At 42.8% G+C, this 282,534-nt stretch overlaps 7 protein-coding genes, 1 long non-coding RNA gene, 1 other non-coding gene and 5 pseudogenes across 17 annotated transcripts; 7 read left to right on the top strand and 7 right to left on the bottom strand.

The window, feature by feature from the left end:
• Positions 1-7,942: 7,942 nt before the first annotated feature.
• LDHA (lactate dehydrogenase A) lies at positions 7,943-17,358 on the bottom strand. Its single transcript, XM_036920140.2, has 8 exons — positions 17,172-17,358; positions 15,009-15,161; positions 12,983-13,100; positions 11,858-12,031; positions 11,244-11,417; positions 10,466-10,583; positions 9,190-9,313; positions 7,943-8,655 (listed from the first exon to the last, which is right to left on the bottom strand). The coding sequence occupies exons 2-8, from the start codon at positions 15,132-15,134 to the stop codon at positions 8,491-8,493; spliced, it is 999 nt and encodes a 332-aa protein (XP_036776035.1). The 5' UTR covers positions 15,135-15,161; positions 17,172-17,358; the 3' UTR covers positions 7,943-8,490.
• A 22,907-nt stretch (positions 17,359-40,265) lies between these two features.
• GTF2H1 (general transcription factor IIH subunit 1) lies at positions 40,266-78,683 on the bottom strand. Of its 2 annotated transcripts, XM_036920138.2 has the most exons (15): positions 78,246-78,574; positions 72,420-72,588; positions 61,112-61,304; positions 60,111-60,276; positions 59,070-59,163; positions 57,334-57,483; positions 57,123-57,202; positions 53,254-53,381; positions 53,059-53,146; positions 50,288-50,376; positions 49,780-49,897; positions 45,221-45,311; positions 44,594-44,709; positions 43,174-43,266; positions 40,266-41,314 (listed from the first exon to the last, which is right to left on the bottom strand). In XM_036920138.2, exons 2-15 carry the CDS (start codon positions 72,571-72,573, stop codon positions 41,228-41,230), a joined length of 1,647 nt encoding a protein of 548 aa, XP_036776033.1. In that variant the 5' UTR covers positions 72,574-72,588; positions 78,246-78,574; the 3' UTR covers positions 40,266-41,227. The 2 variants fall into 2 exon arrangements, with proteins under 2 accessions (XP_036776033.1, XP_036776034.1); XM_036920139.2 differs by lacking the exons at positions 40,266-41,314; positions 43,174-43,266 and having other exon boundaries at positions 45,180-45,311; positions 78,246-78,683.
• A 47-nt stretch (positions 78,684-78,730) lies between these two features.
• On the top strand, positions 78,731-117,845 carry HPS5 (HPS5 biogenesis of lysosomal organelles complex 2 subunit 2). Of its 7 annotated transcripts, none has more exons than XM_036920136.2 (24): positions 78,784-78,864; positions 79,308-79,373; positions 82,986-83,136; positions 84,769-84,879; positions 85,048-85,112; positions 85,563-85,755; positions 86,848-86,981; positions 92,474-92,686; positions 92,971-93,048; positions 97,332-97,420; positions 98,804-98,982; positions 99,425-99,583; positions 100,151-100,337; positions 101,041-101,143; positions 101,988-102,137; positions 103,469-103,546; positions 103,822-104,390; positions 105,941-106,061; positions 106,255-106,410; positions 106,907-107,026; positions 110,991-111,104; positions 112,512-112,618; positions 114,772-115,042; positions 116,885-117,844. In XM_036920136.2, the coding sequence occupies exons 3-24, from the start codon at positions 83,029-83,031 to the stop codon at positions 116,943-116,945; spliced, it is 3,366 nt and encodes a 1,121-aa protein (XP_036776031.2). In that variant the 5' UTR covers positions 78,784-78,864; positions 79,308-79,373; positions 82,986-83,028; the 3' UTR covers positions 116,946-117,844. The 7 variants fall into 7 exon arrangements, with proteins under 7 accessions (XP_036776025.2, XP_057363437.1, XP_036776032.2 ...); XM_036920129.2 differs by having other exon boundaries at positions 101,020-101,143; XM_036920131.2 differs by lacking the exon at positions 78,784-78,864 and adding an exon at positions 78,888-79,012 and having other exon boundaries at positions 101,020-101,143.
• On the top strand, positions 87,929-88,069 carry LOC118929785 (U4 spliceosomal RNA). The gene has a single exon (XR_005031736.2). It is a non-coding gene; the product is annotated as a U4 spliceosomal RNA (small nuclear RNA).
• Positions 117,846-126,225: 8,380 nt separating the features above from the next.
• LOC118929784 (myosin phosphatase Rho-interacting protein-like) lies at positions 126,226-129,480 on the top strand (annotated as a pseudogene).
• Positions 129,481-133,572: 4,092 nt separating this feature from the next.
• LOC118929748 (serum amyloid A-2 protein-like) lies at positions 133,573-136,170 on the bottom strand (annotated as a pseudogene).
• Positions 136,171-145,213: 9,043 nt separating this feature from the next.
• LOC118929746 (serum amyloid A-4 protein-like) lies at positions 145,214-153,583 on the bottom strand. Its single transcript, XM_036920127.2, has 4 exons — positions 153,446-153,583; positions 152,933-153,027; positions 146,478-146,616; positions 145,214-146,102 (listed from the first exon to the last, which is right to left on the bottom strand). The coding sequence occupies exons 2-4, from the start codon at positions 153,021-153,023 to the stop codon at positions 145,940-145,942; spliced, it is 393 nt and encodes a 130-aa protein (XP_036776022.2). The 5' UTR covers positions 153,024-153,027; positions 153,446-153,583; the 3' UTR covers positions 145,214-145,939.
• A 3,315-nt stretch (positions 153,584-156,898) lies between these two features.
• Positions 156,899-158,705, top strand: LOC130684889 (uncharacterized). Of its 2 annotated transcripts, XR_008999251.1 has the most exons (4): positions 156,925-157,238; positions 157,322-157,459; positions 157,646-157,784; positions 158,258-158,705. It is a non-coding gene; the product is annotated as an uncharacterized LOC130684889 (long non-coding RNA). The 2 variants fall into 2 exon arrangements; XR_008999250.1 differs by having other exon boundaries at positions 156,899-157,238; positions 157,322-157,784.
• A 2,153-nt stretch (positions 158,706-160,858) lies between these two features.
• LOC130684885 (serum amyloid A-2 protein) lies at positions 160,859-164,132 on the bottom strand. The gene is made up of 4 exons (XM_057507451.1): positions 164,000-164,132; positions 163,494-163,585; positions 161,595-161,733; positions 160,859-161,155 (listed from the first exon to the last, which is right to left on the bottom strand). Exons 2-4 carry the CDS (start codon positions 163,579-163,581, stop codon positions 160,993-160,995), a joined length of 390 nt encoding a protein of 129 aa, XP_057363434.1. The 5' UTR covers positions 163,582-163,585; positions 164,000-164,132; the 3' UTR covers positions 160,859-160,992.
• A 13,411-nt stretch (positions 164,133-177,543) lies between these two features.
• LOC118929747 (serum amyloid A-2 protein) lies at positions 177,544-180,816 on the top strand. The gene is made up of 4 exons (XM_036920128.2): positions 177,544-177,675; positions 178,090-178,181; positions 179,942-180,080; positions 180,520-180,816. The coding sequence occupies exons 2-4, from the start codon at positions 178,094-178,096 to the stop codon at positions 180,680-180,682; spliced, it is 390 nt and encodes a 129-aa protein (XP_036776023.2). The 5' UTR covers positions 177,544-177,675; positions 178,090-178,093; the 3' UTR covers positions 180,683-180,816.
• Positions 180,817-182,969: 2,153 nt separating this feature from the next.
• LOC118929781 (mas-related G-protein coupled receptor member X2-like) lies at positions 182,970-184,607 on the bottom strand (annotated as a pseudogene).
• Positions 184,608-188,235: 3,628 nt separating this feature from the next.
• Positions 188,236-197,792, top strand: LOC130684884 (serum amyloid A-4 protein-like). The gene is given in 4 exon segments (XM_057507450.1): positions 188,236-188,473; positions 188,648-188,742; positions 196,904-197,042; positions 197,418-197,792. Coding segments are annotated over 3 exon segments (393 nt in total). The 5' UTR covers positions 188,236-188,473; positions 188,648-188,651; the 3' UTR covers positions 197,581-197,792.
• A 36,793-nt stretch (positions 197,793-234,585) lies between these two features.
• Positions 234,586-282,534, top strand: part of LOC130684886 (serum amyloid A-2 protein-like) — a 163,687-nt pseudogene continuing 115,738 nt past the window's right edge.
• On the bottom strand, positions 251,112-251,869 carry LOC130684887 (serum amyloid A-2 protein-like; annotated as a pseudogene).

Raw genomic sequence — 282,534 nt, 5'->3', positions numbered from 1 at the left:
TTGGCCATCTGAATTTCTTCTTTGGAGAACTGTCTCTTCATGTCCTCTGCCCATTTGTTAATTGGGTCATTTGCTTTTTGGGTGTTGAAGCGTGTGAGTTCTTTATATATTTTGGATGTTAACCCCTTGTCGGATATGTCATTTACAAGTATATTCTCCCATACTGTAGGATGCCTTTTTGTTCTGTTGATGGTGTCCTTTGCCATACAGAACCTTTTTAGTTTGATGTAGTCCCATGAGTTCATTTTTGCTTTTGTTTCGCTTGCTCAAGGAGATGCATTCAGAAAGAAGTTGCTCATGCTTATATTCAGGAGATTTTTGCCTATGTTGTCTTCTAAGAGTTTTATGGTTTCATGACTTACATTCAGGTCTTTAATCCATTTCAAGTTTACTTTTGTGTATGGGGTTAAACAATAATCCAGTTTCATTCTCTTGCATGTAGCTGTCCAGTTTTGCCAACACCAGCTGTTGAAGAGGCTGTCGTTTCCCCGTTGTATGTCCATGGCTCCTTTATCATATATTAATTGACCATATATACTTGGGTAAATATCTGGGCTCTCTAGTCTGTTCGATTGGTCTATGGGTCTGTTCTTGTGCCAGTACCAAATTGTCTTGATTACTGTGGTTTGTAGTAGAGCTTGAAGTTGGGGAGCATAATCCCCCCAGCTTTCTTCTTCCTTCTCAGGATTGCTTTGGCTATTCAGGGTCTTTTGTGGTTCCATATGAATTTTAGAATGATTTTCTCTAGTTTGTTGAAGAATGCTGTTGGCATTTTGATAGGAATTGTATTGAATCTGTAGATTGCTTTAGGCAGGATGGTCATTTTGACAATATTAATTCTTGCTATCCATGAGCAGGGGGATGTGTTTCCATTTATTGGTATCTTCTTTAATTACATTCATGAGTGTCTTGTAGTTTTCAGAGTATAGGTCTTTCACTTCCTTGGTTAGGTTTATTCCTAGGTATTTTATTCATTTTGATGGAACTGTGAATAGAATGATTTTCCTGATTTCTCTCTCTGCCAGTTCATTGTTAGTGTATAGGAATGACACAGATTTCTGCATATTAATTTTGTATCATGCAACTTTGCTGAATTCAGATATTTGTCTAGTAGCTTTGGAGTGGAGTCTTTAGGGTTTTTTATGTACAATATCATGTCATCTGCAAACAGGGACAGTTTAACTTCTTCCTTGCCAATCTGGATGCCTTTTATTTCTTTGTGTTGTCTGATTGCCATGGCTAGGACCTCCAGTACTATGTTGAATAGAAGTGGGGAGAATGGCCATCATTGACTTATTCCCAACCTTAAAGGAAAAGCTTTCACCTTCTAGCTGTTAAGTATGATGTTGGCTGTGGGTTTGTCATATATGGCCTTCATTATGTTGAGGTACTTGCCCTCTACACCCATTTTGTTGAGATGTTTTATCATGAATGGATGTTAAATTTTATTGAATGCTTTTTCAGCATTTATGGAGATGATTATGTGGTTTTTGTCCTTCTTTTTGTTGATGTGGTGGATGATGTTGACAGATTTGCAGATGTTCTACCATCCTTGCATCCCTGGAATAAATCCTACTTGATCATAATGGATGAAATTTTTAATGTATTTTTGAATTCAGTTTGTGAATATTTTGTTGGGCATTTTTGCATCTATGTTTATCAGGGATATTGGTCTGTAATTCTCCTTTTTTGTGGTGTCTTTGCCTGGTTTTGGTATTATAGTGATGCTGGCCTCATAGAATGAGTTTGGAAGTATTCCCTCTTTTTCTACTCTTTGGAAAACTTTAAGGAGAATGGGTATTAGGTCTTCACTAGATGTTTGATCAAATTCAGCAGTGAAGCCATCTGGTCAAGCAGTTTTGTTCTTAGGTAGGTTTTTGATTACCAGTTCAATTTCATTGCTGGTAATTGGTCTGTTCAGATTTTCTGTTTCTTTCTGGGTCAGCCTTGGAATGTTGTATCTTTCTAGAAATTTTTCCATTTCTTCTAGGTTATCCAGTTTGTTGGCATATAATTTTTCATAGTATTCTCTAATAATTCTTTGTATTTCTGTGGTGTCCGTCATGATTTTTCCTTTCTCATTTCTGATTCTGTTTATGTAAGTAGACTCTCTTTTTTTTCTTGATAAGTCTGGCTAAGGGTTTATCTATTTTGTTTATTTTCTTGAAGAACCAGCTCCTGTTTTCATTGATTCTTTTTATTGTTTTATTCTTCTCGATTTTATTTATTTATGTTCTAATCTTTATTATGTGTCTCCTTCTACTGACGTTGGGTCGCATTTGTTCTCTTTTTCTAGTTTCATGAATCGTGAGTTTAGACTACTCATATGATATTGTTCTTCTTTCCTGAGGTAGGCCTGTATTGCACTATACTTTTCTCTAAGCATGGCCTTCGCTGCGTCCCACAGACTTTGTGGTGTTGAATTATTGTTTTCATTTGTCTCCATATATTGCTTGATCTCTGTTTTTATTTGGTCATTGATCCATTGGTTATTTAGGAGCGTGTTCTGAAGCCTCCATGTGTTTGTGGGATTTTTCATATTCTTTGCATAATTTATTTCTAGTTTTATACCTTTGTGGTCTGAGAAACTGGTTGGTATGATTTCAATCTTTTTGAATTTACTGAGGCTCTTTTTGTGGCCTAGTATATGATCTATTCTTGAAAATGTTCCATGTGCATTTGAAAAGAATGTGTATTCTGCTGCTTTTGGGTGTAGAGTTCTGTAGATGTCTATTAGGTCCATCTGTTCTAATGTGTTGTTCAGTGCCTCTGTCTCCTTACTTATTTTCTCTCTGGTTGATCTGTCCTTCAGAGTGAGTGGAGTGTTGAAGTCTCCTAGAATGAATGCATTGCATTCTATTTCCCCCTTTAATTCTGTTAGTATTTGTTTCACATATGTAGGTGTTCCTGTGTTAGGTGCATAGATATTTATAATGGTTATACCTTCTTGTTGGATTGACCCCTGTATCATTATGTAATGTCCTTCTTTGTCTCTTATGACTTTGTTTTGAAGTCTGTTTTGTCTGATACAAGTACTGCAAATCCTGCTTTTTTCTCCCTATTAATTGTATGAAATATCTTTTTCCATCCCTTCACTTTTATTCTGTGTTTATCTTTGGGTTTAAAGTGAGTCTCTTGTAGGCAGCATATAGATGGGTCTTGTTTTTTTATCCATTCAGTGACTCTATGTCTTTTGATTGGTGCATTCAGTCCATTTACATTTAGGGTGCTTATCGATAGGTATGTACGTATTGCCATTGCAGGCTTTAGATTCATGGTTACCAAAGGTTCAATGTTAACTTCCTTACTATCTAAGAGTCTAACTTAACTCACTTAATATGCTATTACAAACACATTCTAAAGGTTCTTTTTGTCTCCTCCTTTTTCTTCCTCCTCCATTCTTTATATATTAGGTATCATATTCTATACTCTTTGTCTATCCCTTGATTGACTTTGGGAATAGTTAATTTAATTTTGCATTTGCTTAGTAATTAGCTGTTCTGCTTTCTTTACTGTGGTTTTATTACCTCTGGTGACAGCTATTAAACCTTAGGAACACTTCCATCTATAGCAGTCCCTCCAAAATAGACTGTAGAGATGGTCTGTGGGAGGTAAATTCCCTCAGCTCTTGCATATCTGGAAATTGTTTAATCGCTCCTTCAAATTTAAATGATAATCTTGCCAGATAAAGTAATCTTGGTTCGAGGCTCTTCTGCTTCATTGCATTAGACACATCATGCTACTCCTTTCTGGCCTGTAAGGTTTCTGCTGAGAAGTCTGATGATAGCCTGATGGGCTTTCCTTTGTATGTGATCTTATTTGTCTCTCTGGCTGCTTTTAATAGTCTGTCCTTATCCTTGATCTTTGCCATTTTAATTACTATATGTCTTGGTGTTGTCTTCCTTGGGTCCCTTGTGTTGGGAGATCTGTGCATATCCATGGCCTGAGAGACTATCTCCTTCCCCAGATTGGGGAGTTTTTCAGCAATTACTTTGTCAAAGACACTTTATATCCTTTTTTCTCTCTGTTCTTCTTCTGGTACCCCTTTCATGCAAATATTGTTCTGTTTGGATTGGTCACACAGTTCTCTCAATATTCTTTCATTCTTAGAGATCCTTTTTCCTCTCTGTGCCTCAGCTTCTTTGTATTCTTCTTCTCTAGTTTTTATTTCATTTATCATCTCCTCTACCATATCTAATCTGCTTTTTAAACCCTCCATTGTGCTCTTCAATGATTGGATCTCTGACTGGAATTCATTCCTGAGTTCTTGAATATTTTTCTGTTCCTCCATGAGCATGTTAATGATTTTTATTTTGAAATCCCTTTCAGGAAGATTCATGAGGTTGATATCAGTTAAATTTTTCTAAGGAGTTGTATTCATAATTTTATGTGAACCAGGTTCCTTTGGCGTTTCATATTTGTATATGGCGCCCTTTAGTGCTCAGAACTCTACTCTCTGGTGCTACTCAGCCCCTGAAGCAATGTCGGGGGTCGCAGGGGAGTGTTATTGGTGCCTGATGGGAGGACACTAAGCAACCTAAGTGTCCATCAATAGTGTCCTGCTTCCCGGCTGCTATGCATGCCTCCACTGCCTGAACCAGTGGGCTGAGCACACAGGTATAAGCCTCTATGTTTTGCATCTGTAGTTGCTGTAAACAGGTGCTCTCTCTGACTGGCCTAACGCCAGGGTAGGGTTTGCTGGTTTGCGAGCCAGATGGGTCTGGCCGGAAGAAAGGCACAGTAGGCTGTGTATCATGGAGGGGGGCCTTGGAGCTGTGCAGCCAGCCAGGGAGCTGAAGCGCCTGAAGACTGTGAAAGCTCCCAACCTGCTGGGCAGAGTGCACCTGGACAATTTTGTCTACCTGTCCTTTCTCTTGAGCAGTAAGCTCTGTGCAAACCTTGCCCCTTTAGCAGCCCTCTTGCTGTTAGGAAGTCTCTCAGACTGCCCGCCTTTCTTTTGTCCCAGAGCAGCCGGATATGGATCACGGCTTTCCACAAGTGGCTGGAATCTCAGTCTCTCCAGGAATTCTGCCTGTCTTAGCTTTCCAACCCCCTTATCACAAGAGTACCATAAAAGCACCATGAAATGCATGTTTGTGCTCCCAGAACAGATCTCCAGAATTAGGTATTCAGCAGTCCCAGGCCTCCGCTCCCTCCCTGCTCCATTTCTCTTCCTCCCACCAGTGAGCTGGGGTGGGGAAAGGGCTTGGGTTCTGCCAGGTCACGGCTTTTTTACATTACCCTGTTCCATGAGGTTTATTCTTCTATCCAGGTGTATGCAGTTGGGTGCAGTACTCTTTCCTGTTGCTCTTTCAGGATTGTTGTATTAATTATATTTCTGTAGTATATGTGGTTTTAGGAGGAAGCCTCTGTCTCACTTCTCATGCCACCATCTTTAATCCTTTGCCCCTATGGTTTGTTTTTAATGTAGTTCAGAGCACCCAATAACCCTGCTTTAAACCCTTCAATGGCTTTCCATTACACTTAAAAATCCATTTTTACCATCACCTAAGACATACAAGACTTGCCTCTTTTCACCCTTCCAAGTTAATCTCGAGACAGTCACCACACTCCCCTCTAGCTTTTGATTGCTTTTTCTTGGCTCAGGACTTTTTTGATGTTCCTTATATCTGAAAAGTTCTTCCCCAGCCCTTGTCAAAGTTGATTGCTCAGTTTTGAGCATAAATGGCACTTCCTCTATTTTTCCCTGACCAATATGTTAGTTACCACCACCTCCCTATATTGCTCCTGCTTCTCTTATGACAGTTTTCACAGCTTACTACCAGCCCCAAGCAAGAGGTTTCCTCAAGTAGATAGGAGTGGTGCTATTGGTCCTGTACCACCACTTGCTTGTGTGCTACCTTCCATAGCAACTACAGGCCCCTTGCACCTCATTTACAAATTTGAGAGGGATATACTGCTGACCTGGATGAATGGAAGCTCTACACCTGCCTCAGGCTTCTCGTGGCCAAAGAAGGTGTCATCTTGGTAGTGACCAAATTCCTGCTCTAGGTAAAGAGGTTCTTTATCATTTCTACCTGCCCAAGGCATAGGGACATTGGCAGGCACTTGATGTCCTCTGTACCTAAGTGGGTTCTGTGTGTGGCTACAATCCACACTAACTTAGCATTTTCCATGACTGTAGCATTGTAAATAAAGGAGAGCCAAGATTTGCATATATATTCCAATTCAGTATAGCAGGCTCTTAGTAAAGAATTTTGAGATAACATGGCTTTGAAGCCCTGGTAATTTTATTTTGCAACATGGGCTTTAGTGGGAAAAAATTTTTTTCTCTTTGAAGATACACATATAGAGACTTACTGTCTATATGGAAAACATATATATTTACATATGTGGAAGGAGAACCATGTTCTGAACACTCCAGATGCTTCTCCTACTAACTGGCCACTTACATGAGATGGGACCAAGGCCTACTTAATCCACTTTCAAAGTTATTAAGACTAAAGTGAGATCATATTCCATAAAAAGAATCAGGACTTACAGTTTGAAACAGACATGCACCCCTATGTTTATCACAGCACTATTTACAATAGCCAAGAAATGGAAGCAACCTAAGTGTCCATCAGTAGATGGATAAAGAAGACGTGGTACATATACACAGAATATTACTCAGCCATAAGAAAACAAATCCTACCATTTGCAACAACATGGTTGGAACTAGAGGGTATTATGCTCAGTGAAATAAGCCAGGCAGAGAAAGACAAGTATCAAATGATTTCACTTATCTGTGGAGTGTAAGAACAAAGAAAAAACTGAAGGAACAGAACAGCAGCAGACTCACAGAACCCAAGAATGGACTTACAGTTACCAAAGGGAAAGGGACTGGGGAGGATGGGTAGGAAGGGAGGGATAAGGGGGAAAAAGGGGCATTACAATAAGCACACATAATGTAGCAGGGGGGAAACGGGAAAGGCAGTATATACAGAGAAGACAAGTAATGATTCTATAGCATCCCACTATGCTGATGGACAGTGACTGTAACGGGGTATGTGGGGGGAATGGTAATAGGGGAAGTCTAGTAACCATAATGTTGTTCAAGTAATTGTACATGAACGATATAAAAAAAAAAAAAGAATCAGGGTTTCTGGCAGATTTGGCCTATTCGTTGCGAGGCAGGAAGATAAAATGTGAACCTGGAATACTTATTGTGCCAGAAAGTAAGGAAGCTTTACAAGAGTAAATCTGAAAATTCATGAAAGTTTAATAAATCTGTTAACCATTACTTCCCAGTCACACTAGTATTGACTAACTTGTTTCAAATAATATGAAATTAATATAAATGATTCTTTTTAAAAAGACTGAAGGCAACTAAGTTTACAAAAGGCTATAGGAGTTAAGTACAGGTTTCTTTTTGAGGTATTAAGTTCTTAGATAGTGGTAAAGGTTGCCCAACTATTTGAATCTACACAATTGTACACCTTAAAGGGGTGTTTTATATGTAGATTTTATCTTAAGGCTGTTTTAGGAAGGAAACTGGGTGAAGATCCTGGAGAAGTGATGACAAAATTGTTCCAGTTAACCTCTAGAATTATGGCTTTTAGGCCTGGATAAGTCATAATAATGGAAATATTTTGAGGGAAATTTAAGTGAAATTTTGAGTAGACAACTACCAAGGATTATTTGGTATAAAAAATACCACTAAGTACAATTATGTTATGGGCCTCCAGAGAGTAAATGTTGTTAAAAATCTGTTTTTCCTTGTAGTGGCAAAGCATCATGGTATAGTAAATGATATTCATGCAAATAGTACTGAAACAATCTAGTCAAACCCTTAATGTATGTTAAACTAAAGCCTTATTAGTAAACAGTACCACTTAAAAAATCATTGCAGTGTTGTCCAAAAATACCCTAATGGCTCCCAATAATGAAATGAGTAAGTAACAGCTCTATGACTTTATATCTTAATAAATTAACAGAGTAGTCACTGTTCAAGGTTTATTTGGTGTTTTAGTTGGTATGACACTTGGATAGTTGGTTGCATTTTTTATATGCAGATTTTTCTTTTTACATCATATGGCAATGTACACTACTCTGATACATATAAGTACACAAAATAAGATCCTCAGAACAGTTATACATAATAAATGCAACATTGGATTTATACATTGGATCCCAGGATGTGATTGGAGAAAATAAAGTTGGACTAGGCATACTGGGTGAAGGAACCAGAAGTTTTATAACACACATCTGGTTTGAAGAGCAACTGCAGAATACCTAACATTGGCAGTGGTGCCCCTGAGGTGGTGGAAATATCTAGTTTAGGACTATACAATATTAAGTACCATCCAGCATCAGGATAGAGCTGCATGGTTTTATGAACCATTTCTATTTCTAACTTGAGGAAACCGATGTTTTGTACGCTGTCTTAATGTCTTTAGTCACAGATCAGATAAAAAGGACAAGATGCACAACCTCCAACTAAAATCCTGTTCTGGCCTAGATGGTGAAGTGGTAGGACATTAGCAGACTTTAAAACTGCAGCTCTTTCTGGATGCCCCACAGTGTATCTGCACTCTTCTTCAAACGGGCCTCTTCCTCAGGAGTCAGGGTCACCTTCACAACATCAGAGATTCCATTCTGACCCAAGATGCAGGGAACACTAAGGAAGACATCATCTTTTATTCCATAGAGACCCTGAAGACAAAATAAAAATATTTCACATTTACTTTCATTCTCTGTAATTATGAAGCTTATTTAACACAACTCGATAAAAGTAGAAACTCCTTTCCAGATTTTCAGTTGGGATGTAACGAACAGTGCAAGTCATTAAAATAGCAGTAAGATTCTGCTCTAGAAGAAAATCTAAACTCTTTCTGTGATCTTCCAACCTTTATCGACTACTTTGGTAACTCTAACTTGAGTGATTTCTATTTTTCCCAAAGGAAAAAAATCTACTTCTTTTGTGGTCTTCCACCCACCTCAACATAATTGAAAGCAACATTTTTAGTTGTTTAATTTACCAAGTACCTATGTACCGAACACAGTGTTAGTGGCCAGTAAACCTAAAGCTCACCATTTCTTTCCCAAAAGTAAAGTTGTGACTGCACTAATTTAGTTCACTTAGATCTGTGATTGAGGACTTACATTAATCTGCTTCCACAGAACAATCTTGTTAAAATACCAGGAAATTATGGCATTCAAATACGATGTATCACTACACAGACCTACCTTAATCATGGTGGAAATTGGATGCACCCGTCTAAGATTCTTCATTATACTTTCTGCCAAGTCTGCCACAGACAGTCCAATGGCCCAGGAAGTGTACCCTTTCAGTTTGATAACCTCATAGGCACTGGAGAGTAGGGAAGGGCATGGAAAGGTAGCAAAAATTAGGTGGGAGAAACAAAGGAAAAAAAACTTTCACCACACATATACCTTATAGTAAATAATGCCAAAAACTTACATTATACACCTCAGAGTAACCCTTACCATGTATACCAGTATACTATGTACAGGGATCTTTATAACAGTACTGTAATAGCAAAAGTCTGGCAACAAGCCCAATGCTCTCCAACATGGGAATGGCTAAATTGCAGTATATACACAGAAAGTGAATGTGTGGCACACAGTAGAATAGTATACTGCTATCAAAACAAGTAACTATAGCTATATGCAACAAAACATGACTCTTTTAAATGTAACCTTGAATTTTAATAAGAAATCCAAGAATACACATAACGTGCTTAACTCAGTATTATATCAAGTGATGGGGAAAGGGGAGACAGAGGGATGAACGGGGAAGGAGTACCACTCATTTCCAAGTACTACCAGGCCAGTAATCCTGACCCAACAAACACCACAGTTAGTTGACAGCTATTGTAAATGTTTCAGGTTTCATTTAATTAAGTAAATACAAGTAAGAAGTCCTTGCCTACACCAATTCATGAGTCATTATTAAATTCTGCAGATCTGAGGTTCATAAGACCCATGACTTATAATAAATAATGCCACCAAGTTGAAAGCTTCCCTGTTTCAACAATTTCTAACAATTAATAATTATTTACATTTTTAGTACCATTCTGAATCTAGACACTGCTTAAAACTTTATAATCATCTAAATAAACAAGAAGCTAGCTGTTTCTATTCATAAAAACTATAATAGGAACTTGGATTTTAAAATTTTTATTCCTAACTGAATCATATATACCATTGAAGTAAAAACTGAATCTCAAATAGGGTAGACAATCTAACTGGTTTTAGCTTAATAGTTTATAATATAAGCACAGATTTATCATACTATACAGAAATATGGCAAAAAAAAGACTAGCTAATGTCTATAATTTTTAATATCTATACCTGTTTTATAGTATGGTCTTTAATGAAGATTTAGAAAAAAAATTTTCTAACAAAAGGTACTCAAATGCAAATACTATTAAGCTATTAATCTTTTAAATAAAGTATTAAATGTTAAGCTCCCATATTGCCAAATTACAAGATCTATTACCTGTCAACGACCTGTTTGTGAACCTCTTTCCACTGTTCCTTATCTGCATCAGTGCCTAAATCAGGATGCAGATTCTTCAGGGAGACACCAGCAACATTTACTCCACTCCACACAGGCACTGAATTAAATATTCAGAATACATTTATTTCCATGTACCATCCAGCAGACTAGTAATTTTGACCCATTTTTCTAATTCTCTTTTCTTATCTGGGCGATCATTCCCTTTGGTAGATGGTCAAGGCTATGAATACCCTTACTTTTAGATGTGTGTTGATTAGATTATAAAACTAAGATTTTTCACTATATTCTAACCTATTGGGATATTTAATCCATACATATTTGACAGTCTGAGATAACAAAGGAGATTTTCTCAGCATAAAGAAATGAGAACTCTGCACAAATGATCTTTCAGCTGTGATAATAATAGAGTTTCTCATATAGTCCTTTTGGATTTGCTGACCTTTCCCGGGCCAAGCTGTTCAAGTCAAGTATAAATAGCTGTGATATTAAATGACTCGGTCATCCTAATAATTCTCAACTTATTTACTATGCCTGTCATAAGAAATTTCATTCCCTATCTTCTATGCTATAAAATGTCATACAAAGTAGCTAAAATCTTAACAATTCTTAGCATATAATTATACCAAGATAGATTTCTAGAAAACATTTTACCCTGATGAATGGATATCTGATTTCGGCTCTGATTTGATTGTGAAACTCTTGTCAATATGTTACACAATCTTTTTGAAAACAAAAGGAGAAAACAAGTTATGCTTACCACTAGAGTCTCCATGCTCTCCGAGGACCCACCCATGACAGCTTAATGGGTGAACTCCCAGCCTTTCCCCCATGAGATAACGGAACCGGGCTGAATCCAGATTGCAACCACTTCCAATAACACGGTTTTTGGGAAAGCCGCTTATCTTCCAAGCCACATAGGTCAAGATATCCACTATGAAGAAAACATTTAGGTAAAGATACTAGGTAAATCACTAGATGATTGGCTACTCAAGATATATGGCTCCCTAAGGATCTTGATATTGATGACTAATATTTGTGTTGGTATTTTTAAGCCTCTACTATGTATAATATAGCAAATATATTAAGTATTCAAGAAGTGTGGTTTAATGCAAATAAACTGTTTATCAATAAAACTTCCATAACCGTATCCCTTATCCAAGATCTTCTTGGGCAAGTAACTAATTTTAAGGTTCCAACTACATTAAGAGGCATTGTTTCTCCTTTAATATTTTAAACTTTAACAGTTTTACAAAAACAGAAATCCATTCTCAGGAGGAAATAATAGCTACGATAAATAAATGTGTATACAAAATATGACATGTACTATCAATTTTACACTAGCTCACCTATTTATGCAATTAAAAATCTCACCTGGATTGGAAACAATAAGCAACTTGCAGTTTGGGCTGTATTTTACAACATTAGGAATGATGAATTTAAAGATATTCACATTACGCTGGACCAGATTAAGACGGCTTTCTCCTTCTTGCTGACGTGCCCCAGCAGTGATAATAACCAGCTTAGAGTTTGCTGTCACATTATAGTCTAGACAAAGGGAAATAATAACCAGGTTAATGCCTTTAAGAGAATTCCCTACCTAGCCAGCAAAAACTTGTTTCCTCAAATTGTTTTTATGAAGTTTTATCTGTGTTTTGTCACTTCCCTACTTCCTTGCATACACAGATTAACACCCCAAATGTCCCCCAGACTCTTTTAGTTTTCAGTTTTAACAGGGGCCACGTAGTGTGGAAGAAGAGAACATCAACACCTTCCTCGTATTCTGGTTTTAGTCACATTGTGACTTTATATAACTACAACTAGGCAGAGCTGAAAGGAATGTAAGGAATCTAAATTCCCAGAATTTTGCCACCTCTGCTCAATACTCAGTCTTGCATACTCCTATTTCTATTTAACTACCTAATTGTGGTCATATCAGCCCAGGGACAGACTCTCCTTTTTAAAAGCAGAGGCAACTTCACACTTATCAAGCATGTCTTGCTCCTTGATACCTTATGGCACAGGATGATTAACCCAAAGATGAGATAAGTAGTCAATGATTTTCAGCTGTCAAAACAAATACTATTTGGGCCCATGTCTAAGTTTTCTGGCTGGTGTTTGTGTGTGTGAAAAGGACAAGCCAAGAATATCTGAACAGGCTCCTTTACCCTATACTCAACCTTGTGTTAATGTATAAAAGGAAGCAGGGAAAGTAAATATATTTAATTTAAATATTTGAAGCCATGTGGTTAAATATGGACCTAAGGAGCTTTACTAATTACATTCTAATTCAGATACTTTTCACATCATGGACAAATTGAATTTCCATTTCAAACCATTAACTAGAAATAGAAATTTTGATATCCATAGGTACCAAAGCAAAATTGCTCAAAGGCTATCTTCTCCTACATAAAAGAGAAATCTTTGAAGAGGTGGGATTTAGAGGCTGATAAAGGATAAGTCTAGCAGGGACTCCAATATGAACGTATAGAAATCAACCTTTGCCAGAGACAATTTTTGGTGTTCTAAGGAAAAGGCTGCCATGCTGGAGATCCATCATCTCTCCCTTCAATTTGTCTTCTATGACATCAACAAGAGCAAGTTCATCTGCCAAGTCCTAAAAGACATAAAATGTTTAGTTAAATGGAAAAATTGCTACTTCCATAGGCGAGTTCTGCTACTTTATTCTTACCAATACATACCTCAAAGTAAAGGCAGCCCCCCATTTAAAAACTGACTCACAATAACCCATACACAGAAAGAAGCAGTGATCCTCTCTCCAATCCTCTACTCACTGGAACAGCCTCTGCTCCACCAGCACTGTACAGAAGCAGAACACTGGCTTGGCAGTGATTAGAATAATGTCCAGTTAGGTAACACTGCTCTACTTACTCTCTCAAATTCACTTTCATACATTGATTTTAAGTCGTTATTCATTACGTAGGGGATACTAACCAGTACTAAAACTTGAAATTTCAACAGTGATGTTCTGGATCATTCTGCTGTTTATGTTTTCCCTGTATTAACCAACACTAAGTTTTACAGTGATAGATTTGTGCATTGCAAAACATTGGTGAAAAATATTCTTTCCATTGAAACTATAGAAGTTCATAGGTGCATTTCAGACCAGGAGCACCAACAATAGCCTTATACAAATGGCAGGCAGGCAAAGAAGTTACTCTAGCTGAACTGCAGATCCACCCCCAAATCATCTACAGTACAGTGAGTAAGCTGGCAGCTACTTCTACCCACACCTGCGTTAGAGGGCATCACAGGAAAAGACCATACGAGGTGTGTAGGTGTGGGAAAAACACATGGCATCCATTTCTGATCCAGTGAGGAAGGAATAAGAATTGGTACAGGGATCCCCCACTTCTCAATTTTCATTACTCCACTCTACTTTTATGAGAGAGAAATATAAGTACCTGTTCTCACTGACCAAAATAAATCTGAAGAGGATTTTTGCTTTTACAAAAAAGTCAAAAAGCAAAAATAGCATTCAGTGTTTGTTTTGCAGCGAGCTGTTACAGAGGCGGCCCACACTGAGCAGCATGAGTGGCCCCCGCCAGGCTCCTTTGCCCAGGATTGCACTCAGCATCTCACAGTCAACCATAGCTTTCAACTGTGTCTGTGAGCATCCGTGCTTTATCTTGATTTATTTTGTGCATCTGTTGTGTCCTACTGTATCACAGAACCCTGGGAGATTTTATTTTTGGGGTCTGGGAACCCTCAAAAATTTCCTATATATTAATGGTAATTGTTCCTTCATTTTGTCATTTAAGCTTAGGAAAAGTTTCATGGCAACACTCTACCTTGAGTGGGAGAAACCAATATACCACGTGGCCTACTCCTAAGAATATACAGAGCAACCTGTGTTGTTACAAGACCTCTACATAGCTCAATTCTGTCTTCAGTCCATTCTCACTTCAATTCTTTTCTGTTCAGAACCCAGAATTCATCATTTCAGTCTATCAGGAACTCCAAATATTTTAATATTGTAAGCTACCTCCATTTCCTTTTTATATAAACCAGGTTTGACTACTGTAAAAAGCATTGTTTATTCATGCACAAGTTCTTTTCCTAATGAGATTTTAGCTACATAATTGGTTCAGACAGCTATCCAAGGGGAACAATGAGGATTTGCATGGGAGGAAGACTTAAGATTCCCACATTCATTGTCATTTTAATTTTACCATATGTATTCAACCCAAAAATTACTTTAAAAATATTTAAACTTGTTTAAAGGCATGGACTCCTCTTTTTCGTTTGCAGGCAATTCATGCCTGTTCACCCAGCAGTGAGTTTAAGGAACTGTACCACCAGCCTAACAACCTGATTTTTTTAGTTCAGGTGCCATACATAGCACCATGTTTCAAATGTTGGTTTCACATGAAGTTCTTTCAATGAGTGCACGAACCTAAATATCTGTATACGCAATGTGATAATACAATTGTTGGGGAGGGAGTGGAGAGGGGTGGTGGGGTCAAGAGAGCCCTGCCTTCCAGCACGACGGGTTCTCACTTACCTTCATTAAGATACTGATGGCACAGGCCATGCCAACAGCACCGACCCCAACAACTGTAATCTTATTCTGGGGGGTATGTTCTTCCTTAAGAAGATTCTGAATCAGCTGATCCTTGAGAGTTGCCATGTTTTTGGACTTAGAACCCAAAGGAATCTATAGGATGAAAAATATGCACTGTCACTGCATCCTCTTTACATCAGCACATTAATCAAAAGCTGTTCTGAAAAGGCTAATGTTACCTCCTCCTGGGGCATTCAGAACTAAAAAGGGGAAAGGAAAAAAACTATAGATAGACAAAGGAGAGTTGAAAGGCCTATGCCAGGGTCTGGTGTGGCTAGGATCTTGGCTCACCTTGGCATGGAAAAATAATATTGATGTTTGGGTGTAAGTATAGCCTCCTGATGGCTCACTCACCTTGGTTTATTAACCCCAAGAGGGGCCAGTATCATTAACTGCTTCACCGCCAGACCAGAAGCCCTGAGACGGGCTATTAGCTCTGGTCTTGCACGTTCGCTCGCTGTCCCCACCCGCAAGGCGGGGTGAGATCGGACCAACTGCACGGTCCGCAGAAGCTCGCGGGTTTTACGCCCCGCCCCGCCCCGGAAGATCAGCCGCCGTCTCCCCCACCCACCTATGAAACCTAGGCGCATGCCCACTCGAGCTCTGGGGAGGGCAGGAGCTGAGGCCGCGGGCTTTACAGAGCTGGGCACCGGCCCCGCCCGAAGCCCCGCCCGTGAGCGGAAATGATTCAGAACTAGGTCCCAGTCAGACTTCGGACTTAACTTATGCTCGGAAGCAGACGGGAGCAACTCGCTGGCAGCCCCCGTGGCTTGGCGAGCGGCCAGAGCCTAGACTTCAGATCGCAATACTGGACATCAGGGACTGTTAAGCAACAGGGAGGGAGACGCCTCTGGTGGCTTCTGCCGTGATCCATGTTGCAAAGGCGTAAAACCCGGTAGGAGGAACTTTTGTCAGTACAGGAAGTGCAGAAATAGCTGCAGAAGCCTGTGGCCTGGAGCCCTAAAATTAATACTTGGCAGAATCCTCATTCCTGAGGCGGGGAGGGGGGCTTCGACTCTTCTAATCCTACTCTGCCTTGCATTCACTGAAGGGATTCTCAACAGGTTGCATCCCGAATGTACCGAGTGCAGTCTTGACACCGTCCCAAGAGGCAAAAATAGCCGAGGGGACTTCAGGCAGGCAGCTCAGGGCCACCAAGTTGGAATCGGGTCTCCCCATACAAATCACTGCTATTTCTAGCAGCCTTGTAAGGTTTCTGCAGGCCGCCAGCGGGGAGGGAGAAGTTCTTCCTTCAGAGAACTCCTAGCTTTACCAAAACCTAAACCCTGGGCTCCAGCACTCCCTTCTATGTGGGGACAAGCAGAAAGAGGAACCCTGAAGAAAATGGGTTTACTACTCAACTCTGGGGATTTGGAACATCACTGAGGCATCAGAGGTGACCTAACCGTCTCCCAGCTTTAGGTTCCCCCATTTGTCAAAAGAAGATGGTACCGGATGGATCCTCAAGGGCCAAAAACTGAGCCCTTTTTGCTTCATCTTTGTCTTCATCTTGCCTAGTGTGACGCCGGATACATCAGCAGCTACTTAATGTAATTTGTGCAGAGTTCCCTACAATCTTAAGGCAGCGGCCGCCCCCATGGAGCCCACCTCTCGAGGGTCTCAAGGTTAAAGTGAGACCCGAGCGGCGCTCAACGGCTTTCCTGCTTCCAGGAAGCCGCCCCAGACCGCTAGGGCTTTTTCGGTTCCGTGGTCTCTGGCAACCGGACCTCAAATTCCGCGCGGTTTGCAGATTTCGAGCCCGGCGGTATGCCCCACCCTTCAGACCTATCATCTCCTTGTCCTGCACCCGTACCCCACCTCCTCCCCTGAGCTTTCGACCCCAGCTTGGCTGAGGCCATCTCCTCGGTCTCCCAGCCGAACCAGAGGCCACGGGGCCCAATCAGAGCAAAAGCAAAGTATGGCGGGTTCCGCGTGCATGCGTGAGGTCGGCCACCGCCCAGGTCTCCAGATCCCGCCTCTGGGAAGCAGCGCCTAGACCCCCCAGGAGCAGGGTCCCCGCCGATGGCAGAGCGGAGCCAGGAGGCCCGGGACACCTCGCTCACCCGCCCCCTCGGGCGCAGTGCGCGCCAGGCCCGACCGTACCGCGAATGCACGTCTGGCTGGCGGGCGTCCGCGGCGCGCAGCGTTAGATCCTGCCTCTGCAGCAGCTGCTCCGAGACAGTGCTGGGGACCTGGGGGACCTTAAATGGAACCGCGAGGCTGACGTCAGTGGGTAGCCAGGCGGACGTGCCCGAACCCACGTGTGGGTTGGGCTGGGGGCGGGCTCCAAATCGGGCGGGGCCGTGCCGAGGCCCCAGCGGCGCGCGCAGCGGTACTACAGGCCTGCGAACTGATCCACGTGAGCCGGGACATCTAGGAGCTGCCCAGGGCCACGCTGCCTCCAGCCACAGAAGTCCTGGCCAGCACCACCAGCCAACGCTCAGAAAAAACCTGATCTGAATCTGAACCGTTGTTTCCGAATACCCAAAACAGCTTATGGCACGTAATAGGCACGAGGAAACTATTTGTGGGAAGGAAGAAGGAGACACCGAGGGGGAGTCTGCCCTTAAATCGAATGATCTCCAAAACTTTACGCTGCTTTTCCCTGTTGCTGCTAAATCTTAACTCCCGCAACTCAGAGTGAGCCCTCAGCTCCAGGCCTTTGCTCATGCTGGTTCATTTGAGTGACCTGCTTGCCTCCTCCATGTCTTCTCTAAACCTTACCCAGCAACTGGTACATCACACACACACACACACACACACACACACACACACACACACACACACACACACACACACACACACACACACACACACACACACACACACACACACACACACACACACACACACACACACACACACACACACACACACACACACACACACACACACACACACACACACACACACACACACACACACACACACACACACACACACACACACACACACACACCACTACCCATACTACCCATACACCCGCACAGTTGGTAATCTCCCTCATCTCTGCTTCCATCACCACACCACCACACTGTTCTGTATCTCCTCAAACTGGCTTGCATTTGAGGTGTATGTGGCTCTGCAGTCTTGACAGTGGCTCTCAAGGGATCAGTCTATCAGACTTACACCGTGGCACCTTGGGCACCAGCTTAGCGCCCAGTTCTGAAAAAGATCTGTAATTGTGGGTTTCTTGGTTTTGAAGGGAAAACTCTTAACTCCAGCTCCAGAAAAGCAGGGCATCTCTCTTACATGTCCTAACAGCTTTCTCGTCACTCTAGGAGGCCCAGAAAACCTAGGCTGTCACCTCAAACACACAGTTAGAGGGGCTGAATGCCCGCCACAGGTTCTCCAGGGTTCTTCAGGGTGGGGCAGATTGCAACAGTGTCTGTGGTTCCTTGGTCTTTGCAATGTCCTCATTCAGTCAGGCTGGGCCCCTGCCTGTTATCAAATGTGACCACAGCTGCTGGCAGGAGGAGGGTAGAGATCAGAAAGCAGAAGTTAAGCTGGGGAGTCAGGTGAGATTCCTCACCAGGAGGCCTCTGGCCTGACCTCTGAAGTTAATCTAGGCAGAGTTTGCAATGCCCTAAATGAAGGCATCTAACAAATCACTCCAAGCACACTTCAATCTTATACAGAACAACGGCATCTATTTAACTGCAAATATGAATATGAATAAAATATTGAATATTAATGAATAAATATTGAATTAATTGAATAAAATATGAATAAAACAAGTGCCATTTACTGAGCACCTCTTATGTCAGGCAGCAAGCTAAGCAATCCCTATGCTCTTCTTCACTTTAATTCTTTGGAGTATGAATAATTATCCCCATTTCTCAGAAAAGGAAGTCAAGGCTCAGGGAGATTAGTGACTCTGCAAAAGTCATACAGCTAATACATGATTTCAGCTGGTACTTGAACCCAGGTCCTACTGACTCCAAAGCCTATGATTTTTTCTCTACAGGATGTTGCCCCTCTCCCACCCCTTAGCCCCATTTTGGCAAATGTGAAGAAATGATGTAGGGGGCCCATGCCAGCCCCAGGCTCAGACAGCTCAGTTTTCAGCTAATAAATGTCAGTGGGTGTCTCTGCCTGTTTTCTCGAGCTGGGACATCAGTCTTCTGCCCTCAGACTAGGTTTACACCAACGGCACTCTCCTGCTTCTCAGGTCTTTCGTACTTGAACTAGAATTTCCACCATCTGCTTTTTGGGGTCTCCAGCATGCATACGGCTGATATGGGACCTCTCAGCCTCTATAGTTACATGAGCCGATTCCTTATAATAAATACTGATATATCACCTATTGGTTCCATTTCACTGGAGAGCCCTAATACAGTCCAAACTGAAAATTTTTATGCTAAAGCCCAGGGAGAATGAGGGACCCATGGGTCAGGAAGTAGTGTTTCAGAGGGCGGAACTGTCTCACCTAATCAAGTGTTCTTTAGGGATGGCCTCTTTAAAGGGGCACAATCCCCCAAAGAGTTGGTTTGACCAAGGAACAGGCTGGCCTCAGAGAGTGGGTGGTGTGCAGCACCCCATGTAAGATTTTCTAATGGCCAAAAATGGTGACCACCCAAAACAGTGCTGAATCATTCCTTCATTCAGTATTTATTCCACTCTTCCTCAAGAACATTCAATGGCTTTCAGAATAAAAGCCAAATTCCTTGGATAGGCACACTAGGCCCTCCGTGATTCAGTGCCCACATCCCCTCTCTGACCTTATTCCTATTTTCCTTCATGCTTTCTATATGCCAGCTCCAAGGCTACTTACCATGTGTCCCAAATAAACTATGTACTTCCACCTTAGGTAGTTCCTTCAACCTGAATATTCTATCCCGTGCCACCCACCCACCTACCCAAGCCTCACATATTCATAGATCAAGGGCTGTTCCTTGGGCTTTATAGTAAACTCATTTTATTGCTGTACATCTCTTTCTCTCTCTAAGCTATAAGCCCCTAGCGGGCAGAAACTTTCTCACTCATCTCCATATCCCAGCACAAGACATTTATTTGTTTAATAAATGTATTCTGAATTAAATACCTACCATGAAAGGGCACTGTGCTAAGTGTTTAGGACACAAAAATGAATAAGACAAATGTTTTAGCCTTGAAAGATTTTTTACCATTTAGTGGGGGAGATCAACAGCATTCAGTTCTGCCACACTGCCAACTGCCACACAAGAGGCAGAAAAAATCGCTCTAGCATTCAAAGATGAGAGAGGGGACACCAGAGGTGGCTTCGGTTGAGGATACCAGAGAAGGCTTCCTAGAAGAAGTAGCATCTGAGCTTAGCCTAGACAAAGACTTCAATTATCGAAGTTCAGGTGTTAAGAAAGCAGAGAACACAGCATGAGTGAATGCACAGGGGCAGGAAATTCAAGACGTGTCTGGTAAATGTTTAAATGCCAGGCTAAGATATTTGGAGGTTTTATTTCTTTGTTTTTGGTGGTCAGTGATAGTCATATTGGTTTTTAGAGAATGAGAGAGAAGGTGAAAGCAAGGTGGTTAAGAGGTTGTGGGAAAGGGGCACCTTATTTGTAAATAGAAACTCAGAACATACTTAGCTCCGACCGCATCTGCACAGAACATACACTTCTCCGACGTGCCCTTTACAGTCCCACAGCCCCGCTGAACACTCACTCACAGCCTGACTTGCTTCACCTTTTGCATGGTTGCAAAATTGATGGTTTTCCCGAGTTGCAGGGCCCAAGATGCAGGGGGCCTCATTGGTCTCCGTCCCTGACAGGCAGAGCCTGTTGTGTACGTGCCAAAGCTGAGGCTCCTCTCTCTGTCAAGAGAGCGGGGGCCTGCCCAGGGAGACTGCTTCATGTCACCTCCCAGCCCCATCCATTGGTCACATGATGGGAGTGGAAACGAAAGACTCCACCCTAACTCCTCAAGTTTTTCTGGGTGCTATCTCTATGGTACCCTGATGCTTCTCCCCACCATGTCCCCTCCCCGAGGCTGGCCTCATCCTCAGGTCCTAGATGCTGCCTGTGTTTTACTTTGTGGCTTGGACTGTCATTCCCTCCAGAGTTCATTCTTCAGATGATTCTCTATCAGAACACAGCTCAGAAACTCTAGATTCCCTTTGCTATGGACTGGATGTTGCTTCCCCACAAAACTCATATGTTGAACCCAGTGTGATAGCATTTAGAGGTGGGGCCAGTAGGAGGTGATTAGCTTATGAGGGAGCAGCCTTCATGAATGGGGCAAGTTCCCTTAATGAAAAGTCCCCAAAGAGATCCCTCGCCCCTTCTGCTATGTGAAAACATGCCTGTCCATGAATTTGGAAGCAGGCACTCACTGGACACCTGCTGGCACTTTGGTCTTGGATTTTCCAGCCTCTAGAACTATGAGAAATAAGGTTCTGCTGTTTATAAGCTACCCAGCCTAAGGTATTTTGTTATAGCAGCCCAAATGGGACTAAGGCACCCTTCCAACCTTTTCCTACCCCAGGAAAGAAAGAAGAGCTCTGCTCTTTTCTCTCCATCCTACCCTGGCAGGGAGTTAGGCCACAAGCTTTCCATCCATTGGCAGCTTCCAAAGATAGTCACCGGAATATAAGAGGCTTCCAAATTGAAAGCCCCTAAAATCAGTGCTGCAGAGGGAATCCCAAGAGCCATACAATCCCCCAGCGTAATGGAAAGTGCCTCTTATCTAATCAGAGAGAGGAGGACTGTGGGAAAGCCTTTCCCTCTGACACCTTGGGTGACAAGAACATTGACAGTCACGCTTAGCAGGGATGAGCGAGCAGCCTGGTGGACAGGTGATACTGACCTGAGGGTCAGGAGACCTGGGTTCTGGCTCCAGCTTTGTCATGGACCTTGGGGTGACATTATGGCAGTCATACTCCTTCTGTAGCCTCAGCATCTGTCACTGTAAACATCCAGGGAGACTCTGAGTTAGTGAATCAAGCCTCCACAAGCACCTTCATTTTTACAATGGCTCAGGATTCAGAGGCAAAGCTGCCCCCCAATTTTGGGAAGTGATTTCGGCTGCTCCGGGGTTGGAAGCAGGCATTCAAGGGGCCTGGTTCCGCCCCTGGTAACACGAAATCCATGCCTGGTATTCTCTTGTTCTCCATATTATTTCCAAAATTGGGCCCCAAATTCCCAAGGCACTGATGGGTGTTGGATTTGTTAATTAAAAACAGTCTCACAGGGTGTGTCTGGGGGGACTCAACAATATGGATGAATGTTGTAACCACAATGTTGCTCTTGTATATCAATGATACCTTAGTAAAACAAAGCAAACAAACAAACAAAAAAACAGTCTCACAGGACTTTGAACCAAATTACTGATAACAAGAACCCATCTCTCTCTGATTGCTGTGTAAATAGTTTTAAACCTTTAAACTCTACCAAATGGGGAATCACATTCCAAGCCCTAGCTCAAAATAGAAGGGTCATTTCCTATGAAATTCCAAGAGGATCAAAGTGATTGTGAGTGTGAATACAGCCAGAGAAGTCTATTCATAATTTCCTGGGGCTGGAGTGTGGAAAAAGAGTGGTCTTAGCCATGCAGCTGCTGACTGCAGAGCATCCTCACTGAAATTTGGGTATGTGGACCCTGGGATTTTGTTTAAACTGCTGTGCACAGCCACTCACCCAGCTATACCTCACAAGCAGGTTCTGCTGGAGAAGTTTTCTGCCCTGTTATTTGAGCCTGCTCAGAGGACCCTGGCCTGTAAAAGCAGTCCCATATCGTTTTACCAGAAGGGGTTTGGGGTCCACTGGAATCTGGGAGCAAAGGGGAGCTCCCTGTACTCTCAGGGGCTGTGTAGTGGGGCTGTGCAGACACAGAGAAGGCTTCATCTACAGCCAGATAAAACTCACTGGGTCCTTCATTTGTGTGTAGCTTTAGGGTGGCTGTCATAGCCATTCTCTCATGGTATTTCCACCTCAGCCAGCGGACGAAAGGAGGACAGGAATTTTTACCTCTGTTTTAGTGGTGAGACTATCAAACCTTAAAAAATGTAATTGCCTCAAGGCCACACAATGGAATGTGGCCCAGTGGGTTTCAAACTCCCAGATCAATTTTTCATCCTCTATACTGAGCTGCCCCTCTGTCTTTCCTGGGTGCCTCACAGTTTGGAAAGCAATTAGCACTTTGCTACCTGGATATCACAGGGCACATGTGATAGGTGCTCCCCCAATCCCTCACCTCGGCTGCAGGAAGGTCCAAGCAGCTCAACTGCCCACAGGGCTGCTTTAGGGCCTCATCTATCAGCCTCCCTCTCCCTGGCCCTCTGTCAGCCTTGCACGGCCCATGTGTGTGCAGGGCCAAGCTCTGCCCTTTGTACACTTGTAGCATCAGGCCCACCCAAGGGACATTTTAACTTAGCTCATCCTTCAGTTGTAGCCACTGAAGGGATGAACACCTAGGAGAAGCCTTCACAGCCTTGGCCCTCCTTTACCCACCGAATCAGAGGGAGACCAGCCCCTCACACCTGTCCCTAGCCTGGCTTACACTGCAGAGCCTCTCAGCAACCCTGTTGGCCCACAGAGCAAAATAACTTGCACAGTGAGGAACTAGGGCTCAGAGAAGGGAAGTGAAGTGCCACAGTGTTTCAGTGGTAGTGACTAAGGGCCTGGAACCTCTCAACTAGATCAGTGCTTTCTCATCTGCACCAGACACCATGGCCTCCTCCACCAGACTGGGCTCTTTCCTGACACGGTGGGTGTGGCTTTCATTTCCAACTCTGACTCCTGGGGTTTTTTCCACTGTATTAGAGCCTCTTCCAGCAGCCCTTACTCAGGGTTGGCAGCGTGGCAGCGAGGCCTTACTCGGAAGAAGGTCACACCCCAGCAGTTAAAGCTACAGGATTGGCGGGAGGCCACCTCAGTGGAGTGCTCACCTCACAGAGCTTACAGCCTCAGCCTCCTCTCCAGGCTCCATGGCTGCAGGCTCAGACTCTCCCCCAAGCTCAGTTAGTTCTTAAGCAACCAAATTTCCCCTCCTCCTTTCCCATCAACCACAGATGGGCACAGGCTGTGCCAGCATCTCCATGGTAACCAGGGGCTGGGGCTTCCTGCCTTGGGCGAAGACGACCCAGAGAAAGCACCCTTGGCAGGGCCCCCTTGCAGACCCCGGGAGAGCTGACTGTTGCTGCAGGTCCGTCACACCCCGTGGCATCCTCGGGGCTTGGGAATGGTCTAGTGAGGCAGCCAGGCTAGGTTGCCCTGGACGACTTCAGGCCCAGCAGGAGTTCTTTGAGAAAGGTCCTGAAATGGGCCAGGCTGGGAAGACCCTTCTTTGGAGCCCAGCACTTCTCTTCCATGTGGAACTGATTCTTCAGGGCAAGCTGTGGGGTCCTGGTGTTAAACCCTCTTGAGGGCAGTGGGTGAAAGTTGAAAATTTCACAGTATGTTAGTTGGCTGTAGACTTTGCTTTGCCTGGCAGAGAGCAGTGTGGTGGTGTCGGCACAAGGGATAGATTGCAATGGATTAGGCAATAACCCCAGTTCCTTGCCGTCCCTCACCCCATGGAATGGTCCCTGGGACAGCTGAGGAGCTGACAGGCTCGCAACCGGGCACGGGGAGGGGCTTACAAACAGCCCAGAGCAAGAGGGTGGGGAGACCCGCTCCCCTGACAGCTCTCCTAACGGAGGAGTGGGGTCTGGCTGGGCACCCCAGGGGCAGAGACGGAGCCGACCTCACAGCCACAATCTCAAGGAGGCGGGGTCTCTTCAGAGCCAGATTCTGTTTCCAGGAGAAAAATCAGAAGGCAAAGTGAATTGCTCCCGGTTCCTCCCGCTCCTATTCTCAGCGCTCTGGGCACATCTCTGCTTCCAACAGCCTGGCGGCAGCGGACAGGAGGGGGCCTGAAATGCAAGTGTGTAAATACTGTACCGGCTGAGAGTCCGCAGCCTTCCGGGCTCCCTGGGCTCCTCCTTTTCCAGTTCAGTGTCTTTTCCCAGCTGAGAGGAGTTCAGTCTTTCCTCAACTTGTTTGTTGGGCTTTTGTGATGCAGAATCAAGAATAAATACCCGGTGGGGAAGACAATACAGGACTACAAAGTGAAGGAAAGAAGAGTTTGGGCTCACAGGCTGTTAACCCAACATAGTAAAGAGGAAGAAAAACAATCTCAAGGGTGTAGGAAGCAGTGGTGGTGGGAGATTTGACAAGAGAGGCCCTAAACTCTGTGGACAGATGAAAGCAGATTAGAAAGGAAAGAGGATTCTTGATAAATGTTGCTGTGGACATCACTAGAAGTTCTAATCTCACTTGACCAAAAGGCAAGCCAAGGGTTCGAGCTATCTTGAGATTATTTCTGACTGCTGAAGGATGTTTCTTAGTCACTGCTGGGAGACCCAACCTTGTGGGTTCAGACTTTGTGAGAATTGTAACAACATGTACTCCTATGTTTTGAACATTTAATACACACTCCGCACTCCTGCTAACCCCTTTAAATGCATTATCTAATTTAATCCCCACAACTACCCTGTGGCATAGGGAACACCATTATCCTCATTTTACAGAAACAGGAGCTGAGTCTTGAGCACTTGCCTGAAGTCCCACAGCCAGATGTGCGGTAGCCAGGCTTCAAAGGTAGGAAATCCAGGGCTCCCTGTGTGGAGACTAGTAGCAGCTACTGCTCCTAAGCACAGGGCCAGTGGGGAGTTCCCCTCAGCAGTCTCTGAAGGAAATTGCTAGGCCTTGCTGAAGAGGGCTCTCTGGGAGCTGCAGACTCTCACTGACCTAATGAAGCAGAAAATCAATGAGGTTTACATGAGGCCTGACTACATACAGGCTGCTCACTCACTGATCTGAGCAGCAGGAATGCACCAGCTGAAGTGACCATCTGGGGCAGCTCCTGACATGCTGTTGCTGTGCCATTTTCATTCCTGGGGAGAGAAGGGGTGGGGAACACATAGCCCAGACTGTCTCTGAGGGGGCCCTGTCTTTCTATCTGTCCAGGCCTTTCAGAATATAGACATCCCCCTCCCGCCCCTGCCACTTGGGGAGATGCTCTACACATCTAAGGGACAAGGAAGTACAGACAGCAGGACCTCACCTACACTGCAGGCCTCTATGTTGCATCTGACTCACTTATCTTTTAGGAAGAGGGTCTCAGTGGGAACCTCAGATTTGGGAGCTAGACAGATATGGGTTCAAATCCTGACTCAGCTCCTACTGCCTATATGTTTCTGGGAAAGTCACTTAACCTTTCTAAGTCTTATGCATCTGTGAAATAGGAAAAATAATAGTATCCATTTAAGAGGTTTAATGCAAACAAAAGGACTTGGCACAGGGTCATTGCTCAATAAATGATTTCCTTATCTCAGATAAGCATGGGGAGAGAAGCAGGTCTGTGGTTGAGACAGGAACCATGGGCGTAGTCAGAGTAGGGTGAGGGCCTCTGGAAAAAGACCCCTACAGAAACTCCATATGAAACAATTAAGCAAAGACAGAGTCACATTTATTCTCTAAAATAAAATATCAAACTAGGAATATAAGCATTCTTCAGTGAAGATTAGTTAAAACTAAAAAACCAGGAGTAACTTAGCCTGGAATATTTGAACATCTCCCAGATAAGAAAATACTCAGCATAGCCCATGTCTTGTTTGTGTCAATTCAATGAGGCTATTGTAAAATTTACTTTAGCCTGCTAAAAAGCCCAGTTTATCTTTAACTTTACCCAGATGCTGCTTTTCGTCCTCCAGCCCCTAATCAAGTAATACATAATCTAGGTAATTAATATAGCCGGCAGGCCCAGCCGTCAACAACATAGTGAAGGGCAGGAAGGATTCCATCTTAAAGATAAGATCGCATTTTTACACCCAAGAAGTTAAGAAGATTCTTAACTTAGTATTTAACAAACAGACAATAACTCAGCCCACCTTGAGAACAAGACAAGCAGCCTTGATTGATACGCTCCCAAACCAAGAAACCGCTATTCTGAGAAAGAATCAAAGCAGTAAATTTCTTAAGTTAACTCTGCAAAATAGACCGGAAAACTGATAAGAACTTAATGTCTCTTCAGAGATAAACATTTAGAGGCCATTTGGTGGATCTGCATCCCTAGCTCTTTGTCTCTCAACCGCCTATAAATTCCCCAGACAATGTACCACTACAGGCTCTCTTGTCTCCTCTATTCTTTCACTGTATCTCTAAATAAAAGCCTCTCCCTGGCTCTCCTACCTTGACTGTTTGCCAAGTTCATTCTTTGACTCCGCAAACAAGAACCTGGCATCATGGTCACTGTTTCAAAAGTTTGTTTCATCTATTTTGGACTGTTACTGGTTCCTGGAATTCTTCTTGGCCCTGCACCCAGGCCTAGCCTGACTCCTTCCTCAGGTGAGGGCTGTTCCAGAACCTGCACATAGTGCCTGGCTTATCCAGCCTTCTTTTTTTTTTTAAAAAAAGAGGAACACCTTATTACTTAGTTCTACAGTTAGTTCTACATATAGGGCTGGGTTAGCCAGGGAGGGACTGCCAGTTTCCTAGGTTTTTTATGGTGTTGCTAGTCTATAATGTTAAAGCACATGGGTGTTTCTGGCCACTCAAAGTGGTCACTCTCCCTGACCATTGCCACATACTGGTCTCTGCCCTTGCATGGATTCAGAGAGGCAGCCCCTGTCCAGCAGGCCCTGGCCTCCCTCATTTTCCTTTTTCTCACAAGTTGGAAGGAGAGGCAGCCATGTAATGTCCAGAGAGAGTCAAGCGAAGCACATGTCTTCAGGGGACAGGCTCTGGGTCTTCCCCACTATGGCTCTTTGCTTTGGCCTCACACTGCCCTGGGTTTGACTCCTGACTCTGACACTCACTATGACAATGTGGACAAGTTACTAGATCTTGTGGGCCCTCTGCAGAGAGGGGATAATACCATTTTCATAAGCCATTGTGAGGTTTACACATAAAACTCTAGGCAGGATAAATGGTACTCAGTGTAGTTGCTCAGTAAGTGCTGGTTTTCCTTTTCTATCCTTTTGGGGTGACCTGGAATGTTGAACTGAAAGTACTTCTTTGGGAGCTCTCAAGAGTCCAGCTTAGAAGAGGGACAGGCCCTAGGAGCTAGGAGAGGCCTTTGATGCCACCTGCTTCCTACCCTGCCCTGCTTCGTCGGGGCTGGAGCTATGGCAGGGCAGCTCTGAGACAGGTGAGGAGCCAGCTGCCTCAACAGCCTATGAACTGAACGCTCCAGCTGTCAGTCACCAGCCCCTCCCAAGGGCTCCCTGCCTGTTGGAGCCCAGGAGCAAGGTGCAAAGGAAGGGAGGCCCCTGGGACCAGAAATGCAGCTCGAAGAGGGAGGAGAGTGAGATGGAGCCCTTGCTGTGGGACCACTGCAGGCTGTGTCCCTTAGCTTTTGTGGGGCCTCTTCTCTCCTGCTAACCACTTCTCCCCATGGCCTCATCCGGCCTAGGCCTGGTAACTTGGGGTACTGCACTATTCCCTGGTGGTTTCTCTGTAGTCTGTCCACACTTTTGCAAACAGCCCCTTTATTAATCTCCTCAAATTACCCACTTTGGAGGTGCCATTTGTCTCCCGCCAGGACCCTGATCAAAGCAGTGAATAAAGTTACATAATCAAAGAGTAAACATTACTGATTATCAAAAAACTATGAAATAACTATATTGGGAGGCTGGAGAGAGGGAAATAGGAGTAATGGTATAAGAACACTAAATCCTTACATACATATACTTATAGTAAACAAGGTAAAATGTTAATGTTAACAAGTGATTAATTTAGATGAAGGGTACATGCTATGGTTGCTGCACTAGTCTTTCCATTTTTAAAAAATTTTTATTGAGATATGATTGATATACACTCTTATGAAGGTTTCACATGAAAAAACAATGTGGTTACTACATTTACCCATATTATCAAGTCCCCACCCATACCCCAATGCAGTCACTGTCCATCAGTGCAGCAAGATGCCACAGATCCACTATGTGCCTTCTCTGTGCTACACTGTTCTCCCCATGACCCCCCACACCATGTGTACTAAACATAAAACCCCTCAATCCCCTTCTCCCTCCCTCACCACCCGCCCTCCCACACCCCTCCTCTTTGGTAACCAATAGTTCATTCTTGGAGTTTCTGAGTCTGCTGCTATTTTGTTCCTTTAGTTTTGCTTCATTGTTATACTCCACAAATGAGGGAAATCATTTGGCATTTGTCTTTCTCCGCCTGGCTTATTTCACTGAGCATAATGTCCTCCAGCTCTATCCATGTTGTTGCAAATGGTAGGATTTGTTTCTTTCTTATGGCTGAATAATATTCCATTGTGTATATGTACCACATCTTCTTTATCCATTCATCTACTGATGGACACTTAGGTTGCTTCCATATCTTGGCTATTGTAAAAAGTGCTGCGATAAACATAGGGGTGCATATGTCTTTTTGAATCTGAGAAGTTGTATTCTTTGGGTAAATTCCAAGGAGTGGGATTCCCAGGTCAAGTGGTTTTCTATTTTTAGTTTTGTGAGGAACCTTCACATTGCTTTCCACAATGGTTGCACTAGCTTACATTCCCACCAGCAGTGCAGGAGGGTTCCCCTTTCTCTGCATCCCCGCTAGCATTTGTTGTTCTTAGTCTTTTCAATGCTGGCCATCCTTACTGGTGTGAGGTGATATGACCTCATTGTGGTTTTAATTTGCATTTCCCTGATGATTAGTGATGTGGGGCATCTTTTCATGTGTCTCTTGGCCATCTGAATTTCTTCTTTGCAGAACTGTCTCTTCATATCCTCTGCCCATTTGTTAATCGGGTTATTTGCTTTTTGGGTGTTGAGGCGTGTAAGTTCTTTATATATTTTGGATGTTAACCCCTTGTCAGATATGTCATTTACAAATATATTCTCCCATACTGTAGGATGCCTTTTTGTTCTGTTGACGGTGTCCTTTGCCGTACAGAACCTTTTTAGTTTGATGTAGTCCCATGAGTTCATTTTTGCTTTTGTTTCCCTTGCTCAAGGGAAGAAGTTGCTCATGCTTATATTCAGGAGATTTTTGCCTATGTTGTCTTCTAAGAGTTTTATGGTTTCATGACTTACATACAAGTCTTTAATCCATTTTGAGTTTACTTTTGTGTAAACAATAATTCAGTTTCATTCTCTTGCATGTAGCTGTCCAGTTTTGCCAACACCAGCTGTTGAAGAGACTGTCATTTCTCCATTGTATATCCATGGCTCCTTTATCATATATTAATTGAAAATACAGTGTTGGGTTTATATCAGGGCTTTCTAGTCTGTTACATTGGTCTATGGGTCTGTTCTTGTGCCAGTACCAAATTGTTTTGATTACTGTGGCTTTGTAGTAGAGCTTGAAGTTGGGGAGCATACTTCCTCCAAGCTTTCTTCTTCCTTCTCAGGATTTCTTTGGCTATTCGGGGTCTTTTGTGGTTCCATATGAATTTTAGAATGATTTTCTCTAGTTTGTTGAAGAATGCTGTTGGCATTTTGATAGTAATTGCTTTGAATCTGTAGATTGCTTTAGGCAGGATGGTCATTTTGACAATATTAATTCTTGCTATCCATGAGCAGGGGTATGTGTTTCCATTTATTGGTATCTTCTTTAATTGCATTCATGAGTGTCTTGTAGTTTTCAGAGTATAGGTCTTTCACTTCCTTGGTTAGGTTTATTCCTAGGTATTTTATTATTTTTGATGCAACTGTGAATGGAATTGTTTTCCTGATTTCTCTCTCTGCTAGTTCATTGTTAGTGTATAGGAATGCCACAGATTCCTGTGGGTTAATTTTGTATCCTCCAACTTTGCTGAATTCAGATATTAGATCTAGTAGTTTGGGAGTGGATTATTTAGGGATTTTTATGTACAATATCATGTCATCTGCAAACAGAGACAGTTTAACTTCTTCCTTGTGAATCTGGATGCCTTTTATTTCTTCGTATTGTCTGATTGCCGTGGCTAGGACCTGCAGTACTATGTTGAATACCTAAGTGGGGAAAGTGGGCATCCTTGTCTTGTTTCCGATCTTAGAAGAAATGCTTTCAGCTTCTCGCTGTTAAGTATGATGTTGGCTGTGGGTTTGTCATATATGGCCTTTATTATGTTGTGGTACTTGCCCTCTATACCCATTTTGTTGAGAGTTTTTATCATGAATGGATGTTGAATTTTGGCAAATGCTTTTTCAGCATCTATGGAGATGATCGTGTGGTTTTTGTCCTTCTTTTTGTTGATGTGGTGGTTGATGTTGATGGATTTTCAAATGTTGTACCAGCCTTGCATCCCTGGAATAAATCCAACTTGATCATCATGGATGAAATTTTTAATGTATTTTTGAATTCAGTTTGCTAATATTTTGTCGAGTATTTTTGCATCTATGTTCATCAGGGATATTGGTCTGTAATTTTCCTTTTTTGTGGTGCCTTTGCCTGGTTTGGGTATTATAGTGATGCTGGCCTCATAGAATGAGTTTGGAAGTATTCCCTTTTTCTACTCTTTGGAAAACTTTAAGGAGGAAGGGTATTAGGTCTTCACCAAATGTTTGATAAAATTCAGTGGTGAAGCCATCTGGTCCAGGGGTTTTGTGCTTAGGTAGGTTTTTGATTACCAGTTTGATTTTGTTGCTGTTAATTGGTCTGTTCAAATTTTCTGTTTCTTCCTTGGTCAGCCTTGGAAGGTTATATTTTTCTAGAAAGTTGTCCATTTCTTCTAGGTTATCCAGTTTGTTAGCATATAATTTTTCATAGTATTCTCTAATAATTCTTTGTATTTCTGTGATGTCCATAGTAATTTTTCCTTTCTCATTTCTGATTCTATTTATGTGTGTAGACTCTCTTTTTTTCTTGATAAGTCTGGCTAGGGGTTTATCTATTTTGTTTATTTTCTCAAAGAACCAGTTCTTGCTTTCATTGATTCTTTCTATTGTTTTATTATTCTTGATTTTATTTACTTCTGCTCTAATCTTTATTATGTCCCTCCTTCTACTGACTTTGGGCCTCATTTGTTATTCTTTTTTCTAGTTTCATGAATTGTGAGTTTAGACTGCTTATATGGGATTGTTCTCTTGTCCTGAGGTAGGCCTGTATTGCCATATACTTTCCTCTTAGCACGGCCTTGGCTGCGTCCCACAGATTTTACAGTGTTGAATTATTGTTGTCATTTGTCTCCATATATTCTTTGATCTCTGTTTTTAATTGGTCATTGATCCATTGGTTATTTAGGAGCATGTTGTGAAGACTCCATGTGTTTGTGGGATTTTTCATATTCTTTGCGTAATTTATTTCTAGTTTCATACCTTTGTGGTCTGAGAAACTGGTTGGTACAATTTCAATCTTTTTGAATTTACTGAGGCTCTAGTCTTTCCATTTTTATGTAGAATTAAAATTTGTAAAAAATTGAGTTTAGAAAAAATAACAAGAGTATTTCTCTAGGAAAAAAAAGATTTAAAAATACTGGGTACACTGGGGCTGTCAGTTCTTTAAAGTAGCATCCATGGTTAGAAGGAGAGTTATTTCAAAAAGCTTCTTGGAAATTCCAAATCAAAATCTACAGAATTTGCTTCCTTATATCCCCCCCACAACCCTCAAGATGGAAGGACTCTGACAACTATCTAACATTTCTGAATGGCAGAGCTAAGCAGTCTGCATTTCTTACTTATAATCTGGGATGGTAAGGAGAAGGTTGAGTGGCTCGGTTTAAATACAGCCAAAAAGAACTTAGAAGATAAATTTATTTCTGATCTTCCCCTTCTTCAGACTCACAATCATTTGCATCACCAATAATTCTACCTGCACATACATATAAGTTCATTCATATCCTGCCTTTATGGAGGAGCTAAGTACAGAGACCATTAACTCAAACTGTGCTAATAGGATTAAAGCTCAGGGAGGTGGGAGTGGGGACACAAACCCAAGGTAATAGTTTTTAAAAAGAATATAAATATTGTAAGCAATAATCAGACAAAACAAATTCAGAGCCCCCATTAAACTCTGCTCTCAAAGTTGAAAATTAACTGAATGCAATTTTTTACAAGGATATAAGGAAAATAAATATTGTGGAAATGAGGAAAGTATGGACTAACCGACTCAATTCTGTAATGATATATGACCAAATGGCATCTGATAAGTGACAAATCACAAAATAATCCAACAAAAGTGAATAATCTTTGAAATAACTTAGACTTTTTAGTCACAAAGATGTTGGTCTGCACTCTTATGCATTTCTAATTTAAGGAGAGAACTAGGTAACTGTCTTTCTAGATCCTGATGATAAAAATATAATCAATTATTTCAATTTAATTTTCCATTTCAAATATTTTTTGAGCACCTCTTTTAGGTAAGGCATTGGATGGAGTGGATTTGAAAATACAAAAGTGAGAATGCACTCCTAACTTCAGGGTACATATGTATATGTATATATATATATATATTTTTTTTTTTTTTCTTTTTAATTGACATAATTCACATACTATAAAATTTACCATTTAAAGTGTGGTTTTGAATATATTCATAAAGTAGTGTAAGCATCACCAGTATCTAATTCCAGGAACATTTTTGTCACCCCCAAAGGAAACCTTGTATTAGCACCCATGCACCATTTCCCCTTCCCTCTAGCTTCTAGTAAAGGGCTAATCTACTTTCTGTCTCTATGGGTTTGCCTATTATGAACATTTCATGTAAATGGAACTGTATGTACAATATGTAGCCTTTTGTGACTGACTTCTTACACTTAACATAGTGTTTTCAGGGTTCATCCATGTTGTAGCAAGTAACAGTACTTCGTTTCTTTTTGTCTCTGAATAGTGTCCCATTGTGTAGATATACCACATTTTGTTTAGCCATTATCAGTTGACACACACTTGGGTTATTTCCACTTTTTGGTTATTTTGAATAATGATGCTATGAAAATCCCTGTACAAGTTTTTGTGTGAACAAAGTTAATTAATACAAAATGATTAGTTAATGTAAAACAAAACACTAAATCCTTAATTACTACAATAGAAAGTCAGTAAGATGACAAAATTGGTAAATTAACAAAGAATGGTCTAATATAAGCTAAGGGAGCTGAAAGTGATTGATTCTGTAAGAAGTTGGAAGACATGATGTTTAGGTATGTGCCTTCTAGTGCTTTTGACTTTTGAAATTATGAGCATCTGTGCTAAAAAAACAAAATTTAAATTTTTAAAAGCCAAGTCAGAAGAAAACAGGACAGTGAAGGCCCTTTGAATTCTTCTGAGGACCTAGCGCATAATGAATACTCAGTGGTACCAATGGCAGGGTTTGAGCCTGTGTGGCTCTCCTGAGTGACTTCAGATCCAAGGATCCATCTCTTCTGCTGCACTTCACGGGAATAAAGCAGTCTCTCAGCTTCAACACCATCTGTGCTTGTCAGTGTGTGGCCTGATAGAAATGAAATAGCTCTTGCTCTCTCCTTTATTTATGGTGGGTAGAAGAGAAAGTTCTCGGCTGCCTGAGCATTGTGGGAAGAAAGTGAGGGGGCTAGGGAGAGAGAGGTCAATAGTTAGCAGCTGCACAGATTTTGCATTTAAGATCTAAGTCTGAAGTTCAGCTCTCCACTTCCAAGTTGGAGTCAGAGCTTTTAGGAAAGCTATTCCACCTCTCCAAGCCTTAGTTTATTCAGAAGTAAGTTCCATGAGGACACAGTCTATTCTACCCCTCACCTAGGACAGTGCCTTTCATGACTGGAGACTTCATAAGGTGGGGCTGTAGACTGATGCATAAAAGGAGCTTGATAAGTAATTGTTGAATGTATCCTAAGGATTAAACAAGAATGTACAAATAGCGTGGTAGATATTTGACAACAGATTTAATAAACATTAGTTTCTTTCCCTTACTCTCTGCCTCAGCTTCCTATCAATATTGATATTGCATGCTGAGTTGATAAGCTCTGAGCAAAAGCCTGGTAATGGTAATGGTAAATAATAATAAATGATAGGAAGAACAGTCATTGAATATTTGTGTCATACACTATTCTAAGCACTTACATTTTTTTCCTTTTCTTTTTATTAAGGTATCATTGATATACAATTTTATGAAGGTTTCACATGAGCAACATTGTGGTTACTACCCACATTATCAAGTACCCCTTACATCCCATTGCAGTCAGATGCTATAGAATTACTACTTGTCTTCTCTGTGCTGTACTGCCTTCCCCGTGACCCTCCTACATTATGTGTGCGAATCATAATTCGAAGCACTTACATTTATTAGCTTATGGAGTCTTCACAATAAATCTATAAGTACTATTATTAAGCCCATTTTACAAATGAAGAAACTGAGGCATGGAGCGATTAAGTAATCACACAACTAGTAAATGGCAGGGCTAGGATTTGAACCCAGACAAGTCAACTGTAGAGCTTGAACACTTAATCATGATAGATTTTTAAATTTTTTTTACTGATTCCACAATTTTATTTTTGTTTTAGCATCTCAATGGGATAGGTGAGGTAGTTACTTCACCAGCTCTTTTTTTTATATCATTAATGCACAATTACTTGAACATTATGGTTACTAGACTCGCCCCATTATCAAGTCTCCCCCACATACCCCATTACAGTCACTGTCCGTCAGCAAAGTAAGATGCTATAGAATCACTACTTGTCTTCTCTGTATATACTGCCTTTCCCGTGTCCCCCACCCCCCACATTATGTGTGCTAATAGTAATGTCCCATTTTCCCCCTTATCCCTCCCTTCCCACCTACCCTCTCAAGTCCCTTTCCCTTTGGTAACTGTTAGTCCATAGTCCATTCTTTGGTTCTGTGATTCTGCTGCTGTTTTGTCCCTTCAGTTTTTCTTTTATTGTTATACTCCACAGATGGGTGAAATCATTTGATACTTGTCTTTCTCTGCCTGGCTTATTTCACTGAGCATAATACCCTCTAGCTCCATCCATGTTGTTGCAAATGATAGGATTTGTTTTCTTCTTATGGCTGAATAATATTCCATTGAATCACGATAGATTTTTACTATTCATGTAACAGAAAATGGATCACTGTATATTTTTAAAGAAACTCCATCTTGCCTAAGCTATAATTGTCATGCAACTGTCAAGATGTCAAATCATCATACTTAAGGTCTGGGGATATACTGATTGAAGCCTGTTACGGACCTTGTTTTGAAGAGAAACCCTTTGCACCTATGGAATTGAGTTTCAGTGTTGCTATCCTGTTAACTCAGCATATCTTCAACAGCTTTTTCTTTTACCTCAAGTTTGATTCCAATCTGTTTTAAAGAAAAAATTTAGCAAGTAGTAAAAGACAATAATAGGATGTGCTTCCCTTCCCACTCCCACCAGAAAAATGGAAATATTTTTTCCATGAATATCAAACATAAGATGTGCAATGGAACATTAATTTCAAATGAATTTTGGATTCTAATCTATAGTATCCTTTCACTTGCAACTGTCCTTTGATTTATATTTTACATATTATATCTCAGGCAAGAACAGAGAAACATCTTCCTGTTTCCAAATGAGTGGAGAGAATTTTTTTTAAATACTGTAACTGAAAAGTGAAATCAGTCATAGGCAATTTTATTTAAAAAAGAATCCCTGATTTGGAGGATGCAGGGTTACCACAAAAAAGTGACTATTAATAAACCTATTAATATGAACCAAGAAAATCAGATTTGGGCATTTTGGGGCAGGGGAGGGGGTAAAAGTACAGAGTAAAGCATTTTGTACTGCTCTTTAAGGGAATTTTCCTCCATTTAGGTTTCTAAGTAATGAAGCTAAAGATGCTGCAGCCTTTCACTGTGCCAGTGAAAACCCATATCAGTGTGAACGTCAGCCAACAGTCACGGAGCACTCATGTACTGCTCCATGTGCTGTTATCCACACAGTACCCTATCAGATATGTTCTACTCTAACACCCATTTTATAGATGAGCAAACAGAGCCACAGAGTAAGTAAATGATTCAAGGTCACACAGCTAGTGAATTCTGCAGTTGAGATTTGATCCTAAACAGCCTAGGTCCAAAGTCTGTGCTCTAATGGCTCTAACTAGACAGTGTCTCTACTGATGCTGAGGCTGCAGTCAATCCTGGGAAGGCCTGTTGGAATGTTTTTTTCTCTACTCCTTGTATCTGTGGTTCTAAATGTTCTTGGATGATATAGATCTGGATGTACATGTAAAAAAGTAATTTTTGTATTCAGGTCAGGCATTATGGATAGCTAGGTGCCAGAAATAGCATACTAATGGATAGAACCAAAATTCACAAAAGTTTGACTTAATAGGATCATGAATGGATTCTCTAACCCATGATCAAGGTTTATCTTAAAGAGCATGAAAATGTGCACAGGTATGTGTACCAGACAAATGTCAGACTAAGTCAGAAAAATAATTTTAAGAGCATAAAAAAATGTCCAGAAGCAAATGCACTGAGCATTACCTAAGGGGGTTGAGATTTTGGGGTAAAGGTACAGAAACATCTATTCTATATACTTCAGTACTACTAAAACCTTTTAATTAAGTTATACTGTAATTTTAAAAATGAACATTAATCATCAGTAATCTCATATTTGTCATTCTCTTCTCCCTGCTCTGTTCACCACTTAGCTACTAGAACCAAAGAGAAATATATTTGAGTAACAAAGGCCTTTGAACTCTACCAACCAGTGAACTTGAATTTGCCACCTGACAGGAGGACAAGTCCAGTGGGTGCAGATATTTCTGTGATTCAAACTAGCATACAGTTGTCTTGTTTCTTAATCCAATCTGATAATCTTTGTCTTTTAGAATGTTCACTTTTTTTTTTGTATGGCTTTTTGTATTCGTGTGTGTAGAATGTTCACTTTTAATGTAATTGCTAGTAAATTGGGTTTAAGGCTACCATCTTGCTGTTGATTTCTATGACTACAGAGAAGTAAAATTTAAAATTGAAGCCAGAATTTACTGTAGATTCAATTTCAGCCTACTCCCATTATCAGCCAACCTGACAGAGCAGGCTGCCAGGTGGCCAGACTGTTGGTTTTTCATGCTGTATTGTTGGGGAGTTGGGGATGGGTGGGAGCAACTGGATCTCTGGCCCCACCTCAAAAGGTGCCAATTCCACATTTGTTGTATGTATTAGGGGTTCGTGAAAGACTATGAAAACAGGGTTCTGTGGTTTCAAAGTGTGAATTCAGAATTCTTTTCTGAGTTAAATACACATCTAAGTAAGGATACAGACTACAAACTAAGGATGATTGCCCCAGCACCAGGTTCTAGGCAATGTTCCAGCTCAGGGCAATCTAAAAGCTGAAAATAACTGATTCCCCTGGCCTCAAGAACTGGGAGAACAGCTGAGGTTTGAAGAAGCTAAACTGGGAAAGGGCAAAGGTAATGCACTGAGGAATCCTGTGCAAGTCTTGACATTGGAGACAGCAAATCTAAGTTTAAAACTGGCAGCTTTCCATCCCAGGGACACCAGCAGCTCCAGATGGTATATGCACCAAGAGGAAACCACTTTCTAGAGTTAAGTTCTCAGCCTGATGAGTGGGTTATCTTTCTAGGTATAGATGATAAAGCATTCTTCTGTTCTTCAGACTCAGTGGTTATCACAAGGAATTCCTCATTTTGCAGTAAATCCAAAACACACTAGCACTGTGAATTTACGCTTCCTCCCAGGAGGAGAAACTCATTCTCCTGAGGCAGGGCATGGTTTCATTATATTACATCTTGTAGCCCTCTGGGCTAATGGGACCCACTAGGCAGACCAATCCCATGTTGTGATTTGCCATTAAAGTAGCACAGAATAGACTCAGAGGCAGGAATGACTGACAAGGCAAAGGAAAACTGGTGATGGAAGCCCAGGCTGGGGTATAAAAGCTTCAAAACACACAAGCATCTTACCTCAAAGTGACTGCAGCAGCTTAGCAGTTTAGGGTAAATTCCAGCTCTCTTAGGCTGTGTGAATCTGGGTAAGGTTTAAACCACTTCTCATCTGTAAAATAATATGTAGCACCTATCTGATTCACTGGTTGCTGTGAGAATGAGATACAGCAGGAAAAGTGCTTGGCACAGTGCTGGCTTATAGCAACCCTCCAACACCAGTGACTGCTACCACTTCCCACAGTGTGAAGGTAGGGCCATAGTAGGCCTAAACTGCTCCCAAAGTCCATTTGTAAGACTCCAAGGATCAAATATTTCAAATGCAAGCTAGATATGAAACTAGATCTCTGGTGAAATCTCCCTTAAGTTCTTCACTGAGACCTGGTCACATACCTTAGGAATGTCTTTACTCAGTCCTCTCCTATTTACCAGAACTCCACTTTAATTTGGAGCAATTTTCCAGTCTGGAATGTTCCAAAGCTTTCTAGGTTTTGGCCTCCATAGCTGCCAGACTTTTTATCTAAAAAAACAAAACAACCAAAAAGCCCTCATAAAAAAAATTTATTTGCTCAAAATCTTCTCTGAGGACCCCCATATCTAAGGGTAAGTTCTGAATTTCTTACCTTGGCATATACAAAGCCATTCACAATTAAATTGATTTCCCAGCCTTCTGTCACCCTAACTCTCCAATCTAACACACAGGGGTCTTTCAAAGCCTTCATAATGCTTTTCCCAATCAACATTCAAGGCTTAGCTAACATGTTACCTCTTCAGTGAAGCCTACCCAATTCCACAAAATGGTTTCTTCCTTCAGGCTCATTATAACACTTAATCTTTAACAGAGCACTCAACAGAGCATTTAATTTTTTACATCTGCCTTTCCCAATGGACATACTCTTCTTACTTCAAACATTTTTCTATCTGTTCCACTCCTATTGTTTAGTTACGGTCATACTACATTTGAAAAGCACTTTGTAACATTGTAAGGCGTACGGGGTCATACCATTACTACACGGATCTGTGGGAGAAATGGGAGGACTGAAGCACAAAGTGATGCTGCCTTTTTCCTTTAATTAGTTCAAAGTTCGAACAGGTGTGGACCTGTTGTAGACACTACATGGAAGATAACCAGCTTGTATGATGGCTTCTAAAAAAAGAATGAGTAGCCCTCTAGCAGCCCAACCAAGTAAATACCACACATTAGTAGAAAAGACAAGGGATGTGTTACAGTTAAAAGAGTATCTATAAAAAGTTTTACTTTTTTCTGTGATTTTTTTAATACACGACACCAAAAGCCTTTTGAGAACAGTGAGTTGATCCCTTCAGAACACAATATGGTGCAGATGCCAGAAACAAGAACATATGCTTTTTTTGCATTCAGGTTTCCAGTCACTATGCAATGATTATTGATTTGCCCAGGACAGTAGCAGTCAGATACAGAGAAAAGGAGGTTTGAGAAACATCTTTTATTGTTTTCTAAAGAGGTGAAAATAAGTAAGATTTCTTATATTTCTCACTCATAAGATTTTTAAATTCTTAAAAATGCAATTTCCTCTTCTCAAAGCACATGCCATCTTAAAAAAAAAAAATCTTAGCAATGTACATTTGCACTCAAAGAAAAACATGCAGTGCCATTGTCTTCTGACAAAATACTGCATAAAAATCCCACACGACTTTCTGCAAGTATGTTCCCTCTTTATCACTTAGGGACTCAAAACCACAAACATTCAGTGCAACATTTACTTTTTTCTTATTTCCGTAGGAAACACAGGACCAATGATGTCTTCTGACTACAACTGTTTCCTGATGGTTGAGCAACAGTCTTCCTCTGCTTTATTTTAAAGTACTCTCTTTAACTTGCTGATGTAAATAAAGTACAACTAGAATTCAGTAAAACTTGAGGATCCATGTGGAGGATGGAGGAGAAATACTTAAGGTGTACCCTGTGCCATAAACGTAGCAAAAAAAAAATTTACACAGAAAAACAAAAAACCTCAGATTTTATCAATGCACCCTTTTAAAAAGTATTGTTTTTTTTTTAAATTTCTGAAAGCAGCTTAATGTGAATCAAAAGCAGTTCCTGAGTAACTGCAGTAAACAGTTTCTTTTACAAAAATATATGTGTGTGTGTGTGTGTGTGTGTATACACACACACACACACACACATATATATTGTAACTTAGCTCATTTTGGTTCTGCCTTAATTTACCTCCCCAGGTTTTAGTTTAATCACAGCTCCTTTCCTTTCAGTTCATAATGTGCAAGTTCAACACATCAGCTCCGAGGGACGGCGTGGTGCAGATGTTTCTTGTCACTTCTGTGAGATCGTCGGCATGTCTGTCAGGCCATGTTTCCAGAGTCAATGCAGGTCACAGTTCTCTCAATCTCACAAAACCTGTGAGAGCCACAGGCACTTCACGTTTTCTTCATCAGACGCCGTGACTGCCATGTATGCAGCTTGTTGTAGGCCGTCTGGAGCATCTCTTCTATGTGACTTACCAACTGAAAAACACGGCAAGATACTTTAGCAACAGCTGGGCAAAGGCTGGGGAAGTTAATCAGATCTGGCGCACAGTCAGGGTGTTGCTTCCAAGCTTATTTGTATTTCCCCAATGAAGCAACATGCAAGCCCTCTGTGAAGGTGTTATCAGGCACATTTTGTATAGAAAGACAGACAGAGTGGGGTACAGGAAAGGCTGGGTTGTAGTATCTTCCCTATCATTAACCAGCTATAGAATAACATGAAAGTTGTAACTGGACACTAGGCCTCAGTTTTTCCTGACAAATGAAGGAAGTGAACTAACCTGGTGATTTCTCGATTTAAACATTACTCTGCTGACTAAGGCCAGGATGGTGGCATCATTACCTTACAGAATAGTTGAAAAATACTCCCCTTAAGATTCTGATGTAGCAGGTCTGGGATAAGACCCAGGAATCTTTGATTTTCAAAAGTTCCTGGAGTTAATTCTACAGCACAACCGATCTTGTGAAGCACTTTTCTATGTATTGTAGGGTTTTTTTTCCAACTCCATCACTTCAGGATTTCAATATATCTCAGTAAATTACAGAAAATCTAAATGGTTTCAATGTTTCATACAAGTATTGTGTCACACCTCAGTTCGGGATTGTGTGTGTCTTGAGTAGAAAAACTTTTGCCTTCATCATGGACCTAATTAGAAGTCAACAGACCACACTGACCTAAGCTCATAAAGACTCCTGAAGTAGAATGTCTTTGGACTACCTGTTTCCTTCGAGGTGGACAGTGTTACATGGTTGAAGTAACAGTCTACAAGTCTACTGCCAATTCTGGCAGTATGGGGATGGAAATCAGCTTTCAATTGTAAAACACCCCCTTCTGATTATCCTACTTACTGAAACACTGAATTCTAAATTTGTATATACAATTGACCCTTGAACAACATAGATCTGAATTGCGTTAGTTCATTCACATGCAGGTTTTTTTCAATAAATGCACTGGAATTTTGTTTTAGAGATTTGCAACAATTTGTAAAACTTCTCTTTTAAGAATAGAGCATATAATCTATATAACAGACAAAATACATATCACCTATTGATGTTATTGGTAAGGCTTCCAGTGACTAGTAGGCTATTAGCAGTTAAATTTTTGGGGAGTCAAAAGTTGTATGTGGATTTTCAACTGCATGGGAGGCTGGTGCCTTAACCCTCCTGTTGTTCAAGGGCCTGCTATACCATTCTTTCCCAGTCATTTCTGAGAGGACTTGCATAACAGATATAAAAATGATCTTGTGTGGTTGCCTAGCCTTGCATTAAAAACAAAGCTAAAATCCTGGGCACAAAGTGACACTTCTCAGTCACCACCTCACCCACTGCCCTGCGCTACTATAAATAATCAGGAAGCTGAAGGCAAACCATAACTCAGGAACTATTCAGTTTACTGTTAGAATCTGCCTTTCTTTGCATTGATGGGTTTGTGCCTGCTACTCACATTTTCAAAATAAGTATTTTTAGTTACACACACACAAGTTGTAAATCTATAAAGAAAAGCATGCAGATGATTATTACAGATGGCTAGTCAGTCATGGCCTTGGGAGAGCATGAGAGCAACTGGACAGGGAGGGGCACGCAGGGAATACTTATGGGTACGAGTAATGTTCTACTTGTTATTGTCAATGGTGAGCATACAGATACTTGTTCTATTATTTAAAAGAGCTTATATATTTTATACATTCCTCTGAATGCTTGATACATTTTACAATTAAAAAGCAGTATTCCAAACAAGAAAAAAAAATGAATCTACTCATTAACACAAAAACAAAGTTAACTTCATCATTTTACTAAACAGAGAAAGAAAATTAGAACAAAATCAGATATTGGCTTACATTTGTGCTTAAATACTGTCTCCGAATTTTTTCTTGGAATGGGCAGAGCTTTGTAACTTGGAATCGTTCCAAATTACTCTTCATTTTCACTACCTAAAAAAGAGGAAAGAAATAATGAATTATAGAGAAATGTCAAAGAACCTATAGGGACCAGGAGAAAAATACACACAGGAAGGTTTCTTTTTTTCTTTTTTAGATTAACTGGCTGCAGGAAGGCAGAGAAGCAATTTTCTAATAATTTTGATTTTTTAAAATTAAAAACCTCTATCCCAAAAGCAATACATGATTACTGTACAAAAATCTTAAAAGTATAAAAGATAAAATATACCTATTCAATCCCACCACTCAGAGGTTATTAACACTGTGGTTCGTAATTCATATCCTTCCTGATATTTTTTTGTACATATGTATAAATCCACACATGTAGAAAATACAGTACATACTATTTTAAAACTTCACTTGGTTTAATGTATCTTCCAGTCACTGAACACTAATTCAAGTAGTCATTTAAAATGGATGTACAGTATTTCAATGTGTGAACATACCAAATGCCTCTTTAAGCAATCCTCTTCTGCTAAGTATTTAGGCCATTTCCACATTTTCCTTCACAGACTATGTTAGAGGAACATCTCTATGGCTATTTCTACCCACTCTTAATTATTTCCTTAGGTTAAACTTCTAAATATTGAATTTCTGGCATTTAAAAAAAAGGCAGTACTAGTTGTGGAATCAGACTTCTATTAGCAACTTGCCCAAAACTGTCATTTTAAGTTTTTTGTTCTTTTGTGAATTATAGATGAAAATGCTCTTTCAGTGTACCTTTGTAGATAATTTATTTGAATACTAGTGAGAATAAATATTTCTTTTTAGGTTAATTGGGCTACTTGCATTCTTTAGTGAGCTGCCTATTGAAAATCTTTTGCCTATTATTTTTAATGGGGTATTTATCTTTTTCTAAAAGACTGTTTATAAGATAAATCTATATAATAAAGCTGTTATTATTAATGCCATAAATATATTTCCATTTGTCAACTGTAGATTTTAGTGTTAAATAACTAGTGCTTTATTTGTTGTCAATTTGAGTTTGGATTTCACTAACTCCTAAAAAATGTACCAAATAAAAAATTTTACTAATGTGACTTCTTTTGGGTCTCTGTTCTTCAATCACTTCCAGTGGCTTAAAAGGAGACACCAATTTTAAGATGCATAATTTTAAGTTATAGAACTGGTCTGGACCTCAAGTTTCTTCATCTATAAAATGGGTAAATACTTCATCAGGTTGCTGTGAGGCTTAAATGAAATAATGTATGCAAACTACTTGTCCTAGTACATGTTAAATACTCAGTAAATTTTCTAATTTCAAAATAACACCTAAGTCACACTACCACGATAGCTGGCTGTGTTTGAAACTGGTTCTGACCTTTTCTTCTAGGAATGGTGTGTTAACAGGAAAGCAGGACCAGAAGTGCCGTAAAAGTTCCCCAACAGCCACATACAGGTGTTTCAATTCAGACTGAATATCACTTGGCACCATCTCTGCAAAAGAAAGAAGAGGTGCACAGGATTAAAGCTAAAAGCTCTTTTTATAGTATAAAGTACAGTAAATGCTATTTTTGTATGTATGGTCTCTGAAAGAAAGTCTATTCAGAGAATAAATCTGAATTATGTGCTCTTTGCCAATGCCAAACCAGGATGTGCTATTTTGAAATAAGTTACTGATTTCGTGGCTGACAGATCACAGAATATAAATTTCCTTGGGATTTTGGAGGAACTTTCAAGTTGCCCTTTATTATAAGAGGTAGGGGGAAAAAAAGCTTTTAGTCTGATACAGGAGACCAGCAAATATGCCACTGTTTGTTAATATTAAGACAATTGTGAAATGTAAGATCTTGTCTAGGTATGTTTCAGGCTCTGGGTGCATAAAAACAAAACAAAAATTCCAAAATGTTTCAAAGAAAAACAGGTAAAACTTTAGCACTTCTCTCAACTTGCTCATGAGGGCTTACTTAAGCAAAGGGACAGCAATAGAAGGTGGCCCAGCACATACGGTTTATGGCTCGCTGTGTCCCTCCCTGCATAAGTGCTCCTCCAGGTGACAGTGCTGTGACGGTGCTACTGGCAGCACTACTTGAGAGAACCTGGAAGAAATTCAGGCACAGAAAATAGTTTTCCTCTTTTTTGCCATCTTTCTTAATGTTTCAGTTTCATTACAAAATATCCATTAAGTCCTTATTCCCATATAAATATACAATTTACAGCAACAAGTTAACTATTTCCCAGGAGGAAACAGTGTGAGTAGAAAGAGAACACCTACCAGTCTTCCAGGTATACGAGGGAAGTCTAGAGGTACTGCAAAACTCACACACTTTTGCCTCATGAGGCCCTTTATTAAGCATCAACTCTACCTGTGAACTCTTACTGAAGGTAAAGTTGAGTTTAAGGAAAGATGACAAGCCAAGTAAAACAACATGTTAACATGTATTTGCTGGCAGCTGAAAATAAACAAAAACCCAAAACCAAAAAACCAGAAGTGTAGAAATACATCGTTTGTCATTTTTCAAGGAAGTGAATACCTTTAGCCAAAAGGGGACAAAAACATATTCCCCACTATACCAGTATCAACATTTAGGGATATAATCGGTCCATCTATTCAGTGAGTGCCTAACAAATGCCAGGCAGGGTGGCTATAAAGAGGAACAGATCATTTGTTGGATAGCTAAAGTACAGAATTAGTCTGTCTGAGGTTTTTCGATGGAGCTTTTATAAGTAAGACATCCATATGTATATGGGTTGGATTAAAAATTTTTTTTTAACTTAGTATAAGAGTACAGTACATGACAAACATGAGTCAAGGGGCCATGGGAGTATACTTTACTCCCATTTCCTTTTGTCAGAAATTTTACAATGCACTGTAACCAGACACTTCAGTGATTGCTGTCCTTGCTCACTAGCCACTGGCTGCACTCAAGTATACATACCCGAGAACAGAATCTATTGGGCCTTCTTAACTCACTTCATGTGTCTCAAATAATGAAATCATTTTTGGGGGTGCAGGGTTGGGGGGGACTGTACATACGGGGAAGATCTAAATATTTAAGACTGACCGTAGCTTAAAAAAGTTAGGTGGGTCTACTTGGGCCCACAGGCCAGATGTTGGGACATTACAGTCTAGAAGGAAGTAGTGATCAAACAACCCCAAATCTGCATATATGTACCTACAAAAGTTTTCGAGCTTTGTTTGCTGAGGAGATAATGACAGCAGCAGCAAATGACACTCCAGCAGCAATGAGTACATCTAGTACCCAGATCTTGGTTTCTAAACCTATTTTAGCACTCAAAGGAAGATTCTGTGGCTAAGGCAGGGGAAGTGTAAGATAAACTTAGAACACCTATCTCATTGTGCCATAAAGTAAAGAAGTGCTCAAAAACTGATGAGACCATTGTCTGAAAGATACAGAAGCCAGTGTGAAGGGTGTGGGGAGAGACTGATTACAAAAGGGCACAGGTACATTTTTTGGGGTGACAAAACTTTTATCTTGACTGTGCTAGTGGTCATACAACTGTACATATGTATTAAAACTTACAGAATAGACTAAAAAAGGTAAATTTTACTGCATATAAATTACACATTAGTTTAAGAAAATGTTAATACTTTATGATCTGTGGAAAAAAATTAAGAATTCATGAATCCTTGCTGATATAAATTAAAAAATACAGAAGGGAAGGCTTCTTTTTAGTAGAATGTCAACTGATAAACACAGAAGGGATGATGGAATTAGAAAAATAACTATTCAACCACCAACAGAGTAATAATTGCTCTTGGCAAGAATTATCCACGGATTCTAAAAAAAACTAGTAGGTAAGTTTCACAGGAAACAGAGTATTTACACAGTCTTAAAGTATCTCCCCACAAGATACTTTTATTTACAAAGGGAAAAATAGTAATTTTTTGGTGGAGAAATGGGGCATATACTACCTTAACCAAGTGATCAAACTTAGTATCAGAAGGACAAATAAATATGAGCCTCCTGATACAATGAAGATGACATATCACTGCCATGGTATTCCTGCCCAAAATGTATAATGTGAATACAATCATGAAGAAACATGAGAAACTCAAATTGAAGGTGTTCTAAGACAACTGGCCTGTACTCCTTAAATACCAAGGTCATGAAAGACAAAGAAAGACCGAAAAACTATTCCATTGTAAAGGAGACTAAAAAGACATGACAACTAAATGCAACACATGAACCTGACTTGGATGCTAGACCAAGAAGAAAAGTTTTCTTTTGCTTGCTATAGAGGATATCAGTGGTACAACTGGCCAAATTTTTGTAAAACATACAGGTTAGACAATAATGCTTTATCAATCTTAGGTTATTGTTTCTGTACTTGTATGGTATTATTTATGAGAAGCCTTGTTTTGGGATATACCCACTGAAATATTCAGGGGTAAAGGAATCTACTCTCACAAAAGTCCAAAGAAAACTTTTTTGCAATTTCCTGAAAATCTGAGATTGCTTTGAAATAAAATGTACCAGTATGTGCTAAGTACTACAATACAGGTATGGACTCAGTGCCTCAGTATTTACGAAAAAAGACAAAAGGAAAAAGGTAACTCATTACTGGGCATGTTGAGGGTTGCTTATTAGTTCCGCAAGGGCAGAAACAGAGTAAAGGCATTCATTCTAAGAAGAGAGAAAGCATGAGCAAAAGCATAAAGCATGAAAGATGCAAAAGCAGGAAGCATGAATATGACAAGATTTAAAAACTGGGTAGTTCAGTACAAAAGAGTCCTGTAGTACAGGACTCCTGGTTATGTGTGGAAAGGATGGTGGAGGTATGGCTGGAACTGAGATTGGAGATGTGGGTTAGGGCCAGATTTCAAAGGGTCTGTCGTGTCAGACAAAGGCATTTGGATAATTATTGTGGCAACAAAGAGGGGAAGTAGAGGTTTTTAAGTTGTAATGGTGCTAGGATCAGATTTATGTTTTTTTTGTTTTTTGTTTTTTTTTAGGAGAGCAAGGTACAGGCTTTTATTTAGAGATACAGTGAAAGGACAGAGCTCCTGGCTCACACCAGGAGGGGACAAGAGAGTCCGTAGTGGTGCGTTGTCTAGGGGGTTTTATAGGCAGCTGAGGATTTTTCGAGAACATGAAAAAAACTTAGGGGTGTGGACTTAAGTGGTCTCTGAATATTTAGAATTAACTTAACACAAGCAACTTCCTCTGATGATTTCTCCTTGAGATACCAGCATCTTGGTCTGGGAGCATATGAAATAAGGCCACCTGCTCAGCCCCCAAGGTGGGCCAAGGTATTGTTAGCTAAAGAGTAAGTTAAGAATTTCTAACGTCTTACTTCTTGGGTATTAAAAGGCAATCTTATCTTTATGGTGGAATCCTTCCTGCCTTTTACTGTGTTGTTTATGCCTGGGCTTACTTGCTAAATTAGTTGCCCAGTTTGCAAAATCACTTCATCAGATCTGAAGGAGAAAGACAGCACATAGACCTGGGCCTTTTAGTATGCTAAAGAGAACTTTACACATGATTATAAATGGTTAGCATAATAAAACATGTGCTACTCTTCTTTATCCGGGGAACATTAACTGATTTCACTGAAGAATGATTCTAGAGCTCAAAGTTTAACATAGAGTTTTAGCAGGGGGGTTTCTTTGCATGTAGTTACATTGCTCTGACTGCAAACATCTCGCCCTGCCCCCTCCAGAGGCCCTCACCTTACTCTGACTACATCTATGGTCTCTGTCTCATTCCCCCCTCTACAGATAGAGACCCTAGCTGCTGCTAGGGAAAGGGGGCGATGACCGCTCTGGCTGCTTCATGCTGAGAGGGGGCGCAGTAAGGGGTGCAGTTAGGTCTCCATCAGTGGTCATTTGAGAGGGCCTTGGAAGATGGGCACTTCTATCCCAGGTTCCATTTCTGTGGCTTCTCCGAAGTTATCCTGGACGAGCCCCCAGAGATGATGCCGGGGTTCTTGTTTGCGGAGCCGAAGAATGAGCTTCACAAACAGTCAAGGTAGGAGAGCAAGGTACAGGCTTTTATTTAGAGATACAGTGAAAGGACAGAGCTCCCGGCTCATGCCAGGAGGGGACAAGAGAGTCCCCAGATTTATGTTTTTAGAAAGAAAATCTTGCCACAGCAGTGTGAAAAACTGATCAACTTTACCTAAACCAAGGTGACGGAGTCAAGAAATACCAAAGATTTAACTGATCAATTGAAGTATGAATAAGGGTGAAGAAAAATGAAGGAGATAATGAGCTCTGTATTCTGAGTCTGAGGTTATGCAGAATATCTAGAGTGACATCTGGAAGTTTTTTAGAAATCTGGGAGATTCCCAATAAAACTGTGCATATAGGAGGAGAAAATGAGCAATCACTAAACTCATTATCTTTTTTTTCATTATCATGTCATCTTCAGATCTTCTTGAATAGGCCTAATATATTTTCTCCCCCACCTGATTTTTTCTGCTTATTTAGCAGAAATATGTCTTTAAACCCAATTAGAATAGTTGTATAGTTCAATTTGGTTGTGCTCAAACTGAGGAAGTGACTATGGGAATTCTGGTTTTCAAACAGTACAAGTCACTTACCTGAGTTAATTTGGGCGTATAAGCTTCCATTTCTTGTCTAATGCTTTGAAAAGAATTAATAATGTCCTGACTTGTTGCATACTGTAGTGACTGGATTGGAGTTGGACCATGATAATACCTGAACATCAGCAAAGAAGAAATTAATTACTAATAACAGAGAATAAAGGTGCTTAACATCTACATTTGTCTTCCCATATTTAGCAGTCTCAATATAACATTCTCCCTAAATCGAAAAACGGTAATATAGTTAAGAGAGATTTTAATAGAGTAATTTAACCTCCAAGCGCAGTAAGATGAAAACAGCAAAGAGCCAAAATTAATTTTCTTGGCTTTGATCAATCAAGATCCTTTCTTGAAAAGCACAAAGTAAATTTTCAAGGAGAAAGGATAAACTTTTATGATAACAAACTGATTAAAACTTAAGTGCTACACTTAAGAATATACTCTGTAATGACTTGTGTTACATAATTATTCTACCTCAAGTTAATTTAATATTGACCAAACTTACCTATCTGACTTCTTGAGGTTCAGTGCAATTGTTTTTATGGAATTATTTTTTCCCAAGTCTTCATACTCAATGGACTCTTGTAACTTCGCCTATAATTATTAACACAGCATTTTTTATCATAATTTTCCATTACAGAAGTAATGAATATGACTGGAAAAGTAAAACTGTACAGAGGGTAAAATATGAAGTCCTCCCACCATGAGCTTTGCTTCCTAGAGTTGACTGCTCTACAAATAGTTGAACCCATTTTCTCACCAATTACTTACAGAGAACACTTGTTTTCCTAATACACTGACCATACTAAATACTATTTAACTTTTTATATTTGAAAATCTGGCAGTAAAAATGTATATTTTACTATTTTCCCCCCACATAAATAAAATACTAATTTTTTTTTTATGTGTTGCAAATGCTTTTTCTTCCAATCTGGTGTTTTTGGGTTTTAATTATTCCCTTTTGTTTATTCTTTGTGGTTTACTTTTTTTGCTTAAATCTTTGATCCATTTAGATTTTATTTTGGAATTAGGAGTAAGGGACTCTGAATTTCTTTTTATTAAATTATCAATCAGTCTTCCTAACACCATTTGTAGAATTTGTCTTTTCTCATTGATTTTGGGAAATGCCATGTTTATCACATATATATATATATTTAATTTTTCTTTGACTTTTAATTTACTTTTGGACTCTGTTTGAATTTTACTAATCTGTTTTCTCTTGTGCTACTCACAAACTTCTAAATTTCAACAGCCTTATAATAAAAATACATTAATTATGAAAATAATTCTACAATATTTTATCCTCTACAAGGCTATGAAATTCATCTGGTCAACTCTCATCTATACTTACCAAGAGTAGATCAAATCATTTAGGTTATTAAATGTATCTCAAAAAAGATCAATTTGAAAACTTGTATTTTAAATTGCCCCTATTTTAAGAGTCTGAATAGCCCCCTTGCAGTATAGGAACAAATCTTACCTTAGCATGATATTCAAAGCAACACGTCAATCAGTTTAACCTTATCTAGCTAGACCCAGTCTAATTTGTTACTACTTTCTCAACTCTAAACACTTCAGCCAACTTCAAAGCATACTGATTATCTTCATTACTTTTTACACCTCAAGCTCATTTCTACCCCTGCTTTTGCCTTAATCAGTCCCTCCCTAATCTCCCATAATAATCCAAATCCTGAAATTCTGCCCAGACCTCCTTAGGTCACCTGACTTTCATACTTAACTGAAAGCTCCATAAATGTAAAGACTATTACTTCCTAATCTCATTCTATAAAGCCCTTTGTAGAACACACAGCAGACAGCTACTGACTTGAAAGAATACTTAGAGTCAACTTCTATTACTGAGTATTATGAAAATTCACGCAATGACTTTTGACAACTTTCACTAACAAGAATCAAGGGCACTTAGTGCCAACAGTATTACAAAGAAAAGAGTAAATTCCAAGAGTTCTTCTTAACGTCTTTCTACAATTTACATTTTAGTTTCACTTTTCTTACTTCAGAAAATAATTATTTTATTGGTTTTGTTAATTTTAAAGGTGCATATGATTGTAGAAACATGAAGTTACTGAAATAGATGAAATGAAGTATAAGACTCATCCATAATCCCTTTACAGAAAGATAATCATTTAGTATATTCTTTTCAAGGCCTTTTTTAAAGTTTATTAACTTTTTTTTGTACATATGAAATTATGTCATATAGTCTATTCTGTGAACTCTATTTGATTAATTTTTATTCTCTTTAGTCCCTATTGTAAATAACACAATTACTTTAAATTTTACTTCTTAATTATTCTGATTTTGCCTCACCTATAGATACTAAAAGCTTTGAATTCTGTCTTAATTCATTTTTGTTTCCCACCACCTAATAATTTAGGTAACTCAAAATTGGTTTCTTGAATTTAATGTTTTATGAACTATTGTTATAGCACATGTGAACTTGTTATAATTCAATATACCATTAATCCTTTTAGTCATTAATGGTTGCATCAATTTCCACTGTATGGATGTCAACAGATATCAGGATGTTTGCTATTTCCTCTATTATAATACTGTAATGTATCTAAATCATTGAACATCTTTTTTTTAAAAAATAAAATGTCCAAAATGGGATACTGGCCAGAAGTGGAATTAAGACCATAAATCTTTACAATTTTAACACATCTGCCTGATTGCCCTCAAAGCTTTATCGTAATTTCTTTTTATAACTGAGGAGAAAGGAACTTAAACCAAAGGACAGAATAGTTGACAAATTTACAGGGAAAGAGGAATTTTCAAGTATGTAACTGCCCATATTCCCCCATACCCAAGCAACTTCTTTAATATTTAATAAGAAGATATTTTCAGCTCTGAAATGCAAGGTTTATATGAGGGCCAAATCCTACCTTTTAAAACCATGCATGTAAGCCTTTAGTTCTTTTTTTTCTGTCATACTGCCTTTGTTATTCAACTCTTATTCAACAACTGTTATTCAAAATACTCCTTTCCAGAAAACAAAATTATATGTCAATATGTATGTGTACATGTGAAAGGAAAGAAAATAAAAACAGTTAACTGATTGAATCCATGGAAAGTTGGCTGGCAAGCCCAAACTGAGGAGGTACTCCTTAAGATGTTCTACAATTTAAGCCAAACACTTTGCGTCTTGGGCAGAAGAACTGAGTCATTTGAAATAACCAAGAATCAACATGAAATACCAGCAGTTATATAAGGTATCAGGAGAAACCTGAGCCCTATATGTTCCAGACTTTCTACCCATACCCTTTTGACTGCTGGCTGAAAGCAGTCTGCATCTCCGGAATTTCCATCAGTGCTGCTGGGCTCACCATTTTGTTCATTTTGTGCTTCTCTTAAAACAAAGGAAAAAAACTATGTTAAAAACCTCAAGAACAACAAACAACTCCATCTGGCTATCTTGGAAAGCCCAGTTACTGCACCTTTGCATGTATACTTAACTGTTTCCTGAGACCTGCTGCCAGGACCATGGCACTGTGATGGTTAAATCTCTTGATGATGGCAGCATTACTATTCTCTTTCATGGACTTAGAATTAGAAGTAGATGGCACAGAGGAAATGCCATAGCCCTATGAGAAATAATTTAGTAGATTAAAAGTCAAAATAAAGTTCCAGTTTTCCTATCTGTTATGAGCAACACGCTCAGTTGAAAAAAAATTTTCTAGATGATGGGACTTCATTAATTCTGAGCATTATTAAATATTTACAGGTAAACAATTTAAAAAATGCCATCACACACATAAAAATTAAGAAATACCACTAACTCCCTTTAGCATCATACACAAAAATCTTAAACTCTGAATTTTTTTAAAGAGCAATTCTGGACCTAGTTAACAAAATAATTAAACTAAGGAAATAGAATATAGTGGAAAGCAAGCATGGACTTTGGAGTCAGAAAGATATGGAATCAAATCCTGACTTTATCACTTCAAAAATTAGTCTAGGCAAATTAAATCTACTTTCCTAAGCTTTATAAAATGTGATATTGGAAAATTAAGTGAGATATTTTCAAATATGTACTGAATACATACTATGTGCTAGGCCCTGTAAATAGAGAGTAAATAAGACCCTGTGTCAAAGGAGCCAAAATATCAGTTAGTGGGATGCTGGGCTATAAACCAATACACACAGTTAAGATTTACAGGTGCCTTGAGAGGAAGTGGGCTATTTCACTAGAAGAGCATAGGGATAGGTTTGAAAAACTTCATGGAGTACTACAAGATGAACAGGTGCTTGCAAGGCAGACATGGAGACAACCCTTCAAGGTATAGAAACAATGTAAGACATACTGTCATGGGTTTGTATGTAGTTCAGTACATCTGGAATGAAGAAGGGTGGGCTAGGCAATGGTGAGACACAGGCTAAAGACGTAAAAAGACTTTGCCATTCCTTCATTTATCAAAGAATTACGGAATGCTTAATACATGCCATGTGCTACTTTCGACAGGGAGGTTAGGGAGGATCTCCCTGAAAAAGTGGCATTAGAACATGTCTAAAAAGATGGAGGGAAGCTGGTCAGGTATGAGCAAGAAGGAAGAACAGCAAGTGCAAAGGCTGTGTGGTAGGAAAGGCTTTGGACAGCCTAAAGTAAGTCCATTTTACGTCTGAAGTGTGAATGAGAAGTGGCCCAAATTCAGGTAGAAGTAGGCATAGGCCAAATTAAGAAGTAGGCATAGGCCAAATTAAGAACAGCCTTATAAGAGGCTGTACTTTTGAACTGAATATTGGAGATGAAAGAAAGAGAGGAATCAAGGAGACCATAGTAACAGTCTTGAGCAACTCAGTCCATGGTAATATTTTTTTCACTGAGATAAGCAAGTCTCACGAAGAAAGGTTTATGAGGATGGCCATCAAAGATTCCATTTTGAATATGTTACATTCAGATGCCTGTGAAATAACTATGTGAAGCTACCAAGTAGGCAAATGGATATATATGATTTTGCAGTTCTGGGGTTACACAGACCACCTATTTGGGATTCATCATTTCATTATTAGTATTAAAAGCAATGGAATGGAGAGAATTTATTCAGGAGAAGGCCCAAGACCATACTCAGACAGTTACAACAACTGGAGAATGACAGGAGAGGCGCCAAAGGAAATCTGAATCAACCATTTCTATTAAAGGGATTGGTTATATAAATGTTTCTATATCTAGATAGAATACTGTGTAGGCACTAAAAAAAAAAAAAGATGATAATAGTAACACCTATTACTTATTGAGAACTTACTATGTACCAGGCTCCTTTTAACTCTAGCAGCAATCCTGTAAGGTCAAGGTCAGTATTTTTTTTGGCATTAAAAAAATTGAGATATAATTGACATAAAACACTGTTTAAGGTATACAATGTCTTGATTTGATATTTATACATAGCAATATGATTACTACTGTAGCTAACACCTCTATCATGTCACATATTAGAATTTTTTAATTTTTATCAGATTTTTTTATATTGAAGTATAGTTGACATACAATATTATATTAGTTTCAGGTGTACAAGTGATTTCAGAATTATACATATTATGAAATTTTCACCAGAAGTGTAGTTGACATCTGTCAATATACAGTTATTACACTATCATTGATTATATTCCCTGTGATGTACTTTTCATCCTTGTGACTGACTTCTAAGTTTATACCTCTTTATCACCTTCACCCACTCCCCCACTTCCCTCCCCTATGGCAAACACCAACTTGTTCTCTGTATTTATGAGTCCATTTGTTTTTAGATTTCACATGAAAGTGAAATCATATGGTATTTGTCTTTAACTGACTCATTTCACTTAGCATAATATGCTCTAGGTCCATCCAGATTGCTGCGAGCCTCAAGATTTCATTCATTCTTTTTTATGGCTGAGTAATTTTCCACTGTATATTTGCATTCCACTTCTTTTTCCATTATCTATGGATGGACACTTATCATTTCTTTTTTGTGGTGAGAACTCTAGTTTCTTAGTAACTTTGATATTTATAATAAAGTGATTATGTTGTACATTATAGCTCCAGAACTTATCTACTAGTTGTAAGTTTGTACACTTAAATTACACCTCCCCAATTTTCCTATACTAAGATCATAGATCATATTAACCTTATTTTGTAAGAAAATAGGGCCTAGATACTTTAAAAAATGACAGTCTAAGCCAGGTAGTTTGGTTTTAGAGTCTATGTACTTAACAACTATGGTCCATTTAACTTGGACTGATACTGATAATGGGCAAAGTGAAGAAGAAAGTCACACATGTGCATGTGTAAGACATGATCTCTTTTATTAAAAAAAGAGGGAGTAAGGGAGGAAGGAAGGACAATATTTTCTCATCATATGAAGCTGTATCTCTAGGCTTCACTAAAGTATCACTTTTTCAGGATGATTAAAGATGGTCATATTTGTAATGTGTTGAGAATGCTGGTATTTACCAAGAAAGCAACTGAATTTCATTAAGAAAATAACTCACTGGGCACCAAGGATTATTTTCTGTTAATTTATCATTTAGGCTGTAAGTTAAAATTTTAATGTTGGTTTTTCACCTGGTGAGTACACATGAGTACATACACTAATATAAGAGAAGTTGGGGGTAAAAAAAAAAAAAAAGGATAAGACAGTGTGAGCATGTGTATATGGCCAACAGAAAAGGAGCCAAAAGAAGGGGAAGAAAATTAAGAGTGTTAAGAAAGTAACTGAAGATGGCAGGTTCCTAGCCTAGAATTAGAGGTACCTAGCCTAGAAGATAGAACGGTGATAGAATCAGCCTTCATCAAAAGCGATCATCTTTCTCCATGATGATGCTGAGGTAAGTGGCTCATACTTGATGGTCTAGCTATTAAAACATACTGAGGCTACTGTGGGGGTAAGGGTCATGAGTGTGCTCAAGGTTTGGCAAATACTCTGTTTTAAGAAAGGGACCTATCCAGCTGGTAAGATTCTGTAATATCTGTCTATGTTGATGGACAGTCTGTTATCTTTGTCTACTACTATTTATTCCTATTTAATGTTAGCTAGAGCATAAAGCTGGATTCATCAACATGTTAAATCTTTATTATTACCTATAATAAATCTTTATTATATGGAGAAATCTAGAAAATTCCTTTAAAAAAGTTTTAACAACTTATATAGGAATTTCAGTTTTCCAAGGCAATTTTAATAGCAAATAGTACTACTGAAAAGCACTTCTGATAAATCACTCGAACAACATTGTTTGTTTTACATTTTCACAAATGGAACATCTACAAATAAGGCAATTTTAATACTATAAACTATATGTTGACTACTAGGAAAAGATTGTTTACCTTCATAAATCCTTTTACTACTACTTACCTCATCTAATGGTTTATCTTCCAAAGCTGTCAAATCAAGTAGTGGGTTTTTCACTCCTAACGAAACCATTGTTTTTAACCCTAGAAAATCAATGAAATAAAAAGATGACCAAGTCTTACCTTTCTCAGAAATTAAAAAAATTTCACTGATAGCTCTAGTGACCAGAAAGCAGCAAATTAAATGCCACAGTATGTCAGGGATAAACAGTTACCTTTTTCATCTATTTTGGCACATTCTGCAAAGAGGTCCTTTGACCCTGTATTTAGCCGATCCCTGTGGAAATAATGTGACTGGAAAAAACGTGTCCAGAATTCCTTTTCTGTCATGTTGTGGGGAACATTTTCTGCATATTTCATTTTTACTGCGGAAAAAAACATAATTACATACTGAATTTCCCTTTCTTAAAACCTCTCAAATAGTTGAAACATAAAACTCATAGCAAAAACTAGATCATGAAATTGTTTAACAAATCACAAACAAAACCTTATTTTGCACCAAGAGAATTAACATGTTTCAAAGTTTCAGAAACATCAAGAATCTTGGAGTCTCAACTGAGTTTGTTTGATCAATACATGTGCACTCTCAAGCCAAGGCACCATTTTAAGTGCTGGGGAAATACAGATCTCAGCACCCAGTGGACTATCAGTTCGGTTCTTTAGGAGCTCTCAGCCCAATGAGCAAAGAGGTTAAGAGCACTGAATCCTGAGCCAGAGAGACTGAGTTTGAAGTTCTATATTCACACACTTATTATATGTATGACCTTGGGCAAACTATTCTCTGTATTTTGGTTTCTTCATCTGTAATATGTGGGTTATTAACAATACCTACTTCATTGAATATTTGTGATGATTAATATACATGTAGGATGATTTCACTTATTTGTGGAATATAAAAACAAAGCAAAATAGAAGCAACAAAATAGCAGTAGACTCACAGACACTGAGAAGTGACTAGTGGTTATCAAGGGGGAGGGGGAGGGGCAGATGGTAGAGGGAGGGGGAGGGGGATAAAAATCACAATATAAGTTGGTCATGGGGATGGTAGTACAGCATAGAGAATACAGTCATTGATTCTGTAACATCTGTCTATGTTGATAGATAGTAACTGCACTAGAGGGGGTGAGAATTTAATAATATGGGTAACTGTTGAACAACTGTGGTGTACATTTGAAACCAATATAAGATGGTGTATCAGTGATACTTCAATAAAAAAAGTATCAAAAAACATGCATGTAAGCCTTAGAATAGCATCTGATACACAGTAAACATTATCCAATTACAGTGTTATTATTAGAAAGATACAAAAATAATTACAATGTGCTAATAACTCTTTGAGGCAGAGGCAAGGCCCTACACAAGCAAAGGGTGGAGGCTTACATCTGTCCAAGTCAGTCAGGATTTTATAGAGGCGGCAATAAGGTGATGCCTGAGAGGAGTCCTGTGCGAAAGGTAAGTTTCCTAAGGACTAAAGGGACAGGAGTGAGGAAATGGGTAAGAGAAAAGATAGGGCTTATAGAGGACTGTTCAGTGAGAATGACTGAGGCATGGCTCTCAGCCTTTCTATGCATCATAAATCACCAAGGCTGGGGTTAAGACATTTACACTTATAGGATTCTGCAAGGAAAATGATTTGTGGGTTAGAAAGGTCGCTTGAGAATCAGCAAGAAGGATGATCTAAGTTAGTGCTGTAGAGAGACTCATTTATTGATATCTCTGAAGCATGTCATCTCGATCAGGTATGCTGAAGGGGTAACAACTGATGGGAAGAATTAGACATAATACCAATAATTTGATGACAGCATATCATGTTAGGCACTGGGTAAATTACTTGACATATTTTGTTGCACTTGATCAGGAATAAAGGTAAAGCATTTTGTTTTTCATTGATCTATTACTGAATTCATCCAAACTAATATTTTAACTATTTGGAAGACCTGATTCTTCTTACCAGCTGGATAGGTCCTAAATATGGACTCAATGATATCAGAGGTTAAATTGTATCTCAGACCATTACATCCATCTGTTTGGGGCCGGACATCAGCCTAAAATAAAGACGATACACAGATACATGTATATATTCATTACAATATTAAGCGAAGGTGTCTAAACAACCAGTAGACATTGGATAAAGGTGGAAAAGCAGACTTTCTGAGTAAACTACAGAGACAGAGGTAAGTCCCTCACCTTTACTTTTATCAGAGACAAGGCTCAAAGAAGCCTGGCCTGGTTGCACATAATCTTAGTGACCTGTAAAATCTACTTCCTAAAAATTGAATATAGTCAAATAGGTGTGTTTAAGTGTGGCCAAAGGCAGATAGCTAGTAAAGCTTTAACATAAAATCTGTAGAGTTACCAAAACCACTATAAACCCTGGTTACTGAATAATTAAGTATGACTGATTTCTTGAGGAAAAGTCTGTTAATTAAATTCACTACTAAGCACCCAGAAAGATGCCAAACACAACTGGTACTTAAATTTTTGTAAAATGTTTAAATACTGCTTTGGTACCAGAATATAAACTAAATGAATCCCACTTTCTAATTCCATGGGTTAGGTATTCTCAATTTCTAAGCTACATTTTGTAAATCTTACTTTTTTAATAACATGATGGTCATTATATACATTTAACTTTGCAATGTAAGTAAAATATAGTGATCATTAAAAAAAGGTATCAGGAAGCCCTAAATGTATTATTATTAGGGGAAAAAGTATTAGTCCAATTGCTAAAAGATTCTCTTTCAAAGGTCCATTTGGTTTTCAGCATGCTAGGGTCAAGTCCAAAAACCAAGAATATAAAACTGGCAAAAAAGAAATATATATTAAAAAAATACTGTATAATTTAAAATATATTTTAGAAGAATGCCATGGATACTAAAGTATTAATTTGCTTTAAGGAAATGCTAACTTTTACAAAAGAAATGTCACTGTTAACACACATACTGGGTTTTTTTTTTTTTTTCTTCTTCAGAAATCTAGAAGGGTCACATACCAGAAATGCTGCAGAAATACCAACATCCTGCTTATGATTGGATGCAGAAGAACTCTCTGTTGCATTCACACATAAACGATTGGCCCAGAATTCCTCAGCACTGATCACTTGACTCACGACAAGATCTTTGTAAAGCTGAAACAAAACAGGATCTTCTTGCAGCATTCTGGTGATAGAATATATTGAATATATTGAACTTCTAGAATAAAACACCATTTGGGTAACATCTTAAAGAGACCTTAATAACAGGAAACAGAACTTTTATTCTTTGACAGTTGAGCAGCAGAGGTTACTTAATTCATTTGTTAATAATTAAAAGCAAAAAAATGTATTTGGAGGAACAAATTAAGTGGAGATAAATGGAACTAAGTCTGAAGAAGCAAAGACTAAACTCTCTGAGGGCATGGATATGGTCTTATTCATCTCTGTATCCCAGGGTAGAAAGGCTACTGTACTGTATTATCTCTCACAAATAAAGGTGAATGGGGAAGGGAGGAGGTATGCTTGAGTTTTTCCAGCAACTCGTTTTTCATAAGCACTTGGAGACATAAGCATAGATGGCCTGAAAGATACTGGTGATGGAATTCTCTTATCAGAAATTACCATTATCTTACATGCTTTCTTAACTTTTTACAATATGATTTCTTTAAGGTTTCTTATTCACAAAAACACTTTTAATGGTTTAGTGCCTTCTATGTAACAATAAACTATGAAAAGGAATTTAGGGACCTTAGCACTTTCCAATCTCAGTTCTGTTCCTAAGCAGATGCTGGGCTTGGGCAGTTAATTTAACTTCTGGGTTTATACATCTTCATTTACCCAAAGCCAAATAGCTAGTAAGATGCTAAAGTTGAGAACCAAAGAGAGCTAAAGATAACAAAGCCCATATTTTTCTATATTATGTTATGGAAGCACAAAAGGTGAGAAATAATAAGCTATTACTGCACTAAGAATCTGGAGAGAAACTGGTATCTCTTCAAAATGTTATTCTCCTCCTTCACCTGTTTTTCTCTTCCAGTTCTTTATTTGCTTTCCTTTTGAATTTGGGCAGCAGCTGTTGTAGAAGGTCTTTAACTGCATCTCGTTCTTTCACTGCTGTGCTTTCATTGGAAAAATGGAAGTTAGTTGTGTCCCCTGCATGTAGGACCAGCTGAAGTTGAATTTTAGCTTTTCCTTCTGGACTTATTTTCTGGCCTAGAAAAAACCATGAGGCTAATTAGATGAGGGAAACTGCCATACAATAGATCACTTCTCCTCCCAGGAAGATTCGGGATTCCTCTGGGCTTTACCCACCCTGTTCCAATCTTGATGCTTTCGCAGAAATACACTCTTTTCAAATAATCCCATATAACGAGAGAATGGTTCAACAAATTCACTAACACTCTGCCTCCTTCTCCAGTAGCCTTTTTTGTGTGGCACTTCTCACCCACTGCTTTCACCCCAGACACTAAAGGGCTTTTGTTGCCATGCAACTAGGCAGACCTCTTTAAAGCTTTCTCAACAGACAACTAGAAGTCCTAAATCCACCCTACACAGCCTGCCTCCAATCAATCATATTAATAAAAATGATTTGTCATGATTCAAAAAACTCCAAAACACAGCCCATGGCTTGCTTACTAATTGTACAGGAAAATATGTATTTTTTACATTTGCAAGATTTGATGTCACCACTTTAACCAAGTGATCAAACTTAGCCTCATTAAAACCCTCGTGACAACCGAGGGAAGGGGCTTTCCGAGGTGATAGAATAGGAAGTAACCACCACTACCTATGTGTGTTCTTGCTGAAAATGTTTGAGTGTAATCAAATCTGTAAGACCTGACTTTCCATTTGTAAGAAATACAGGCATAGAGAAATAATTAAACAAAATCTTAAGAAGACAACCAGACATAATCAGAATGTGTGATATTCTATAAGCCTATACTTTTAAAGAGCCTATAATACATACATGAACCTAGACTGGATATTGATTTAAAGAAAAAAAATCACAGCTATAAAAAACATCAGGACAACTGGGGAAATGCAGCAATGGTCTGAATGCTAGATGCTTATTATTAAACTTTTCTTGCGCAAAAATGTTATAAGCAGTCAAAGTGTATGCACACGTAATAGAGTATGGCAAAACAACAACTTTTTATTTAGGTGGATTAATTTATATAGCTATATACTAAACCATCCTTTATTCTTTAACTTTGAAGATATTTGTAATAAATTGGGGCTGGAAATGTCAAAATACAGCTACAGAGCAGAGGACTTGTAGTTTTAAAGAGTGGGATTCATGGCAATGTTACTGCTTTGTCTTCTTCATGGAGGGGCTTTGTCCCACTGAATGGGTGACTCATGGCAATGTGAACATGCTTCCTAGAGCTCTCAGCCCCAAGTAACTGCTAACCCCTAAATAAACAGAAACTTTATCTATGGAGATGCTCCTTCCAGACCAACAGTTTGGATGAAATATCTTACTGCTAAAGTAGTAATATTAAGCAATTTACACCATCAGCCACCCTATTCCCTTGTTCCATTCCTCCAACACAAACTACTCCTTTCTAGGCATCTTTTCTCAGTCACTGCTTTACCCTTGCTCTATTTTAGCTCTTGCCTGTGAGAGGCATAGTTCTGAAGGTTTTTAGCTAGCTTATTACACTGCTAATTTATTATTGGTAACTTTCAATGGCTTCTTTCAGAAATGGATATTCTTTCAAATATTCACCTTAAAATGAAAACTGATCTGGTGCAGATATAGATTTGCATGTATGCTCTCCTCCCCAATAGCTGAGAAGAAATGTCAAGAAATAAGATAGTCATATTTTTTATTGCAGAGTATCACAGTGAGTATGTTTTGCAAAACTACAGGGCTAACTTTCTGTTTAAGAGAAACGTTAATACAAGCAGTTCCTAATTTATGAATCTACTGTAGTACAAATGTCAGTTTATAAGATTATTATCAGGAACCTGGTTAGATATTTTCCCATTGAAACCAAGTTTTAAAAGGAGGTAATATTACCGGAATAGACAGCTTAAGAATTATGAATTTTAAAAAGTATTTCCTTTTGAAAAGATACTAAGTTATTTTAGTGCAGAAAGATGAGGATTTTAGTCAGTTCCAGAAGCAAAACAGAAGTCCTTAGGGAAATTTCATACTCAAAAGACATTTGTAAATTGAGCACCTACACGTTGAGGCTTGTCTATTTTTCAAGGTGTCATGTTCCTTGAAATCTATACAGGATTTTATCTAGGGGAAGAATCTTACATCCAGGAAAACAGATGGATCCATATTAATGGTCACAGTTAAGATACCACAATTTATGAAGGGCCTTGTTACCAGACTCCTCTGGGGTCTCCTATTGAAGATCTTTAGTTAGGTGAATTACAGAAATCCTTTCAGAGTTAAGGTTCTAAATTCCAGAGTTCACTTGGTGTTTTTAAACCTAATTATTATTGATTCACAGGGCACCATGTACTTTGAGTAATAAATCCAAAGTAAAATCTTGCAAATTTGGAAAGAGAAGGGGTTTTGATTTGTCTTCATATTTAAAAATCACAAAAAGGATATAAAAATGTTATGCTCCGTATTTCTCCACCTATAGTCAATATAAAACCAAGTCTATCTTCTCAACAGATGATGGTCACATAACCAAAGATTTGACAGCCTGCTTAAATGATACAATTTTATTAAAGGGCAATCTGGCATCATCTATCAATATATTAAATGCATAAATCATTTGAAACAGTAAATCCTCTGCAAGGATTCATCCTATACACAAAAATTCACAAATATGGGGGCGGAAGATGGCGGCGTGAGTAGAGCAGCGGAAATCTCCTCCCAAAACAACATATATCTATGAAAATATAACAAAGACAACCCTTCCTAGAATAAAGACCAGAGGACACAGGACAATATCCAGACCACATCCACACCTGAGAGAACCCAGCGCCTCTCGAAGGGGGTAAGATACAAGCCCCGGCCCCGCGGGAGCCGAGCGCCCCTCCCCCCAGCTCCCGGCGGGAGAAGAGCAGGCAGAGCAGGAGGGAGACGGAGCCCAGGGCTGCCGAACACCCAGCCCCAGCCATCCGGGCCAGAGTGCAGGGCCCTCGATACTGGGAAAACAGGGCAGCAAGAACAGTGAGCAGGCACTGGAGGCTGGGCGACAGAGGACATAAGAAAAGCGCGCGACCATTTTTTTTTTTTTTTGCTTTTTTGCTGCTTTCTTTTGGCGAGCGCTCTTTGGAAGTCTTAAAGGGACAGGGACCCCAATATTAGGGAAACAGGGCAGAAAGACCGGTGAGCAGAGGCCTGAGGCTGGCACCGGAGAATAAAGAAAAACGAACGACCACCTTTTTTTTTTTTAATTAAAAAATTTTTTTTTTTTTTTTTAATTAAAAAAATTTTTTTTTCTTGTTTTTTTTTGTGGTCGTTGTTTTGTTTTGGCGGGTGCTTTTTGGAAGTCTTAAAGGGGCAGGGCGGGCCACTTAATCCAGAGGTAGGGAATCCGGGATCTCTGGGCACCCTAACCCCTGGGCTGCAGGGAGCAGGGAGGCCCCTTACGGAGATAAATAGCCTCCCAGCAGCTCCTGCTCCAACGCGACTCCACCATTTTGGAGTAGCTGCCCGAGCCAGGCCACGCCCACAGCAACAGCGGAGATTAACTCCATAGCAGCCGGGCAGGAAGCAGAAGCCCTGTCTGCGCGCAGCTGCGCAGCACAAGCCACTAGAGGCCGCTGTTCTCCCAGGAGAGGAGGGCCACAAACCAACAAGAAAGGAAGTCCTTCCAGCCGTCACTCGTCCCAGTTCTGCAGACTATTCCTATCACCATGAAAAGGCAAAGCTACAGGCAGACAAAGATCACAGAGACAACACCAGAGAAGGAGACAGACCTAACCAGTCTTCCTGACAAAGAATTCAAAATAAGAATCATAAACATGCTGACAGAGATGCAGAGAAACACGCAAGAAAAATGGGATGAAGTCCGGAAAGAGATCACAGATGCCAGAAAGGAGATCGCAGAAATGAAACAAACTCTGGAAGGGTTTATAAGCAGAATGGATAGAATGCAAGAGGCCATTGATGGAATTGAAATCAGAGAACAGGAACGCATAGAAGCTGACATAGAGAGAGACAAAAGGATCTCCAGGAATGAAACAATATTAAGAGAACTGTGTGACCAATCTAAAAGGAGCAATATCCGTATTATAGGGGTCCCAGAAGAAGAAGAGAGAGGCAAAGAGATGGAAAGTATCTTAGAAGAAATAATTGCTGAAAACTTCCCCACACTGGGGGAGGAAGTAATCGAACAGACCACGGAAATACACAGAACCCCCAACAGAAAGGATCCAAGAAGGGCAACACCAAGACACATAATAATTAAAATGGCAAAGATCAAGGACAAGGAAAGAGTGTTAAAGGCAGCTAGAGAGAAAAAGGTCACCTATAAAGGGAAACCCATCAGGCTAACGTCAGATTTCTCAACAGAAACCCTACAGGCCAGAAGAGAATGGCATGATATATTTAATACAATGAAACAGAAGGGCCTTGAACCAAGGATACTGTATCCAGCACGACTATCATTCAAATATGACGGTGGGATTAAACAATTCCCAGACAAACAAAAGCTGAGGGAATTTGCTTTCCACAAACCACCTCTACAGAACATCTTACAGGGACTGCTCTAGATGGGAGCACTCCTAGAAAGAGCACAGCACAAAACACCCAACATATGAAGAATCGAGGAGGAGGAACAAGAAGGGAGAGAAGAAAAGAATCTCCAGACAGTGTATATAACAGCTCAATAAGCGAGCTAAGTTAGGCAGTAAGATACTAAAGAGGCTAACCTTGAACCTTTGGTAACCACGAATTTAAAGCCTGCAATGGCAATAAGTACATATCTTTCAATAGTCACCCTAAATGTTAATGGGTTGAATGCACCAATCAAAAGACACAGAGTAACAGAATGGATAAAAAAGCAAGACCCATCTATATGCTGCTTACAAGAAACTCACCTCAAACCCAAAGACATGTACAGACTAAAAGTCAAGGGATGGAAAAACATATTTCAAGCAAACAACAGTGAGAAGAAAGCAGGGGTTGCAGTACTAATATCAGACAAAATAGACTTCAAAACAAAGAAAGTAACAAGAGATAAAGAAGGACACTACATAATGATAAAGGGCTCAGTCAAACAAGAGGATATAACCATTCTAAATATATATGCACCCAACACAGGAGCACCAGCATATGTGAAACAAATACTAACAGAACTAAAGGGGGATATAGACTGCAATGCATTCATTCTAGGAGACTTCAACACACCACTCACCCCAAAGGATAGATCCACTGGGCAGAAAATAAGTAAGGACACGGAAGCACTGAACAACACAGTAGAACAGATGGACCTAATAGACATCTATAGAACTCTACATCCAAAAGCAGCGGGATATACATTCTTCTCAAGTGCACATGGAACATTCTCCAGAATAGACCACATACTAGGCCACAAAAAGAGCCTCAAAAATTCCAAAAGATTGAAATCCTACCAAACAACTTTTCAGACCACAAAGGCATAAAACTAGAAATAAACTGTACAAAGAAAGCAAAGAGGCTCACGAACACATGGAGGCTTAACAACACGCTCCTAAATAATCAATGGATCAATGACCAAATCAAAATGGAGATCCAGCAATATATGGAAACAAATGACAACAACAACACTAAGCCCCAACTTCTGTGGGACACAGCAAAAGCAGTCTTAAGAGGAAAGTATATAGCAATCCAAGCATATTTAAAAAAGGAAGAGCAATCCCAAATGAATGGTCTAATGTCACAATTATCGAAATTGGAAAAAGAAGAACAGATGAGGCCTAAGGTCAGCAGAAGGAGGGACATAATAAAGATCAGAGAAGAAATAAATAAAATTGAGAAGAATAAAACAATAGCAAAAATCAATGAAACCAAGAGCTGGTTCTTCGAGAAAATAAACAAAATAGATAAGCCTCTAGCCAGACTTATTAAGAAGAAAAGAGAGTCAACACAAATCAACAGTATCAGAAACGAGAAAGGAAAAATCACGACGGACCCCACGGAAATGCAAAGAATTATTGGAGAATACTATGAAAACCTATATGCTAACAAGCTGGGAAACCTAGGAGAAATGGACAACTTCCTAGAAAAATATAACCTTCCAAGATTGACCCAGGAAGAAACAGAAAATCTAAACAGACCAATTACCAGCAACGAAATTGAAGAGGTAATCAAAAAACTACCAAAGAACAAAACCCCCGGGCCAGATGGATTTACCTCGGAATTTTATCAGACATACAGGGAAGACATAATACCCATTCTCCTTAAAGTTTTCCAAAAAATAGAGGAGGAGGGGATACTCCCAAACTCATTCTATGAAGCTAACATCACCCTAATACCAAAACCAGGCAAAGACCCCACCAAAAAAGAAAACTACAGACCAATATCCCTGATGAATGTAGATGCAAAAATACTCAACAAAATATTAGCAAACCGAATTCAAAAATACATCAAAAGGATCATACACCATGACCAAGTGGGATTCATTCCAGGGATGCAAGGATGGTACAACATTCGAAAGTCCATCAACATCATCCACCACATCAACAAAAAGAAAGACAAAAACCACATGATCATCTCCATAGATGCTGAAAAAGCATTTGACAAAGTTCAACATTCATTCATGTTAAAAACTCTCAGCAAAATGGGAATAGAGGGCAAGTACCTCAACATAATAAAGGCCATCTATGATAAACCCACAGCCAACATTATATTGAACAGCGAGAAGCTGAAAGCATTTCCTCTGAGATCGGGAACTAGACAGGGATGCCCACTCTCTCCACTGTTATTTAACATAGTACTGGAGGTCCTAGCCACGGCAATCAGACAAAATAAAGAAATACAAGGAATCCAGATTGGTAAAGAAGAAGTTAAACTGTCACTATTTGCAGATGACATGATACTGTACATAAAAAACCCTAAAGACTCCACCCCAAAACTACTAGAACTGATATCGGAATACAGCAAAGTTGCAGGATACAAAATCAACACACAGAAATCTGTGGCTTTCCTATATACTAACAATGAACCAACAGAAAGAGAAATCAGGAAAACAACTCCATTCACAATTGCATCAAAAAAAATAAAATACCTAGGAATAAACCTAACCAAAGAAGTGAAAGACTTATACTCTGAAAACTACAAGTCACTCTTAAGAGAAATTAAAGGGGACACTAACAGATGGAAACTCATCCCATGCTCGTGGCTAGGAAGAATTAATATCGTCAAAATGGCCATCCTGCCCAAAGCAATATACAGATTTGATGCAATCCCTATGAAACTACCAGCAACATTCTTCAATGAACTGGAACAAATAATTCAAAAATTCATATGGAAACACCAAAGACCCCGAATAGCCAAAGCAATCCTGAGAAAGAAGAATAAAGTAGGGGGGATCTCACTCCCCAACTTCAAGCTCTACTATAAAGCCATAGTAATCAAGACAATTTGGTACTGGCACAAGAGCAGAGCCACAGACCAATGGAACAGACTAGAGAATCCAGACATTAACCCAGACATATATGGTCAATTAATATTTGATAAAGGAGCCATGGACATACAATGGCGAAATGACAGTCTCTTCAACAGGTGGTGCTGGCAAAACTGGACAGCTACATGTAGGAGAATGAAACTGGACCATTGTCTAACCCCATATACAAAAGTAAACTCAAAATGGATCAAAGACCTGAATGTAAGCCATGAAACCATTAAACTCTTGGAAGAAAACATAGGCGAAAACCTCTTAGACATAAACATGAGTGACCTCTTCTTGAACATATCTCCCCGGGCAAGGAAAACAACAGCAAAAATGAGTAAGTGGGACTATATTAAGCTGAAAAGCTTCTGTACAGCAAAAGACACCATCAATAGAACAAGAAGGATCCCTACAGTATGGGAGAATATATTTGAAAATGACACATCCGATAAAGGCTTGACGTCCAAAATATATAAGGAGCTCTCACGCCTCAACAAACAAAAAACAAATAACCCAATTAAAAAATGGGCAGAGGAACTGAACAGACAGTTCTCCAAAAAAGAATTTCAGATGGCCAACAGACACATGAAAAGATGCTCCACATCGCTAATTATCAGAGAAATGCAAATTAAAACCACAATGAGGTATCACCTCACACCAGTAAGGATGGCTGCCATCCAAAAGACAAACAACAACAAATGTTGGCGAGGCTGTGGAGAAAGGGGAACCCTCCTACACTGCTGGTGGGAATGTAAGTTAGTTCAACCATTGTGGAAAGCAGTATGGAGGTACATCAAAATGCTCAAAACAGACTTACCATTTGACCCAGGAATTCCACTCCTAGGAATTTACCCTAAGAATGCAGCAATCAAGTTTGAGAAAGACAGATGCACCCCTATGTTTATTGCAGCACTATTTACAATAGCCAAGAATTGGAAGCAACCTAAATGTCCATCAATAGATGAATGGATAAAGAAGATGTGGTACATATACACAATGGAATACTACTCAGCTATAAGAAAAGGGCAAATCCAATCATTTGCAGCAACATGGATGGAGCTGGAGGGTATTATGCTCAGTGAAACAAGCCAAGCGGAGAAAGAGAAATACCAAATGATTTCACTTATCTGTGGAATATAAGAACAAAGGAAAAACTGAAGGAACAAAACAGCAGCAGAATCACAGAACTCAAGAATGGACTAACAGGTACCAAAGGGAAAGGGACTGGGGAGGATGGGTGGGTAGGGAGGGATAAGGGGGGGAGAAGTAGGGGGGTATTAAGATTAACATGCATGGGGGGGTAGGAGAAAAGGGAGGGCTGTACAACACAGAGAAGGCAAGTAGTGATTCTACAACATTTTGCTATGCTGATGGACAGTGACTGTAAAGGGGTTTATAGGGGAGACCTGTTATAGGGGAGAGCCTAGTAAACATAATATTCGTCATGTAAGTGTAGATTAGTGATAGCAAAAAAAAAAAAAAAAAAAAAAAAAGGGCAGTTCCTGTGTGGTAACCTCCAACGAGTTCTACACAAGGGTATAAAGGGCATATAAAAGTGTAGGCAAAGGGTCTGTTTGTGTTTATACAGAGGATCAAAGCCTAATTGGGCTACCCCGAAAATGAACTAAGATACGATATGAAAAAGAACTTCCAACATCTGCACCCTCTGGAAGACTCATGCCAGAAGATGATCATCAAAAAACCCCAACAAAGATCCACGCACTGCTACAGCTGTAGATGCACTCATCCCACCAGTTCCTGGACCTGCCATGGGAATGAGGAAGGAGATATCTAAGCTGGCCTGTGCATACAGTAAAACAACAAAATTGGACTGGATCTATACTGTTGGAACTCAACCAAGAATTTGGAGAAGTGCAAATTGTAGCGCTCCAAAGTCTTACAACTACAAACTATTTATTGTTCAAAGAACATATGGCATGTGAACAGTCCCCAGGAATGGGTTGTTTTAATTTGTCTGATTTCTCTCAGACTGTTCAAGTTCATTTGGACAATATCCACCATATCATAGATAAGTTTTCACAAATGCCTAAGGTGCCTAACTGGTTTTCTTGGTTTCACTGCAGATGGCTGGTAATTACAGATATGCTTTGGTTATGTAACTATACTCCTATTATGTTAATGTGTGTGTGCAATTTAAGTAGTAGCTTAAAACCTATACATGCTGAAGTTACTCTACAAGAAGATATATCAAAGAAATAATCAATCTTCCCATGTTTTCTTCCGCCTGCTACTTCTATAGCTTTTCTTCTTCCTTCCTAATTACAACCCTTAAATAGAATTCGTGCCTCATATCAAATTTACCGAGTATCATAATTCTTCCAAGTGGTAAAGATACCTCAAGACAAATGCTGGGCATAGAAGCCACAGGGCATAAATATGCAAAGAAGTAAAAAGCTAACTTTTTCAAACAATAAGGCTTCCCTCTCACTTACCAACTTCACATTTCCCTGTATGGCCCCGGAAGATGACTGGTTAGCCAGAGACGGGTAAGATTCCTCAAGGGAGGAACAACCTAAGACAGGCACAGTCGCAGGGGGGCCATCAGGTGAGAAATTGGGGATCAACAGAGGTGAGGCTTAGAACCTCACCCCCCCGTTCTGAGAGAAATCTTCTGCATACGTGGATGTTTTATTGCCCTGGTCTAGCTTGGATTAACACATAGTCTACAGGCACACACCTGATCATCTACATGTGCTCTCTTACAACACTAAACTATGTTTTCTACCTTTATCTTGTATCTACCTACCACTTCAGCATTTTATTAAAAATAATAATAATAAAGAGAGAAATGTGGTATCCACATATAAATCAAGTATAAAAACCAAATGAGTATTCATATTTGAACTGACTGTTTATAGTTCATAATGCATGAGCAAAACCGAAAGTTTCTGTGATGACTGCCCTTGTACTGTTCACTATGTAACTTATTCATTATGTAAGAATTTGTTCTACATGTAAAAACTTGTTTGTTATGCCTCAGAAGATTGGAGACTGACAAAAATTAGGCTTGGGGTGGAATAATGAGTGTGCATTGAGCATTGACTCTCCTATACAGAATTTTATTGTCGTTAACAACCATTTGATCAATAAATATGAGAGATGCCCTCACAAAAAAAAAAAAAAAAAAAAAAAGGACTTCCAATGGTAAAATAAATTAGTAACCGGGATGTAATGTATAGCATAAGGAATATAGTCAAGATATTGTAACAGCCTGGTAGGGTGATAGCTGGAACCTAGAATTATGTATATAAATGTTCTACCACTGTGATGTACACTTGAAACTCATGTAATGCAATACTGTGTGTCAACTACCCTTCAATAAAAAATAATTATTAAAAAAAAAAAAAAAAAAAATTCACAAATATATTAGTGCACAGATCTAAACTGCAACATTGTTTGCAGTAACAAAATTCTGTAAAAGTTACCTAATGTCATTCAGCAAAGAACTATTAAATACATGATTGTATATCCACAGTGGAGTACTGCACAGCTCTTGAAATAAGGTACGTGTGGAGGTATTTACTGAGGTAGGTTTACATATGTAAACTACACACTCTATTATTAAGTAGAAAAGCCAAGTTACAGAATGATAAGTATATATACTCAGTGATTTCACTTTGTAATAGTTTCTTTATGGTTGATTATTTGGATGTAATAATAAAAATCCACAAAGATTATACAAACAACCTTCTTAAAGAATTACTACAACATACATCAGACCTTGGTATAGTTGACTTACATTTAATATCCGCATACATATGGCTGATTGTAAATCTATCTTTGCCTTCAGGTGCCCAAGCAATTCTTTCTGCCATGAGGTACAGAGCTCCATCTTGCTTCTTTTGACGCACCTTCTTCACAATCAGCAAAACTTCTTCAGATGAAGTTGCCATGATGGCTAGAAGGTGCTAAGAGACAAAAAGATTTCACATTTCAATTAGGATCAGGTTTGTTGACTTCCAGAGTCCCTTCCAAATCTATTAACTTAAATAATGAGGAGGAAAAAAGTCTCTTCCCTCATTCAAAGATGAAGGTAAAGTTGGATAGCGTTATTCCTTCAAAATAAAATTTCATTTTACTCCTACCATAGGTGCATATATTTATAACACCTGGCAATTTTTAAACCATATTTACATTGCTAATTAGAGTATTTCAATTTATTTTTATTTTCCTCAATTGTATTTTTAAATCTGAAACACAATTTTACTACAAAATGTTTTAAAATCTGTATTTAGACTTGTAGAACTTCAGAATTAAACAGAACTTTAATGAATATTTAGTCCAAACTTATTTAGACAAAAACAACTAAGGGCCACAGGATTTGTGTGACCTTTCCATAAGCACTCCCAGAGCTGAAACCATACCCATGCTGATTCCTGGTTTGTTACTTCCTATGTACTTATCTCAAGATAAATGTCTGTCAATAGTGATTTCTGCTTTCAAAAAGCTACCAGTTTAGTGAGCAAGATATAGTATGTGTGTGTATACACAAATGAGAATGTGTGAAGTCCAAAAAGGGAAACAATATATATGCCTAGATCAGGTCTCAGAGGCAATTTCTTCACATGGAAGAAAGGTCTCAGGTGTAATTAACAAACCAACAAAATGCATGTATTAGGTGTTCTGTTTGATGCCCTTCGACAAAAATACACTCATGTGCCATTACCCAAAACAAGACAAAGATATTTCCATCATCCCGGAACATCTTCATGTTCCTGTCCAGTCAGTTCTCTTCCTCTCACCCTCCAACAAATTATTTTCTGATTTCTATCAGAACAGATTAGTTTTTGTCTGTTCTAGGATTCCAAATAAATGGATTGTGCCAGATGTATTCTTTCGTCTCTTTTTGCTTAACATATTTTTTGAAATTCACTATATTAGTATATGTATCAGCATATTTTTTTCATATAATTTAGTTATGAATTGGGTCTTGAATGAGGATCGTGACAGATGAAGGGAAACAGTCACTGCGGGCAGCGGTAATGGTTTGGGGCAAAGCCTTGAGGCTCTCTAGGAAGGGAGCAGTCAGCGCTGCATATATCATAAAGTTCATTCTGGGGATCAGTGGGATGTGAAGTTGGGTGGTTAAGAACAGAGGCACACAGTGGAGAATTCCACACTATGCGGTAGACAACAGAACACCTCTAAAGACTTTTCTTTAGGGGAGTGATTTGTATTTTAGGAAATAATCTGTGGGTAATCTGAGAGACTGAAGAAAGGGACCAGAAAGGGTCTGAGCCAGGAGTCAGTGAGAATGGAGAGGAAGGGACAAGGAAGGGTACTGAGGACAGACAGACATTTTAAGTGCTGATGGAGGTGTCACAGCTGCTTGCTCATACCCCATTTTTAAGGTTTACTGACATGGGTACAGTTGTGCCATTTACAGAAACAAGTAAGAAAGAAGAACAGGTATGAACAGGAAGACAAGGAATTCAGTTCTGGATGAGTGCAAGGTGATGCTGAGTCATGCAGGTAGAGATAGCCTCTATCATGCAGGCATTTTTAATGGTTGGGATGGAGCCTAATAAGCTAAATAACAAAAGGATTAAAAAATTCCACAATCCCACAACCTTAACATCAATTTTCTTAATTTTAAATTGTGCTTATTTTATCTGTACCCACCTTATGAATGTAATCATTAGGTACACCTGTTAATTACCTTGTTTTTCACTTGGCTATGGAACCTATTTCCCCACGTTGTTTACAATCTCCACAGTGTTGATATCCATGTATCATGTATGATAAAGGGTTAAAATTCTTAATACATAACACAGAACAATCATTTGTATTTTTATTGTTTTAAAATCTTAATTTGTAGCAGAAATTTTATAACATCTATTAAACACTTTAACATGAACTTTCTAATATTCACTACTATAAACACATATTAAAATAAAAAACCTGTTGTGTACTATGTATATATATTACGTACATTTACTGTGTGCTATTTACAATTATATTGCATACCATACAAACCATATTTTAGGAAACATGAATTAAAACCTAAGGAAGAAAGAAAAAACTGAAGGAACAAAACAGCAGCAGACTCACAGAACCCAAGAATGGACTAACAGTTACCAAAGGGAAAGGGACTGGGGAGAATGGGTGGGAAGGGAGGGAGAAGGGGGGAAAAAGGGGCACTACGATTAGCACACATAATGTAGTGGGGTCGGGGGGACACGGGAAAGGCAGTATATAGAGAGAAGACAAGTAATGATTCTATAGTATCTTACTACGTTGATGGATAGTGACTGTAATGGGGTATGTGGGAGGGGACTAGATAATAGGGGGAGTCTAGTAAGCATAATGTTGTTCAAGTAATTGTACATTAATGATACCAAAAAAAAAAAACTAAGGAAGATGGGAGGGGAGGGCTTTTGGGGGGAGGTGCGGTAAGCAGATAATTACAGGATAATGTTAAGTATGTTCATATGTGGAGGAAAAGCAGTGAGTAAGCATAGAGCAGGTCCCCGAATAACTGGGCTTATGTAAAGGCACAAATAAAAAATGTTAGCTTTGGAAGAGAACAGAAAAGCTTTTCTGACATGGGAAGGTAAGAAAGAAAAGACAGGTGAAGATAGAAAAACTCTAAAGTGGAGAATAAATTAGATAGACAGAACTGACTTCAATATAGAGTCAGTTACTCTAAATCAATTGGGAAAAAGACAGACCCTTATGTAGAGCATGTAAAACCATTCTTATTAAAATCCCTATAGGGAGAAATTGCTTGGCAAATTTCCCTTGTCATCTGTAGCACCTGCTAATTATACGAGGACAAGATTTTAGGAAGTTTAATAGAACCAGTGGGGCTAGCCTACAATTGCCTCTGTGAGATCTAGATTTTTCTTGAGGATGGCTTCTTGGATGGCAAAAACTTCTTCCCAGTAGAACTCTGAGAACTACAGATATTTTGTTATAAAAAAATACTGATCTAGTTACATTTAAATAAATTGGCTTGAAGACCTGGCTTTGCTAATAAAGATTATTTAAGAAACAATCTGCCACAAGACTTCTTTAAATAGCAAGATTCTCCAGTAAAGGCATTATTTTCAGTTGCAGTTAAATATGTGCCTGAAGCTAAATGTACATGCCTTGCTCTAAGCATCTGCACAATCTCATCCCTTCTCATCAACTGGCTTTTATTCATTTTTTTAGTCTACTCCAAGCTTGAAAGTTACTATTCAAGGTCTCCTATTCTTCTCTTCATAACACTTACCGGGACTGTAATTAAAATAATTCTTTTAAATGTTTGCCTCCCCCAACAAACTGCAAGCTTCAAAAAGAAGGGCAGAGGTTACGTGTGTTGTGTTCACTGCAGTACAGCATCCAGCAAAATATTCTGACCTTTAGTCCACTAAATATTTGTGACATCTATTTAAGATCTTTGTTGTTAAAAGAACACAATCTTGGTGAAACCTTTCCACATACATCCTCAGCTAAAGTTCAGGAAGTGCTTTAGCTCTCAAAGATTAGGGTATCATTCCTCACAGATTCCAACAACTGGCTCATTAAGGAAACAGGGATAGGAAGACTTTGAAACTATCCATAGAAATATTTAAATTACTTAATCTCTGCATTTCTATTACCTACATTCCCTTTTCTAATGTGCAGAGATAAATGGGGCAGAAAGAAAGGCAACAAGTGAAATACAAACTCATCCCCTCTAAAAGGAGAATTATTACACAGAGAGTGGCTGTTATCTTCTAGAATACAAAATGAGTTTGGAATGCTGCTTGCCTTGCCATTAGGCAATCCAAAAATGTTAACGATTCGCTATTACAGGGAGTAAGACCTTGGAAATATGTAGAGTGACCAAAATGTTCTGTTTTAAGGATAGTTACACATGGAAGATATTAAGGGAATAACTGATGTAGCAATTTTAAGACCAAATACTTTTACATTTTACAGCAGTGCAGGGAGAGGCAGAAAGAGGAAAATGAGATACAGGACAGAGAGAAACGTATGCTCATTTTTAGTAATAAATACTGCATGCTGACAATAGTACAACACTGAAATCGAGAAAAGACCAATCAGTTGGTAATCAAAATGGGGAAAGGAGAGACTGTTAGATGGATGCCTTGACACTGCCACGTTAAAGGCAGGAGAGATGGACGGGGCAAAAAGACATCTCTAGCAGCTGTACCCATGAGGTAGGAACAGTGGCCAAAATGCTAGGAAATCTCAAGGTACACCAGACAATGTTCTGATGGTTGGGGGAAAAAACCCGCAGCACAGAGAAGCAGGGCTAAAAGATGGGAAGAGATAGGCAGAGAGAAAATACAAATAAGCCTTGAGGGCAGGACATACAGGAAGCAGTCACAACTGACTGGAGCCGGATCATTTGGTTCATTCTAAGTGATTCTCTCTCCTTGCACCAATCCTCCTAGTATTTTTAAAGAGCTCTCTCTATATTTGCATTTTTTTTTTTAACATTTGCACTACCATGTGTATTTAATGTCACCTAGAAGAAACTCAAACCTATCAACTTGCTGCACTGCTAAATGTTGGCTGAGTGAGGGTAGCAGAATAGGTTTAATGACCCCAAGTTTTCTCTCCCCTTTTCCAAATGAGTGATTTCGATCTGCGAAAAGGTACAAAGTTCTTTCCAGAGCCCAGTCCTTCTGTAAGCCACAGGCTTGATACTAGCGATTATCTTCTCTTCCATCATGAACTCTCCATCTCATTTGCTCTGGTTTTGACTTAAAAATCTAGCTTAGGGCTGTTAACTTTGGTTATCTACCAAAGCCCAGTAAAGTGGTTTTCAAACTGTGATCTGAGAGGGAAGGATGAGTGGGTGCAGCTTGTCCTCCTAAATTCAATTCCATGAGAGCACGCTGCTTTATATCCTGGAGTTTCTTGTATAAGAATTTGTGGGGAGAAATTGTTTCACTCCTTTGTGGAGTAAGTACTGCAGAGCATATTTCAGCCACTTAAATTCCGTATGTTTTTAAAACTGGATCTTCTAATGGGCAAGAACAATTGGATACACCTCCTTAGTCCACTTAGCCTCTGAGACCAAAGGGGAATTTATAAAATAATTATGTATTTCCACGAGTTGGTGGTCTATTTTTCATCATTACAAGACATTCAAATTGGGTATAAACCAAAACCGGGATGGGGTCTCGACTGGCACATGGGTAAAGAAGGTTTTAAGAAGAGGTAGGGCTGACAGATGAAGCAAAAGGTGTGTGGACACGAAGGTGAAAGTTCTTCTCTTAAAGAAACCGAAAGACTTAACAGCACGTTTATTTCCTAACGGGAAGGGCTCCTCTACCAGGAAGAGGCCTCCTCGTACAGCATTCTCAGGAGCCAAGTCTGATCGTGGCTTTGCATAAATGTTCGAGTCCCTGCTCTCAGTAGAACGGTAGGTTTCCCATAGCCAAGTAGATTAGGGGTATCCTTTCCCCTGTTTCAAGATAATAACGGCTATGAAAGCGGCAGGCTTGGGAGTTGTAGCGACAGGGACACAGGGAACCGGGCAGAATCCATGCCGTCCTGCGGTTACGGGGCCTGTCAGCTCCTCACTCACCCACCCATCCACCCCCGTTCCTCGGTTTAAACTTACCAGGTGGGAGCTACGGTCTTGGGCAGAAAGTAAATAACAAGGCTGGGTTGGGTCGAGTTCCGCTGCGCTTCTTAGTGACACTGCCGGAAAGAGGCTGAAACCCAACAGCCGCCGCTGTCGCCACCGCCTCTGTTACTGGGGGGTCTCGCCTCCATCGCTGGCTGCGAGAATTGTGGGCACGTGACGGGAAGTACCAAGGCGGGCCTTGGGGGCACGTGACCCACTGTGCGGCCGCCATGACACCTTCCGCTAGTACCCTCCCTTCCCCGCCAGTTCCCGCCTGTTTCATTTCCTCTCGCTGGCCTCAGGCGATGAAGGGTCCCGGGATCCTGGCTGGCTCACCCCTTTGGCCTAGAGCTCCTCCGGTCCTGGTCGTTGCTGTGTCTTCGGCCTGCAGCAGCCCCAAGACAGCAGGCCTCGGAGAGCGTAATCGCAACCGCGGCCTGAGGGGGAGGGACCACACTCAAGAGGGGGCTGGGGGGCGGGTCGTATCATATCACGTGATGAGAGTACCGATAGTAGCGTGACACCGCGTCCTCGGCGCCTCTGGATGACGTAAGCTAGAGAGGGGCGGAGCGGAACAGGAGACCGAAGCTCAGGTCCGGCTGTTAGTTTCGCGGTGAGTGTCTCGGCGCCCAGCCGGGTAAGAGGGTCAGTTCCACTGAGGATTGGGCGCTAACCAGCCTGGAAATGGTAGAGCGGGGCAGAGACCTGCGGGTCAGTGAGCCTGGCTTTGAAAACTTCGTTACCGAGGCTCCTCTCAAGAGGTCTGAATACAGTATTAAAGTATCGCTGCTAAAACGTTAGTAGTTAAGCTAGGCAAGGAGCTTCTAGTGGGCAACGATTGTCTCCAGCGTTGCGTACATGTCGTGTTAAATGCAGGAAAGAGTGAATCGCCATTTCCTTGTCGCGATAAGTTGTTCTCTGATTATTTTTTAGTAGAAAAATCCCATTATGGAAACGGTGCGGTGGTGGGGGTAGGGGATCTCCTACTTCCCCTTCCTATATCTTTACTTTTTGCTTTCTTTTGTCTTTTGCCGCTTCCTCCTTACACTCACCTAGTGGGAAAAAGAGAACGCTGTGATTTGCGTTTGACGTGTCAGCAGCGAACACTGGTCCGTTAGCAGAGTGAGTATTAGGCGATGAAAAAAAACTTTTTCTTGATTCTACCGCACGTTTATGTTACCATCAAGTAATGTGGGGAAATGGAAAGATGGTCAGATTTGGACTCAGGGGAGTTGGACTCTTGTCTCAGTTCTACTTCTTAAGAGCTCTGTGACTTTGGGTGAGCCAACTCCTAAAGTTGTTTCACTGACTTTGGTAAGCATAAAACTTTGGCCACCTTTTATTTGCTTCGTTTTTTGCTAGGCTGGGTGACAGGCTTAACAGAAGTTGTAATCAAACCCAACTCTGCAGAAAGATAGGGTTTTGTCAGATGGAAGAAGATTCAAGAAACAGCAGATATTAAAGTATCCAGGCACAAAAAGTATGGAATGAAAAAGGAACAAAAGATAGCCCCATGTAGGAGAAAGGGTAAGATGACAGGAGGCTGGAAAAAGAAGGATGAGATCATAGATTATGTAGGAAGGGGAGCTTTTGAAGGTTTGTACATTTAAATATATACTTTAAAAAATCTTATTATGGAAAATTTCAAACAGATGGAAGTAGGCAGGGTATTATAATGAACTCCCATGTACACAATCAACAGTCTACTCTTCTTGTATGTACAGAGCTTTCAATTTTCTAGGTACTTTTTATATCCATTGCCACATTTGATTAATAGCTTTCAATTTGAGTTCAAGTCTACTCTAAGTACCGAGTGATATAGGAAGGTATCAACCTGGCTAGGAAGGTGATACTCATTTTATGTGAGATTTATTTGGGCTTTAGTTGACAGCTTGCTCTGTTGAATGAAAAGTGTGACATGTCTATTTGAAAAACACATCTGATGCCATTTAGGTTGTACTATAGAAGACCCGATATACTTTTCAAACATTGAAGGGTTGTTTGGAGGGGGTAAACTTACTCTCTTAAACTGTAGAAGCCACGGTTAGGAATAAATAATAAAAGCTGTAAGTGATCAGGTTTCAGCCCAATATTAAAAGAGGACTTATAACTGTGAGAGCTGTAGACAGGTGGAATGGGCACCTTTATGAGACGGAGCGCTTCCTTTCCATTGCTGGAAATGTTCATGGATCTAAGGCAAAATTAATTTCTGAAGTAGGTGGATGTGTGCACTGAATTACCTATGAGTCTTCTTCTGCCCTGAGAATTCTGGGGAGTGGGACTTATGCTGGCTCTGGAAGTCTGGGTAGATTTGGATAAGTAGATCTGGAGGGAAAGTAATCATTTCAGGAAGACAGTAAGCACAAAGACAAGTATAAATTTGGAGTTTGCCTGACACTGTCACCCAGTAACTTCTCTTGAGAACTGACATTGCTTATGCTCTTTCTTTTCCATTCCCATCTCCATTCAAATTTTTTAAAGAAAAAATAGGAACTTAACTAGGTTTTTTTTTTTTTTTTTTACCCCATTAAACCATTACTTCCAAGACATTCTTTCTTCACTGAGATCAAGACAAAATGGCCTATCCACCTCAGAGTTTAAGATCCCAAGTGGAAGAAAGAAACCCTGTCGTTTGGAGTCATTCCTTTCTATCTTCTTTAGGATTGTTTACCATGGTTTTATCTTATTTTTCTTGTATCTTCAGTCCCTTTCATGCTAAAGACTCTTCTTTTAGCTACTACCTACAGATCTGTTTGAATCTTTCCTGGTCAGAAAGTCAAGAGAGGCTTCCCCCCTTTTCCACCAGATTTCTTGAGTAAGGGAAAGGCCTTATCTTTACTTGCTCACCACCCACCCCTTTTCTCAAGTCCTTTTCTAGTGTCTGCCCACAGCACTTCAGAGAAATTATGTGATCAATCAGCATCAAATTCTTTAACGCCTCTCTGTTGTTACCAAATTAGAGTTTGTTTACACTCTCTGTTTTGAGATTCAAAGTGTTTTGTAACTTGTGCCCAAATTATCATTCCAGCTTTATCTTTCATTATTCCCTTGTACCCTGTGTTTCAACTAAAGACTAAACTTGTGTTCTCCAAGTACATCTTATTGCTGCTCTACCTGCTACGCTTTCTCTTTCCCTTCTGGTACAAGCCTGCTCAGCTCCGGTGCTACCTCCCTTAGGAAGTTAATGTGACCCCCCTGTCCTCTGAAGTTCCAGCATAGCACTTTGCTAAAGTTTCCCTTATGAGGTGTGTGTGTTGTCTTTTTTCCCCATTAAAGTGACTGATTTCTGGTGTTATTGTCTTGTTCTCACCACTGTGCCTCATATTTTCCTAGGTATTCAGTAAAATGAATGAGTGAAAAGAATAAGAGAAAATTTTTCTTTTTAGATCATGAATTCTCAAATATTTTTAGTGTAAGACTATTAAAGTTTGTTTTTTTTTCCAGAACACCACTCTCCTTGCAGAGGTCAAGCTGTATTAAGAAAATTAGGTTTACTAGCAGAAAGTAAGAGTATACTATGTATATACAATAAAAAATATCATAAGTTCATGTGTGTTTTGCCACTGGGAATTGTGCTTCGTGAGCCTTAGAATTTTTTTTATACATTCACCCATATTATATTATTGAGTCCCCCCCCACCCCATTGCAGTCACTGTCCATCAATGTAGTAAGATATGAGCCTTGGGATTTTGATTTGTCTAATCTTGTATCTCTGGGACCCAGTACAATGCCTGGCACAGAGTTGGTGCTAGGTACATTTGTTGAATAAAATGATAGAATACATGTGTCTCTGAAAAATAATTAAAAACAAAGTATAAGTAATTTAAAACAAGTGAATAATGTTCTGAATTTTTGTGTAGCATTTGCCTTTTTTTCTTAATTTGGCAGGTAAAAGGTTGAGAAAAGAAAATTAATGGGCAGAATTTTCTTAAATTTTCTTTTATTTCTGGAAATTGGTGCAGTTTGACATAATGTACACTTGAGAGTTGTTGAATACGTAAGAACTCGTTAGTTAGTTCACAGAGTCCTCATTGGGTATTTGGCATTTGCTCCCTTGTGTTCTTACTCCTATCATTCCTATCAGGTCCCATACTGAAGCTCTTACTCCTCTTTGTGCTTTAACTCCAGGCATCTTCTCACTTATTTATTAGTAAGTGCATTCATTCATTCAACAGATACTTAATTGATTGAGGCCCGGGTAGACTGGAGAAAGAGATCCAGAGGCCTATTCCTATTAAGCACTGCTTAATTTAAATTCCTGTTAGAATTCCTATTAAATTGTTGGTTGATAACCACACAATTTGTTACTGCTTATAGTTAGAGGCCTTTATGGAAGACTGCCCTTAAGTGAGAGTCTTAAAGACAGAAGATTTACCACTCAAAAAAGTACAGCTGGGTTTGCTATTTTATCTTACAGGAGCTTGACCAACTTTCCTCTTAAATCCTACAGTGTTCATTCTACTTGCACGTGCTGTCAGATGGAGTAGGGTAGGATAATGGAGGGCCTTGAGAATCTGGACTTGGTTTTCTAGGAGTTTCAGAGTCAGAATGATAAACTACAAGCTGTGATTGCATATGATGTTCCCTATGTGTTTCCACCTAGATACTAAGCACCTCCAGAGTAGGGATCCTTGTTCCTTTCTCAGATTTTCCTGTATTATTTCTCCACATATTCGTTAAAAGCATACTGAATGAGTGGTGAGCTGTTTATATTTTTGCAGTTTTTTTTTTCAGGAATACTGTGACTACCAGTCAACATAGTTTCAGTTTTGGCTAAATGACTTCGGTGCCAGTGATACCGGAGGCCTACAGTCATGTTCTTGCGGAGTTTGAGTCTCTGGATCCATTACTTGCAGCCCTGAGGCTGGATTCCAGTCGTCTAAAGGTGAATTTCTTTATCCTTGTGTCAGTTTCCTTTTTGTATTAATATTTTTGTGTGCTCTGTTACATGTGCCCTCTGCCCCCTAGTTCTTTATGTCTTATGGAATCTTGGGTGTTCTTACCTTGGTAGTAATACCTCACATTGAAGTAGCATGTTCATAGCTCTTTCTGGATTTAATTTTTGAGCTGTCATTTGAATTCTCTCCTATCCTAGGAAACCAGAATATTGATTTCTGATTTTTTTTTTCCCTCTCAGTAATCTTGCTGTCTTCTCTCAGTAATGTATTTGCTTGAAGGTAAAATAATATAAATGAGTACACCCCATTGCAGTTTAAGCAGCAGTTTAAACACTGTAGTTATACTAAGCTCATCCCCCAAAAAAGGAATTTGATGTACTCTCCATTTTAGGGAACAGAGCAAAAGTTACTAGCTCTGTGAGAAGAATTATGTGCTTCCCTCAAACCCTGAGTTCTTTTGATAAAATGAGGACTTACATGGTGGAGAACAGTCTTATATACAATTCCGAAGTAATTTAATTCTTATACTTTTGCTCCCACCCCAAAGCACCTTTCTAGCCTTTTGAGCAAATGGAGAATAGGAAGTAATAGGCAAAGTAATGTGACCAACAGTTAGGAGGGTTGATATCCGTTAGACATTTTTAGCTGGAAGTTACAGAATAGCTAGCTCACCAATAATGGCTTAAGCAATAAGTGTTTATAGTTTTAGTGGCCCAGTGATATCCTTGAGGACCCAGGCTCTCCGTCTTCCCTGTTTCACCATCATCCATGTATTGGCTTTTAGTCACAGTTGCAAGATAAGTGTCCTGGCTGCAGTCTTAATGTCTTCATTAGCATCTCAAGCAAGAAGGAGGGGGCCAAGACAGAGACTTTCTTTTCTTTAAGCTCTATCTGGGAAGGTAAAGCTTTCTAAGAAGTCCCTGCAGGCTTAGTCCTAACTAGCTGGATTTGAGTCACACGGCTCCCCCTAGCTGCAAGAGAAACCGAGTAAGTGAATATTTAAATTTTCCGGCTTCTATGGTAGAAACAAACAAGGTTGAAGAGGGTTGGGAATGTCCATCAGTCAAGCAAAATTTTTTGCAATGGGGTATTGGGCACAGCATGGCCAGTGTTTTCTCTTGTGGATAAAAACAGGAATCAGCAGGTTGAGGGTGTGGGGTAACATAATACTAATGACTTGCAACTGTGTGCTCTGCAATCTCACTTGGCTCTAAAAGCTGTGGATGTTTTGTGCTGATGATACAGGCTAGAAATGATTGAAGTGAGCAAATGATTAAAGTGGTTGCTTTATCTCCTGGAGACTTAACTTCATCTTCCACCTTTGTGGTCAACATTGGAATAACCTAGCCAAATTACACAAAAGATGGATGGTCTAATTGGCTTTTGCCAAGGGAAAAATTACTCATTTATGCAAGTGAGACTATTCAGGCATTTTTAGATTCAATTAAAAATTTAAAACCAAAATGTTTGAGAGCCTAAGTGCTATTGTGGGGTGTGCAGATGAGCAGGGGATGGAGGGTAGAGACCTGGTACACAGCTCCTTAGTATGTATTTCCAGTAGATAATTTCTTCAGTTAAATGATGTGATGAGCTCACACTGGTGTGTTTACATGTTTTAGTGCACGAGCATAGCCGTGTCTCAAAAATGGTTGGCTTTGGGCAGTTCAGGAGGAGGACTCAATCTCATTCAGAAAGAAGGCTGGAAGCACAGGCTTTTTCTTTCACACAGGGTAAGATTAAGGGTGACTCTGCATACACCACTTGGAATACCTTTCATAAATGAGAATTTCTCTGTTCTAATCATTTGGAATAAGAGAAGAACGTAAAATTTGATATTTATAAATAAAAAACTACTCTTTTTGAGCAGCTACCTAATATTTTTCCTTTTTGCACTCTAGGAAGGTGCAGTTTCTCAGGTTGCCTGTTGTTTACATGATGATGATTATGTTGCTATAGCTACCAGGTAAGAAACTCTTTTAAAACTATCTGATCTTTTCCAAATGTGTTTCAAATTGACAAGATGTAGTCGTGTGTTTGTTAGGGTGACCAGTTACCCTGGTTTGATAGGACTGTCCCAGTTTTAGCCCTGAAAGTCCTGTGTTCTGAGAAGCCTCTCAGTTCCCAGCACACCAGGACAGAGGGGTGGTTACCCTAAGGTTGTGGAAAATGTTAATACAAGGCAACAACATTCCAGTGGCCTTAAAAGAGGGAGGTGAAGAGATAATTTAGAATATCTAGTTCTTCTGTTATACTGGATTGGTGACCTAAAGCAAGGATATTAATACCTTGACTTTCTACTTCCTTTTTCTGAAGAACAGGAGCTTCCATATATATATTTAATATACTGTAATGCAAAGTAACTGTACCTTTTCACCATTACGAAAAATTTGCTTCTGTGACTCAATTCTCACAGTCAAGGTCTTGTAATTGTTTGGGAATTAAATCAAGAGCGTCGTGGGAAACCAGAACGAATCTGTGTGTCTTCAGAACACAAAGGCCGAAAAGTTACAGCTCTTTGTTGGGATACAGCTGTTCTTAGAGTTTTTGTAGGTGATCATATGGGGAAGGTTTCTGCCATCAAACTCAACACTTCTAAACAAGCAAAGGTGAGAACCAGTCCAGTTCTTCATGTATGTGGGTGAGAAGGTGTTTCTTATAGAATTTCAATTAAAGGACACAGTTATCTGTCTACTGTATTTCTTGGGGGACTTATCTAGAGCCCAGATTATTAATCTTGAGGAGGCTTGTTTGTATGTAATAAATATGGTAGCCTGGTTGCAAAATGGCTTCTGTAAGCTAATGTCAATAATTTGCACATTGTCTATTACAATACTCCATAATTCACCTTAAATAAAGCATTCTTTAATACTAGGCTATTAAGAAAGAAAAGATGCCTGTTGGCACTAGTTGCTCAGGCTTCTATTCTACTGGTCCCTATTGATCAGAAATATGCATATTTTCTCTCAGGATGTATGCAACTTATTGTGAATGGAGTCTTAAAGGCTTCCCAGCACTATGATCAGCCATGTGGGTCCCCAGACCACAGCTGGAGTAGAAGGGTTGAGTCTCAGGTTACCCAAACAGAATGCTCCAGCCTGTCATTAAAGCAAAACAGACCAGACTCTCACTGTCACTTTCCTCCAAGGCTTTTGGAACTTGGAACTTGTTTCACTGGCTTATCTCTGTGTAGGATCCTAACAGAAAAAAATGGATCTAACTGCCTTTGACTAAATTATTTTAATTAACACATCAGAATATTCCTCTGGTTTGGTCATTATGGCCTATCAGAGTTACCACTTGATTCCTAACATACATTTTATTCAAAATAAAGTTGGAACCCTATACAGAGTATAGCCCAAATTTATCTTTTTTTCAGAGGGAGGAATACTATCTATAGGTGAAAAATTGTCTCACACATATAAAAACTTGCTTCATGTTTTTAATTCCAACTTCTATGATTAATCACAAATAGAGCTTTAAGAATTCTCTTCTGCAGTTATGTAGCAAATTATTACCCAAAACTTTTAAATGAGTGAAACTTTTATGTCCTAATAGGCAAATCAAATTTTGGCCCTTTTAAAAATTTTGTTTTGCTTCCTAAGTTATTTTCATTTAAAAGGTAAAGAAGAAGAGATCACATATATATATAGAATATGTAAAGAGAAATAAATTTTATTTCCGTGTCATGTCCCTTTTAGGTAGCTGCTGCCTTTGTTATGTTTCCTGTTCAGACAATAACAACAGTCGACTCCTGTGTTGTACAGTTAGATTATTTGGACGGAAGACTACTTATATCTTCACTTACTCGAACCTTCCTGTGTGACACCGAGAGGTATATTGCCCAACCATGATTCCATGATTCATAGGATATACAGAATTTTAGAACTGGAAGGGACTTAAAAGTCATCTAGCCCAAACCTCTCAATTAAGTTGTACAGATATTAGTAAAGAACCAGCTATGCTCATGCTGATGTTAGAGAGTAGAGAGGAGGTAGAGGAGACTGAGACAGACCATTGAGCGAGTAAGACAAATACTCATTTGACACTACATGAAGCATGCATTGTCATGAGGGAAGGCCTGTTTTGTTAGAGGGAGTCAGGAAGTCTTCCTTGATGGAGTTTGTTGTTGTGTTTGAATTTGTTGTGTACTCAGTAGAGTTTTATTAATGGGTAAAACTGGCTGAAGAATATTGAAGAACTTTGTGAAGCTGACAGATAGTTTACTGAAATCTCAAGGATGGAGCCAAAAGTTCAATGAATGGCAAAGGAGTTTATTAGCAGTAGCTGATAAAGTCCAGGAAAGAATAGAAAACAGCTTGAAATGAATATTATATATCATTGTGCTGAAGTTTTTCAGCCATCCTTACTGTATGGGAATTTTCACTGGCCATTTCTTTTTTCATTGGCCCTGCCAGCTACCATATTTTTCAGGACCATGTCCTCTTTTAAAAATTGATTATGGAGAATTCTGAGCATACAAAAAAGAATCATATAATGAATCCCATGAACCCACCATCCAGCTTCAGTCATTTTGATGAGAATTTCTGGTAGGTGAAGTTTGGAGGAAGAGGAGTAGAAGGGGAAATTCTAGCAGGAAGGAACAGCCTCTTGGGGGAAAAGTAGGAAAGAATTACACATATTCCAAAACCTGCTAGTCTGGCTTGAGTAGGGCAATTGTGGGAGAACAAGTTGGTAAATTGCCACCATGCTGAAATTGACAGCCTTAAATGTCACACTAAGAAGGTGGGTTCTCAGATCATTTTTAAAAAGTGTATATATAGCTTTGTGCAGTGGCAGCATCATAGCCAATGAGGTTTTCCTGGGGCATGATTATTGCTAGCTGAAAACTTTTCCTGTTACCCTGCCATGACAATTTAAAATGTAGTAGGCATTTGCACCTTTTGACAGTCTCTATGGAGACTGAAGAAAAGTGTACATAGAGAAAAATCAGGGTTTGGAAACTGATTCCCTTAGAACTATCCAGGCTTGGAAAGTCTTTTATTTCCAGGTCGTTCATGTATCTCAGAAAACTGCTATTCTAGAAAGCAGACTGTTTATTCCAAAAGGTTTGAAGAAATGTATGCTGTAAGGGATGGTAGAGGGAAGAATGAGGAGAAGGTGTACGCTGGTTTTATTTTCTTGGAACAAGAAAGGCCAGTTAGCAGGTGGCATGTGTCTGATATCAGAGAACTTAGCTGGACAGCAGAGAGGCAAGGCTTTGGAATGCAAATGGTCAGTTTATACAGAAGTAGTAGGAAGGATGATATACTTGGTTCTGACTTATTTCAGACTATAGATCAGTGATAAAGTTAGACTTACAGAATTGGAGGTCCTCTAGTCAGCTTTTCATTTTTGTAGATCAAAAAGCCCAGGCCTAGTGAGTGATACAACTTTCCTGACATCACACAGCTGGAAAGAGGCAGGCAAGACCAGAACCTTTCTGTCTTGATTCTATGCCCTTCCTGGTACCTCCTAGTTACCTCTAATACATCCTTGGCAATGGACTTTGACCATTAACTCCACCCTTGAGATTCTGGTAAAATACTTGTTCACAGATTTTTAAACTAAACTACCAAAGGGCCCAATTCAGAAATTTGACTGAAATTCTGACAAGTAGTCAGAACACTGAACTGAATTAACACCTTATTGGTGTTGTTTTGAGGATCTGTGAAATGGTGTACTTGAAGGACTTTTAAAATAAAAAAGCTAATTAAATGGAGGTTTATTTTTCCCCTTGTGCAATAGAGTTGCTAATCATTATTTTCCCATTTCACAGAGGTGTGGCTATAGTTGGTTGTGAGAATAACATATAATCTGCTGCTAAAATAACATGTTTTAGAAATGCCCACTTTCTGTTTAAATTTGGGGGAACAGAGATAGTACAATAATTTTAAACATTCATTATGTTTAAAATTTTTAGTTTGTTTCAACTTGTATTCCCTCCCAGCAAACAGATCTATTTTTTTTTTAATTGAGGCTCCTAGTAACTAACTGAAGTGATTGATAAGAATTTGCTTCTCCTGACAACAATTGTCTACTTTCTGTCAGTATTGTTAATGAATAAGGTGGATCCCAGTTAGGAATAGAACAAATAGAAACTAAGATATAATGGAGAGAACATTGGATAATGGAGTCTGGCCATATGATTTCAGGTACTGGTTTTGCCACTTATTTATTTATTTATTTTATTTTGGTATCATTAATATACAATCACATGAGCAGCATTGTGGTTACTAGATTCCCCCCGTTATCAAGTCCCCACCACATACCCCAATATAGTCACTGTCCATCAGCATAATAAGATGCTGTAGAGTCACTACTTGTCTTCTCTGTGTTATACTGTTGTCCGTCCCTGTGCCCCCCTCCGACGTTATGTGTGCTAATCATAATGTGCCATATTCCCCTTTTCCCTCCCTTCCCACCCACCCTCCCCAGTCCCTTTCCCTTTGGCAACTGTTAGTCCATTCTTGGGTTCTGTGAGTCTGCTGCTGTTTTGTTCCTTCAGTTTTTTCTTTGATCTTATTCTCCACAGATGAGTGAAGTCATTTGGTACTTGCCTTTCTTTGCCTGGCTTATTTCCCTGAGCATAATACCCTCTAGCTCCATCCCTGTTGTTGCAAATGGTAGGACTTGTTTTCTTCTTATGACTGAATAATATTCCATTGTGTATATGTACCACATCTTCTTTATGCATTCACCTACTGATGGACACTTAGGTTGCTTCCATTTCTTGGCTATTGTAAATAGTGCTGTGGTAAACATAGGGGTGCATATGTCTTCTTATTTTTTTATTTATTTTTTATTTTGGTATCATTAATCTACAATTACATGAAGAACATTATGTTTACTAGGCTCCCCCCTTCACCAAGTCCCCCCCACATACCCCTTCACAGTCACTGTTCATCAGCGTAGTAAGATGCTGTAAAATCACTACTTGTCTTCTCTGTGTTGCACAGCCCTCCCCGTGCCCCCACCCCACACACTATACATGCTAATCGTAATGCCCCCTTTCTTTTTCCCCGCCCTTGTCCCTCCCTTCCCACCCGTGCTCCCCAGTTCCTTTCCCTTTGGTAACTATTAGTCCATTCTTGGGTTCTGTGATTCTGCTGCTGTTTTGTTCCTTCAGTTTTCCTTTGTTCTTATACTCCACACGAGTGAAATCATTTGGTACTTGTCTTTCTCCGCCTGGCTTATTTCACTGAGCATAATATCCTCTAGCTCCATCCATGTTATTGCAAATGGTAGAATTTGTTTTTTTCTTATGGCTGAGTAATATTCCATTGTGTATATGTTCCACGTCTTTATCCATTCACCTATTGATGGACACTTAGGTTGCTTCCATTTCTTGGCTATTGTAAATAGTGCTGCGATAAACATAGGGGTGCGAATGTCTTTTTCAAACTGGGCTCCTGCATTCTTAGGGTAAATTCCTAGGAGTGGAATTCCTGGGTCAAATGGTATTTCTATTTTGAGTTTTTTGAGGAACCTCCATATTGCTTTCCACAATGGCTGAACTAATTTACATTCCCACCAGCAGTGTATGAGGGTTCCCCTTTCTCCACATCCCTGCCAGCATTTGTTGTAGTCTTTTCTGTGTTGGCCATTCTTACTGGTGTGAGGTGGTATCTCATTGTGGTTTTAATTTGCATTTCCCTGATAATTAGTGATGTAGAGCATCTTTTCATGTGCCTGTTGGCCATCTGAATTTCTTCCTTGGAGAAGTATCTGTTCATATCCTCCGCCCATTTTTTAATAGGGTTATTTGCTTTTTTGGGTGTTGAGGGGTGTGAGTTCTTTATCTATTTTGATTGGTAACCCCTTGTTGGATATATCATTTACAAATATATTCTCCCATACTGTGGGATGCCTTTTTGTTCTGCTGATGGTGTCCTTTGCTTACAGAAGCTTTTTAGCATGATGTAGTCCCATTTGTTCATTTTTATTTTGTTTCCCTTGCCTGAGGAGATGTGTTCAGGAAAAAGTTGCTCATTTTTATGTTCAAGAGATTTTTGCCTATGTTTTTTCTAAGAGTTTTATGGTTTGGCTTTGCCACTTTTTAAACCTTGCTAAATGTCAGTGTGCCCACCCAGAATGTAGAGGAAGTTTAAGGATTAACTAAGGTAATGTCTATGAAATACTTAGCCTGTGCCTATCACGTTGTTTGAAAGTGGAAAGCAAGATTAATGAGCACACAGGTGAGTACAAATTAACTATTTGGTCACTCAGCAAACATTTATTGCACTCCTCTGGATCCTAAGCACTGTATTGGAGGATATAAAATAAACAAGAAGTATACTTTGTTCCCCAAATAAGAAACATAAGTAATAAAACTGTAAGTTCTTACATTGCTCTGTATACATTTCTAGACACTTTCTTATCCATATTCTCATAGTAAAGCTGATATTATGTTTTATTCATGAAACAAATAAATACATCTATATTTATTGAATTATCTAAGGTCACATGGTAAATTCACCCTAGAGAGCATATTAGATAATTTGCTAGTAAAAAAGTTTAAGTATATGGAGCACTGCAAGGTGTTGAATGTTTTCTGTGGGCCAGATGCCATGGTGTACACTGGGAATCCAACTGAAAGGGAGTAGGAAGTGGCCTTTTTCCCAAAGGAAGTCATAGTTTATACACAGTTGCCTGTATAATGTGGTAAATTCTATGAAAACATAGCATGGAAGCATGTAATTTAGCTTATGGGAGGCAAAAAAGTTTCTTGGAGGAAGAATGATGGGGCTAAGTTATGAAAAATAAGTAAAGTTTTTAGGAAGAGACCTCCTCATCATCATCACCTTTGATGGTCCCAGGCAGTGTGCTAGGCTTGTTTGTATATCTAGCTCATGTATCATAAGGAAACAATGTTCCAAGGTATAAAGTTTCAGAGGGACGTGGCATTTTGAAGAGTGAGTAAGTTTATTGGGTGTTTGTGGCAGGGGAGTGGCTTGAGAGGCAGGGTTGGAGTAATAAATTAGTATCTGCTATTGCGTGTCCCATGAACATTTGGCAAGGTGGCTTAAGAAGGAATAATTAAAATTTAAGGATGTATGAAATGGTTTGGTGACCTTCATTTTTTACATTTGAAAGGGGCCTTCCCATTACTTCTGAGTCCCTCATTCTGTGGATGATACATTGAGTACTAATGTGAAGTGGTTTGTGTCTTGTCACAGAAATAGTTAATGGCAAACCAGAGCTATATTAATGTGACTAAAGAAAGAATACTGTGGATGGGGTTATTATGGCCATGCTGGTTTGTAATGCCATTGTTTTTGACTTTTTTTAAGTAAACATGCTTTCTTTTCCTTTTTTGGGTATTAGAGAAAAGTTTTGGAAAATTGGAAATAAGGAAAGAGACGGTGAATATGGAGCTTGTTTCTTCCCTGGAAGATATTCTACAGGCCAGCAACCTCTGATATATTGTGCTCGTCCTGGCTCCAGGATGTGGGAAGTGAACTTTGATGGGGAAGTTATAAGTACACATCAGTTTAAGAAACTCCTCTCATCTCCACCTCTTCCTGTGATTACTGTAAGGTAATGATTTAAGGAATGTCCATGGAGGAGTTAGGTTGAAATCTAATTCTATGTGCATTAAAGATTTTATTATGCCTTCTAAGAGTGAAGTAGAATTTTTATTAGGAGATTCAGAGAAAACAAAAAGTTTGTAATGAATTTACTTTTCCTATCATTAAAGCAAATTGAATAAGGGTATGCAGTAAGGCTCTTGAGTTTCTTTTGAGGTACAAAAATGTTCCTGTACAAGGGAAAGCATACTTTTGTGTTTGATTAAATCATTAACAGATGTGTTTACTTCCTAGATCAGAGCCTCAGTATGAGCATCCAGCCTCAGTTGGATCCTCCCAGTCTTTGTCTTTCCCCAAACTCTTACATCTTAGGTACGTTTCTTCCTTGGTTCCTTTGGAAAAAAGAACACTTACCTTTTTTCTCTTTGATTTTTATTGTGAGGCAGTTAGCTTTTAAAGGATGTTTTTGTATTATTTTTAGAAAATGAGGAAATGACTATGTTACATGAAATGTTCTGTATATAAGCGAAATGAAAAAGATACAGAAATATGCTACTCTTTCCGTCTTGAAGCGACCTAAACCAAGTGGGCACTTTATGATTGTCAGGGAACTTCTGACAGTTAGAGCCAAAAGCTGTAGGTACTTGTCTTTCATACTTCCCCTACCTGGTGGGATGTTACAGTGAAAGAAAATCTCAGACTCAAGTCTGCCATACCTACGTATGTTTCTTAGCAAGTAGGTGCAAAAATAGTTGGAGAACTTATTCTTGTAAGCTTGGTGAAATTTCAGCTCTCTGTCGTTTAGGTATTCTAACCTTCCATGAAGGATCTGCTTGAGGCAGATTCAGCCATATTCTAACAGAAGGTTTCGGTGAGCCTTCTGGTTGGATGAGGTGCAAAACTGACTATTTAAGTAGCAGCACAGAGTGCCACTCGAGGCTGTCAGCTGCTGGGCTTGCCATTTCTTAAACCTTGTTCTGTAGGCATGGGGTGCCAGTGTCTGATTTCCAGCCAGTCTGTGTGTCTTGAATTTCATCAGTGGCAAATGAGTAAGATCTCTAATGCAGATTCAGAGCATGTTACTCAGAGGTTGTTAAAGGGTTGCTGGAGTGTTGACTCCTGATTGGGTTCTCTCATAGTTCAAGTAACTGCTCTTTGAATGTGATATTTTTGAAACACTTGAAATGTTCATTAATTGCCCCTAACTGAGGTATGTATATGTCACACTACCTGCAGTGATGTATTTAAAAGTAAATTGTAGACAATATATGAATCTATAATTCATCCTGCAAGTTAACTGGAGAAAGACAACTGTTTATTTGCCCATAATTAGATAAAGTGTATTAAAAATTCTTCCTGTATTTACCACAGTTTATGATTATAAAATCATATAGTATTTATGCCAGTCTCACTCCTAGATGGTAAGCTCATGAGGGCTTCATGTCTGTTTTGCCCCTTATTTTATTCTCAGTGCTTGGCATAGTGCCTAGCACATAATAGACACTGACTGTGTCTATTGTTGACTGTGGTATGATAATGTGGGGTGTAGGGAAGTTCCTTACCCAAAAATATGTTTCTGACATATGCAAAGGCACAGTCCACTTGGGTCTCCTGGTAGAATTATGCCTTTGAGCTAAGCTATTTAAAGTTCCTATTACAGTACCTGTCACAGCAAACAAAGCCCTATGTGATCTGGCTCTGCCTACTCCACAGCTTAAGCAATAATTAATGCCATTTTGAAGCCTTTACAGACTCCTCCAGCATTCTTAGATTAGGCACTTATTCTCATGCACTGTCTCTGCATCTTGTTCATTCCTCCATCACCACTGCTTTGCTGCACCTGAATATGCACCCCAGCACCAAATGGTCAGCTCCTTCACTGTGGGCACGATGCTAGGCATATAAAAGGCTCTCAAGTAATAGTTAGATTAAAAAATTCAACAAAGAATTTTTTGGAAAACCACGATGGACAGGGCTTTTGTTCCTATTTATTTACTTTTCTTCCAGTGTGTACAGTTGTGTTGTATGGTAACTTTTACTGTTATATCTACAAATCCCTCAAGGAAGCAAATTTAGATACTTTGTTTCCTTTTGGGTACACTGGTGTCATTTCCCTTCCCTGACTTAAACCATGCTATTAGTTTGTTTATTATGAAGGAATAAGGGGATGAGGGATGTATAAATTAGAAAGTGTCAGCTCTTGGCTAACACCCTCCCCCAATCTAATCTAGGTTTTAATTCCTAAGGAATCTTTCCAAGCTGAATATCAAGTTCTGTATGAAAATCATGATCCTATATCTCTTTACACAGGGATCTGTAGCTCTTTTCTCAAGGATCATCTAGCCTCCTTTTTTCTCTCCTGGCTCTTACAGGCAGCTTGCCACTTTTCCTTACTTTGGACTGGGATCCTGACTATTTCTTCCATCTTTGTGGTAAAGATTACTTTGCTATAGGGAGAGTGATGGTTTTTCATACTGGCAAAATGTTTAACATTTGTATGAGGACCAAATTCCTGTTAAATATCGTTCTTAGTTTTATAGTCACATTGGCACCATTTCTAGTACTCTTGGGGGCATAAAGAAAAAAAGGGTTCCTATTCTCAGGATGATAACTTGTTGGTGAGATGTGGCTATTTCTATGAAAAGTTTAACAATAATAAAAAATAAGAATTGGTTCCTATTCTCAGGATAACTTGTTGGTGAGATGTGGCTATTTCTATGAAAAGTTTAACAATAACAAAAAATAAGAATTGTAACAGTGCAGTACATGAAGAAGTACCAAATGAACAGGGTTGACAAAAAATAGTTTGAGTGAAGGAGGAAGAGCAGTTGCTGTGGGTTGTTGGGGAAGATTGTAGAGGGGAATAGAACTTCTGCTGATCCTTGAGATGTGGCTAGAATGAGAACATTATAAGTTGGAGAATGCCCTAACCAGAAGGAAGAAGTAGAGATTACCAGTGGTATATTAGAAATAGTAGCAACTATGAGGGAATAAATGAGATGTATGAGCACAGGAATATAGAAACAGATGGTCAGGGGATAGGAAGTATTGTGTAAGAAAAGTGGACCAAGAAAGGGCAGTGTCCCAGAGTCCAGGGAGGTGAGGTTCAGGAAGAAACAGTCAGTAGGGTTGGCTCCTGATTGGGGAGCAAAAAGACAGGAATGCATGAGGAAGGGCTGTTGGGTTTGGCATTTAGGAAATCTATGACTTGTTTAGAATCATCAGAACTTCAGATAGCAGTGGGTGGGTCAGTGAGTATAAATGAGAGAAGGAGATTGTGTAAGGCATAGAGGAAAAAGCCCAAGTTTTGGAGCCATATGGTCCCTGGTATAAATTCTGGCTCTTCTACGTTCATGCTGAATGGCTTTGGACTTTTTTTTTTATTTCTCTGAACTTCAGTTTTCTTTTTATAAATAAAAGTAACACATCTATGTTGATGAGTTGCTACAAGGTTAGATAATACAGGTAGAGCCTTTAACAAAGCTCCTAGCACATAGTTGACCAGGTGTTTTCAACCTTTTATTGCCCACACACAACCAAGGATGTCAAAATATTGCCATCCCAGAAGTGACTCACTAGGGCAGTAGTTATTGGTAGTGAGGTATGTTAAGTCTGTTTAAAATGTGTCCCTGTTATTGAACCATTGTGGAAAGCAGTATGGAGGTTCCTCAAAAAACTCAAAATAGAAATACCATTTGACCCAGGAATTCCACTCCTAGGAATTTGCCCTAAGAATGCAGCAGCCCAGTTTGAAAAAGACATACGCACCCCTATGTTAATCACAGCACTATTTACAATAGCCAAGAAATGGAAGCAACCTAAGTGTCCATTAGTAGATGAATGGATATAGAAGATGTGGTACATATACACATGGAATATTATTCAGTTATAAGAAGAAAACAAATCCTACCATTTGCAACAACATGGATGGAACTAGAGGGTATTATGCTCAGTGAAATAGAAAGACAAGTATCAAATGATTTCACTCATCTGTGGAGTAGAAGAACAAAGAAAAAACTTTAGGAACAAAACAGCAGCAGACTCACAGAACCCAAGAATGGACTAACAGTTACCAAAGGGAAAGGGACTGGGGAGGATGGGTGGGAAGGGAGGGAGAAGGGGGAAAAAGGGGCATTACAATTAGCACACATAATTTAGCAGTGGCAGACACGGGAAAGGCAGTACATACAGAGAAGACAAGTAGTGATTCTATAGCATCTTACTACACTGATGGACAGTGACTGTAATGGGGTATGTAGGGGGGACTTGATAATAAAGGGAGTCTAGTAACCACAATGTTGTTCAAGTAATTGTACATTAACGATACCAAAAAAAAAAAATGTGTCCCTGTTATACCAGATATGAGAAGTTTAGCTTCTTTAACAAACATCAGGTAAGATACCAGCCTTTACCAAGCTTTTCTTTCTTTCTCTGATTTTTCCTAATTTGCCATCATATTATGCAGTTTTTTAGCAGACTATTGTTACAGACAGAAAAGAGGTATTAGGGCTTGATTAAGTGGATCACTCTTGTGTTCCTTTGTGCGATCTAATTTTAACTTTTTGGTAGCCAATGTGGGAGTCCAAATTATATTATAAACTTTTATATTTAAGAAAACTTGAATTCTCTTGACTAATTTCATTTTTTTCTTGCAGTGAGCATTGTGTGCTGACTTGGACAGAAAGAGGAATTTATATATTCATTCCTCAGAATGTTCAAGTTCTTCTTTGGAGTGAAGTCAAAGGTAATTATATTTTTCTTCCTTACATAATTTGTAATCTCCTGCTTGTGAAAGACTAAATTATTGTAGGAGGTTCTCTTGCAATATAAAAAGTAGAAAAATAGAATGAGGTGACATCTCTTCTAAAAGTGAACACCAAGGATGCTTTCCATTGTAAGTTACTTCCCAAGTATACATTTGTAAATTTGTGTTCAGTTATTTGGTTTCTCGTAGGTAATTTTAAATAGAATTTTTATCTATTCCTAATGTCAGTAACCATGACTAAGAATTTGAAAGGATTAATTTTTCCCCTGTACTTACTCTAAATCTTTATTCCTGTTAAGTCTTGCTTTAACTCCTGTGTCTTAATAGTTTGGGGTTCAAAAAGCCCTTGTGGAAACAACACTGTTATATATGTCCAAGACAGAGAGATCAATTTTTATATTTTTTTAGCTAAAACCAAAAATGGAGGAAATACAGCATTTCTAGCATTGCTGCTCAGAGAGTATATGTGGACTTTTGGGGTCATGTTCTACTTTGCAAAAACATAAAAAAGAGGAAGGAACCATTATTTACCAATCTGATCAACTTTGATTTCTTGTGAATTAAGTTTACTAAAGTTGTCCCTTAAAAACAAGTTTTTTGTTTTTTCTTTTTTAAAAAATTGACATATACATTGTTTAAGTTTAAGGTGTACAAAGTGTTGAATTTATTATATTTATATGTTGCAATATGATTACGACCTTTTGTGGTGAGAACATTTACATTCCAGTTTCTAATCAACTTTGGAGTATATAATGCAGTAAGTATTGTTAATTATTCTCACAGTGCTGTGCAGTTAGAGCTCTGGAATTTACTCATCTAGCTGCAGATTTGTAGCCTCAATATCCGCTACCTTTCCTGGCAGCCACCATGTTACTTTGTTCCTTTCAGTTCAGCTTCTTTAGATTCCACATACAAGTGAGATCTAAAACTAGTTTGTAAGTACTTTCATGATGTTCTGCTGAGATGGGTATTTTCTCATGAGCTGTTTGTTGACTTACAAGCTGTGTTAAAATCCATTCATTGACATCAAATTATAACTCTCATAAATGTTATAGTCTCGCTTTTAACATAGAGTGCTCTTTTTAAGGCCCATTTCCTTTGCACAGAAAATAGCATTTTAAACATAGGATTGTAGAACAGAGAGATGTGTTTCTTTTTTTGTCTCTTTTATTCTTGGTCTTTTTAGAAGAATGTCTAAAACATGATATCTTCATTGAAATGCAAATATAAAAATAGACCTGAAATTCAGTCAAGCCAAACCTCATATAAAAGTGAATTTATTAGGCTCATTTCAGCCCTTGCTAGAATGGAAAAGGAATATTTGGCTAACTTCCTGTGTGTTCACCCCTTTGGTTTTTGTAGATATTCAGGATGTGGCTGTCTGCAAGAATGAACTGTTCTGTTTGCACCTCAATGGGAAAGTCACACATCTTTCCCTGTTGTCTGTGGAACGCTGTGTGGAACGTCTACTAAGGAGAGGCCTATGGAACCTGGCTGCTCGCACTTGCTGTCTTTTCCAAAATTCTGTCATTGCCAGCAGAGTGAGTTCAAGAGCTTACATGTTCATCTGAGTTGTTAAAACCAGTTGTGCTACAAAGTTGCTTATCTTCATTAGCCCTTTCTATATGACCTACAGATTCCTGAGTAATAAATCCCCAAGGGAAGCATGACAAATCTAGGGGTGGGTGGAGGGTAAGAAAAAAGGGTATACTTTCCACTAAATAATTTTTAAATTTGCTCACAAATGTATTTGAATTTCAGGCCTTATTTTAAGGGGGATTATTGTATGTATAATTAATCTTAATGAAATTCTTAATTCCTTAGATAATTCTCATTTAGCCTCACTAGTTTGTTAAGCCTTCTTTAGGCTCGTTTGAGGTTTTGTGCTCTCTGTTAGGCTTCTTTCAATATGTTGCCATTGAGTATAGATTTAGTGACAAATTGTAAGCTATTCTGTCAGATTTCTACTTATTCTTTTATTAGGGAAGAAAATCTTTGACTGTAGATAAATTGGAGCATTTGAAATCTCAGCTGGACCTCACAATCTATAGTGATCTATTATCTCAACTGGAAGAATTGATATTAAAATTTGAACCCTTCGATTCAGCTTGCAGCAGTAGGAGAAGCTCCATTTCATCACATGTAGGTGTTTTTACTTTTAAGAGGGTTTCACTGTACAGTAACTTAGGGTGTACTAACTTACGTCTAGGACCCTAAAACATCTTCATTTTCAAGTGGTAGATTTTTTTAGGGGGATGTCAGGAAGGGGCTTTCTTTTAGCTATTGGACAGCCCTAGGAGGCCTCCATTTAGGTGTCTTTTGGAGCCACGTTTTGTTTTGTCAGTGTTTATTATATTTTCTTGGCAGAGGTACCTCATGTAGCCTCCAGTGCAAGTTAAATTGCTCCTGATATTTGATTTCAGGTGCTTCATGCTAATTTGAGTCTTGGCACAGTTCAGGATTGTCCCATTTAATCCCCATTCTTGCTACCAGGCTTTATGGAGCCAAGCTGGAGAAATACGGTAGTAAGATGCCTCTAGCACGAGAGTGATCCAGTTGCCAAGAGCTCAAACCTTGCTCGCCAATTTGTTCTAATAAGCCATAATTGTTATTATTGACTTGCTACTTTTATTTAGCTTTGGTTCTTCTCTTAAAAAGCTATATTGCCTTATGAGTATTTTGATTTTTTTAAATTCTTTTTATTTTTAGGAAAGTTTTAGCATCTTGGACTCTGGTATTTATCGTATTATTAGTAGTAGAAGAGGCAGTCAGTCAGATGAAGACTCTTGTTCCCTTCACAGCCAAACCCTCTCAGAAGATGAGAGACTTAAAGAATTCACCTTACATCAAGAAGAGGACCAACCAGATCAGTGTTGGGGCTCACATGGAAATGAAGGTGATGAATGTTTCTTTTTATTAGTTGCTGATGAGAAGCAGTTGTTTTCTGTGACTTCTCTTTGTCAGAATTATCTTGTACATAGAGTTTTCTACAAGGTGCTAGTAATTTTTATTGTGCTGATAGATTTTTCTATTCAGACCTTAGACCTGCTTACCACTAGAAGAATGGGCCTATGTGTAGCTGTGCTTTTTCTGCTTGTGCTTAGGCTAACATTGATAAAGTACCTAATTTTGATTAGGCATCAAAGTGCTGGAGAGGTAAGAAAGGAGGCCATTAACTGAAAGAGTAGAACAGTTTTATCCTGGCTAACCAAATTATTTTCCATCAGGAATGAAAACTTAACAACAGTTTTGGGGGCCATTACCTTCACTTACTGATGTTCAATTATTCCTGTGACTGAACTGTTGAGAAGAGATTAATAGAGACTCTAAACTTCCTTTTTACTTACGAGGATTCAGGGTTACTAGGAAAATGAAGGTACCTTCCTAAGTGTTTTGTTGGTGGACCATCCTGTGCATCTTGTACACCTGTGTTCTGCTCATTTGCATCTGGATCAGTTATGATTTTGGCATTGAATCCTTCATTTCCTTTGGTTTATTCATTTCAGAAATTTATTTAAAAACTAAAACTCTTGTGTAATTAGATTTTGTTTCCCCCCACCCCCGATTCCATTCATCAGACAATGTTTCTCATGTTCCAGTGATGTTTGAGACAGATAAGAATGAAACTTTTCTCCCCTTCGGCATTCCATTATCATTTCGTGCTCCATCTCCTCTTGTGTCTCTCCAGGCTGTCAAGGAAAGGTAAACTAATTAGTCTTGTCATTTAATCCAATATTTCTAGCTTTACTTCAGTTGTCATATTAGGTACTTTTGTGCTGAGAATGGAAAGACATGTTAAATGAGAAAAAAGTCTCCAGGGTATTTGTCATATAACCTGTTATATGAAACTGTTCTCATTTCCATCTTGAGGAATTTAGCTCCCTTCTTTGAGTAGCTGGGTGTTTTGAGTTGTTACAAATGTGTCTGTGTTCCCCTCCACTCTCCCCACACACAAAGTAAAAGTTTAAAAATATTGTTTTTTTCCTCATCTCTGATAGGAACAGTTTCCAAATATCATTAGCCATTTCTCAATCCCTCTGCAGTTTGGTCTCAGAATTGGAGACTCTTCAGAAGTCTTGCTAGCTACCTCATGGCCCTAGGATCAACATTTAAGAGAGGCTTGGTGCCCCTGCTTAACTGCTTATGTGGGTCTTAACTGGATACAAAATCTGCTTGTAAAGAAGGATATATTGTGACAAGTTCATGAAGAAATTCTGTTAACTCTCTGTCCAGGAAGGGACAGGTGATCACATGGCCTCCTTTGCCTAATTGACAGAAACATTGCAGACAGCCTGGAGTTTAAGACCCTTCCTTTAGTGCTGAATCAAGACAGTTTAGTAAATGAAGTGAGTCCTTTTACTGTAAATTTTGCATGGGTCATGTGAAATATGTAGCCAGCTAGGGAAGTTGCTCTGAACAGGGTCTTTCTTTTTATTAAGTCCAAGTTGCCAACTAATAGGACCATAGAGACCTCAGGTACTGAATTTTTTATTCTTGGCAGTAATGAGATATTTTTCATATTAGTTGTTTGGTATCTGACTTCCAGTGTTTCTAGCTTTGTGCGTAAAACTACAGAGAAGATTGGCACCCTTCATACAAGCCCTGACCTGAGAGTGAGACCAGAACCCAGGGGTGAGGAGCAGTCATGTGAAGAGGACATGAATCCAGTCACCTGCCCAAAGGAGGAAGATGCTGAGTAAGCCTCTACATCTAAATCTGAGTAAATTCTAGGAGTCAGCTGTTTAACTCTGTCCAGGATGGGGCAGGTGATCACATGGCCTCCTTTCCCTAATTGGCAGAAACACTGCAGACAACCTGGAGTTAAAGACCCTTCCTTTAGTGCTGAATCAAGACAGTTGAATAATTGAAGTGAGTTTTATTGGTGAGAAGAAAGCTCTAGACTGTTCTGTTGGAGAAGATACATGTATGACCTTGTTCATTGTGGGTTCTTTGTATAGCTAATAAAAATTGTGAATACCATAAAGTAAGTACTGGAAAATTACTACATTCACCTGTAGCAAGTCTGTTGAGACAGTTTTAATTTAGCACCTCTTCTGTCTTTCCCCTATACAATCTTTCTCCCCTCCAAATCCTCTCACACTTCTTAGATGTTAGAGAAGGGGCATTAGATTAACAGTAGGCTGACCAAAGATCTAGGCCTTCCCCTGGCTCTGCTTCTGACTAGCATGTGACTTTGGGTAAGACAGTTACTAATGGTTTCTGGAATGTGTGATGAGAGCGCTGGCATTGATGTTGTGTCATGTACCTGCCTCTGATGTGCTGATAGCCTAGGCCTTGTGCAGTACAGTGGTAGCAGAGCTCTTAGTCTGGCACAGTGCACAGTATGTTGTCCATCTGACCTCTGCCTTATCTCATACATTGGTCAGGGGATTAGAGGCAAGCAAGTTCAGCAGTCACCCAGGAACTGAGGGAGAGACCAACAGGCTCAATGTATCTGGATAGTCAGATGAAATAGAAAGTGTGTTATCCTCAGAATAACTTAGTGAATCCATATGTTTATAGGAAAAAAGTATGTGTTGCTATGTTATTTAGGGCAGCCCTAAGTCTGACCTTAGCCCACCTTTCCAGCCTCATTTCCAACCACATCCTTCTAAGCACTCTTTAATTCCAGTTCTGTCAGAGAACTGGGTGTGTATACTCACTACATTTGTTTGTGCTGTGCCTTCCACCTGCAGTATTTCCCCCCATTTTTCCTAATAAATATTACCTCTGAAGGGAAGCCTTCCCTTGATTGCCTAGTTAGAATAATTACTCCTTGTCTTGTGCTTTCATAGCACAATGCTTGCACTGCTCTTCGGCATTTATTTTATTCTTTTATATTCAAGTTAGTTGTTTGCATGCTTTTCTTTCTGATTGTAGCTTACTCATCTTGAGGCCAAAGACCATTTTCTGTACTCATCTACTTGTCTCATGTAACATGTACAATGTCTGCCACTAAGTTGTAAGCACTTAGAAATATTTGTCTAAGAAAACTCTAATCCCCTCTAACTCTTTGCACTTTTCTAGGGGGAGAAAAGAAGTAACTAGTCAGCCTCCAGAAGAAGACAAGTTTCAAGAGCTCAAAATAGCAACAGCAGAAGCAATGTGAGTGTTTATGAATGAGAAAGTTTTACAGTGAAGGGGAATGACTTTTTGAGATCATCGGTAGTGGTCCTGAGACACTGTGGAGCAGAGTAGTCTCATTTGGAATTGAAATTCAAGAATTAGTATAAAGTTAATATTTTCTGTATTGTCACCTTGCTGAGATAATTGTTAGAGTTGAGAAGTAACATTCATTCCATGTTTTATCCATTAGATTTATTTAGCATGCGATAATCTGTTTATGAAATGTAACTTTCATACGTGTCTGTCTTGTGTAGGACCAAGCTACAGGACCCACTGGTTTTGTTTGAACCTAAGTCTCTGAGAATGGTTTTACAGGAGTGGCTTTCACAGTTAGAAGAAACATTTGCTATGAAGGACTTTTCAGGCATTTCAGATACCGGCAACTCATCCATGACATTAAACCAGGATGTGCTATTGTTTGATGCGTCAAAAAAGGAAATGTTAGATGAAGATAATGAAAAAGAAGAAAGGGACTCTTCAGGCCACGAAGAAACTGTTGATCAAACAGCATGTGAACCTGTAAATAGTCTCAGGGAGCTCTTGGATGACTTTTTTCAAGTATGTTCTCCATGCAGCATAGCTAATGGTCTTCAGAAGGAGCTGGCTGAACTGACAACACTGTGTTTAGAATTGAAGGTATTAAGTTTGGAGATCAAAAGCACAAGTGGACATGTGGACCACACTTTGCAGATTGAAATTCTGGCTTGTCAGTTCCTAAAGAAGTATTTTTTTCTCCTGGACTTGAAACGAGCAAAGGAGAGTATCAAGCTTAGTTACACTGATAGTCCTTCTGTTTGGGATACTTTTATTGAAGGATTGAAAGGTAATAATCAGATTGCCTTACCTAAGGTAGAAATTGGTATAGAGGACAATACCATCTTGGCATTTTTGAATTAAAAAACAGACAAGTGGAAAGTCACCTCTCTTCTGGTCAATCTCCATTCTATTTTCCACTCAAGTTAATTTTTAATAGTTCTTTAAACATTGGTTTGATGTGCAAGTTTCTGTTTGATTCCATTGGTTAGAATTCTATCACAAAGCCCCACCCAACTACAAAGGAGACTGGGAAATATAACCTATGCAGGTGTCTAGAAGGAAGAGAATGGATATGGGTGAAGGGCTTGTATGTCTGCCTCAGAGATTTTGGTGGACAGCCACTGGTCTCTACTTCACGTTTGATTAAAGGTTACAGTATTTGTCATCCTCATATGGAAGCCAGCTCTCATGCCCGAGACCATCCATGCCCTTGCTGCTACATAGTCCCATGTTTTTGAAGAGGTGATTCTTCATTCTTTTGAAGAGGTCTTAATTCGAAATTCTGCTTGAATAACATGCCATGTTTCTAATAACTTATTTAGATTTTAAAGGAAACTTTCCATTCATTACCAAACATAAAGTCACAAGTAGAGATACATTTTTATATTATCTGACTTTAAGATCTTCTAGTTTTCGAGAAGCATGAATCTGTAGTTTTGGTACTATTTCAACTCACATTTAGCAGTTCCAAATGTAAGAAATGATTTCAGATTCTTCTGAGTTGAAGTAGACTGTCTTTTATGTAAAACAAGAAAAGGTACTGTTTAGGTGGGTTCAAATGCTTGATGTTATTACACTGTAAATTTGCTGTTTCTGTTTCTATTACTTGGTTATACCCAACCCTGGTCACAGGAAGAGAGCAGAAGAGTCTCCATCAGCCTGAGTGGTGGTTAACTTACTAACAGAGCTGGCTAGAGCAAATATGCTGGGTAATTTGAGACAGTGCAGCTGCTTGAATTTAGGGGGATAAGTTTGACTTAACCCTCACCCAGTCATACTTTAAAAACTCACTTTAGTTCCATATATCATACATTTTTAAACTACAAGTAGGTTTAACCAGATCACCACTCAGTTTATTTACATTGGCTTTAAATAACTTGGCTATTGCCAAAAGTCAAACCTTCTATCAGAGGAAGATTGACTATAGCTGATTTATAACTATAACTTAAAAAAAAACAGGTCAAATATTTTAAATTAAATTGGTTTATGTTGTTTCAAAAGATGGAGTAGGGGCACTGGTTCTAGAAAAAAACTGAAGAACTTGGCATTGATAGGAGGTACATTGCATATACACACACATATGTATTACCCTTTTCAAGGGTAATAGTCACATATATTGGTTATCTCTTCCTTTGTCTTGTTTAAAACTGTGAATATGCTCTGCCTCCCAATGTAATTTTAAGGTTCTTAAAAATAGCTTTGTATCTTGTTCTTTTTTGTCTCTCCATGGAGCCTTGCACACAGTAGGTGCATGACCAACGATTGTTGAATGAATGTGTTCATGAATTGAATATTTACAGCTATGAGACGAAGGGAAAGACGCCCTCTATCTTTCAGAAATGGCAAGTTCCAATCCTACATATATGGAGATGGAAGAAGGAGACCTACCAGCAAGGTTAAAGTTACTGGAAGACTCAGTCCCTTTTGACAGTCCTTTGTTGATTGCTTATGCTACCCGGTAAGTCGTCCTATATATTGTTTATATGAACTAAAGCACATACTTTTTTGTCTTAGTCTCTAAAATTTTACTTGGTTGCATGCTGGCCAGCTTCTTGGTATATTTTTTACTTCTAATGAATGCTTGGATAATGTAACCAAATTACATCATCTCACTGAAGTTGGAGACTAACACATTTTGTTTTTAAATGCAGATTGTATGAGGAGTTTGGGGAATCTGCCCTTCGATCGTTAGTCAGGTTTTACCCATCTGTTTTGCCTTCGGATGTCATGCAACTTTGTCATCGGCATCCTTCTCAGTTTTTGGCCTATTTAGACAGTCTGGTGAAATCAAGGCCTGAAGATCAACGGTGAGAAGGCGAGAAAATTTGCACACTCTCCTTTCTCTTGATATGTCCTTTCTTCTCTTGTATTAGCAGTTGTAGCATTTTTACTATCAATTGTCACAGAGTTGAGGCACCTACTATGGCAGAGGATGGTTTTGGCAGTCAGGTACCGTACTTCACAGTTCACAGCACACACCACAAGATGCACACACTACACTTCTCTTCCCTTCCTCCCTCTCAGAGATTTGCAGATCACCAGTAAAAAGTAAACCCCCACTTAGGGCCTAGGCTAATTCAAATAAGCTTCCTTCTTGTCTATGCTAGTGAGTGGATTTATTGCCACCTTTAAATTGATGATATCCCAGCTTCTTGTGAGTGGATCTCTGTTCCAGCTCTTTGCCTCTTGTTAGTTGAAGCCTCATTTCCAATCTCCACATTGTCCTTGGTTGTTCATCTTCATATTGTATGTTTCCTTTCTTATCATTAAGATTGGTGATTTTTGTCCCCAACTTTCTCTTAGGCCATCCTTCCTTGAGTCCCTTCTACAACCAGAGTCTTTAAGATTGGATTGGCTGCTTTTGGCAGTGTCCCATGATGCTCCCCCAAGCACAAGTACTATGGATGATGAAGGAGACCCCAGGTATAGAAATTTCTTCCTCTGATGTGTCTTTGATGATTTCTCTCAGAAAAATGTATACCCATGCAAAATTTTGCACATGATTTTGGAGAATTAAACTGACCAACCCCTCCCCGCCACAAAAGCTCTTTCATGGACCTACACTGGGAGCCCTAGACAATTAAATCCAGTTAAAGAAAGAAAATTGTGTGTGTTTGTGTGTTTTTCTTCCTAGAAATTTCTAGTTATAAACTGATTTAGTATTAAAAAAAGAAGTCATAAAAAATAGGCACTGATACTTGTATATTAAAGTATCATTGATATATAAGCTTATGAAGGTTTCACATGAACAACATTGTGGTTTCAACATTCACCCAATTATCAGGTCCTCAGCCCCCCATTGCAGTCACTGTCTTATCAGTAAGACGCTAAATAGTCACTACCTGTCTTCTCTGTGCTGTATTGCCTTCCCGGTGACCTACCTGTATTGTGATTGTGGATTATAGTCCCCTTAATCCCCTTCTCCCTCCCCACCCACCCACCCTCCCCAACTCCTCCCCTTTGGTAACCAAAGGTGAGTCTGCTGCTATTTTGTTCCTTCAGTTTTACTTTGTTTTTATAGTCCACAAATGAGTGAAGTCATTTGGTGTCTTTGTCCACCTGTCTTATTTCACTGAGATAATTCCCTCTAGCTCCATCCATGTTGTTTCAAGTGTTAGGATTTCTTTCTTTTTAATAGCTGAATAATATTCCATTTTGTATATCTACCACATCTTTGTCCATTCATCTACTGATGGGCACTTGGGTTGCTTCTATATCTGGGCTATTGTACATACTGCTGCAGTAAACATAGGGGTGCATATGTCTTTTTGAATCAGGAATGTTGTTTTCTTCTGGTAAATTCCTAGGAATAGAATTACTGGGTCAAATGGTATTTCTATTTTTAGATTTTTGAGGAACCTCCATATTGCTTTCCACAATGGTTGAACTAATTTACATTCCCACCAACAGCATGGAAGGGTTCCCCTTTCTCTGCATCTTCGCCAGCATTTGTTGTTTCTTGTCTTTTGGATGTTTTTCCATCCTAACTGGTGTGAGGTGATATCTCATTGTAGTTTTTTATTTGCATATTCCTGATGATTAGCGACGTGGAACATTTCTTCATGTGCCTATTGGCCATCCAGATTTCTTTGGAGAAGTTTCTGTTAGATCCTCTGCCCATTTTTTAATTGGGTTATTTGCTTTTTGGGTATTGAGGCATGTGAGTTCTTGATATATTTTGAATGTTAGCCCCTTTTTGGATAGGTCATTTATGAATATATTCTCCCATACTGTAGGATGCCTTTTTGTTCTGCACATGGTGTCCATTGCTGTACAGAAGGCTTTTAGTTTGATGTAGTCCCATTTGTTCATTTTTTATTTTGTTTCCCTTGCTCAAGAAGATGTGTTCAGGGAAAAGTTGCTCATGTGTATATTCAAGAAACTTTTGCCTATGTTTTCTTCTAGAAGTTTATGGTTTCATGACTTACATTCAGGTCTTTGATCCATTTTGAGTTTACTTTTGTGTATGGAGTTAGACATGAAGCTGTCCAGTTTTGCCAACACCAGTTATTGAAAAGGCTCTCTTTTCCCCATTGTATATTCATGACTCCTTTATCATATATTAATTGGGCATAAAAGTATGGGTTTATATCTGGTCTCTCTATTCTGTTCCATTGATCTATGGGTCTATTCTGTGCCAGTACCAAATTGTTTTGATTACTGTGACTTTGTAGTAGAGCTTGAAGGTAGGGAGTGTAATCTTCCCAGACTTGTTCTTCCTTCTTAGGATTGATTTGGCTATCTGGGGTCTTGTGGTTCCATGTGAATTTTACAACTATTTGTTCCAGTTCACTGAAGAATGCTGTTGGTATTTTGATAAGGATTGCATTGAATCTGTAAATTACTTTGGGTAGCATGGCCATTTTGACAATATTAATTCTTCCTATCTAGGCGCATGGGATGTATTTCCATTTATTGGTGTCTTCTTTCATTTTTCTCATGAGTGTCTTGTAGTTCTCAGAGTATAGGTCTTTTACCTCCTTGATTAAGTTTATTCCTAGGTATTTTATTCTTTTTGATGCAATTGTAAATGGAGTTGTTTTCCTGATTTCTCTTTCTGTTAATTCGTTGTTGGTATATAGAAATGTAACAGATTTCTGTGTATTAATTTTGTATCCTGAAACTTTGCTGAATTCAGTAATTTTAATAGTTTTTTGGTGGCGTATTTAGGGTTTTTTATGTATAATATCATGTCTGTAAATAGTGACACTTTAACTTCTTTCTTACCAATTTGGATGCCTTTTATTTATTTGTGTTGTCTGATTGCTGTGGCTACGACCTCTAATACTATGTTGAATAGAAGTGGTGAGAGTGGCCATCCTTGTCTTGTTCCCTATCTTATAGGAAAAGCTTTCAGCTTTTCACGGTTAAGTGTGATGTTGGCTGTGGGTTTGTCATATATGGCCTTTATTATGTTGAAGTATTTACCCTCTATACACATTTTGTTGAAGTTTTTATCATGAATGAATGTTGAATTTTGTCAAATGCTTTTTCAGCATCTGTTGAGATGATCATGTGATTTTTGTCCTTTTGTTAAGGTGGTGTATGATGTTGATAGGTTTGAAAATATTGTACCATCCTTGTGACCCTGGAATAAATCCCACTTGGTTATGATGGATGATCTTTTTGATGTAGTTTTAATTCAGTTTGCTAATATTTTTTTGAGTAGTTTTTGCATCTATGTTCATCAGGGATATTGGTCTGTAATTTTCTTTTTTTGTGGTGTCTTTGTCTGGTTTTGGTATTAGAGTGATACTGGTCTCATAGAATGAGTTCAGAAGTATTCTCTTTTCTTCTACTTTTTGGAATACTTTAAGGAGGATGGGTATTAGCTCTTCTTTAAATGTTTGATTAAATTCAGTGGTGACGCCATCCGGTCCAGGGATTTTGTTCTTAGGTAGTTTTTAGATTACCAGTTCAATTTCATTGCTGGTAACTGGTCTGTTCAGATTTTCTGTTTCTTCCTGTGTCAGCCTTGGAAGGTTGTATTTTTCTAGAAAGTTGTCCATTTTTTCTTATCCAATTTGTTGGTATATAATGTGTCTTAGTATTCTCCAATAATTCTTTGTATTTCTGTGGTGTCCATTGTGATTTTTCCTTTAACACTTCTGATTCTGTTTATGTGTGTACACTCTCTTTTTTCTTGATAAGTCTGGCTAGGGGTTTGTCTATTTTGTTTATTTTCTTAAAGAGCCAGCTCCTGGTTTCATTGATTCTTTCCATTGTTTTATTCTTCTCGATTTTATTTATTTATGCTCTGATCTTTATTATGTCCCTACTTCTACTGACTCAGGGCCTCATTTGCTCTTCTTTTTCTAGTTTCATTAATTGTGCGTTTAGACTGTTCATTTGGGATTGTTCTTGTTTCTTGAGGTAAGCCTGTATTGCTATATACTTTCCTCTTAGAACTACCTTCAGTGTATCCCACATGTTTTGGGCTGTTGAGTTGTTGTTTTACTTTGTCTTCATATATTGCTTGGTCTCTGTTTTAATTTGGTCATTGACTCACTCATTATTTAGGAGCATATTGTTAAGCCCTTCAGGAGAACCTTTTTAAAAGCCCCCACAGATGCCTATCTTACATGCCTAGACAAAAGATCTAGAAGAATATTCAGTGGCTGTCTGTGAGTAATGGTGTTATAGGCTTCTATCTTCTGCATTCGATTACCTAAAATTTCTAATTAAAAAAAATAAACAGTTTATTTGTATATTTTGTTATATAACAGGAAAAACAGCTATTTCTAATTTTTTAAAAGTCAAGTGGAAATTTTGAAAAATATAACAATAAAACAAATATAATTAAACTCTTCCTACCTATTAGAAGACTAATAAGCCTTTTGTAGAGTTTATTTCCTGTCTATTCTACTGAGAGTTTCTCATTTCACAGGCCTCATTCACACTTGTTTTCCTGGGGATACAGTCAGCTGATCCTTCATCTGATTAAACTACCTGCAGATTTTACAACCAAAGAGAAAATGACTGACATTTGTAGGTCTCATGGGTAAGTGAGAATTTTCTTAGAAGCTGAGGTTAAGATTAGAATTATTTCAGTTAATAATTTCTTAGTTAAGGGCCTGAAATGATACTCCATATCATTTCAGAATTTTCTTCACAAGAGAAAAGTACCTTGTGTTTTAAGTGATAGTAAAGAACTTTTTCCTTTTAAATTTTGTGCATATTTTTCTTTGTGTAAAAGACACTGGCCCTTACTAATTACTCTCTACCCCTTATGTTTTATTGCTAGCCCCTGTTCTAGGCATGTAGATGGTATTTAAGCACTGGACTGTGTGATAGGAGCTGTAATTGACACAGGGTTCCTGAGAAGGGAGAGGTCAAAATGGGTTCAGTAGAATTGCTGGTGAGGGATTCAGGGAGTAGATGAGACTTTGGAGGTAAGCCCTGAAGGCAGCACAGGGTCTCTATTTATAAAGGAGCTAGGAAGAGGGCAGGTTAGGTAAGAGAAACAGCAAGAGCAAGGACATGGAAAACCAATACTGCTTTTTATTATTATCACATTAGTCAAGTATTGATTGCCTGGTGATGTTATATTATGGTTCCACCTGAATTATAATCTTTTGGAGATAGGGACCTGTGTCTTCCTTTTCCCTCAGAAAGCCTAATTCATATAGTGGTAAATACTTGATATATAATTGTTCACTGACAATGAGTGATGTGACTAGTCAGGTAATAGGTTATGAGCTCATATAGGATCATTAGAAGAATTTAGTTAACAGTAGAGACGCTTTTAGACTTTTTCTGTGAAAATGATGTGACAAAATGGAGCTTTCTGAGGTCATTTCTGGTGTCATACAGAAGAGGGTTGGAGACAGGAAAGCCAGCTAGGAAGCTGTTGGAGTAAATCAGATGTGAGTGAATGGATGATTAGTAGGGCAGCAGGAGAAACACATCCAAGGAACATTTCAAAGAGAAATGCAGTGGGGCTTAAAGATATCTTATGTAGCAAAAGAAGGAGGGGAAGAGTCAAGGAGAACTTCCATAGTTTACCTATTCAGGAAAGAAATATGCTAATTTTATACTGAATCTTAAAGCTTATAAAGTATAGAAGTATAAGTCTATAATTGGTGCCTGGCTTCAAATGTCACTATATGTGTATTTTTTCTTTTCCCTTTTTTAAAAAAATGCTTTAGATCAGAGCTGTCTAATAGAAATTTCTGTGATAATGGAAGTATTCTAGTACACTGTCTGGTGTGGTAACCACTAGCCATATGTGGCTATTGACAACTTGAAATATGGATTGGTTAACTGAAGAACTGACTTTCTAATTTTATTTACTTTTAATTAACTTAAATTTGAATAGCCATGTGTGTCTAGTATCTACTATATGGACAGCACAGCTCCAGATAAATTCACTCTTTTATTTCTTTCTTCAACTTTGGTCTCTTTGAAGTTTCTGGTCTGGATATCTTACTCTCTGTTTGGAGCTGGAGAGAAGAAGAGAGGCCTTCACTAACATTGTGTATCTGAATGATATGAGCCTGATGGAAGGGGACAATGGTAAGTAAATCCCAATTGGGTACTCTGTTTTAGCATTTTAGAAGTCACTCTAGACTTTCAGTAAAGAAATTTGGTGAATATTTTGATGATCATATATGTGATCTAGTTGGCTGTCAAATTTGTGTTTGTGGTTTTTTTTTATCTGTACCACTTGGTATATTATAAAATCATAATTAGGAATACACTATAGGCCACTTTTCTATTTAATAAATACCTACTGTATGTTATGGTCTATCCTAGGTGCTTTTCTGTATATTGTTCAAATTTGTTAACAACCTTTTGGGATAGTTCCTATTACTTCTCTTTTACAGAAGTTTTAACTGGGGCCCAAAGTCATACAACTGGTGGAGCTGGTGTTCAGACCCAGGCCTGACTGTCTCTGAAGCTTATGCTCAGGTTCTTTTATCTGCATTGTGTTGCCTTTTACACAGCCAAAAGCTAGAGATCATTAAGATGAGCTAAAAGTGGAGAAGCAGCCAGCTTTCCCTAAGCTGTCACAGATATTTAGATATTTTTTAAAAATACTAATTCTCATCAATCCAACACAGATAAAATGGCAGTTAGAAGGCCAGGACTTTGACACACTGATAACTTCAGTTGGAGAGTCCACATTGTACTTGGAGAGATGATCTTCACCTGTTTTGTAGTGCTGCTTTATTCATCTCAGTGCGGGAGTGCCCACAGCATCACAGGGCCTTCATCCAGAGGTGTGATCTACAGCTTTTTTCAACCCTGTTGGTATAGGAGAGAGAAAGTTAGAATAGAGTGAAGAAGACAGTTGACTGGCAAGGGTTAGTTTCAGATGTCACAACTATTGCAAAAATTACTAAGATCGTATTTGTTCCAGAAATTTTAAAAAGGGGCCAGGTGGTTCTGTAGGACTAGAACTATGGACATGCATTCACTTCTGAAAAACAACCAGGACAGGTAAGATAGAAATGGTTTATATTTTTAAAGTTATAACGCAATGTTTGTTACAGAAAAAAATTGAAAATTTAGAAAGCATAAAGAAAATAAATATGACCTAAAATCCTCTCTGCTCAGAGAAAAGTACTCTTAATGTTTGTTTATGTAATAAATAGCTATTTTTACTCTTAGTTTATTAAATGGTGTCTTGACACTTCTCTTTCCTCATAACTCATATTAATCCCTCTCCGAGGCACAATGATTTTACCGTCAAATATCCCATATCTGTCTACCTTCTTTTGCTCCACCATCACCATTCTTGTTCTCTCCTGCCCAGACCACTGCAGTAACTTCATAGTTGGTCATCTGGACTCCATTCTTGCCCATCTTTAGTCCATTTTCCTTACAGCAATCAGAATATGTTCTTTTAAACAAAAATTGGATTATGTAGCTCTCCTCCTTGAAACCCCTCATATTGAACAGAGAATAAAATCCTGATCCTTAAACTAGTCTGTTAAAGCCTGGCCCTGTCCTCTCATTCTCACTGCTCATACCTGCCTTTGTGCAGTAGTTTTTTTGAGTTCCTTGAATTCAAGTTCTTTCTGTGTCAAATCTTCCTCCATGTTTCCTTTGTTAGAAATCCAGGATCCTTCACCCTCTATTCCTGATGCCCCCACCCCCACCCCCTGCCCAGATTTGCCCCTAAGTGAGCCACGTGTGCATGTTCTCTAAGCTTGTCTCATCTTTCACTCTCTGCTTAAATGTAACTTCCTCACAGAACCCTTCTCAGAGCTTCCCCCCAAAACCTGCTCTTCTCTGCAGTGGTTCCTTGATCTTATTTTTTATAGCACTCAGCACAGTGTATAAGTACAGGTGTATTTGCATCTTTGTGTAAGTCGTGTGTCCTTTACTAGACTGTAAGCTCCACGAGAGGGCAGGGATCATTGTGTCTGAGCTGTCCCTCGGTGCGTGTCCAGGGTCTACATAGAACATGCACTGGGTAATTACTTACTGAGTGAGTGAATGAAGGAATTTTGAAGCTAATTTTGTGGCTTCTCCTTTTGAACTTTTATTCAAAAAGTGTTCAGAACACAACTTTGTGTTAGGGTGATCAGATTATGTTCTTTAATATTTTCATGTTTTGGTATTAAATGTTTTCACAAATGGTTTTGACCATCTCTTATACGTAGGCATAGTGCTAAGAGCAGTCAGAGCCAACATTTCTGTGTTTCTGTGTGTATATATAGGTTGGATCCCAGAGACTATGGAGGAATGGAAGCTTCTCCTGCATCTGATACAGAACAAGAGCACAAAGCCATTCCTCCACAAGTCACCAAATGGGAACTTCAGTGATGGACCTTCCCCTATCAATGTGGAGAATGTGGCACTCCTGTTAGCTAAGGCCATGGGTCCAGATCGGGCCTGGTCACTGCTACAGGAATGTGGTTTGACCCTTGAGCTTTCAGAGAGGTTTACAAGAACCTGTGATATCTTAAGGATTGCTGAGAAAAGGCAGAGGTAATAATACCTGTCTGTCTCGCCCTTGTCATGCCCTGCCCATAGGTGTTAGGGGAATGCAGAACCCCACAGATTTTCAGAGGTTGGTGGGATTGTAGGGCTCATCCTTTCTGAATGCCTCAGTAATAGATGTGAGGACTGAGACAGGCTCATCTTCATCTGTTGATTAAAGTGATTAAGAGAAGAGGCTAAGGTAATATTTTGTTCACAGTCATGACCAAGACACTGGATTAATGTGAATTCCCAAATCTGATGTGTACTCATATTTTTTAACAATATTGTTGGTATAAGATGCCTGTCTCAGGTTTGGTGTTTTTTGTCTGTTTGTTTTAATTGTGAAGTACAGATAACACAAAATTTACCATCTTAACTATTTTTAAGTGTTTGGTTCAGCAGTGTGAATGATATATCCATATAATTGTACAGCCAATTTCCAGAACTTTTTCATCCTACAAAACTGAAACTGTACTCATTAAACAATAACTCCATTTCCCCCTCCACTTAGCCCCTGGAAGCCACCATTCTATATCCTCTCTCTCTGATTTTGACTATAGCAGCCCCGCTTGTCCATGGGGGATCCATTCCAGGATCCCTAGTGGATGCCCGAAACTGGATAGTACCAAACTCTACAGTGTTTTCCTATACATACATATCTGTGATAAAGCTTAACTTATAAAGTAGGCACAGTAAGAGATTAATAACAATGACTAGTAATAAAATAGAAGAATCATAATAATATACTAAATAAAAGATAAGCGAATATGTTTTCTCTCTCAAAATAACGTATTTTTCTGTACTCACTCTTCTAGTGATGATGTAAGGTAGTAAAATGCCTATGTGATGAGATGAAGGGAGGTGAATGATGGGTTGTATATGATGTTAGGCTACTATTGACCTCCTGACAACATGTCAGAAGGAGGATCCTCTGCTTCCAAACTGCAATTGACCTTGGGTAACAGACCTTGGAAAGCGAAACCAAGGATAAGGGGGCACTACTGTATACTAAGTACCTCATATGAGTAGAATCATACAGTTTGTCTTTTTGTGACTGGTTTATCTCAAGGTTCGTCTGTGTTAGAGCATGTGTCAGAATCTCCTTCTCTTTTAAGACTGAATAGTCTTAAAGACTGTTGTGCATGTATAAAAACAATTGTGCGTGTATACCACATTTTGTTAATCCAGTCATCCATCAGTTGTGGATAATGCTGCTGTGAACATGGGTGTGCGCATGTCTCTTTGAGAGACTGTGTGCAGTTCTTTCAGGTTTATACCCAGAAGTGGAATTACTGGAGCATATGGTAATTCTATTTTAACTTTTTGAGAAATTGCTATACTGTTTTCCATAGAAGTTATACCATTTTACAATCCCACCAACCGTACACAAAGGTTCCAATTTCTTCACATCTGTGCCAACACTAGTTATTTTCTATTTTTGATAGTAGCCATCCCGGTGGGTACAAGGTGATATCTCATGGTGGTTTTTACTTGCATTTCCCTAATGATTAGTGATGTTGAGCATCTTTTCATATACTTGTTAACCATTTGTATATCCTCTTTGGAGACATACCAATTTGAGTGTTTTTGCCCATTTTAAAATATCATTACTTTTTTGTAATCATGTGAGTTCTTTATGTATTATAGATATTAACCCTTTATCAGATATATGATTGAAATCTTTTCTCTTATAGAATAGGGTGCCTTTTTACTCTGTTGATTATGTCTTTTGATGCACAGAATCAGCCTGCTTTTTGAGGCCTCTAATTCTTTGTGGGTTTTTAAGTTTTTTATGAAGAATGAACAATGAGAATTAAATTTGCTTATTTCTTTCCTTTGGGATTTCAGAGCCTTGATACAAAGCATGCTTGAGAAATGTGATCGGTTTCTCTGGTCCCAGCAGACCTAGTAGAAGAAGATTCAGCAGGATGTCATGGCATTTTGAGAAAAGTGGAATTATGTTCCTGAACCTCGTGAACACATTTGTTTTTGAAGAAAAGGCACCATCTGAGAACCCTGCCACCTTATTAGGAGTACTTCTGTCAGTGTCTGTAACCTCCACATCTGTGGCTTTATCTGTAACTGGTGTTTCTCAACCAGAGTTGAATTTTGAAAGGAATCAGTCCTTGTTTGCTGAGATGAAATGCTCTGAAATCAGAATGTGAGTGTGTACAGCTATGCAGTCCTTACTTTGAACTACAGTATTATTTGCTCCTTGGTAACAGACACAGGGCATTATTTTCCGGTTGTGACTCCCATATAGGGAGCAGAAGTTTCTCATCCTGGTCACATAATTATCAGGTGTTGAATTATTTTTATATCTTCTCTGAGACAGTTGAGAAATTACTGAAAAATACCTGGTAAAATGGAATTAATACATAAAATAAGTACAGCACTGAAGATTCAAATTAGATATTTAAATGAAATGGCCCCATATTTAAATTGGGCTAATTTAAAATATACTTTTTCCAGTATTTGACATTTTCAAATCTGAACCTGTATATAATTGAACTGATTCATTACTGTAGATGTTTTATCTCTAATCTGTTCTAAACAGAATGGCCCAAAGGAATCATGCACTTTTAAAAATTACTTTTTAAAAGCCATAATAAAGAAAGGCTGAGTACTAATAAAGACTGCAAAAAATATTTATATTACTGAAACTACTAGATTGCCATTTGTCAGGCTCCTGTATATTTATTTACATAGCATGTTACATTAATAATAAGTGTAATATCTGATTAAAATTTTCATTTGAGTAGAATATATAGATAAGAGGTTTGTTGTGAGTAATTTACAGGAAGATGTGGGGTAAACTCAGTGTGAAATAAGAAAAGCCTTGGATTGATTGAATGCTTTACTTCTTTTTTCATTTATAACACAGCTAGAGAACTACAGACAGAAATCTCTATCATATTTCCATTTGACATTTGGATATGATGTTACCAGATGTGTTTAAGAGAGTGTCAGGAAAGGAGGCTTTAGAAAGCATCTTAGAATTTTGTGAGGTGTGGAAAACCTAACAGTTCTGGTCAGCAATGGATGGTGGGGGTGGGGGTGTGGAGCGGGGGTGGTGGCATGGGTGTGGTGTGTCCCTGGAACAAGCAATTCTCCGACAGCATCTGGGTATCCAGTAATTGAGTTCATTCTGACTCTACCCAGAGATAGCATCAGCTCCCACAGGCTCAGGGCTCCGTTCCACAGGACTGCCTTCCACCTCAGACATCCGTCCAAAGTCCAGATGGTTACCTGTGCTTCTGGCCAACTGGCTAGAAATCAGAGGTTCCCACGACTCCTGTCCTTGGATTCAATTAATTTGCTAGAGCGGCCTACAGAACTCAGAGAAACATTTTACTGACTAGACTACCAGTTTATTATAAAAGGATATAGTATAACTCAGGAACAGCCAGATGGGAAGAGATGCATAGTGCAAGGTATGGAGAAAGGGCAAGGGGCTCCCATGCCCCCTCCGAGCTCTACTCTTCCCTGAATCACCACGTGTTCACCAGCCTGGAAGCTCTCTGAACCCATTCCTTTTGTGTTTTTATGGAGGCATCATTGCATAGGCATGACTTATAAGTGGTTGGCCACTGGTTACTGAGCCCCACCTCCAGCCTGTCTCGCCTCCCTGAGGTCAGGGGGTGGGGCTGAAAGGTCCAACCCTCTCATCACATGGTTGTCTCCACGGGCAATCAGTCCTCATTCCTGGTTGCTCTGGAAGTCACCTCATTAACACAACAAAAAGACACCTTTGTGGGTCTCATAGTTTAGGAAATCACAAAGGTTCTAGGAGCTCCGTGCCAGAAGTGGGGGACGAAGACCAAATATCTATTTCTTACTACAAATCACAATATACACCTTCCCACTAACAGCAGGTTCTGGCTGTGTTGGATCATGTTGAGTGTGAGTCTGCTCTGAGCCCCTTCACTGCTCGTCAGCTACTGTCATCACAAGGGACTGACTACCCAGAGAGGACCGAGAGGGCCTCTCTGAGGGAGATGGCCTCAACCGGCACAACTGTGCAGTGGTTTCCCAGCAGATCTTACCAGAGCACATTACAGCGATCCTTGTTTGCCAAAAGGATACAGAAAAATGTCTAGCATAAAAAAGTAATAAAAGTCACATCATCTGAATTTATTTTCCAAAGTAAACCAAGCAATAAAACAATAATTTCCTTTAGTTAAACTTTTAATTATGAACGGTTACTTGGGTATTAGGTAGCGTTTTCAAATACACTTGTATCTTTCACTTGCCTAAAAATGATAGACAGACTGTGATTCACTTTTCCTCTGGTGTCTAGACCTGACCGCTGGCTCACAGGGCTGCAGGGTGGCATGAGAGTGGCTGAGAGCGTGGGCTCTGAGGCAGACTGTCTAGCCAGTGCCCACCTGCTGAAATCCCACCAAGGTTCTGTCCCTGCAGGTTCTACACGTCAACATTTTTTTTTTTAACTTGTGATAAAATACAGATGTAAGATTTATAACCTTAACCATTTTGTGTCAAAATAAGGGACTGAAATCTCCCATTGTGCCAGAAGCAGCACCTTTAGAGAAAGGTCAGAGCTAAAACCAACTTTACCCACCCATTCATTTAGAAGAAATCTGGATACTATTACATTTCCTGTATTATGCTATGGAATTCCAACACAGTGCTGCTGTGCAGAGATCAGGAGTCTGGGGTTTCCAGTCCACCCCGGTCTGGTGGATCAAATACAAACCACAAGAGAGGCCTGGAAAATTCTTACTTGGTAGTTCTTTCCAGAGAGTTCAGAAAAATACTTACTGGCCCCACTGTGTCCTAAAAACTGAATGTTTTCCCAGTTGAGGTTTTCCCATCTTGCCCAGGTAAAACATCATTCCAGATGGTGACTCTGAATTAATCTGAGTATTAAGTTGATAAATTCCTCTAGTGCTCTAGGCACTATTCATATCTAATGTTAGTATGCAAAGCCTGGGTTTAGTGACATGGCATCAGCATTTTTAACCCCTGGATACATAGCTTTTCCTAGTAAATAAAATGCCTTTCTTCAGCACATGAGGCCTGTGCAGTTGTGCAGAGCCCCATGCTCAGCGGAGCCCTGTGCTTGGTTTAATGCCCTGCTTTTATCATATTGGAATTTGTAATAATAAACAGTGGTCCCCCACGTGTTTATTTTGCATTGGTACCCACACATCACATAACCGGTCCTGGCTGCCACAGTAGATCTGAGGTGAAGCCAGAGATTTGCACTTCCGACAGGATCCCAAGTGATGGATGCTTCTGGTCCTCAGACCACCCTTTGGGTATAGCAAGGTTCCGTCTGAAGTGTGGGAGAGCAGCAACTTGGAAGGACTCTGAGTATGGAGCCGAGGCCCCTGGTAGCTGAATTACTTGCCATGACCTGTTAGTGAGACATAAATGTCTATATTATTCCTTAAGCTACCGTATTTTTGTTATAGCAGTTTAGCCTTACCCTACCTCAAGGAAGGGAAGGACAGCAAGTCTCACAGCTTGTTCTGTTTTCAGTTTATTTAGGCTTAAGTAATTTTGGAGAAAGGACTCTGTGAGGTGTGCTTGGGAACTTGGCTCCAACTGGGTCAAACGCAAGCTCACACGCTCTGGTGTCCTTCCTCCAGTGCTAGTGGGTGCTGACGGGAATGGCCTCTAGGATCTGGGGGACTGGAGATTGAGTTTGAAGTTAGAGGGGAGAAGACTGTTAAGATTTCCAGCCCACACTAGGCAATGTGGCCCATTCTTACCTGAGTTTGGTTTTCAAGTTTGGAGCCAAAGCCTAGCTAACAAAAGTTGCTGGTCATTGACCTCAGAACTTACATCTCCACTGGGGACCTTGTAGCTCACATGTTCCTTGGATCCCCTGACCGTAATGGCCGTCATATTACCCTAACTTTACCCCCAGTTCTAATAAAGCTGTAAGAAAACAAAAACAAGGTGCTTTAAACAAAATACTATGTCTTACACAGCAGATGTAGTCTTTCTGCTAGGATGCCACCAGGTCCCTGAACCTGTTCAAGTGCTACTACATTCCCAGTGACCTAAGGAGTATCCCAATCACATCCCCTGGGGCTGCATCTGTGTGAGATCACAGGGTTCATGGCTGGTTCATAAAGTGGGAATAAAGATGAAAGAAACTAATGTGAAAGCCATACTTTGGGTAGAATAAAAGGGAACTAGTTAGAAATGATATCAGGATAGGGGATAGTGTTGGGGAGGTCAAGATACCAGTTGCTGGAATTTCTGTACTAGGCTTCCTAAAGTCTAATGGAAAGAGGCCACTGAGGGACAAGGCTTGGAGGCAGGGGACAGGACGTAACTGATTGGGCAGTGAAAAGGTGACACAGGCCTGAGAACAAAATCACCCAGGAGGCCTTGGCACGAACAGGGTAAAAAGTGGTAGAAGGTGTGAGGCATCTGACCTGTGTTTTGTGGACATCAAAGGAGAGAGCCTGTGTGGAATGCCCAGTCAGGCAGTCAGGAGACAGAAACCAGGCAGTAATTTAAAGAGGAAGGATATAACATAAGTAATCATTAAATAGCAACAGTACATTCACTATTAAGAGGTTAAATATAGAGGAAGGAATAAATTTGGGAAAGGGCCTCACAAGACTGAGATTTAGATCTTGCTGGAAAGTGTGTGGCTGTGATCCACTGGATGCTAGAAAACATTTGCTGGGTGCCACAAAGTTGACAAGCAAGAAACCCCCATTGAGATGACCAAAAAAAACTTGCTGGAAAGCTATTGTGGGGCACAGCTGAACTCATTTGGGATGTGGCTGGGTTCCTGCAGGGTGCAGGATACTCTTGACTCCCTGGAAAACCAGCTGCTGAAGGCCGGGTGCTGGGAAATCTAGTTGGGATGCTCACAGAAGTTTTCCAGAAGCTGCCCTGGCCTTGGGATAGCACTGAAACTCCCTGGGGTAAGTGCTTCTGGGTGTCCTGCACCTGAGAAGACTACCACAAGACCTGGACAAAAGGAAAGCACACAGGCCTTGGAAGAGAGGGCTTTATTCCTGCTCCCTCCACCAGCGCCCTCTACTGACGTCATGCTCAGCTGGCAAAAGATCACTGGGTCCAGCTTTAGTATACCAAACAGGGCAAAGAAGTATGGATGTAAAGCTCAAAAATAAATTGATAACAAGCATACACTTCTTTGAAAGTGGGATTGGGAAGAACCCCTAAGGGGATAAGATTAATAATGATAAATGATACAGGGGAAAGACAAGTTTAATTTCTTTGTCATGGTGGAAGAAAAAGTACAGCTTTAAGGTGGGTAGTCACAGGAGAACTTTCTCATAAAATTCCCATCAGAAGGTACTGTCAGAGGTGTAGGTAGAAGAAGATAAAGGAGGATTAAGGCTGTGTCTCAGAAAACAGTCTATTAAATAAATAGGTAAACAAATAGGTAAACAAATGGGATTAGGGAGATATGGTGACAGGTTGGCTGGTAAGAACAGGCAGGCTTGAAGCACTGTTGAACTTAGGGTTCAGGTGGTAAAGTTTGAATTGACCCCAAGTTGTAAGAAGACTGTAATGTTGTTATAAGAATGCTCATGATTAGATTTCTGTCCTAAATGTTGAAGTTCTTGACTTGCAAAATAGAAATGAAGGAAAGTAAGAAAAAGGATGACTTATAAGGTTAGAAAAAGCAAGTTTTCCAAATTTTTGTAAATACGAAAAATTTAATCAGCCTTACTGGAAAGAAAACTTGGATACAGAGTCTATTCACCAGCCTCTAAAAGGCCACTTTCTGGCATCTGAAGGAAAAAAACCACCAAAGTTTTTAGCCAAGGAAGATTTTTGGTTTACCTGGGAATTTATGATTCATGGTCTAGCAGACCCAACTCCTCTTACTAATGACCAAATTTTCCTCCATAAGAAAGAGCATGTTAAAGAATGAGTGGAAGAGGAAGAAAAAGAAGGGAGAGACATAAAGAATCATCAGACTGTGTTTATAATAGCTTAATAAGTGAGTTAAGTTAGATGGTTAGATAGTAAAGAAGCTACCCTTGAATCTTTGGTAACCACAAATCCAAAACCTGCAATGGCATTAAGTGCATATCTACCAATAATCACCCTAAATATAAATAGACTGAATGCACCAATCAAAAGACACAGAGTAATAGAATGGATAAAAAAGCAAGACCCATCTATATGCTGCCTACAAGAGACTCACCTCAAATCCAAAGACATAGACAGACTAAAAGCGAAGGGATGGAAAAAGATATTTCATGCAAACAATAGAGGGAAGAAAGCAGGTGTTGCAGTACTTGTATCAGACAAAATAGACTTCAAAACAAAGTAAGTAACAAGAAACAAAGAAGGACATTACATAATGATAAAGGGGTCAGTACAACAAGAGGATATAACCATTGTAAATATCTATGCACCCAACACAGGAGCACCTACATATGTGAAAAAAATACTAACAGAATTAAAGGAGGAAATAGAATGCAATGCATTCATTTTGGGAGACTTCAACACACCACTCACTCCAAAGGACAGAGCAACCAGACAGAAAATAAGTAAGGACACAGAGGTACTGAACAACACATTAGAACAGATGGACCTAACAGACATCTATAGAACATTCCACCCAAAATCAGCAGGATACACATTCTTCTCAAGTGCTCATGTAACATTTTCCAGAATAGACCATGTACTAGGCCACAAAAAGAGCCTCAGTAAATTCAAAAAGATTGAAATTCTACCAACCAACTTCTCAGATCACAAAGGTATTAAACTAGAAATAAATTATACAAAGAAAACAAAAGGCTCACAAACACATGGCGGCTTAACAACATGCTTCTAAATAATCAGTGGATCAATGACCAAACTAAAACAGAGATCAAGCAATATATGGAGACAAATGAAAACAATAGCACAACACCCCAACTTCTGTGGGACACAGTGAAGGCAGTTCTAAGAGGAAAGTATATAGCAATCCAGGCCTATTTAAAGAAGGAACAACAATCCCAAATAAATAGTCTAAAGTTACAATTATTAAAACTGGAAAAAGAAGAACAAATGAGGTCCAAAGTGAGCAGAAGGAGGGACATAATAAAGATCAGAGAAGAAATAAAATTGAGAGGAACAATAGAAAAAATTAATGAAACCAAGAGCTGGTTCTATGAGAAAATAAAATAGATAAACCCGTAGCCAGACTTGTCAAGAAAAAAAGAGAATCTATACACATAAATAGAATCAGAAATGAGAAAGGAAAAATCATGATGGACACCACAGAAATACAAAGAATTATTAGAGAATACTATGAAAAACTGTATGCTAACAAACTGGATGACCTAGAAGGAATGGACAACTTTCTAGAAAAATACAACCTTCCAAGGCTGACCAAGGAAGAAACAGAAAATCTAAACAGACCATTTACCAGCAATGAAATTGAATCAGTAATCAAAAGACTACCCAAGGACAAAATTCCTGGACCAGATGGATTCACTGCTGAATTTTGTCAGATATTTAGAGAAGACATAATACCCATTCTCCTTAAAGATTTACAAAAAATAGAAGAGGAAGGAATATTTCCAAATTCATTCTATGAAGCTAGCATCACTCTAATACCAAAACCAGGCAAAGACACCCCCAAAAAAGAAAATTACAGATCAATATCCCTGATGAACATAGATGCAAAAATACTCAACAAAATATTAGCAAACTGAATTCAACAGTATACCAAAAGGATCATATACCATCATCAAGTGGGATTCATCTAAGGGATGCAAGGATGGTACAACATTCGAAAATCCAACAACATCATCCACCACATCAACAAAAAGGACAAAAATCACATGATCATTTCCATAGATACTGAAAAAGCATTCGACATAATTCAACATCCATTCATGATAAAAACTCTCAACAAAATGGGTGTAGAAGGCAAGTACCTCGACATAATAAAGGCCATATATGACAAACCCATAGCCAACATCATACTTAACAGCAAGAAGCTGAAAACTTTTCCTCTAAGATCAGGAGCAAGACAAGGATGCCCACTCTCCCTGCTTTTATTCAACATAGTACTGGAGGTCTTAGCCATGGCAATCAGACAACACAAAGAAATAAAAGGCATCCAGATTGGTAAGGAAGAAGTCAAACTGTCACTGTTTGCAGATGACATGATATTGTACATAAAAAACCCTAAAGAATCCACTCTAAAACTACTAGAACTAATACCTGAATTCAGCAAAGTTGAGGGATACAAAATTAATACACAGAAATCTGTTGCATTCCTATACACTAATGATGAACTAGAAGAAAGAGAAATCAGGAAAACAATTCCATTCACAAATGCATCAAAAAGAATTAAATACCTAGGAATAAATCTAATCAAAGAAGTGAAAGACCTATACCCTGAAAACTATAAGAAACCCTTAAGAGAAATTAAATGCTCTTGGGTAGGAAGAATTAATATTGTCAAAATGGCCATCCTGCCTAAAAAAATCTACAGATTCAATGCAATCCCTATTAAAATACCAGCAGCATTCTTCAATGAACTGCTAACAAATAGTTCTAAAATTCATATGGAACCACAAAAGACCCCGAATAGCCAAAGCAATCCTGAGAAGGAAGAATAAAGCAGAGGGATCTTGGTTCCCAACTTCAAGTTCTACTACAAAGCCACAGTAATTAAGACAATTTGGTACTGGCACAAGAACAGAGCCACAGACCAGTGGAACAGAATAGAGAGTCCAGATATTAACCCAAACATATATGGTCAATTAATATACGATAAAGGAGCCATGGACATACAATGGGGAAATGACAGCATCTTCAACAGCTGGTGTTGACAAAACTGGACAGCTACATGCAAGAGAATGAAACCGGATCACTGTCTAACCCCATTCACAAAAGTAAACTCGAAATGGATCAAAGACCTGAATGTAAGTCATGAAACCATAAAACTCTTAGAAGAAAACATAGGCAAAACTCTCTTGAATATAAACATGAACAACTTCATGAACGTATCTCCACGGACAAGGGAAACAAAAATAAAAATGAACAAGTGGGACTATATCAAGCTGAAAAGCTTCTGTACAGCATTGGTAGAACAAAAAGGCATCCTATAGTATGGGAGAATATTCAGATTCTCCCCGTGGTGGCGGCTGTGCGGGCGGGCGGGCAGCCGCTTCCGCGCGCTCTGTGTGGGCCCGGGGCGCGGGGCCGCCGCCTGGGTGCCCCGCCGCGCCGTGCAGCTCAGCACCGTCGTGCGAGGAGAGGCCCAGCCCGCATCCCAGCGCTCACGAGGCCGCCCTGACCGCCGGGGGCGCGCTTTGGCCGCGGCCGGGTCTGCGTCCACATCCCGACTGTGAGGTGGCCGGCCGGCGGGGGCCTGCGCCACCGCTGCACGACCATGTCGGCGGCCAAGGAGAACCAGTGGAGGAAATTCCAGGCCAACATGTTCAACAAGAGCAAGTGTCAGAACTGCTTCAAGCCTCGCGAGTTGCATCTGCTCAACGACGACGACTTGATACAGGCAAAACCCATTTATGGTGGCTGGCTGCTCTTGGCTCCAGATGGGACTGACTTTGACAACCCAGTGCATCGGTCTCGGAAATGGCAGCGCTGGTTCTTCATACTCTGCGAGCACAGCCTCTTGCGCTATGCCCTGGATTAAATGCCCACAACCCTCCCTCAGGGCACCATCAACATGAACCAGTGCACAGATGTGGTGGATGGGGAGGGCTGGATGGGCCAGAAGTTCTCCCTGTGCATTCTGACCCCTGAGCAGGAGCATGTCATCCAGGCAGAGACCAAGGGGATTAGCGTTTGGCTGGAGATGCTCCTGGTCTATCCCAGGACCAATAAGCAGAACCAAAAGAAGCAGTGGAAAGTGGAGCCTCCCGCACCACAGGAGCCAGGGCCAGCCAAGATGGCTGTCACCTGAGCAGCAGCATCCTCAGTGCTGAGGAAGTCCCCACCACCAAGTCGACACTCTGGCAGGAAGAAAGCAGGGCAAGGACCAGCCAGATGGGAGCAGCCTGAGTCCCTCTTAGAGTCCCAGCCAGAACCAGTCTCCTGCTGCCAGTGCCTTGAGGGAGCTTGGGCTGGAGAGCAAAGCTGAGGAGCGCACCGTGAACAGCAACCGTATGGACTATGGCCGCAAAGTCCGTGTGGAGAGCGGCTACTTCTGAAGACCAAGCAGGACTTGAAGGCTGAGGAGCAGCAGCTGCCCCCACCGCTCTCCCCTCCCAGCCCCAGCACCCCCAACAGCAGGAGGTCCTAGGTAATTGAGAAATTTGTGGCCTTGGACATTGAGGAGGAAGAGCACATGGAGACCAACTAGTCCGCTGGGCCCTTCCTGACAAGTGACACTCGCCAGGGCCATAGTGAAAAGAGAGCATTTCCCAGGAAGTGGCCTGACCTGATGAATTTCAAGAACAGCTGGCTGACCAAGCAGTACGAGGATGGCCAGTGGAAGAAACACTGGTTTGTCCTTGCTGATCAAAGCCTGAGATACTACAGGGATTCGGTGGCTGGGGAGGCAGCTGACTTGGATGGGGAAATCGACTTGTCTGCCTGTTATGATGTCACAGAGTATCCAGTCCAGAGAAACCACAGCTTTCAGATACACACAAAGGAGGGCGAGTTCACCCTTTCTGCTATGATGCCTGGCATCTGGCAGAATTGGATCCAGACCATCATGAAGCACATCCACCTGGCCTCAGCCCCAGATGTGACAAGCTCGTTGCCAGAGGGAAAGAACCATAGCAGCTCCTCCTCTGAGACCTGCCCAAGGCCCAGTGAAAAGCAGGAGAGAGCATGGGGAGCCAGACCCTGAGCAGAGGAGGAGCCGGGCTTGGGAGCAGAGGCAGGAGGGGGGCTCCAAGACCTTTGACTGGGCTGAGTTCCACCCCACCCAGCAGGCGTTGGCTCAGGAGAGGGCTAGCACCACAGCACCCTCCAACACCCACCCTGAGGCAGAGCCAGGGGAGCTGGAGCAGGAGTGTGCATGGCGATGGGACGCTCGATGCTATGGACGGGCCAGGCACCAACGCAGCCCTGCAGGTGGAGGTCGACCAGAGCTCGGGGCTGCCTGGGGTCACCGACCTCAAGACACAGAATATCCACATGGAGATTGAGTAGCTGTGGCATCAGGTGGAGACCACCCCTTTCCGGGAGGAAAGGCAGGTTCCATTACCCCCTGCAGCTATCCTCCTCCGAGGTTGGAAGTGACCAACTCTCCACTCAAGAGCTGACCTCACTGCTGGAGAAGGAGCTGGAACAGAGCCAGAGGAGGCCTCAGATCTTTTGGAGCAGAACTGGCTCCTGCAGGACCAGCTGAGGGTGGCTCTGGGTCAGGAACAGAGTGCCCTGGAGGGCTATGTGCTACAGGCCACATGTGAGTGAGGCTTTGCAGCAATGGAAGAAATGCACCAGAAGATCCAAGACCTGCAGAGGCAGCACCAGCGGGAGCTGGAGAAGCTGTGGGAGGAGAAGGACGGCCTCCTGGCCAAGGAGACCACAGCCACCATCTCAGCCATCTCAGCCATCTCAGCCATGAAGAACGCCCACTGGGAGGAGATGGAGCATGAGCTGGAGAAGAGCCAGCGATCCCAGATCAGCAGCAGCAATTCGGACATTGAGGCCCTGCGGAGGCAGCACCTGGAGGAGCTGCAGTCGGTGCAGCGGGAGCTGGAGGTCCTCTCGGAGCAGTACTCACAGAAGTGCCTGGAGAACGCCCACCTGGCTCAGGTGCTGGAGGCCGAGTGGCAGGCCCTGCGGCAGTGCCAGCAGGAGAACCAGGAGCTCAATGCCCACAACCAGGAGCTAAACAACCACCTGGCTGCAGAGATCGCCCAGTTACGAACCCTGCTGACCAGGGACACCGGCAGGGAGGCAGGCCGCTGGCTCACGTCTCACATAGGGGAAGAATGCCTGTGAGTTAGAGGTCTTATTGAGGGTCAAGGAATCGTAAATATCAGCTCTCTCAAGGATGAGCTGCAGATGGCATTACGGGAAAAGAAGTACGCTAGTGACAAGTACAAGGACATCTACACTGAGCTCAGCATTGTGAGGGCCAAGGCTGACTGCGACATCAGCAGGCTGGGGGAGCAGCTGAAGGCTGCCACAGAGCCCCTTGGCAAAAAGCCCCCTGAAAACACCCCCATGACAGGATATGATATAATGAAATCTAAAAGCAACCCTGACTTCCTGAAGAAAGACAGATCCTGAGGTGTCAGCCGGCAACTCAGAAATGTCAGATCCAAGTCTGTAATTGAGCAGGTCTCATGGGATAACTGAAACGAGTCCGCTTCCAGGTCCCCTGTCATGTAGAGTCTGAAGGAAGGCCTCACCATACAAGAACGCTTGAAGCTCTTTGAACCCAGAGACTTGAAGAAAGACTAGCTGTGTTCCCTTCAGCTTGAACACACACCCTGCCCGGCTTGCGCAGCACGACCCAAGCGCTGTGTTCTCTCTGTAGCTTTCTTCTTCTTCTTATTGTTATTATTGTCATCATTAACTGTGGGTATGGAAGCATGAGAGACTGGTTTATGGGTTCACACCATTCCCTGCTGTGTTGATTCTGACTTCCTGTTTGTCTTTAGCCAGGCTTTCTCCCATGGTTTCTAAAGTCCGCCAAGCAGCAGAGGCCTGAAGGGCCACGTGCTCCCGGCTGGTCTGTCCGTCCCCTCTCTGCTTCGGCCCACGCACTCACTGTCAGTATTAGGGCCCAGCAGCCTGGCGATAAGCTAGCTGTGTCCCTCTGAGCACCGTGTGGGGTCAGGGCCCCACAGCGCCGGCTCTGCTGCACACCGGGTTGCCTGGAGAAGGACTAAGCCTTCAGGACAAGGTTCGGCCTGGATCACGGCACTGACAGGTCACTAGCCTGCGGAGGAGCAGGAGGAGCAGGGCAAGGGGGCGCGGCTCACGACCTTGACCTGCACCTTCTGGCTTGGGAGGAGGGTAGCATTTTGTACTTGTTCCTCTAATGCAGCTTAGAACCACACCCCAGGTAACGGTGGTAAATCTTTCACAGGCTGGAAAATGTTGAAAGCTGCCATTCCTATTTTTGTTTGTTTTTTATTAAATCTTGCACAAAACCCCAGCCCCTCTCAGTCCTTCCTATGATCGCTTCTTTCCTGGTCGCTAGTAACTGACCTGTTGTAATTACTTGGATCATTGGCCTGGGACTTCCAGGCTGTGGCTGCAGACAGTGGTGGTCCTCGTGGGGAGCCCTATAGAGAAGACAGCCTTTCTGGAAAGACTCCGTATTGTTCTTGACAAGGTTGAGAGAAGACCCCTGTGTTAAGTCAGGAGGAAAGTCCAGAGGATGTCGAATCTGGTGAAAGTTGCCACTGAGTGTTCTTAACTCTACTTTGGGTAAACTCTGAAAGGCTCTTGTGCTGTGTGGAGAGCCGACAGCAAGCCTGTCCTAGCAGCTGTGTTTTGTAACAGTTTGACTGAAACTGTCGTAATAGCCACAAAACACTCTGCAGTACTATTATAATAATAGCAATAATAGTGAAAAATCTCTTTAAAGAAAAAGACATATCCGATAAGGGGTTGACATCCAAAATGTACAAAGAACTCATGCACCTCAACAAAAATCAAATAATCCAATTAAAAAAAGGGCAGAGGACCTGAACAGACACTTCTCCAACAAAGAAATTCAGATGGCCAACAGACACATGAAAAGATGCTCCACATCGCTGATCATCAGAGAAATGCAAATTAAAACCACAATAAGATATCACCTCACACCACTAAGGATCGCCACCATCCAAAAGACAAACAACAACAAATGTTGGCAAGGTTGTGGAGAAAGGGGAACCCTCCTACACTGCTGGTGGGAATGTAAATTAGTTCAGCCATTGTGGAAAGCAGTATGGAGGTTCCTCAAAATGCTCAAAATAGAAATACCATTTGACCCAGGAATTCCACTCCTAGGAATTTACCCTAAGAATGCAGCAGCCCAGTTTGAAAAAGACAGATGCACCCCTATGTTTATTGCAGCACTATTTACAATAGCCAAGAAATGGAAGCAACCTAAGTGTCCATCAGTAGATGAATGGATAAAGAAGATGTGGTACATATACACAATGGAATATTATTCAGTCATAAGAAGAAAACAAATCCACCATTTGCAACAACATGGATGGAGCTAGAGGGTATTATGCTCAGTGAAATAAGCCAGGGGGAGAAAGACAAGTACCAAATGATTTCACTCATCTGTGGAGTATAAGAACAAAGAAAAACTAAAGGAACAAAACAGCAGCAGAATCACAGAACCCTAGAATGGACTAACAGTTACTAAAGGGAAAGGGACTGGGAAGGATGGGTGGGCAGGGAGGGATAATGGCTGGGAAAAAGAAAGGGGGCATTACTATTAGCATGTATAATGTGGGGGGGGGGGCACGGGGAGGACTGTACAACACAGAGAAGACAAGTAGTGATTCTACAGCATCTTACTACGCTGATGGACAGTGACAGTAATGGGGTATGTGGTGGGGACTTGGTGATGGGGGGAATCTAGTAACCACAATGTTGCTCATGTAACTGTATATTAATGATACCAAAATTAAAAAAAAAAAAAAAGAACACGCTGCTGGCTCACCTCTTTTGAAAGGGCTTTTCCCTTCTTTTTGGGAAGGGAAAATGACTTCCTTTCTAGGACACACAACATAATCTAGTGCAATACAAGATCTGATACTTAATCTTGATGTTATTGCTATGCCTCCATTTCCGGACATGCTTTGTTCCTGGGAATTTTTGTGCAAGAAAATGAAAACAAGGTGGAGGGAAACTGCTTTGGAGGCCTTTCTTAGGTGTCCTGGTCAGACATTTGTTAGTGACTGGATTTGTAGGTGTTTCTGAGAAATGAACAGAAGACCAAGGTGGCAGCTATGTTAGGCATAAAAATAGATATGAATGGGGTGGGAAGAGAATAAAGCCAGTAAAGCCCAGCAGAAGGGACTCAAAGAGTTAACCAGTTAAAACTAGAAAGCCAGAAAAGACTCAAGTTCATGAGTTAATCAGTTAAAGACCAGAAGGCCAGGAGCAACTTGACCTAGAATGTTGAATACTCCCCAGATAAAGAAAAATATCTCAGCATAGCCTATGTTTTCACTGTATCAATTAGCACCTGCTAAAAGGCCCAGTTTATTCAGAAAGAATTCCATCTTAAAGCTAAGATTTCATTTTAATCAAACAGATAGTAAGTAAGCCTGCCTTGGAGGCAGGGCAAACAGTCTTAATTTGCTTCCAAACAGAAGCTGTTATACTGGAAAGGAATCAAAACAATAAATTTCTTGTGTTAAGTTAAAAGAAGAAACTTACTGTCTTATCAAAGATGAACATTTTGGGACCACTTGGCAGGTCCGGCCCTGGCCCTTTGTCGCTTTCCTAAAAATCTTCAACCACCTTTAAAACCCCAGACCCTAAAACCCTAGGAGCACACCTCTCTCTCTGAGGTTACCCGCACTTTCTAAGTGCACAGCCTTTTCCTAATCTTTCAGTGCCTCTTTGAGGTACCCCACACTCCCCTTTCTCCAAGTGTGCACCTTTTTGCTTTAAATAAACTGCTCACTGCCCAATTTATAAAGTTTTATCTCTGCATTTTTCCAGTGGTGTCTTTGTTACTTTTCTTTGTCATTCTAATTCTCCAAATTTAAGCTCAAACCTTCAAACCCTCTGTCCTATTTCAGATAAGTAAGGAGAGGCTGCTTAGAGCTCAAATCTGGGCTTGCAAATTACCATTCCCAGGGTGCCCTGGACTGAACTGCAGTTTACCATCATGCTCTTTAGTAGCCTGCCTGAAAGTCTCCTTTCTTTGTCTCTAGGAAGTTCTCAGAACACAATCTCGCTCCATCCAGTGCTCTGCGGTTCCCCCAAATCCTGGGGTGGTAGGGACTCAGTTCCCATCCCATGCAGACCCAAGTGGACGCTGGACACCAGGTGACACTGGCTTAAGAAGTTGGTAGGGGATGTGCCCCATGGTGAGTAGCAGTTCAATGAACTTCCTTCACTATTCTAATCTGTCATTCCCTGACACTCTCGCTTTAAAAATTCCTTCCTCACCTGTACTCTGACTTCCCTGCATCTCCAAACTGACCTCTGGCCCAACAGCTTCAGGAGCAGGGTTCCACGGTTCCATCGTCCCCCTGCTCTGTCCCTGGCCTCCTGAGACAGACACCATGAGGAACAAAACTAAGGGGACAAGACCCTGTGGGCAGAGAAGGTGACAGGACACAATATTAGGGATGAGGAGGCCTGACATGGAAGGGCCTGGAGATAGCAGCCAAGCAGGCAGAGAGGCGTGGCGGGGGAAGTGGGTCTGATTCAGGGAGAGGCTGGTCAGGGTGTGTGCCCCTGTAATGCTGAGATTGTCTCCACGACAACCAACCTCATGGGCACTGGCTCTGCCCGCACAAGGTGTCCATCCCCCCTGGTACAAAATGGGGAGTCCTCATACCAAAGAATAACACACTTTCCAACATCCAATTCCTTAGGCGTATATTAGGTACCTATTATGCCCCCTCCACCAGCTTCTGAGAATATGAACTCAGTAACTCGGCAATCCAGCCCCCAGGTGTCCTCAGTCCGCCTCCTGGGAGCAGCGTGAGGAGGAAGCTCAGTACTTGGCAGGCAGCCCGGCGGGTCTGAAGTGATTGGGGTCCGGGAGTAGGCTCCGGCCCCACTCGTTGGCAGCCTGGTCCGCCCTCGAGTCCTCCACTCCATGGCCACTGTCTCCATATTTAAAAAGGTCTGTGACTCTCTGAGAATTCTCTCTGGCATCGCTGGAAAGGAGGTAAAGGTGGACAACAGTCAGGGGCTGCTAAACAACAGCCCCGCCCTCTGTGCCCCTCCCCTTCCCAAGGAATTAGTGACCTGAGAGGGGCCCAGGCAAGAGGGGCTAAAACACTGGGCCTGCCCGGACACAGCCCATCTCAGCCCAGGCGGATGCCCCCCTCCCGTCGATACTGGGCGAGCAGCACCCACAGGGGCGGGTGGGGAACCGCCCATTCCCACCAGCCTTGTTCTGGCTCTATCAGCCTCTCACAGCCCACGCTGGGCCCAGAGGGGAAGGGTGGGCAGGAGGAGGAAAGGCCTCACGCTACGGGAAGCTTCCCCAGGCGTTGACCCCTGGCAGTCCAAGCCAGCCAAGCTCTGCTCACCCAGCCTGGCAGCCCCAGGGCCCCGGGTACCTGATCACTCTAGCAGCCCAGGCGCCCCCAGGGCCCCTCTGGGCAGCGTCGTAGTTTTCCCTGGCCTGCGTGGAAGTACTTGTCCGAATCTTTGTAATTGGCTTCTCTCACGTCAGAGTAGGCCCTCATCATGTCTCTAGTTCCTGGAAGGGAAAGAAAAGGATGAGAGGAAGGTGACTTTTTTCTTGGATGTAATAAAATAAATATCTTTATGTATTTATGATTTCTGACATTCAGAACTATAGTTTTGTTGAGAGGTATGACGATTACTATATTTAGTCCCTCTGACTTACTGATTTAAATAGATCCTTGGATCTACTGCATATTAAGTACTTTATCAGTGCATAATAAGTACTTCCAAAGTGCCTGACACATTGTGTCACTTGAGGGGTCAAAACCCGAAGTAGCGGTTCTCCACCTCTAGTGTGCACAGAAATCACCTGGGGTGCTTGGAGAAAGCCAGCTACCCAGGCTCAGCCCCAGAGATTGTGAACAAGTGGAGGGGCACTGTGTGGACCCAGGCATCTGCACTTCACATAACACCCCAGGCCCCAGGTGATTCTCACGCAAATGTCTCTAGAACAGCCCTTTGAAAAACATTGACTTAAGAGGCGAAAAGATATTTTAGTGGGGTCTGTGAGAATTTTGATGGGATTAATGGCAAACTCTTAAAACAATTATTCAGTAACTGTCAGAGAAAATTAACACAAAATAACTTTGTGAAATAACATTTTATCACTGTACTGTGGCTTGTACTATATATGCCAGGCTATCGGTTTCCTGTCCAAGTGCCACCCGCTGGAACCTTCATCAGGTAATTCACTGTGCCTTTCACGGTGGGGAGAGGGGCTCTACAGAGATGTGGTCCAAAGGCGCCACATTCCAACCCCTTGCCATTTGCTCAGATACAGAACAGGAAGCATGTTCACACATCCCTCACTCTCCATGTGTCCTCTTGTCCAGGAGGCAGTTCAAGTAGTACCATGGTTAATAGCAAGGTCTGGGGAACTCGAAGACCTGAGTTAAAACCCGCTCTGCTTGAGGACTTTGTTAGGTATCTTAATCTTTTTGTGGCTCAGTTTCTTTCCATTGCAGGATTAAAGGATTAAAACATGAGGACAAAAACTAGTTCATTCGTATATGTAAAGCTGTTAGGACAATACCTAGGATGTATTAAAAGTTCAGTTAATCTTGGTTGAAATTACTATGAATGTAGTTTTGATACATCCACTTGATGGCTCCTGAGCCTTAAAAATGAACTGTCTCTGAGTTCCCATTAGGGGGCAGTAGAGCCCCACTAGTATTTAGGGAACACACGTCTCTGGACTTCAGATCTTTTCCTCATTTCTGTGCAAGTTGGGACCCAAACCTTATATGACTTTGGGCCTGTGGAGCTCTACAGAAGAATGCAAAGCTGCCCAGGAAGGCAGGGTGGAGAGAAAGGACACATGTCATTTAAGGGTACAAACTTACAATGACTATTAGATAAGATTTAGAGATCTAGTGCACCATGCAGTGAACATAAAAGAATAATATTGTATTATAATCTTCCAACTTGCCAGGAGGCTAGGACTTAACTGTTTCAACTACTAAAAAGGAAGAATAATTATGTGACATGATAGAGGTGCTAACAATTGCGACAAAGGCAATCATATTATGATACATAAATATATCAAATTCACATGTTACACATTTCTATTTACACAGTGTTAAATGTCAAATATAGTTCAATTGTTAAAAAACTTCTGGGAAACTGACCTCATGAAAATCGTGATCCTTCTCTATCCACGAGTGGCCTTTGCCCTGTGGGGATGTGGCCTCTGCTCATGGAATCCTACAGGCTGCCAGCTGCAGCCTCCCCTTCATTCCCAAGCTTTGGTCCTTACCTTGACCAGCTTCCCTGAGGAACAATAACCATCTTTGGCTGCTGACACCCAGGACCAGGCAGCAAAAAATGATGCCTATGGACAGCTTCATCCTGGGGTATGGACAGGGAGACACAGCAAGAAAAACATGTGTGTTCGTTTTGTTTTGTTTTGTTTCAAGAAGTATGTTGATCCATTCTTGTATTCCAGAAATAAAGTAAACTCAATTTTATATATCTCTAGTTTATATTGATGCCTATATCTGTATTTCTCTATAATATGCATATGCACACACAATGAATATATATATGTATATGTAGATAGATGATACATAGATGGAATCTCAGAGGGTCCAGTTGTCCATTTCCATTTGTGTCACTGGAATCCCACTGATATGCTCTTGGAGGGACTGCAAGGCCCTTTTAGTATAAACCACTATTCATTTCAGTCATCCCCTATCAGCTCTGAAACCGACTGGACAGAAAGTTTTCAAAGAGGCATTTGAGGGTTTTGTGAGCACATACTGCCCTGTAATAAAAGATGAGTTAAACAATCCACAAATACCTGTACAACGCCAGCTCTACCCATCACTGACTTCACACAGAGGAAGCATGACACAAGACCCCTATCCCTGAAAGTATTCACACGTGGTGAATTCTAATTGCCGGAAATGGTCGACTCATGAAGGATGCAGAGCTGGGATGCAGCACAAGATGCTGGTGGGGAAAGAATCTCCCAAGAGGAAAAATGTTGGAAAGTTCTAGCACTTCACCTTGGGCTGTCCTTTCCTGATGAGTCTCCTGGTGAAGCTGGGCTGCCTGCGCCGCCTGACTGGGAGATGCAGCTGCTGCTATATATATATACAGACGCTTTGCTAGTGGAACAAATGAGAAGACACTTGAAGCAAAAACACTGAGATTTGGGAGATCCTTCTTGGCCAAAACACGGCATCCAGAACATCAGGGTTATTCTTCACCCATGTTCAGTCTCCCAGACTGCGCAATCTGGAAGCTTTCAGGAGTGAAGCAAGTTGGAATTTTCTGCCTCTTTCCAGTCTTACTCCTGGTGGGAAAAGGTTGTTTTCCCTACACAATAATGTACTGACATTTGCTGGGAAGGGTGATCATACTTAAAAAACAGGTTTGATTCAAGTATGTGAGAATACAGGGCAAATGGAACATCAGAACAGGCTACATCGTAAGGGACAGCTCAGGGTGAAGCTGGGACCTCAGGTTACAGGAGTAGGCCAGGAAAGTCAGCTCAGGAGAATAAACTTCCAGCACCCACATGGTGTGGACTCACCACTGGAAGCGTGAGTCCTCCAGACTCAAGTGTGTTCACGATCGGTTGCTAGTGAAGGTCCCAGTGGCAGCTTATTTTGGGAGGATGCTGTAAACCAGGAATGTTGAAGTATAGCCTAGAAATTTGTGTAGAAATGGCACACCATAACACTGAGAGACAAATGGCCCACTGGCTGCAAAATTATCAAAGTAGCAGATTCAGAAAGGATGCAGAGAAGCTGGGATATAGCACAAGAATGCTGCAGAGCACTGACAGAGAACACCTGTTCCACCCGAATCAGGACTGGGCTTTCCTATGTGGGTTTAGTAAGTGTCCTGGGAGGAAATGGCATGCAGGTGCTACCAGGGGGTGGGAGGCCACAGTCTACACCCCTGCCCCATCCCTGAGCCTTCATCCAAAAGGGAAATAAATTGTAAAGGTCACTGAATTTCCTGAGGGAAGAAAGGACAATGCGTGTGTAATGTGGCAGAGATGAGGATGGGACCAGGGGACAACAGAGCTGCCTTCTGACCCTGGGACCCTGGCTGGAAGCCTGACGACAGCAGTTCCAGCTCAGGGCTGTTGCCTGGTGTGCTTGCTGGGAGAAGAGAGAGGGCAGTGCACCGCGCATCCTAGGGAGGTCACCGCCCCAGACCGATGCAAGCAAACCACGGAGCCTGGACAGCCGACATGCTGGGAGGGGTGAGCACTAGCCAGGCAGTAGTGGGACTCGTGCTCACTGGTAACCCTGAGACAGCGAAGAGCATGTAGGACTTGAAGCCTGTCACAGGACGAGAGGAGCCGCGAGTGGGACATAGGAAGAGGGGCGGTGACCCGGGATGAAGTCCATCAGGCAAGGAATCCACTAGCATTCGGGAATCATTGCCTTACCCTGGAGCCTGCCACGGTTAGGAGCGAGGCCTCTTCTGGGTCTCATCTTATTTGGCTCCTGTAGTTGGATGAGATGAAAGTTGTAGGGCAGATAACCGTTGAGGACTTCCTGGGCCTTTGCTTCTTATCCAAGGCAATGCTAAGCAACATGTTCCCCTTGGGAACACATTCCATTCCTTGGGGCAGGTGGGATTCCCTGTGGTCTGGGGAGTCTAGGACCGTGAGCTGGCTTGGCTCGCCTGGTGCCAGGAGTATACGTGCGGGGACGGGGAAGTAGGCAGCCATCCACAGCCACTGGCCATGGGAGTTTTTGAGGGGCTGCTCCCCAGAGAAGGGCTGTGGTGTCCAGACCTCTGCTACTTTGCTCAGGGCAGACGTGGAGGGCTCAGGATCGCACCCTGTTACAATCCTTTCACTCTCCTGGGACCATTCGGGGTGGAAAGGCACTCCCTACTTTTACCCCATTCAAGTCATTCCCTCTGATAGACTCCTTGGAGAGCCGGAAAGTGTAATTCCTGGACACCTGGGGTCTGGGCCCACACTGCCTGTGTCTGCCTTTGTCACTGAGTGAATTCTGTCTTCCTGAAATGCACACACGGTTCTTCTTCGCAGTTCCCTGCTTGGAACAATAGAAAATAGAGGCACTCGGCTGCTTTCACCAGTTTCTCCTGCAAAGCAAGCTCTCCTGTCATGGTGATACAAGAATCTCCAGACCTTGCAGAGATTTCCTGAGGGTCTCCTGGGGGACACTGGGTCCTGATGTGCAGGGACAGTCTCTTGTTAGTGCCAACTGTCCCCACTTCATTGCTAATTGTGACACCCTTTTCCCTCTCCAAAGGGACCTGGCTCACATGATCAATTAGATGGCACCCCTCTTCTCATAGCCATGTGTGATCAGTCTGTTAAGAGGCCTAAGACATTCCCATTTTCCCTTTTATTACTATTTAAGTGGAAGAGAAGAACACCAAGGCTGTGAAGAACCATAAAACAAAAGCAAAACGCCAAACAAAAAGCCCCTCAGGATAGCAGGAGCAGGATGGCATCAGAGGCCCGAGTCCCAGACTCCGAGGGACAGTGGGGATGATGAGCGGTTCCCTGAATATGCACTGGGGCATAACTACCCCCACCTCATGGGGCTGTTCTCAGGGTGAGATGATTGGTGCTGGCGGGAGCTTGCGTCCTTCTGAGCACGTGTAAAGCTCTCAATACACTCTCAATACACGGAACTCTCCTGGCCTAACCAAGGAAATCCATAGTAGCTGCTCTTTGCAGAAGACAGCAAGGTTCACTAACGTTATTTTCAAGGTCACACATTATGAACACATTAGTAAATAAGATTATCAATCAGAATTTCTGTTTTAAAGATCAAGGTTTAATCTGACAGGACAGAGCAACAAGTCTTTGCAGTCTGGGTGTCTTTCAAGATTCCTTTGTGAGGAATAATCATGCAAATGTGGGCTTCATGTGGAGTCACTGTTCTCACATCTCAATTTAATCAACTCACAGTGACACACTATTTGCTGATTAGATGAAATAACATCCTCAAAGATATTCATTTATATAAGACATCCTTTTGATATGGGAGACACAGACATCTTTAGGAAGCCAAGTAAGTATTAAATAAATGGAAGTAGCTGTGCAAGATCTCTACTCCCCGGTATTCCCCTCGGAGGCCGCCTGGTTTGGCAGGAGACCCTGAGGACAGTTAAATCTATGTTACCTTCACAAGTTGTAGAGAACGTAGCTGTACAGCTCACTCTAAAGAAGCTACAGCAATGTTGATTCCAAAACAAGGGATTGGGCCATACAAGAAAAAAAAACCAATAGCCCATTTCACTTACAAAATTGCAGAAATCAAAATATAGCAGAATGATACTGAGCCAAATATGAGTATTAGGACTCAGTGTGGTTTATTCTTGGGATGCAAAAATGTCAACATTAGAAAATAAATGTAATTCATGACATTAATAACCTAAAGGAGAAAATAATATTATTTCAATTGATTAAAAACAGCATCTAATAAAGCTGAAGACATACTTAGTCTCTTAAGAAATGTCCCTCAGAAAACTTCACAGTAAAGGGAACTGGTATCTTAATTTTGGAAGGTTATTTGCTAAAAAGCTACAACACACATTTTATGTAATGGAAACACTGAAATCATTGTCTGGGAGGATCAGAATGAGCAAAGGAATGTCACTAGCACCACTGTAGCCTCATATGGTCACGGAAGCTCTGATAAATACCATAGAAAATAAAAGAAATAAAATAGATGTAAAAAATTGAAAGGCTGAGATAAAACTGTCATCATTTGCAGACAGTACAATGATCAACCCCAAAACCCCCCAAATTAGCAAGCTATATATAAGGGAATTTCATAAGGTTTCCCAACACTTGAGCTAAGCACCAATAGTATTTCTCCAGACCAGACATAAGCAAAAGCGAATATAATTTAAATAATACACCAGGCATGGTGCAGCAATCCTATAAAATACCTAGGGATTAACTTGTTTTGTGACAAAACTTATTCTGCAACAAAAATAGTTTACAGACAACATGCAATAAGGAATAAGCTCACAAAGAGATGCAGAAATCATTAGTAATCAGAAAAATACAAATAAAACAACAAGCAGTCATGTTACAAGTATCAGACCAGGAAAAATGACATCTGCATAAGGCCATGTGTATCCCAAGAGCGATACTGCTGGGGGAGTATGTCTTAGTTCTCACTCTGCAGTGTCACTCTGCTCTCCAGGATGGCAGCCCCACACTACATGGCCACGGGCACTACATGAGGATTTCTACAGCTCCACACCCTTGCCTGGCATGATCCAGTGATCCATTTTCCCAGTCCAAGAGTTTTCAGCAAAAAGAATTTTGTTCCAAACACAGAGATCAATGTCTAAATATTAAATAAAACATTATATGGTTTCAGTAATGTGATGTTGGACACAGTGACAAACCTCTGAAGTCTCTTTGGCATTCTTCCTGTTTTAAGGAACAAACAGTATTAGGGAACTTCTGTAATGTTCTAGCTTTGTTGGAAACAATTTTTGAAGATACAGTTTTATTGTCCTATCTCCTCTTCTGGCAGCTGCAAGAGAGGAGGGAACATTTCCTCTTTCTTTCTCAGGAAATTCCTTTCACCAGAGATGAGCAGGGCCTGGCATATTTAAGGCAAAGGGGTACCACTGGCTCACCCTGAAGGAGAGGCAGGCCTGGGAGAAGAGGGAATTCTGTGGAAAAGAAAAGGCCAGATGAAGATTTAAAACAGATGGAATATGGCACATGGGCGTTATTGACATCCTTTGCCTCTTATCTTCCATTATGAATGTGTACTTGTGACCGTGACTCATTTATCAATTTTTACATTATCATAATCTTCAATATGGATGCATTCCTTTGTGTGTATACTCCCACACTGAGTGTTGTTCTGGGTGTGTGTGTGCGTGTTTGCACGCTGAGTGTTGTTCTGGCATGTATTGTGCATGTTTGCATGCTGAGTATTGTTCTGTGTGTGTGAGAGTGTTTGCACACTTAGTGTTGTTCTGGACTGTGCGTGCTTGCACACTGAGTGTTGTTCTGGGGGGTGTGCGTGTGTGCGGAGACAGAGGCACATACACTTAGATTTCGTTACGAATAGACATTTGCTGTTTTCCTGTTCCCAACCCTGGAATCCCAGTCAGGACAGGACTGGGTTACTGGCTTTTCTCACACTTCTGTTCAGCGCCTAGAAAAATGCCTAGAACATACTCGGGTTTATGAATCTTAGTTGAGTGAACAAGTTCACTGAAGAAACTTAAAAATGTACAATAAGTGTACAGATGAAAATAAAAAAACACTGCTTTCATCAGCCTAGACTCGGGGTTGGAGTGGGAAGAACCTCTGTAGAAACTTCATGTTTGGCCTCTGACCTGTGTTTCTAAGTCTGTGCACACATGAATGCATCCAGACAGGGGGGTAAAATGCACATCATTTCATACTCTGCTTTTTCACTTAACATCATCTCATGTTCCTCTGCCTGTGTTACACCCTTGCCTGCCTCACAGCAGCCAAGCAGGTATTTGGATGTGGTGTGTTAGGACTGCGCATTGGATTCTTGGCCATCTGCTACGCACCTGCCCCCTGAACCTGGCAGCAGTAAAGCACAGAAACAAATGGCCAATACAGTGTGACTCCTTCTATCAGCACTTACTAGCTTAAGACTGACTCTCCCAGTGGGACGTCAGCTGCATGAGTGCACGGGTCTGGTCTGTCTCCATCCCTGCTGCCTCCCCAGGGCTACCACCGTTCCTGCCACCTAGTGGGAGTCCATTAAATAGGTGGCCAATAAGTGAATGGAGGATGGCCAAGTTTTGCAAGCATCTTTACTGAAAAAGCAAACAGGTTGGGGTTCTTAAAGGCTCTGCGTGAGAGAGAAGCTGGCCCTCTTTGGACATCCTAAGTCCAGGCTGGCGGGTGAGTGAAGGGACAGCACAGGACGTGCATCTCTCCCCAGGTCTGCTCATTCAGGAACAAGGCACGCTGGCCCAGCCCGGAGCATCCGTCCATTTACCAGATCTCTCAAGAGACGGACAGGTGGGTCACTGGTGGGAGGCTCTGCATATGTGTTTCTACAGTGCAGCTTGACAGGACTCCGTAAATAGTGCATTGGTGTGTAAAGCAAGCTCACAACACAACCTGGATTTTCTTTCCCAAAAATACAGATTTCAAGCAATAAACCTGGGAAATTAGAGAATTGTGAAAGGGCTCCCTGTGCACCCAAGTTTGAAAAGCAGGCTGTGGAGGGGTGCTTCTTTCCTGCTGCCCACAGCCGAGGACAGGAGATCCGAGGCACCCACACCGGACACCAAGGCTCCAAGAAGCAGGGCAGCTCCCCTGAGTCCCAGGGCTGACAGGAAGGCAGCAGCGCAGGCCTCCCAGGTCAGCCACCTCTCATCCCAGTCCTCCTCTGCTCCCCAGGGGGTGGCCTGAGGGGAGAGGCCAGGTTGTGGGTCCATGGGGAGTACGGCATTTGTGGAGAGGAGATTTCCTCCACTAGGGTCGGGTGCCAAGAAGGAAAGGAAAATGCCCTCTCAGTCCTCAGTTGGGTGCAGGCTGGGCTGCCAACACCACCGGCTCATTCACAGGCCTGAGAGCTGGCGTGTGTGGGGCCGGGGACCGCTCTGGGGCGTAGCCTTTTGGGATTTCCAAAGGTGGGCCAGCCCACTCCAGCAGAGATTGAAGAGGGATGGCAGAGTGTGTCTAGGAAGAAGATGGGGCGAACTCTTTCCTGTTTGTTGTCCTGGGCAGGCAGAGATGAGGCCCTCAGTGGTTCCTGATATGGGGCGTGTACTGGAAAGAGCCCTGAGGTTACAAGAAAGGCTGTGGCTGGGCCAGATGAGGTGGCCTCTGATCTAGACAGGAGACTTGGAATGTGGGCCACTGTCCAGACCTACACCTGCCGCCCTCTGGGGAGGTCCTCTGTGCCTGAGGGGGCTGGGGTGCAGTGTGCTCACCTCAGGAGCAGTGGCATCGATTAATGATGGTGCAAAGCTTAGTGTATCGTCTCAGTTAATATACTGAAAGGGGGAACCTTGTTGGTTTCAATTTGAATATCATATTTCATCACATCTAAGACGTACATTTCTTGATTCTCGGAATCTGAAATTAAGATGTGTCCGACATTCACTAGTGACCAGGCAGCACTGATCAGATAGCTGTCATTGCTTAAGGAATACATAAATAATGTTAGATTGTGCATACTCTCCTCTCTGTTTATACACAGGAATCATGTAATATAGAATCTATGCCTAAGAAGGTAAAAAAGAACTCAGTACATGTAAAATGAAAAGTCTGAGTGATAAGAAAGCATTATGTCTTCCCTGGCAGCAATTTTCTTGGTAGTATATAAATAATAGTGTACCTTTCAGTGTGTGGTGGGTTAGACTCAGAGGAAGAAGTGTGTCCTTTTCCCCCTCCTCTAGTCTCTAACTAACTCGTCCTCTGCTAACTTGTCCCTCTGAGAGTCGGCACGGGACTTTGGAAATTCAAAATATGGTTTCTTTCTCCCAAGCCCTCATCAGATATTATTAAGACTAGTAGTTTATTTACACTTGGGGTTCATGGGTTTCCTTTCTATGAGAGAGTGTGGAGAGGCATTGCTAGAGAAAATATTTTCTATGATAAACTACCATTATGTCATTTTGGCTGGCATCTTCTATGATACTGGTATAGATTTGCATTGTCTCCTCGACATGACTCACTACCACATTCTACAGATCAAAACCTGTATCAATCATCTTTACTTTCTATGACTCTCAAACTGTCCTCCAAGTTCTGTTAACCTTTGAGCAATCCTTTTTCTACTTCAGTTATTCATTTCAACAAATACTGATGTAGCGTGTACTATATGTGAGGGGCTGTGACAGGTACTACGGCTATAAGGGGGACTCACAGAAAGGACATGCTTTTTGTCCTTGGGTTTCCAACCTTGTCGGAAGGGAACAGACACAGTGCAGTGAGGTGCATCCTGGGGAGATAACATACACCAGGAGCAGATACAATGACCCCGAAGGTCCCTTGTCATCACATCACATGTTCTCACGACCCCAGCCTCTTCTGCTTTCCCCCTTTCTCAGAGCAGAAGTTCCTGCTCCCTGTGGATTAAACCATCCCCTGTGGCCTTGTTCCCACCCCCTTTTGCTTCCCCTTGACTTTGGTTGTAGCTCTTGTTCCTTCTTGACCTTCAGGGTCTTCCTCTCCTTTAGCTCCTTCCTGTTCCTTAGAATAGACAGACCTACCTTGAAAGAAAACTATCCTTTTATTGCTATGTTAATAAATATTTCAATGATTCATTTGTTCACTCAATATGCATTTGCTGAGACACCATTATATGCCAGATACTTGATTGGTACTGGGTGTTTAGGGATGAACAAGACAGAAATGGGTTTCTATTTATAATCCTGGGAGGATGATGGACCAAAAGAAAACCCAAACAAAAAATCTGAACAATAAACCAATAAATCAGTAAAAGAATACCACATACAGGAAAGCTGGTAAAAAGCTAAATATAACCATGCAGGCCAGTCAGGATGATTAAGAAGGCCTCTCTCAGAACAGAGTGATTTCAGGAGAGAGCTACAGGATGAGAAAGGGCCAGCCATGTGAAAAGCAAGCAGAAGCGTGTTCTGGGTAGAGGGAATGTCATGTGCAAAGGCCCTGTGGCAAACAGAAATTTGCCTTGTTGGTGGGACTGGAATGCAGACTGCTTTGTTGGGAGGGTGTAGCATGGGCTGATGCTGGAGGGTGGCCATGGGGAGATCACACCAGGTTTTTAGGCCGAAATAAGGACTTGGATTCATTGTAAGTAAAATGGGAATTGATTGAAGGATTTTAAGCAATGGGGAGATGTGGTCTGATAATAGTTTGTATGCTTGACTAAGAGGTAAGGTAACTATATGTCCTGTTTTGCCCGGTTCAGTCCTAGTTTATTTCTGTTATCCTGACATAATCCTTTCCATATGGCACCACACAACCACTCTTCCAGAGAGCATGCCTTCAAGTTTCCAGTTTCCATCAACAAATTCAATTTGGCAAACACTTATGGGGTACCTCTGGGTGCCCTGAACCAGTCCTGCGGACATCAAGTTCAGGAACACTGTGCCCCATTTGCAGGGGAGAGGTGGGTGGCGCACGTCCTGCTCCCATGGGAGCAGAGGGAGCAGGGGGGGTCAGTATTCCTTAGGCAAGCCAGAAGGCCTGAAGTGATTGGGGTCTTTGCCGCTCCGGCCCCACTCCTCAGCTTTCCGTTTGGCCTGTAAGTCCTCCAAGCCTCTGCTGCTGCTTCCAAAGTAGTACCGGTTGAAGAGTCCCTGCAGAGAGTCCCTGGCAAGGCTGGAGGGAAGGGAGGCAGATCATCACTGTGCACGTGAGGCAGCTCCACCCCCCAGCTCCCTTCCTCCCTCCCACCCAAGGAGGGCTTTCAGTGGGGCTGGAGGAGCCCTTCTCAAGGAGGAGGGGCTAGAGCAGGCACCCGATCTGGCAAAGGCCTGAGTTCAGCTGGTCTTTCTGTGCCCTGCTACAGAGCTCTGTAGAGACCACTTGCTGTCTCTTTGGGATGAGGGGAGCCACATCCACACAGCCCTGCTCTGGCTCTGCTGGGCACCCAGACCCTGGGGACAGGGGCAGGAGATGGAGGAGCCGCAGGCCCCTTGACCCTCTGGAACAGTCTGCTTGCCCCTTGCCGGCCTCCCCAGGAGCCCATGTTACCTGATCACTTTAGCAGCCCAGATGCCCCCGGGGCCCCTTTTTGAAGCATCATAGTTTCCCCGGGCATAGAAATATTGGTCTGAATGTTGGTGATTGGCCACTTGCTGGTCCCAATAGGCTCTGGACAAGTCCCAAGCCCCTGCAAAGGAAACGAAATAACAAAAATGAACTTGGTGATATATTGGAAAAGTGAAGGAATGAAAAGTTTCCATTACTTTTCAGATTTTGGCTCTTAACAAAAAGTCATAGAGTGAGGTGACTATTCCTTACTGTGTGGTGGCTTCCCTGGGTAATGGCAATGAGGGTACTTTTCAGGGACTTGAATTGAAGGAATGGGGGAGCTTGGTGCCCTGGGCTGTGTCTGACATTGGGCTGTGTACCACATACCAAGAAGAGGTGACAGTCATGTAAGGGATGTAACAATGGAGAATGATGCTACAAATGCATGATTTAGGGACTATGTGAGGGATTCAGGGAGAGAAGGGGTTCCATGTTTTCACAGCTACAATAGCCCATAAGGGAAATACACCCTTTCCACCTGAGGATGAGCCACTCTACTTGAATGAATCTGTTAGAGGCATAAAAGACACAGAGATAATGTTGAAACAGGCAGTAAGTGATGGCAGTGAGGTTGCCTGAGGGAGCTCCTTAGGACCTGTGTTATCAGGCTTACCTGGAGGGATGGCCCCTCTGCCCTGTCAAGGAGCTGCAGTTTCCTCACCCCTCAACTGGGAGAATAATATCCCCCTTATTGGTGGAGAAAATGAGATAAGATGTATCAAATGCCTAGGATGTGGGAGTACCTGCTGCCAGTTGGTTTCCTTCTCCTGTTGCTTCATGAAGGGTAGTGGTGACGATGGGATTAGCACTCTACACCTACCAGAATGACACGACTTTAACAACTGGCGATACCAATTGTGTTGAGGATGTGGTGCAACTGGGACTCATTCTTTGCTGATGTAGTATAAGCTGGTACAGTTTGGGAAATGGTTTGGCAGTATTTACTAAAGCTAAATCTGTATGTTTACCTTATGGTCCTACGTTTCCACCCCTGGAAAGAAACACCCAACATCAATGAGCTGTGTCCCCAAAGTACATGTACACCAGTGTCCATTGCAGATTTATCCATAAGAGCCCACAATATAAAAAGTCTAATTCGAACGACTTACAATGGGCAAATGAATTGAAGTTTATTTATACAATGTAATACTATAAATCAATGAAAAAGAAACTGAAACAGAGCAGGGAACTGGGACAAGGTCATGCAACTGTAAAAGCTATTTAGACTGGTGATCCTTTAACTTAATCTATATGCTGTTCTTCCTATACCTCCAGCCCCTTAATCAATGAAGTAACTTTGTAACCAGGACAAGAGCCAGACCTCAGGAGTGTGAACATAAAAAGTGCAGAGATAGGATCAAGGCAATCACCTAAAGAACCTTATTCTTAAGACAAAACTCTAAGAAATTATGAATTACTTGTATATATCATGCCTTACACTGATGCCTACCCAAAGGCCCTATAAAACCCCAAACCCTAAACTCTTAAGTGCAGGTCCTCTCTGAGGTTGCCCGTACTTCCTTCTGAATGTGCACTCTCTCTTTAAATAAAAATGTCTTGTTTCATAAGCCTATTGCACTTTGTCTTTGAATTATTTTGCTGACAAAGACAGGAACCCACAGATAGCCACCGCCTGTGGTAAATATCTGTCCCTTTGCTGTTTCATTCAGCTTTCTAGGCTTAAACTCAACCTTCTCTCGCTCTGTTCTGGCTGTGGGAGCCTCTGAGTAGGAGGGGTTTGCGCTGTCTCATAGCCTGGATGACCTGGAGGGAAATGCAGCCATTTACTCACATGCTTTTCCTTGCTTGGGATGTTCTCGGAACATAAATTCACTCCATCCAGCGCCCCGTGGCTCCCCCTAATTCTGGGGTAGTAAGGATGTAATTCCCGTACCATGCAGAGCAAATGGACACTGGACTCCAGGTGGCCTGACTTGGGGAGCGGGCAAGGGATTCGCCCTACGCTGAGCAGGAGTTCAGTGGACTTCCCCTTTCTCCCTCCGTTCTTCCTTGCTTTTTATGGCCTGTATGGCGGCACAAGTAAAAGGATCACTTTTCCTGGCACTTGCTGCTACTCTCACTTTAATGAATTTCTTTACTACTGGCACTCTTTTGACCTGTTCTAGAATTCTTTCTCCATCAGACTCAAGAGCCCTGCCTCCTGGGTCTGGGTTGAGGTTTGCTTAGCAGGCAGGGAGAGACCTCCCAGAGCGGGCTGCTGCCCTGCAATAAAACCGTCGCTATATAAGTACATACATATGTCTCTATCTCTATGAAAAGTATATATCTATGTGTATGTGTGTGTGTGTGTGTGTGTGTACACAACAAATGGAAGAATCTTACAGACAAAGTGTTCAGTGGAAAAACACCAGATCACATCTGTAGAATTTATTTTACTGAAGATCAATGTAGGTTGATGCAGCCACTATGGAAAATAGTATGGAGGTTCCTCAAAAATTTTTTAAAAATAGAATTCCTTTATGATCTGGCAGTTCTATCCTGGGTATTTATTTGAAAAAACAAAAAACAGAAACACTAACTAGAAATGATATGTACACAGCCATGTTAATTCCAGCATTATTTACAATCACCAAGATATATAAATAGCCTAAGTGTCCATGAATGGATGAACACACACACACACACACACACACACACACACACACACACACACACACGAGTATTATTCAGGCATGAAAAAGAATGAAATGTTGCCATTTGTGACAACATGGATGGTGCTTGAAGACATTATGCTAAGTGAAATAAATAAGAGAAAGCCAAATACTGCATAATCTTATATGTGGAATCTAAAATAAAACAAAACATAGCAAAAAAATAAAATAAACAAAACCCCAAGCGGATAGATACAGAGTACAGATTGGGGGTTGCCAGAGGTGGGAGGCGGGAGAAATGGATAAAGGTAATTAAAAGATACAAACCTCGTGTTATAAAATAAATAAGTCCTGGGGATGTAATGTACAGCATGTTGACTATAAGTAATTATAGAGTATTGCTTCTTTGAAAGGAGTGAAGAGAGTAAATACTAGAGGTCCTCACCACCAGAAAATAATTTCTTTGTAATTATATATGGTGATGGATGTTAACTAGACTTATTGTAGTGATCATTTTGCAATACACACAAATATCGAACCATTAGGTTGTACATCTGAAACTAATAAATGGTATATGTCAATTATACCTCAATAAAAAAATGTAAAGATCAAAGCCGGCAAAACTATAGCTATAGAGGTCAGGATAGGGGTTACCTTTCGTGGGGAATGTACCTGAACTGTAAGAAGGCATTATGCATCCTTCTGGGTGGCTGGAAATAGAGTGCATCGTGATCTTATGGTGCTAGCATGGGTGTTTATATATGTAAAAGTTCATCATGCTCTATAGTTTAGTATATGTAAGTTGTATCTCAATAAAAATGTTTAAAAAGATTAGTGGGAAACAGACTCTGAAAACAGGTTAAGGAAGGAAGAGCTGTAAGAAGTGTCTGTTAGTGCCTGAGTTGTCCAATTGATAAATATTTATTGAGTCCTGCTATGAATTACATGCCAAGGACTTCTGTAAATCAACTCCCTGGGGGAAAAAAGAAAAACCATTATAGATAGTTTGAATGATTCCTTATGTGCTTTCTTGTATGGGATATTTCTCACTAATTTCACATGTCAATTATTTTGTGTCTGAATCTTTTGAATAGCTCATCTCGGGAAGGGCTTTGTTCTTTCTCTGATGCCTGCTTGACATTGATTCCATGTTTTTCAGGTCCATTAGTTGTCTCCAAGCACCTGACAGATTTTATCACTGGGTGGTAGCAAAACACGAGAGACTCATTTTCTTTGGTATTGTGCTAAAAATAGCCTCAGTCATTTGTTCAAAATGCCAATTCTGGCCCCACTCCACCTCCTAGGTTCTGACTCTCTAATTATGACATGAGGCTCACAAATGTACTTTATCTACAAGCACTCCCGGTGGATCTAAATGCAGTGGACCCTTGACTCATTCTGAAACTCAGCTAAGGAAGGAGATAGTCTTTATTATTTGTAGCAAACTTAGCAACTGCCACCAAAACACTTTAGAACCTGGCATTCAGAGAACATCATAAAAAAGGATAGCACATGGAATTCAAAAACGGAAAAATCGAATTTCTCAAATTCCAATAGAAAACTTAACAAAAACTCGATGGCACAATAAATAATATCAGTACCAGTTGTGTGTGTAAGGAACTTGGATGTCACCACTCCATCCTAACAACGAGTAAAAAGCTGAACAGACTGAGAATGAACAATCCTCCTTGGATCCTAAGCGAGGGGAGGACATGGGCACATCCCGGCCCCCGAGCCTGGAAGGCAGAGCGGCGGACGCGGGGATGCGAGGCCCACGCGGGCGAAGGCTCGGCAGCTGGAACCGCGGCGGGAACCGTCGCCTGGAAGGAACAAATCGCCGCAGTCGCAGCGGCGACGATCCTGAGAGTTAGCTCAGGGGGACCTGTCACGGGGGGCTAAGGGGTCTTGCAATATTGCTAGATTCACCTTCAGGTGCTCACAGGTCACACAGAAAACAGCCTAGAGAAACCCCCTCAGGCTCCGGCAGGGGGAGGGAGAAGGACCCATTTGGAACCCCCCCCAGGGCCCGGTGTCCCCCGTAACGAGGCCTGTCCTCCAGCCCACTCTCGTCATCCTGCCCCCCTTAACGGGGGAGCCAAATGCTGAAAAGCCCTCGGGAAGCTCCCGGTCCGGAGGCACAGGCGCAGGAAATGACTGAGACGCAGTCACAGCACAGCGGATTGTCCCGACCCGTCACCCCTCACCCCCACATTACTGACGTCCTAGTTACCATTCTTTTTACCCAGAACACCATGTCCAGCCATCAGGACCCAATGGCAAAGCATGCGAACTGCAAAACGACAAGTAAAGGAGACAGAGCAGCGTCCGAGGGAGCGCGGCGGTGACGCTGCAATAAGCGGACTGGGAATTGAGAACCGTGATCGCTGTGCCAAGGGCTGTATGGGTCAGCAGAGGCGGCCTGCAAGCACAGAGGTGCGAGTCCCAAGAGAGAAAATAATGCTGCGGATAAAAACCACTGGAAGAGAAATGAAGAGGGCCTTTGCTGGGCACGTTAGTAAAGTGGACACAGCTGAGAAAAGAATCTTTGTGGGCGAGACCTTGTCAGGACAATCCTCAAAACCTGAAAGGCAGAGAAGCCTGAAAAAGCAGCACAGACTATCCCAGCATGTGGGACAAACACAACAGGTGTGACCTGAGCCTGGGGGCAATGCCAGAAGGATGGGAGAGTGATAGGAAAGAGGAACTATTTGCAACAATGCCTGAGAATATCCAGCAAGAAATGTCAGACAGCAAACCACTGGTCCAAAAGGCTCAGAGAACAGCAAGGATAAATGGCAAAACAAAAACAAGCTATACCTAGGCATGTACAGAAAATCAAAGATAAAGTCCTGAAGGAAGCCAGGGGATTAAAAAAAACCTTACCTATCAAGGGACAAAGATCAGAATTACATCTGACTTCAGAACCCAGGCAAGAAAGAAGAGAAGGAGTGAACTATTTAAAGTGTTGACAGAAAAAACCCCACCAATCTAGAAGACATATCCTGTGAAACTACTGTTCAAAACTGAGGGAGAAATAAAGACTCCCAGACAGACAAAAACTGAGGGAATTTGGTGGCAGTAGACCTGCCTTGCGTAAAATTCTTCAATATTCTTCAGAAAGAAGGACAATAATATAGGTCAGAAACTCGGACCTACATAAAGGAAGGAAGAGTACTGAATAAGGAATAGGGAAAGCAAAACAATTAATAACAACAGGTGAAGATGAAAATATTGCAGAAATTGACAACATAATTTACCCATTTTAACAACCTGCCAGTAAGCTTCATCTCTAAATGGAAGGTCTGTGTCCTGGCCCTACCTCAGTGCTAGCATGGCTGATCAGTGGGAATATGCTCTTTTTATTGTGTGCATAGGAGTTACTATGTGGCTAGGCACGATGTTTATTCAGCTCATCCTCATCCTGGACGTTCTACCTCCGGGGACATACTGAATTCACATTTACGTTGCAGGGCTGAGAAATTTGCCATTTGTGAATTCCCACAAGGATCTCCCCCAAACACAGGGAAATACTGACCCCTCTGCACACCACCGGCAATTAATTACAGGCTGGGCCCACAGCACCTTTGGCCACTGGTCTGGAGAGCCCCGTGGAAAGTGCTGTGTCGGACCAGCCGGAAGGAGAAACACTCCTGCTCCGACCTACTGGTCAGGGCCCCAACATGTCTGTCGTGAGCAGTGCCCACATTCGGGGTGTGTGTGGCCTCTGCTCAGAGCGAATCCTGGGGTGAGCTGGTTCTGGCCTCTAACCTTCAGCGCCCTTACCTTGCACAGCCTCCTTGAAGAATGAATACCAGCTTTCACTGCTGACTCCCAAGACCAAGGAACAGAAAATGACGCCTGTGAAAATCTTCATTGTGCTGAAGTGAAAGAAGGAGAGGGTTGGAGAATCACCACCCAAATAGACATACGTTGTGGGATTTTGAATTTCAAACACAGCCTGGTTCTCAATTTCCATTTGCTCTTCTCAGAATCATTATTGTAGGACAGATGGGAGTGGGCTTTAAAAAGAAGCATAAACCCTTCATTCTCACCCCAGATCTGCAGAAAGAATAAGAAGAGAGTTCCAAAGTTTTATTGGTTTGTGGACAATTTGCCACCCAATAGAGCAGACTAAAGTCAATCAACAAGCTTTTCCCGAGCTCCTACTAGGCCCCACTCTGACCCACATAATGAATAGAAACACAACTTCTCCCGCATTGGAATGATCCAATTATTTTGAGAAAAGGATCTCAAAAGAGAAAAACAAGAGAAGTACGCCCAGGAAGAGACCCTCACCTGTGGTCCTTTCTCCAGCTGAAATTCAGTAGCTGGTATCTCTCCTGGCTTTGGCATTAATGGGAGGAGAGGGCCTAAGTCCAGCAACGTGTCTTGCTAAAGTCTCTCTTGCCCAATTCTTCTGGGTAAATAAAACAAAGCAGCATATTGACTAGTGGTATTTTCCTTATCCTCATGTAGTTTCTTTCAAATTGAGGCTTCCAAAGCACTTGTTTTCTGGCAGCTTTTCCCTTATTACCATATTTCTTCTCTTTTTAGTTCCTGGTATCACACGGGAGAGTTGTATTTGCAAAATCCAGTGAGGGAGGACAGGGGTCTTCCTCAGCTTTCTCTTGTGTGTCTTTCCAGTTTCACCCCTGTTTGGAAAAATATCTTCCCAAAGTATTGCACATGGGTCGTATCCTCTAAGAGGCGATCAATATTGCTGCAAAGGACGTGTTTGTTTCTCTCTCGGGGTTTCTCTCTGAGGCAGGATGGGACACAGGATAAGCAAGGCTGGTGGGGATGGGTAATGAAGTCGTGATTCTGGGAGAACAGAAGGGAGGGAGTGAGCATCGTCTTCCGGACGGTAGGCGTGATAATGATAAAAATCCTGTGTGTGTGTGTGTCCCTTTCATACAAATATACATTATTCTGCACCCTTTTATATTAAACAATATACCCTCCCTTGGAGGTCCTCCCATGTCAATTTTTTCATTCTTTCTATACAGCTACACAGTATTCCATTGTATAGAAGGGCTATAATTCATATAGTATTGATGGCCATTTTGTCTGTTATCAGACTTTTGTTAATACAAATAATCCTGCATTTATTAACCTTGTACATATGTTCACAAATATACCCCTAAGATGAATTCCTAAATAAGGAATTACAGGGAAAAAAGTATGATTCTTTATATATGCTTATATACATATTGCAAATTGCCTTTATGGGGCTCTATCAACCTTCATTTCCACCAGGAATGTGTGAGAGTGCCTTGCCCCACCCCATGTCCCATATAGTACGCTTTCAAACTTTTTGGTCTTTAAAAATCTGCTAAGTAAATTATAACTTAGTGTAATTTCATTTGCACATCTCTCATTATGAATTTGGTTTCACATCTTTTCTTACATTTAAGAGCCATTTATGTTTTCTAGGAAATGGGAATTCATATCTTGTATTTTACTTTAATTTTTTTATTGGCTTGTTGGGTTTTTATTTATCATTTTGTAAGAAACTTTTATATAGGAAAAATCAGAACTTTATGAGTTACAAATATTTTTCCAGTTATTATTTATTTTGATTATGGTGGCTCATGTGCCAAAATTTTCTTTTTCTTCATGTCTTTTCTATTTTAATTCTTTTTTTAAAATGTCTTCGGAACTTTGTGCTAAGTTGGAAAGACTTTCTACAGGTTGACTTATTAAAGAATTTTCCCATGGTTTCTCCAGGTACTCTTATATTTTTTTGTTTATTTAAAACTATTTAGTATCTTAGGCGTTTGCCCTAATATCATATATAAAGAATATTTCCAAGTTTATTTTTCAGCATGGCCACCCAGTTGTCCCAATTCCATTCATTGAACAGTCCATGTTTTACCCATTGATTGACATGCAACCTTTACATATACTAAGTCACCGTATGTATTTGTGTCTAATTCTGAGGCTTTTGCCCAGGATCAGTTTTTCTATGTATTTGTCAGTACTACACTACTGTACTTATTGAGGCCTTAATTGAAGGATTCAATGCCTGCATTACTCTTCTTTATCCAAAGTAGTTGGGGTTCCTTTTCTATTATTTCTTCTAATTTCTTGTTTTCTCTCCAGAAACACAGGTGATGGTTTACACAGTAGATTTGGTCCAGCCACTTGTTCTAACTCTCTCCGTGGGTGCATTAGTGTTTCAGTTGAGGTCTGGGGTGTCCAGGAGTCCCATCCACACCTGCTGTTCTCTCTCACGCCCACCCCACTCGGTCCTCTAGGCCACTCTTCCTCTGCAACCACGTTGATGGGCTTGAGAAGACTCCGCACTGCTGATCCAAGGTCACCCACTCGGCAGCCTCTGACACTACTGATCAATAACTGTCAGTTAGGATTCGGGAACACCAGCTCTCCTAGTTTCACTCCTGCCAAAATAGCTGTGCCTTTTCAGGCTGTTTGCTGGATCCAGCTCCTCCAGACTTCCCACAGACAGAGACCCCAGTGCGGAGCCTGTCCCTTTTCTCTTGTCGTTTCCCACCCACATTCTGGGGAAGCTCAGTCCTGTCTGTGACTGCTGTTCCCACCAACACTCCACAGCCTGGAACAATGCCTGGGACACACAATGTGTTTGCTATTACAAAGTTCCTGAATCAACACATGGAAGAATGTTTCAGAATGTTTGAAATAGTTCTGGATTCAAATGACATGTTAGAAATGATCAAGTGGTTTAAAGGGGTGCAGCATGAGGTACATGCATTGAAGTCAGAGGAGGTAAGACTGTAAAGAGTGGATATACAGACCAACTGAAGATCAATTAAAACAGCAATATTGTGAATGAAGGAAGAAGAAGAGTATGTTATGTATGCTGCATTCTTTACATTCTGTAAGGGGCATGTAGAGAAAATGAATGTTCCTGTGGCCAGGATTCTCATCTACCCCTGGTCAGCTTGCTCACCGCACACGTGTGGGCAATGTGTTATTACTGACTCTATATAAAGGCTCCGCCCAGTGCTCTGGCCTGCACGGCTGCAGGAGAGCAGAGGCTGGAGTGGTGGCAGCGCCAAGGACAGAGACAGAGACGGCTGCGTGGGGCGGAGCGGCCCAGAGGCAGAGATCGGCTTGCTGCATGCAGACTTGCCCTGAAGTGGATGGGATTGCAGTGTTTGGCCTGCCACTTTGGGAATAAAGTTGGGTATAGACCCTTTCACTCCAAGAACGTTCCAGTGTCGTTTTTTGGTCTCACTGAAACAAGAGTGAACTTTCCCAGGACTGAAACCCACTGGTAAGAAAGGGAGTCCAAATGATCCAGCTGTTAATTCTGGCAAATTAAAAAATATAAATGTTGAAACTCCATAATACTTGAAAGAAGTAATATTTGGGCACAAAGCCCTCTCCTGCTTTCTCAGATACTGTGCCAGAATTTTCTTCTCTGTCTTTAGGATATTCTTTCTCAGTCACTGTCCTCGGCGCTGCCACTACTCCAGCCTCTGCTCTCGTGCAGCCATGCAGCCCAGAGCCCTGGGTGGGGCCTTTATATAGAGTCAGTAATAACATATTGCCCACATGTGTGCGGTGGACTATATTTGTGTCTATAACTTCTGGTCTGTGACTGGTTGGGGGAGGGGGAATAATTTGACTACAGAGTATTCCTACTTCAGCAGTGGGTCCCTGAGACAGTCGAGAGAGCCCAGGCTTCCGAGTCAGAGATTTGGGTTTCAATTTCAGTTCCAGGCCCCCAAGGCTGTGTGGCCTTTGGTCTGTGCAAGCCTCCCCTTCCTCCTCTGTAACACGGGGACAGTGTTTCCCACAGAGAGGGGGCCCTGAGAATCTGTGATTATATAGTTAGTGCTATATTCATCGTTCTTGTGTTCCCAGGGGCAGCAGTGCAGGGTTTCTGAGCGTGGATCCCACCATCCCTGGCTGGGCGAGCGCATTCACACCAATGAACGGAAGTGACCAGGCCCCTCCGGAGACTTTCAGTGTGGAGTCCCTCATCCCGACCTTGCTGACCCTCATACCTGCCCTGGGCAGGCTGGCAGGAAACGCGGTTGTGCTCTGGCTCCTGGGCTTCCGCCTGAGAAGGAACGCCTTCTCCGTTTACATCCTCAACCTGGTAGGGGCTGACTTCCTCTTCCTGTCCTTCCAGACGGCATTTGCCCTGGAGGAACTCATGGGCTCCTTCCACTCCATCTCCAGGTGCAACCCCAGCTTTGTGCTCCCTGTGCTGACCTTCGCCTACCTCGCGAGCCTGAGCATCCTCAGCGCCATTAGCGTGGAGCGCTGCGTGTCAGTCCTGTGGCCCATCTGGTACCGCTGCCACTGCCCCAGACACACGTGAGCTGTCATATGTGCCCTGCTCTGGGCCCTGTCCCTGCTGCTGAGCCTCCTGGAAGGGAAGTACTGTGGCCTCCTGTTTAGGGATTTTGACCACGTTTAGTGTCAGGCTTTTGATCTCATCGCTGCAGCCTGACTGATCATATTTGTGCTTCTCTCTGGGTGCATCCTGGCCCTGCTGGTCAGGACCCTCTGTAGCTCCTCGCGGATGCAGCTGGCCAGGTTCTCTGTGGTCATCTTGCTGACAAGATGGGCTGGTCTTCCCTCTACGACCTGCTCTCCAGCTTCCAATAGTTTCCCCTCTATTGGATGTTGAATGATTATGGTATGTTCTCCTGTTATCTTGGGGAGACTGGGATTATCCTGCATGGTGTTAACAGAAGTGTCGTCACCATCATTTATTTGTCATCGGCTCCTTTAGCCATCAGAGACAGGAATGGCAAACCCTCAGGTGGTTCTCCAGAGAGCTTAAAAGGGCATAGCTGATATGAGGTTATGTAAAATTGGAGGAAGCCCTGCTCAGGGAGCCATGGAGACTTGGCAGTACTTTGGTGTACTGCCTGTGCATGCAGAGATTGAGCAGGTTCAGTCAGAGAAGCAGTGCCTTTAGAAGATTCTATATGCACTTGTCAATGGGCTGGACACTCACCACTACTGTGGGGGCTGGCTACAATGCCTCTGTAATGCTGTTGTTCGTCTTTCTGACGCTGGAGCTTGAAATGTGCAGAACAAGTTAGAACCCAGGGGCATGAGCTAAAGCCCGCGAGAACCCCCAGAACTCATGTCACCCTTTCTCAGTGCCCGCAGTTGTCATGAGATGGAGTTCTTCAGGAGAAGTTGTCTCCCTTCACCGTGGAGCTGAAAGCACACCTGGTCCAGGAGTTGGAGACACTGAAGGAGTATCCAAGGGAAGGGGGAGCAGCCGCAGGCCCAGACGGTGCCTCACGCAGATGAGATGAGCCGACAGAGAGGTAGTGACATGCACGAGCACCCTGGCGCCCCTGCACCAGCCTTCCATGTGTGAAAACAACGTGGCTGCGGCGCCGTTTCCAACCTCCAAGTTTTGTGCAGAATGTCTCTCTATGTCCACCCTAACCAGAAATGTAAGGGAAAGGAATTCTGGGAAGTGTAACTCAGCCTAGCCAAGTTTGCACTTTCAAACCCATCACATCTACCCTTTGTCAACTTGGCACCTATGAACACTTCCTTAAATCACAGTTAATTTCAAATAAAGACAATAGCAAAGTCAAGCTTCTCCCCAACATGATATCCGTATCCCACGTATACTGGAAACATGCCAACTTTTTCCCTCAAAGAAGTTAAAGGTTCCTTTTTATCTGTGGATGATATTCTTCTTGCAGTGAATCAAGCTCCCTTTTTGAAATTTAAATTTAAGCACTGTAATTTAAACACTGGGCCATACAATTAACTACTAATAATACATATTTGTTATGATGGTAAGGGAACAAGAGAGAAGAAAAAAGTATTTGGGTAATACAGACAATCACATAGTCACATCCCAGAGGTACTCAAAACCATTACAGTACTTTGCAGCCAGTCACATGGCCATGGCTGGTATGGACACCTACTTTCCTCCACCACCCAACCCAGCTCACCTCTGCGTCTCCGTTTGGTGTGGTTCCCTGCCTGTAGAGGGGACTCAAACTTCCATTCTCCAAGGATCTGGGATATAGCAGTCTTCTTATCGGGTGTTGTCCCTTTCCATCTTCTTTGCTCATTGGGCTTATCAGTGACTTTATCAGAAGACAGACCAATGTCCGTTTCTGGGTTATAGAGATGAGGATTTGAGTACCAACTTTGCGCCTATCACTGTGGGCGGTTTTCCTCTGGTAATAATCCTTCTCTTCAGGCTGAATGAGACGGTGCCTGTTAAACAAACACCGTCTCACAGAAGAACCCAGGGCAGTGTGTTGGGGACTGCCTTACCCAGGGCCCTTCACCCCATTCCTAGGAGACCTGTGCCAACTCTGGGTCCCAGACTGTTCCTACTTTTGAAGAATCCTCCTTTAGCAAAAGGCTGAAAGCAGTGCAGGATATGTCTAAGTGTGTTTGGTCAGTGCATTTGATAGGGAGCAAAAGTATAAGTTAAATGTTTTTGACCACTTCCTAGATGACGTACAATTTCCACTATCTTACTATGTTGTGACAGCCACCTTCATGCTCTGTCCTCCCATGGTAGAGAGTGTGAGCTCTCTGGTCATCTCCCCTTACAGGGACACTAATCCTATCTGGCAGGACTCCACTCTTATGACCTCACTTAACCTTAATTCACATACAAACACCCTGAAAATCAGGACTTAGCATATCTGGGAGGGACACATTTCAGTACATAGTACTGCCTTCCACAGCTGCCTTCCAGAAAGTTCAACAGCATTCTAGCTTCTGACCCATTGTGGGCAGCCTCCAAGTGAGCCTGCAGGAACCCTGTCACATTCCTAATAGTTCAACTGCACACTTGGAACGTTGCCTGCAGAATTTTATTGGTACCACCTTGGAGGACTTTTTGTCATTTTGGCTTGTGACACACAGCAAACTTTATCAGCCATCCAATGTGGTCTAATAAGTTCTAGATCTCAACCTTCTGGAGCACCCTTACTCAAATTTTACCTTCTCATGTTCTCTATTCCTTAGTGGTTAATCGTGTTACCAGATAACATTCCTTATGTGAAAATTCACCTTTTCAAATTACAGCCTGGTTTCTGCTCCTGCCTGGACCCATGTTAAGAGAGGCATTCACTACCCTGAACCCCCTTTTGTATTCATATCACAAAATACACATCATATCACATTCATATTCAGCTGTGAGCCAGCTGAAGCGCAGAAGGCGTGACGAAACAGTCACAGTGAGGGGGTGACTACACCAGTTTGGCCAGAACTGAGGCAATGAAAGTAGAGTGGAGGGAAACTGCCTCGGAAGCCTTTCTTAGGCCGCGTGGACAGAACTTGGTCAGTGACCGGATCTGTAGGTGTTTCTGAGAGATGAACGGAAGACCAAGGTGGCCGCTGCAGGAGCAGGATTCCGCGGTCCCGTCCCCCCCCTGCTGTGTCCCCGGCCCCCAGACACAGACACCGGGAGGGGCAAAACTAAGGGGAAGAGACACTGCGGGCAGAGAAGGTGACAGGACACAATCCCAGGGATGGGGAGGCCTGACGCGGAAGGGCCTGGACATAGCAGCCAAGCAGGCAGAGGGGCGTGGCGAGGGGAGCGGGTCTGATTCGGGGACAGGCTGGGCAGGGCGTGTGCCCCTGTGATGCTGAGATCGTCTCCCCATCACCCAACCTCACAGGCACCGACCCGCTCAGCCTTCATGAGGTGTCCATCCCCCTGCTGCCAAACAAGCAGTCCTCATACCAAAGAACAACACACACTTTCCAACATTCAATCCTTTAAAGCATTTATTAGGCACCCATTATGCCCTTCTACCAGCTTCTGAGAACATGAACTCAGTGATTCGGGACCAGTCCTCAGGGGGCCCTGAGTGCGCCTCCTGGGAGCAGCGTGAGGAGGACGCTCAGTACTTGGCAGGCAGCCCTGCGGGTCTGAAGTGATTGGGGTCCTTGCCACTCCGGCCCCACTCGTTGGCTTCCTGGTCGGCCTTCGAGTCCTCCTCTCCATGGCCACTGTCTCCATATTTAAAAAGGTCTGTGACTCTCTGAGAATTCTCTCTGGCATCGCTGGAAAGGAGGTAAAGGTGGACAACAGTCAGGGGCTGCTAAACAACAGCCCCGCCCTCTGTGCCCCTCCCCTTCCCAAGGAATTAGTGAGCTGAGAGGGGCCCAGGCAAGAGGGGCTAAAACACTGGGCCTGCCCGGACACAGCCCATCTCAGCCCAGGCGGATGCCCCCCTCCCATCGATGCTGGGCGAGGCGAGGGCTGGGAATCCTTGGCTATCACTTTGGCCTCCCGGGGGCGGGCTCCCACCTCTACACCAGCCACACCTTGGCTCTGCTGGCAGCCCAGGCCCTGCACTGGGCATGGATGGAGAGGGCGGGGGGATGGGCAGAAGGAGGAATCCATGCCCCCACGGCCCCTTCTCTAGGGCCACCGCCTCCTGATGCCCAAAGGCAGCCAAGCTCTGCTCACCCAGCCCTGCAGCCCCAGGGCCCCGGGTACCTGATCACTTCAGCAGCCCAGGCGCCCCCAGGGCCCCTCTGGGCAGCGTCGTAGTTCCCCCGGGCGTGGAAGTACTTGTCTGCATCTTTGTAATTGGCTTCTCTCATGTCAGAGTAGGCCCTCATCATGTCCCACGCCCCTGGGAGGGAAAGGACATGGCAAAAGGCATATCAGGTGGGCAGAAACCCTGTGACATGCCTTAGAGAAGAATCAAGGAATGAAAAGCCTTCCACTGACGCGCTTTCAGCCTTGGCTACCACAGCGTGAGAAGAACTCCCCTGACTGCCAGGTGGCTTCTCCTGGGAGCGCTAGTGAGAGTGGTGCTAGCGGGACACACTGTGCTGTGCCTGCTGGGCTCACCCCTGTGGTGCCTTCTGCACTTACCCCCCTGCTAGGGCTCTGTGGGATCTGGTTAAAGGAGGGAGGAGGTGCTCCTGTTACTGAGCAGGGGTTCTAGTCAGCACGACTGAAACTGTGGGCCTGACGCTTTGGGGTTCAGGGCTGGCCTGAGTACTACAGGTGCTGTGCAGCATTCCTGACCTCCACCCACTCATGCAGGTTCACACACCCAGGCATTTCCAGACATGCCCGATGTCCTCAGGACACTGACACGTCCTTGGATGAGAGCCTCTGTTGTGGAGTGAAGCTACATACGACGAGACCCAAGACTTGGGTGGGTAGGTGGTGACATGCAGGCAGATTCTGAGAAAGGCAGAGACATACAGCTTCTGCCCCGACACTAGGAAAATGTGCCCTAGCAGCAGGATGGACAGAATGTGGACTGAGGCCTTATGACCTTTATGGGCATGAAGAACAGCCTAAAGTTTGGAAAACTTTCTAAAGAGACTGAACTGATGATGTGTGTTGCTTCAGGAAGGAAGCCCGGAGCTGCGGTTCTCTCTCTCCGAGCCTTAGCTGCGCTTTCCAAGCACCTGTGGAGACGCTGATGGCTGATGCCTGGGCCACCACAGGCTGATGGCCTCAGACTCTCTGGGGTGGGTCTCAGACATCAGCAGTTTGAATGCTCCCCAGGTGAACCCAGTGAGAACCACCAGGCTTCAGGAAGTGGTACTCAGACACATCTGCCTGGCAAGAGCTGTGGCCTCACACACAGCTGGGTTCAGACCTCTGCTGCCACCCACTGACTGGCAGTTAGGCCCTGGCAATGGACCTGGCTGCTCTAAGCCTCCGTTTTCTCCCTGTCAAGTGTGGGAGGATGCCTGCCTCACCGAGACAGTCTGCAGTTAGAGTAGGAGGCCACCCGTCCCAGCTTGACCAGAGCTGTCCCTGTGTGCCTAGAATGGTTCCAGTTAGCACTGAAAGTGTCGTGGAAAATTCCTCAGAACCAGGCACACCAGCAAGGTGGTCACCCAAAATTGTCTGAAAGCACTGAGTTCTTCATGCAGGCTGATATGTGTTATTAGTTCTCCTTTTCTGTCCGTTAAACAGCCAGAGAGAGAAAGGAACGAGGCAAATCCAGGGACAGTGTCACTGAGCACGGGGAGCACCAGACGAGGTAAGCTGCAAGTCTCTCTGAATTATCCACTTAGGAGACAGAAGGAGGGAAGGAAGGAAGATGGCGGAGAGGAGGACAAGGAAAGTGGGTAGTTTTAATCATACTTTATGCAACTGGGCCTGAGGGAAATTTTATATCATTTCCAGGCTTATCTCACGTCTTCTATTCAAACTAGCTTGTCAGCTGGAATTGTTGAATGGTTTTTCTCCAGTAGCTGATTGACATAAATCCTGCGGTTTTCAATTGGTTTGATGAAAAGCCCCCCAAACACCTGGCACATCCCACAGCCTAGGGCAACACAAGCTCAGACAGTGGCCCACCCCTGTGAGAGCTTGGGGTGCACCCTAGTGGCCCACAGATGCCAAGCCCTCCAGTCCCCTTACCTTGAGCAGCCTCACCAAGGAACATATACCACTGGCTGCTGGCTCCCACGACCAAGGAGCAGAAAATGAGGCCTGCGAAAAGCTTCATCGTGCTGAAATGAAAGGAGAGGGTCAGGGAGACAGGGACAGGACTGGGGCTCCCCCTTGGGATTCGTCGTCCAAGAGAGCCTGGTTGTTCCCCTGGGGGTCTCAGAGCCCCATCCCCATCCAGGAGACCTTGCAGTAGGGTCTCACTAAGTGCCTCAGCCCTGAACCCAAGACCGTCAAGAGGTCACCGAGGTGGCCTCGACAGGGGAAGAGGACAGATGGGTCCAAATTGTCCCTCCCTAAAGCAGCCTATAATTAATCAAAAAGCACTCACTATGTGCCACTCTGACAGCACAGACCACATACAGGACAAATACAAAACAGACTCATTACTTTGCAAGGGAATTACCATCTCGTTGGGAAAGAGAGAGCAGAGTAAGTTTCTTGTTAAACAACTCCCTCGTGGAGCTGTCCCTCACCTGATATCCAGTGGAGTGGAGCAGACCTGCTGGTCCCTGCCTGCTGGACACAGGTGGATGGTACTTATACTGAGCCTCCCCTGCAGGGGTCACAGGGTGGGAAGCAGTGACCTTGGTGCCCGGGGAAAGTCCCTCCAGGCCACTTCCCCTAGAAAGTTGCCAAGGGGACCTTCCTGGACACAGAGGGTTTCTTCGTGCACAGGTCATCATCCCCGAGTTGTGCAACCCTGAGGAGGCAACGTTTGCTTGCAGTGCCTTGGCTGCCGTGGGTGGGGCTGGCATGGTTGGAGGGGCTGAGGCAGGGTCCCCTGGGCTGCAGAGAGGAAGGGTGTGGGGCAGAGGGATGGTGGCACTGGGGCTGCTGGAAGGTGTGTGGTTGCAGGTCTCCTCCTCCAGCCAGGTGGCATTTCCTCAGGTGGTCCCTGGTGGGCCAGAGGCAGATAGATGTGTTGGAAATCAACTCCCTGTAAGTTCACGTCTAATGTCCTTGAGCTTCAAAACTGGCAGGCTAGCGCACAGATGCCCTGGGTGCCCTGGAAGGCTCCTTCCCCCAGACTGTGTGCTTATGCTGAGCTTGCAGCTCCAAGTCCCGGGAAAGCCCTGCTCAGCTGGCTCATCCCTGAAGGTGTGTGTGTGATGTACGCGGGCTCCTGAGCTGGGGGCAGAGGAGGGGCCTCTGCTTCCCCTCAGTCCGTCTGGTGATGCCTTTCAGTGGGAGTGATAGTATGTTGTTACAAGGAACCAAAGCGTAAAGTCCTAGGAAACTATAATAGGACAGAGAGAAGTAACATCTGTTATGGGACAATGATATGCCAGCTGGGATTTGCCCCGCCTGGGAAGGCTCAGGGAGTGCTCAGTGTCTGCTCATTTTCCCTGGGGGACACTGACCTATTGTCACTGTGAATGGGTCATATCAGGAAGGGCAGGCAAGTGTAATGAGGCCCGTTCTATATGGACTGAACCTCCAACTCTCAAGAGAAAATAACCCTGTGATTCATCCTAACTGGAAACATTCTAGAAAGGGACTGCAGCTAGACAGTAAATGTTTCAAGCTGTCTAAAGATAGATTTAAGAGAAAGTATGTTTTCTGCCTTAAACCAAATAAATTTTATTATTATTCCTTCCCTTGGCTGGATTGTTTTGGATTAGGCAGCAAATACTATTTTTTTTTACTTTCAACTCTCTGCCTGTTTAATGAACTGTTATATTGTCATTATTCACTAATATAAATGAGATACAGTCTCAAATTTTCAAACTTTTGATTTGAATAAGAAAATTAGCTTATGGGAGAAGATGGATATGCCAAGATTTTCTTTTGACTTTAAAAAGATATCTTATATTGAGTATTCATATTTGAACTGACTGTTTATAGTTCATAATGCATGAGCAAAACCGAAAGTTTCTGTGATGACTGCCCTTGTACTGTTCACTATGTAACTTATTCATTATGTAAGAATTTGTTCTACATGTAAGAACTTGTTTGTTATGCCTCAGAAGATTGGAGACTGACGAAAATTAGGCTTGGGGTGGATTAATGATTGTGCATTGAGCATTGACTCCCCTATACAGAATTTTATTGTTGTTAACAACCATTTGATCAATAAATATGAGAGATGCCCTCACACACACACACAAAAAAACAAAAAACAAAAACAAACAAACAAAAAAAAAAGGACAGTCTTCCAATGGTAAAATAAATAAGTAACCGGGATGTAATGTATAGCATAAGGAATAAAGTCAAGATATTGTAACAGCTTGGTAGGGTGATAGCTGGAACCTAGAATTATGTATATAAATGTTCTACCACTGTGTTGTACACTTGAAACTACTGTAATGTAATACTGTGCGTCAACTACCCTTCAATAAAAAATAATTATTTAAAAAAAAAAAGATATCTTATATATATTTGTACCACTTGGGAACAGAACATGTCAACTACATCCATTATAACAATTTTATCTTGGCAATAAGTTATCAGCTGGACAACCAAGTCTGACTTCCTTTTCGGAGGTTAAAAGTTCAGAAAATGCAAAAACAATTTCTGAAATCCAGTTGCTTTTTAATACTATTGGGGTAAAGAAAATACTTTCAAGGACCAGTTTAAACTGAAATTAACAACAGAAACCCTGTCTGTCTTGTCACCCTTACATAAAGAGTGCTTATCACATTATCTGTTAAATAACAGAGAGTTGTCCATTACCTTATTCACTCTACAAGTACTTACTGAGCTGTTCCTATGTGTTAACACTCCCTGATGTCTGGAAGGTCTCTAGCCTCACTGTGCTTTTGCTCTAGTAATCAGTCAATAAGTATATAACATGAACAGTGGCATCCATCCCTCATTAGCTAAATCGAATCCACTCCTGATAATGTGTTGCATAGCAATTGTTTTTTGGGGATCAGGGGTAGCAAATTATTTATTTATTTTTTAATTGAAATATAGTTTATATACATTATTATATTGGTTTAAGATGATCAACTTAGTGAACCATCATTTATATGTATTATTAAATGCTCACCATGGTAAGTGTAGTTACCATCTATCACTGTACAAAGATGTTATTATAATTTTTTAAGCTATATTCCCTATACTATACTTCCATCCAAGTTATAAATAAAATTACTTATAATTTTAAGTTTGTGCTCCTTTAGCTCCTTCAGCTATTTCACGCACCCTCCTGCCCATGGTAACCAACCTCCATTCTCTGTATTTATGAGTCTATTTCTGTTTTGCTTTGTTTGTTTTTTCATTACAATTTTCAGATTCCACATATAAGTGAAAGTGAAACCATATGGTATTTGTCTTTCTCTGCCTGGCTTATTTCACTTAGCATAATACCCTCTAGGTCCATCCATGTTGTGGCAAACAGCAAGATTTCTTTCTTTTTTATGGCCGAATAATATTCCATTGTGTATATGTACCACACATTCTTTATCCATTCATCTACTGATGGACACTTAGGTTGCTTCTATTTCTTGGCTATTGTAAGTAATCCTATGATAAACATAAGAGTGCTTACATCTTTTTGAATTAGGGATGTTGTTTTCTTCAGGTAAATTCCTAGGAGTGGAATTCCTGAGTCAAATGGTATTTCAATTTTTAGTTTTTTGAGAAACCTCCATACTGCTTTCCATAGTGGCTGCAACAATATGTAGGTTCCCTTTTCTCCCCATCCTCACCAGTGCTTGTTCTTGTCCTGTTGTTACTAGCCATCCTGACTGGTATGAGGTGATATCTTGTAGTTTTGATTTATATTTCTGATGTTTGGTGATGGTGAGCATCTTTTCATGCATTGGTTAGCCATCTGTATGTATGTCTTCTTTAGAAAAATGTCTATTCAGGTCCTCTGCCCATTTTTTAATCAGATCATTTGTTTTTCGGTGTTGAGTTATATGGGTTCTTTATACATATTCTTCTTGGATATTAGCCCCTTATCAGATATATCATTCACAAATATATTCTCCCATACAATAGGTTGTCTTTTCATTTTGTTGATGGTTTCCTTTGCTGTGCTGAAGCTTTTTAGTTTGAGGTAGCCCCACTTTTAAATTTTTGTTTCTGTTTCCCTTGCCTGGGTAGAAATATTCAGAAAAAAGTTTATAATGTTGATGTTCAAGAATTCACTGCCTATGTTTTTGTTTCTAGGAGTTTTGTGATTTTAGGTCTCACATTCAGGTCTTTAAACCATTTCAAGTTTACTTTTGTGTATGGTGTATAAGACAATGGTCCAGTTTCATTCTTTTGCACATAGCTGTCCACTTTTCCCAACAGCATGTATTGCAGAATATACATCTTTTCCCCAGTGTGTATTCTTGCCTCATTGTCATATATTAATTAACCATATAGACATGGGTTTGTATCTGGGCTGTCCATTCTGGTCCACTGATTTAGAGGTAGCAAATATTTAAATACCAGTTATTTTATTTATTTTCCAAGAGAAAAAAATAATAGTCCCTTCCTAGCCAATTTTTACAGATATTATCAGAGTCACTCAAATACCTATTTAACAAATTACCAGGAATACCTACACAATAGAAAACAATAAAAACATGAAGTACCTAATTATTGAATAATTAATGGGGCCACTAGTGGGTATTCTGTGTGTTGGCAGGAGCCATGCTACTCAAGTTGTGTAGCAAAACTCAGGCTGGAGGAAGGCCCTCGCAAAGCAGGGGCCTTCGCATCTGGCTTCCCCTATTACCCACCTTGATTTCGTTATTCTCCATTATACTATTGGCTTTGCTTTTGCTTGTATTTTTGCCAAGGGCTAAGCTAACCTTTGATAAGCAGCACGGAAAGGAGGAGAACATAAACTTCCCAGAAGGTTTTCAGGACAGTGCTCCTAAAGAATGGAACACGCAGAGGCCAGACGGCGATCTTGGCATGAAATACTGAAACCTACAGTTAGTTAGTTAAACATTGACTACCCCATCTCCACCTAAGTGGGAATGCACCCCTTGTTTGCAATGCTAGTGAAATTAGTGATGAAGAGTTTTATAGGAAAATTAGAGAAACAGAGTTATGGGGGAATACTGAATGGAATAACCCTGTCTGACACTTAATTAATCTTCTCATGTTTTCTTCCATCTGCTACTTCTATAGCTTTTCTTCTTCCTTCCTAATTACAGCCCTTTACTAGAATTCGTGACTCATATGTGAAATTACCAAGTACCATAACTCTTCCAAGTGGTAAAGATACCTCAAGACAAGTGCTGGGCCTGGAAGCCACGGGGCATAAATCTGCAAAGAAGTGAAAAACTAACCTTTTCAAAGAACGTTACTTCTCTCTCACTTACCAGGTTTACATCTCCCTGTGTGGCCCTGGAAAATGGCTGGTTAGCCAGAGATGGGTAAGATTCCTCAAGGGAGGAACAACCTAAGACAGGCACAGTTGCAGAGGGGCCATCAGGTGAGAAAATGGGGGCCAACAGAGGTGAGGCTTAGAACCTCACCCTCCCAGTTTTGAGAGAAATCTTCTCCACCCGTGGATGTTTTGTTGCCCTTGTCTAACTTGGATTAATACCTAGTCTGTAGGTAGAGACCTAATCATCTACAGTTGCCTTCTTACAGCACTAAATCATGCTTTCTATCTTTATCTTGCATCTACTTATGTGAGACTCACATATAAAGTATAAAAATCAAATGAATAATCTTATCTGACTTGAGTGTTTATAGTTCCTGATTTGTGAGTAAAATAGAAATAGTTGCTGTGATTATGAGTGCCCTTACATTGTTCACCACGTAAGAAATTGTTTAGTCCCTACAGTGATGGGGCCACGGGGACCTGCATATTATGTATCAGGGAAATTGTGGTATCTGCCCAGAGGAAAGAGAAATATGAATAAGAAAAGGAAATTTATTTTGCTGCCTACTGTGCTCTATGAAGGAGTGTATGATGAAGATATAAATTTATAGTTTTAAATTAACTACAAATTTATTAAAGCCTATAGAACACCTTTGCGGGAAAGAATCCTAGCTAACTGTAGCAATGAATGACCTGTATTTCACCCTGAGCTGATGGACTCCATAGTCACTGCTACATGCTGCACACTTCTGCAGTCACATGCATTACTTAGAAACCACTTTGCATAGAAACGAGAAACGCAGTGGAGTACATGTTGCTAAGAAAAGTTTAGGTCAAGGAACAGAAAGGTCACCTGTCTGACACTTGGCTAACCATGTATAGATTAGAAGAAAACAGAAAGAAAAAAGCTTGCCTATGCTTGTTAATCAAAAGAGCAAATAAAAAATAATCATATCCTTGTGCAAAATGGTATAAATAAAGATGTCATAGGCGCTTTGTCGAGAGACCTCCTCCAACTGACTCTGCATCCTGTCTTTCCGTGCGCTGACTCCGTCTCACCCTTTTGGGCAACACCCACCCCCTCATGGGAGCTGGACTCTGGCAGTGTGTGAGCCACAATAATATTCTAAAATGATGGACACAAATTACATTTTATTTCTATACTGCAACAAATATGTACTGAAAGTTTAAATTCTTTTTAATGTGATAAAATACTGAATTCAAATAATTTTTGGATAATAAAATATACAGGAATTTGGCAACAAAGTAAAAAAATACATATCTAAGATTTACACCCAACTAGTCTCTTCTTATAGCAACCAGCCTGTTAAACACAAGAAAGATCATGTCACTCCCTGTTCAAAACTCTCTGGAGATCTGTTTTACCCACAAAGTCAAAGCCTTCCAGTAGCTACAAGATTCTACTCTGTCTTACCCACACCTCATTAACTACTTCTCTTTTCTCACTCATTTGCTTCAGCCACACTAGTCTCCTTCCTATACTTCAAACCCCAGAAACATCACCCCGGGGGCCTGGGTTGCCTATTCCTTTCAACTAGAACATTCTTTTCCCAGGTATTTGCATACTGGAACTTTGAAGAGAACAGATCTTAGACTTCAGGATGCTGGAAGATTCAATAATATGATTAATGTCACTGAGAGTGCTGGCAATAAATATGTTGGAATGAGGGCTGAGACACAAGGAAATTTTCCATGAAGATGGGAGAGGAGTGGGGAGATCTATCAACAAATATAATCGAGAGAAGCTTTGTCTCCAAATATTACTCATCGGATTGTCTACATCAGACACATCTGGTGGGAATTTTAAGAAGCAGATTCCTGGGCCAGCATCTTGAAGGTTCTGATTAAGCAAGTCTGGAGTGGGCTTCAGGAATGCCTGTGTTTGAAAATCTCCCTGTTTTGGAAATCACTTGTGCAAATAACATTGGGAAGGCTGGAGAGAGGGTGGTAGATAATTTGACAGGGACTTAAGAGAAGATACTCCAAAAAGCACTGGGAATAAAGAATGTGGAAATGGTGGTGGGAAGCAGGGGATGAAGAACCGTGTTTCCCACTCTATTGTTCAGGAATTGCAGGAGTGTACCCTATGAGAGAGGATGACATAAAGTGGAATTAACAAGAAAACATCAAGTTCCTGGTATTTGTTACAGGGGAATGAAATATGCAAAGAATGTGGTACCAGAGGAGAATCTTCACCACAGAGCCTTCTCACCTACGGCTCACTGGAAGGCAGTAGTGAAAGGACAGTAGAGGGTAGGGATGGTTGAGATTGACCCGTAGTGAAATTCGTTTTTGTGAGGTGACAGAATAACAGGGGTAAAGGAAACAATGGTTGGTTTAGCATATTGATTAGTGACAGCAAGCTGGGATTATTTACTGCTGTGGGGCTGAGTGTAGGGCGCTGTGCTGTACACAATACTTGTGAACCAGTGGAACTAACCTCCACAAAGTCCAAATGGACTGTAAAATGAAACAATGGGGATGCCTTTTTGATCTTGTCCCAAGGTGCTGATGTCTACTATCAACCAAGTGCTAGAGGGAACGAGGAACAAAGGAGGGTAGGGGAAAGAGTGGTTAGTGAGGGTATGTAAGGGAAACTCCCAAATTTAACATGGAAAATTTATAAATAAAAAATTAGTTTTCAGGCTGACACACAGCATTTAAACTTGGAGGCAATAGCCCTAATAGACTGGTCTTCTACTTTTTGAGTAATTTCTAATTACTGGAATGAGGATCCACGTTTTCTTCCTCGATCAGGGGTGCTTTGTGTGTTTATGAATTCATCTTTTCTAGGGTCACAGCTACTTCATTCTTTCTAACATATACCCCAGCTCTCCTAGGAATGACTCCTTCACTCACTGAGAAACAATTTACCTCCAAACCCCTTGCTGATGAAGGAGCCTTAGAGATCATAAATGGCTCAAGGACGAGGCCTTGGTCACACAAAGTGCCTTGGCCAGTGCTCTCTGTCCACCAGTTCCTTGCCTCTACAACTTAACAAATGTTCTTTTCTGGGAACTAGTACACCCCTTTAAAATGCAAGGGGTGGTTTATGGTAATTCCAGTTGGATGGTTTGGTTTGGAAGAAGGCCATCAGACACAGCTATCTCAGCTTCTGGCAGTAGAAACCCAGACTTTGCCCCATTTCACTTTCCATGCTTATCTCTGACAGAAAGTCCTATAACAAAACATCACAGGACCTTTCCAGTAGAGATTGTGACACTGAGTTCTCATCACAGATCCTAAAACCCAGCCATCTGGATGAAGTAACATGGCATAGAAATTAAAAGCCAAGCCCTAGAATAAGGCAGACATAGGACGACTTCTGGTTTGCCATATACTCATATTGTGGAAGAGCATTTAGTAACCCAGAGAAGTGTAGATAAATATATCAAGGGAGAAAGAGTGCAACAGAACACAATTCCACTTTTGTTCCCACAGTGAAACAACCTGGGAAGTTGCAAATCAAATGGTGTTCATGTTTTTAGGTAATGGTGTTAGGTAGGAAAATAGATATGAGCGGGGCGGAAAGAGAATAAAGCCAGCAAAGTCCGCTAAAAATATCCAGAGTTAATCAATCAAAGCTCAAAAAGACAGGAGCAACTTGGCATGGAATGTTTGAATATTCCCCAGTTAAAGGAGGGTACCTCAGCATAGCCCATGTCTTTATTGTGTTAATCATACAGGCCCAGCTTATTTTTTAACTTTACCTATATGATGTGTTTTATCTCCTTCGGCCCTAATCAAGTAGTTTGCAACCTACGCAACTAATTTAGGATGCAGGCCCAGCTGTAAACGACATAGTAAAAGGCAGGAAGTTAAGAAGTAAGATTCTTAACTCTTTAGCAAACAGACAATAACTCAGCCTGCCTTGGGGGCTGGGCAGGCAGTCTTGTTTGATATGCTCCCAGAACAAGACACGGGTATCCCAGGGAGAAATTAGAGCAGGAAGTTCCTTGTGTTAAGTTAATTCTAAGTCTTCAGAGACCACTTAACAAGTCTGTACCCCCAGCCCTTAGTCACATTCCTGAAGAACCTTTAAAAGGGGGAACCCCCAACCTTTCAGCATGCTCCTCTCTCTGAGCTTGCCCGCACTAAGTGCGTAACATTCTAATCTTAAACTTTCTCTCTCCAACCTTTCAGGGCACCTCTCCTCACTGGTTGCCTGCTGCACTTTTTCTCTTTTAAGTAACTTTCAATATAACTTTTACTTTGCTTGACTACTGTCTCTGCCCTTCAGTTCTTTGTCATGGTGGGAACAAGGACCGAGGAAAATACACAATGCTCTCCCAACAGTGGGAAGTGTTCGTTTTATTCTGGGTTCTTGAATTGCCTAAAATGATATCATCATTTATTTATATACTCATCAACTATTCATTGAGTGCCTTCTATGCAACAGCCAGTACACTAACTAGATGGTGGGCAAATATTGGGTGGGGGAATAACCAGATACATAATATACCTTCATGAAAAAGAGACTGAAATTGGGGAGAAAAATGACAATACATGCACAGAGAGAAAACTCATACTTCTTTGGTGATAAAATCAGTAAGATTCCAATAAATAAATTGGGAAGATTATGTGTATCAAAAGCATAATGAAAGAAAAGCAAAGGCAAGGTGTCACTAATCCTCTTAAGAGTATTCCCTCCCCCTAAGAAAAATGATCCCTAGGTACTGATATCAGTACTCAATCCCATCCTGTCCTCCTAAAAATTAAGAAAATCAGAAATGGCTCAGCTGTCAAAAATCTCCTGCCCCTTTACTTCCTGCCCTCCCTTCAGCCAGCTGGCTAGGGATTACTGCGACTGGGAGGACGGGAGAAATGACTTCCTTCCTGTTTCCTGTATTCAACAAGCTAATCATCAAGAATATAAAGAGACCAACCATTCAGTGAAGAATGTGGCCCTTCACTTCTATGTTTGGTATATATCCTTCTTACAAAGCACACACCTCCTCATGAAGTGAGACCACTTTCTTCCCAACTTGGAGTTTGCATTTGCATTCTCTAGGCACCAGGAACCCCTGATTCAAACCTGTGTGTACTTAGTTCTATGTCTCTTCCCCCAAAAGCTGTTGGCTGAGGCCTATTGCTCCTCTGAAGACCCCTGTACTCTATCTGATGGAACAGTTCAAGGTAAAGAGCAGAGAGAGATACTTGGTGGGGTCCATTCACCAGCCCACCAGCAGCAACAGAGAGGCCACCCTCAGGATTGCCAACATATAAAAAGGCTTTGCATTGTGTTGTAAAATATTTTATTTTCTTTCTTTTTAAGACATTTATAAAAGGGAATAGTGGATTAGAGACAACTCAGAACTCAAAATCTCTTATGGAATTGTGTAATGTTAGTGAAACTGGGAATTCATTTGGGGAGGGGAAGTTTTGTAAGACCCAGTAATTCTTAAGTTTTGTTTCAATTTCAAGTGATTAATAAAAAGGACATCTCATGAATCATCATTAAATAACTGTACTAGTTAGGCTATCCAAATATTTAGATTGTTAAGCATGTTTTTCCATTTTATAAAATGGAAAAGGTTTTCATTACAGATGGACAATAAAATGTTATATCAAAAAAGAGACTCCTTTTCCTTTTACACTCATTGGCAACGACATCCAACTTAGGAAACTTACCGCTTATGATTGAGCAAAGTCAAACACTTTTTACATTTACTGGAGAGTCTGTCCCAATCTGCTTAGTTAGCAGAATAAGGAGTGATTGTTTAGCTCTGTGTCCTACACATTCTGGAGCTGCCTTGTTTCTCTTACCTTCAGAGAGACATGGTCAACAACATAGTGGGTCAATAAACAGAAAGTACTTTTAGGTCCCAGTGATTTGCCTTCCAATTTTCCTTTAATTAAAGCTGATTCTCTGCCTACATTGAAACTCACGTCTCTCTTGACACACCATCTTTCCATGATCCCAGTGACGTCTCCTCTAAGCACACCTGATGGATGGGCACACTGCCCAGAGCAGGGTCCTCAGCCTGATTCAAGAGCTCCAGACTCATTCACCACATCTACTCCCAAGGGTGGGGAGCTCACAGCAAGGCGATCTGATCCTCCCTGATCTTAGAAGGGAAGCTGGAGCAGGTGTCACTCAGAAAGACTGGGGAGAGTGGGGACTTGGACTCCTGCCTGACCTTCTTGACATACAGGCATGTTGACCTCCATGCCCAGCACACTTGAGAAAGGCCTGGAATTACTGGCATTTGGACCAGTGAGAAGGTTTCAGGGCTCAGGAAGAAACTGAGCCTATGTCTTCCTATGGTCCCGCTGGCTACAGCATGTCCCAATCTGTCTCTCAACTTCCGCCAGAACTGCCCATCTTTCCCGCTCTAACCCTGTGGGATCCCTCAGACTCGTGGGGAGTCATCAGAGGATGCAACACCTTGTGTTTCCTTACCTTCTCCCCAGGTCCATCCTATCTCCGATGAGACACATAATACTGCATCTCAACTAGTGTTCCTGCCTAGGTGGCTCAAAGTGTTTCTCCTCCCACTGACAATGGTGGCGGCGGCAGGCAGGGTGGAGGGGAGGATTTCTTCTTCTTCTTTTTTTTTTTTTTTTGATTTTTAACAGTTTGGGCTCTTTTCTGCTTGAGATACTTGTAACAATAAGATTTCTGTTTTAAAATATAGGACTTATTATTATTTAGGCATGGCAGGGCTGATAGATCAGGAGGTGACTGTTTAAAAAGACAGTTCCTCACAGATCCCAAAACAAGGAGCTATGCCACGCCAGGCGGGGGCCGTGCCGGGAAGCATCCGTGCAGGTCAGAAAGCAGAGGGACCGAGGTTCACACGTGGAGGGAAAAGCCTCTGTGCGGTTTCCACAGGAAGGCACTGTGAGGCGGGGCAAGCAGCCTGAGGATTGGCAGGCTTCCTTCTTTTTCTGTTTCATTTTAGACAGAATGTATAAATTTTGGTAAAATGCCTCTGTCACACTGAGCTCCATTTTAGGGAATTTGAAGGAACAATCTCTATCATTTCAATTTCTTTATGAGATTGTTCTATTTCTCTCTCTCTCCTTGTACCCACTTTGGAATTTATATTTTCCCAGAAATATGTTTACTTTATCTAGGTTATCAAATTTATTAGCACATATTCTTCTTTTTCTGAGTCATGACTTGTTCCAGAACTTCTACCTTCCTGTTATTTTTTCTCTTCTTGAGGATTGCTATTGATGATTCTACTGCTATTCTACAACATTTAAACTTTTCTAATAATTTCCATTTCTGTTTCTTCCTGTTGTTTCTTGGAAATGTTCCTGGAGCTGTTCTGCCAACAAACTGCTTTATGATTGATCTGTTCTTAATTTCTCTACAAAGTATTTATATTAAGTATTATATTTGTGGTCTTTATTTCCATTTGATTCTTCCTCAAAATTAATAGTTCCTCCTTCATATTTTCTTTTATCCATTTTGATGATATTTATTAAGTTTATTATACATTTTCTTTGCATCTCTCCAACCCATTTCTTCTGAGAGATCTGGTACTATCTTTTCAGCTTATAGTCTTTCTTTTATAAATATATGCTACTTGGATGTCTGGTAAGTTTGCCCTGGGAAGTCAGCTGTCTTGCCTCGAATGTATGAGAGTGTGTGTGTAGACAAGGTTGTAAATGTATGACGCCTAGGGGGTTTCACGTGGTGGGATGTAGGGTCTGAAGAGGGAGAGGGACAGGGTGAGTGGGTGCCCTGCACAGTCACAGCACCACTGTCCAGGATGGAGCCATGTACTTGCTGCCTGCAGGCCATTTGGTGCTACATCACCTCCTTCCTGGCACCTACCCTTTGCAAGAATGGTTCTCTGGTCATCGTACCGCCTAGCGCTTGCAGTGTGAACATGAACTGAGGAGGATGAAACCAGCAGCGGCTGACGTGTTCCCGTCTCTGTTCATATACTGGCTTCACACTTGCTGGGCTCCAGCAAGACCCTCTTCTAGTTCCCCCAACAGTCCCTCTGGAGTGGGTTAACCCTGATATTAAGAGTCTCAGAGTGACATGGGAACAGAGAATGACCCTCCAGTTTAATACAAGATTCAAAGAACATATCATTCCCCAACAGCCCCATTTCCCTGACTGTGCCCTGGTCCTAACAGCTGGGCTAGACGTTTATTGAAGCACACTCTCACTCCCACTATAAGGCATCACCAGACGGGCTGAGGGGAAGCAGAGGCCCCTCCTCTGCCCCTAGCTCAGGAGCCCGCGTACATCACACACACACCTTCAGGGATGAGCCAGCTGAGCAGGGCTTTCCCGGGACTTGGAGCTGCAAGCTCAGCATAAGCACACAGTCTGGGGGAAGGAGCCTTCCAGGGCACCCAGGGCATCTGTGCGCTAGCCTGCCAGTTTTGAAGCTCAAGGACATTAGACGTGAACTTACAGGGAGTTGATTTCCAACACATCTATCTGCCTCTGGCCCACCAGGGACCACCTGAGGAAATGCCACCTGGCTGGAGGAGGAGACCTGCAACCACACACCTTCCAGCAGCCCCAGTGCCACCATCCCTCTGCCCCACACCCTTCCTCTCTGCAGCCCAGGGGACCCTGCCTCAGCCCCTCCAACCATGCCAGCCCCACCCACGGCAGCCAAGGCACTGCAAGCAAACGTTGCCTCCTCAGGGTTGCACAACTCGGGGATGATGACCTGTGCACGAAGAAACCCTCTGTGTCCAGGAAGGTCCCCTTGGCAACTTTCTAGGGGAAGTGGCCTGGAGGGACTTTCCCCGGGCACCAAGGTCACTGCTTCCCACCCTGTGACCCCTGCAGGGGAGGCTCAGTATAAGTACCATCCACCTGTGTCCAGCAGGCAGGGACCAGCAGGTCTGCTCCACTCCACTGGATATCAGGTGAGGGACAGCTCCACGAGGGAGTTGTTTAACAAGAAACTTACTCTGCTCTCTCTTTCCCAACGAGATGGTAATTCCCTTGCAAAGTAATGAGTCTGTTTTGTATTTGTCCTGTATGTGGTCTGTGCTGTCAGAGTGGCACATAGTGAGTGCTTTTTGATTAATTATAGGCTGCTTTAGGGAGGGACAATTTGGACCCATCTGTCCTCTTCCCCTGTCGAGGCCACCTCGGTGACCTCTTGACGGTCTTGGGTTCAGGGCTGAGGCACTTAGTGAGACCCTACTGCAAGGTCTCCTGGATGGGGATGGGGCTCTGAGACCCCCAGGGGAACAACCAGGCTCTCTTGGACGACGAATCCCAAGGGGGAGCCCCAGTCCTGTCCCTGTCTCCCTGACCCTCTCCTTTCATTTCAGCACGATGAAGCTTTTCGCAGGCCTCATTTTCTGCTCCTTGGTCGTGGGAGCCAGCAGCCAGTGGTATATGTTCCTTGGTGAGGCTGCTCAAGGTAAGGGGACTGGAGGGCTTGGCATCTGTGGGCCACTAGGGTGCACCCCAAGCTCTCACAGGGGTGGGCCACTGTCTGAGCTTGTGTTGCCCTAGGCTGTGGGATGTGCCAGGTGTTTGGGGGGCTTTTCATCAAACCAATTGAAAACCGCAGGATTTATGTCAATCAGCTACTGGAGAAAAACCATTCAACAATTCCAGCTGACAAGCTAGTTTGAATAGAAGACGTGAGATAAGCCTGGAAATGATATAAAATTTCCCTCAGGCCCAGTTGCATAAAGTATGATTAAAACTACCCACTTTCCTTGTCCTCCTCTCCGCCATCTTCCTTCCTTCCCTCCTTCTGTCTCCTAAGTGGATAATTCAGAGAGACTTGCAGCTTACCTCGTCTGGTGCTCCCCGTGCTCAGTGACACTGTCCCTGGATTTGCCTCGTTCCTTTCTCTCTCTGGCTGTTTAACGGACAGAAAAGGAGAACTAATAACACATATCAGCCTGCATGAAGAACTCAGTGCTTTCAGACAATTTTGGGTGACCACCTTGCTGGTGTGCCTGGTTCTGAGGAATTTTCCACGACACTTTCAGTGCTAACTGGAACCATTCTAGGCACACAGGGACAGCTCTGGTCAAGCTGGGACGGGTGGCCTCCTACTCTAACTGCAGACTGTCTCGGTGAGGCAGGCATCCTCCCACACTTGACAGGGAGAAAACGGAGGCTTAGAGCAGCCAGGTCCATTGCCAGGGCCTAACTGCCAGTCAGTGGGTGGCAGCAGAGGTCTGAACCCAGCTGTGTGTGAGGCCACAGCTCTTGCCAGGCAGATGTGTCTGAGTACCACTTCCTGAAGCCTGGTGGTTCTCACTGGGTTCACCTGGGGAGCATTCAAACTGCTGATGTCTGAGACCCACCCCAGAGAGTCTGAGGCCATCAGCCTGTGGTGGCCCAGGCATCAGCCATCAGCGTCTCCACAGGTGCTTGGAAAGCGCAGCTAAGGCTCGGAGAGAGAGAACCGCAGCTCCGGGCTTCCTTCCTGAAGCAACACACATCATCAGTTCAGTCTCTTTAGAAAGTTTTCCAAACTTTAGGCTGTTCTTCATGCCCATAAAGGTCATAAGGCCTCAGTCCACATTCTGTCCATCCTGCTGCTAGGGCACATTTTCCTAGTGTCGGGGCAGAAGCTGTATGTCTCTGCCTTTCTCAGAATCTGCCTGCATGTCACCACCTACCCACCCAAGTCTTGGGTCTCGTCGTATGTAGCTTCACTCCACAACAGAGGCTCTCATCCAAGGACGTGTCAGTGTCCTGAGGACATCGGGCATGTCTGGAAATGCCTGGGTGTGTGAACCTGCATGAGTGGGTGGAGGTCAGGAATGCTGCACAGCACCTGTAGTACTCAGGCCAGCCCTGAACCCCAAAGCGTCAGGCCCACAGTTTCAGTCGTGCTGACTAGAACCCCTGCTCAGTAACAGGAGCACCTCCTCCCTCCTTTAACCAGATCCCACAGAGCCCTAGCAGGGGGGTAAGTGCAGAAGGCACCACAGGGGTGAGCCCAGCAGGCACAGCACAGTGTGTCCCGCTAGCACCACTCTCACTAGCGCTCCCAGGAGAAGCCACCTGGCAGTCAGGGGAGTTCTTCTCACGCTGTGGTAGCCAAGGCTGAAAGCGCGTCAGTGGAAGGCTTTTCATTCCTTGATTCTTCTCTAAGGCATGTCACAGGGTTTCTGCCCACCTGATATGCCTTTTGCCATGTCCTTTCCCTCCCAGGGGCGTGGGACATGATGAGGGCCTACTCTGACATGAGAGAAGCCAATTACAAAGATGCAGACAAGTACTTCCACGCCCGGGGGAACTACGACGCTGCCCAGAGGGGCCCTGGGGGCGCCTGGGCTGCTGAAGTGATCAGGTACCCGGGGCCCTGGGGCTGCAGGGCTGGGTGAGCAGAGCTTGGCTGCCTTTGGGCATCAGGAGGCGGTGGCCCTAGAGAAGGGGCCGTGGGGGCATGGATTCCTCCTTCTGCCCATCCCCCCGCCCTCTCCATCCATGCCCAGTGCAGGGCCTGGGCTGCCAGCAGAGCCAAGGTGTGGCTGGTGTAGAGGTGGGAGCCCGCCCCCGGGAGGCCAAAGTGATAGCCAAGGATTCCCAGCCCTCGCCTCGCCCAGCATCGATGGGAGGGGGGCATCCGCCTGGGCTGAGATGGGCTGTGTCCGGGCAGGCCCAGTGTTTTAGCCCCTCTTGCCTGGGCCCCTCTCAGCTCACTAATTCCTTGGGAAGGGGAGGGGCACAGAGGGCGGGGCTGTTGTTTAGCAGCCCCTGACTGTTGTCCACCTTTACCTCCTTTCCAGCGATGCCAGAGAGAATTCTCAGAGAGTCACAGACCTTTTTAAATATGGAGACAGTGGCCATGGAGAGGAGGACTCGAAGGCCGACCAGGAAGCCAACGAGTGGGGCCGGAGTGGCAAGGACCCCAATCACTTCAGACCCGCAGGGCTGCCTGCCAAGTACTGAGCGTCCTCCTCACGCTGCTCCCAGGAGGCGCACTCAGGGCCCCCTGAGGACTGGTCCCGAATCACTGAGTTCATGTTCTCAGAAGCTGGTAGAAGGGCATAATGGGTGCCTAATAAATGCTTTAAAGGATTGAATGTTGGAAAGTGTGTGTTGTTCTTTGGTATGAGGACTGCTTGTTTGGCAGCAGGGGGATGGACACCTCATGAAGGCTGAGCGGGTCGGTGCCTGTGAGGTTGGGTGATGGGGAGACGATCTCAGCATCACAGGGGCACACGCCCTGCCCAGCCTGTCCCCGAATCAGACCCGCTCCCCTCGCCACGCCCCTCTGCCTGCTTGGCTGCTATGTCCAGGCCCTTCCGCGTCAGGCCTCCCCATCCCTGGGATTGTGTCCTGTCACCTTCTCTGCCCGCAGTGTCTCTTCCCCTTAGTTTTGCCCCTCCCGGTGTCTGTGTCTGGGGGCCGGGGACACAGCAGGGGGGGGACGGGACCGCGGAATCCTGCTCCTGCAGCGGCCACCTTGGTCTTCCGTTCATCTCTCAGAAACACCTACAGATCCGGTCACTGACCAAGTTCTGTCCACGCGGCCTAAGAAAGGCTTCCGAGGCAGTTTCCCTCCACTCTACTTTCATTGCCTCAGTTCTGGCCAAACTGGTGTAGTCACCCCCTCACTGTGACTGTTTCGTCACGCCTTCTGCGCTTCAGCTGGCTCACAGCTGAATATGAATGTGATATGATGTGTATTTTGTGATATGAATACAAAAGGGGGTTCAGGGTAGTGAATGCCTCTCTTAACATGGGTCCAGGCAGGAGCAGAAACCAGGCTGTAATTTGAAAAGGTGAATTTTCACATAAGGAATGTTATCTGGTAACACGATTAACCACTAAGGAATAGAGAACATGAGAAGGTAAAATTTGAGTAAGGGTGCTCCAGAAGGTTGAGATCTAGAACTTATTAGACCACATTGGATGGCTGATAAAGTTTGCTGTGTGTCACAAGCCAAAATGACAAAAAGTCCTCCAAGGTGGTACCAATAAAATTCTGCAGGCAACGTTCCAAGTGTGCAGTTGAACTATTAGGAATGTGACAGGGTTCCTGCAGGCTCACTTGGAGGCTGCCCACAATGGGTCAGAAGCTAGAATGCTGTTGAACTTTCTGGAAGGCAGCTGTGGAAGGCAGTACTATGTACTGAAATGTGTCCCTCCCAGATATGCTAAGTCCTGATTTTCAGGGTGTTTGTATGTGAATTAAGGTTAAGTGAGGTCATAAGAGTGGAGTCCTGCCAGATAGGATTAGTGTCCCTGTAAGGGGAGATGACCAGAGAGCTCACACTCTCTACCATGGGAGGACAGAGCATGAAGGTGGCTGTCACAACATAGTAAGATAGTGGAAATTGTACGTCATCTAGGAAGTGGTCAAAAACATTTAACTTATACTTTTGCTCCCTATCAAATGCACTGACCAAACACACTTAGACATATCCTGCACTGCTTTCAGCCTTTTGCTAAAGGAGGATTCTTCAAAAGTAGGAACAGTCTGGGACCCAGAGTTGGCACAGGTCTCCTAGGAATGGGGTGAAGGGCCCTGGGTAAGGCAGTCCCCAACACACTGCCCTGGGTTCTTCTGTGAGACGGTGTTTGTTTAACAGGCACCGTCTCATTCAGCCTGAAGAGAAGGATTATTACCAGAGGAAAACCGCCCACAGTGATAGGCGCAAAGTTGGTACTCAAATCCTCATCTCTATAACCCAGAAACGGACATTGGTCTGTCTTCTGATAAAGTCACTGATAAGCCCAATGAGCAAAGAAGATGGAAAGGGACAACACCCGATAAGAAGACTGCTATATCCCAGATCCTTGGAGAATGGAAGTTTGAGTCCCCTCTACAGGCAGGGAACCACACCAAACGGAGACGCAGAGGTGAGCTGGGTTGGGTGGTGGAGGAAAGTAGGTGTCCATACCAGCCATGGCCATGTGACTGGCTGCAAAGTACTGTAATGGTTTTGAGTACCTCTGGGATGTGACTATGTGATTGTCTGTATTACCCAAATACTTTTTTCTTCTCTCTTGTTCCCTTACCATCATAACAAATATGTATTATTAGTAGTTAATTGTATGGCCCAGTGTTTAAATTACAGTGCTTAAATTTAAATTTCAAAAAGGGAGCTTGATTCACTGCAAGAAGAATATCATCCACAGATAAAAAGGAACCTTTAACTTCTTTGAGGGAAAAAGTTGGCATGTTTCCAGTATACGTGGGATACGGATATCATGTTGGGGAGAAGCTTGACTTTGCTATTGTCTTTATTTGAAATTAACTGTGATTTAAGGAAGTGTTCATAGGTGCCAAGTTGACAAAGGGTAGATGTGATGGGTTTGAAAGTGCAAACTTGGCTAGGCTGAGTTACACTTCCCAGAATTCCTTTCCCTTACATTTCTGGTTAGGGTGGACATAGAGAGACATTCTGCACAAAACTTGGAGGTTGGAAACGGCGCCGCAGCCACGTTGTTTTCACACATGGAAGGCTGGTGCAGGGGCGCCAGGGTGCTCGTGCATGTCACTACCTCTCTGTCGGCTCATCTCATCTGCGTGAGGCACCGTCTGGGCCTGCGGCTGCTCCCCCTTCCCTTGGATACTCCTTCAGTGTCTCCAACTCCTGGACCAGGTGTGCTTTCAGCTCCACGGTGAAGGGAGACAACTTCTCCTGAAGAACTCCATCTCATGACAACTGCGGGCACTGAGAAAGGGTGACATGAGTTCTGGGGGTTCTCGCGGGCTTTAGCTCATGCCCCTGGGTTCTAACTTGTTCTGCACATTTCAAGCTCCAGCGTCAGAAAGACGAACAACAGCATTACAGAGGCATTGTAGCCAGCCCCCACAGTAGTGGTGAGTGTCCAGCCCATTGACAAGTGCATATAGAATCTTCTAAAGGCACTGCTTCTCTGACTGAACCTGCTCAATCTCTGCATGCACAGGCAGTACACCAAAGTACTGCCAAGTCTCCATGGCTCCCTGAGCAGGGCTTCCTCCAATTTTACATAACCTCATATCAGCTATGCCCTTTTAAGCTCTCTGGAGAACCACCTGAGGGTTTGCCATTCCTGTCTCTGATGGCTAAAGGAGCCGATGACAAATAAATGATGGTGACGACACTTCTGTTAACACCATGCAGGATAATCCCAGTCTCCCCAAGATAACAGGAGAACATACCATAATCATTCAACATCCAATAGAGGGGAAACTATTGGAAGCTGGAGAGCAGGTCGTAGAGGGAAGACCAGCCCATCTTGTCAGCAAGATGACCACAGAGAACCTGGCCAGCTGCATCCGCGAGGAGCTACAGAGGGTCCTGACCAGCAGGGCCAGGATGCACCCAGAGAGAAGCACAAATATGATCAGTCAGGCTGCAGCGATGAGATCAAAAGCCTGACACTAAACGTGGTCAAAATCCCTAAACAGGAGGCCACAGTACTTCCCTTCCAGGAGGCTCAGCAGCAGGGACAGGGCCCAGAGCAGGGCACATATGACAGCTCACGTGTGTCTGGGGCAGTGGCAGCGGTACCAGATGGGCCACAGGACTGACACGCAGCGCTCCACGCTAATGGCGCTGAGGATGCTCAGGCTCGCGAGGTAGGCGAAGGTCAGCACAGGGAGCACAAAGCTGGGGTTGCACCTGGAGATGGAGTGGAAGGAGCCCATGAGTTCCTCCAGGGCAAATGCCGTCTGGAAGGACAGGAAGAGGAAGTCAGCCCCTACCAGGTTGAGGATGTAAACGGAGAAGGCGTTCCTTCTCAGGCGGAAGCCCAGGAGCCAGAGCACAACCGCGTTTCCTGCCAGCCTGCCCAGGGCAGGTATGAGGGTCAGCAAGGTCGGGATGAGGGACTCCACACTGAAAGTCTCCGGAGGGGCCTGGTCACTTCCGTTCATTGGTGTGAATGCGCTCGCCCAGCCAGGGATGGTGGGATCCACGCTCAGAAACCCTGCACTGCTGCCCCTGGGAACACAAGAACGATGAATATAGCACTAACTATATAATCACAGATTCTCAGGGCCCCCTCTCTGTGGGAAACACTGTCCCCGTGTTACAGAGGAGGAAGGGGAGGCTTGCACAGACCAAAGGCCACACAGCCTTGGGGGCCTGGAACTGAAATTGAAACCCAAATCTCTGACTCGGAAGCCTGGGCTCTCTCGACTGTCTCAGGGACCCACTGCTGAAGTAGGAATACTCTGTAGTCAAATTATTCCCCCTCCCCCAACCAGTCACAGACCAGAAGTTATAGACACAAATATAGTCCACCGCACACATGTGGGCAATATGTTATTACTGACTCTATATAAAGGCCCCACCCAGGGCTCTGGGCTGCATGGCTGCACGAGAGCAGAGGCTGGAGTAGTGGCAGCGCCGAGGACAGTGACTGAGAAAGAATATCCTAAAGACAGAGAAGAAAATTCTGGCACAGTATCTGAGAAAGCAGGAGAGGGCTTTGTGCCCAAATATTACTTCTTTCAAGTATTATGGAGTTTCAACATTTATATTTTTTAATTTGCCAGAATTAACAGCTGGATCATTTGGACTCCCTTTCTTACCAGTGGGTTTCAGTCCTGGGAAAGTTCACTCTTGTTTCAGTGAGACCAAAAAACGACACTGGAACGTTCTTGGAGTGAAAGGGTCTATACCCAACTTTATTCCCAAAGTGGCAGGCCAAACACTGCAATCCCATCCACTTCAGGGCAAGTCTGCATGCAGCAAGCCGATCTCTGCCTCTGGGCCGCTCCGCCCCACGCAGCCGTCTCTGTCTCTGTCCTTGGCGCTGCCACCACTCCAGCCTCTGCTCTCCTGCAGCCGTGCAGGCCAGAGCACTGGGCGGAGCCTTTATATAGAGTCAGTAATAACACATTGCCCACACGTGTGCGGTGAGCAAGCTGACCAGGGGTAGATGAGAATCCTGGCCACAGGAACATTCATTTTCTCTACATGCCCCTTACAGAATGTAAAGAATGCAGCATACATAACATACTCTTCTTCTTCCTTCATTCACAATATTGCTGTTTTAATTGATCTTCAGTTGGTCTGTATATCCACTCTTTACAGTCTTACCTCCTCTGACTTCAATGCATGTACCTCATGCTGCACCCCTTTAAACCACTTGATCATTTCTAACATGTCATTTGAATCCAGAACTATTTCAAACATTCTGAAACATTCTTCCATGTGTTGATTCAGGAACTTTGTAATAGCAAACACATTGTGTGTCCCAGGCATTGTTCCAGGCTGTGGAGTGTTGGTGGGAACAGCAGTCACAGACAGGACTGAGCTTCCCCAGAATGTGGGTGGGAAACGACAAGAGAAAAGGGACAGGCTCCGCACTGGGGTCTCTGTCTGTGGGAAGTCTGGAGGAGCTGGATCCAGCAAACAGCCTGAAAAGGCACAGCTATTTTGGCAGGAGTGAAACTAGGAGAGCTGGTGTTCCCGAATCCTAACTGACAGTTATTGATCAGTAGTGTCAGAGGCTGCCGAGTGGGTGACCTTGGATCAGCAGTGCGGAGTCTTCTCAAGCCCATCAACGTGGTTGCAGAGGAAGAGTGGCCTAGAGGACCGAGTGGGGTGGGCGTGAGAGAGAACAGCAGGTGTGGATGGGACTCCTGGACACCCCAGACCTCAACTGAAACACTAATGCACCCACGGAGAGAGTTAGAACAAGTGGCTGGACCAAATCTACTGTGTAAACCATCACCTGTGTTTCTGGAGAGAAAACAAGAAATTAGAAGAAATAATAGAAAAGGAACCCCAACTACTTTGGATAAAGAAGAGTAATGCAGGCATTGAATCCTTCAATTAAGGCCTCAATAAGTACAGTAGTGTAGTACTGACAAATACATAGAAAAACTGATCCTGGGCAAAAGCCTCAGAATTAGACACAAATACATACGGTGACTTAGTATATGTAAAGGTTGCATGTCAATCAATGGGTAAAACATGGACTGTTCAATGAATGGAATTGGGACAACTGGGTGGCCATGCTGAAAAATAAACTTGGAAATATTCTTTATATATGATATTAGGGCAAACGCCTAAGATACTAAATAGTTTTAAATAAACAAAAAAATATAAGAGTACCTGGAGAAACCATGGGAAAATTCTTTAATAAGTCAACCTGTAGAAAGTCTTTCCAACTTAGCACAAAGTTCCGAAGACATTTTAAAAAAAGAATTAAAATAGAAAAGACATGAAGAAAAAGAAAATTTTGGCACATGAGCCACCATAATCAAAATAAATAATAACTGGAAAAATATTTGTAACTCATAAAGTTCTGATTTTTCCTATATAAAAGTTTCTTACAAAATGATAAATAAAAACCCAACAAGCCAATAAAAAAATTAAAGTAAAATACAAGATATGAATTCCCATTTCCTAGAAAACATAAATGGCTCTTAAATGTAAGAAAAGATGTGAAACCAAATTCATAATGAGAGATGTGCAAATGAAATTACACTAAGTTATAATTTACTTAGCAGATTTTTAAAGACCAAAAAGTTTGAAAGCGTACTATATGGGACATGGGGTGGGGCAAGGCACTCTCACACATTCCTGGTGGAAATGAAGGTTGATAGAGCCCCATAAAGGCAATTTGCAATATGTATATAAGCATATATAAAGAATCATACTTTTTTCCCTGTAATTCCTTATTTAGGAATTCATCTTAGGGGTATATTTGTGAACATATGTACAAGGTTAATAAATGCAGGATTATTTGTATTAACAAAAGTCTGATAACAGACAAAATGGCCATCAATACTATATGAATTATAGCCCTTCTATACAATGGAATACTGTGTAGCTGTATAGAAAGAATGAAAAAATTGACATGGGAGGACCTCCAAGGGAGGGTATATTGTTTAATATAAAAGGGTGCAGAATAATGTATATTTGTATGAAAGGGACACACACACACACAGGATTTTTATCATTATCACGCCTACCGTCCGGAAGACGATGCTCACTCCCTCCCTTCTGTTCTCCCAGAATCACGACTTCATTACCCATCCCCACCAGCCTTGCTTATCCTGTGTCCCATCCTGCCTCAGAGAGAAACCCCGAGAGAGAAACAAACACGTCCTTTGCAGCAATATTGATCGCCTCTTAGAGGATACGACCCATGTGCAATACTTTGGGAAGATATTTTTCCAAACAGGGGTGAAACTGGAAAGACACACAAGAGAAAGCTGAGGAAGACCCCTGTCCTCCCTCACTGGATTTTGCAAATACAACTCTCCCGTGTGATACCAGGAACTAAAAAGAGAAGAAATATGGTAATAAGGGAAAAGCTGCCAGAAAACAAGTGCTTTGGAAGCCTCAATTTGAAAGAAACTACATGAGGATAAGGAAAATACCACTAGTCAATATGCTGCTTTGTTTTATTTACCCAGAAGAATTGGGCAAGAGAGACTTTAGCAAGACACGTTGCTGGACTTAGGCCCTCTCCTCCCATTAATGCCAAAGCCAGGAGAGATACCAGCTACTGAATTTCAGCTGGAGAAAGGACCACAGGTGAGGGTCTCTTCCTGGGCGTACTTCTCTTGTTTTTCTCTTTTGAGATCCTTTTCTCAAAATAATTGGATCATTCCAATGCGGGAGAAGTTGTGTTTCTATTCATTATGTGGGTCAGAGTGGGGCCTAGTAGGAGCTCGGGAAAAGCTTGTTGATTGACTTTAGTCTGCTCTATTGGGTGGCAAATTGTCCACAAACCAATAAAACTTTGGAACTCTCTTCTTATTCTTTCTGCAGATCTGGGGTGAGAATGAAGGGTTTATGCTTCTTTTTAAAGCCCACTCCCATCTGTCCTACAATAATGATTCTGAGAAGAGCAAATGGAAATTGAGAACCAGGCTGTGTTTGAAATTCAAAATCCCACAACGTATGTCTATTTGGGTGGTGATTCTCCAACCCTCTCCTTCTTTCACTTCAGCACAATGAAGATTTTCACAGGCGTCATTTTCTGTTCCTTGGTCTTGGGAGTCAGCAGTGAAAGCTGGTATTCATTCTTCAAGGAGGCTGTGCAAGGTAAGGGCGCTGAAGGTTAGAGGCCAGAACCAGCTCACCCCAGGATTCGCTCTGAGCAGAGGCCACACACACCCCGAATGTGGGCACTGCTCACGACAGACATGTTGGGGCCCTGACCAGTAGGTCGGAGCAGGAGTGTTTCTCCTTCCGGCTGGTCCGACACAGCACTTTCCACGGGGCTCTCCAGACCAGTGGCCAAAGGTGCTGTGGGCCCAGCCTGTAATTAATTGCCGGTGGTGTGCAGAGGGGTCAGTATTTCCCTGTGTTTGGGGGAGATCCTTGTGGGAATTCACAAATGGCAAATTTCTCAGCCCTGCAACGTAAATGTGAATTCAGTATGTCCCCGGAGGTAGAACGTCCAGGATGAGGATGAGCTGAATAAACATCGTGCCTAGCCACATAGTAACTCCTATGCACACAATAAAAAGAGCATATTCCCACTGATCAGCCATGCTAGCACTGAGGTAGGGCCAGGACACAGACCTTCCATTTAGAGATGAAGCTTACTGGCAGGTTGTTAAAATGGGTAAATTATGTTGTCAATTTCTGCAATATTTTCATCTTCACCTGTTGTTATTAATTGTTTTGCTTTCCCTATTCCTTATTCAGTACTCTTCCTTCCTTTATGTAGGTCCGAGTTTCTGACCTATATTATTGTCCTTCTTTCTGAAGAATATTGAAGAATTTTACGCAAGGCAGGTCTACTGCCACCAAATTCCCTCAGTTTTTGTCTGTCTGGGAGTCTTTATTTCTCCCTCAGTTTTGAACAGTAGTTTCACAGGATATGTCTTCTAGATTGGTGGGGTTTTTTCTGTCAACACTTTAAATAGTTCACTCCTTCTCTTCTTTCTTGCCTGGGTTCTGAAGTCAGATGTAATTCTGATCTTTGTCCCTTGATAGGTAAGGTTTTTTTTAATCCCCTGGCTTCCTTCAGGACTTTATCTTTGATTTTCTGTACATGCCTAGGTATAGCTTGTTTTTGTTTTGCCATTTATCCTTGCTGTTCTCTGAGCCTTTTGGACCAGTGGTTTGCTGTCTGACATTTCTTGCTGGATATTCTCAGGCATTGTTGCAAATAGTTCCTCTTTCCTATCACTCTCCCATCCTTCTGGCATTGCCCCCAGGCTCAGGTCACACCTGTTGTGTTTGTCCCACATGCTGGGATAGTCTGTGCTGCTTTTTCAGGCTTCTCTGCCTTTCAGGTTTTGAGGATTGTCCTGACAAGGTCTCGCCCACAAAGATTCTTTTCTCAGCTGTGTCCACTTTACTAACGTGCCCAGCAAAGGCCCTCTTCATTTCTCTTCCAGTGGTTTTTATCCGCAGCATTATTTTCTCTCTTGGGACTCGCACCTCTGTGCTTGCAGGCCGCCTCTGCTGACCCATACAGCCCTTGGCACAGCGATCACGGTTCTCAATTCCCAGTCCGCTTATTGCAGCGTCACCGCCGCGCTCCCTCGGACGCTGCTCTGTCTCCTTTACTTGTCGTTTTGCAGTTCGCATGCTTTGCCATTGGGTCCTGATGGCTGGACATGGTGTTCTGGGTAAAAAGAATGGTAACTAGGACGTCAGTAATGTGGGGGTGAGGGGTGACGGGTCGGGACAATCCGCTGTGCTGTGACTGCGTCTCAGTCATTTCCTGCGCCTGTGCCTCCGGACCGGGAGCTTCCCGAGGGCTTTTCAGCATTTGGCTCCCCCGTTAAGGGGGGCAGGATGACGAGAGTGGGCTGGAGGACAGGCCTCGTTACGGGGGACACCGGGCCCTGGGGGGGGGTTCCAAATGGGTCCTTCTCCCTCCCCCTGCCGGAGCCTGAGGGGGTTTCTCTAGGCTGTTTTCTGTGTGACCTGTGAGCACCTGAAGGTGAATCTAGCAATATTGCAAGACCCCTTAGCCCCCCGTGACAGGTCCCCCTGAGCTAACTCTCAGGATCGTCGCCGCTGCGACTGCGGCGATTTGTTCCTTCCAGGCGACGGTTCCCGCCGCGGTTCCAGCTGCCGAGCCTTCGCCCGCGTGGGCCTCGCATCCCCGCGTCCGCCGCTCTGCCTTCCAGGCTCGGGGGCCGGGATGTGCCCATGTCCTCCCCTCGCTTAGGATCCAAGGAGGATTGTTCATTCTCAGTCTGTTCAGCTTTTTACTCGTTGTTAGGATGGAGTGGTGACATCCAAGTTCCTTACACACACAACTGGTACTGATATTATTTATTGTGCCATCGAGTTTTTGTTAAGTTTTCTATTGGAATTTGAGAAATTCGATTTTTCCGTTTTTGAATTCCATGTGCTATCCTTTTTTATGATGTTCTCTGAATGCCAGGTTCTAAAGTGTTTTGGTGGCAGTTGCTAAGTTTGCTACAAATAATAAAGACTATCTCCTTCCTTAGCTGAGTTTCAGAATGAGTCAAGGGTCCACTGCATTTAGATCCACCGGGAGTGCTTGTAGATAAAGTACATTTGTGAGCCTCATGTCATAATTAGAAGAGTCAGAACCTAGGAGGTGGAGTGGGGCCAGAATTGGCATTTTGAACAAATGACTGAGGCTATGTTTAGCACAATACCAAAGAAAATGAGTCTCTCGTGTTTTGCTACCACCCAGTGATAAAATCTGTCAGGTGCTTGGAGACAACTAATGGACCTGAAAAACAAGGAATCAATGTCAAGCAGGCATCAGAGAAAGAACAAAGCCCTTCCTGAGATGAGCTATTCAAAAGATTCAGACACAAAATAATTGACATGTGAAATTAGTGAGAAATATCCCATACAAGAAAGCACATAAGAAATCATTCAAACTATCTATAACGGTTTTTCTTTTTTCCCCCAGGGAGTTGATTTACAGAAGTCCTTGGCATGTAATTCATAGCAGGACTCAATAAATATTTATCAGTTGGACAACTCAGGCACTAACAGACACTTCTTACAGCTCTTCCTTCCTTAACCTGTTTTCAGAGTCTGTTTCCCACTAATCTTTTTAAACATTTTTATTGAGATACAACTTACATATACTATAGAGCATGATGAACTTTTACATATATAAACACCCATGCTATCACCATAAGATCACGATGCACTCTATTTCCAGCCACCCAGAAGGATACGTAATGCCTTCTTACAGTTCAGGTACATTCCCCACGAAAGGTAACCCCTATCCTGACCTCTATAGCTATAGTTTTGCCGGCTTTGATCTTTACATTTTTTTATTGAGGTATAATTGACATATACCATTTATTAGTTTCAGATGTACAACCTAATGGTTCGATATTTGTGTGTATTGCAAAATGATCACTACAATAAGTCTAGTTAACATCCATCACCATATATAATTACAAAGAAATTATTTTCTGGTGGTGAGGACCTCTAGTATTTACTCTCTTCACTCCTTTCAAAGAAGCAATACTCTATAATTACTTATAGTCAACATGCTGTACATTACATCCCCAGGACTTATTTATTTTATAACACGAGGTTTGTATCTTTTAATTACCTTTATCCATTTCTCCCGCCTCCCACCTCTGGCAACCCCCAATCTGTACTCTGTATCTATCCGCTTGGGGTTTTGTTTATTTTATTTTTTTGCTATGTTTTGTTTTATTTTAGATTCCACATATAAGATTATGCAGTATTTGGCTTTCTCTTATTTATTTCACTTAGCATAATGTCTTCAAGCACCATCCATGTTGTCACAAATGGCAACATTTCATTCTTTTTCATGCCTGAATAATACTCGTGTGTGTGTGTGTGTGTGTGTGTTCATCCATTCATGGACACTTAGGCTATTTATATATCTTGGTGATTGTAAATAATGCTGGAATTAACATGGCTGTGTACATATCATTTCTAGTTAGTGTTTCTGTTTTTTGTTTTTTCAAATAAATACCCAGGATAGAACTGCCAGATCATAAAGGAATTCTATTTTTAAAAAATTTTTGAGGAACCTCCATACTATTTTCCATAGTGGCTGCATCAACCTACATTGATCTTCAGTAAAATAAATTCTACAGATGTGATCTGGTGTTTTTCCACTGAACACTTTGTCTGTAAGATTCTTCCATTTGTTGTGTACACACACACACACACACACACATACACATAGATATATACTTTTCATAGAGATAGAGACATATGTATGTACTTATATAGCGACGGTTTTATTGCAGGGCAGCAGCCCGCTCTGGGAGGTCTCTCCCTGCCTGCTAAGCAAACCTCAACCCAGACCCAGGAGGCAGGGCTCTTGAGTCTGATGGAGAAAGAATTCTAGAACAGGTCAAAAGAGTGCCAGTAGTAAAGAAATTCATTAAAGTGAGAGTAGCAGCAAGTGCCAGGAAAAGTGATCCTTTTACTTGTGCCGCCATACAGGCCATAAAAAGCAAGGAAGAACGGAGGGAGAAAGGGGAAGTCCACTGAACTCCTGCTCAGCGTAGGGCGAATCCCTTGCCCGCTCCCCAAGTCAGGCCACCTGGAGTCCAGTGTCCATTTGCTCTGCATGGTACGGGAATTACATCCTTACTACCCCAGAATTAGGGGGAGCCACGGGGCGCTGGATGGAGTGAATTTATGTTCCGAGAACATCCCAAGCAAGGAAAAGCATGTGAGTAAATGGCTGCATTTCCCTCCAGGTCATCCAGGCTATGAGACAGCGCAAACCCCTCCTACTCAGAGGCTCCCACAGCCAGAACAGAGCGAGAGAAGGTTGAGTTTAAGCCTAGAAAGCTGAATGAAACAGCAAAGGGACAGATATTTACCACAGGCGGTGGCTATCTGTGGGTTCCTGTCTTTGTCAGCAAAATAATTCAAAGACAAAGTGCAATAGGCTTATGAAACAAGACATTTTTATTTAAAGAGAGAGTGCACATTCAGAAGGAAGTACGGGCAACCTCAGAGAGGACCTGCACTTAAGAGTTTAGGGTTTGGGGTTTTATAGGGCCTTTGGGTAGGCATCAGTGTAAGGCATGATATATACAAGTAATTCATAATTTCTTAGAGTTTTGTCTTAAGAATAAGGTTCTTTAGGTGATTGCCTTGATCCTATCTCTGCACTTTTTATGTTCACACTCCTGAGGTCTGGCTCTTGTCCTGGTTACAAAGTTACTTCATTGATTAAGGGGCTGGAGGTATAGGAAGAACAGCATATAGATTAAGTTAAAGGATCAGCAGTCTAAGTAGCTTTTACAGTGGCATGACCTTGTCCCAGTTCCCTGCTCTGTTTCAGTTTCTTTTTCATTGATTTATAGTATTACATTGTATAAATAAACTTCAATTCATTTGCCCATTGTAAGTCGTTCGAATTAGACTTTTTATATTGTGGGCTCTTATGGATAAATCTGCAATGGACACTGGTGTACATGTACTTTGGGGACACAGCTCATTGATGTTGGGTGTTTCTTTCCAGGGGTGGAAATGTAGGACCATAAGGTAAACATACAGATTTAGCTTTAGTAAATACTGTCAAACCATTTCCCAAACTGTACCAGCTTATACTACATCAGCAAAGAATGAGTCCCAGTTGCACCACATCCTCAACACAATTGGTATCGCCAGTTGTTAAAGTCGTGTCATTCTGGTAGGTGTAGAGTGCTAATCCCATCGTCACCACTACCCTTCATGAAGCAACAGGAGAAGGAAACCAACTGGCAGCAGGTACTCCCACATCCTAGGCATTTGATACATCTTATCTCATTTTCTCCACCAATAAGGGGGATATTATTCTCCCAGTTGAGGGGTGAGGAAACTGCAGCTCCTTGACAGGGCAGAGGGGCCATCCCTCCAGGTAAGCCTGATAACACAGGTCCTAAGGAGCTCCCTCAGGCAACCTCACTGCCATCACTTACTGCCTGTTTCAACATTATCTCTGTGTCTTTTATGCCTCTAACAGATTCATTCAAGTAGAGTGGCTCATCCTCAGGTGGAAAGGGTGTATTTCCCTTATGGGCTGTTGTAGCTGTGAAAACATGGAACCCCTTCTCTCCCTGAATCCCTCACATAGTCCCTAAATCATGCATTTGTAGCATCATTCTCCATTGTTACATCCCTTACATGACTGTCACCTCTTCTTGGTATGTGGTACACAGCCCAATGTCAGACACAGCCCAGGGCACCAAGCTCCCCCATTCCTTCAATTCAAGTCCCTGAAAAGTACCCTCATTGCCATTACCCAGGGAAGCCACCACACAGTAAGGAATAGTCACCTCACTCTATGACTTTTTGTTAAGAGCCAAAATCTGAAAAGTAGGACACTAACAAATGGAAACTCATCCCATGCTCCTGGCTAAGAAGACTTAATATTGTCAAAATGGCCATCCTGCCCAAAGCAATATACAGATTCGATGTAATCCCTATCAAATTACCAACAGCATTCTTCAACGAACTGGAACAAATAGTTCAAAAATTCATATGGAACCACCAAAGACCCCGATTAGCCAAAGCAATCCTGAGAAGGAAGAATAAAGTGGGGGGGAACTTGCTCCCCAACTTCAAGCACTACTATAAAGCCACAGTAATCAAGACAATTTGGTACTGGCAGAAGAACAGAGGCACAGACCAGTGGAACAGAATAGAGACTCCAGACATTAACCCAAACATATATGGGCAATTAATATATGATAAAGGAGCCATGGACATACAATGGCGAAATGACAGCACCAGATGGTGCTGGCAAAACTGGACAGCTACATGTAAGAGAATGAAACTGGATCACTGTCTAACCCCATACACAAAAGTAAATTCAAAATGGATCAAAAACCTGAATGTAAGTCATGAAACCATAAAACCCTTAGAAAAAAACATAGGCAAAAATCTCATGGACATTAACATGAGTGACTTCTTCATGAACATATCTCCCTGGGCAAGGGAAACAAAAGCAAAAATGAACAAGTGGGACTATATCAAACTGAAAAGCTTCTGTACAGCAAAGGACACCATCAATAGAACAAAAAGGTATCCTACACCATGAGATAATATATTCATAAATGACAGATCCAATAAAGCGTTGACATCCAAAATATATAAAGAGCTCACACACCTCAACAAAGAAAAAGCAAATAATCCAATTAAAAAATTGGCAGAGGAGCTGAACAGACAGTTCTCCAAAGAAGAAATTCAGATGGCCAACAGACACATGAAAAGATGCTCCACATTGCTTGTCATCAGAGAAATGCAAATTAAAACCACAATGAGATATCACTTCACACCAGTAAGGATCGACATCATTGAAAAGACAAACAACAACAAATGTTGGCGAGGTTGTGGAGAAAGGGGAACCCTCCTGCACTGCTGGTGGGAATGTAAATTAGTTCAACCATTGTGGAAAGCAGTATGGAGGTTCCTCAGAATGCTCAAAATAGAAAAACCATTTGATCCAGGAATTCCACTTCTAGGAATTTACCCTAAGAATGCAGCACTCCAGTTTGAAAAAGACAGATGCACCCCTATGTTTATCGCTGCACTATTTGCAATACCCAAGATATGGAAGCAACCTAAATGTCCATCAGTAGATGAATGGATAAAGAAGAGGTGGTACATATACACAATGGAATATTACTCAGCCGTAAGAAAAAAACAGATCCTACCATTTGCAACAACATGGATGGAGCTAGAGGTTATTATGCTCAGTGAAATAAGCCAGGCAGAGAAAGACAAGTACCAAATGATTTCACTCATATGTGGAGTATAAGAATAAAGGAAAACTGAAAGAACAAAAGAGTAGCAGAATCACAGAACTCAAGAATGGACTAACAGTTACCAAAGGGAAAGGGACTGGGGAGTATGGGTGGGAAGGGAGGGATAAGGGTGGGGAAAAAGAAAGGGTGCATTACGATTAGCATGTATACTGTGTGGGGGGCACGGGGAGGGCTGTGCAACACAGAGAAGACAAGTAGTGATTCTACAGCATCTTACTACGCTAATGGACAGTGACTGTGAAGGGGTATGTGGGGAGGGATTTGGTGAAGGGGAGAGCCTAGTAAACATAATGTTCTTCATGTAATTGTAGATTAATGATACCAAAAAAAAAATACCTTTGGTAACACATGAAAATTATATGAACTTCAAATTTCAGTGTCCATAAATAAAGTTGTATTGGAAGACAAAAAAAAATCTAAAAAGTAATGGAAACTTTCATTCCTTCATTTTTCAATATATCACCAAGTTCATTTTTGTTATTTTGTTTCCTTTGCAGGGGCTTGGGACTTGCCCAGAGCCTATTGGGACCTGCAAGTGGCCAATCACCAACATTCAGACCAATACTTCTATGCCCCGGGAAACTATGATGCTTCAAAAAGGGGCCCCGGGGGCATCTGGGCTGCTTAAGTGATCAGGTAACATGGGCTCCTGGGGAGGCCGGCAAGGGGCAAGCAGACTGTTCCAGAGGGTCAAGGGGCCTGCGGCTCCTCCATCTCCTGCCCCTGTCCCCAGGGTCTGGGTGCCCAGCAGAGCCAGAGCAGGGCTGTGTGGATGTGGCTCCCCTCATCCCAAAGAGACAGCAAGTGGTCTCTACAGAGCTCTGTAGCAGGGCACAGAAAGACCAGCTGAACTCAGGCCTTTGCCAGATCGGGTGCCTGCTCTAGCCCCTCCTCCTTGAGAAGGGCTCCTCCAGCCCCACTGAAAGCCCTCCTTGGGTGGGAGGGAGGAAGGGAGCTGGGGGGTGGAGCTGCCTCACGTGCACAGTGATGATCTGCCTCCCTTCCCTCCAGCCTTGCCAGGGACTCTCTGCAGGGACTCTTCAACCGGTACTACTTTGGAAGCAGCAGCAGAGGCTTGGAGGACTTACAGGCCAAACGGAAAGCTGAGGAGTGGGGCCGGAGCGGCAAAGATCCCAATCACTTCAGGCCTTCTGGCTTGCCTAAGGAATACTGACCCCTCCTGCTCCCTCTGCTCCCATGGGAGCAGGAAATGCGCCACCCACCTCTCCCCTGCAAATGGGGCACAGTGTTCCTGAACTTGATGTCCGCAGGACTGGTTCAGGGCACCCAGAGGTACCCCATAAGTGTTTGCCAAATTGAATTTGTTGATGGAAACTGGAAACTTGAAGACAGGCTCTCTGGAAGAGTGGTTGTGTGGTGCAATAAGGAAAGTAAACAGCATCATGGAGCCCACTATGAACGTGAGGCCCAGGGACCCCAGCTGACCAGTGCCCACCCAAGCCCTCACACATCCCCACTGAGCTCCCCTAGTCCTTACTGGCTCCGGTTTCTCCTCCTGAGTGAGCCAGAGCTTGAAAGCAATGGTCACCATGCTGAGGCTCCAGGGACTGGAGGCATGGATGGGGCTCAAGCCTTGGGCAGCTGCCAGGAATAGCCTACCTTCTCCCTGAGCTTCACACCCCACTCCTTCCTCTGATCCTGACAAGCCTGCCCCATTATTCTGTTGCTATTCCCAGGCCTCTGTGTCCAGACTCTACACTATTCGAGCAGTTGCATCCTACCATCTGTACATCTAGGCCTTGTCCCCTGGAACATCTTTCCAAATCAAATTGATACGTGTATTGGGAAGCCTAATCCCTGGATACCTGTCTTGGAAAATTCCATCTTAGACTACAGCTTATTTCTCACCAACGCCAGAGTCTAGCCCTGTCTCAACTGTTAAGAAGTCCCTGCTCATTTCACCTAAGGAATGGTTCTCATATTAGTTTCCATTATGTTTACTCTCACTATATTTAGTTCCATTAAATCCTACTTCCAGTTCTAGAGAGGATGTCAAATGCAGGTAGACATGAACACAATCAGAGCCTCCACTGAAGCCCATGCTGGTGGCAACCCCAGCTCTGTTGGCGGTGGGGGGCTGGTGACTAGTAATTATGGTAGCTGCCATTTTCCTTAATTGCAAATGCCAGTCTGTGCTCTCTCCTGTACATGCTTCATTTGATGTAAGCCTCAGAGAAAGTGTTCACAGCTCTCAGCTGGAGGACCTGAAGTTGAGAGGCAAATGGTTAGGACCTTGTCCAAAGTCACACACACAGCAGATGCACAACCAGGGCACAGGCTGAGCATCTGCCTCCAGAACCTGGGATGTGCTGCCCCAGGCCCAGAGGGGTGGCAGTGGGGACTCTCCCCCTCCTGGGCTCTGGCACCAGGTTTAACTGGCCAGCAGAGCACCTATACTTGGCAGATGCCTGACTTGTGTAAGGATAGGCATCCCACCAGTTCCTCCTTGTATGCTCGGTGCCAGGCAGGGTGCAGGCCCTCAGCAACGGCTCTTCCAGTAAATGACCACCTTGAAACCACTGACTTCAACCACAATGCTCTTCGCTCTTGCATATTTTTCTTTTCTTCCCAGTAGTCCAACTGTTGAAAAAGTTTCCCGTGCACTTTCCAATTCCTCACTTCTGACTCATGCTGGTGCCCACTCCAGCCTGGCACCTGTCTCAGCACTCCACAATTCATGTCCCAGCAGAATAACTTTTGTTGCCACCGACTCCCATGTTGCCAAACAATTGACCTATTTCTCTCCTCATCTCAAGAAGCCTCTGAGCAACATTCAGCACAAGTGCCTTCTGCCTCTTTGCTGGAAGATTCTCTCTTGACTTCATAATAGTTCACTCTTGTTTGGTTTCTACTTCCATTTTCCATTTTTTCCTTAGCCATCCATTTCTCTCCAAACTCTATACTCCTCAGACTTGGATCTGGGCTCTCACTGTTTATTTCTCTGTAGTCTCCGCAACAAGTCTAAATAGTGCTTCTATGCTGAGGTCCTGAAATTGTATCTCCAGCTCAGAACCTCATTTCTGAGCTCCATTTTTGTATATTCCCAATTGTAAAGACATCTCTAATTGGATAGGCTCTGAAGTGTCAGACTGCCAGTGTCCAAAATGAACTCTCATTTCCCCAGAGCTCTTCACCCTAGGACGCTCCATTTCAGTAACTATTGCTCCCCCCAGAAACGGGGAACGGGCTTGATGCTTCCCTTCCCTTCACCCCCACATTCAATCTACCAGACAGTTGTATGATTCTACTTCTGAAACTCGCGTCTAATCCACCAACTCGTTCTTATTTACACCTCCATGCATGTGGCCACTTCATTTCTCACCTTGACCTCAGCAATAGCCCCCTCTGACTAGTCTCACCATTTTCGTGGTTTCCCCTCTACTTAAGCTGACTATGTAATATATCATCCAAACCAAGTCACTTCCCACAGTGGAAAGGGGCATTATTAATAATTATGTCAGGGTAACAGGAATAAACTAGGACTGAACCGGGCAAAACAGGACATATAGTTACCTTACCTCTTAGTCAAGCATACAAACTATTATCAGACCACATCTCCCCATTGCTTAAAATCCTTCAATCAATTCCCATTTTACTTACAATGAATCCAAGTCCTTATTTTGGCCTAAAAACCTGGTGTGATCTGCCCATGGTCACCCTCCAGAATCAGCCCATGCTACACCCTCCCAACAAAGCAGTCTGCATTCCAGTCCCACCAACAAGGCAAATTTCTGTTTGCCACAGGGCCTTTGCACATGACATTCCCTCTACCCAGAACACGCTTCTGCTTGCTTTTCACATGGCTGGCCCTTTCTCATCCTGTAGTTCTCTCCTGAAATCACTCTGTTCTGAGAGAGGCCTTCTTGATCATCCTGACTGGCCTGCATGGTTATATTTAGCTTTTTACGAGCTTTCCTGTATGTGGTATTCTTTTACTGATTTATTGGTTTATTGTTCAGATTTTTGTTTGGGTTTTCTTTTGGTCCATCATCCTCCCAGGATTATAAAAAGAAACCCATTTCTGTCTTGTTCATCCCTAAACACCCAGTACCAATCAAGTATCTGGCATATAATGGTGTCTCAGCAAATGCATATTGAGTGAACAAATGAATCATTGAAATATTTATTAATGTAACAATAAAAGGATAGTTTTCTTTCAAGGTAGGAACTATCTAAGGAACAGAAAGGAGCTAAAGAAGAGGAAGACCCTGAAGGTCAAGAAGGAACAAGAGCTGCACCAAAGTCAAGGGGAAGCAAAAGGGGGTGGGATCAAGGATACAGAGGATGGTTTAATCCACAGGGAGCAGGAACTTCTGCTCTGAGAAAGGGGGAAAGCAGAAGAGGCTGGGGTCGTGAGAACATGTGATGTGATGACAAGGGACCTTCGGGGTCATTATATCTGCTACTGGTGTATGTTATCTCCCCAGGATGCACCTCACTGCACTGTGTCTGTTCCCTTCCGACAAGGTCGGAAACCCAAGGACAAAAAGCATGTCCTTTCTGTGAGTCCCCCTTATAGCCGTAGTACCTGTCACAGCCCCTCACATATAGTACACGCTACATCAGTATTTGTTGAAATGAATAACTGAAGTAGAAAAAGGATTGCTCAAAGGTTAACAGAACTTGGAGGACAGTTTGAGAGTCATAGAAAGTAAAGATGATTGATACAGGTTTTGATCTGTAGAATGTGGTAGTGAGTCATGTTGAGGAGACAATGCAAATCTATACCAGTATCATAGAAGATGCCAGCCAAAATGACATAATGGTAGTTTATCATAGAAAATATTTTCTCTGGCAATGCCTCTCCACACTCTCTCATAGAAAGGAAACCCATGAACCCCAAGTGTAAATAAACTACTAGTCTTAATAGTATCTGATGAGAAGGCTTGGGAGAAAGAAACCATATTTTGAATTTCCAAAGTCCCGTGCCGACTCTCAGAGGGACAAGTTAGCAGAGGACGAGTTAGTTAGAGACTAGAGGAGGGGGAAAAGGACACACTTCTTCCTCTGAGTCTAACCCACCACACACTGAAAGGTACACTATTATTTATATACTACCAAGAAAATTGCTGCCAGGGAAGACATAATGCTTTCTTATCACTCAGAATTTTTATTTTACATGTACTGAGTTCTTTTTTACCTTCTTAGGCATAGATTCTATATTACATGATTCCTGTGTATAAACAGAAAGGAGAGTATGCACAATCTAACATTATTTATGCATTCCCTAAGCAATGACAGCTATCTGATCAGTGCTGCCTGGTCACTAGTGAATGTCGGACACATCTTAATTTCAGAAACTGAGAATCAAGAAATGTACATCTTAGATGTGATGAAATATGATATTCAAATTGAAACCAACAAGGTTCTCCCTTTCAGTATATTAACAGACGATATACTAAGCTTTGCACCATCATTAATCGATGCCACTGCTCCTGAGGTGAGCACACTGCACCCCAGCCCCCTCAGGCACAGAGGACCTTCCCAGAGGGCGGCAGGTGTAGGTCTGGACAGTGGCCCACATTCCAAGTCCCCTGTCTAGATCAGAGGCCACCTCATCTGGCCCAGCCACAGCCTTTCTTGTAACCTCAGGGCTCTTTCCAGTACACGCCCCATATCAGGAACCACTGAGGGCCTCATCTCTGCCTGCCCAGGACAACAAACAGGAAAGAGTTCGCCCCATCTTCTTCCTAGACACACTCCGTCATCCCTCTTCAATCTCTGCTGGAGTGGGCTGGCCCACCTTTGGAAATCCCAAAAGGCTACGCCCCAGAGCGGTCCCCGGCCCCACACACGCCAGCTCTCAGGCCTGTGAATGAGCCGGTGGTGTTGGCAGCCCAGCCTGCACCCAACTGAGGACTGAGAGGGCATTTTCCTTTCCTTCTTGGCACCCGACCCTAGTGGAGGAAATCTCCTCTCCACAAATGCCACACTCCCCATGGGACCCACAACCCGGCCTCTCCCCTCAGGCCACCCCCTGGGGAGCAGAGGAGGACTGGGATGAGAGGTGGCTGACCTGGGAGGCCTGCGCTGCTGCCTTCCTGTCAGCCCTGGGACTCAGGGGAGCTGCCCTGCTTCTTGGAGCCTTGGTGTCCGGTGCGGGTGCCTCGGATCTCCTGTCCTCGGCTGTGGGCAGCAGGAAAGAAGCACCCCTCCACAGCCTGCTTTTCAAACTTGGGTGCACAGGGAGCCCTTTCACAATTCTCTAATTTCCCAGGTTTATTGCTTGAAATCTGTATTTTTGGGAAAGAAAATCCAGGTTGTGTTGTGAGCTTGCTTTACACACCAATGCACTATTTATGGAGTCCTGTCAAGCTGCACTGTAGAAACACATATGCAGAGCCTCCCACCAGTGACCCACCTGTCCGTCTCTTGAGAGATCTGGTAAATGGACGGATGCTCCGGGCTGGGCCAGCGTGCCTTGTTCCTGAATGAGCAGACCTGGGGAGAGATGCACGTCCTGTGCTGTCCCTTCACTCACCCGCCAGCCTGGACTTAGGATGTCCAAAGAGGGCCAGCTTCTCTCTCACGCAGAGCCTTTAAGAACCCCAACCTGTTTGCTTTTTCAGTAAAGATGCTTGCAAAACTTGGCCATCCTCCATTCACTTATTGGCCACCTATTTAATGGACTCCCACTAGGTGGCAGGAACGGTGGTAGCCCTGGGGAGGCAGCAGGGATGGAGACAGACCAGACCCGTGCACTCATGCAGCTGACGTCCCACTGGGAGAGTCAGTCTTAAGCTAGTAAGTGCTGATAGAAGGAGTCACACTGTATTGGCCATTTGTTTCTGTGCTTTACTGCTGCCAGGTTCAGGGGGCAGGTGCGTAGCAGATGGCCAAGAATCCAACGCGCAGTCCTAACACACCACATCCAAATACCTGCTTGGCTGCTGTGAGGCAGGCAAGGGTGTAACACAGGCAGAGGAACATGAGATGATGTTAAGTGAAAAAGCAGAGTATGAAATGATGTGCATTTTACCCCCCTGTCTGGATGCATTCATGTGTGCACAGACTTAGAAACACAGGTCAGAGGCCAAACATGAAGTTTCTACAGAGGTTCTTCCCACTCCAACCCCGAGTCTAGGCTGATGAAAGCAGTGTTTTTTTATTTTCATCTGTACACTTATTGTACATTTTCAAGTTTCTTCAGTGAACTTGTTCACTCAACTAAGATTCATAAACCCGAGTATGTTCTAGACATTTTTCTAGGCGCCGAACAGAAGTGGTGAGAAAAGCCAGTAACCCAGTCCTGTCCTGACTGGGATTCCAGGGCTGGTAACAGGAAAACAGCAAATGTCTATTCATGACGTAATCTACATGTATGTGCCTCTGTCTCCGCACACACGCACACCCCCCAGAACAACACTCAGTGTGCAAACACGCACAGTCCAGAACAGCACTAAGTGTGCAAACACTCTCACACACACAGAAGAATACTCAGTGTGGAAACACGCACACACACCCTAAGAACACTCAGCGTTCAAACATGCACACACACACCCAGAACAACACTCAGTGTGGGAATATACACACAAAGAAATGCATCCATATTGAAGATTATGATAATGTAAAAATTGATAAATGAATCACGGTCACAAGTACACATTCATAATGGAAGATAAGAGGCAAAGGATGTCACTAACGCCCATGTGCCATATTCCATCTGTTTTAAATCTTCATCTGGCCTTTTCTTTTCCACAGGATTCCCTCTTCTCCCAGGCCTGCCTCTCCTTCAGGGTGAGCCAGTGGTACCCCTTTGCCTTAAATATGCCAGGCCCTGCTCATCTCTGGTGAACGGAGTTTCCTGAGAAAGAAAGAGGAAATGTTCCCTCCTCTCCTGCAGCTGCCAGAAGAGCAGATAGGACAATAAAACTATCTTCAAAAGTTACTTCCAAAAAAGCTAGAACATTACAGAAGTTCCCTAATATTGTTTGTTCCTTAAAACAGGAAGAATGGAAAATAAAAATTTGGAAAGATGGTGGTGTGAGAGGAGAGACAGAGGCTTCCTCCTAAAACTGGATACAATTAGAAAATTTAATTGGCACAACTACTCCTGACAGAGCAACAGGAAAGAGGACGCGTCAGACTGCACACACCTGGAGAAAAGAGCAGACCTCACTGAACGGGGTAATGTACCAGAGCTGTGGCTCCACGGGACCCGAGCCCCTCCCCCACCCCAGCTCACCGGCGGGAGGAAGAGAAACCAAGCAGGGAGGGAGTGGAAGGCTTAGAACTGCTGAATACCTAGCTCCGGAGAACTGTGCTGGGAGCACAAACCTACATTTCAAGGTGCTTTCATGAGACTCCCATGACTACCGGGTTGGAAAGTTAATACAGGCATATTTCCTGGGGAGACTGGGATTCCGGCTGCTTGTGGAAAGCAGGGATCCATATCTGGCTGCTCTGAGACAAAACTACCTGTGTGACCGGACCACTGGCTCAGGCAGTGGAGACAGGCACAGCAGCCAGGGGGCGGGGAACAGCTCTTTCCTACCCCCAGTACCGCTCCCCTGCGATCTCCGACATTGCTTCAGGGGCTCAGCAGCTCCAGAATAGAGCTTCTGGACACTAGAGGGCGCCATATACAAACATGAAACGCCAAAGGAATCTTGTCCAGAGTAAAATTAATACAACTCCCGAGAAAGACTTAAATGATATGGACCTCGTGACTCTTCCTGAAAGAGAGCTCAAAATAAAATAATCAACATCCTAATGGAGGTACAGAAAGACATCCAAGAACTCAGGAATGAATTCAGGTCAGAGATCCAATCATTAAAGAACACGATGGAGAGTATTAAAAGCAGGTTCGATACGGTGGAGGAGACAATAAATGAAATAGAAACTAGAGAAGAGGAATACAAAGAAGCTGAGGCACAGAGAGAAAAAAGGATCTCTAAAAATGAAAGAATATTGAGAGAACTGTGTGACCAATCCAAGCGGAACAATATTCGCATTATAGGGATACCAGAAGAAGAAGAGAGAGAGAAAGGGATAGAAAGTGTCTTTGAGGAGGTAGTTACTGAAAACTTCCCCAATCTGGGGAAGGAGATAGTCTCTCAGACCATGGAGATCCACAGATCTCCCAACACAAGGGACCCAAGGAAGAAAACAGCAAGACACATAGTAATTACAATGGGAAAGATCAAGGATAAGGACAGACTGTTAAAAGCAGCCAGAGGCAGGAGAGGGGCGGAAGATGGCGGCGTGAGTAGAGCAGCGGAAATCTCCTCCCAAAACAACATATATCTATGAAAATATAACAAAGACAACCCTTCCTAGAATAAAGACCAGAGGACACAGGACAATATCCAGACCACATCCACACCTGAGAGAACCCAGAGCCTCGCGAAGGGGGTAAGATACAAGCCCCGGCCCCGCGGGAGCCGAGCGCCCCTCCCCCCAGCTCCCGGCGGGAGAAGAGCAGGCAGAGCGGGAGGGAGACGGAGCCCAGGGCTGCCGAACACCCAGCCCCAGCCATCCGGGCCAGAGTGCAGGGCCCTCGATACTGGGAAAACAGGGCAGCAAGAACAGTGAGCAGGCACTGGAGGCTGGGCGACAGAGGACATAAGAAAAGCGCGCGACCATTTTTTTTTTTTTTTGCTTTTTTGCTGCTTTGTTTTGGCGAGCGCTTTTTGGAAGTCTTAAAGGGACAGGGACCCCAATACTAGGGAAACAGGGCAGAAAGACCGGTGAGCAGAGGCCTGAGGCTGGCACCGGAGAATAAAGAAAAACGAACGACCACCTTTTTTTTTTAATTAAAAATTTTTTTTTTTAAATTAAAAAAATTTTTTTTCTTGTTTTTTTTTGTGGTCGTTGTTTTGTTTTGGCGGGTGCTTTTTGGAAGTCTTAAAGGGGCAGGGTGGGTCACTTAATCCAGAGGTAGGGAATCCGGGATCTCTGGGCACCCTAACCCCTGGGCTGCAGGGAGCAGGGAGGCCCCTTACGGAGATAAATAGCCTCCCAGCAGCTCCTGCTCCAACGCGACTGCACCATTTTGGAGTAGCTGCCCGAGCCAGGCCACGCCCACAGCAACAGCGGAGATTAACTCCATAGCAGCCGGGCAGGAAGCAGAAACCCTGTCTGCGCGCAGCTCCGCAGCACAAGCCAGTAGAGGCCGCTGTTCTCCCAGGAGAGGAGGGCCACAAACCAACAAGAAAGGAAGTCCTTCCAGCCGTCACTCGTCCCAGTTCTGCAGACTATTCCTATCACCATGAAAAGGCAAAGCTACAGGCAGACAAAGATCACAGAGACAACACCAGAGAAGGAGACAGACCTAACCAGTCTTCCTGACAAAGAATTCAAAATAAGAATCATAAACATGCTGACAGAGATGCAGAGAAATACGCAAGAAAAATGGGATGAAGTCCGGAAAGAGATCACAGATGCCAGAAAGGAGATCGCAGAAATGAAACAAACTCTGGAAGGGTTTATAAGCAGAATGGATAGAATGCAAGAGGCCATTGATGGAATTGAAATCAGAGAACAGGAACGCATAGAAGCTGACATAGAGAGAGACAAAAGGATCTCCAGGAATGAAACAATATTAAGAGAACTGTGTGACCAATCTAAAAGGAACAATATCCGTATTATAGGGGTCCCAGAAGAAGAAGAGAGAGGAAAAGAGATGGAAAGTATCTTAGAAGAAATAATTGCTGAAAACTTCCCCACACTGGGGGAGGAAGTAATCGAACAGACCACGGAAATACACAGAACCCCCAACAGAAAGGATCCAAGAAGGGCAACACCAAGACACATAATAATTAAAATGGCAAAGATCAAGGACAAGGAAAGAGTGTTAAAGGCAGCTAGAGAGAAAAAGGTCACCTATAAAGGGAAACCCATCAGGCTAACGTCAGATTTCTCAACAGAAACCCTACAGGCCAGAAGAGAATGGCATGATATATTTAATACAATGAAACAGAAGGGCCTTGAACCAAGGATACTGTATCCAGCACGACTATCATTCAAATATGACGGTGGGATTAAACAATTCCCAGACAAACAAAAGCTGAGGGAATTTGCTTTCCACAAACCACCTCTACAGAACATCTTACATGGACTGCTCTAGATGGGAGCACTCCTAGAAGGAGCACAGCACAAAACACCCAACATATGAAGAATCGAGGAGGAGGAACAAGAAGGGAGAGAAGAAAAGAATCTCCAGACAGTGTATATAACAGCTCAATAAGCGAGCTAAGTTAGGCAGTAAGATACTAAAAAGGCTAACCTTGAACCTTTGGTAACCACGAATTTAAAGCCTGCAATGGCAATAAGTACATATCTTTCAATAGTCACCCTAAATGTTAATGGGTTGAATGCACCAATCAAAAGACACAGAGTAACAGAATGGATAAAAAAGCAAGACCCATCTATATGCTGCTTACAAGAAACTCACCTCAAACCCAAAGACATGTACAGACTAAAAGTCAAGGGATGGAAAAACATATTTCAAGCAAACAACAGTGAGAAGAAAGCAGGGGTTGCAGTACTAATATCAGACAAAATAGACTTCAAAACAAAGAAAGTAACAAGAGATAAAGAAGGACACTACATAATGATAAAGGGCTCAGTCAAACAAGAGGACATAACCATTCTAAATATATATGCACCCAACACAGGAGCACCAGCATATGTGAAACAAATACTAACAGAACTAAAGGGGGATATAGACTGCAATGCATTCATTCTAGGAGACTTCAACACACCACTCACCCCAAAGGATAGATCCACTGGGCAGAAAATAAGTAAGGACACGGAAGCACTGAACAACACAGTAGAGCAGATGGACCTAATAGACACCTATAGAACTCTACATCCAAAAGCAGCGGGATATACATTCATCTCAAGTGCACATGGAACATTCTCCAGAATAGACCACATACTAGGCCACAAAAAGAGCCTCAGAAAATTCCAAAAGATTGAAATCCTACCAACCAACTTTTCAGACCACAAAGGCATAAAACTAGAAATAAACTGTACAAAGAAAGCAAAGAGGCTCACAAACACATGGAGCCTTAACAACACGCTCCTAAATAATCAATGGATCAATGACCAAATCAAAATGGAGATCCAGCAATATATGGAAACAAATAACAACAACACTAAGCCCCAACTTCTGTGGAACACAGCAAAAGCAGTCTTAAGAGGAAAGTATATAGCAATCCAAGCATATTTAAAAAAGGAAGAGCAATCCCAAATGAATACTCTAATGTCACAATTATCGAAATTGGAAAAAGAAGAACAGATGAGGCCTAAGGTCAGCAGAAGGAGGGACATAATAAAGATCAGAGAAGAAATAAATAAAATTGAGAAGAATAAAACAATAGCAAAAATCAATGAAACCAAGAGCTGGTTCTTCGAGAAAATAAACAAAATAGATAAGCCTCTAGCCAGACTTATTAAGAAGAAAAGAGAGTAAACACAAATCAACAGTATCAGAACCGAGAAAGGAAAAATCACGACGGACCCCACGGAAATGCAAAGAATTATTGGAGAATACTATGAAAACCTATATGCTAACAAGCTGGGAAACCTAGGAGAAATGGACAACTTCCTAGAAAAATATAACCTTCCAAGATTGACCCAGGAAGAAACAGAAAATCTAAACAAACCAATTACCAGCAACGAAATTGAAGAGGTAATCAAAAAACTACCAAAGAACAAAACCCCCGGGCCAGATGGATTTACCTTGGAATTTTATCAGACATACAGGGAAGACATAATACCCATTCTCTTTAAAGTTTTCCAAAAAATAGAGGAGGAGGGGATACTCCCAAACTCATTCTATGAAGCTAACATCACCCTAATACCAAAACCAGGCAAAGACCCCACCAAAAAAGAAAACTACAGACCAATATCCCTGATGAACGTAGATGCAAAAATACTCAACAAAATATTAGCAAACCGAATTCAAAAATACATCAAAAGGATCATACACTATGACCAAGTGGGATTCATTCCAGGGATGCAAGGATGGTACAACATTCGAAAGTCCATCAACATCATCCACCACATCAACAAAAAGAAAGACAAAAACCACATGATCATCTCCATAGATGCTGAAAAAGCATTTGACAAAGTTCAACATCCATTCATGTTAAAAACTCTCAGCAAAATGGGAATAGAGGGCAAGTACCTCAACATAATAAAGGCCATCTATGATAAACCCACAGCCAACATTATATTGAACAGCGAGAAGCTGAAAGCATTTCCTCTGAGATCGGGAACTAGACAGGGATGCCCACTCTCTCCACTGTTATTTAACATAGTACTGGAGGTCCTAGCCACGGCAATCAGACAAAACAAAGAAATACAAGGAATCCAGATTGGTAAAGAAGAAGTTAAACTGTCACTATTTGCAGATGACATGATACTGTACATAAAAAACCCTAAAGACTCCACCCCAAAACTACTAGAACTGATATCGGAATACAGCAAAGTTGCAGGATACAAAATCAACACACAGAAATCTGTGGCTTTCCTATATACTAACAATGAACCAACAGAAAGAGAAATCAGGAAAACAACTCCATTCACAATTGCATCAAAAAAAATAAAATACCTAGGAATAAACCTAACCAAAGAAGTGAAAGACTTATACTCTGAAAACTACAAGTCACTCTTAAGAGAAATTAAAGGGGACACTAACAGATGGAAACTCATCCCATGCTCGTGGCTAGGAAGAATTAATATCGTCAAAATGGCCATCCTGCCCAAAGCAATATACAGATTTGATGCAATCCCTATGAAACTACCAGCAACATTCTTCAATGAACTGGAACAAATAATTCAAAAATTCATATGGAAACACCAAAGACTCCGAATAGCCAAAGCAATCCTGAGAAAGAAGAATAAAGTAGGGGGGATCTCACTCCCCAACTTCAAGCTCTACTATAAAGCCATAGTAATCAAGACAATTTGGTACTGGCACAAGAGCAGAGCCACAGACCAATGGAACAGACTAGAGAATCCAGACATTAACCCAGACATATATGGTCAATTAATATTTGATAAAGGAGCCATGGGCATACAATGGCGAAATGACAGTCTCTTCAACAGGTGGTGCTGGCAAAACTGGACAGCTACATGTAGGAGAATGAAACTGGACCATTGTCTAACCCCATATACAAAAGTAAACTCAAAATGGATCAAAGACCTGAATGTAAGCCATGAAACCATTAAACTCTTGGAAGAAAACATAGGCAAAAACCTCTTAGACATAAACATGAGTGACCTCTTCTTGAACATATCTCCCCAGGCAAGGAAAACAACAGCAAAAATGAGTAAGTGGGACTATATTAAGCTGAAAAGCTTCTGTACAGCAAAAGACACCATCAATAGAACAAGAAGGATCCCTACAGTATGGGAGAATATATTTGAAAATGACACATCCAATAAAGGCTTGACGTCCAGAATATATAAGGAGCTCTCACGCCTCAACAAACAAAAAACAAATAACCCAATTAAAAAATGGGCAGAGGAACTGAACAGACAGTTCTCCAAAAAAGAAATACAGATGGCCAACAGACATATGAAAAGATGCTTCACATCGCTAATTATCAGAGAAATGCAAATTAAAACTACAATGAGGTATCACCTCACACCAGTAAGGATGGCTGCCATCCAAAAGACAAACAACAACAAATGTTGGCGAGGCTGTGGAGAAAGAGGAACCCTCCTACACTGCTGGTGGGAATGTAAATTAGTTCAACCATTGTGGAAAGCAGTATGGAGGTACATCAAAATGCTCAAAACAGACTTACCATTTGACCCAGGAATTCCACTCCTAGGAATTTACCCTAAGAACGCAGCAATCAAGTTTGAGAAAGACAGATGCACCCCTATGTTTATTGCAGCACTATTTACAATAGCCAAGAATTGGAAGCAACCTAAATGTCCATCAATAGATGAATGGATAAAGAAGATGTGGTACATATACACAATGGAATACTACTCAGCTATAAGAAAAGGGCAAATCCAATCATTTGCAGCAACATGGATGGAGCTGGAGGGTATTATGCTCAGTGAAACAAGCCAAGCGGAGAAAGAGAAATACCAAATGATTTCACTTATCTGTGGAATATAAGAACAAAGGAAAAACTGAAGGAACAAAACAGCAGCAGAATCACAGAACTCAAGAATGGACTAACAGGTACCAAAGGGAAAGGGACTGGGGAGGACGGGTGGGTAGGGAGGGATAAGGGGGGGAGAAGTAAGGGGGTATTAAGATTAACATGCATGGGGGGTAGGAGAAAAGGGAGGGCTGTACAACACAGAGAAGGCAAGTAGTGATTCTACAACATTTTGCTATGCTGACGGACAGTGACTGTAAAGGGGTTTATAGGGGAGACCTGGTATAGGGGAGAGCCTAGTAAACATAATATTCGTCATGTAAGCGTAGATTAGTGATAGCAAAAAAAAAAAAAAAAAAAAAAAAAAGGGCAGTTCCTATGTGGTAACCTCCAACGAGTTCTACACAAGGGTATAAAGGGCATATAAAAGTGTAGGCAAAGGGTCTGTTTGTGTTTATACAGAGGATCAAAGCCTAATTGGGCTACCCCGAAAATGAACTAAGATACGATATGAAAAAGAACTTCCAACATCTGCACTCTCTGGAAGACTCATGCCAGAAGATGATCATCAAAAAACCCCAACAAAGATCCACGCACTGCTACAGCTGTAGATGCAGTCATCCCACCAGTTCCTGGACTTGCCATGGGAATGAGGAAGGAGATATCTAAGCTGGCCTGTGCATACAGTAAAACAACAAAATTGGACTGGATCTATACTGTTGGAACTCAACCAAGAATTTGGAGAAGTGCAAATTGTAGCGCTCCAAAGTCTTACAACTACAAACTATTTACTGTTAAAAGAACATATGGCATGTGAACAGTCCCCAGGAATGGGTTGTTTTAATTTGTCTGATTTCTCTCAGACTGTTCAAGTTCAGTTGGACAATATCCACCATATCATAGATAAGTTTTCACAAATGCCTAAGGTGCCTAACTGGTTTTCTTGGTTTCACTGCAGATGGCTGGTAATTACAGATATGCTTTGGTTATGTAACTATACTCCTATTATGTTAATGTGTGTGTGCAATTTAAGTAGTAGCTTAAAACCTATACATGCTGAAGTTACTCTACAAGAAGATATATCAAAGAAATAATCAATCTTCCCATGTTTTCTTCCGCCTGCTACTTCTATAGCTTTTCTTCTTCCTTCCTAATTACAACCCTTAAATAGAATTCGTGCCTCATATCAAATTTACCGAGTATCATAATTCTTCCAAGTGGTAAAGATACCTCAAGACAAATGCTGGGCATAGAAGCCACAGGGCATAAATATGCAAAGAAGTAAAAAGCTAACTTTTTCAAACAATAAGGCTTCTCTCTAACTTACCAACTTCACATTTCCCTGTATGGCCCCGGAAGATGACTGGTTAGCCAGAGACGGGTAAGATTCCTCAAGGGAGGAACAACCTAAGACAGGCACAGTCGCAGGGGGGCCATCAGGTGAGAAATTGGGGATCAACAGAGGTGAGGCTTAGAACCTCACCCCCCCGTTCTGAGAGAAATCTTCTGCATACGTGGATGTTTTATTGCCCTGGTCTAGCTTGGATTAACACATAGTCTACAGGCACACACCTGATCATCTACATGTGCTCTCTTACAACACTAAACTATGTTTTCTACCTTTATCTTGTATCTACCTACCACTTCAGCATTTTATTAAAAATAATAATAATAAAGAGAGAAATGTGGTATCCACATATAAATCAAGTATAAAAACCAAATGAGTATTCATATTTGAACTGACTGTTTAGAGTTCATAATGCATGAGCAAAACCGAAAGTTTCTGTGATGACTGCCCTTGTACTGTTCACTATGTAACTTATTCATTATGTAAGAATTTGTTCTACATGTAAGAACTTGTTTGTTATGCCTCAGAAGATTGGAGACTGACAAAAATTAGGCTTGGGGTGGAATAATGATTGTGCATTGAGCATTGACTCCCCTATACAGAATTTTATTGTCGTTAACAACCATTTGATCAATAAATATGAGAGATGCCCTCAAAAAAAAAAAAAAAAAAAAAAAAAAGAAGGACAGACTTCCAATGGTAAAATAAATAAGTAACCGGGATGTAATGTATAGCATAAGGAATATAGTCAAGATATTGTAACAGCCTGGTAGGGTGATAGCTGGAACCTAGAATTATGTATATAAATGTTCTACCGCTGTGTTGTACACTTGAAACTCATGTAATGTAATACTGTGTGTCAACTACCCTTCAATAAAAAATAATTATTAAAAAAAAAATAATAATAATAATAATAAAGAGAGAAATGTGGTATCCACATATAAATCAAGTATAAAAACCAAATGAGTATTCATATTTGAACTGACTGTTTAGAGTTCATAATGCATGAGCAAAACCGAAAGTTTCTGTGATGACTGCCCTTGTACTGTTCACTATGTAACTTATTCATTATGTAAGAATTTGTTCTCCATGTAAGAACTTGTTTGTTATGCCTCAGAAGATTGGAGACTGACAAAAATTAGGCTTGGGGTGGAATAATGATTGTGCATTGAGCATTGACTCCCCTATACAGAATTTTATTGTCGTTAACAACCATTTGATCAATAAATATGAGAGATGCCCTCACAAAAAAAAAAAAAGGACAGACTTCCAATGGTAAAATAAATAAGTAATCGGGATGTAATGTATAGCATAAGGAATATAGTCAAGATATTGTAACAGCTTGGTAGGGTGATAGCTGGAACCTAGAATTATGTATATAAATGTTCTACCACTGTGTTGTACACTTGAAACTAATGTAATGTAATACTGTGCGTCAACTACCCTTCAATAAAAAATATTAAAAAAAAAAAAAAAAAAAAAGCAGCCAGAGGCAGAAATAAGATCACATACAAAGGAAAGCCCATCAGACTAACATCAGACTTCTCAGCAGAAACCTTACAGGCCAGAAGGGAGTGGCATGATGTATTTAATGCCATGAAGCAGAAGGGCCTGGAACCAAGATTACTTTATCCGGCAAGATTATCATTTAAATTTGAAGGAGGGATTAAACAATTTCCAGATAAACAAAACCTGAGAGAGTTTACCTCCCACAAACCATCTCTGCAGTCTATTTTGGAGGGACCACTATAGATGGAAGTCTTCCTAGGGTTGGATAGCTGTCACCAGAGATAGTAAAATCATGGTAGGGAGGGGGAGCAGCTGATTGCGAGGCAAATGCAAAATTAAATTGACTATCCCCAAAGCCGATCAAGGGATAGAGGAAAAGTATAGAATCTGATACCTAATATATAAAGAATGAAGGAGGAAGAAAAAGGAGGAGAAATAGAAAAGAACCTTTAGATTGTGTTTGTAACAGCATACTAAGTGAGTTAAATTAGACTCTTAGATAGTAAGGAAAGTAATCTGGAACCTTTGGTAACCACGAATCTAAAGCCTGAAATGACAATAAGTACATACCTATCGATAATCACCCTAAATGTAAATGGACTGAATGCACCAATCAAAAGACATAGAGTCACTGAATGGATAAAAAAACAAGACCCATCTATATGCTGCTTACAAAAGACTCACCTCAAACCCAAAGACATGCACAGACTAAAAGTCAAGGGATGGAAAAAGATATTTCATGCAAACAATAGGGAGAAAAAAGCAGGAGTTGCAGTACTAGTATCAGACAAAATAGACTTCAAAACAAAAAAAGTAACAAGAGATAAAGAAGGACATTACATAATGATAAAGGGCTCAGTCCAACAAGAGGATATAACCATTATAAATATATATGCACCCAACACAGGAGCACCAGTGTATGTGAAACAAATACTAACAGAACTAAAGGAGGAAATAGACTGCAATGCATTCATTTTAGGAGACTTCAACACACCATTCACTCCAAAGGACAGATCCACCAGAGAGAAAATAAGTAAGGACACAGAGGCATTGAACAACACACTAGAACAGATGGACCTAATAGACATCTATAGAACTCTACACCCAAAAGCAACAGGATACACATTCTTCTCAAGTGCACATGGAACATTCTCCAGAATAGACCACATACTAGGCCACAAAAAGAGCCTCAGTAAATTCAAAAACATTGAAATCCTACCATCCAACTTTTCAGACCACAAAGGTATAAAACTGGAAATAAATTGTACCAAGAAAGGAAAAAGGCTCACAAACACATGGAGCCTTAACAACACGCTTCTAAATAGTCAATGGATCAATGACCAAATTAAAATGGAGATCCAGCAATATATGGAAATAAATTACAACAACAACACAAAGCCGCCACTTCTGTGGGACACAGCGAAAGCAGTCTTAAGAGGAAAGTATATAGCAATCCAGGCATATTTAAAGAAGGAAGAAGAAACCCAAATGAATAGTCTAATGTCACAGTTATCAAAATTGGAAAAAGAAGAACAAATGAGGCCTAAAGTCAGCAGAAGGAGGGACATAATGAAGATCAGAGAAGAAATCAACAAAATTGAGAAGAATAAAATAATAGAAAAAAATCAATGAAACCAAGAGCTGGTTCTTTGAGAAAATAAATAAAATAGGTAAGCCTCTAGCCAGACTTATTAAGAGAAAAAGAGAATCTACACACATCAACAGAATCAGAAATGAGTAAGGAAACATCAGAATGGACCCAACAGAAATACAAAGAATTATTAGAGACTACTATGAAAACCTATATGCTAAGAAGCTGGAAAACCTAGAAGAAATGGACAACTTCCTAGAAAAATACAACCTTCCAAGACTGACCAAGGAAGAAACACAAAATCTAAACAAACCAATTACCAGCAAAGAAATTGAAGCAGTAATCAAAAAACTACCCAAGAAAAAAACCGCTGGACCAGATGGATTTACCTCAGAATTTTATCAGACATACAGAGAAGATATAATACCCATTCTCCTTAAAGTTTTCCAAAAAATAGAAGAGGAGGGAATACTCCGAAACTCATTCTATGAAGCCAACATCACCCTAATACCAAAACCAGGCAAAGACCCCACCAAAAAAGAAAATTACAGACCAATATCCCTGATGAACGTAGATGCAAAAATACTCAACAAAATATTAGCAAACCGAATTCAAAAATATATCAAAAGGATCATACACCACGACCAAGTGGGATTCATCCCAGGGATGCAAGGATGGTACAACATTCGAAAATCCATCAACATCATCCACCACATCAACAAAAAGAAAGACAAAAACCACATGATCATCTCCATAGATGCTGAAAAAGCATTCGACAAAATTCAACATCCATTCATGATAAAAACTCTCAGCAAAATGGGTAAAGAGGGCAAGTACGTCAACATAATAAAGGCCATATACGATAAACCCACAGCCAACATCATACTTAACAGCAAGAAGCTGAAAGCTTTTCCTCTGAGATCGGGAACAAGACAGGGATGCCCACTCTCCCCACTGTTATTTAACATAGTACTGGAGGTCCTAGCCACAGCAATTAGACAAAACAAAGAAATACAAGGAATCCAGATTGGTAAAGAAGAAGTTAAACTGTCACTATTTGCAGATGACATGATATTGTACATAAAAAACCCTAAAGACTCCACTCCAAAACTACTAGAACTGATATTGGAATACAGCAAAGTTGCAGGATACAAAGTTAACACACAGAAATCTGTGGCTTTCCTATACCCTAACAATGAGCCAATAGAAAGAGAAATCAGGAAAACAATTTCATTCACAATTGCATCAAAAAGAATAAAATACCTAGGAATAAACCTAACCAAAGAAGTGAAAGACCTATACCCTGAAAACTACAAGACACTCTTAAGAGAAATTAAAGAGGACACTGACAAATGGAAACTCATCCCATGCTCTTGGCTAGGAAGAATTAATATCGTCAAAATGGCCATCCTGCCCAAAGCAATATACAGATTTGATGCTATCCCTATCAAATTACCAACAGTATTCTTCAACGAACTGGAACAAATAGTTCAAAAATTCATATGGAAACACCAAAGACCCCGAATAGCCAAAGCAATCCTGAGAAAGAAGAATAAAGTGGCGGGGATCTCACTCCCCAACTTCAAGCTCTACTACAAAGCCATAGTAATCAAGACAATTTGGTACTGGCACAAGAACAGAGCCACAGACCAGTGGAACAGATTAGAGACTCCAGACATTAACATATATGGTCAATTAATATTCAATAAAGGAGCCATGGACATACAATGGGGAAATGACAGTCTCTTCAACAGATGGTGCTGGCAGAACTGGATAGCTGCATGTAAGAGAATGAAACTGGATCACTGTCTAACCCCATACACAAAAGTAAATTCAAAATGGATCAAAGACCTGAATGTAAGTCATGAAACCATAAAACTCTTAGAAAAAAGCATAGGCAAAAATCTCTTGGATGTGAACATTAGCGACTTCTTCATGAATATATCTCCCCGGGCAAGGAAAACAAAAGCAAAAATGAACAAGTGGGACTCTATCAAACTGAAAAGCTTCTGCACAGCAAAGGACACCATCAATAGAACAAAAAGGTACCCTACAGTATGGGAGAATACATTCATAAATGACAGATCCGATAAAGGCTAGACATCCAAAATATATAAAGAGCTCACGCTCAACAAACAAAAAGCAAATAATCCAATTAAAAAATGGGCAGAGGAGCTGAACAGACAGTTCTCCAAAGAAGAAATTCAGATGGCCAACAGACACATGAAAAGATGCTCCACATTGCTAGTTATCAGAGAAATGCAAATTAAAACCACAATGAGATATCACCTCACAACAGTAAGGATGGCCACCATCCAAAAGACAAAAAGAACAAATGTTGGCAAGGTTGCGGAGAAAGGGGAACCCTCCTACACTGCTGGTGGGAATGTAAATTAGTTCAAACATTGTGTAAAGCAATATGGAGATTCCTCAAAATGCTCAAAATAGACTTACCATTTGACCCAGGAATTCCACTTCTAGGAATTTACCTTAAGGATGCAGCACTCCAGTTTGAAAAAGACAGGTGCACCCCTATGTTTATCGCAGCACTATTTACAATAACCAAGAAATAGAAGCAACTTAAGTGTCCATTAGTAGATGAATGGATAAAGAAGATGTGGTACATATACACAATGGAATATTATTCAGCCATAAGAAGAAAACAAATCCTACCATTTGCAACTACATGGATGGAGCTAGAGGGTATTATGCTCAGTGAAATAAGCCAAGCAGAGAAAGACAAATACCAAATGATTTCACTCACCTGTGGAGTATAAGAACAAAAGAAAATCTGAAGGAACAAAACAGCAGCAGAATCACAGAACCCAAGAATGGACTAACAGTTACCAAAGGGAAAGAGACTGGGGAGAATGGGAGGGTAGGGAGGGATAAGGGTGGGGAAGAAGAAAGGGGGTATTATGATCAGCATGTATAATGTGGGGGTTGGAGGAAAGGGGAGGGCTTTGCAACACAGAGAAGACAAGTAGTGATTCTACAACATCTTACTATGCTGATGGACAGTGACTGTAATGGGGTTTGTGGGGGGGACTTTGGGTAGGGGCGAGCCTAGTAAACATAATGTTCTTCAAAAAATAAAAATAATAAATAAATAAATAAAATAATTTTAAAAAAACCAGGAAGAATGCCAAAGAGACTTTAGAGGTTTGTCACTGTATCCAACATCACAATACTGAAACCATATAATGTTTTATTTAATATTTAGACATTGATCTCTGTGTTTGGAACAAAATTCTTTTTGCAGAAAGCTCTTGGACTGGGAAAATCGATCACTGGATCATGCCAGGCAAGGGTGTGGAGCTGTAGAAATCCTCATGTAGTGCCCGTGGCCATGTAGTGTGGGGCTGTCATCCTGGAGAGCAGAGTGACACTGCAAAGTGAGAACTAAGACATACACCCCCAGCAGTATCGCTCTTGGGATACACATGGCCTTACGCAGATGTCATTTTTCCTGGTCTGATACTTGTAACATGACTGCTTGTTACTAATTACTAATGATTTCTGCATCTCTTTGTGAGCTTATTCCTTATTGTATGTCGTCTATAAACTATTTTTGTCACAGAAGAAATTTTGACACAAAATAAGTTAATCCCTAGGTATTTTATAGGATTGCTGTATCATGCCTGGTGTATTATATAAATTATATTTGCTATTTGCTTACTTATGGTTAGGAGAAATACTATTGGTGCTTAGCTCAAGTGTTGGGAAACCTTATGAAATTCCCTTATATATAGCTTGCTAATTTGGGGGGTTTTTGGGTTGATCATTGTACTGTCTGCAAATGGTGACAGTTTTATCTCAGCCTTTCCATTTTTCACATCTATTTTATTTCTTTTATTTTCTATGGCATTTGTCAGAGCTTCCAAGACCGAGTGAGGATACAGTGGTGCTGGTGGCATTCCTTTGCTCACTCTAGTCCTCCCAATGATTTCAGTGTTTCCATTACATAAAATGTATATTGTAGCTTTTGACAAATTACCTTTCCAAAATTAAGAAAGTTCCCTTTGCTGTGAAGTTTTCTAAGGGACATTTCTTAAGAGACCATAAATATGTTTTCAGCTTTATTGGATGCTCATTTTTCAATCAACTGAGATAATGTTATTTTCTCCTTTAATGTGGTGAATTACATTGATTTCCTAATGCTGACCTATTTTTGCATCCCAAGAATGAACCACACTCAGTCCTGAGATGTTTCTAATACTCATATTTGGCTTGGTAGCACTCTATTTTGATTTGTGAAATTTTGAAAGTGAAATCGGCTGTTTTATTTTCTGGTATGGCACAGACCTTGCTTTGGAATCAAGATTGCTTTGGCTTCTTTAATGTGAGCTGTACAGCTTCATTCTTTATCTGTGTTCTACAACAACTTGTGCAACATAGAATTAACTGTCCCCAGAATTTCCTGCAAAACCAGGCGGCCTCCGTGGGGAATACTGGGGAGGAGAGATCTTGAGCAGCCACTTCAATTTATCTAATACTTATTTGGCTTCCTAAAGATGTCTATGTCTCCTGCATCAAAAAGATATCTTACTTAAACAAATATCTTTGAGGGTGTTATTTCACCTAATCAGCAAATGGTATGTCACTATGAGTTGATTAAATTGAGATGTGAGAACAGTGACTCCACATGAAGCCCACATTTGAACCAGGAAAGGGGAACTCAGATGAACTTTATTGGAGTCTGTGATGGGGAGTCTGGGTGCCTCTGTGAACTGGTTCTAACCAGCTCAGAATAATGCTGCTCAAGTGCTTTTAAGCTGAGAAACAGTATGGCCATGGAAAGGTAGGGTAATTATGGGCATTTGATTTGTGGTTGGTTTGGGTAAGGCTGGTTTGAACTGTTGTTATTGCTGTCTTGTGGCTTCTGCCGGAAGTCACTGGGTGTACATCTGTGGAACGCAGGGGTTGTCTTATCTGTGAGCCACCAGCTGTTGGCTCAGAGGTGACACATCTCAGATCTGTTCTCTAAAATGATTGTTTCTAGGTTTGACAGTCCAGGTAGACTTGTGTGTGATTCTAGGAAAGTTAGTGGTCTTTCTTTATGGGAAGAGCGTTTCCCATTGTCCTGGTAAAGCAGAATGAAGACACACAGAGAAGAAACCACCCACGGCCTCATCAAGTGACTTAGGGAGCTGCTGCCCTCTACTGGACAAACATATAAGTGACGGTCCTGGTCTCAGGAAACTCAGAGCCGCTGTGTCAGGGTTTCGCTTTCTGATGTTCGCATTTCCTCCCGTGTTCATGTTCTTGGGGAGAAAAATGCAGTCATATACTCAACAGGGCACACAAGAATTTTACCATTTATAGAGTTGTTTGAATGTAGTATTCTCTTTTAATCTCCCTGAGTGAATTGAATGGGCTGTGGGGAAGCCTGCCTTTCTGGTGCTGAGGCTGTGTATTCACAGCAGCTACCCATCCTTCAAAGACCGTCATGGCCTTGCCTACATGAACACAAGGAAGGATTTGTGGACCTTTGATTCAAAGGGGTGGTCCCAGGCATGTGCTGGGATTTACTCTCTTAGCAACTTACAAACTTAGTGTGTTCATTTCCTTCAGAAAAATGCCCAGAAGTGAAATTGCTGGATGGTTTAGTTCTATTTTTAGAACTAGTATTTTAGGCAGTTCTATTTTTAATTGTTTGAGGATCCTTCATAATGTTTCCATTCCAATTACATTCTCACCTATGGAGCCCTTTTCTCCACTCCCTCACCAACACTTGTTATTTCTTGTCATTGTGATGATAGCCATTCCTACCTAGTGTGAGGTAGTATCTCAGGTAATTTTGATTTGCATTCCCTCATAATTTGTGATGTTAACCACCCTTTCATGAACCTGTTGGTTGACTATATGCTTTGTTTGGAAAAATACTCAGATCCTCTGCACATTTTTAAATGAGATTGTTTGCTTTTTGCTATTGAAGTGTATGAGTTCTTTATATATTTTGGATATTAACCCCTTATTAGACACATGACTTGCAAAATTTTCTCCTATTTGGTAGTTTGCTTTATCATTGTGTTGACAGTTTCCTTGGCTGTGCAGAAGATTTTCAGTGTGATACAGTCTCATTTGTTTATTTTTGCTTTTGTTGTGTTTGCTTTTGGCATTAAATCTAAAAAGTCTTTGCCAAGGACTGTCTATGTTTGATTCTGGGAGTTTTATGATTTAGCCTTAGGTTCAAGTTTATCTATTTTGAGTTCATCTTTGTATATGTCATAGGAAGATAGTTGTCCAGTCCCATTCTTTTGCATGTCTCTTCCCAGTTTTCTCAATATCATTTATCAGAGAGGCTCTTCCCTATTGTTTATCTTACTCCTTTGTCATGAATTAACTGACCATATAGGTGTAGGCTTGTTTTGGGTCCTCTATTCTGTTCCATTGGTGTGTGTCATTTTTATGCCAATACCATACTGTGTTAATTACTGTAGCTCTATCAAACAGTTTGAAGTCAGGAAATGTGATTCATGTGACTTTGTTCTTCTTTTTCAAGATTTCATTGTCTTTTGCATCTTTTGTGGTTCCATAAATTTTAGGATTGTTTGATTTCTGTGAAAAATGTCCTCAGACTATCAAAGAAGATTGCAGCAAAAGAAATGAATGAACAAACAAGCAAACCTGAAATGGACTCATCGATACTGAGAACAAACTGGTGGTTGCCTGATGGGAGGGGAGTTGGGGAATGGACAAGTAGGGAAAGGGGATAAAGACATACAAATTCCAATTACAAAATAAATAAGCTACTGGATGAAAAGCACAGCACACAGCATACACTCAATAATAACTGCATTAATTGTAATGGTAACAGATGAAAACTACACTTCTGCTGAGTGTTTCATTTTAAAGTGAATTCCACAGGCATTGCATAGACCAAGTAGATTGCATTGGGTAATGTGGACATTTTAGCAATATTAATTCCTCCAAAACATAAGCACTAAGTTTTGTTTTTTTTTTTTAAATACTTATTTTTTATTGAAGGGTAGTTGATGCACAGTATTACATTACATTAGTTTCAAGTGTACAACACAGTGGTAGAACATTTATATACATAATTCTAGGTTCCAGCTATCACCCTACCAAGCTGTTAAAATATCTTGACTATATTCCTTATGCTATACATTACATCCCGGTTACTTATTTATTTTACCATTGGAAGTCTGTCCTTTTTTTTTTTTTTGTGAGGGCATCTCTCATATTTATTGATCAAATGGTTGTTAACGACAATAAAATTCTGTATAGGGGAGTCAATGCTCAATGCACAATCATTAATCCACCCCAAGCCTAATTTTTGTCAGTCTCCAATCTTCTGAGGCATAACAAACAAGTTCTTACATGTAGAACAAATTCTTACATAATGAATAAGTTACATAGTGAACAGTACAAGGGCAGTCATCACAGAAACTTTCGGTTTTGCTCATGCATTATGAACTCTAAACAGTCAGTTCAAATATGAATACTCATTTGGTTTTTATACTTGATTTATATGTGGATACCACATTTCTCTCTTTATTATTATTATTTTTAATAAAATGCTGAAGTGGTAGGTAGATACAAGATAAAGGTAGAAAACATAGTTTAGTGTTGTAAGAGAGCACATGTAGATGATCAGGTGTGTGCCTGTAGACTATGTGTTAATCCAAGCTAGACCAGGGCAATAAAACATCCACGTATGCAGAAGATTTCTCTCAGAACAGGGGGGGTGAGGTTCTAAGCCTCACCTCTGTTGATCCCCAATTTCTCACCTGATGGCCCCCCTGCGACTGTGCCTGTCTTAGGTTGTTCCTCCCTTGAGGAATCTTACCCGTCTCTGGCTAACCAGTCATCTTCCGGGGCCATACAGGGAAATGTGAAGTTGGTAAGTGAGAGAGAAGCCTTATTGTTTGAAATGGTTAGCTTTTTACTTCTTTGCATATTTATGCCCTGTGGCTTCTATGCCCAGCATTTGTCTTGAGGTATCTTTACCACTTGGAGGAGTTATGATACTCGGTAAATTTGATATGAGGCACGAATTCTATTTAAGGGTTGTAATTAGGAAGGAAGAAGAAAAGCTATAGAAGTAGCAGGCGGAAGAAAACATGGGAAGATTGATTATTTCTTTGACATATCTTCTTGTAGAGTAACTTCAGCATATATAGGTTTTAAGCTACTACTTAAATTGTGCACACACATTAACATAATAGGAGTATAGTTACATAACCAAAGCATATCTGTAATTACCAGCCATCTCCAGTGAAACCAAGAAAACCAGTTAGGCACCTTAGGCATTTGTGAAAACTTATCTATGATATGGTGGATATTGTCCAACTGAACTTGAACAGTCTGAGAGAAATCAGACAAATTAAAACAACCCATTCCTGGGGACTGTTCACATGCCATATGTTCTTTTAACAGTAAATAGTCTGTAGTTGTAAGACTTTGGACCGCTACAATTTGCACTTCTCCAAATTCTTGGTTGAGTTCCAACAGTATAGATCCAGTCAAATTTGTTGTTTTACTGTATGCACAGGCCAGCTTAGATATCTCCTTCCTCATTCTCATGGCAAGTCCAGGAACTGGTGGGATGACTGCATCTACAGCTGTAGCAGTGCGTGGATCTTTGTTGGGGTTTTTTGATGATCATCTTCTGGCATGAGTCTTCCAGAGAGTGCAGATGTTGGAAGTTCTTTTTCATATCGTATCTTAGTTCATTTTCGGGGTAGCCCAATTAGGCTTTGATCCTCTGTATAAACACAAACAGACCCTTTGCCTACACTTTTATATGCCCTTTATACCCTTGTGTAGAACTCGTTGGAGGTTACCACACAGGAACTGCCCTTTTTTTTTTTTTTTGCTTTGTTTTTGGTATCACTAATCTACACTTACATGACGAATATTATGTTTACTAGGCTCTCCCCTATACCAGGTCTCCCCTATAAACCCCTTTACAGTCACTGTCCATCATAGCAAAATGTTGTAGAATCACTACTTGCCTTCTCTGTGTTGTACAGCCCTCCCTTTTCTCCTACCACCCATGCATGTTAATCTTAATACCCCCCTACTTCTCCCCCCCTTATCCCTCCCTACCCACCCATCCTCCCCAGTCCCTTTCCCTTTGGTACCTGTTAGTCCATTCTTGAGTTCTGTGATTCTGCTGCTGTTTTGTTCCTTCAGTTTTTCCTTTGTTCTTATATTCCACAGATAAGTGAAATCATTTGGTATTTCTCTTTCTCCTCTTGGCATGTTTCACTGAGCATAATACCCTCCAGCTCCATCCATGTTGCTGCAAATGATTGGATTTGCCCTTTTCTTATGGCTGAGTAGTATTCCATTGTGTATATGTACCACATCTTCTTTATCCATTCATCTATTGATGGACATTTAGGATGCTTCCAATTCTTGGCTATTGTAAATAGTGCTGCAATAAACATAGGGGTGCATCTGTCTTTCTCAAACTTGATTGCTGCGTTCTTAGGGTAAATTCCTAGGAGTGCAATTCCTGGGTCAAATGGTAAGTCTGTTTTGAGCATTTTGATGTACCTCCATACTGCTTTCCACAATGGTTGAACTAGTTTACATTCCCACCAGCAGTGTAGGAGGGTTCCCCTTTCTCCACAGCCTCGCCAACATTTCTTGTTGTTTGTCTTTTGGATGGCAGCCATCCTCACTGGTGTGAGGTGATACCTCATTGTAGTTTTAATTTGCATTTCTCTGATAATTAGCGATGTGGAGCATCTTTTCATATGTCTGTTGGCCATCTGTATTTCTTTTTTGGAGAACTGTCTGTTCAGTTCCTCTGCCCATTTTTTAATTGGGTTATTTGTTTTTTGTTTGTTGAGGCGTGTGAGCTCCTTATATATTCTGGACGTCAAGCCTTTATCGGATGTGTCATTTTCAAATATATTCTCCCATACTGTAGGGATCCTTCTTGTTCTATTGATGGTGTCTTTTGCTGTACAGAAGCTTTTCAGCTTAATATAGTCCCACTTACTCATTTTTGCTGTTGTTTTCCTTGCCTGGGGAGATATGTTCAAGAAGAGGTCACTCATGTTTATGTCTAAGAGGTTTTTGCCTATGTTTTCTTCCAAGAGTTTAATGGTTTCATGGCTTACATTCAGGTCTTTGATCCATTTTGAGTTTACTTTTGTATATGGGGTTAGACAATGGTCCAGTTTCATTCTCCTACATGTAGCTGTCCAGTTTTGCCAGCACCACCTGTTGAAGAGACTGTCATTTCGCCATTGTATGTCCATGGCTCCTTTATCAAATATTAATTGACCATATATGTCTGGGTTAATGTCTGGATTCTCTAGTCTGTTCCATTGGTCTGTGGCTCCGCTCTTGTGCCAGTACCAAATTGTCTTGATTACTATGGCTTTATAGTAGAGCTTGAAGTTGGGGAGTGAGATCCCCCCTACTTTATTCTTCTTTCTCAGGATTGCTTTGGCTATTCGGAGTCTTTGGTGTTTCCATATGAATTTTTGAATTATTTGTTCCAGTTCATTGAAGAATGTTGCTGGTAGTTTCATAGGGATTGCATCAAATCTGTATATTGCTTTGGGCAGGATGGCCATTTTAACGATATTAATTCTTCCTAGCCACGAGCATGGGATGAGTTTCCATCTGTTAGTGTCCCCTTTAATTTCTCTTAAGAGTGACTTGTAGTTTTCAGAGTATAAGTCTTTCACTTCTTTGGTTAGGTTTATTCCTAGGTATTTTATTTTTTTTGATGCAATTGTGAATGGAGTTGTTTTCCTGATTTCTCTTTCTGTTGGTTCATTGTTAGTATATAGGAAAGCCACAGATTTCTGTGTGTTGATTTTGTATCCTGCAACTTTGCTGTATTCCGATATCAGTTCTAGTAGTTTTGGGGTGGAGTCTTTAGGGTTTTTTATGTACAGTATCATGTCATCTGCAAATAGTGACAGTTTAACTTCTTCTTTACCAATCTGGATTCCTTGTATTTCTTTATTTTGTCTGATTGCCATGGCTAGGATCTCCAGTACTATGTTAAATAACAGTGGAGAGAGTGGGCATCCCTGTCTAGTTCCCGATCTCAGAGGAAATGCTTTCAGCTTCTCGCTGTTCAATATAATGTTGGCTGTGGGTTTATCATAGATGGCCTTTATTATGTTGAGGTACTTGCCCTCTATTCCCATTTTGCTGAGAGTTTTTAACATGAATGGATGTTGAACTTTGTCAAATGCTTTTTCAGCATCTATGGAGATGATCATGTGGTTTTTGTCTTTCTTTTTGTTGATGTGGTGGATGATGTTGATGGACTTTCGAATGTTGTACCATCCTTGCATCCCTGGGATGAATCCCACTTGGTCATGGTGTATGATCCTTTTGATGTAATTTTGAATTCGGTTTGCTAATATTTTGTTGAGTATTTTTGCATCTACGTTCATCAGGGATATTGGTCTGTAGTTTTCTTTTTTGGTGGGGTCTTTGCCTGGTTTTGGTATTAGGGTGATGTTAGCTTCACAGAATGAGTTTGGGAGTATCCCCTCCTCCTCTATTTTTTGGAAAACTCTAAGGAGAATGGGTATTATGTCTTCCCTGTATGTCTGATAAAATTCCAAGGTAAATCCATCTGGCCCGGGGGTTTTGTTCTTTGGTAGTTTTTTGATTACCGCTTCAATTTCGTTGCTGGTAATTGATCTGTTTAGATTTTCTGTTTCTTCCTGGGTCAATCTTGGAAGGTTATATTTTTCTAGGAAGTTGTCCATTTCTCCTAGGTTTCCCAGCTTGTTAGCATATAGGTTTTCATAGTATTCTCCAATAATTCTTTGCATTTCCGTGGGGTCCGTTGTGATTTTTCCTTTCTCGGTTCTGATACTGTTGATTTGTGTTTACTCTCTTTTCCTCTTAATAAGTCTGGCTAGAGGCTTATCTATTTTGTTTATTTTCTCAAAGAACCAGCTCTTGGTTTCATTGATTTTTGCTATTGTTTTATTCTTCTCAATTTTATTTATTTCTTCTCTGATCTTTATTATGTCCCTCCTTCTGCTGACCTTAGGCCTCATCTGTTCTTCTTTTTCCAATTTCGATAATTGTGACATTAGAGTATTCATTTGGGATTGCTCTTCCTTTTTTAAATATGCTTGGATTGCTATATACTTTCCTCTTAAGACTGCTTTTGCTGTGTCCCACAGAAGTTGGGGCTTAGTGTTGTTGTTGTCATTTGTTTCCATATATTGCTGGATCTCCATTTTGATTTGGTCATTGGTCCATTGATTATTTAGGAGCGTGTTGTTAAGCCTCCATGTGTTTGTGAGCCTCTTTGCTTTCTTTGTACAGTTTATTTCTAGTTTTATGCCTTTGTGGTCTGAAAAGTTGGTTGGTAGGATTTCAATCTTTTGGAATTTTCTGAGGCTCTTTTTGTGGCCTAGTATGTGGTCTATTCTGGAGAATGTTCCATGTGCACTTGAGAAGAATGTATATCCTGCTGCTTTTGGATGTAGAGTTCTATAGATGTCTATTAGGTCCATCTGCTCTACTGTGTTGTTCAGTGCTTCCGTGTCCTTACTTATTTTCTGCCCAGTGGATCTATCCTTTGGGGTGAGTGGTGTGTTGAAGTCTCCTAGAATGAATGCATTGCAGTCTATATCCCCCTTTAGTTCTGTTAGTATTTGTTTCACATATGCTGGTGCTCCTGTGTTGGGTGCATATATATTTAGAATGGTTATATCCTCTTGTTTGACTGAGCCCTTTATCATTATGTAGTGTCCTTCTTTATCTCTTGTTACTTTCTTTGTTTTGAAGTCTATTTTGTCTGATATTAGTACTGCAACCCCTGCTTTCTTCTCACTGTTGTTTGCTTGAAATATGTTTTTCCATCCCTTGACTTTTAGTCTGTACATATCTTTGGGTTTGATGTGAGTTTCTTGTAAGCAGCATATAGATGGGTCTTGCTTTTTTATCCATTCTGTTACTCTGTGTCTTTTGATTGGTGCATTCAACCCATTAACATTTAGGGTGACTATTGAAAGATATGTACTTATTGCCATTGCAGGCTTTAAATTCGTGGTTACCAAAGGTTCAAGGTTAGCCTCTTTAGTATCTTACTGCCTAACTTAGCTCGCTTATTGAGCTGTTATATACACTGTCTGGAGATTCTTTTCTTCTCTCCCTTCTTGTTCCTCCTCCTCGATTCTTCATATGTTGGGTGTTTTGTGCTGTGCTCTTTCTAGGAGTGCTTCCATCTAGAGCAGTCACTGTAAGATGTTCTGTAGAGGTGGTTTGTGGGAAGCAAATTCCCTCAGCTTTTGTTTGTCTGGGAATTGTTTAATCCCACCGTCATATTTGAATGATAGTCGTGCTGGATACAGTATCCTTGGTTCAAGGCCCTTCTGTTTCATTGTATTAAATATATCATGCCATTCTCTTCTGGACTGTAGGGTTTCTGTTGAGAAATCTGACGTTAGCCTGATGGGTTTCCCTTTATAGGTGACCTTTTTCTCTCTAGCTGCCTTTTACACTCTTTCCTTGTCCTTGATCTTTGCCATTTTAATTATTATGTGTCTTGGTGTTGCCCTTCTTGGATCCTTTCTGTTGGGGGTTCTGTGTATTTCCATGGTCTGTTCGATTACTTCCTCCCCCAGTGTGGGGAAGTTTTCAGCAATTATTTCTTCTAAGATACTTTCCATCTCTTTTCCTCTCTCTTCTTCTTCTGGGACCCCTATAATACGGATATTGTTCCTTTTGGATTGGTCACACAGTTCTCTTAATATTGTTTCATTCCTGGAGATCCTTTTGTCTCTCTCTATGTCAGCTTCTATGCGTTCCTGTTCTCTGATTTCAATTCCATCAATGGCCTCTTGCATTCTATCCATTCTGCTTATAAACCCTTCCAGAGTTTGTTTCATTTCTGCAATCTCCTTTCTGGCATCTGTGATCTCCTTCCGGATTTCATCCCATTTCTCTTGCGTATTTCTCTGCATCTCTGTCAGCATGTTTATGATTCTTATTTTGAATTCTTTTTCAGGGAGACTGGTTAGGTCTGTCTCCTTCTCTGGTGTTGTCTCTGTGATCTTTGTCTGCCTGTAGCTTTGCCTTTTCATGGTGATAGGAAAAGTCTGCAGAACTGGGACGAGTGACGGCTGGAAGGACTTCCTTTCTTGTTGGTTTGTGGCCCTCCTCTCCTGGGAGAACAGCGGCCTCTAGTGGCTTGTGCTGCGCAGCTGCGCGCAGACAGGGCTTCTGCTTCCTGCCCGGCTGCTATGGAGTTAATCTCCGCTGTTGCTGTGGGCGTGGCCTGGCTCGGGCAGCTACTCCAAAATGGTGGAGTCGCGTTGGAGCAGGAGCTGCTGGGAGGCTATTTATCTCCGTAAGGGGCCTCCCTGCTCCCTGCAGCCCAGGGGTTAGGGTGCCCAGAGATCCCGGATTCCCTACCTCTGGATTAAGTGACCCACCCTGCCCCTTTAAGACTTCCAAAAACCACCCGCCAAAACAAAACAACGCCCACCAAAAAAAAAAAAAAAAAAAATTTTTTTAATTAAAAAAAAAAAAAAGTTTTTAATTAAAGAAAAAAAAAAAAAAAAAAAGGTGGTCGTTCGTTTTTCTTTATTCTCCGGTGCCAGCCTCAGGCCTCTGCTCACCGGTCTTTCTGCCCTGTTTCCCTAGTATTGGGGTCCCTATCCCTTTAAGACCTCCAAAAGGCGCTCGCCAAAACAAAACAGCAAAAAAGCAAAAAAAAATGGTCGCGCACTTTTCTTATGTCCTCTGTCGCCCAGCCTCCAGTGCCTGCTCACTGTTCTTGCTGCCCTGTTTTCCTAGTATCGAGCGCCCTGCTCTCTGGCCCGGATTGCTGGGGCTGAGTGTTCGGCAGTCCTGGGCTCCATCTCCCTCCCGCTCTGCCTGCTCTTCTCCCGCCGGGAGCTGGGGGGAGGGGCGCTCGGCTCCCGCCGGGCCGGGGCTTGTATCTTACCCCCTTCGTGAGGCGCTGGGTTCTCTCAGGTGCGGATGTGGTCTGGATATTGTCCTGTGTCCTCTGGTCTTTATTCTAGGAAGGGTTGTCTTTGTTATATTTTCATAGATATATGTTGTTTTGGGAGGAGATTTCCGCTGCTCTACTCACGCCGCCATCTTCCGCCCCTCCCCTCGACTAAGTTTTTTAAAAAGATATTTTAATAATGTTGGATACAAAAATTATTTTTAAAACCAGTAATATTTTTGGTGGTACATGAGTTGTAGCCAAATGATGCCCAGAAGTGTTCTCACGTGGATACTAAACAGGTCATTGATACTGGAAAAAGAAATCTGAAAGGTAAGAGAAAAAGGAACTCATGCAGATGAAAATCCAGATAAAAGTATTTTCATGCTTAACTATAGCAAAATGGAGGACTTCAGAGGCAAAAGCCTATCAATTCAATGTTCCATCTTCACATAAGCCTACTGTGGCCTTCTCTTTCCTGTGTGACAAGTTTTGAAGTTTTCCAGCCTGTTTCTCTCTCAGTGGAATTCCAGGGCTCAGCCAGACTTGCAGGATTTCCTACCTGCCAGTGGACAAAGTCCTGCCCAAGATGAGAGAAGGTTCCTGCATCCGGTGCAGCTGCCCTTGGAGCAGATGGTCTCCTGCATCAAAAACATGACTCTTCCACAATTATTCCTCACAAAGGAATCTTGAAAGACACCCAGACTGCAAAGACTTGTTGCTCTGTCCTGTCAGATTAAACCTTGATCTTTAAAACAGAAATTCTGATTGATAATCTTATTTACTAATGTGTTCATAATGTGTGACCTTGAAAATAACATGTTAGTGAACCTTGCTGTCTTCTGCAAAGAGCAGCTACTATGGATTTCCTTGGTTAGGCCAGGAGAGTTCCGTGTATTGAGAGCTTTACACGTGCTCAGAAGGACGCAAGCTCCCGCCAGCACCAATCATCTCACCCTGAGAACAGCCCCATGAGGTGGGGGTAGTTATGCCCCAGTGCATATTCAGGGAACTGCTCATCATCCCCACTGTCCCTCGGAGTCTGGGACTCGGGCCTCTGATGCCATCCTGCTCCTGCTATCCTGAGGGGCTTTTTGTTTGGCGTTTTGCTTTTGTTTTATGGTTCTTCACAGCCTTGGTGTTCTTCTCTTCCACTTAAATAGTAATAAAAGGAAAAATGGGAATGTCTTAGGCCTCTTAACAGACTGATCACACATGGCTATGAGAAGAGGGGTGCCATCTAATTGATCATGTGAGCCAGGTCCCTTTGGAGAGGGAAAAGGGTGTCACAATTAGCAATGAAGTGGGGACAGTTGGCACTAACAAGAGACTGTCCCTGCACATCAGGACCCAGTGTCCCCCAGGAGACCCTCAGGAAATCTCTGCAAGGTCTGGAGATTCTTGTATCACCATGACAGGAGAGCTTGCTTTGCAGGAGAAACTGGTGAAAGCAGCCGAGTGCCTCTATTTTCTATTGTTCCAAGCAGGGAACTGCGAAGAAGAACCGTGTGTGCATTTCAGGAAGACAGAATTCACTCAGTGACAAAGGCAGACACAGGCAGTGTGAGCCCAGACCCCAGGTGTCCAGGAATTGCACTTTCCGGCTCTCCAAGGAGTCTATCAGAGGGAATGACTTGAATGGGGTAAAAGTAGGGAGTGCCTTTCCACCCCGAATGGTCCCAGGAGAGTGAAAGGATTGTAACAGGGTGCGATCCTGAGCCCTCCATGTCTGCCCTGAGCAAAGTAGCAGAGGTCTGGACACCACAGCCCTTCTCTGGGGAGCAGCCCCTCAAAAACTCCCATGGCCAGTGGCTGTGGATGGCTGCCTACTTCCCCGTCCCCGCACGTATACTCCTGGCACCAGGCGAGCCAAGCCAGCTCACGGTCCTAGACTCCCCAGACCACAGGGAATCCCACCTGCCCCAAGGAATGGAATGTGTTCCCAAGGGGAACATGTTGCTTAGCATTGCCTTGGATAAGAAGCAAAGGCCCAGGAAGTCCTCAACGGTTATCTGCCCTACAACTTTCATCTCATCCAACTACTAGGATGCACGGTGCACTGCCCTCTCACCTCTTCTCCCAGCAAGCACACCAGGCAACAGCCCTGAGCTGGAACTGCTGTCGTCAGGCTTCCAGCCAGGGTCCCAGGGTCAGAAGGCAGCTCTGTTGTCCCCTGGTCCCATCCTCATCTCTGCCACGTTACACATGCATCATCCTTTCTTCCCCCAGGAAATCCAGAGACCTTTACAATGTATTTCCCTTTTGGATGAAGGCTCAGGGATGGGGCAGGGGAGTAGACCTTGGCCTCCCACCCACTGGTAGCACCTGCATGCCATTTCCTCCCAGGACACTCTTACTAAACCCACATAGCAAAGCCCAGTCCTGATTTGGGTGGAACAGGTGTTCTCTGTCAGTGCTCTGCAGCATTCTTGTGCTGTATCCCAGCTTCTCTGTATCCTTTCTGAATCTGCTACTTAATAATTTTGCAGCCAGTGGGCCATTTGTCACTCAGTGTTATGGTGTGCCATTTCTACACAAATTTCTAGGCTATACTTCAACATTCCTGGTTTACAGCATCCTCCCAAAATAAGCTGCCACTGGGACCTTCACTAGCAACCGATCATGAACACACTTGAGTCTGGAGGACTCACGCTTCCAGTGGTGAGTCCACACCATGTGGGTGCTGGAAGTTTATTCTCCTGAGCTGACTTTCCTGGCCTACTCCTGTAACCTGGGGTCCCAGCTTCATCCTGAGCTGTCCCTTACGATGTAGCCTGTTCTGATGTTCCATTTGCCCTGTATTCTCACATACTTGAATCAAACCTGTTTTTTAAGTATGATCACCCTTCCCAGTAAATGTCAGGACATTATTATGTAGGGAAAACAACCTTTTCCCACCAGGAGTAAGACTGGAAAGGGGCAGAAAATTCCAACTTGCTTCACTCCTAAAAGCTGCCAGATTGCACAATCTGGGAAACTGGATGTGTGTGAAGAATACCCACGATATTCTGGATGCCGTGTTTTGGCCAAGAAGGATCTCCCAAATCTCAGTGTTTTTGCTTCAAGTGTCTTCTCATTTGTTCCACTAGCAAAGCGTCTGTATATATATATAGCAGCAGCTGCATCTCCCAGTCAGGCGGCGCAGGCAGCCCAGCTTCACCAGGAGACTCATCAGGAAAGGACAGCCCAAGGTGAGGTGCTAGAACTTTCCAACATTTTTCCTCTTGGGAGATTCTTTCCCCAACAGCGTCTTGGGCTGCATCCCAGCTCTGCATCCTTCATGAGTCGACCATTTCTAGCAATTAAAATTTACCACGTGTGAATACTTTCAGGGATAGGGATCTTGTGGTCAAGATCTGTGTGAAGTCAGTGATGGGTAGAGCTGGTGTTCTACAAGTCATCTTTTATTACAGGGCAGTATATGCTCACAAAACCCTCAAATGCCTCTTTGGAAACCTTCTGTCCAGTGGATTTCAGAGCTGATAGGGGATGATTGAAATGGATAGTGGTTTATACTAAAAGGGCCTTGCAGTCCCTCCAAGAGTAAATCGGTGGGATTCCAGTGACACAAATGGAAATGGACAACCGGACCCTTGAAATTTTATCTGTGTATCATCTATCTACATATACATATATATATTCATTGTGTGCGTATGTTCATGTTATAGACTAATACAGACATAGGCATTGATATAAACTAGAGATATAGAAAACTGAGTTTACTTTATTTCTGCAATACAAGAATGGATCAACATATTGCCTGAAACAAAACAAAATGAACACACGTCTTTCTTGCTGTGTCTCCCTGTCCATACCCCAGGATGAAGCTGTCCATTGGCATCATTTTTTGCTGCCTGGTCCTGGGTGTCAGCAGCCAAAGATGGTTATTGTTCCTCAGGGAAGCTGGTCAAGGTAAGGACCAAAGCTTGGGAATGAAGGGGAGGCTGCAGCTGGCAGCCTGTAGGATTCCATGAGCAGAGGCCACATCCCCACAGGGCAAAGGCCACACATGGATAGAAAAGGAGCATGGTCTTCATGAGGTCAGTTTCCCAGCAGTTTTTTTTTTTTTTTATTGAACTATATTTGACATTTAACACTGTGTAAATAGAAATGTGTAACATGTGAATTTGATATATTTATGTATCAAAATATAATTGGTTTTGTTGAATTGTTAGCACCTCTATCATGTCACATAATTATTCTTCCTTTTTAGTAGTTGAAACAGTTAAGTCCTAGCCTCCTGGCAAGTTGGAAGATTATAATACAATATTATTCTTTTATGTTCACTGCATGGTGCATTAGATCTCTATGTCTTATCTAATACTCATTGTAAGTTTGTACCCTTAAATGACATGTGTCCTTTCTCTCCACCCTGCCTTCCTGGGCAGCTCTGCATTCTTCTGTAGAGCTCCACAGGCCCAAAGTCACATAAGGTTTGGGTCCCAATTTGCACAAAAATGAGGAAAAGATCTGAAGTCCAGAGACGTGTGCTCCCTAAATATTAGTGGGGCTCCACTGCCCCTTAATGGGAACTCAGAGACAGTTCATTTTTATGGCTCAGGAGCCATCAAGTGGATGTATCAAAACTACGTTCATAGTAATTTCAATCAAGATTAGCTGAACTTTTAACACACTCTAGGTATTGTCCTAAGAGCTTTACATATACGAATGAATGAGTTTTTGTCCTCCTGTTTTAATCCTGCAATGGAAATACCATTATCCCTTTCCAGGGAAACTGAGCCACAAAAACATTAAGATACCTAACAGTCCTCAAGCAGAGTGGGTTTTAACTCAGGTCTTTGAGCTCCCCAGACCTTGCTATTAATTGGGGCGGAGTTCATCTACATATCGATAGGTCATTACAGGGGCATTCGGGGGTTTATCTAGACCAGAGAGGTTGGATGGAGCTCAGTTCTGCGGTAGCCTGGTCTAGAGAGAGACAGGGTGACTGCTTGAAGGAAATAAATGGGTTTCTTTTTTTTTTTTTTTTTTGAGAGGGCATCTCTCATATTTATTGATCAAATGGTTAACAACAATAAAATTCTGTATAGGGGACTCAATGCACAATCATTAATCAACCCCAAGCCTAATTCTGAACAGTCTCCAATCTTCTGAAGCATAACGAACAAGTTCTTACATGGTGAATAAGTTCTTACATGGTGAACAGTGCAAGGGCAGTCATATCACAGAAACTTTGTTTTGATCACACATCATGAACTATAAACAATCAAGTCAGATATGATTATTCGTTTGATTTTTATACTTGATTTATATGTGAATCCCACATTTCTCCCTTATTATTATTATTATTTTTTAAATAAAATGCTGAAGTGGTAGGTAGATGCAACATAAAGGTAGAAAACATAATTTAGTGCTGTAAGAGGGCAAATGTAGATGATAAGGTCTGTGCCTATAGACTAAGTATTATAAATGGGTTTCTTAAACTGTATTTCTTCCTTTGACTGATTTCAGTTTCAAAAGTATTTTGCCCTGGGATTTTCCCCCGGAGTTACAGATAGTCTTCTTAGAAACTGTCCAAGGGGTGTGATTTTTAGTATGTTTAATGAGCATATAATGTATTTTGAGGTGAAGTCAAGGTGAGCTTCTCTTCCATTTGGGAACCAGTCAGTGTTGGCAGGTCTAGTTTCTATACCCTCCCCCACCACATTGAGGGAGAACAGTTGCATTAAATGTTTAGAATACAAACAGGCATCTAATGAGTATAAAAAAACAGCCAAAGTCCCCAACTCCTTCCTGCTCATGTCTATGTACCTACTATAACAGTATATAGAACATGGATTTTTCCTAACACTGAAATCTTAATCAAAAGCAAATTACAAAAAGTCTCTTAATGTTAGTTCTTAATGGATTCCCATATACTTGGAGGTGAGAGGTGGGGTTAAGGTTAAGGATTATTGACCTAAACTTCCCTTCTTAGCCTTCTTAAGAGTAGACTGAAAGTACACCAAAGATTTAAAGTCACGGTGATTAAAAATTTTCAGGGCAGGCTTACATATCAGAATATCTTTGGAGTTATTCTAGAATCCATATCCATTTAAACTGATGCAGTTCCAATACTCAGCCTCCAGGAGCTTCAATTTATTCTTGCAGGACTAAGGGATCCCTACAGAGCTTTAGTAACCACACCACCCCTACCCCCACTGCCAAGGCAGGAAAAATGCACCTACCTGGTGCGGTCAACACTTTTGCCTGGACACTAGGCATGGCTTCTCTCAGTCTCTGATTACTTGCCTTGCCTGGTCATTGACCATCAACTGTAGCCTTAACACTGCCTATGATTCCCTTCTTATTGCTCCTGACCATGACCTCAACTTAGCCTCACCTATTAAAATCTTTTGTTTCGTCATGACCTTTGCACTGCCTATTAAGCTCTGCTGACTCTCTTGGTTAAACCAAATTGTGTCACTTTAATTTCAAACCATTTTTAAAGAAGACAACATGGGAGGTGAACAAGGACAGTAGCTTTTTCAAAGAAAGGACACTGCTTGGAAAACATTTAGAGCAGGGCTGTGTTTGGTAGTGTTAAGTCTGTTTTCTGACCATGTTTAGTATACTTTCTTCCTCTGCTCTCTCACCTGTGCCCTGGAGGTTGTTTCACCCTCCCAGCCCTCACAGAAGCAGAAAGAAAGACTTAAGGGAGCTCCTGGCCTCACCCAGAAAGAAAGACTTAAGGGAGCTCCTGGCCTCACCCAAGAAAAGACTCTGGTGCATGCTGCTTGTTTATATGTTTATATTCTCTACCCCCAAAGGCAAGATAAGCCTGGAGAGAGGAGAAAGGGAAGAGGAAGTGGAGAGACAGTGAAGACTAGAGTCTTTGAAGTGGGAGGAGATGAAACCTAGACTTGATGAGAATTAGGGAAGGAGCACATGTCGGGTCCTTGGCACCGACCAGTCCATCCACCACCCCTGCATAAACTGCTGTCTGCAGTCCTGGATTCCTGTAAGCCCCTGCACAATGAGGTAGGAATTTGGGTCGCCTTGTGTGAGAAGGGGATATAAAAGGAAAACTTCATCCCTGGCAGGGGAGAAACTATTCAGAACCAATTGGATTTCTGTTTGACTCAAGGAAACCATGCACAAGCTCCTCCCACTGTTACATACTTCAGTATGAATGAGCTGGTTTGCTAGCTTCTGGGTCAAATGATGCATTTCACCCATATTTTAAGTTCTGTGTCTGCCAATTCTAGAGGAGCTAATCTCACAATTGTAAAATGCTAATTTTACAGATTCAAATGAATTACATGGTACAAAATAATATTTTACCTGGGTGATGTATTATTATAGTAATTTCCATGTTCACTTTGCTCTGGATGTAATACTGGCCATTCCATTGATCTTCAAGTTGACTGTCTGATGTGGATCTTTCTGTGGATGATGATGGTTGCACTAACTACTGCTAGTTCTGGAGTGGTGTGGGTAAAACTGAAACATTTCCAGAATATCTCGCCTGGCTATAGTATATCTGCATATCAATAGGCATTCAGAGGTGGAAAGAAGTATGGCTTTAGTGCATTTGCATCTTTCCTCAGGAGTGGAGAAGTCATCTTCATATCAATGGGTGATTACCTGGGCAACAGAGGGCTTATCTGTACCTGAGAGGTGAGGAGGAGCGCCAGGGTGGTGGCTGCTGGAGCAGGATAGAGATGGGCTGGACTGCAGTTTTGTAAGCAATAAACGGGTTTTAAACTTTATTTCTCCCTTTGACTGATTTTGGTTTTTAGAGGAATTTGCCCCAGAATTTCCTTTCCCCAGACTTACAAGTGGTCAGCCAGTGATGTAGCTGAAAACTCAGCAGTCCAAGTTCTGGCTCCAAGTTATGTGTTCCAACCACAGATTCATGTATGATTACTTCTGTGGAATTAAGCATACACAGGGATATCATCAACAAGTCAAAATTATTGAGTCAATTTTGGGAAAAAATCATGTTTATGTGTGTGTGTACATGTATATGTTACAGAGAAGTAGATATATGACTATACTTCTTGAGTAGTTAATGATCAAAGAGATAACTTATTAAGTTAGTAACTTTATACTTAGAATTGTCTTATGGCTAAATATTTCTTGGTTCCTGAATATGTACTTATTGTAAGATAAATTCTAGCCGGAATAAGCAGGCAAAGAGAGGCAACAAAGGGCAGGTAATTTATTTAAATACCCCCGGGTGGGGTTCTGTGGCCTTATTGCCAGAGGCCAGAGAAGTCACACCTGGTTGGGGAGATGGGGGGCTTATAAGGGATTAGGAGGGGGAGGAGTGGGCAAGCTATCCTAGGGGGCGTGGAGAGGTATGATTGGCTAAAGGTGACATAATAGTCAACTAGAAACTTTTTTCCTTCCAAGAGGGAGGAGGCTGACATCTGGGTCTTAGTTGGCACATCAGGATGGAATTCAGGGAGAGCTGTCCCCTTTCCATATACGGCAAGGACTTTGGGGTCTGGTCTGTTCTTCCCCTATGGCATCTCTCTGTTCTGTTTGCATGTCCTTGTTTTTCCTTTCTCCAGCCTAACACTTACATACATTTAAAGCAAGACATTAAAGTTGAAGTTTCAACTGAGATATTAAGATACAAAAGATGCTGTTTACCAAAATAAAATGTGAGGAGAAAAATAATTGGAATTGTGCAGTATTCAACCTTTCCAGGCTGGCTTCTTTCACTTAGCAATACGCATTTAAGATTCTTCCATGTCTTTTTGTGTCTTGGTAGCTCAATTATTTTTGTCACTGAATAATGTTCCATTGTATGGATGTTCCAAAGTTTGTTTATCCATTCACCTATTGAAGGACATTTTGGTTGCTTCCAGTTTCTGGCAGTTATAAATAAAGCTGTTATAAACATGTGTGCAGACTTTTGTGTAAATATGAGTTTTCAAATCAGTTGGGTAAATACCCAGGAGTACATTGTTAGGCTGGAGGAAGGAAAAATAAGGACATGCAAACAAAACAGAGATACCATGAGAGGAGAACAGACCAGACCCCAAGGTCCGTGCCTTATATGGAAAGGGGACAGCTCTTCCTGAATTCCATCCTTCTGATGTGCCAACTAAGACCCGGATGTCAGACTCCTCCCTCTTGGAAGGAAAAAAAAGTTTCTAGTTGTCTAGTATGTCACCTTTAGCCAATCATACCTCTCCACGCCCCCTAGGATAGCTTGCCCACTCCTCCCCCTCCTAGCCCCTTATAAGCCCCCACCTCCCTTACCAGGTGTGACTTCCCTGGCCTGTAACACCCAGACCGCGGAACATCACCTGGGAATTGCGCTCAAATAAACTACCTGGCCCTTTGTTGCCTCTCTTTGCTGCTTATTTCGGCTAGAATTTATCTCACATATATGATAAAACTATAACTAGCTTTCTAAGAAACTGCCAAACTGTTCTCCAATGTGACTGTATGATTTTGCATTCTCATCAACAATGAATGAGAGAGCTGATTGTTCTGCATCCTTGCCTACCGCCAAGATCATCTAGATTTTCTACTATGTTTCTTGTAGAAATTAAATGTTTCACATTTTATATTTAGGTCTGTTCTTCAGTTAATTTTTGTAAAAAGTGTAAGGTATGTATCTAGGTTGATTTTTTTTTTTGCATATGTATATCTAATTGTTCTAACACCATTTTTTGAAAAGACTTTTTCTCCATTGAATTGCTGTTTCCTATTTCAAAGATCAGCTGTTGGCTCAGTTGACTGCATCTGTTTGGTTTTTTTCCTGGGCTTTATTCCGCTTTGTTCTTTTCCAATGTATGTCTCCATTCTTTCATCAATACCATGCTACTTTGATAATTGTGGCTTTTAAGATTATTTTTTAGGTAAAATACACAGAAGTACCTGCCCTTATGTAACTCTGGGGAGAGGAAATTCTGGGGCAAAATATCTCTAAAACCAAAATCAGTCAAAAGGAGAAATAAAGCTTCAAACCCATTTATTGCTTACAAACTGCAGTCTGGGGACAGTCCCTTTCCTGCTCTGAAGGAAGCAAAACCTGCCCGCAACCTCTCAGGTTCAGATAAGCCCTCAGTTGCCCAGGTAATTACCCACTGATATGGAGATGAACTACTTCTCTCCACCCCTTAGGAATGCCTGTTGATATGGAGATGCACTAAAGCCAGGTGAGAGATTCTAGAATATTACAATTTTACCCACACCTTGTAAGAACTACATGAACGTAAGGTATGAGTGTAAGATTGGGTGGAAATTGAAGTGTTGATTAATGTGCTGAAATGAACACTTAATTTGTGAAATGAGATTGTATTCTGTTACTTAAAGCAAATGTGTCAGTGTCTTTTACTTTAAAATGAATAGAGACCTGCTGAGTTTTATCTAGTACAGGGGTAAATCTTCATTCGCTGAATAGTTTCAAATGGGACAGGAGAGACAAAAATAAAGCTGAGTTAATGAAATCCCACTCAATGGGTCTATTAGATGTATGTGTCCAATGTATAAATATGTTTGAACTCATTTGGCATTTAAATAGTTATTTCATGGATTTAGGTTAACATGGGTCAAATTGTGTGTCCTGAAACATTATAACCATATCCATCAGGTAAATACTTGATATATATTATAAAGTATAATAGTTAAATTGTAAGTAGTAACTATATTTTCTGGTACCACATTTTGGAAGGAATTATGTTGTATATCCTTTTCTTAATATTATATTGACAACCCAGATAAAATTCAAGTAGGTCCAAATAACATTTATGCTTTTTTTTCTTAAAAAGCAAACTTTAGGTTGCCTTAATAACAGTCTATTAATTACCAGCCATTTCTCTGTGTCTGTATTTTTCCTAACCATGGGTCTAACAGGACACCAATATGCCTTACATTGTATAGCACAACTATTATTTAAGGTATTTTCTATTTCTTATCTAATTTATGTCTAACACAAAAGTGTAATGTACACTCTCTTACTCACTTTTGCTGCTTTTAGAGGATATTATCATTGGTAATTTGGGAGGTGGCTCCATTGTTGCCTATTTGCCCTCATCCAGTGAGAAACAATGTCAGCCATTAAGACTGACTAATAACATTAAAGTAGCTCAGAAAGTATTCATTTGCCCAGTATCTGCCTGATTAATTTACATTTTTCCATGTTTGTATTTCAACAAAGAAAGATATTGTTGCTATTTACCTCTTTGTGGAAATAAATCTGTTTAGGTGGGACTGACTATTTAGCTTATATCAGAAGTAGGCTAACTTTTTCTATAAATATTTTAGGCTTTCTGGACCAAATAGTCTCTGTCTCTGTCTAAGCCATTCAACTCTGCCATTGTATCATGAAAGCAATCACAGATAATATATACTGAGTTGAGTTCTAGAAAAATCTTATATACATATATATATATATATATATATATATATATATATATATATATTTAAACACACTTCCAATTGTAAAATAAATAAGTAACCGGGATGTAATGTATAGGATAAGGAATATAGTCAAAATATTGTAACAACTTGGTATGGTGATACCTGGTACCTAGAATTATCATGTATATAAATGTTGAATCACTGTGTTGTACACCTGAAACTAATGTAATGCAATACTGTTGTCAACTACCCTTCAATTAAAAAAAAAAAAAATCTTATATATAAAAACTGCCAGCATTTGGCCTGCAGGCTGTAGTTTGCTGACCACTGGCTTAGAGAGTAGAATGTCCAATTCAAACTTTTCCTTTGTTTGGAAGTAAGTGGAATTAAATAAATGCTAGTAGGCAACTTATAAAATCTAGCATGGTGTAAAAATTACAATGGGTGCTTTTCCAATCTCTCTAACAGGAGCCCTTTCAGAAAACTTCCCAAGTATCAGAATTTTATCTGAAAAATTTCAAGAATAGGAAAGAACCAGTATCAGATGCCATCTTGTCTGTCCAGAGGAGGAATAAAAGAAGAGGAAATTCTACAATCTGAGCCACTGGAAGTGATTCACCTCTGATTCGTAGACAGTGGGCACATGCTTAGCAATGACTCACCATTTTGGGGTGGGGGGCCCTCCAGTGGCTTGATTATCTGGGGCATTGCAGAGGAGCAAGAAACGGACACACATGCAGAGGTTGAAAAGTAATCGGTGCTCCCAAGCTCACACAGGAAAGCTATTGGAAAGACTCTAGCCTGTCAGACAGCATATTTACTCTTACCTTAGAATAAGTTACTTAATTTCCTAGTCTTGGATGGATCATAATCAGCAAATTAGTAAGGGGGAATAAGCAAGCTAACAACCTGAGAGTAAAGGAGGACATAGGCTTAAAACAGATGCAACAATTCAAAACCTCAGCCTCATAGTCATTTACTGCTGGGATAAACAATCCTATGTACAGATTACTGCTATTGATTTCAGTGAAGATAATTATGAAATATGGACCAGATCAGTCAGAAGCATTGTAGAAATAACAGGGAATTGGCATATGTGTGTTTATGAATAGTTACACACAAGCACAAGATTATTCAAGCTCAGTGAGATTGACCAAGGTAATGGCTTAAATGGAAATGAAAAAGCAAATCCCTGGAAAAATATTCACCAATTGTTTAGTAGTTCAAAGTATGTAGTAGGGAACTACTACTACATACATTACCTGGAGGCAAAGGTGGACAAGGGTCCTTTGGAATCATAAAACAAAATGAGATTAGGAGCCTAAGTGGTCTTGACCCCAGGTCAACATGAAAACATTAATCATATTCTGCCTACCGTTTTAAAGAGGTAAGAAAAACATCTAAATGGTAATAGCTTTCCAAAACTGATTCCAAATGGTTAAAATTATTAGTAAAAAAACACTTGGCATGTAAACGCATAAAATTATTTGAAACACTTCATTTCACAATGATGTTGAATAAATAAAGCATTACTCTCCTTAAGTAAGTAAGGCCAGGTGTAGAAACAAATTACTTATTTTTGGCTGGACTTTTTGGAGATTTGTATAAACATTAAGATAGTTTCCATATCTTACAAAGAATAGTGGGGATTTTAATAATTGATAACTTATCAATATTAAATACCTAAGAACAATTTATTCCTTACATGAATTAATTTCATGAGGTGCAAAGTCAATTCGCTGAAGAAACGATAGTTTTTTTAACAAATGAGCTAGTACTGGATATCTATACACAAAAAAAGTGAACTTTAATCTATATCTTATACCACACAAAAAAAAACTCAAAACAGATCTTAGACCTACAAGTGAAACCTAAAAAATCATAAAACTTTTAGGAAAAAAAGAAAAGAAACAATTAAAAAATGGGTAAAGATTCCAATAGGCACTGCACCAAAAAAGATTAAGAGTGGAAACAAGCACATGAAAACATGCTCAACATTACTAGTAATAGGAAGATACAAATTACAGTCACAACAATCACTAAACACTTATAGAATCGCTAAAATTAAAAAGACTGACCACACCACGTGTTAGTGAGGATGAGGAGAAACTGCAACTGGATCTCACACACGGCTTGTGGTAATGTAAATATGTAAAAATGCTCCGGAAAACAAATTCCACGTGTTTCTTAGAAAGTGAAACATACCCAACATATGATTCAGCCACACTACTCTAAGTATTCATCCAAGAGAAAGGAAAACATATGTCCATACATACTTATACACAAAACTTCACAGCAGTTTTATCTGTGATGAACTGTAAGTTGAAGGGGCAAGAGGAACAGATGACAAAGCTGAATAAATACTTCTGGGGGTAACAGATATGTTCTTTATCATGATTACAGTGATGGTTTCATGAATGTACATATATATCAAAATTTTTCAAATTGTATATACACTTAAAATAGGTGCACTTTCTGTACATCAATTATACCTCAAATATATGCAGTGTTTTTGTAAATTATACCTCAATAAAGCTATTTGTAAAAATGGCTGAAGACAATGAATAGCCATTGACAATTTTTAAGACAGAAGAATACAATTAAATCTGTGTTTTAGGAAAGATGATTTGGGAGGCAATGTGGAGGACAGAAGGGAGGGGAAAGAGACCAAAACAAGGATTTTCATCTGCAATGTATTGCAAAAGTCCAAGCAATAAAATGAGAGATTATGTAAGTCAGTCTCTTTTCCCATCTTTTCCTACCTGTAAAATAAGGGTACTAGTTATTATGAAGAACAAATGGAATTACACGAAAATGCTTTCATGTTATGGAGTACACACAAATATTAAAATACTATTGCAATTATATACTTGTAAGTCCTCCTTGTCTCTTTCTTCTAATTTAATTGTGGTACATCAGTGGTCTCCAAGAACTCCTAACCTGCCCTCAAATACAAGGCCATCATTCTCTTTAGTATAGGAACTTTCCTGGACTACAAGCATTCTGGTATTCAAGAGAACTGTATATTTAACCCAAATCTAATGACATTTCAGATCCTCTACCCTGAAAGTTAAAAAGTTAAGCATTCACCACTTGCTTATGCAACAGTCCTTTCATTCCCAACTCCATACCTCATCCATTGACATATCCCATACTTTGCAAATTTCATTCTCCATTTCTTCATCAAGCTCCATCTGATGTTTATCATCATCTGAGCTGGATGTGGTGTTCTCAGGGCTAACAATCTTCAGAAACATAAAGGAAGAAAAAAGATGAATAGAATCTGTCCATAGTACTCAAGTAATATCATCCCATAACTATCTAAAGTCACAAAGACACTATGCTTAAAATATCTTCTCTTGCGAAAACCTTGCTTAAAAAAATTAGTGCCTTGGGCGGGTCTATTCATTCAACATTCATGGAGTAAATACTGTTGCTAGGCACAGAGGTAAGCACAGGGGTAGAAATTCAAAGATGAGTAAGATTTAATTCCCTGCCTTCAAGCAGTTTAGGATCCAACGGGGAAACACATGTAAACTGATAATCAAAACAGAAAAGGCAAAGTGATTCGACTTAATTGTGGACAAAGAGTTCTGAAAGCAAAAGTGATGTACCAAACCATGGCAATAACACAACACAAAGAAATACAGATTGGTAAGGAAGATGTTAAACTGTCACTGTTTGCAGATGATATGATATTGTACATAAAAAAACCCTAAACAATCCACCCCAAAACTACTAGAACTAATAACTGAATTCAGCAACATTGTAGGACACAAAATTAATACACAGAAATTTGTTGCATTCCTATATACTAATGACGAACTAGCAGAAAGAGAAATCAGGAAAACATTCCATTTACAATTGCATCAAAAAGAATAAAATACCTAGCAATAAACCTAACCAAGGAGATGAAAGACCTATACCCTGAAAAGTACTTGAGAGAAATTAAAGAAGACACCAATAAATGGAAATACATCCCATGCCCATGGATAGGAAGAATTAATATTGTCAAAATGGCATTCCTGCCTAAAGCAATCTACAGATTCAATGCAATCCTACCAAAATACCAAAAGCATTCTTCAATGAACTAGAACAACTAGTTCTAAAATACATATGGACCACAAAAGACCTAGAATAGCCAAAGCAATCCTGAGAAGGAAGAATAAAGCTGGGGATTACACTCCCCGACTTCAAGCTCTACTATAAAGCCACAGTAATCAAGACAATTTGGTACTGGCACAAGAACAGACCCATAGATCAATGGAACAGAACAGAGAGCCCAGATATGCATCCAAGCATATATGGTCAATTAATATACAATAGGAGCCTCGGATATACAGTGGGGAAATGACAACCTCTTCAACAATTGGTGTTGGCAAAACTGGACAGCTACATGTAAGAGAATGAAACTGGATTATTGTCTAACGCCACACACAAATGTAAACTTGAAATGGATCAAAGACCTGAATGTCAGTCATGAAACCTTAAAACTCTTAGAAGAAAATGTAGGCAAAAACCTCTTGAATATAAACATGAGCAACTTTTTCCTGAACACATCTCCTTGGGCAAGGGAAACAAACATTAACAAGTGGGACTTCATCAAACTAAAAAGCTTCTGTATAGCAAAGGACACCATCAGTAGAACAAAAAGACATCCTACAGTATGGGAGAATATTTTCATAAACGGCATATCTGACAAGGGGTTAACATCCAAAATATAGAAAGAACTTTCACGCCTTAACACCCAAAAAGCAAATAACCCGATTAAAAAATGATCAGAGGATCTGAACAGACACTTCTCCAAATAAGAAATTCAGATGGCCAACAGGCACATGAAATGATGCTCCACATCACTAATCATCACGGAAATGCAAATTAAAACCACAATGAGATTATCACCTCACACCAGTTAAGATGGCCAACATCCTAAAGACAAATTTTGTAACAACAAATGCTGGCAAGCATGCAGAGAAAGGGGAACCTCCTACACTGTTGGTGGGAATGCAGATTAGTTCAACCACTGTAGAAAGCAATATGGAGGTTCCTCAAAAAGCTAAAAATAGAAATACCATTTGACCCAGGAACTCCACTCCTAGGAATTTACCCAAAGAAAACAAGATCCCTGATTCAAAAAGACATATGCACCCCTATGTTTAGTGCAGCACTATTTACAATAGCCAAGATATGGAAGCAACTTAAGTGTCCCTCACAAGACGAATGGATGAAGACGACGTGGAACTTATACACAATGGAATATTATTCAGCCATAAGAAGAAAATAAATCCTACCATTTGCAACAACATGGATGGAGCTACAGGGTATTATGCTCAGTGAAATAAGCAGAGAAAGACAGTACTAAATAATTTCACTCATTTGTGGAGTGTAACAACAAAGCAAAACTGAAGGAACAAAACAGCAGCAGACTCACAGACTCCAAGAAGAGACTAGCGGTTACCAAAGGGAAGGCAATACAGAGTGTGGGTGGGGAGGGAGGGAGAAGGGGATTAAAGGGCATTATGATTAATACACATAATGTAGGGGGGGTCATGGGGAAGGCAGCAAAGCACAGAGAAGACAAGTAGTGACTCTATAGCATCTTACTATGCTGATGGACAGTGACTGCAATGGGGTGTGAGGGGGGTCTTGATAATATGGGTGAATGCAGTAACCACAACATTGCTCATGTGAAACCTTCATAAGATTGTATATCAATGAAAACCTTAATTAAGAAATGATGGAGCAATTACCTATGCCTGGAAGAAATCGGGGAAAACTTCTTGTAGGAGGCGATCTTTAAGCTAAATCTGAGGGGAAATATGAGTTTGTGTTATGAAGGACCAAGAGCATACACAGAAAAGTACAAGAGTTCAGAATTAAGAAAGGGCCTAGCATGTCTGGGGAATGCTGAACAGTATAATGTGTCATGTGCAGATGATGCTGGCAAGGTTGCCAAGAGCCCCGGGTTCCAAGCTAAGAAACATGCTGTACATAAAGGGAACTACAAGGAAGTTTTGTTTGTTTCATTGATGAAGATTATTCTGCCAGCTGTGTAGAACACGGACAGGAGAGGACAGAGATTGGAAATAGGGAAATCAGGGAAACGTGGGAAGAACGAAGTCCACACTTACTGAGGGCTCCTATCAGCCAAATACCATGGTAAGCATTCCAGGGCCACTGTCATCTTATTTAACCTACACAATAAAACTCTGTGTACAATAATATTACCACCCCACTTTACGTAAAGTGAGAAAGAAATCGAGCCTCTGAGAGGTTAGGTGACTTGCCCAGATTCATGCATCTAGTAGGCGATGATGAGGCCGCGCATTTGATTAACAGCAGTAAGACTCTTAAAATCACCATTTATTCTATTACGACAGAAGTCCACGAAACAGATAAATTAGGACCTAGGCTTCGGAAGCGACAGTGGCAATGGGGAGCAAAAACCCGAGCAATATATTTACATGGTCATGTAGTTTTGGAAAATCTGCAAAAACAAAGTATTTTTACCCGCAAGCATTCCAGCATCCCTGCCATTATACTTGTCTTTGTGCTGAGGGCATGGGGGAGTGGCTCTCGGCACTTTCGGGGTCCGCGGAGGCGGTCACCACGCACAGCGCGCGGGCCCGGGCGCGCGGGCCTGGGGAGGGGCCGTGGTGGGGGTGGCGGCGCCCCGGGCAGGAGGGCGCTGCCAGAGGGGCGGCCGGGGGCTCTGGGGAACGGAGGGGGAGCCCAGGCGAGACGCGAGTTTCCACACCTGGATGAGCCCGCTAAGGACGCCGAAGAGCCAGTGCTTGCTGTAGACCGTGCTCCCGATGCAGTCTCCTCCGGCCACCTCCTCCTCCTCGCTCTTGTCCCGACTAGGCGGCGGCGGCGAGGGATTGCGATCCATGACACGGCCACCGACCGCCTTCAGGAGCTGCGCCGGAAGCCGCCGGAAGAAGCGAGAGGCCGCCTGGCGCCAAGAGGGCCCGGCGCGCACGGCGCGACTCCTCCCACAGCGACCCCTGCTGCCCGGGGCCTACCAGAGCGCCCACCCCTATGCCCATCATGTGCCCATCATGCTTGGGAGCCCAGAAGACTTATCTTGGCCACCCCACCCTACCCAGGACCCAGGCTCATGGGAACCGTGGAACACACTCACTGAAGGAATGACTAAATGAACTACTACACGCAAAAGTGTTTCATAAGCTCTAAACTTCAATACAAATGCTAGTTACAGCAAATAGTTAAGAATGTTGGCTCTAGCAGCAAACAGTGGGATTTGGATACATATTTGAACAGTTTGTGCCTCAAGTTTCCTCAGCTATAAAATAAGGAAAAGTGAAATGTGAGGTCCAATGGGCACAAGAAAACAGAGCAGCGGCTGGCCCATAGTTAACTCAATGAATGTCAGCTGTCATTACTATCATCCTACTATTAACTAGTGTTAGAGGAACTTAAAAACCAACCAGCATGAGGACTGACTTCATACAAACCACTGACTCTGACAAGGATAAAAACAGATTCCCAAGAAGGCATGAACAAAGTGGGATGAGGCATTACTATTAAGGTTTAGGGGCTGGCAGATATGGTGCACTGGGAAGCTGGTGTTCTGTACTGGTCTGACCCACCAACTGGGGAAAGAGAGAAGGGAAATGACTTTGAAAGGTATTTCTAATCACCATGGAAAGGGACTGGTCAACAACTGAATCTGGAAGGAAAGGATGGGAGAGGAGAAAGATTCCTGGAAATCTGTCAGGATCTCCACGTCAGGGAGAGAGACCACAGAAGGACCCAGATTCCTGTGAGGCCTCTAGAAAAAGACCCCTACCAAAACTCCGTATTAAACAATTAAGCAAAGGCAGAATCACATTCATTCTCTAAAGTAAAATATCAAAATGGGAATATAAACATTCTTCAGTGAAGATTAGTTAAAACCAAAAAGCCAGGAATAAGCTGGCCTGGAATGTTTGAACATCCCCCAGATAAGAAAGTACCTCGGCATAGCCCGTGTCTCCACTGTGTCAATTCAATGAGGCTACTGTAAAATTTACTTTAGCCTGCTAAAAGGCCCAGTTTATCTTTAACTTTACCCAGATGCTGCTTTTCCTCCTCCAGCCCCTAATCAAGTAATACAGAACCTGAGCAAATAATATAGCCGGCAGGCCCAGCCGTCAACAACATAGTGAAGGGCAGGAAGGATTCCACCTTAAAGATAAGATCGCATTTTTACACCCAAGAAGTTAAGAAGTAAGATTCTTAACTTATCATTTAACAAACAGACAATAAGTCAGCCCATCTTGGGAGCAAGACAGGCAGCCTTGATTGATATGCTCCCAAACCAAGAAACTGCTATTCTGGGAAAGAACCAAAGCGGTAAATTTCTTATGTTAACTCTGCAAAACAGTCCGGAAAACTGGTAAGAAACTTAGTGTCTCTTCAAAGATAAACATTTAGAGACCATCAGCGGGTCTGCATCCCTAGCTCTTTGTCTCTCAACCGCCTATAAATCTCCTAGACAAAGGGCTCTCTTGTCCCCTCCTGGCGCGAGCCAAGGAGCTCTGTCTGTCCTCCCACTCTCTCTCTCTCAATAAAAGTCTCCCTGGCTCTCCTACCTCCACTGTTTGCTAAGTTCATTCTTCGACTCCGCAAACAAGAACCCCGGCATCAGATATACAATGCTACCCAAATTACTATTATTGGTTATTAGTGTCTTATCCCCTTTTTATAAAAAGAACACCAGTAATGATTATTGATCATCCCCATGGTATTAAACAGGCTCATATTCCCAGGAAGACTGTCATATGCTGTTTCCAGAAGCCAAGACAAATTGGATTTCACAAGCATTTATTGAACAATTTTTGTGCTCTTAATGAATTATCAAGGACTATGTCTATACAATTCAACAGCCTAGCTCAGCACCTGTCCCAGTCCTCAGGGGGCCCTGAGTGCGCCTCCTGGGAGCAGCGTGAGGAGGAAGCTCAGTACTTGGCAGGCAGCCCGGCGGGTCTGAAGTGATTGGGGTCCGGGAGTAGGCTCCGGCCCCACTCATTGGCAGCCTGGTCCGCCCTCGAGTCCTCCTCTCCATGGCCACTGTCTCCATATTTAAAAAGGTCTGTGACTCTCTGAGAATTCTCTCTGGCATCGCTGGAAAGGAGGTAAAGGTGGACAACAGTCAGGGGCTGCTAAACAACAGCCCCGCCCTCTGTGCCCCTCCCCTTCCCAAGGAATTAGTGACCTGAGAGGGACCCAGGCAAGAGGGGCTAAAACACTGAGCCTGCCCGGACACAGCCCATCTCAGCCCAGGCAGATGCCCCCCTCCCGTCGATACTGGGCGAGCAGCACCCACAGGGGCGGGTGGGGAACCGCCCATTCCCACCAGCCTTGTTCTGGCTCTATCAGCCTCTCACAGCCCACGCTGGGCCCAGAGGGGAAGGGTGGGCAGGAGGAGGAAAGGCCTCACGCTACGGGAAGCTTCCCCAGGCGTTGACCCCTGGCAGTCCAAGCCAGCCAAGCTCTGCTCACCCAGCCTGGCAGCCCCAGGGCCCCGGGTACCTGATCACTCTAGCAGCCCAGGCGCCCCCAGGGCCCCTCTGGGCAGCGTCGTAGTTTTCCCTGGCCTGCGTGGAAGTACTTGTCCGAATCTTTGTAATTGGCTTCTCTCACGGCAGAGTAGGCCCTCATCATGTCTCTAGTCCCTGGAAGGGAAAGAAAAGGATGAGAGGAAGGTGACTTTTTTCTTGGATGTAATAAAATAAATATCTTTATGTATTTATGATTTCTGACATTCAGAACTATAGTTTTGTTGAGAGGTATGACGATTACTATATTTAGTCCCTCTGACTTACTGATTTAAATAGATCCTTGGATCTACTGCATATTAAGTACTTTATCAGTGCATAATAAGTACTTCCAAAGTGCCTGACACATTGTGTCACTTGAGGGGTCAAAACCAGAAGTAGTGGTTCTCCACCTCTAGTGTGCACAGAAATCACCTGGGGTGCTTGGAGAAAGCCAGCTACCCAGGCTCAGCCCCAGAGATTGTGAACAAGTGGAGGGGCACTGTGTGGACCCAGGCATCTGCACTTCACATAACACCCCAGGCCCCAGGTGATTCTCACGCAAATGTCTCTAGAACAGCCCTTTGAAAAACATTCACTTAAGAGGCGAAAAGATATTTTAGTGGGGTCTGTGAGAATTTTGATGGGATTAATGGCAAACTCTTAAAACAATTATAAATATTTACATCTTTCTCCATCTTGTGCTAAAGAAAAAAATGCCTTTTATTTCAATATCTTACATTATAAATCATCCTTGCCATGTCTAGTTACTATAGCACTTACAGATCTATAAATCTGACCTTTTTTTGTGACATCCTTTAAGTTTTCTGGTTTTGTTAGAAATTCTTTGCAAATACTTCAGACATGCCTAACAATACTCATCAAATTGATCTTCATTCACTTACTTGTTTATTTGTTCAGCAGATGTTTAGTCAGTGTCTGTTAAGTGTCAAAAGAACCAAAGATGATTAAGGTGTAGTCATGGCCTACAAAGAACCCACTGATATAATGAGGCCATCTTTATCTGTCCTTGTCTCTTGCTCCCAGACTTCTTTCTAGGTGCTGGTTGGTACAGTCTGTCAATACATTTTATGTGACCTAGGGCAATTTACCTAACTTCTGTGAGTCCCCATAGACTAAGACTTCCCCGAGTCTCCATTTATACAGTGGAAGAAAAGAATGTCTAACTCAGTGATAGTTATAAGGATTAAATAGGGTACATAGCACATACCTTTAAATTTTTAATTTTACTCATAAGAGTAACAATAAGGTGAAACTGGGGAGGCAAGAACAGATCAGAGCATTAGTAGAGGTTCATAAACCAGGACTGCAGGAGTTTCTGAACTCTTTTCAAAAGGATATGTGGAGCTAGTTGATTTCAGCAGGAGATGGATAAGATTGGATGTGCATTTTAGAAAGATTACTCTGGGAGACATATGGAGGTTGGATTAGAAAGAATTTATTGGGGAGGCTGTTATATTAATCCTCACACAAAATTGTGAGAATCTTGCATAATAGCAGTTGGAGTTGAGAGAAGTGAACAGATGCTAATAAAGCTATCAAGGAGGTAGAATCGACCAGATAAAGTGACCGATTAGATGTGGCAGCAAAGATGGGCATGTTTAGATGGAAAGGAGAGAGACGATGAGTTCTGCTTGGAACATGCTGAATCTGACACATGGGACATTCCAGTGGGGGTGTCCGCCTCCACTTTCAGAGGGAACAGCTCAGCTTTTTTTACGGGCTTCTGTGTAAGATTTCATTTGAGCCAAGAACTGACTGCACTGCTAAAAAAGAGGGGAAAAGACCGATGTAGGTTAATGCAGGTATTCTAGGAAAATAGAGCTCTGCTAGAATTCAAATTGGGAGAAGGAAAATATTTTAATTATAATTCTCATCAGAGTTTGGCATAAGATAGCTTAATTCCTATACTGCTTATAATTTTTGTATCTGATTTTTAAAAATCAAAGAACGTTCCTGATACTGCTTTCACACCACTAGAGGGCAGTTGTTCTATTCCAAATCGCATGCCTAACAGCTCTGGATACATTTGAGAAGCGATTTAAATGTACTTGGGCAACCCTTAGGGAGGATAAACACTTTAGAAAGGTTTTGCGATTTTGTAAGTTTTATCTAATCTCTTTGTAAACAATGTGTGGGTGTTTCTTGGGGTTGAATGAGAGTCTTAGTTTTTTGTCCCTGTTCTGGTACCCAGATAAAGGAGGGTAACCTCAGCATAGCCCATGTTTTTATTATGTTCATCATGCAGGCCCAGGTTATTTTTTTAACTTTACCTATATGCTGTTTTTTCTCCTTCCGGCCCTAATTAAGTAGTTTGGTAACCTAGGCAAATGATTTAGATGCAGGCCCAGTCATAATCAACACAGTAAAAGGCAGGAAGAGTTAAGTAAGATTCTTAACTTACTCTTTAGCGAACAGAAAGTAAGTCAGCCCACCTTGGGGGCTGGGCAGGCAGTCTGTTTGATATGCTCCCAGACCAAGACACGAGTATCCCAGGGAGAAATCAGAGCAGGAAGTTCCTTGTGTTAAGTTAATTCTAAGTCTTCAGAGACCACTTAACAAGTCTGCACCCCCAGACCTTAGTCACATTTCTAAAGAATCCTTAAAAGGGGGAACCCCCAACCTTTCAGGGTGCTCCTCTCTCTGGGGTCGCCCGCACTTTCTAGGTGCGTATCCTTTTAATCTTTTCCGAACCTTTCAGGGGTGCCTCTTCTCTAGGGCAGCCCACACTCCCCTTTCTCCAAGTGTGCTCCTTTTGCCTTAAATAAACGCATCATGTCTGCGCCTTTCCAGTAGTAAGTGTTTTATTACTTCGCTTTGTCATTCTAATCCTCCGAATTCTGGCTTTAAACTTCACTCTATCCTACCTCAGACAAGTAAGGAGGGGCTGCTGAGAGCTCAGACCTGGGCTTACAAATTACCGTCTCCTGGGTGACCGGGGACTGCAGCCTACAGTCAATGCTCTTCAGTAATCTGCCTGCAAGCCTCCCAATTCGGGACTCAGTTCCCACGCCGTGCAGAGCCAAGCAGACGCTGGGTGCCAGGTGACAGTGGCTTAAGGAGTTAGCAGGGGTCGTGCCCCATGCTGAGTAGCTGTTCGATGAACTTCCTTTATTCCATTCTGTCATTCCCTAACACTCTTGCTTTAATGTATTCCTTCCTCACCTTGTCCTCCGACTTCCCTGGGTCACCGAACGGGACTCTCCCTGACAGTTTCCTTTATTTGGGAATCGTGTTTAAAACTTACGTGCGGGAGTTGCATGTGCTCAGAGGACAACGCAAGGACATCTATCAAGTCTCCAACCTATGCATACACTCTGAAGTATGAAGATTTCTATGTTGAGCTTTCTGTATACATAGTAAGTAAGCTAAAGAAGAGTTTATACTAATGTCTCCAACCAGATCTATTATCACATGGATATCGCCACATACTCTCCTGGCTTATCTGTAACCTCCCAGTGCAATACTGAGAAATCAGGCTCCCACCATCCATAATTTATTTAATTCATTGATTGCTTCGTTCCAGATTACAGATACAGTAGTTTCAGCACAAAAGTCTCTCACAAACATGACAAAACACCTGTTTCAGCTTTAGGACTCTGCAGTGTTTTCAGAAACTGAAGACGAAGATAAAATATACCTGGGAAATATATATTAGCTCATCTGAGTGACCAAATGTGTATTTCTTATGACTCGTTATACCACAACTGTACTTTCTATGTAAGTGGCTGAAACCCAGTAATAAAAGACAGATAAACATGAGAAAACAAATTTAGTATCATGCATCTCTCTCTGGTTTATATGGGAGATTCTCAGTAAAATTTACTAAATTCCCCAAATGACCCAAACCATCACCACAAATGCCACCTTCATCTAAAAAATAAAAGAAAGGTGTTGGGTGAGGGGCAGGCCAGTTAAGGGAGGTTTTCAGGCAAAGCACTGTAAAGAGGGTTCGGTTGTTTTTAAAATCTAAGTCTTTGCCTTTGCCTGTGTTAAGAGTTTCTAGATTTAGTCATTCCCCTCTTCATGTTTCAGAGGGGGAGACACCCTGTCAATTCATGCAAAGGTTAATTTCTAGTGGGTTTTCAGAGCTTCTCTTGTGCTTGCAGTTTCTTAAAAATAACCACCTTACAATAATCACTCTGACAAAGATGCATATTGCGGGGTGGCAAAATAGGCGTCTCTTCAGATCCTTAACTATGGAGAAGTCGCAGGACATTTGGCTCCATTATAGTCTCAATTTCCAAAATTTAGTGGTTCCCTGTATGGAACCTGGAACCCAACAGAGGTGACTTGCAAATCACTGAGAGAAGATGGACTAGTCCACAAATAGCAGAGGGTGGTGCTGGGACCTTTTACTCTATATGGGAAACCATGAAATAAATCCCTGGCATAAGCCATGTTCATTAATTGATTACAGATGATTCATAGACTTCACTGTGAAAGGCAAATCTTTACAAGGCATTTTAAGATGAAATGTGTTACACCTTAATGGGGAAGAATTTCTTGAATCAGAAACAAAACAAAACAGCACACGTCTTGCGAGACTGTTAAATTGACAAATCAACTATATTAAAGTCAAGAATGTTCAATGTAATGTTGTATGCTAAGTAAACTTAATAGAAATCAAGAACTTTTGCTTTATTGCAAAGCAATAAACAGAGTGAAAACAAGCCACATGTTGCAAGAAGACACTTCCAACAATTGGTAAAGGATTAGTATCCTGAGTATGTGAGGAATGCTAAGGAATCAGTATGAAAAAGAGAAAAACCCGAATCAGACAATGGATACAGGTAAGAAAAAGTACTTTCCAAACCAGGGAAAAGGAATGAGCCAACATCATGTTGAGATAGGGACCGTGGGTGTAGTCAAGAGTAGGATGAAGGCCTCTGGAAAAAGACCCCTACAAAAACTCCATATTAAACAATTAAACAAAGACAGAGTCACATTAATTCTCTAAAGTTAAATATCAAACTAGGAATATAAGCCTTCTTCAGTGAAAATTAGTTAAAACTAAAAAGCCAGAAGTAACTTGGCCTACAATTTTTGAACATCTCCCAGATAAGAAAATACCTCAGCATAGCCCATGTCCTGTTTGTATCGATTAGATAAAGCTATTGTAAAATTTACTTTAGCCTGCTAAAAAGCCCAGTTTATCTTTAACTTTACCCAGATGCTGCTTTTCCTCCTCCAGCCCTAATCAAGTCAATAACTCAGCTCACCTTGAAAGCAAAACAAGCAGCCTTGACTGATATACTCCCAATCCAAGAAACTGCTACTCTGAGAAAGGATCAAAGCAGTCAATTTCTTACATTAACTCTACAAAATAGTCTGGAAAACTGATAAGAAACTTAGTGTCTCTTTAAAGATAAACATTTAGAGACCATCTGGTGGACCTACATCCCTAGCTCTTTGTCTCTCAACTGCCTATAAATCCCCTAGACAACGCACCACTGTGGACTCTCCTGTCCCCTCGTGGTGTGAGCCAGGAGCTCTATTTTCTCACTGTATCTCTAAATAAAAGCCTCTCCCTGGCTCTCCTACCTTGACTGTTTGCTAAGTTCATTCTTCCACTCCGCAAACAAGAACCCCAGCATCAATGTGAACAGAAGTTCTTTACCATCAGTAGTTACAGAAATGCAAATTAAGATGACAATTCAATGTTTAATCTGTAGGTAAATATCCAAATATGACAAAACCAAGTGTCATGAAAGTGTCTGAAGCAGGAGAGGCTAAAATGATAATCAGAGATGAATACTAATTCCATCAAATCCAAAATAACCTCTATTTAATATAGCCCATTACTTTAAAAACATCACACACACACACACAAAATCCCACCAACACAATGTGTTTATGGCTTGTGATTTTTATGTTATATACATTGAAAGATCTATTTTAGACTTATTAGAGAAAAATTTTGAGCATATATCACATCTTATTTTGTGCATACAAAAGTAAAGAAAACCAAATATATTCCTTGAGGCATTTCTGAATACTTTTACACGGATGGCAGTCTGAATTCTGGAAACACTTTGCCCATGTTTTTCCATGAAGGAAACGGAAACCATTCCCCCAACCTAACCCTCTCTGAATTTCTGCTCCACAGAACCTGTGAGCATATAACACGGTTCTGTTTTACGTCACTAACTTTGGGATGGTTCAATGCTCAGCAGTAGATAACTGGAATGTCCCTCATTCAGAGAGAACACTGGCAGGCTTACACAACCTTTTTTTCTAGATCCTTCTATCCCTTGGGTGACTTGTGTTCACATGAATGACCTCTACAGCACTCCAGTATCCCATTTCCTGTCTCTCCTCACATACAGTGATGTCCTTATTTAAGCCACCTGAGCTGCCTTCCTTCCTTCAGTTTACCAAAAAAAGTCAGGGTCCCTCTGGGATTTCAATGGCTGCCAATGAGGGTTTGAGATAAGGGACACACGGAGGCCTTATCTCACTGCCCCTAAAAGACCCTATGACTCCACCCTGGGGTTACCAAAAGGCAGGACTCTGAGCTGAGCCACAGGTCACAAAGTCACCATGCCAACCTCCCATACATCATAAGGGACAACACAAGTAATAGCGTCTGCAGGTTGGGGTAAGGGCCACTCAGGGAGTGGAGTCCCTTGCCTTTGGCTAGTGTTGTCCCCCACTGCCAAACGCTTACCTCTTCTGCCATAAGCAGGTACAGGTGGATGTTTGCAAGGGCAGGGAGCCTCAGTGAAAGGGCGGGAGGGGCTGAGGCCCCTGAGCACTGGCAGAGGAGGCAGGGGCTGGGGGCTGAGGGGAACAGGTGCTGACTGCTCTGATCCCTCCCCACCTCAGGGAAGAGGTGACAGAGGAGACCATGGAGATGAGGAGCAGGCACCCCTGCGTGCCTGGCCCTCACCTGTTCCTGCTGCTCCTGCTGCCACATGTGCTGCTGAGCACAGGACAATCCTCGTACAGCCCCTCAGGCTGGAGGAATGTCCATCAGGACACAAGGCAGCCCAAGAAGGAGGAGAGGCTGAAACCCTGTGAAGCTGCCTTCGATCTTTACATCATCCTCGATGCGTGAGTGGCCCTCCCACCCTGGCCCCAGGTGCCCCTCAGGGTGTGCCTGTCCCCAGGGTCACAGCTGTATGAAGCGGCCCAAGGGGACCCCTGCCTCTGAGAGAGGGGGAAGCAGGGACAGTTATCACTGGGTTGTTCTGGAAATAGCAACCATTCATGGAATGCGCCTGGTTTATACACACTCTAAGAATGATAATCCTGACATCTTTAGAATTCTCAACCCCTAGTTTTCTCACCTTCTGTTGACACTTAGATGCAGCCTAGAAAAGAGGAAGGAATGGTAAAGAGGAGAAGGATCCCCTTGTGTCTGTGGGAATCTCACATGTATATGTGACATTCGGAATGTTTATGGGCATCAGAGAAGGACCTCCTTGCGGGCTTTTCTAAATCGTATGATGTACAAAGGACATCAACCATCACAGCTCCAGGGGAAGAGCCCAAGGACACCATCCTTAGTTACTCCCCTTACCATCCATGGAATCTTGACCAGAATACTCAGTCAGGGAGCTTGCCTTCCATAACCTGGAAAAGAGCAGACCTACACTGAGGAGCGTTTGCTAAGACCTTTGAACCCTGGTCAAGTAGGGCACGTGCACATGCTTCCCACCTAGACAGAAGAGGCCGTAAGGCCCCCACCCCCTTCAGCATCCTCACTCTCCATCCAGGGAGTCAAGTGGGAGCTCATGGGAGGGAAAATCTGACAGTAGGAACAGGAAGGGCCTGTGGCTTCCTTGCCAGTCACCGCATGGTGATAGGAGAGTAGTGGCCCCCGCCTGCTCCTGCCTGTCCCTGGCAGTGCTGCTGGAAAAACCTTCCATGTCCAGAAGGGCTCTGCTTTGCAGACTGATAAGAAACAAGGGAAATAAATAGCCTGAGTAGCAACCCCTCCCTGGCCTGAGGAGCAGGCACCTTTGGAGAATGTCTCTCAGTGCCTCTGTGGGTGCTGGGGAAATGGTGGAGGGAGCAGAATTTCGGTGTGTCAAGAGGAAGTAGTGCCATGTCACATACAGACTTCCAAATGGACTCCCAAGCTAAGGGGGCATGCCAACATAGCCTGATGCCCAAGAATCTGAGATCCAGCAGGGGAGTATTGGACAGGACTGGGTTAGCCTCTGAGCCTGAGGCTTCTGAGCTTCTAAAAGGCTTATAATGGAGTATGGTGCCAAATGTCCTGCCCCCCTCAAACACCTGAAAACGGCAGGACTGTAGCAGACGGCTGGGAATGGACAGTCCAAGCGGAAGCGCAGACTAGGAGAGCCAAGAGAATCAGAATCAGAACGAGTTTTCCAACCAACACATCCTCTCTCAATCCTTGCCTAATAGCCTCACCTACCCATAACCAAGCATCCTGGTTTGCCACGAAAAGCCCATCATCCCTGAGGACAAGTGTCTGGCTTGTCACCCTGCCTCCCCTCACACTGCCTACAGTCACCACCAGGGGACCCACAGATGTTGCTGTGTGCACGTGACCAGCTGCACCTCTGTGGACGGGGAGGAGCTTGGCAAAGAGCCTGCTGGCAGACTGGGAGGCAGAACCTCTGCCCACTGATGGATGTGCCCCACCCCTCTGGCTCACGTCTCCTTTGTTTTCAGGTCACACAACGTAGACGGAAATTGGAAGGCTATATACCAGTTTACAGAGGAATTGGTGCAGAATTTCCAAAAGTACGGCTTCTTCACGCTGTAGGGCGTCGTCCTGTGCCAAGCAGCAACACAGCTGCTTAGACTTGATGGACACGGGACGCCCTCGGGTCAGGAGCACAGAGTCCTTAAGTGGGAAAGAAGGAAGATCACACTGGGCCCACTGGGTTTTGGCAGCTTCGTTGGCTCCTGCCTGGGAGTTAGGCCACTTTGCAGGGAACACAGTCTGCCCTTGAGGTCCTTACAGGGCGGGAAAGGAAGTTAAGTCAGGCTGACCGGTAACTCAGTAACCCAACACTTGGTTAAATGGTGGTGAGGGCAAAAATGAAGGGACAGGGTCTAGCCATGGTAACAAAAGACAAAGCAAGAATAACTAGGGAAAGAAATCAAGGATGGCCTCCCACAGCATGTGGAAATTTGAACTAGTTCTTGAAGGATGGGGAAGGCATCATCAAGGAGACTTCTTGTGTAGTGAGTGGTCCAGGTAACAGGGTTAACTCTGGAGGGCTGGGAGGTGATGCTCCACAGGTGAGCCTGGGGCCAAGGCAATAGAGGCTCATAAAGCCCGGCTGAGGGGTTCAGATATCTTTTCTGTGAGCATCAGAGAGCTATAGATGATTCTTGAACAGAGGTCTGACACCGTTAAACCTGTACTTCAAGGAAAAAATCTCCATAGTTGAGGGTAAAATGTACAGGGACAAAAGCCAGGACCCCTAGGAAGCTCAGCTAGGGATCTATGGTAGCAATTTAACTAAGGGATGATGAGGGTGAAGGCACCAGAGGAGAGTGGCCATGGAAAGAAAATGGAGTGGCCACCAAGCGGGAGAATAATTTCTTGGAGATGAGAGGGAGGTGAAAAAGTAGGTGGGGAGGAAGGAAGGGTGGTGAGTGTGTAAAGACTTTTACAGTAGAAAAGAGGCCAGTGGGGAACCCTCATGCAGGGGTGTGTAGGCATCCATTTTCTTGTGAAGGCATGGTGTGCATGTGTGTGTGTGTGTCACTTTTGAGCAGGATGCAATCCTGGTACTCCCTGCTAGGGAGGACACACATCTTACAGGACTCAGAACCTCTCACTAAAGTTATGGGAAGTTCCAGAGCTTGGAAAATAGGCCCCCAAACAGAAGAGTTCATGGGGAGCAGGGAAATGGGCATGCACACCTCCCCAGCTACTCTTTAGCATCTTTTAGCCTATCATTATGGCCTCATACTAGCCCATGCTTCCTCCCCAGCCCAAAACGGAGGATATCCTTCATAACCTTTGGAACACAGGCCGACACCCTCATGACGCTCACCTCGGACAGGTAAGTGATGCTTTAATCCCCTAAGGCAGCGCCAGCGGGTCAGGACACAGGACAGCCAGAGAACTGAGGGGCTCCCTGAGGCTGCAGTGGGGAGCACAGCTGGGCTGCCTAGGCTGCACTCAGCGCCCACCGTGACAGCCCTAGTTCCCTGGCTCCCAGGGGCCCTTCCAGGACTGACACCGGCTGAACCCTGTCCTACTAGACACTCTCCTCTTCTCTCAGCCCAGCCCTCCATCTGCCCTCAGTCCTTCTCTCCATGCTCAACCCCTTCACTAGAACAGGCTGTGAGGATTCCCGGGATGGGGTGGAACAGAGGTGAGGTCCTTTATGTTCACTGCTGGGCACCATCTGTGTGTGTCATTCTATGCCCTGGGCCACTGGGTAAAGAGGGAGACGGAATCAGAACCAGGGAGGAAGGGATGGGTGGTGTCTGAGTGTTGGTGCTTCAGTAGAGGAGAGCACGTTCCCAGTGGTCAGTTGATCCGAAAGACTGGATCCTGAATGCCAGGCTGGGCCAGGGTGCTGGAGAAAGGCAAGATGGGCCCACATCCCAGGTGGGTCACAGGTGGGACGTGGGTACTTGTGGAGCATCTGAGTAGCTGGGAGGTTAAGATTCTCATGGAGGCAAATGACTGGAACCCACATGAGAGTGGGTGGAGCACCAAAGGGGGTCCCAGGACCTGTGACACAGGGCTTCTGTTCGGGAACCTGGGAAGAAGCCAGGAGCAGAATGAGCAGGGGTGGCCAGCCCTCGGGGGAGAGAGCCTGGTGGGGGCCAGGGCCAGGGCCAGGGGAGAGCACCCCCAGGTCTGACCCTGAGGGGCAGGGAGCACACGCACACTCAGTGGGCTTGGGGGGGACGGGGGTGGGGGGGACCGTGCTTACACATGGTTTGCATGTAGGAGAGACAGACCTGTGTGGGTTTGAGGTAGTAGAAATCCATTCCACTGGAGGGACTCTGGCAGACGGGGGTAGGGGGGGTCGGGGGGAGAGAGAGGCAAGGGTGCTGGGCCTGGGCCTCTGGAGGAGCAAGTACCAGATGGGGGGAGGAGGACACTGCCACTTCCAAGTCGGGGACACAGGGCCCAGGCCTCATGAAACCAGGGAAGCTACGGGTAGGCTCGTGGAGGACCTCTGTGACCCTCTCTGGGATGTGAGGTTGAAGCCCACTTCCTGGATAGAGTGTTCAGGCCAGGAGTGGGCCCAGGAATTAGATGTGAAACCCCGTGTCTTTGGGAGAGTGATATTTTAAGAGGAGGTGGTCCTAATAGGGCATCAGGATCCCTGTGTCCCTTTCATGAGCAACAGTGGGAGCAGGGCTGGAGGGGCAGCACTCCCAGGGGAGAGCCAGCTCAGACAAGAGAGATGACAGGGGAGGTGGGTCCACGGCAGGGACTGGGGTGGGCTCAGAGGGGCGGCACACTGGGGAGTGCAGGTGACCAGTGGGAGATCTCCCTGTGGATCTTCCAAACTGTGGGGAGAGGAGGAGAGGGCATTTGCATTGGGCTGGGCAGGGTCTGCTTTGGCCTGAGCTGGCCATGGGTCCCAGGCCTCCACCCGGGGCTGGACAGGGCAGTGCTCGACCTGGGGCCCTCAGATCTCACTCCTGGACATCAATTCTCCTACCCGTGGTGAGAACCCAGTCTTCAGGGTCCATGCTGTCCTTAGCCTTGCTGTGCCAGTGCACCTCCTAACACGGGGTCAGCCTCACATAGGCCCCCCACACCCTCCCAAGTCCCAGTGCCAACCTGAGCTGTCTGCACTAACAGGGCTGGTGGCAGCCTGGGGGTCTCCACGCCTTCACCTGCACACGGACAGCCCACAGAGCCACTTCCCCAGCCTCTGCTCTGCTCTTTGGGAGCACTTGACGTCCAGCAGCCTTAGGACTATAATTCCCCAGATTCTTACCTCCTAAGCACCCATCCAGAAGGGGAATGCCTTGGGGGGACTGAGTCACCTCAGGGGACTGAGGCACGGGAGGGTGGGACAGGCCAGTGGTATGAGAAGGATGACCTTTCCAAACTCAGCCTTGCTTGTGGGAGGACAGTGCCCTCCCCAGGGGCCCCCGGGGCCGAGCCGTGCTGCCCGTCACATTGTGATGGTATCACAGTTGGGATGTCCCCATGCTCAACCATGTACAGTCAAGGCATTTCCATGGGGTGAGACAGTGCTGAGCACAGAGAAAGGCTGGCCATACCCTGGGACCAGCAAAGCAGCGTCCCCTCCCCACCCTGCTCACAAGATGGGGCACTGGGAAGGTGGCAACCAGGTTGGCCAATGCCAAAGACACAGGGCAGAAGGGCAGGAACAGGGCTACTTGGGCCTCTCCCATCTGGGTGGGTCTGCAGATGCAGGTGGGCCAGGACAGCATGGGACTCTTTGTAAAAGGCAAGTCCTCATTCCAGCTCCCACCTGCTCTGATTTCTTTTCAGCAATGAAATTCAAAATGGTTTGAGGAAACTTGAGTCCACGGTGCCTGGTGGAGTTGCAAATATTCATAAGGGATTTCAAAAGGTATAAACTCTAGAGCTCAGAGAACTGCCTCTGCTTTATCAAGTTCTTAGAGGATCATTGGATCTTCTCACACCCCCCACCTCCATTTTCCTTCTTTGTTTTGCAGGCAAATGAGCAGATTCAGAGAGTGTATGACCAAGAAGGTAAGCTGCCTGGTGACGTCTTTGCGGTCAGGTCTGGGGACAGAGCCAGGCCTGGGCCTCAGTGAGGTACGGGGCCGGCCCTCCCTGGCCACACCCAAGCACTGACTCCTGGAGCTAGTTGCTTGCCCTCTCTGAGATGCAGCTTGCTGCTCTGAGCAGTGAGGCTGAAAAACACCCCTAGTAATGTTTCTCAGCACAACATGGGGTCATGTGTGCACCTTCTTGGCTCATAGGAAATATGAGGTGCTGGCCCTGGAGTCGGGCTGCATGAAGAACAAACGGGAAAACCCAAAGGGGCTCCAGTTTAAGACGAGAGCTTGATCTTCCCCCTTGCCTCCCACACATTCTGGCCCTGACCCTGACTCCTTCTCTCTTCACCTCCTTGCCTTTCACTGATGCTCCTGCTCGGTGTTTCCCACAGTGGAAAAGGCTGTGCCCAGCCCAGAACCATCTTCACCTTGACTGTAGGCTCTAGAAAAGATGTGTGGGCCCGGGGAAAGGCATTGAGCTGGGCAGGGAGTCTGCTGCCCAAGTGCCTCTGACCTCGTGCCCTGACCTGGGTCTGCAGATGGCTGCAGGTGAGGTCTGGAGCTGGGCCAGGCCTGCACGGACCTGTGAGAACCTTGCACGGTCGGTGTGCCTGCTCCTGCCTTTGCTCATCTGGAAGGCGATACTTGTCCAGTGAGATAGCTGGAGTTGCCTTTCAGGGCAAAGGCTGTACTGTCTGGTAGAAGTGACGGTTCTGTGAGGAAGAACCCTGAGCTGGGCTCAGTCTCCTCATTTGCAAAGTGGGTCCTGGGCTAGGGCCCCTTCTTGCCCCAGGAATAAGCTACGCAGCCTTCCAGGGGTATGGAGCAGGCAGATGTTCGGGTCTGTGCGTCAGCTCCTCAGGAGGGTGAGTGTGGGGAGCAGTGCCGGGACGATGGCAGCCTGTGGCGGCTCACCCCCGGCCCTTCTACCGGCGTCGTCACTCTTGCCTCTCCTGCAGATTACAACATCATCAGCCTCGTTATAGCTTTGTCTGCTGGAAAGCTGCTGCCAAAGACCTTTCAAGAGGCTACAAATGAAGTGAGTCCAGTCTGTCATATCAGCATTGTGCTCCTTGTGTTTGGTGTTTGGATATTTTATACTCAATGTCTTCTTTCCCTTAGGCTAAGAAGGCTCGGAATTTGAGGGCCAAGGTTTACCTTGTCGGTGTAAAAGATTATTCTAAAGACCAGGTAATTCTGAACAAGTAACCAGGTGCCATCTGTGAGTCTAGCTGGCAAAAGCTTTCAAAGGTGGCTCTCACAGGGTTGCCCAGAAGATGGGCCTGTAACCCACCCCAAGTGTCTGCACAGCAGATGGTCCTGCAGAAAAAATAAGTGTTACATAAAACCCGCACAACAGAGGTGCGGGTGGAAGAGCTTTCCATTCTCTGAGGGTGGGCTGCTGGCAGATGCCAGGGTCTGGCCCTTGGTGTCTAAAATGGCATGAGGCAAGAGACTGTCTCCTGGAATGGGGCACCTCTGAGTCACCGTTCCCTGGCCGTGGGCCCATGCAATCCTCTCTCCCTTGCAGTTGAGCAGTATCGCAGAGAGGAAGAACCAGGTATATGGGGCTGAGAAAGGATTTAAATCCCTGGAGGACGTTGTTTTCCCAGTGAGTGTGCACCTAAATTGAGCAGGGGGATGGGGTGGCTTTAATCCATGCCCCTGCAAACCACTGTCCCTGAACCTGCCATCCCTCTCTATTCCAGCTTGTGAGAAAATCCTGCAACGATATTATGGGTAAGGGAGCACACAGGTACTGTGTGGGAGGTAAGAGCTGGAGCCACTGTTCTAGACACAAGGGTGTGGGGGGGTGCTCCCATGTGTGCTGTGTATGAGCATATGGTCTACATGCATGTGTGGGGTGTGGGCGGCATGTGGGGTGCTGTGAGTGGACTGTGTGTGCGGTCTATGTGTGTGGTGTAGATAGGAGGGGTACTTGCATGGAAGTTTGTAGGGCAAATGGGTGTGCTTTGGGTGGATATAAGCATGTGCTACTTTGCAGGGTATATGTCAAAGGTTGTGGTGTGTGTGTGTGTAATGACTTTTTCCCCAATACTATTGACACATAATTGACATGCAACTCTGGATGAACTGAGGTATACCACATGATGATTTGACACACAGGTATTGCAAAAGAGATAGCACAGTAAGTTTAGTGAAATTAGTTTTTAAAATCTCCACAACAAAAAAGTTTTTCAAAAAACCAGAGAGAATGTATTATAAAAGCCCTCAACGAAACATCCAACAACATATAAAATGGACAATATAAGAGACTGGTTAGGGATCACCCCAGAAATCCAAGTCAGATTTAGTACTTGAAATATCAATCTAATTTACCATCAGCAAAATGGAGAAGAAAACCATGATCATTTCTATGGATGAAAAGAATTGGACAAAGCCAACATCCGCATCATTCCAGGCACAGAGCCTGACAAATGCCACACAAGTGCTCGCGGCTAATGTCCCACCCCAGGGTTAACTGGGGTGCCTCTGCCTGAGGTCTGGAGCCTGGCAGCGATGCCCCCTCTCTCCCCCAAGGGCCCCGGCCTCAGTGTGGTGAGGCCGCCCGAGCCGTTACTTTCTCTGTAAGGGGTCTGTACAGGTGTACATGCCCCCCACCGCTGGGATATGCAGTGGCAGTGGCTGCCCGGCGCACTTCACTGCTCGCAGCTCCCAGCGGGATCCAGGCCTAGGCGGTGGGGCTGTGGCTTCTGTCCTCCTAACTGTGAGGCTCTAGTGCGCTAGGTCATGGGGCCAGACAGAACCGTGCTCATATCTGAGCTCTACCCATGGACACGTACCTGGAAGAAATGGTCAGATACCTGTGAGCTCTGCTTTTGTGTCCAAAAGGTAGAGAGAACAATACTGAGAGGCAGATCTGGTGTGACAGGGGAGGCCAGTGGGTTCAGTGTCCACAGCAGGATTTAGAAGCTGCTGGGCCCTCACCATAGTAGAGGTTCTAAATTCTCCTCTTTGATCATAGGCTCAGCCACCACCCCATGCTGGGCCCAAGTTGGGGAGGGGATTCATTGAGGGACACCCAGGAGGAAATCTCACCATCTGAGCCAGCCACTGGGGGCAGCTGTCTGCCACCCCGTGTCTTCTGAACACGCAGTGTGGAGGTGGGCTAGCGACCCCACACATGGGGGCCTTCCCTGCTGCTCCTAGGTTAAGAGCCCCAGCCATGCAGCCAGCCTATTGGCTTCATTTCTCTCATTATGTCTGCTGGACACGCACAGGCCGTGGCATCTGACCAGCAAGAAAAACCGTAACTGAGGATGCCAGTCATCATTCATCCCCCATGGCAGCCAAGACAGAGAGACAGGCACCTGACACACACCCGCTACCAGGGGGGCCCAGAGTTCCTGCTCTGAAATTTTTTAATGCTGCCCTCTGGTCAGAAGCTGCTACACAGAGTGACAGTCACTTGAAACTACAAGACAGGAATGTAGACCCGAAATGAAACCGAAGCAGCCATTGCATCAGGCTCTCCTGGAACAACTGGGGCCTGGGGCCTGAGGCAGCAGGCAGGGGATGGGCACCAGGCTCAAGACCTCTTCAGCATCTCAGGCTCCCTCCAGGTCCAGGCAGAGGCCTCTGCTGGCCTCCTTGACCCTAGGTCTGTGCTCCAGCCTGTCACAGGCCCAAGTGCACAGAGAGGCCACTTCTTAATGCCAGCTTGACCTCAGAGTATGAGGCCACTAGCTGACAACCTGCAGGACAAGGCCCCTCTGCTCCACAGCCCACCGACCGCAGAGGCGGAGGTGGGACGCTAGGCTCCTGCAAGCCCTGCCTCAGTTTCCCACCCACCTTGTGAGGACCAACTCACCGGAGTCTCACCCTTGTAGCTTTTGCTGATTAGCTGGCCTCTCTGCCTCCCACTGATGTTGTTTCTGCCTCTCATTAGTCCTTTGTCACCCAGTGTGCACCATGACCTCTCCTGGGCCACGGTGCTATGTCTATCGTGCAGCTCTCTTTTTATCTCCAACCTTTTACTATGGAGAATTTCAAACCCTCAGCAAACTGGAAACAGTTGCACAAAGAACCCCCTATTTCCACCACCTGGTCTTCACAATTCCTGTGTGACCATATTTTCTTATCACTTATGGATCTAGCACTTGCTGGCTCGCACTCGCTCGCTCACTCTTCAACAATCCATCTTATTTTTGAAGCATCTCAAAATGAATTACCAACATCAGGCTACCTCCCCTCAAGCCCTTCAGTCTGCATATCTTAAACTAGGGACCAATGCTTGTTAAGAGTTTTCTTGAAATTCAGGAATGGGAAGGGTGCCAATAGATGAGTCTGACAAATGCACACAACCTGTGTGACAGCCCATGAGCACACAGAGCTCCACGCTGCCCCAGGAAAAGCCCCTGGATGCCCTCCCAGGAGATCGCCACCCCCGCCCCCGGAGGCAGCTCCCGTTCTGACATTTCTCCCATAGGCAGTTCACTGCTTTGTAGCCTCTCCTCAGTGGTCCCGTGTGCGATGAACGCGGGGTCTGGCCTGGTGTGCCAGGCACAGTGGTTTGACATTTGTCCCTGCTGTGTCTTTGCTGGGTGTACTCCAGCTGTTCACCCCCGGCGGGGGTGCATGCTGCAGGTGGTGCCTTGGGTTGTTTTCCTTCTGTGACTGGTGCAGAGCGCATGTGTGCAAAGAAACCCAATGGACAGGGCACATCATGGGTGGCACATAGGACACAGGGAAGGGAAGGACTTTGTGCTCGGTGGTCAGGTCCTCTGGGGGTCTGGGAGTCCCTCATGTGGAGTGAGGGGGCGGGCAGGCTATGTGGGGCAGGAAGACCCTGCAGGGCTACTGCAGGACCTGCCGGGAAGCAGGGGAACCTCCTGCCACCAGCCTGGGGAGCCACTGTCCCTCCACTATGGTAAGGGGCCCCATTTGTCCCATCCTCCTGTCTCCCAGAGAGGACTACTCTACTATGAAGACTTGACGGTATATATGTACGTACCTGTGTAATGGATACTTGATTACCCATGTGTGTACAGCTACGTAAATATACCTGACAAGGACGTTTCCACATTAATGGGATCACGCACTACATAACATTTTCCTACCAACTCCACAGCAGTCAGTTACACTGAAGGACGATATTAATCTCATTAGTCTTCCTTGTTCAAAAGTAAGGTTGTTCCTAAGGAGATGCTACTAGAAGCCACCCTGTGGGGGCTTCCCCAACCTTACTTCTCTGTGGCCATGGGGCAGGGTTCCCCTGGGATCGGTACCAGCAGGAGAACTGCTGCAGGAAGGGGACACATGGGTGAAGAGGGGGTCAGCAGTGTGAGAGCCCTCTCAAACAGGCTGGGCCGGGCAGCACGTGGTGTCCCAGCCCCTACCTGGGCTCCCCAGGGCACTCACTCCTGCTGTGCCCCCTGCCAGTCCTGGTGGTCAGCGAGCCTTTCTCACTGCCCAGCTCCACCTGGCCTTCCCAGGGAGCTGCCCACCTTTAATCTCCTCTCCCTGGAGCCCGGGCAGCCTGGTAACTTTTCTCACAGAAAGAATGCTCTCCCTTCCAGAAAGGATCTGTCTCCCATCCCGGTGCTGAAGGTCCTTCTGCGCTCTCAGAGCTGGTGGCAGTGGGTCTGGAGAGGGGGGAAATACAGCTTCCTGCAAGCTGGCTGGACTCCCTCTTGGCTTCATTTCATTCCTGGGATTCTTACTGTTGGAGGAATGGGGTGAGGGCTGCTGGGGAGCAGGAGCAGCAGCTGTCTGGGCAAAGAACAGTCCTTTAACTCATCATCTTTTCTGCTCACAAACCTAAAACCATCACCCTGCCTCCACTTTCCCACACTTGCCAGAGTAAACCAGACTCTGAGAGCTGTAGTTCACAGGGAGACAGGGGAAGTGGTCCTGAGAGAGGCCTGAAGGGCAGCAGGGACACAAGGCAGGGCAAGAGGCATGGAGCAGAGTGTGTGTGTGTGTGTGTGTGTGCGTGCGTGCGTGCGTGTGTGTGTGTGTGTGCGTGTGTGTGTGCGTGCATTCCCTCCCAGGAATGCCAGCACGTGCCGTGCTCTGGGCTTTCAGGCAGCCCTGGCCTGAGCTGCCACCCTCCCTGCCTGGTCTCAGACATGAGGACAGAGGCTGGGCCCAACCTTCCCCATGAGGCTGAGGCTGGCCAGGTTCCCTCTCAGGCCTCTCAAGCTCAGGACTCTCAGCCCGGTGAGCTGAAGACTGGAGCCCAGAGTGTCACAGAGGGCTTGTCCCCAGAGGAGCTGCATGATAGCTATGCAGATGCGTGTAGAGCAGAGGTGGCATCCTATGTGGTCATGGATTGGGCACTTGAGATCAGATCCTTGCCCTATGCCTGCCAGAAGTTGGGTATAGTCCCTCTCTGTAATGTTGGGGGTAGTAATGCCTAGCTCACGGGTGTTTGTAGGTTGAAGTGAGAAAGTGTAACAGAATGGCACGGAGTAGACGGTCTGTTAGAGGGAAATGTCCATTTAGATGAACACACGAGTTGAAGCAATTGGCTTGGCACATGTTGCCCATTTCTGGTTCCTTCTGGCTCCCTGCTGTGGCAGGAAAGACATACTTGCTTTTGTTTCTCACGCAGAGCCTGATCACTCCACATGCAGGCAGCTGAACCTTCCCTTCCCTGCCTATACTGATTATAATAAGACTCATTAGTTTACATCTCTGCCTTGAAGAGAATTTGCAAGCTTCACCTTGATCTGATTGATGGCTGGGTCAGGAAGCCCCGAGGCAGGAGGAATTAGGTCTGCCTGGTCCAAGGTTGCACGGGCACCTGAGGAATTGTTCCTCGAGTTAACTGATCTTGGGCAATCAGGCATCAGGGGTTGGAACTGGCCAGGCCTGGGCTGAGAGGCAGTGGTGGAGTCTAAGGCCCTTGATTTTGCAGCAGGAAGGCCTTCATAGTGTCCTGGCTCACTCCCTGGGGCTGGACCACTAGCTGTCCCCTCTGTATCCTCTGGTATCTGCTCAGGGACCGGGAGTCACTTGGGGGTCCGAGCACCCTAGTGAAGGGCTAGAGCCCAAAACTGCACCTTCGCGTATCAGTGTCTTCCACCCTGGCTGAAGGAAGTACTGTGAATCTTAGCTAAGTTGATGTGGTCCACAAAGGGTCAGGAAGAGTCAGGGGGGAAGAGCAGTCAGCCGCAGACTTCTGGAACTACCGTTAAGACGGGACATGTCCTTCCATTCGGGATTCTCCGGTGCAGGGTCCTGGGCCCCTTGAGTGCCTCACTCCAGTCTCACCTTGCTTCTCTGTCTCCAGTCTGCCACAGACACAGAGAAACATGGGGAGGAGGGAACAGGCCCCCCGGTGGAAGTTCCACAGGGGGACCCACCGGGCGAGGGTCCTCACATAGGCATGAGGCAGAGCTGGCTCAGTCTGGGTGTTTGGCTCCTCTCTCGTTTATAAGGCTGGGCCTGCACCCTTCAGGGATTTCAGGTCAGAAACCCATGGTGGGCTTTGTCTCTATGTACGGGATGAGGCTGGGTGCCTTTGATGGGCTCCATGGGTCATGGGCAGCGACGAGGGGCCCCTCGAGGACTCAAGGCCCAGCCCAGGCTCCTGAGAGGAGACCCTCAGTGGCACCAAGTGGACAGCTGGCCCCGAGGGTTATACAGACGTTAGTTCAAATACAGCTACTTCCTCATAGGAGTCCCTTGGGAATTCTGTTTTTGGGGTGGCCTGCCATAATTGAGATCTGAGGGAAGACAGCACTGAGCCCTTCCTCACACAGACCTTTGCACGTTCCCTTTGCAGAACCCCTCACTGCTAAATTTTATCACCCGGGTTTAAGCGTTAAGAAAGATGACATCGTTTGTCGACTCAAAGGGGACACTGGTGTCTTGGGTAAGTGGCCCCCTTGGTGCATCCAGTGACAACAGGTCCACAGCAGGCTTACTGGCCCTCAGGGAGCCAAACCTTCAAAGCCCTTGCTGACCGTTCACTGTGGCCCCTGTAGGGTAGAGGCCACATGGACAAGTTGAAGGAGAGAAGGAGGGGAGGTTGGGAGCCTGGACACCTGCCACGCATACCAGGAAGTACTCCATCCCCAGCACCACCATGCACCTGGAAGCAGCCTTTCCTGCAGCCCCAAACGGGGTGTCGGGTGGGGTCTGCCCTCAGAGCTGCCATCCCCCTGCCTTTCCCGGGCTCTCACTTCCCTTGAGAGACAAGGACCCAAATCCAAGTGTCTGCTGGACGAGAGTGGAGGCAGCCCCAGTTCTCTTGAGTCTCTGCCAGGAAAAGAGTAACATAGTTCAAGAGGTCATAGCTAATCTGACAATTCAGTCAGGGCCAAAGCTGGTCCTCATGGAAATGAACCATTCTGTAGGGAATAGCCCTGACCAGTGGTCACAGAACAGGACGTAAACAGGGCTCAGCGGTGAGACGATGCCACAGCTACTAGTTATGGAACCTCAAGTCTCCTGAGTGCCACCTCCCGTGTTCCCACAAAATATCAGAAATACCAGGAAGTAATCCATCCCCAGAGGCTGATGTCTGCCGGAGAGGCAGCTCTGCTTGCCAAGGGCAGACAGGAGGGGAGACATGGCTGTGGGGACATGCCCATTCACATGATTCTCTTTGGTTTTCTCCTAGAAAAAGAACCCATCAGAGTGAATTCGGAGTTCATAGTTTGCCCGGCTTACATATTTCAAAAAGAAGGAGAGTAAGTACCCCAGGTGGGCGGCCACATGGCTAGATTTATGCACCATGACGTGTCCACCGTTGGGGATGCCACCCCTGCTGGAGCTGCACTTGCCTGTTCCGGGAGGGCTCAGGGCATCCTCTGCACCAACCTGTGCCTGTGGTCCCGAGGGGTTCAGTGATGCCCTGTATCCCAGGCTCTACCAAGGAGGGCAGGATGCAGGAGATGATGGGCCCCAGGGATGCCACCTATGGCCCAGGCAGTCTTCTCAGAGCTAAGCCAACACAGTCATATGGAAGAGTTTGGATGGTGACACCAAGCAGCCAGCCTGGTCACACAGCCCATAGCCACCATGGCATCTGCCCCACGCAGGGCTCCTCACTGCCTGGTCAGCCTTCACTGCAGAGGTTGACCTCATCTCGCTTGGGGAGAGCTCTCCTGTCCCATGCCATCTGCTCTCGGTGGACCATATGCCTGATGTTCAGTCATTACATTGAGGACAGCTATGCAGTACAATTTGAGTAGGTGCAAGAACTGCGTCTCTCGGGGCTAGCAGTCGCCATCTGCCATTTCTGTGCTTTAGGATGGTCGAGATTGAATACAGCCTGGACAAGGGCATCAGCTTCATCAATGGAAGCCTTAAATTCATAGGCGTGAATTGTGTAAGTACTGGGGTGGGGACGCTTCCATGCGTATTAGAGTCCCTGTACTGCAGGGAGAGACAGTCTCAGAGGCAAGAGATGGAAACAATGTCCCAGGCAGGCCCAGAATGTAGCGTGGGCAGACAGGCAGCAGAGAGGCATCTTACAGCCAGCTCCAGGCCCTTAGCCCTTCACCAGGGAGCTGTGCCCCTGCTCAGGCTTGGGAAGTACCCTGGGAGTGCCTCCACGAGATCATCTCGGGTGCAGCCAGCTGTCCAGGCTCTGCAGGACCTCTGCTCTTCAGATGACTGCTTTTCATAGCTCCACATCATCCAGACGCCTAGCCCAGGGCAGCATGATGTGGGCCACTGAGAGCATCAGGCTGCAGAAGAGGTGTGCCAGGGAGAAGGGACACCTGTGTCTACCACCACCACCGTTGTGGCCAGTACCAGCTTCTGAGACTACCAACAGCGCTGATGCTACTGTGCGTGTCTGTTTATACTTGCCCCTGGATGTCCACTCACGGATCAGCAGGCTGAAACTGAACTGACCCATTTGCCCGCCAGGTGTCCCAACTGGTGGCAGCTGCCCTTCTACAGGCACACTCAGAGTAGAACTCAGGAGCTGCCCTGTGGCTGCAGGCCCAGCACAGTTTCTTCTCCCTCAACCCTGTCCTGGCCTCTCCTTTCAACTGCCCTGTTTCCAGGGCACTGAATCTCTCCCCTCGTGTCCCTCTCCCACGTTTCAAGTATTTCACTTGGTCTCAGGGGGCACGGCTTGCAGCAGCTGGGTGCAGAGGTGCAGTGCACTTGTTGTTGGCTATGAGAATCAAAGACAGTCGCCCCATTCCTTAAGGGCCTGGCCTCTGCTAGGACTTGCTATGAACCCTCTAAACCTCACAGGGACGTGCTCATTGGCTCCTACAGATGCGGAATATGAGGCGCAGAGGGAATGAGCAGCTTTGTGGAAGGGTGCAGGATGGGTGGTGCTATGGGGAGATGGACCAAGTGTCCCTGCTGCTGTTCCGGCCACCACCATTCACTCTGTCCCCCAGCAGCCCCTTCCACAGCCATCTGTGTGCCTTAACTTCTGTGCTCCTCACCAGTCCCCTGTGTTGTCAGCCCAGGTGTGCAGTGGGCCTGCCTGTGGCCCAGCACACAGGACTCTGGACTCCCTGACAGGGCTCTGGGGTAGAGCCTCTGAGCAGGGTCTGTGGCCCAGGACTTCACAGGGCCTCCCTGGGTACCAACCCCAGCCTCCTCGTCCAGGTGTGGCATCTCAACATGGAGCCACCTGAGGACATGGTGTTTGGATAGATGGGGAGGTCTGGTGTGGAATGGCCAGTAGGGGGTGCCTGGGAAGAGGCCACCCAAACCTCCTCAGGTCTCTGCCTTAATATGCTTTTGCAGGATATGCCTCCAGAGGAAGAGCCCACGAAGCCTGTGGAGGTCGGTCAGGAGGAGCTGATGGAGCCTGTGGAGGACCCTCAGGAGGAGCCCACGGAGCCAACAGTGCCTGAGGCTGCCCCAAGAGCCGTCAGCCCTTTCCTGATACTGTGCCTTGTCCCTGTCCCAGCGCTCTTTGTGTTACTGTTGCTGCTCTTGTGCATCTGGTGCTACAAGAAGGTGAGTGAGCCCTACCCACACAGCCCTGTGCCCCAGTTCTCCAGCACCATCTCAGGTACCCTGGCACCTGCCTGCCCCAGGATCCTGTTCTAAGGTCATCACATGACCAAATGCTTAGGTACAGATGCTGCCCCCCCATCCCTGGGCCCACACAGCCTGGATGCTGAGGGGCTCTGTACCTCAGGCTTGCCTCAAGGAAGTGGCCTATGAGATGCCCTTGCCACTGGGGACAAGTGACCCAGGCTCTGAGACAGGGCTGCCTCACAGGGGCCAGTGCTCTGCAGGACTCAGGTGGACAACGTCTGGGGAGAGACCTCTACTATGGAGGGAAAAAGGGATCCTGAAGGGGCAAAAATGGCCCCAAAGGGAGAAGCAGGTACCCCAGGATTCCTGTCCTCTTGGGCAGCTGTGCCTTTCAAAACTGATGTGGCCTCTGTCCATCCCTAGAGACTTGTCATTCCTTCCCAGTCAGTACTCTGGGCCAGGTTGTGCAGGGCCCTGTGCTGTGCACGGGACAGAAACAAAGCAGCTGCATTCCTGCCACAGCAGCTCCAGGTCGTGTCTGCACTGCTGTTGGTCCCTGGGGTGCCGAGGGTAAAATGTGTGTGGCACACAGTGTGTGGCAAGTGCCCAGCCGAAGCAGAGCAACAGCAAAGGCCGGAGGCTCACACGGGGGGGCAGGGCGGGTGCAGAGGTGCTGGCCAGCTGGCCTCACAGGGACGCGTTCGGGACTCTGGGGGAGGGAGGACCTGGAAGAGGTGTGAGAGCGCGGCTCCAGCAAGAAGTCAGCAGGTCCCAGGCGGGCGAAGGGGGCCGCGAGGGCAGCAAGCCAGCCTGTGGGGTGGGCTTCCCCGAGGGTGGGGCACTGGGGATGGGGGCTCATGAGCTGGAGAGCGGAGGGGAGAGCAGGAAGGGAAGGGGGAGCGACTCCTGGGTTCATAGGACGTAAGGGCTGTTGATGAAAACCCCGAGTGGGATGTCTCTACCGGGAGCAGGCACCCAAACCTGGCTGTCTCCCCGCGGACCCCCAGGGAGGTGTGGACTCTGCTCAGGCAGGTGGAGCAAACTGGGCACAGGCCCACAGGCGGCGGGCACTCAGACTGACATTCAAAGCCCTGTTCAGGCCCTCTGCTGCAAAGTAGGGTCCCCTCCTTTCTGCATGGCTAAGTCAGAGCCCTCCACACCGCTCCCTAACTGTGTTTATCTCTTTATCCTTCTATTTTCCAAAAGCCACCACCGAAACCAGACAAGGTTAGTCCTGTTTGGTTGTGATGGTGTCAGATCCTGATGGGCACACTGGCCTTCAGAGGCCTCCTGCAGCCTGGGGATATTTCTTCCCACCCTCCGGCTCTCAGCACCTGGGCAGAGAGAGCTGACAGAAGAGGGTGACAGAGGGGCAGGGTGGGCCCCCTAGAGGAGGTGGGATTCACACAATGTCACCCAGATGACACCCTTATCGTGCTCCCATCAAAGCCTAAGGGTTGTCTCTGTCACGGAATAAGAAACTTCGGGGCCTGTTTCAGCCCTGGTATGATGCCCCTGAAACAAAGGGGCTTTTGATCAGTCCCCAAAGGACTTGTAGGAGGCTCTTCTGCAGGTCTCAGGCAAATTTCGGAAAAAGAAAGCTCAGGTTTCAGGATCTGGTCCCCACTCTGGGCTCTGATGTATGTTGGGCTCCATTTCACAGGTGTTCATCCCTGAATCCTGGCTGAGACAGGGTCTGGGCTAGGGTTGACCAATAAGGGCAGCAGGGCTGGGGAGGGTGGACGACATCTTACCTGGCACTAGGCTGTGAGGGAGGCCAAGCCCAGGTGAGCACAGAGCCCATGGACCAGGGGAGAACACATGGCTCACCTGCTGTGGGGCCCCAACCAGGGCCCATAGTTGGGGCACAGTGTCTGTCCCGGGGCAGGGAACGAGTGTCTGCGATTAGTGGGAGACAGGCCTCCCTGCCCGGGGCTATACCCTGCATGGGTGCAGTGCAGCCTGGGGAGACCAATTTGCCAGTGTCAAGTGAACACAGCCCTGTGCTTGCACATGCTCACACCCCTGACAGCCCTGCTTGAAGTCACAGAGCCCCGGGACCAGGTTTCTCTAAGGAGCGCTGCCTCAGGGAATAAAAGGGACATGGTAGAACTTCTTGCCGTTTTTGGGAAGAGCCATATTTGCAAACTAAAAGGAGTTTGCTGGTTTTTCCCCTGGAGGGCTCTCTCCTAAGGTACAGGGTACTAGTACTTTGTCCTTGAGTTCTCCCAGCAAACATTTGCGGAGTGGCCAGTACATGACTGGTGCACGGCAACAGATACCGTATCACTGCCCCAGGAGCTGCCCTGCCAGGAAACAGACACTGTTTTCTCTTCCTAGAACCCACAGTCGGGTAACGAGATATGCCCCACGGTCATTGTGTCGTGTTGTGGGTGCCCAGGCAGGGTAAGAGTTGTACAGGTGAGAAGGGCCCTAGGGAGAAGCTGAGACGCTGGGCGGGGCTGAGGGAGGACAGGGGCAGCCGCCTCGTGCCCCACAGACATGGGCCAGAAGGCGTGGCCTGGGTAGAAGCCCTTGCAGAAGTCCCTTCAGCACAGTGATGGCCAGAGCTGGCTGCAGGGCCCTTGAGGCCCACTGAGGAGGGTTGACGGGGTGAGTGTGGAGGGGTCTGAAGGAACCCCGCCCCCCCAGGAAGAGCTAGGGCCCCACCCAGTGGGGAGAACCCAATCCTGAGGGGCCCAGAGGTGACAGGGGTGGATGGGGACCCAGGTCGCTAGTGTTGAGGAGGAAAGAGCCCCACAGTGTCTGCACGGCTCTGCCACCTTCTCCCTGATTCTCCCCCTGTTGTGGACAGATCCATGGCTTGCTCCTCGGATCTTCAGGTGGGAGCTGAGAGTCAGCCTGCCTCTCCCTGCAGTCAGTGTGGGCAACCCAGAGAAGCCAAAACACATGTGTACTAGATACGAGCACTGCTGTGGGCTTGTTCTGACTATGGGCCCCACAGCACCCTTCCCGCCAGCAGGGCTCAGAGGGGTCGGAGCTACAGGGTCCGGCAGCCATGATGCCACCTGCACTGGGTCCAGGGACACTTTCTGGTCTGTTCTCTGTCTTTTGCTATTCCCCTACCCAAACTCCAGTACCCCGAATCTGTGACCCTGAACAAGGCAAGGCTTCTCCCTTCCTTCACGTGTGTGTCCCCCAGGTGCAGGCTCCTACTCACGTTCTTCCAGCTCCTGTCCAGGTGTCCCATGCCCACGTCATGTTTCCCCCTCAGACCTCTCCATGGTCAGCAGCCCTTATCGCCTGCAACCATTAACTTTTCCTTTAAAAATAGCCCCTGCTCCCCTACACCAATACTGATTTATTACTGATTATAAAACTGTCTGTGACCTACAGTGTCCCACTCCCAGGAAAACATAAGGCTGATAAGCCTGCTGCCTGAGGTGGAGGCTGCAGTGCTGTCCCAGTGAGTCTAGTAAAGAGCCAGATGGGACTCTCTCTCTCTCCCCCCCTCTGGAGGCAGCAACCAAGCCGCAGGCTTCCTCACAGCCACGTCTGCTTTTCAGGGCAAACACGACACCTTGAGTGACTTCACTCAGAGCTGCACCCATGGGCCACTGATGTGCTGTCAGCCCAGGAACATGGTAAGCTGGGCATAGGGATGCTCCCCCTGGACTAGGGGGCCTTTGCTTTTTGCCCCTGTCCATTTTACTCAGGGACTGATGGTCAGAGAGCCCTGCCCAGGCATCTGCCAAGGAAGATGCCCAAGACATGGAGGAGGCATGGTGCTCATGAGCCCCCCACCTGGCCCTGGGCATGGCACCCATGCAGTCCCTTGCATTGTGGACTCACGGGTATCAGGAAACTTCATTACCTAGGGCATTACCGAGCTCTTCAAAACTGAGCTAAAAAGGGCTACAGGGAGGCAGGCCAGCCAGGCCTTGGCCTCCCAGGTATCATCCCTCTCCTCTGAGCTCCCACCCTGGGGCTGTGCTGGATCCTCCCACCCCATCTGCTGAGACTCAGGAGTCAGGAGTGGGTGGGAGTATGGCGTTGCCCCCTCAATACTGCCTGGATGACAATGACTGGTTTTTCCAGGTAGTAAATATTCCCTCCTCATATCATTGCCTGTGACAATGGGGGGAAGCCCAATTTTACAATTGTCGCCTGGAAATTTAGTAATAGTGACAATTAATTGTTACTGAGTTCTCCCTCATGGGACAGATGCTAGCCAGGGGACCCAGAGGACATTACTGTCCCCATAATCTATTTGAGGGCTACATGGCCACATTCAGGGAACCCCAACTCTCAGCAGCTGGACTGGTGGGCATTTAGAGGCTGTGAGCATTATCATTCTCTTTTTATACCAAGAGGTCCTTGGAAGTCGCTGCCTCCACAGCCTGTCAGCCATCTGGAGGTGCCCCACTTCCCTTGCACTAGCGGCCTGCAGCTCATCCCTGCAGCACAGTCACGGACAGGCCCCGCACAAGGCTTGGGCTGCAGTCGCAGTCAGATCTTGTTATGACTTCCCTTGCTGCCATTTGAGGGCAGGGAAGACAAGTTCATTACCAGAGGAAAGGGAGTCCAGAGCCAGGACAAGGGGCTGCCTAGGGAAGGTAGGGCAGATTTTGATGCCCGGACAGAGTCTCAAAGGAGGAGCACAGGCTGGAGGCCAGCATCCAGGGACAGGAGGGCATCCATAAAGGCCCACCCTGCCGTTCCTGCTGGGTCCTGAACTCGACTCCCTTGAGCCAAGGAAACCAAAGCCTTCTGCTCCCAATTCCAGTGGCATCTCAGTGAATTTCTCTGTCTTCTCTTCCCTACAGGAGAGGTACAGCGACTTCACTCTGGTGGATCCCCTCTGTGGGCAGTTACACTGCAGCCCAAATATCTGCTTTCAATGCAGACAAGAGCGCTACTACCTCCTCAACAGCCGCTGCTCAAGGTGCCAATGCCCTGTACCCTCCCTGCCTCCCACCCGGATGCTGCTGCTAAACCCTCCCTCTCCTCAGCACTGTGTGGAACCCCACTGGCACTCCTACCCCCACATACCCCAAATCATGAAGAAGGCTCTGCCTTTTTTTGATCAAGCACACAATTCAACATGGTACCATGAGAGGTGAGACAAGAGAACTCTCAAAACCACACATAACTAACCCTAAAAGAGCAACAGGAAAGAAGGCTGCATCAGACTGCATACACCTGGAGAACAAAGCAGACCTCATGAAACAGGGTAATGTACCAAAGCCTTGATCCGGCGGGACCCAAGCCCTAAAACCACCCCAGCTCACCAGCAGGAAGAAGAGAAACGGAGCGGGGAGGGGGTGGAAGCCTAGGACTGCTGAACACCCAGCCCTGGAGATCTGCTTTGGGAGCACAAACCTACATTGCATGGTGCTCTGGAGATTAGTGGGGTTGGAAAGCTAAGACAGGTGGAATATTTGGAGACACTGAGATTCCAGCCATTTGTGGAGGACAGGGATCCACATCCGGCTGCTTTGGGACAAAGGAAAGGCGGGCAGTCTGAGAAGCTTCCTAGAAGTGAGAGGGCTGCTGAAGGGTTGGGACTTGCACGGAGCTTGCTGCACAGGAGAAGGGATAGGTGGACAAAGAAGGATATTACATAATGATAAAGGGGTCAGTCCAACAAGAGGATATAACTGTTATAAATATCTATGCGCCCAACACAGGATCACCTAGATGTGTGAAACAAATCCTAACAGAATTAAAGGGGAAAATTGAATGCAATGCATTCATTTTGGGAGACTTCAACAGGCCACTCACTCCAAAGGACAGATCAACCAGACAGAAAATAAGTAAGGACACAGAGGCACCGAACAACACATGAGAACAGATGGACCTAACAGACATCTACAGAACTCTACACCCAAAAGCAGCAGGATACACATTCTTCTCAAGTGCACACGGAACGTTTCAAGATTAGACCATATACTAGGCCACAAAAAGAGCCTCAGTAAATTCAAAACGATTGATATTGTACCAACCAGCTTCTCAGATGACAAAGGTATGAAACTAGAAATAAATTGCACAAAGAAAATGAAAAAGCCCACAAACACATGAAGGCTTAATAACATGTTCCTAAATAATCAATGCATCAATGACCAAATAAAAACAGAGATCAAGCAACATATGGAGACCAATGACAACAATAATTCAACACTGCAAAGTCTGCTGGACGCAGCAAAGGCCGTGCTAAGAGGATAGTATATTGCAATACAGGCCTGCCACAAGAAGGAACAATCCCATATGAACAGTCTAAACTCATGAGGCCCAAAATGAATAGAAGGATAGACATAATAAAGATTAGAGCATAAATAAATAAAATCGGGAAGAATGAAACTACAGAAAAAAAATTAATGAAAGCAGGAGCTGGTTCTTTGAGAAAATAAACAAAATAGATAAACCCCTAGGCAGACTTATCAAGAAAAAGAGAGAGTCTACACACATAAACAGAATCAGAAATGAGAAAGGAAAAATCACTGGATAACCTAGAAGAAACGAACAACTTTCTAGAAAAATACAACCTTCCAAGGCTGACCCAGGAAGAAACAGGAAATCTGAATGGACCAATTACCAGCAACAAAATTGAACTGGTAATCAAAAAACTACCTAAGAACAAAACCCCTGGACCAGATGGATTCATCGCTGAATTTTATCAAACATTTAGTGAAGACCTAATACTCATCCTCCTTAAAGTTTTCCAAAAAGTAGAAGAGGAGGGAATACTCCCAAACTCATTCTATGATGCCAGCATCACTCTAATAGCAAAATCAGGCAAAGACACCACAAAAAAAGAAAATTACAGACCCATATCCGTGATGAATATGGGTGCAAAAATACTCAACAAAACATTAGCAAACCGAATTCAAAAATACGTCAAAAGATCATCCATCATGATTAAGTAGGATTTACTCCAGGGATGCAAGGATGATACAACATTAAAAAATCCATCAACATCATTCACCACATCAACAAAATGAAGAACAAAAACCACATGATCATCTCCATAGATGCTGTAAAAGTATTCGAGAAAATTCAACATCCATTCATGATAAATACTCTCAACAAAATGGGTATAGAGGGTAAGTACCTCAACATGACAAAGGCCATAGATGACAAACCCACAGCCAACATCGTACTTAATAGTGAGAAGCTGAAAGCTTTTCCTTTAAAATC

The sequence above is a fragment of the Manis pentadactyla genome, chromosome 9 (assembly GCF_030020395.1).
Source record: "Manis pentadactyla isolate mManPen7 chromosome 9, mManPen7.hap1, whole genome shotgun sequence".
Lineage (NCBI taxonomy): Eukaryota > Metazoa > Chordata > Mammalia > Pholidota > Manidae > Manis > Manis pentadactyla.
This window is presented reverse-complemented; position numbering and strand designations above follow the sequence as displayed.

Coding starts and splice junctions, on each gene's coding strand:
- LDHA (XM_036920140.2), bottom strand. CDS start 15,134: ATGGCAACTCTCAAGGATCAGCTGATTCAGAATCTTCTTAAGGAAGAA. Junction 12,032..12,982: donor AAAAATTGTCTCTGGCAAAG/GTTGATTTCTAT, acceptor CCCTTTGTCTAG/ACTATAATGTGACAGCAAAC. Junction 8,656..9,189: donor CAATTTCCACCATGATTAAG/GTAGGTCTGTGT, acceptor TTTTGTCTTCAG/GGTCTCTATGGAATAAAAGA.
- GTF2H1 (XM_036920138.2), bottom strand. CDS start 72,573: ATGGCAACTTCATCTGAAGAAGTTTTGCTGATTGTGAAGAAGGTGCGT. Junction 57,484..59,069: donor ATTTAGGACCTATCCAGCTG/GTAAGAAGAATC, acceptor TTTTTTCCGCAG/TAAAAATGAAATATGCAGAA. Junction 50,377..53,058: donor TTCAGCCAGCAGTCAAAAGG/GTATGGGTAGAA, acceptor TAATAATTATAG/GCGAAGTTACAAGAGTCCAT.
- HPS5 (XM_036920130.2), top strand. CDS start 83,029: ATGACTTCGGTGCCAGTGATACCGGAGGCCTACAGTCATGTTCTTGCG. Junction 98,983..99,424: donor ATTCTGTCATTGCCAGCAGA/GTGAGTTCAAGA, acceptor TTCTTTTATTAG/GGAAGAAAATCTTTGACTGT. Junction 101,144..101,987: donor CTCCAGGCTGTCAAGGAAAG/GTAAACTAATTA, acceptor TCTGACTTCCAG/TGTTTCTAGCTTTGTGCGTA.
- LOC118929746 (XM_036920127.2), bottom strand. CDS start 153,023: ATGAAGATTTTCACAGGCGTCATTTTCTGTTCCTTGGTCTTGGGAGTC. Junction 146,617..152,932: donor CTTCAAGGAGGCTGTGCAAG/GTAAGGGCGCTG, acceptor TTTCCTTTGCAG/GGGCTTGGGACTTGTCCAGA. Junction 146,103..146,477: donor TGGGCTGCTAAAGTGATCAG/GTAACATGGGCT, acceptor CCTTCCCTCCAG/CCTTGCCAGGGACTCTCTGC.
- LOC130684885 (XM_057507451.1), bottom strand. CDS start 163,581: ATGAAGCTTTTCGCAGGCCTCATTTTCTGCTCCTTGGTCGTGGGAGCC. Junction 161,734..163,493: donor CCTTGGTGAGGCTGCTCAAG/GTAAGGGGACTG, acceptor TTTCCCTCCCAG/GGGCGTGGGACATGATGAGG. Junction 161,156..161,594: donor TGGGCTGCTGAAGTGATCAG/GTACCCGGGGCC, acceptor CCTCCTTTCCAG/CGATGCCAGAGAGAATTCTC.
- LOC118929747 (XM_036920128.2), top strand. CDS start 178,094: ATGAAGCTTTTCGCAGGCCTCATTTTCTGCTCCTTGGTCGTGGGAGCC. Junction 178,182..179,941: donor CCTTGGTGAGGCTGCTCAAG/GTAAGGGGACTG, acceptor TTTCCCTCCCAG/GGGCGTGGGACATGATGAGG. Junction 180,081..180,519: donor TGGGCTGCTGAAGTGATCAG/GTACCCGGGGCC, acceptor CCTCCTTTCCAG/CGATGCCAGAGAGAATTCTC.